This window comes from Pituophis catenifer, unplaced genomic scaffold (assembly GCF_029215685.1).
Source record: "Pituophis catenifer annectens isolate HBS135680 unplaced genomic scaffold, rPitCat1.0.hap2 SCAF_1, whole genome shotgun sequence".
Classification (NCBI taxonomy): Eukaryota; Metazoa; Chordata; class Lepidosauria; order Squamata; family Colubridae; genus Pituophis; species Pituophis catenifer.
In genome coordinates this window covers 26,625,231-26,913,588 of record NW_027256881.1, presented here as the reverse complement: position 1 = coordinate 26,913,588, position 288,358 = coordinate 26,625,231, and the positions used below count along the sequence as shown (strand labels likewise).

The following is a 288,358-nucleotide window of genomic DNA, read 5'->3' as shown; positions in this document are numbered from 1 at the left end:
TGGTGTTTCCCAAGGAAAACAAATCCAAGGAAAATTGAGAATATTGCAGTCTTATCCAGCCTCATGTTTCCCAGCCTAGAGAGGACATATTAAAATCCCCTAATATACATATTGTATAGTCTCAGAAGAATACATCTCTCTTTGTGTATTCTGAATGTCCAAATATAATAATGAGATTAGGTGCACATACCTGTTCGGCACTCAGTGAATAAAAGGTTTGCCACCATTGCTTCAGTCAAAGCATTGGAAAAAAATCTGCATTTTTGGTACTTGAAATAACTAGCTGATTCTCTTAATTTGAAGGTGCTTTTACCTGGCTCTCTACTTATCAACATTTTTTTCTTAATAATTTGGATGGTGAGTTGGAGGAATTTGCAGTTAAAATAAAATTGGAGGGGTTTATTTATTTAAATGTATATGGCTACATTGTTACGGCTATGAACAGACAACAATAATTTAAAAATACAACCTAAACAGCATAACAACAAATAATCAGTATATTATGTATACCTAGATTATTACTAGATTATGTATATCTAGAAGACAGAAACAACATTCAAAATCAAAATGAAAGTTTGATCATGGGCTAAAAATCACAATGTTTTTTTAAAATGAAAACAACTATTTGAAAGGGACAATTTGTGCTAACACGTGGTTCCTCCCCCCAACCGCACCATCTGCACATGCGTACAGCTTTTGTGTGTGCGCCCCACCATGCACTGTGCACGCAATCGCACCATCTGTGCATGCACGTGGTTTTCACGCATGCAATGCACATGCACGAACACTATCTGCACATACTGTGCACCAGTACAAATGCACAAATGCGTGTGCATGCACAGGAGAGCTCCAAAGACCAGCTGGGTCCCCTGAATTGCGCGCATGTGCACTAGAGGCCTGAACACCAGCTGGCACACTCATGCACAGCTGCAGGTGAGTTGGGCGACAGCTCGCGTGCCCGGAAAAATGGCTCTGTGTGCCTCTTCCAGCACACATGCCATAGGTTCACCATCATGGGACTGAAACTCTATATAGGAGCCTGAATGGCGCAGCAGACTAATGCTACTGTTAAAGCTAGTATTTAGCTTCCAGCTGCCTGAAATTACTGCGAGTTCAATTCTCACCAGGCTCAAGGTTGACTCAGCCTTCCATCCTTTCTAAGGTAGGTAAAATGAGGACCCAGTTTGTGGGGGCAATAAACTGACTTTGTATAAAATATACATGAAGGCTATTGCTTAATGCCTTGTAAGCCGCTCTGAGTCTCCGGAGAAGGGCGGCATATAAATAAACTTATTATTATTATTATTATTATTATTATTATTATTATTATTATTATTATTATTATTATTATTATTGTTTGTGTTTGAGAAATCCTGGTGAATGTGAAGTAGTACTTGACTAAATGATCAAAAACACTGTTCCCTATTTTCAGGAAGGGGAACTACTGGCAAATGAGTCTAATATTTATACATATGAAGATTCTGGAGAACACCATAAAGGAGTTGGTTTGAATACCCTAAAGATAAAGTGATGAATAGGAAATAGGCCTATAGATACAGTACCTTTCCACTAACCTGAAGCTGCGGTCCTAAATTTTCAAACTACTCTTCACAATGGTGCTGGGATATATATGCTACTATTGGCAGAGAGAATAGAATAGAATTTAAGTAGGTTTGAGCTTTCTTTGTTTTCTGTTAACATTTGGTAATTTTCACTAATTACATTGCTGATTCTTTCCCTTTTATTTTGAATATATATAAAGAAGTATTCTGCTTTTTCATAGAATCCTTCATGAAACTCTGATTTTAGACACAATCTCTATGTGTCTGAACTACTTGTATGCATTATTCTTACTGAACTGTCTCTCTTTCTACATCTTGTATGTGTCCTTTTTTTATTTCAATATTCATTAAGCTTTTTGCGTAGCCATACTGTTTTTTACTTCTGTCCTCCATTTTTCTGCTCATTGGAATTGTTTAGAATTGTGCTTTTAATATGTCTTTTTAAACAATTTATTTGAATTGATTTTTCTTTACATGCTGTGGAACTTTTTGAAGTCAAAGATAATATTCGATTATTGTTTTTGTTTCTCTTAAAAAAGGATTCCAGCATTAAGTGCTCCAATACTCCTGCTATTTCTATTTAACAGATAGTGTCTTATTGGTTAGCAACAAGTCAAGGAGAGCTGATATTCCTGATCTTCCTTTCTGAAGGACAGTGTTGTCCTTCAAGCGTTGTCCAGGTCAAGAATTTTCTTGAAGGAGCACCTGCTTGGCAGCTCTCAGGCTCATTAATGTCTCCTATCACTATTACTCTTTGCCTCTCTGAAAAATGTACCAATTGCTCCATATCAACAGTGTAATTTATTTATTTAATCATTTATTTATTTATTTATTAAATTGATTGGACACCCATTTTACCACACGGTAACTCCTATGAATTCAGAATTCAAATGTGCAAATTTCAGCTTTGGAAGTGAGGTATCTAAAAATCTTTTTATTTTTTATAAGGATCCATTTGCAATTTGAAAGAAGTTCTTTTCAGAATGACACTTTCTACTGATGATGAAATTAATTGTAAGATAATACCAAAGAAAACCAGAAGGAAAAGCCTAAAATATATATATATAGACTGAGTGACAAATCTTTGAATAAAATATTGATAGACCTTGAGCGATTACTCTTTGCCTACCATCAGAAGCGTTCATTGTTATAGGTGCAGAACTTCACAAGATGTAAGCCACCTGAGAATGTACTAGTCTTCTCTTTAGAGATCTTAATCTCGATAAGTCTAGATTTTATTATTCTCTTCGGAGGTGTGCTTGACATGTTTCATTTCAAAAGTTGTAAGGGTGTCACTTATCAACCACATCTCTTTGTATCCACAGACCCGGATCTGGAAAGAGATCCAGCCTCTTGTACCAAATAATTACTACATGGAAAATGACAAAAAACGATGAACAGTTCTTGTTCTGTCCCATCAGGGTCAGGATGACACAATGGTGTTCCAAGACAATAGATGTACATCATACCCAGCAATCTCCTCCCATTCAATTTATTGAACCTTCTATAAATACTGAGCTTCAGACCACACTCCTCATCTGATCTTCCAAGGATCTTTCCATTCATTGGAACATCTGATCCCAGGACTCACCAAGTGAGATCCAGACCAAGCTCATCATGAGGCTTGTGTTCCTTGCCTTGGCAGTGCTTCTTCTGGTTGCTGTGGTCTCTGGAGGTAACTGTGAATGGGAAGTTACTGATATGGTTGGGGAATGAGGGTTGAGAGTTTGACCAGTTTATCCTAAATTTTTAAATTTCTGATTTAAAAATGATATGACAGCAATTATTTTCTTGAGGAATAGTGATTGGTTCTCCCATGGTGCTATAGTCAAATAGAAATGTAACGAAGGGAAGATAAAGTCCTACTAAAACTATGGAAGAGGCAGCCTTGTTATTATAACGCTTTTGTGGATAGGGAAACTGTTTAAGACACTGCTTGTAGATTAGAATAGTGCTTTAAATTAACTAATGAGAAAGAACATGAAATATCAGGGTACCAGGGTAGGAATGGGTTAGCACAACATATTAGATTAGAATATTAAAATCTAATTTATAATAGATTGGATATATTGTTGAATATATTGTTGGAAGTTGGATTTAATATATTGTAGAGAATCCAGCTATTATTTTATTTCGTTGTAAAAATCAGACCATCACGTTAAACCAGACTTTGTTGCATATATAATTTGGTCTAGCATTCTATGTGAACATAGAATTGTGTTTTGTTAACTAAAGTTTGGAGAGAGCGTGATCACAGTTTGTGTGCTTGTTATTATTAACAGCCAGCCTTTACCAACACCCTTAGTAAATGAATAGCTTTCTAAAATAATTTGAAACCATATGAGGTAAAGGAAAGATAGCAGTGTGCTGAATGTTATGTTCACTGTGCTACTTAATAGAAGCCTGTAACTAAAGAACAAAGGCAAGTTGCATACCAAATGCATATACTGAATAACTTTGGGTGTGATGTCCACTAAAGATTGCAATTAGTTTGGGGTTTTCCCCTGCAACTTAGCAAACTTTGAAATACTGAATACTAAATATGTGACATAAATGATAGAATCATTGAAAGATCTCAGCTATTTTCCTACATTAAGTTTGGAGGGAAAAGAAGACTTATCCTTCCCCCAGACTTATCCTTCTGGCCAATAATGGGAATACTGGAGACAAAGAAAGAGTTTCTAAGGATGTTTCTTTTTCACTTAACAGTTGAGGTGTGGAAAGATTTTTTATGCATAGTTAAAGCCAAAGGGTAACCTTCTCAGCCTTTATGTCCTCCTTACAAATTGGACTACAATTTCCATTATTTCCTGGAGGAACTGTATATGCTAATGAGGGGAACCAAAAGTGGTGCTCCACTACTCAGAAAGCAACAAATGCTGAAGTTCCAAGTAGTTGGACATAAAGAGTGGAGAAATGCGGAATTATATACATCTGGCAGAATCCTGGGCACTGGATGTTGTTGTGGCTCCGTTACCTGAGCCTGTGTTATCGGCAGGAGAGGACTCCGAGAGTGAAGGAGAGGAGTTGGCAAGGCCTCCCTCTCCAGGACCCTCCTCTCTGGCAATGCCTTCGGTGTCTTCCGAAAGTCAAGAGATAGGCCTGGGGCCAAGCACATCCATGCAGCCACAGGTGGACCGTAATGAGGAAGATGAGTCTTGGCTGGACCCTCGGAGCGTCGCAGAGATAAGCGCGCGCAGCAGAAGAAGAGGCGTGCCAGGGATTAGGCTGAGTCACTGGACCACACCCCACAGGGTATAAAAGAGGGTGTGGTGGCGGGTTCAGCTCTGTGACAAGCAAAAAACGGATATCGGACGACCTTCTTTGTATTTACTAGACTTTGTTGATTATTGTGTATTGGCTTTGTTCCCGGACGAAGGGAGAAACTCCCCCCTCGTGAGTAAAGAATACCTGGCAGCGAGCCACTGGGTTGCTGCCAATTCTGATACCAGATAAACTGTAGTCGGCTGAGTTCTTTAACTGTTGCCTGTTTGTCAGGGTGCATGTGTGAGACGGGGACAGAACAGATGTTGCCTTGAAGTGCCAGGACAGTGATGCCAATAGATTAATTTAGGCTCTGAATTCATGGGAGGTAGTTATTTGTAGCCTTAGATGTCTAAGACCCATCTAACATAGCTCAGCTGGCAACCAAGTAGAAGGAGCCCTGACATGAAGGTAACACGCAGCATCAGGGATGAACTTTAGGTGAGCCTGTTCATATTCTCATCCAGGAGGATGAGGAACTGATTTTAAAAGAGATTGAGAGCCTTGAACATTGACAATGTGCTCAAGTCTTCGCTTGAAGAACTTAGGGAGGATTTAACCATCAAGTTCTCTTCCTTGACTGGCCAACAGAGGGGAACAACTGGAAGTTGGTTGAAAATTTGAGACATCTGGGGTTTCTGTCTAGTGGCTGGGTTATAAATCACTTGAAGTCAGTTCACAAATTAACAAGGATTATCCATATTTGCAAATCTTTCATAAGATTAATCACTAGCTAACAGTAGAATTTCTCTTCTACAGGTTATAAGAGCCACTGCAATGCCAATTGTAATGGACACTGTAGAAAACAGTGCATCTATGGTGTGAACCATGCTGCAAGCTGTGTCTGTACTGGCTTATATGGAAGTGGATATTATTGCTGCCATTCACCTCCACCACCACCACCACCTCCTCCTCCTCCTCCTCCTCCTCCTCCACCACCACCACCACCGCCTCCTCCACCACCACCTCCTCCTCCACCACCACCACATCCAAAATACTGGAGACACCACAAAAAAGGCTAAATGTCCAGAGAATTGAAGAAGAGGAGCTTCAAATGTACAACCTTTTCTTTAGATCTTGAGAAGCAAAAATTGCTGGTCTCCTCTTATTAAATAAAAAAAAATTGATGAAATTTCAATCTTTAGAATGCAGTGTTGTTGTTGTTTTAAAACATATTTAATGTTATTCCTCCAAAGTTTTATACCTTGGAAATGTTGGAGTACAAGTCTTAATATTTCCTTCCAGCATGGCCAATAACTAGCTTGGCTAGAATAAGTGGAGCTAGGTCACCCATATTCAGAAACTATCCAGTTGAAAAAGTGTGATCTACATAGAACTAAGTGACCAGGGGCTATCTTAATGCCTTTGGGGTATCTGAGAATTGCATGAGCAGGATGGTAATCTACAGTCATGTGAAAAAGGGAGTACACCCTCTTTGAGTTTCATGGTTTTAAGTATCAGGACATAATAAAAATCATCTGGTCCTTAGCAGTTCTTAAAAGTAGGTAAATACCACCTCAGATGACCAACTATGACATATGACACCCTGTCATCATTTATTTTACAAGTCAAAATGGAAAAGCCATGTGTAATAAACTAAGTATACCTTATGATTCAATAGCTTGTAGATCCACCTTTAGCAGCAATAATTTGAAGTAATAATTTTCTGTAGACTTCTGTAGACTTTATCAGTCTCTGACATTGTTGTGGAGGAATTTTGGCCCACTCATCTTTACAACGTTGCTTCAGTTCATTGAGGTTTGTGGGCATTTGTTCATGCACAGCTCTCTTGAGATCCCATCACAGCATTTCAATCTGGTTGAGGACTGGACCATTGCAACACCTTGATTCTTTCCCTTTTCAGCCATTCTGTTATAGATTTGCTAGTGTACTCGGGATCATTGTCCTATTGCATGACCCAATGTTGGCCAAGCTTTAGCTGTTGGACAGATGACTCTAGAATACTTTGATATACAGAGGAGTCCATGGTCCACTCAATGACTCCAAAGTGCCCAGGTCCTGTGGCTGCAAAACAAGCCCAAGTTATCACCCCTCCACCACCATGCTTGACAGTTAGTTTGAGATGTTTGTGCTGATCTGCTGTGTGTGGTTTTCACCAAATGTGGCACTGTACATTATAGCCAAACATCTCTACTTTGATCCCCTCTATCCAAAGGATAGAGTGTTCCAGAAGTCTTGCGCTTTGTTCAAATGCAACTTTGCAAACCTAATATGTGCTGCCATATTCTTTTTAGAGAAAAGAAGCTTTCTCCTGGCAACCCTTCTATACAAAGCACATGTAACTTTGGTGCAGCAAAGATTGGATGACTCTAGATCAGGAGTCCCCAAATTTGGCAGCTTTAAGACTTGTGGACTTCAACTCCCAAAATTCTCCCGCCAGCTATGCTGAGGGATTATGGTTCTGAGGGTCTTTGCTACTCTCTGAGCTTTGATGTTTTCTTGCAGACATTTCATTATCCAAACTAGAATAAAAACATCATGCTAGTGATGATTATGTTATCTAGTTTGGGTAAGGAAACCTCTGCAAGAAAATAATCAAGCTCAGAGAGCAACAAGGACTCCTAATTTCAACCCTGAGCTACAAATATTCTTCTCTATCAGAATATATAGGGACATGGTGGCTCAGTGGCTAAGATGCTGAGCTTGTTGATCGAAAGGTCACAAGTTCAGCAGTTTGAATCCCTAATCCTGTGTAATGGGGTGAGCTCCTGTTACTTGTCCCAGCTTCTGTCAACCTAACAGTTCAAAAGCACGTAAAAAATGCAAGTAGGAAAATAGGGACCACCTTTGGTGGGAAGGTAACAGCATTCCGTGAGCCTTTGGCATTTAGTCATACCAGCCACATGACCATGGAGACATCTTTGGACAGTGCTGGTTCTTCAGTTTTGAAATGGAGATGAGCACCGCCCCCTAGAGTCGAGAACAACTAGCACATATGTGCAAGGGGAACCTTTACCTTTTTATCAGAATATGATTCTTTTGTTGCCAGATCTTCAGTCTGAAAGAGCCATCACTTCTGGGCCTTCTGCTACAAATAACAGGCACCAAACCAGCCATTCCCTACTGTGCATCTCTTTCCCCTGATGCTTCTCATAAGGACAAAAATCTTTATTTTGAGTCACTCTCAAGACAGAAGAGAAGTCAAAAGGATGGGTAGCACATTTTATGCCACCATCCTTTGCTGCTTGCTCCTGTACCAGAAGAAAGCATTTTTAATAGTGCTGGGCAGAAGATACCCCTAATCAAAAGTAAAAAAAGAAGAAATCTGCTGCCATGCTCCACATCAATTCATACTCCTTCATACCCTCCCCCAATCTCATTTTAAAGCAACAATGCCTTGTTTGTTCTCCAGTGTAATAAATGCAGGGCTTATTGAAGCCTAGGGGCAATTAGGTTTAAACTGGGGCTTGCACAATACATCTTTACACTATGTACTGGAGCAGCCAAAAGATAGGAATAAGTGAGCACAATTAAAATGAACCTGCCCTCAAACCACAGTTATCCAGGTGACAGTTTGGGTTATATGTTATTCATCTGGACTCTATTCTCTGTCATACCCACCAAAAAATTCATTCAGATTCATTGCACCCTATCAACATCCATCTAGCGGGCTCCACATTGTAGATGATTGCTCCCCTCTTTTCCCTCTTGCCTCTTAATCAGGTTTCTTTTCACCAACTTCTATGTTCCTATTTTTGCTTAACCAATTTCCAGATATGTATAGGAATTTAAGAGTAATGCGCCCAGGTGTTTCACTCACCTGGGATGAGCCTCCCAATACTGTAGTTCAATACATTTGTCAGCCCTCCATGGTTGACCGTACATGGAAACCACACAAACTGCTTTCATTATAAGGTTACAATGACAGAACTTTTCAAGTGTGCTTTCCCCCTCCCTCCCTTTCTCTTCATGAGAACTAGGGATGGTAGTGCCTGAGATGTTTTCTCAAACTACGTTTCTGTCCTGCTAGGTTGTTGGTACACATGAAAATAGAATGTTACTGTCAGTAAAGTTACTGATAGTTGTATATATCAATGCTGAGTTAGAAACAGCTTATGGTAAAATAAAAAGGATTAAATTATTAAATTATCTTGTGCAAATATGAACTGTGTGACAGCAATATATAATGGAAGTTAAGTATACATGAGAATTTTTTTTTTGAAAAAAAAATTATTTATTTTTTTAAGAAATAGAACATAAAACAACATCTTTTTGGAGCAAGAGTTTGGCCCGGTATAACATAGATATAAATCCCAATTCCCTCCATTAACATCTTAAAATAAACAGAAAATCACAAAGAGCCTGTATTACAGTGGACTAAAGCACTGTTATTAACATCTGCTGCTTGCAATTATTGCAAGTTCAAATCTCACCAGGCTCAAGGTTGACTCAGCCTTCCATCCTTTCAAAGGTAGGTAAAATGAGCCTTAGTAGTACAGTGGTCTAAGGCACCCTGTTATTAAGCTGGTTATTAAGACCAGATGCCTGCAATTACTGCAGGTTAGAATCTCGCCAAGGCTCAAGGTTGACTCAGCCTTCCATCCTTTCTAAGGTAGGTAAATTGAGGACCCAGATTGTGGGGGCAATAAACTGACTTTGTATAAATATACAAAAAAGTATGAAGGCTATTGCTTAATGCATTGTAAGCTGCCCTGAGTCTCCGGAGAAGGGCAGCATATAAATTAAAGCAAAAAAAGAAAAACCCCAAATCTAAACCCAATTTTTATCATTCAATCTAACATTTTATTCTAACATTTAATTTTCTGATATATAATCAGCTTAACTCTTAAACTTCACATCCAAACAGCACTTTATAATATTCATTTAGCATTTTAACAATCAGTATTTCATATATTTCCCATACTTCAAAGACCCAATCAAGTCAATATTTCTTTTGAAACACATCTAATAATCAATATAAAATATTTCATTCCTTTCTAAAAAACATTTTAAGATCAATATCTATTCATTCCTCCTAGTTTTATTTTTAGCTGGATTGCAGCTTAGTTAGCTGGTTTCCAGGGATGCTTACCTCCACTCCTAACCTTATTTGTTGGCTGGATCACAGTTACTTTTAACTGCTTCCAACATTTTGTCCTCAACTCCTTCTAGATTTATTTTTAGCTGGATATCAACTTTTCAGCTGCTCTCCAGGGATGCTTCCCCCCACTCCTAACCTATATTTCGCTGGATCACAGTTTAGCTTTAACTGCTCCCCAGTATATCCTCTCCTCTCCTTTTTTTTTTTTTTATTTTTGGCTGGATCACAGCATAATAAGCTGCTTTCCAGGGATGCTTCCTCCACTCCTTACCTTATATTTAACTGGTTCACAGTTTAGCTTTAACTGGTCCCCAGCGTGCCTCCTCCACTCCTCCTAAGTTTATTTTTAGCTCGATTACAGCTTAATTCGCTGTTTTCCAGGGATGCTTACTTCCACTCCTTACCTTATATTTAACTAGTTCACAGTTTGGCTCTAACTGCTTTCCAGCATTGCCTCCTCTACTCCTCCTAGGTTTATTTTTAGCTGGTTCACAGCCTAGTCAGCTGCTCTCCAGAGATGCTTTCCACCGCTCCTACCTTGTATTTGACAAATTCACAATTTAATTTTTATCATCTAATTCCCAAGCATTTTAGACTATTTATAAATCAATTCACCGTAATTATAAAATCTATGAATAAGTCTTATTGTTATTCAGAAGTTCATTCCAATTTTTTGCATGTTATAAAAAAAAACCCCACATTTTAAACATCTTTCAAATCCATTTTCTATAATCCTTAAAACACTTATTAATATTTTTTGAGAATTCTTTCAAAGTATTCAGATTATTTCTATAATGGCATTTCTCGCTGTAAAAATAAACATGTATAAATAGTTCTTAACAATTTAAAAAACTTCATTCACATTTTCTTATTTTCTATAAAGAACAATATTTTTAACCATTTTAAAAAGACAGTTCCCTGTAATTGTTAGATCTATCAACATTTCTCATTAGTAATCAAAGATTCATTCTTAATCTTCATATGTTTTATAGTTTACGACATTTTAAACCACTTTTTAGATCAATTTTCAAAACAAAAGCAAAAAAGGGTTTCTTTCAAAATATCCACTTTTTTTTCTATAATAATGTCCCTCGCTTTAAAAATCCTCATCTGCAAATAGTTCTCAGTAATATTCAATTATCCACATTCCCTTACTTTCTATAAAAAACAATATTTTTAGCCAAAGAAATAAAAGTATAACAAAAATTGTCAAAAGAAAAAATTTGCAAGAAAAAAAAGGGAAGAAGAAGCAAAAAGAAAGGAATGAGATAGAAAAATAACACAAAGCAAAAAAGAGAGAAAAGAGAGAGAAAAAAAAGTAATAAAAGTAAGAAGAAAGAGAGAGAGGAGAGAGGAACTTTCCTCCTTACATTGTTTAAAAATCAATTACATAAAAACTATTTACATCCATTTTAATCAAACTGAGGTGTTTCCTTCTGCCCAAACTCTTTCTTCTTTTTTCTTTTTTCCTCCTTTCCAGTTCCAGTATCCATAAAGTTATAAAGACTAACAAATTTAATTCTTTTGTATTCCATATATGGTGTCATCATGTCCTCTCCTAGGGCAACGCCCTCCTTCTTCAACACCATCAATCAGCAGATTTAACTGTTCCAAATAACTTCTTCCTTCCAGCTGTCCATAAATAGTTCAAACACAAATTAAGTATATCCAAATGAAACTGTCACAAGTAAATGCCTTATTCTCCATTATGTAAATAGTACATGAGTAGTGTATCAGGGGTTAACTTATTCTTTACTTCTTAATGTATTCATACTTTACCACTCCCATACTTAGCTCCACCCATTGTATATATAAGGAGCTGCATACATCCATTCTGCGCTTCTATCTGTGAATATTCAGTGAATATAGAATGCCTTATGTAAATAAAGAGAGATATATTTGAATTTCTAATTCTCAAACCATTTATTGAGTCTGATCCTGAAAATATCGTAACAATCTGGTAGCAGAGGATGGTTGAATTGACTCAATAAAAACTTAAATATGTCTAAAAGAGATAGGCCCAACACCAGGGCATACAGCAAAGAAATGGAAGCGGATCAAGAAATAATCGATGAGTCCACGAATGCGATTTCGAGAGAATCTGAAGAATACACCACAGAAGATGAAGAAATAATAAATGAAGATGATGACCAAGAAAAAAACGAAATAGAAAACAACGAACTCAGGTCAGAGATACTAAAACTTTTAAAAAGCCAAAAGAGCGATGAAAGTTTCGTCGCGAACCTCCAAGATATACTAAAAAACAACGGAGCAGCGAGAGAGAAGCACATCGCTACTGAAAAATCAAAAGACTCAAAAATAGTGAGTGATATGCTTACAGACAAAAACGCAGCGAAGAAGAAAACCAACAATCCCGCGCAAAATTTCGAATGGCAGCCATCTTGGTTTCAACAGACCCCTAAGATGAGCGAAGCAGAGCCAATCAGAAAGCAGGATTCAAAATATCTGGCGCGAAAAGCCTTACTCGATACAAAAAATGAAAGAGAAAAAATATATACCTCAGAAGAATCAGAAACAGAGAACGAAGAAGATTCAATAGACATGCAAGTAAAGTCAGCAATGAAAACGCTTTTTGCAGCATTTGGACCGAAACTGAAGATTACTAAAAAATCAACAAAAAAACAAGCAAGCAAGCCAACGCCTCAAAATTTACCCGCTCCTATCCAGACGGCGAGAGCACCGACACCTGAACCCAGAGAGCCCTGCAGATACCACCCCACACCGCAGACTAATCCAAGGACCAGCGCCTTCAGCAAAAAAAAACGAGCGCCCGCTATCACCAGGACTCCCAAGATCGAGCCGGAGACTGATTCATCGGAAGAAGAACAAAGCGAGGGAGCTGCAGCAGCGAGAACCTCTCACGATGACTCCAGGAACGAAATGAGCAACGCGCATGCGCAAGACTACGCAGACAACCCAGGAAGACATGAGATGCGGAGAAAATCATGCAAACTCGTTGCGAGCATCCCCACGCCGTTTTGCAACTTTCAGCATTTGCAAGACCATGGACTACCCCCGGTTGTAAGTAATGGACCCAACAATGTTGGGAATTTACCCAGTGACTTCCCAAAGCTGAGAATAGATGGCATTAATTTGCAAGAATGGTATCAGCAGCTCCAGGTTGTCTTTATGAAAGAAAACTTACTGTTTTTTATTACTAACCCCCCAAAAAGACCTTGGACTCTAAAGTTAGATTGCCTACACCATAGAGCATTTTTCTTATTAATTTCCAGTGTGTCTCCTGCCATGTATCACAGTATTAAGCAAAATCTGACTGTCTCAGAAATTATTCAATGCATGTTTAATTTGTTTCACAGTGAAAGTGTAGCCACTACCACAAGAATGTCTAAAGATTTCTTCTCTTCTAGGATAAAGCCAGGGGTTACCATAAGTGAACATTTAATATCTTTAAACAAAATTAGAGCAGAACTGCACTTAAGGGGGGAGGTGATTTCAGATCAAACGATGAAAAGTGTTATCATCAACTCACTTGACCCATCATGGGATAATTATATGTCACATTTAGACACAATCAATCTAGGATACTTATCCATAGAAAGTCTATCCAATAAGTTAATAGCTGAAGACAATTCAAGGAGGAGTCGTTGTAACAACCACATAGAACACAAACAATATAAAAAGGTAGCATTTCAAGAAAGATATCATGAAATATTTAGATGCCACAATTGTGGGTCCAAAGAACATAATAGGAGGGATTGTCCCAAAATTCCAAGAGAAAGACATAGGTCAGAATATAGAAATAGGTACAACAACAGACAGTCTTCCATTGATAGACATAGGTATAGAAGTCCACCCAACTATAGAGAACATAGAGGGGGCAGAGATAATTCAAAGGATAGAAAATCTGGTTCACTGAATGGGCTAAACAAACATGACAACATTAACATACAACAACCAGAGAACAATAATTGGCTTATTGATTCTGGAGCAACAAATCACACTACAAATAATAGAAATATATTATCTTCATTTGTAGAAGATAAATTTGTAATCAAAGTAGCTAATCAAGAAAAAGTTCAAGTAATAGGTAGAGGGAATGTAACCTTACCTGGCCTAGGAAAAATAGAGGGGGTATTACTAATACCTGAAATACCTCATAACATACTTAGTGCCATAAAACTAAGCAGAGATTCTGACATTAACATTGTGTTCTCAAAGGGAAAAGCAACATTAGAGAAAAATAGAATAAATATAGGTACAGTAATAATCAAAGGAGGTCTACCTTATTTAATGACAAAGGAGAAATGGTTACACAACATTGATTCAAATATGGAAGATAACAATGAAATAGATAATGGAGACAATAGTAACAGTGACAATGAAGAACGTGAAGTAACTCATAATCACAAAGATACACACAATGAAAAAAAACCTAAAATAGGTAAACCAATTCACAATGAGTGTGCTCATGTCTTACATAGGAAATTAGGACATGCCAGTTTTCCTGTAGTGCAAAAGATGACTGAACATGCAGAAGGTGTTAAAATAAAAAATTGTGAAAACTATTTGGAATGCTCAGTATGTAAATCTACAAAGCTCAAAACTAGTCCCAGACCTAGAAAGTCAACGAGATCAACCAACAAAATTTTTGATTTGGTACACATGGATCTAGTTGGTCCACTAACACCATCAATTACTTATAAAAAACGTTACTTTCTAACCATTGTGGATGATTATAGTCGTTATGGATTTGTTTACACATTAAAACATAAAGATGAAACCTTTCAGAAATTTAAAGAGTTTTACAAACGTATAGAAACACAGCACAATATTAAAATAAAACAAATCATGACAGATAGGGGATGTGAATTCATGTCTAAGGAATTCTCCCAATGGCTAAAAGACAAAGGAATGTTACATTACACATCTAGCCCATTTTCTGCATTCCAGAACGGAGTGGTAGAGAGAAAGAACTCAACATTACAAACCATGATTAGATGCACATTAGAAGATGCTGGCTTAGGTAAACAATTCTGGTCAGAAGCCCTACAATATTCTAATTACACACAAAATAGAACTTGGTCCAGCATTGTAAATAAGACACCATATGAAGTAATGTATAATAGAAAACCAAAATTAGCACACATGCACATATTTGGAGTCACTGCAGACGTACACATACCTAAACAATTGAGGCGCAAAGGTGAGAACGTATCCAGAAGACTTAGATTCATGGGATACGAGACAGGTACAAAAGGATACAGATTTATCGATAATAATAATAAATTTATAGTTTCCAGAACGGCTGTGTTCCATGAACAGGCCAACTGGTCTAAAATACATCTTCATGAAATATTCCCAAACACCAACCCAGACACCAAACTCCAAGGAAAAAGGACTATAGAAGAACACAGTAACAACATGCATAAAAATAAAATCAAAACATGGACAAACAGTCAACTCAAAATAAAGACAGATTCATTAACTAAAAAGGAAGCAAGGTATTTACATGACAATGATAGTAAACCAGAAAGAGCAATCAGAAGTAGCAGAAATCAAGTGCCAAACAAATACAAAGATTATGTAATGTATATGGATGGAGAATCATCAACACCTAACACATATGAGGAAGTGTTAAAACTTCCTCCTGAAGAAAAGAAAAAATGGGAATCAGCAATGACTAAAGAGATGGATAGTTTACGAGGGCTAAATGTATTCACACCTACAATTGCACCAAAGGACAAAACCATCATTGGCACTAGGTGGATATATAAAATTAAAAATTTAGAGGGAGGCAATACTTTATACAAAGCTAGATTAGTTGCACAAGGTTATGCACAGAAATATCCCGAGGATTATACAGACACATACTCTCCCACAGTAAGAACAGAGAGTGTCAAAACAGCTCTGGTTATAGCATCAGCACTCAACCTCGATGTGTTCCAATATGACATACAGACTGCGTATTTACACGCAAAATTAGATAAAGAACTATATGTAAGAGCACCCCACAGTCAATACACAAACAAAAATGAGACTTGGTTATTAAATAAAAGTTTATACGGGTTGAAACAATCTGGTAAACAATGGTATGATTGTTTGGTAAAAGTACTCAAAACTATGAATTTCAATGCCACTACTGCTGATAATTGTTTCTTTGCAAAAAAAAAAGAGGATGATTCCCTAGAATTTGTATTAATCTATGTGGATTACATTTTGTACATAGGTAAACATAAAGAGAAGAAAGAGGCATTTGTAACAAAACTGAATGAACATTTTTCATTGAAATCTTTGGGTAAAGTAAATAAGTACCTTGGTGTTCAAATCAGTAAAACCAGAAGGGGATTTAAGCTTTCTCAAAGAGACAAAATCATAGAGCTCTTGAATAAATGCAATTTAAGTAATGCCAAGCCCTGTGACACTCCCATGCAAACTGATTTTTTAAAGAATACAGAAGAATCATCCCCTGAATTCAAAGATAATACATTTTACAGGTCAGTCATAGGTTCACTTCTTTATATCTCCAATTGGACTAGACCTGATATTGCTTTGCCTCTCAACTTATTGTCCAGACATGTCAGCAAACCATCACTATACCATTGGGAAGCTGTCAAAAGGATATTAAGGTACTTGAAGAATAGTTTAGACTTTTGTTTATTATTGGAACCTAATAATGTCAAGGAGCCCATCCTCACATGTTACGCCGATGCGGATTGGGCTGGAGATACCTCATGTAGAAAAAGCACATCTGGTTATATATTCTTTCTTAACAGTTGTCCAGTTTACTGGTATACTGGCAAACAAGATTTAGTAGCCACCTCAACAACAGAGGCAGAATATGTTTGTCTATCTAAGGCAGCAAATAACCTTGTATGGTTCAATGATTTACTTTCTGACATTTGGAAGAAACCCATTTTGCCTTTCATCATGCATGAAGATAACAAAGCTGCTATCGAAATATCTAGATCTGATGCTATTGGACAAAGGTCCAGACATATAGATATAAAATTTAAACATGTGAGACAGTTATTTCAGGATGGATTTATCAAAGCAGTTCATTGCGAAATATCAGAGCAAATACCTGACATATTAACAAAGCCTTTGCCGTCTAAGCAACATAAATACTTGACTTCTAAGTTACATGTCTTATATTGTTCTGAATCTGAATGTAATTATTGTAATATATCAAATCGGCATTTAGAGGGGGATTTGTCACAAGTAAATGCCTTATTCTCCATTATGTAAATAGTACATGAGTAGTGTATCAGGGGTTAACTTATTCTTTACTTCTTAATGTATTCATACTTTACCACTCCCATACTTAGCTCCACCCATTGTATATATAAGGAGCTGCATACGTCCATTCTGCGCTACTATCTGTGAATATTCAGTGAATATAGAATGCCTTATGTAAATAAAGAGAGATATATTTGAATTTCTAATTCTCAAACCATTTATTGAGTCTGATCCTGAAAATATCGTAACAGAAACCTCCTTAGTTTTTCCTCAATATACTCCTGTTTGAAGAATAAGCGACAAAGTTTCTTCTTTAACCAGCAAAAAATGCACAGTTTGCAGTTTCCACTTTCACTTCTGTTAACAGGTGTCCATCTTAAAGTCCCACTGCTTATTAAGTTCAAAAACAAGCTAAGTACATCCAAAATCAAACCTCCTTAGTTTTTCTCAATATACTCCAGTTCAAGAAATAAGAAACAAAATTTCTTCTTTAAGCAGCAAGAAATACACAATTTGCAGTTCCCACTTTCACTTCTATTAACAAGCATCCATCTTAAACTCTCTTCACTTATTATTCTCACCGCTTCTTTTTTTTAAAAAAGGACATTCCATTCCGTTTCCTCTTCTCCTTCTTTCTCTTTGCAGCTAATTCATTCTCCTTAGTAACCAAAGGTCCTTCCAGAAAAAGATTTAGTTCCAAAAGCAGGTGGTAAATATTATCATCCTTTAAAGGGTCTTCTCTTCTCTATTAATTATTTTAAATCTTTCGCCTGATAATTCTTAGCCACTATTAGGGCCAAAGCATTGTTAGTCCACAAAAAACTTTGAAAGTTGTTCCCGCCTGGGCTGGTCTTACTCACCCGGTGCTCAAACAGCCTGCTCCTGCATCTCCTCCTGCACTTTGCTTTTCCCGGCTGCCGCAGCTTTCAGACAGCCACCATGGCTGCCTCTCCCACCGCCACCGGCGTAGAGGGTATCCTCCGGCCTCGAGGAACCTGCCTGGCCATCCAAGGGGGTCCTCTCTCTCCCCCTGTCCCTACAGGACAGGGGAGGTCCGCAGACCTACCGGCGGGGGCTTGATTGACATATAATGTTCATTTATATAATCCAATGAAGAATAAGGCAAAGGTAGTGTTTGAAAATGGAGTGAAGAATGACAAATGGCATAAATAGCAAAAACAAAACAAAACAAAACCCTTACCTACAGCAAGTAGGTAAGTTGGTGCAACTTGCTACTGGTAGAACATTTATTAAAGATGAGAAAATAGACGAGAAAGATCATGAGTAACATTGTATATGGTTTGATGTGAGGACCTGAATGTTGAATGAAGCTGGAATAGCTATGTATGTGCTTCTGTCCATTTTATTATATGAAGCTACAGATAGTTCTTGCTTAAAGACCACAATCAGGTCCAGCAAATTGGTTCATATGGGATGTAGTTATTAAACAAGACATCATATGACCATAACTTATAGATTCATTGCCAGATTCTCTGTTAACTCTGGTTGTTGGAAGCTGGCTGTGAAACACACAAATAGCAATTCTATAGCTGCAGGATGCTATGATAGTTGTAAACTCCAGCTGGTTGCAAAGTGCCCAAATGTTGATCACATGCTATGGCAGTTGTGAGTATAAAGATTAGTCATCTTCTTCTTCTTGTGCTATATCTGTCATCGGACGTTGGCGATCATGCTGGCGATCCTATTTTTATCAACAACCGCACGAAAAAGTGGTGCTGAATTTTGTCCAAACCAGTCCCTTAGATTTTGAAGCCATGATGTTTTTCTTCTGCCTGGACCTCGTTTGCCTTCAATCTTTCCCTGGAGGATTAAGTAAAGTATGCCGTATTTTTCCAGGTGTCACATCACATGTCTGAAATATTCTAACTTTCACTTTTTAATGGTTTTGATGATTTTCCTTGGCTTTCCCAGGCGGCTTATCAACTCTTCATTTCTGATTTTGTCAACCCAGTTTATACATAACAGCCATCTGTAAATTCACATTTCACATGCTTAAAGATTAGTAATAAAGTAATTTTTTAGTGCCATTGTAACTTTGAACAGTCCCTAACTAGGGCAGTTAAGTAAGCTCTACCTGCATTGAGATTTTGATAAATCAGAAGAAAATGCATGTATTAGGTTTATTTATTTATTTTATTTATTTATTTTGTCAAGCATGTATAAAATAACAGATATAAATATAAACACGATTATGAATACAGGAAATGGATACGGATAAATGGGGACAGTAGGACAGGGACGGTAGAAACATTGGTGCACTTATGCATGCCCCCTACAGACCTCTTAGGAATGGGGTGAGGTAAACAGTAGACAGTCTAAGGTTAAAGTTGTGGGGTTTGGGGATGAAACCACAGATCAGGTAGTGCATTCTAGGCACTGACCACTCTGTTGCTGAAGTCATATTTTCTGCAATCGAGTTTGGAGCAGTTTACCTTAAGTTTGTATCTATTGTGTGCTTGTGTATTGTGGTTGAAGCTGAAGTAGTCATTGACAGGTAGGACATTGTAGCAGATAATTTTATGTACTACGCTTAGGTCAAACCGAACGCGGTGTAGTTCTAAATTGTCTAAGCCCAAAATTTCAAGCCTGGTGGCATAAGGTATTCTGTTGCGAGCCAAGAAATGCAGGACTCTTCTTGTGAAATGTCTCTGGACTCACTCAATTATATTAAAGACCGATATGCAGTGCGGGTTCCAGACAGATGAACTGTATTCAAGAATTGGTCTAGCAAAGGTTTTGTATGCTCTAGTTTGCAGTACAATATTACCGGAGAAGAAGCGTCGCAAGATTAGATTAACAACTCTTAATGTCTTTTTGGCAATGCTGTTACAGTGAGCTCTGATACTTAAATCATTAGAGATGAGCACACCAAGGTCCTTGACAGAGTGAGGGTCGTCTACGAGGTCGTATCTGCCCAGCTTGTATTTTGTGTTCTGATTTTTTTTGCCAGTGTGTAAGACAGAGCATTTGTTGGTTGAGATTTGGAGTTGCCAATTTGACAATAATAATAATAATTATTATTATTATTATTATTATTATTATTATTATTATTATTATTATTATTATTATTATTATTATTTTATTTCTATACCGCCCTTCTCCCAAAGGACTCAGGGCGGTGTACAGCCTGATTAAAAGCACAAAGACAAACAAAATTTAAAAATAATTAAAATTATTAAATAATTGGCTCAATTATAAAACCCCCAAATTTAAAATCCCACATTTAAAACCAATTAAAATCTTTACATTGATAGCCCGGCCTGGCAGAACAACAAGGTTTTGAGGGCACAGTGAAATACACAGAGGTCGGAGATCTTACGCATTTCTGGGGGCAGTTCATTCCAAAGGGCAGGGGCTCCCACAGAGAAGGCCCTCCCCCTGGGTGTCACAGACATAATTTGGCCAATGGCACCCTGAGGAGACCCTTTCTGTGGGAGCGGACTGGCCGGTGGGAGGCTACTGGTGGCAGAAGACGGTCTCGAAGGTACTCAGGTCCAATGCCATGAAGCGCTTTAAAGGTGGTAACCAACACCTTGAATCGCACCCAGAAGACCACTGGGAGCCAGCGCAGCTCGCGCAGGATGGGTGTCATGTGGGCACAACCAGTTGCGCCCATAACCACCCGCGCGGCCGCATTCTGGACCAGTTGGAGCCTCCGGGTGCTTTTCAAGGGGAGCCCCATGTAGAGAGCATTACAGTAGTCCAGTCGGGATTCTGACACATAGTCAAGGTCTTTTTGTAGGGTAGGTTATTTAAGAATTGGGTGCAGTGTCAGATCTTTTTTGTGATCTGACAAGGGATTGCTGCAGTAAAAATAGAAATAATTAAAATTAACTTTAAAAACATACATGGAAGTTGAGCAGTTTATAAAGCAACTTTCAACTCAATTTTTAGTGCTTAGGATAACAGAAAGCTATTGAGCACCACACTGTGGCACAAAAATGTATTTAAAAATTAAAGCAAGAACAATCACATCCATGCCTCTTTTGTTATTTTTATAAAAGATAATGGAAAAGTCATTTTCTGCAAATAATTTTAAAGGGATTCCTCCCATAAATATGATGATAAATCATGATTGGTCACAAAGTCAGCTGTTTAGATTGGATTTGACATTTTTGTTCACCCATCAAGTTCTTTCAAGGACCTAGGATAGGCAGATGTTAGTTGATGATGTTAAAGATTTATTAAATACCTTTATAAATAATCATTGCAACAGTGAGATGGTCGGCTTATAAATTTTATGAATAAGTAGATACTAAAACTGTGAAATCACAGCTGCCAGTTCATTACCTAAAACTGTTGGCCTTTTTTTTTAAAAAAAATTTTTTTTGATTTATATGCCGCCCTTCTCCGGAGATTCAGGGCGGCTTACAATGTGTTAAGCAATAGCCTTCATACTTTTGTATATTTATACAAAGTCAGTTTATTGCCTCCATAATCTGGGTCCTCATTTTACCTACCTTAGAAAGGATGGAAGGCTGAGTCAACCTTGAGCCTGGTGAGATTTGAACTTGCAGTAATTGCAGGCAGCAGATGTAAGTGGATGTTAATAACAGTGCTTTAGTCTGCGGAGCCACTAGAGCTCTTTCACATGCATTGATTTCTTCTCAAGAAGCTGTGGTATCATAATGTTTCTGCATAGTATATGTACAGTGTGGCTTTAGCAACATGCATATTTTCTAAATGCTATCATTATTATCTGTGGGTAATCTACAATTAAATTCACAATCTAAAGCTGGTGGAAATTTAATAATTCAAACTCTAACTAAGGACCTAAGAATTATTAAGGCTACATCTCAGTGGCTAAGACGCTGAGCTTGTCGATTGAAAGATCAGCAGTTCAGCAGTTCGAATCCCTAGTGCCGCGTAATGGGGTGAGCTCCCGTTACTTGTCCCAGCTTCTGCCAATTTAGCAGTTCAAAAGCATGTAAAAAATGCAAGTAGAAAAATAGGGACCACTTTGGTGGGAAGGTAACAGCGTTCTGTGCGCCTTTGGCATTTAGTCATGTCAACCACATGACCACAGAAACATCTTCGGACAGTGCTGGCTCTTTGGCTTTGAAACGGAGATGAGCACCGCCCCCTAGAGTCGGGAACGACTAGCACATATGTGCAAGGGGAATCTTTACCTTTACCTTTAAGAATATACACAGTTCCAAGCAAGGTGGTTTTTTGTTTTTTTGTAAAATTAGGCTCTTTAGGTCCAATAAATTTTCAGATATCAAGTAAATCCTTTATGTATCACTCTGAGGGCTCCAATCCTGATTGATATAAAAAGAGATTTATTTTTCCATAAGCATTCAATTTTGATCTGCAAGTCCCAGTATTTCATTTTTTTCCCAATTGTTTTTCCTCAATTCTAGCATCACCGAGAATAGCAATATTAACAACTCTTTTCTTTTCAGAAGTTATATCACTGTTATATCAGGTATATTATGAACGAGATGCTTGTCTGTTTGGATCTTAAAGTCCCATAAGATCTTAACCCATTCATTTTCCAAAACCTTCATATTTTTATTCAGGTTTACATTCAAATCCAAACCTCTTATTCAAATTTCCATTGAATAATTGTGGCAACTTACTTATGGCGCTGCTTGTAATCGGTTTCTGAAATTCTACGGGGGGGGGGGGATGTATATTTGATTTGCAATTTTTCCTGTTAAGTAGCTTGTATGTTGTTGGCAAATGGGTTGTGGTTTTGTTCTTTCCAGGCTCATTTCCCTTCTCCTTCTGAATTAGAAATTTCCATTTGTTAGCCATGTTTCATTTTCTGATGTTTCCAAAACCCAATTCATCTAGTCTGCCAATCTCGCGTAGATTTATCAATGGTTCGTCCTTTCCCATTTTCAAGGCTTTTGTAGAATTGATGCTGATTTGCTCTAAATTGCAAAATCTGGTGGAACGGAATTATTTGTTATCATATCAGTTGATTGTCTCTGCAATAGTCATGTCTCTTTGTTTCAATTGTTCTACAATTTCTGTAATTCCTTTACACTCCAGGTTTGTTCAATCATTTAGTTTTGATTTCCTTATTTTTCAAGATTTCTTCAAATTCCTCAAATTGCTTAAATCTATGCAAATTTTCTTTATCTTCAATTCCAATTGCATTTGCCATTTAGATTTTCCTTGCTTAATAACCTCATTCCTTCATATTTTAAGCCTCATCTCTTCAGTGGTTATGTAGGCTGTGTCATACATCAACTAGTTCGTTTGGGCTAATGTTTCAGCTTATTTTAATAGAAGAATATTAACAGCTTCATTAATATTTGTCACTGTTTTAGCCAAATTTCTTCGTTAACTTGATTAAAATCTTGGCAAACATATTCTTTCAGCTCCTTTCATTCAGTCCTTGATTATTTCCACTAATTCTTGATAACCAGCAATGCTTGCTGTTCTTTAGCAACTATTCTGGTTGTTTTTCCTTAACATCAATAATCTATTGTTTATTGCTCACTCTGCGAATTGGTATAATTATTATCTCTTTTATTCATTAAACATGAAACTCAGTCAACTGATCATTTAAAATAATAATAATTATTGTTATAATATTTATTATTAATCTTTATTGACAGTATACACAGCAAACAAGATGACCATGCTGGATTTCGTATCCCAAATCACTAGTCGAACATTTCCCAAGCGTTTAGGACTGTGTGATGTATTGGTGGATTATGCGAGCAGATCCCAGTAAGGTGGCCTTCTGCAGCTGATGATGATGATGATGATTCTGAATAAACCTGAATTTTGAGTTGCTTGTTTTACAGTTGCTTCCAATTCAGTGCTAATATAGAACTTGTGCTTTAAAATTATGCGCTTTTGGTCCAGAAATGTCTTCTTCTTTATTATTATTATTATTATTATTATTATTATTATTATTATTATTATTATTATTACTACTACTACTACTACTACTACTACTACTACTACTACTACTACTACTACTATTCCTTGGCAATTAAAGGTATCATGAAATAGATACATTTATAGAGCAGAATGGTCTAAAATTCTTTTTTTCTTCTCGATTGTTTTATGGAGTAAGACATGCTGATTTTACAATTTGAACTGAGTCTCAAATCAACACAAAGTAGGGCATACTTATAACTTTCTTAATGTTTAACGTGGCTGCAATAAACAAAATTAAAGTCGAATAGAATAGAATAGAATAGAATAGAATAGAATAGAATAGAATAGAATAGAATAGAATAGAATAGAATAGAATAGAATAGAATAACAGAGTTGGAAGGGACCTTGGAGGTCTTCTAGTCCAACCCCCTGCCCAGGCAGGAAACCCTATACCATTTCAGGCAAATGGTTATCCAACATCTTCTTAAAAATTTCCAGTGTTGGGGCATTCACAACTTCTGCAGGCAAGTTGTTCCACTTATTAATTGTTCTAACTGTCAGGAAATTTCTCCTTAGTTCTAAGTTGCTTCTCTCCTTGATTAGTTTCCATCTATTGCTTCTTGTTCTACCCTCAGGTACTTTGAAGAATAGTTTGACTCCCTCTTCTTTGTGGCAGCCCCTGAGATATTGGAACACTGCGATCATGTCACCCCTAGTCCTTCTTTTCATTAAACTAGACATACCCAATTCCTGCAACCGTTCTTCATATGTTTTAGCCTCCAGTCCCCTAATCATCTTTGTTGCTCTTCTCTGTACTCTTTCTAGAGTCTAATAGTAAAGAAAAAATGAGTTTATATAAATTTGGAAATTCCATCTATTTACACTAATCTTACCTATCCAAAAAAGAGTACCATGAGAACATTGTCACTTTCTCATGTTAGAGGGAAGATGATCAGCTCCTAAACCTGAAATGCAAATATTATGCAGTCTACAACATCAAGATCCAAGACCATGATGATGTTTGGCATTGCTCATGTTGGTATGAACAGCCTAAACACCTCATTCTCTTTTCACCCTGAAATTTCACAAGATGTCAAGTGAGATTAGCAGAATCTCAGGAGGTGTCAAAATTTGGGGGAAAAAATATTTCAGAGAGGGCAGTTAGACCATGATCTCTGTCCAAAGAATTTCCATATGTTCACACCCTGAGGCTAATAGCACCCAAAATCCCTATCTATATAGTTAGGTATTCTGAGGAAAGAAAAGAAAAGAGGTATAAAAGGGAACCAATAACCATGATTTCTTTGGATTAGAAATGGACCATGGCCAAAAACTAAGGGCTACAATTCAGGACAATAGTAATTTGGGAATATATTGGTTTTTGTCTTCATTTCAGTTTTGAATCTCAATTCTCTAGGAATCACAAATGCCATTGTGCCTAGTTGCTTGGTTCTTTGGTATTTCTTTCACATAGTGATTTCCTTTGGCATTCACTAATGTCCTGATTAGGATATGGGATATACATATCTGTTGGTTTCAATCATCACAGCAAAGCTTAGTCAGATTGGATCCCAAAAAATGCAGTATACATTGGATTTTTGCATGCATGTGTGTGTGTGTATAATTTATATCCTACTTTTTAAAAACATACGGAATTCAAGGCAGCTACCAATAAAAAATGGACAGTTAAAATATTATAAATACAGTTAAAACCACTGTCATAACTAACTCCATTAGTTATGGTGCAGCTGTGGTGGTGTACTGTTAGAATGCAGTATTGCAGTCTAACTCACTGCTTGCTGCCAGGAGTTTGATCCTGACCAACTCAAGGTTGATTCAGCCTTCCATCCTTCCGAGTTCAGTAAAATGAGAACACAGATTGTTGGGGGCAATATGTTGACTCTGTAAACTGCTTAGAAAGGGCTGTAAAGCACTGTGAAGTGGTATAAAAGACATAATACTATTGTTAATGCTAACTAAAATTGAAAATGCTTGGTTTAAGAGGAAAATTCAATCCTTTCTTAACAGCAGAATTTACAGGGACTGAGCACAACTTTGTAGGACATGCAGTCAAAAATATGTGGGGAGGAGATTAAGATTGGAAAAGGCCGTCTTCAGTTAGCCTAATTTAAGCTTGATTTGTGAAAAAATTTATTCCTGATCTGATTGATATTTTAATGGGTGATTAGTATTAGGGGAAAACATAAGGCAACGTAGATATACAAACCTTTAGCATTGCACATTCTTTTCTTTCATATGAAACTTCTGTTCAGGTCCTTCTGGCTCATTGGCCTTCAAAGAGCTTAATCTTTATTTCAATCTTTTCTGCTCTTATTGTTTTCAAGGTGTGTTTGACATTTTTGATCCCATAAACTGTTAAGACACCATTCATTTATCAGTTTCATTTGTTTAAAACTAGAGATCCGGTTTAGGAGAATAGTGAGTTCCGGCTTTTGTTAGTAAAAAAAAAATGGTAGCCATTCTTCCTATATCCAAAATATGATTGGGGCAATGAACAGTCAGTCTGTCAAGGTCAGGATGACACAAAAGAGTTCCAAACAATAATTCAATCATCATCCACCTATTATTTCCTCCTCCCCCATTTCATCAGATCTTCCATAAATGCTGGGGCTCCTGACTATGTTCTTCATCTGACTTAGCAGGCATCTTTGCCTTCCTCAGATCATCTCTCATCAAGGAAGGGCTGAACCAGCCTCTGACCATGAGGATCATTCTCCTTGCTTTGGATGTGCTCTTGCTTTTGGCCATAACTTCTGAAGGTAATGACATGGGAATTCAATTATGAGTCTCTAGAGAATAGATGGGTAGGATTAGATCAGAGATGGGGGAACTTTAATTCTCCTTAGATGTTATTGAATTACAGTACCTAAATTCCTCACAAGGATTATGCTAGGTTAAAGCTGCTGAAAACATCTGAAGAGACAAAAGTTCCCCATCTTTGGATTAAATTACTTGGTTACCTTTTTACTCAAAGATTGTTTAATGATAACTGTGCTTCCTTTGGAGGCAGGGATAGCATTATGGCTGCAGGCTTATCTTTATAGAAGATTGAAGAAAATTCCTACATTCTGGTATAATGTGTGTGGTCACCTTGCTAGAATTTTTCTGGGAAGGGGAAGCCACTGTTAGGAAGTCTAGAGATGGAGATTCACAATTAGCTGGAGAGAAATGCAGTGATGTGGCAAAGTCTTGAAATAGGAACATAGGGGGAACCATGCTGGTTCAGAACAAAAATCTGTCTTGTCTTGAATTGAATTGAAGTGCTAATTATGGAGAAAGGGATGCGACTGACATTTAAAGAATCTGAGAGACCGCTAAAACAATTCAGCACTGCTAAGTTGGATCCACAGATGCCGCTGGATGAGATGGTCTCAGTTCTAAATTAGTTGAGTTGAACTTTTAGATTACTTAAATAGGGCAATAGTCTTGAATGCTCCTCCATATGCAGAAACGTTCCTGCAAGGTTCTCACAAGTAATTTCATTTGTATTCTTTTAGTTCCTTATTTGTGGGGAAATTTTCAAGTATATTCAGGAGGATTCAGAAATGAGATTTCTCAATAATGCATTCTGAAGGGATATCTCATCCTTACCTCCCAGCCAGGAGTCTCTCTCTCTGCTCATTGATTCCTCATTCCACTTTGCCAATTCTCCTCTTAGCTGACAAATTATGAATAACTTAAAGAAACAAAGCCACGACATGGGATGGAATTAACAAGGATCATGATCTTGATTCCAGGACAACCCCTCTGTAAACTCTGAGTTTATTAGAGGAGATGTAAGAGTCTTGGAACAACATGCTGAAGCTGGGGATTTGCTTCCTATATTAAAAAAATTTTCTAGGTCCACCATCAGGTTCTCCAGCTTTTTCTAGAAAACAGGAAGATTCTTTCAGATTGGACCTCAAAGCAGCTCAGGGACTGAGGGATTTGGGAGAAAAACGTACCATGATCCTTCCTGCAAATTTCACTTTAGTGATAGTTTAATGACTGAGACCATCCGATCCGAGTCACTTCATTGCTAAATGAAATGACTAATAAGTGAATAATTAATCCATTCTTTCTTTTTCCTAAAACGTTTTGATTCCTAACATGTCACAGCAGGTGGCAGCACTTGGCTAGCCAATCTAACCAGCAAGCTAAAGAGAATTAGACCTCACTGATACATGGAAAGGAGACACTCAAGAAAAGCCAGGGCTGTAGACTAGATCAGGAATTAATATATGTTTAAAAAAAAAAAAACATATACATATACATATATATATATATATATATATATATATATATATATATATATATATATATAAAAACGTGGTGCAATAAATCATTTCTATGTTGTGGCCAAAATAGGAACATGGATGTGCCCATTTTGGAAGTCAGGCTGAACATAGGAAGGAATTTCAACTATTGCTGCTCTTCCTAAAGAGTAGGAATTTTAAAGAGAATGGTGTGTTGGGGGCAAATTGTTCATTTTATCCTAAATAGTTTTTTTCCTCTATTTTCTTGTTGTTTTTCCATTGAAGCCAGATGACATAATTTCAAAATAATGAGATTATATTTTACCTGATTAGGTGCTTGAATGGGAAATCCATTTGATCGCACTGAATACTGGACCAAAATTGGCTATTGCCTACTTCACATGAATACAATTGCCCCAAATCCTTTCTTTTCTTTCTAATGATCCAAAACTATGTTTAGGATCCTTGGAGTTCTCTGAGCCTGGTTGTTTTCTTGCAGATGTTTCACTACTAAACTATGAAATCCTATAGTTCAAACCTGAGTTACAAATATTATCTTCTATCCAAAGCGATGTTTAGCCTAACCTTGGACTTCCTTTTTATTACAGCTTATCCAGTGCAATGTGTTCAAGACTGCTATGGGCGATGCTTTAAAAGGTGTCCACCAAACTGGCTTCCTACATCAGGCTGTGGCTGTGCACATACATCAAATATTTGCTGTCAACCACCTTCACCACCGCTACCACCGCCGCCGCCTCCTCCTCCTCCTCCTCCTCCTCCTCCACCACCACCACCACCACCACCACGACCTGCTCATAAATGGCATTACCCAGCTCCACCCCCACCTCCACCTCCGCCTCCACCACCCCCACCTCCGCCACCTCCACCACCTCCACCACCTCCTCCACTACTTCCATCATCTCCTAAATGGCACCATCCAGCCCCTCTTCCACCACCTCCACCCCCTCCTCCACCTCCTCCTCCTCCTTCACCACCCTCTCATCGCAAATGGTACCCTCTTCCTCCTCCACCTCCACCTCCACCTCCACCTCCTCCACCCCCACCCCCACCCCCTCCACCTCCTCCTCCACCACCCTCACCTCCAAAATATCATTGGAGGATTCACTAGAAACCTGGAGTTCCAGAAGACCAAAGGAAAAGTGGCGTCCTATTCAAGAGCTGGGTTTTTTTTTGACCCTTGAAAAAAATTCTTTCCTCTTATTGAATAAAAATATGTAACAATCAATCATTTTGATCTTTCGTGTTTCTTTTGTATTTTGCCTATCTAATGTTCAAGGCAGGTTGGTATGAAGCAGTTACTGGTCAGCTGACTACTTATTTGCTATTATCAGCCCACCCCGGTAAACCAAAATAGTAAACACAACTAGATGAGCTAATTAGATGAGCTCTTATTGTTAGGCTATATTAAAAGGATCAGGCAAGTCTGAATGTACAAACTTCCTGTCACTATTTTTAACTTCTTGATCCATTCGGGTGGATTCTTCCTAAATTTCTTTCTCCATTAAACCACTGGGGGCTCCTGTCTTGTCTGGTTGTTTCCTAGGCCTCTTCCCCTCACTGGAATGAGGGGATTCATTCCATTACAGTTATCCTCTTACTTCCAGAGTCACAAGAATAGTGATCTCCTTGCTTTTAGCTTCCTTGAATTTAATATAACTTTAATGATGTTCCATAGCTATAGTTTATCAGTGTGTAACAGATATGATACCTAAATATCAGGAGTATAGGATCATACTTTATGTGGGGGGTATTCAGTGGTGGGATTCAAGTAATTTAACAACCAGTTCTCTGCCCTAATGATTTCTTCCAACAACCAATTTGCCAAACTGCTCAGAAAGTTAACAATCGGTTCTCCCGAAGTGGTGCGAACTGGCTGAATTCCACCACCGGGGGTATTGTTGTTGTTTGAGAAAGAGGAGAAGGAGGTGGATATGGACTGAACTTTCTTGTCCTTACAGAAAATAGTATAAACAGATTTTTCAGGTATATACTTAAGCAAAGTTCAGTTTTTTAAAAAAATACCTCACAGGATTGAGACATAGCTGGGATTAGAAAGGAGGATGCAAAAAAAAAAAAGGATGGATTAAGGCGTTGTACTATTGCACAATTTTTCAAAAATCATCATGAGAAGAAAGCCTGAGGATTAAAACAGGGTCTAAACTGCACCTTGCCAAGTCTGGTTCTAGAGGCCATAAATGGACCAACATATTATGATTCCTGATGAACAAATAGGTACAGTGCAGTGCAAATGTTTGATTACTTGTAACAAGAGAAAGACAAATTCAGAGACTTCTCAGAACATCCATTGTAGTGGAACGAAAACTTAGGATGCTGACATCCTATTTACTAAAAAAAAAGAGTAAAAGTAGGTGGACATACATATGACCTTAACATTCATTTGACATGTCTGTCAGATGTGATTGCTTATCAAGTCTTCCATTATCAAGACAATTGATGAGAATGTGAGAACATCTGAGTGACTCTATACTACTGTCAAACAAAGATTTCTCTGATCAAAATTAAATCGTGAGAGTTACAATCAGTGGTGAGTTGCCCCCAGTTCAGACCGGTTCTATAGAAGCGGTAGTAAAACTGGTGGGAGGCTCCTCCCACTGACCCGGACGTCATCATAAGTGATCTGCGCATGCGGGCACAATGTGAACTGGTAGTAAAGGTAAATAGAACCCACCCCTGGTTACAATCCCAAGATTCTAGAAGAGATAAAGTTGTCTTCTTTTGCTTTACACATTCCATTTTGTTTTCTGTGTTTTGACAGAATGGTGTAAAAAAAATAAAACAAGCTCTCACTTGAAGCAGTTGTCATTATGCTTCACAGAACTGATAGTGTGTGAGAACTGTTAACTTTGCATTGGGATGTCTTTATGTTTTTCTTTTCAGTTTTGTACTTGGTGGTAAAACACAAGCAACACTTTTAAAACAAATTATAGTCATCTGTGGTCTCATCTACTACAACTGTTTCTTTTAAAGAAGAGAACAGGATACCTCTCAACAGGCAAATATTAACACCAATGGAAATTTGCCTCAAAGAAAGGAGAATAACTGCCATGAAATGGTGCCCAACACTCCAGTGGTGACTTTCAAATTTTTTCCCTACTGGTTCTGTGGGTGTGGCTTAGTGGTGGTGGGGTCCTGTGACTGAGTGGATGTGGCCAACTCGATGTCACTCATGGCCATGCCCATTCAATCACATGACCCACCACCACTAAGCCATGCTCACAGAACCGGTAGGAAAAAATGTGTGTATGAGCACGAGAAGGTCTCATAGTGAGTGCTGTGGCAGAGAGAAGCTGAACGTTTCTCCCTCCATTCACATCGGAGCTTCTGCTCCCTTTATGGTCCTCTCCAGCCCCCTCCCTCCCGGGGACTACCTTAAAGGGACAGGCTGCAGCAGCTCCGCTGTGAATGGAAGGAGAAAAGTTCGGATTCTCTCTGCTGCATTTAACGTTGACTTCTCTGGAATATCGAGTGGCTGGAAGGGCCGAGTGAGTAGCCAGAAGAGGTGAGCGGTGACCAGGCAACCAGGCAGGCGCGGGTGGGGCCAACCAGGGGAGATTTTTACCAGTTTGGCGAAATGATTCAAATTGTCCCTATTGGTTCACCCAAGCCGGTCTTATCCAGTCAAATTTCACCCCTTCAACATTCCCAGACCTCACAGCAATTCAAAAGAATACTGAATACCAAAAGCTGCTGAAAAATCAAGAAGCATAAAAATAGGTGCACTGCTTCATCTTGGCTCTATCAATAAACATGACTATATGCTGTCTCCATGCTGTGACCTTGCCTGAAAGCCAAATGAAACAAACCCAAATGATCTGTCTTCTCCAAAATCCTCTAGATTTGAATCTCAGTATCAAAAGGTCCGACCTCCGGACCTAATCCAATAGTACAACCCTAGGCTTGTGAGGGGGTGCTAACTGGGTTTATTAAGCCAGACTCAGGCAGACAAAATGAGCTCCAAAAAGCACTGGTCACAAAACAGTTGCAATCTGGAATTAAAGTCAGCGCTGGGAGCATTCACCTCCCAGAGCGTTTATATAGGCAAGCCACGGCCTCCGCCAGTGCAGGCTTTACCCGAAAGTTGGTCACTCGGCTCCACGTGGCTGCACAGCTGATTGTCGGGCATCCCAGTTGCACAGCTGATTGTTGGGCATCCTGGTTGCCTTGCGCTGGCCAGCTCCCAGTCACACAGGTGATTGGCACTCCAACAGAGGTTCGCGCTGGCCACCTCCCTGATACAGCTGATTGGCTCTCCAACAGGGTTTCTCTGGCATGTGGCTGCAGCCACTTGTGTCACAAACTCCCACCCTCACCAAGACCTTACCTCCCCCCCCAGTAAAGCAAACCCTGATGTTTGACATGTGGCTCCCCTCTCACCAGGGCCGCACCCGGAAGATAGTAAGCACAGGTAGTGAGGATACACAGCAAAAGGGTATTATACTCGGCCTCCTGTATGCCCCCCTGGTTTGTGAGGCTATTTCCAATGGTACTTCCTGAGCAGACAGGCCACCCCCACTACCAGGACCTTTCCTCTCACCCTCCACCCCCACACAGTAAGGCAAACTCTGAGATTTGACACTCAGCCACATTCTCAACAACCTTTCCTAAAAAGGGAACGTTCAAGATTGGACAGAAATTGTCCAGAATCATTGGGTCCAGCAATGCACCATATTGCACCTTTTGAGGAGGTAATGCACCATAACCTCCTTCAAGGTTGAGGAACAAGATCCTTCTGAAAAAAGTAGATATCACTGATTGGATTCAATAATAGGTCATCTCCCAGGCAGTCTTGATCAACCAGGCAGGACCTGGATTAAATAGGTGGTTGAGTTCACAGTCCAGACAACTCTGTCCACTTCCACAGGTAGGAGTCACATCCATAACTTTGCTCCAGATAACCCTAGAAGACTCTATTCCAAGCACCTCCAGTTGGGTCTAGGACAGTGATGGTTAACCTTTTTGGCACCGAGTCCTGAAACTGGAGCGCATGTGTATGCGCGCACACATATACATGCACGTGTGCACATATGCCAGACCACCAAAACCCAGAAGAGAGCAACTGGCCAGTGTGCATGTGCGCAGGGGCCAGCTGCTTTCTTTCAGATTCCAGCATGTGCATGCGCATCGGCCAGCTGGTGTCAAAGACCAACTGGCGGGTGTGCATGTGAGCAATGGAACCCTGAAGAGAGCAACTGGCCGGTGCGCATGAGCGGCCAGCTGCTCTCTTTCGGATTCTGGCATGTGCATGCGCGTTGCCCAGCTGGCCTCAAAGACCAACTGGCGGCTGCGCATGTGTGCAATGGAACCCTGAAGAGAGCAGCTGGCCGGTGCGCATGCCCACAGAGTGAGGTCTTCATGCCACGTTTGGCACGCATGCCATAGGTGCTGGTCTCAAAGACCAGCTAGTCCGGGATGCATGCGCGCGATGGAACCCAGAAGAACAGCTGGTGATGGCGTGCGTGTCCACAGAGAGATCTCTGTATGCCACCTCTGGCTCGTGTGCCATAGGTTCGCCATCACGGGTCTAGGACAACTCTGCACAGCCAACACAGTGCAGCCAACTTGCAATGCACAACTCGCCACGGCCAACTCGCTGAGGGACAACTCACCACAGGACAAAAGATACACTTATATATATATATATATATATATATAGGACACACCATCTATCAAAAGAAAACACATACGAACCGCTATCTCAACGCCAAATCACACCACCATCCAGCACAAATAAACTCTGTTGCCAAAACATTAACCACAAGAACTAAACGTCTGGCTGATGAAGCACATTTACAAACAGAATTATATACACTAACTAATGTACTGACATCAAATGGGTTCTGTAGAAATAAAGTCATCAATATGATCCAACATGCAACACCTAGACAGAAGAAAAAACAACAAGAGGAACAAAACAATGGGAAAGCCATCTTGCCCTATAGAAGGGGAACAACAGATAAAATTAGCAAAGTACTACATAGACACAACATCAAAACCATATTTTGCACAGATAGAAAGATATCGTCCATTCTGAGAAACCCTAAGGACAAAATAGAATTAGAAAACCAAGGCATATACGAAATCCCGTGTGCTTCCTGCCCATCAACATACATTGGACAGACCAACAGAAGAATGAGTGTGCGCATCGAGGAACACAAAAACTCAATACAAAAGCAAGAACACACATCATCATTAGTTCAACACATAAATACAACAGGACACAATATTAATTTTAATAACACAAAAACAGTTGCAAAAATAGAATATCTCAATGGCAGAATAATCAGAGAAGCAATTGAAATAGAAAAAAGACCATATTGCATGAATAAACGGGATGACACTTCACATCTGCCTACTATTTGGAAACCTGCTCTCATAGATAGATGAATCTTAACACCAAATATAAAACATAGACCAGACATTAATCAAAAAACAAATCCCAACCAAATCATATTCAAACCAGCCACAAAGATGAAGCCCTGCCACCTAGTGGAGAAAAACCGACCATACACCCGAAGTCAAGCCAATAAACACATACTGGGACTCCCAACCAATCAGAATAAAAAGGTGGAGCCATCCCAGAATACCAGTACCAGATTTGAAATAGCAACGGCAGTTACTGCAAAAGACTGCTGACATAAGCCTGATGATGGCAGATGGGATTCTGTCAAAACGTGTCTTCTACACTTTTAGGGATATATCCACAATTACACGGGAAGAAACCCGAAATATTAAATATACACACATACATACCCGTGAAAACTTACATAAACAAATATATATATATATATATATATATATATATATATATATATATATATATATATATATATATATATATATATATATATATATAAAAAAGATGGAATTGTATCATTAAAAAAAGGTTGCAAAAGAAGGGGCAAAGTGAAATGTGAATGACAGAAATTAAAATATTTTAAATTATTTTGAATACTTAAATTGAATTGTTGAATTATCCCACAGCAAGTTATCCTGCGGTGAGTTGACCATGGCGAGTTGGTTGTGCAGAGTTGGCCGCACCAAGTTGTTCCTCTCCAGTCCAACTCCAAGCAAATCTGAGTATTTATCTGCTAGATAGCAATAACTAGCTCATAATGACCCCTAAAATGTTCCTGTGGCTTGTCCCTCCCAGCAGGACATGAGTTACCTTGAACAGTGTCATTGGGCAGTTTTCAGTAGATGTATTAAGGGCAGTAACGACTTGTTACTGCTCTTATTACCATGATGTCATCCTGAATATGGGCTCTTCCTCGTGTTTGGTCAATCTTTCACTTTGTCTTCCTTTACTCATGTTTTATAAATAGCTGTAAAAACTGTCATGGGGGCAAGTGGCATTCTTAGAAATAAAGGAAATACTGAAAGTTGGCATTTTGTCTTGCAGTGCATTGGCTTTCTATTTAGAAAAAAATTAAAAGACTCTCTTCCCGCCCCTCCCACACACTCAGAAGCAGGACAAACAAGGCAACCTGGCAGGCACTGAATCACTGGCATCAGGCACATGTATTCATAGGATGACACCGAGCTGGGCACAACGTATTTATGGCAATGACTTCCATAATCTCAAGCCAAAGTCTTCCCTGCTAGTTGTTATCTGATCCTTTTCAACTGGGAATGCCAGGGCTTGAACCCAAGGCTATCTGCATTCAAAGTATGTGCATTTAGCCAAATCGTGCTCCCTGATCTCTAAAAAAAGGAAGAAAAAAAATAGAACACAAACAACAAAATTCCTACAAGGAATGCTTAAATTTTCTTTTAAAGATGCTTTTATCCAACTCTGCTGAATATATTAGGGGGGAAATTCGATGAGTAGTTTCTCTCATCTCCCAAGGATACCAGCTCTGTAAAAAGCTGACTGTCGATCTTGCACCATTCATCAGGGATGCAAAGAGTGTGAGACAGCAAAGTGTTGCTTTAAACAAGTGATGTCATGAAGTCTCCATGCTACTGCATCATGGCCCCCTCTGCTGTGCAGAAACTGAAAGCTTTATCCCTGAAAATGAGTGCTAAGCATTTGGGTTCCCAAATTATACCCGCAAACGTTCTGTATATAAGGTGCAGGAGGTTTTGCATTCATATTTTTTGTCTCAGGGAATCACAATGTCAAATTGCAAGGAAAAAAAACCAGCTGCACCTGGAAAACAACAGAGTCAACTGAGGTCAGGAGATGAGTTCCCCAGTGTGGCAGGCTTCATCATGGCTTTTCCTGCTAGAGAGATCTGCTGGCAGGCTGATAAATGGAGGGCATTTGTACTGGCTTTTTTTTTTTAAGGATATTAAACAGCATGGTGTATTCTTTGTACGTATATCTTTTTTAATATGAAACCAGGCTTCAAACTTTTCTCCTACATTAGATGTTAAATTAACATGCTTTTCCACCTATCTTAGAGTCAGCAGATTACATTCTTGTGAACTTCGCTGTCCCCGTTGCTGATTCCTGTTGTTTTAAAAAATTATATTCTTATTAAGCATTTGAAGAAATGAAAAATCAAAATGATATACAAAAAGTTAAAAAAAAATAAAAGTATTCAGTAAATGAACAAGGAATTTACAAACCTCCTAGAATTAGATTGCAATTTCAGTGGTTTTTTTTTTTAAAAAAAATAGTTTTACATAATTGACTAAACTATAGAGTTTTAAAAGCCACAAGTCATTGTTAAAATTCAAGCAATAACTGAATATCAATAGCAATAGGCAGTGCAGGAAATGTCATAAAATGAGATAAGAATTACAGTAATTTCCATCTTTTTTCATTAAACTAGACATGCCCAATTCCTGCAGCTGTTCTTCATATGTTTTAGCCTTCAGTCCCCTAACCATCCTTATTGCTCTTCTCTGCACTCTTTCTAGAATCTCAACATCTGTTTTATATCGTGGTGACCAAAACTGGATGCAATATTCCAAATGTGGCCTTACCAAAGCATTATAAAGTGGTACTAACACTTCATGTGATCTTGATTCTATCCATAAAAAAGGTTGTCTGCCAGCCTTCAAAACTATCTTTTCCCAGGATATACACCACACATTAAAAGAATAAAACCTTTCTTAAACTAAAATAAGAACCAAAATGCAAGATATCGGCTATAGATCTCGCTGTGTGACAAGTATGCTTTTTCTTGGTCTACGTTATCTTTTACTGTGGAAAAACTGCAGGAGGGAGTGATCTGTATTTCTGTATTTCATCTAACGAAAGAAGAATGGATGAACAGGGCAGCCCATATCTTTGTGGTGCAACTCATTAAGGAGAAAAGTTTAGTTTAGTTTAGTTTTAGTTTTTATTATATTTGTATACCGCCCTTCTCCCGAAGGACTCAGGGCGGTGAACAGCCATGATAAAACAACATACAAGACAAATTTAAAAACATATTAAAACAATTCAATCTTTGGCCAAAATTAAAACTTCCAATTTTAAACCACTTTTAAAACCCAATTTAAAATCATTTATCCCGTCAGACGGGCTTGCTGAAATAATAGGGTCTTCAGAGCACGACGGAAGGCGTGGAGGTCAGGGATCCTTCGTATGTCCAGAGGCAATTCATTCCATAGGGCAGGAGCCCCCACAGAGAAGGCTCTCCCCCTGGGGGTTGCCAGTTGACACTGTTTGGCTGACGGCACCCTGAGGAGGCCCTCTCTGTGGGAGCGTGTCGGTCAATGGGAGGAAAATGGTGGCAGAATGTGGTCCTGTAAGTAACCAGGTCCTAAGCCATGGAGCACTTTAAAGATGGTAACGACGCCTTGAAGTGCACCCAGAAGATGACCAGGAGCCAGTGCAGCTCGTGCAAGAAGTGACGAGTCGCCCCCACCCCACAAGAAGTGTTACGTGGGAGCGACGAGTCGCCCCCATTATCACTCGCATGGCCGCATTCTGGATCAGTTGGAGCCTCTGGGTGCTCCTCAAGGGGAACCCCATGTAGAGAGCATTACAATAGTCCAGACGGGAAATGATGAGGGCGTGAGTGACTGTGCACAAGGCGTCCCAATCCAGAAAGGGACGCAACTGGGAAATCAGGCAAACCTGATAAAAAGCCCCCCTGGCCACGCTGTCATATGATCGTCTAAAGACAGCCATGAATCCAGGAGGATGCCCAAGTTGCGAAACCTCTCTGAGGGGGGTAAGATCTCATCCCCAATAGCCAATGATGGTGTTAGCTGGCTATATCGGGACATCGGAAACCACAGCCACTCAGTCTTGGAGGGGTTGAGTCTGAGCCTGTTCCTCCCCATCCAGATCCGCACGGCCTCCAGGCAATGGGACATCGTGTCAAGGGCATCATTGGGGTGGCCTGGGGTTGAAATGTACAACTGTGTGTCATCGGCATACAGTTGACACTTCACCCCCAAAGCCACGGATGATCTCGCCTAGTGGCTTCACATAAATGTTAAACAGGAGAGGTGAGAGGACTGACCCTTGTGGCACCTCACAAGTGAGGAACCTCAGAACCTCTGCCCCCCCATCAACACAGACTGCGTACGGTCAGAGAGGAAGGAGGAGAGCCACCGTAACATGGTGACCCCCACTCCCACCCCCTCTAGCCAACGCAGCATGATACCATAATCAATGGTATCAAAAGCCACTGAAAGATCTAGGAGGACCAGGACAGAGGAGCAACCCCTGTCCCAGGCCCTCCAGAGATCATCAACCAATGCGATCAATGCCGTTTCCGTGCTGTAACCCGCTCTGAAGCCCAACTGGCACGGATCTAGATAGACGGCTTCATCCAGGAACCGAGGTAGCTGTCTCACCACCACACTCTCAACAACCTTCACCGCGAAGCGGAGGTTGGAGACAGGACGATAATTAGCTAATACAGCCAGGTCCAGGGAAGGCTTCTTGAGGAGGGGCCTCACCACCGTCATGATTTGCAGACCAAAATTTCAGCAAGTACCGGTACTTTGATCAAGTAACTCGATGGAGACGTGGCTGAGAAATCCATGGTTGCCACAGTGCATTACATTAGGGTAAACTCTCCAAGGTCTATAAAACAGAGATACCTCCTAATACTTCAATATCTCCTGAATTTCCTAGGACCATGGCAGAGGGGTGAAATGCTCCCGGTTCAGACCGGATCGCCTGATTCAGTAGCGATGGTGGCGGGTGGCTCGGAGAACCAGTAGCAAAAATCCCTGCCCCCCCATCCATGCCCAGCTGAGCCGCGCAATCATCAGAGGCTGTTTTTTTTTTTTTTACTTTTAAAAGTATTTTTTCTACAACCTCTTTGGCCGAAAAAATGCTTTTAAAAGTAAAAAAAAAAAAAAAGCCTCTGATGATTGTGTGGCTCAGCTGGGATCATCAGAGGCTTTTCAAAGCATTTTTTTTCTGCAACCCCTTCGGCTGAAGAGGTTGTAGGGGAAAAAATGCCTTTAAAAGCCTCTGGCAATCCCAGCTGACTTGCCTGAGCGTCAGAGGCTTCTAAAAGCATTTTTTTCTGCAACCTCTTAAGGTTGTAGAAAAAAATGCTTTTAAAAGTTAAAAAAAAAAAGTTGACCACACCCACCCAGTCACATTACCCCCACCACCAAGCCACACCCACAGAACTGATAGTAACAAATTGTAGATTTCACCCCTGCCATGGCATTAAAAATTTATGGCATGGTTTTTCAGTAATTTTGGACTGGTCTGGGAAACCAACAAACAAAGGCAATGTATTAATTCTCCAGATGGCAAAAAAATTCATGCTGACTGTGGGGATAGAACCATGTGATTTGATTGACAATAACACCAAACTCATTTGCCATTGTCTTCTTCTGAATTGTCTCCCTTACTTGCTGTCAAGTATGGATGGGTTGATGTGGGGGAAAGATTCTACCCCTGTTCTAACTATAGCTTTATTAGCTCTTGTAACCCTTCACTTTCAAAAAATAAAATAGATTAAAACTCTACCCCTGTGAGAGAAAAATTTCCCTCACAGTTGCTGTGCCTATTAATGACCTTTGGCTTAGATAATTGAATAAGCCAATCAGAGTTCAGCTCCTGGTTTTGAATCCCCGGGCTTTTCTAACTGCCATTGAGACAGCAGGCAAAGCAGTTCGGGGCCAGAGGCAGACCTCCGTAACAACCCCCCACATTTTTTTTTTTTTAAAAAGGATTCGAAGTTCACCATAAATCATACATTGTTTTGTGTTTCATGTTATTGAAAAATGTAAGAAATGCCGCTACATAAGTGGCAAGAAATGGCAAAATATCGGACGACCATGAGTTCAAGTCCCATCTTAGCTTGATGACTTTGGGACAGTCATCCTTTCTCAGTCCAACCCACCTCACAGGGTTGTTGTGGGGAAAGTAGGGGGAGGAAGGTGGATATGTTCACTACCATATTTGTAAAAATAATAAAGATAGAATACAACCAAACAAGCAAATAAGATTTGTTTCTTTCTGCCCAAAAGAATGTGATTAGACCTAATAGGTTAAGTTGAAAGAGGCTAGATTTCAGGTTAGCATCAGGAGAAATATATATTTGTAAGGATAATTTGAAAATTAAGCTAATTAATTTTACTAAGGTTCTCTCCCTCTCATCCCCTCTCTCACTCTGTCTTCAAGTAGAACGGGGGGGGTCAAACTTGTGGCCCGTGGGCTGGATGCGTCATGCACTGGCCATCCCCACATCCAGTTTAGCGAAGGGGGAAAAGTCGCAATATGTCACGTGACTACCCTGTGACGACGTGAGTTTGACATCTCTGAAGTAGAAGCTAGTGTCACCTCTAGGGAATGTTCCAGCTTTGATTTTGTAGCTGAAACAAAGGAACTGAAGTAAATAGCAAGAATCTTCCTGATCACAATTCCTGAATGGCCACCAACTTGCATAACAGAGTACTCCTCTTCCTACAGAACCTTCTCCAGCTGACTAGGCAACAATCTATTCTGCAGAACTGAAAACCCTAAGCACAACAAAGTGACTACACTTTGACTTGGTGTGGACTTGACCTCAATGTCTTATCTGTCCTAGTCTGCCATGTGTTGTGGCTGATTCAAGCCACCCAATTGGAGGGCCATACCTGAAAGCAGCACTGTCTTCCATCTCTCTATCAAGACAACTTAGACAACTTAGAACTACGCCGACTTCAGTCTGACCGAGGCATAGTACATAAAATTATCTGCCACAATGTACTTCCTGTCAATGACTACTTCAGCTTTAACCACAACAATACATGAGCAATAATAGATACAAACTCAAGATAAACCGTTCCAAACTCGATTGCAGAAAATACGACTTCAGAGTGGTCAATGCCTGGAATGCACTACCTGACTCTGTAGTTTCTTCCCCAAACTCCCCAAACTTTAATCTTAAACTGTCTACTGTTGACCTTACCCCATTCCTAAGAGGTCTGTAAGGGGCATGCATAAGTGCACCAGCGTGCCTACCGTCCCTGTCCTAATATTCCTTTTTACTTACTCTTTTCATGTATTCAAATTATGTTTATACTTTTACCTGTTATCTTATATATGCTTGACGAAATATACTTATGATTATGATTATGATCAAGTGTGATGCATTCAGTATGCAGAAGCTAACATCAGATGTGTTGTGTTTTGACTGAAGAAATATGTTCTTACTCTGTACTTTCAACAACAAATACTTGGTGTAGCATATGGCTGTTTCCAACAGGGTTGAAAATCTACCACCACCCACAAACCCACCCACTCTTCTGTGTGAGTTTGCTTAAAAAGTGTTGCTGTAGCAGGGCACTGATCCAGATTCTTGTTGAAGATGCAAATCATCCTTCTGTATATGTAACGTAAGCCAAAAAGAGTCCAATCACTCAAAGGACCAACTATTTGTTCGACTACACTGCTAGTTAGCATTTATTTGGAGGACATGGTTATCAAATTAAGCAGTTGATAAAAATCTCTTTATTTTCCTTTTATTAAAAGGATTTTTACTTTTTAAAAAATCCACTATTTTTAAGCCAGAACAAGATGGAACATAGAGAAGCAATCCTATTGTCATCAAATGTTTGCAACTTCAGCTTTGATCAACCACAGCCACCATGGCTAATGGTAAGGGGCTATCCTAACCTAAAACTTGAGGACACAGGCTTTTTTTCCCCGACATAAAGGCCAGTAATTTTTCTCCACCCTCATGGATCTAACTAGGGATGCATGGGTCTGTTTGAAGTTGCCATATATGCATGCCAGCACAAGCAATGGAGAAACACACGTGAGGAGGAGGGGTACGAATATGAGGAAAAATGTAGAGAGGGTTTGGACAACATCAAGCTGTTCAGATTTACTAGTAATCAAAGTAGGTCAAAAGAAGCACTTATTACCTAAGTGAGGTGACAGACCACTTTTTGCCCTGATGAGTTCAGATGGGGGCTACAGATTCATCTCTCTGAGATGCTTTAACTGGATTCCTGTTGTGAGCAGGGATTAGACCAATGGGCTAAATGGTTCTTTCTAACCACATCATTCCATGGTCCAAAAGCAAAGTGTGATGATACTGAAAATCAACAAATGCCTTGGAAGGACTTTGGATAACCCTACTATTCTATTATGCAAATCTGGGAATAAGACTAATATTGATTTATTTTACTGTAGGGAAGATATAAGATGCCGAAGGTCACAAATTACAAATTAAGATTATTTCATATTGCAATAGAGCACCATCTATGAATAAATCTGTTAGAAGGCTCTTTATTTTGAAAAAGACTTTGTAGCTACCATTTCTACTCAGGCTAATTTTGCGAATATCTCAGTGCTAATAACAAGTCATTCCTGGCATTTTTAATGAATACAGGTAGTCCTCAATTTATGACCACAGTTGAGCCCAAAATGTATGTTGCTAAGTGAGTTTTGCCCCATTTTATGACCTTTCTAGCCACAGTTGTTAAAGTGAGTCATTGCAGTTGTTAAGTTAGTAACACGATCGTTAAGTGAATCTGGCTTCCCCATTGATTTTGCTTGTCAGAAGGTCACAGAAGGTGATCATGTGACCCCAGGACACTGCAACCTCCATAGATATGAGTCAGTTGCCAAGCATCTGATCAGCATTTTGATCATGTGACCATGAGGATATTGCAACGATTGTGTGAAAAATGGTCATGACCCTTTTTTCAGTGCCATTGTGACTTTGAACAGTCACTACATCAGTGTTTCTCAACCTTGGTAGCTTGAAGATGGGTGGACGTCAACTCCCAGAATCCCTGAGCCAGCAGCGCTGGCTAGGGGATTCTGGGAGTTGACGTCCACCCATCTTCAAGCTTCCAAGGTTGAGAAACACTGCACTACATGAACTGTTGTAAGTCGGGGACTACCTGTACTTGTAGCCAAATTAATGCCCAGTGCATACAATAAATACTTTTTAAAATGGTCCAGAAGCAAAATTTAGATGCTTTGAACCTTCCACCATTTTCCTTTCTTCATGGACACTCGTGGCTGGATCATATTGTCCATTTATGCCAGTTGGGTAAAAACTTCAGCTAGTAAGCTGTGCTGTTGAGTTTTATGGCTACTTTTCTTTTGTCATTTCAATTACCCCAGTTCCTTGTTTCCTCTGATCTGAAACTGCCAACATTTGTTATTCTCTCAGATCTTGGAACCTTAGCATTGTTTGTAGCTCAGTGCTTCCTCCTCCCCTCTTTGAAATTATTCTATTCTTCTTTTACCCACCTACTGACCCCTATTTTCCCTTTTTTATCTTTCATACTTCATCAGGATGATCACTATTTCAGAAGAAGTAATTCACATAAGAATTTTCCATTACAATAATTCCCTGCCATCCTAAGCAAGGAGCGATAAAGATCCTCTCTATCAGGGATTCTTCTTACAAGGCCAAGCCTTGATTCCATTTCCTCAACAGTTCATACATGAGAATGACGACACTTCTTTATAAACAACAAACAAAAAAACCTAGAACACCTTACCTATATAACAGGTACCACCACTTGACTCTTAATATAACTATGGAAGGAAAAATAGATGATTTAATATGATTTCCCTCTGAAATATTAAGCTATTATCCAAATTGGGAACTGGGTTAACAAATTTCAGATTCAATTCAAATTTGGTTTTGCTACTCAGGGTTAGTTCCTGCACCCCCTACGAGCTGTTCCACCTCATTTACTCTAATCCACAAAGGCAGCACTCTGTCTCTAAGTCATACTTGCCTGGTGGCATTGAGTGGCAGTAGCAAGTGAACATGAGGTGAAGGAAGCAAGTCTCATGAATCTGAAGCACTCCTGGATTAGAAATCAAATAGACTGGTTTCTGAAAACCTTAAAGACCTTCAACCTTATTTTATTCAGATTTCATATCAGAACAGACTCATGCTCAGAGCCTTTTTTTTACACAGCTACTCTTTCTTTCTGTCTGTGTGGGTGTATGTCTGTGTATGAATAAACATAGCGGAAAAGCAGATCCATAGAAAGAAAAAAAGATTGAAGAGTAGTTTCCATAAAAGATCCTCATTCACATTGTCCCATTAACACATTCTTCAAATTTTTCTAAGAGTATGAATTCCATAAAAGCAAATAAACAACAACAACAAAAACAAGAGTTCATTTTTTTCTTATCTTCTTTCATCTTCCTCTCTTAGATTTTGTTTTTGAAACAAAAGAACAAGTTCTCTCCACTTCCAGATACTAAGCTGACAAGAACAGATCGTACAGCTCACTCCAGTTATCACAACATGGTCCTGTTGAAGTTGGCTTCTTCACTTTTGTAAGAACATTGTGGGAGAGAATAGATGTCTATAATAGGCTGCACACATAAATTCATCAGAAGGAACGAAGACTTGCAAATTAATTTTTTAAAAAAAGTTTCTTTCAACATGTAAGAAACAAGAACAAAGTCAAGGAAATGATTGGTCCACTAATGGAAGAAGATGGCAAGGTGGTGATGGGTAGGAGGATGAAAGTGGTACTGCTTAATTCATTCTTTGACTCTGTCTTTACAGAGGAAAAAGTGGTCCAACCTATCAAAAGTTGAAGATGGAATAGAAATGCATGTCTAAATAGGAATGCTTATCTCCAGTGGCTGCTTAAGGACAAACAGCCCGAAATTATAGGGGGCTAAAGTCTGCGCAGCAGCACTGGGGATTCATCGGAAACACGTGTCAAACCCACCATAGCTATTTCATACAACAAATGTGGTAAACCCTTTGCACTGCTTCTTCCTTTCTCTTTTAGTAATAAACGGACTATGGGCCACACAGTTTATGGACTGGATTTTATCATAGATTTCATATGTTATTTATTATTTTACTCTAGAACTTTAAATTGTATATTTATTGAGTGTCTTTATTTGTTCTGGTCTCTGCTCTATGACTGTAATAATACACCAAGTATAATATTATTATTATCATATATGAGTAATAATGTACACTGAGAGCATATACACCAAAGACAAATTTCTTGTGTGTCCAATCAAACTTGGCCAATAAAGAATTCTATAAATAGGAAGGAAATGCTAATCTGGATGGATTCAAGTCACCAGGATCAAGTGGTTTGCATTCCAGGATTCTGAAGAATTGCCAGATGTGATCTCAGAATCTTTCAAAGTTCCTGGAGCACTAAGGAATTACCAGTGGAGTAGAAAAGAGCCAATATGGTTCCAGTCTTCAAGATAAGAAAAAATGGATCCAGGAAATTATAGACAGACATCAGTCAGCCTGACATCAATACCTGAGAAAATTCTGTAAAAGATGATCAAGCAGCGGATTTGAGAGCACCTGGAAATGAGCAAAATGATTACTAGAAGCTCATGCCAAACAAATCGTATTGGCTTCTTTGATAAAGTGACTAAATTAGTAGATTGGGGACATGCTATAGATATATTACTTAGACTTCAATAATAAACCACAACCTACATCTTGGTAAGATAGAAAAATGTGGGATAAATAGCATCACCACCAGATGGATTTGCAACTGGCTGACCAATGTGTGCAATCCTCAATGGAATTACATCTACTTGGTGGGAAGCATGCAGTGGGATACCCCAAGATTCTGTTTCAGGCCCAGTACTCTTCAACATCTTTATAAATGATTTAGATGAGGGGATAGAAGTAGAACTCATCTAATTGGCAGAAGACACCAAGTTGAGGGGAATTGCCAATACGTTAGAAGATAGTCTGAAGATTCAGAAGGCTCTTGATAGACTTGAGCATTGGGCCCTATCCAACAAGATTCAGTTTAGTGGTGAGAAATGTAAGGTCCTGCAGAAAAACAATCAAATGCACACATTTAGTACCTGGCTTAACAGTAGTAACTGTGAGAGAGACTGTCCCAGTAGATCACCACTAAGAATGAGCCATCATACTTAAATGCTGCATCTGCCCAAAAAAGTCAAAGCAATCCTAGGATAAATCAACAGAGGGATAACATTAAGATCATGAGAAGTGAAAGTGCACTAGTGTGCATTAGTGAGGCCACACTTGGAATACTGTATACAATTGTAGTCACTATAATACAACATAAATAAATTCTAAAGTTCTAGAAAGAGTGCAGAGAAAAGCAACAAAGATGATGAGCGGGCTGGAGGCTAAAACATATGAAGAATGGTTGCAGGGACTGGCTATGTCTAGTCTAACAAAAGAGAAGGGTAGGGGCTGTCACAAACTAGAGGGTGTTGGCCTATTCTACAAAACACCTCAGGGAAAGATAAGAAGTAATGGATGGAATCTTATCAAAGAGAGATCCAACCTAGAACTAAGTAGAAATATCCTGACAGTTAGAACAATTAATCAATGGAATGCTTGCCTCCAGAAGTTGTGGGTGCTCCATCACTTGAGATTGTCAAGAAGAGATTGGACAACCACTTGTTTGAAATGGTGTAGGGTCCCCTACTTGACCAGGAGGTTGGACTAGACTTCCAATGTCCCTTTCAATCCTGTTATTCTATGTCATTCTGTGCTTCTCCTCACTCACTTTATCTTTGTGTGAATTAAGGAGTGGCCTGGCATAAGATGTTTACCCAAATTATTTTTGGCGGATAGGCTCAAGCTTCACATCTCACCATTGCCTTAGTAGCAGCAATTCCCCCTGTCCTTCAGTGCCATTCCTTAAGTACTCTACAAGCTGGAATTAAAGAAGTTAATAGCAGAGGGAAGTCTATGACAAGAAACTAGGAAGACACAAAGCTTTAGGAGTCTTGAGAAATGAAATTAGGAATATCCTTTGGATAAAATGCATTCCTCATGGACGATTGCAGTTCTGTATCATGGCTCACCCCCCAAGAAAAGACAAAGAGGAGCAAGCCAAATTAAGTAAAAGTGAGAAGGGCTTTTTTCTAGACCCAAAGTCAATTTTTCTGCACCTAACAGCCAGGTTTTCAGCACCTGCTTAGAGATCAAACAAGAGGAAAGGATCTTTCTCATACAACAGAATGAATCTATATTGGAAGCTCACTGTATCTGCAGAAAATTATACTGCTATGCCACAACAAGTCTCTATTGGAGGGTTTTGTTTGTGGAAATGGGCATTATAAACAGTGACTTGTTATGGGACCATTCATTTTTCCTCATGAGCATTGGCAAAAAATGCTCCATTGCTCTAACCCAAAGCCTCAGTATGTTTCATTGAACTAATACCCAACTGATGCCTTCTGTGTGATGCCTTTATGGCTGTGTGAATTGGGGGGGGGGGTGTCTGTGTGTGTGTGTGCGTGTGTGTGTGTGTGTGTGAGGGATGGAGATGGAGGGAGGGAGGGAGACTCAGAGAGAATATTGTCTTCCATCCCTCCAATCATTGCCCGATATTTTATTTTATTTGTATCCCACCTTTATTTTTTTATAAACAACTGAAAGTGTCAAACATGTCTAGTACTTCTTCCTCCTCCTATTTTCCCCATAACAACAAAACTATGAGGTGAGTTGGACAGAGAAAGAAAGTGACTGGCCCAAGGTCACCCAACCAATTTTCATGCCTAAAACAGGACAAAAACTCACAGCCTCCAGATTTCTAGCCTGGTGCAAACTGATTTTGTCATCTATGTGATTAAAAGAGCCTGTTCAGGAAGCTTCATTTTAAACAACAGCACTTTGCAGTGATGGATGGATGGATGGATGGATGGATGGATGGATGGATGGATGGAAGGAAGGAAGGAAGGAAGGAAGGAAGGAAGGAAGGAAGGAAATTTAGAGGAGTTAAGCAGAATTACGAGTACTAAGAGCATTAAGATATTTTAAATTTTAGTTACATGCAGTTTTTTAATCTTTCAGATTACTAAAGGATTATATCCGTAGGCTGTGGTAATCTCTGTCTACTTATAATATACACGACCAATTCCTGAAATGTCCAACATTTTTCCTTTTTCTGTCCCGGTCTGTCTTTGCCCTTTGATGACCAAGAAGACTTAATTTTGCTGGAAACATAACAAAAGTGCAAAGCTCCCATCGCCTTCATTCTTCTTCTTCCTGCTTCTGTTACGTCGGCAGCTGTAAAGCTAAGATTTTTTTTTTCTTCCCCCTGCCTAAGTGGTTTTTAAAACAAGGAAAGCAAAGCAAAACGACACTGATTCAGCCTCTGCCGCCTCTTCTACGCTGGTAAAATCGATGCGTGAACACAAAAGATTTCTCCTCCGCGCGCCTCGTGATAAACAAACCCAGATTCTTAAGAGCCGAAGACGCCCAAATTAGCAATGATGAGACAGTCGTTTGGTGAGTGTTGACGCAGCACGAAAGCAGCCAGCCCCTATTTTTAATGAGTAGTTAATTACCAGCCGTTTTTAATTAGGGGGCGCGCGGAGCCAGGCGCGAGTTTATAAACTTGCCACCCGCTAAACAAACACATGTGCCAGACTGAAAGCGCTCGGCTGCCTCCCTCAATCCCGGTCCCTCGTGCCAGCGGAGGAGAGGCGGGCTGCGAGTCATCTCGGTTAGTGCCAGGCGTCTAAAGACACGCGTCTCCTACGCCGTGACCCGAGAGTGGCTTCTAAAGGAATAACGGGGATAAGGCGGAAAGGAAATACTTTTTTCCCCCAAGAAACTGACTTCTCAGAACGATTTCCCCTTAGAAAGCACCAAAGCACCCGAAGGCCAGACAAGGAATAATGGATGGAAACTGAACAAGGAGAGATTCAAACTGGAAATAAGGAGAAATTGTCTGACAGTGAGAGCAATCAACCAATGGAACAGCTTGCCTTTGGAAGTTGTGGGAGCTTCATCACTGGAGGCTTTCAAGAAGAAACTGGGCTGCCATCTATCAAAAATGGTGTAGGGTCTTCTGGGCAGCGGGGGTGGGTTGGACTAAATGACCCACAAGGTCCCTTCCAATTCTGTTAATCTGTAGCTGTAGAATTAAGAGACCAACCCCTGTAATTAACAGATTAACAGAGTTGGAAGGCGTAGGTCACCTAATCCACCCCCCCCCCCACCCAAGCAGGAGACACTACATCATTTCTGACAGATGGCAGTCCAGTCTCTTCTTGAAAGCCTCCAGTGATGAAGCTCCCACAACTTTTGAAGGCAAGCTGTTTCATTGGTTGATTGTTTTCACTGTGACAAAATTTCTCATTTCCAGGTTGAATCTCTCCTTGTTCAGTTTCCATCCATTATTCCTTGTCTGGCCTTCAGGTTTGGAAAATAGCTTGACCCTGTCCTCTCTGTGGCAGCCCCTCAAAATTTGGAACACTGCTATCATGTCTGCCCTGGTCCTTCTCTTCTCTTCTCTTCTCTTCTCTTCTCTTCTCTTCTCTTCTCTTCTCTTCTCTTCTCTTCTCTTCTCTTCTCTTCTCTTCACTTCACTTCACTTCACTTCACTTCACTTCACTTCACTAGACTAGCCATGCCCAGGTCCTACAACCATTCATCAGATGTTTTAGCCTCCAGTCACCTAATCATCTCTGTTGCTTTTCTCTGCACTCTTTCTAGAGTCTCAACATAAGTGAGGGAGAAGAAGGCTGGGATAACAAACAAGACTGGAGGAAAAGAAGGGTGCTGGGAGATCCCAAAGGGGTTTTTTCAAGAGGCAACTGGACTTCCTTGGTTTTTTGGTTTTTTGTAAGCACCTTTGAGACAATAATGACCTGGATGACTGAGAATCTCCATAGACATTTAGCTGTGCTGGGAGCTGATATCCTGAACCAAGTCAGTTGCAGAACTGGCAGTTTCATTTCTACAATATATGCAGTTTGGGATGACATCAACCTTAGTTAGACAAGGGGAATTTATTTCTTGGAATTTACTGTTCTACAAACTAGTTGATGCAGTTTAATTTTCAATGCATTGCGTGCATCCAGAAAATTGATTAATTAAGTGCATTATGTGAATGTCATCAAGGTCTAATCTCACAATGTCCTGGAGCATGGATGTCAGTTTTGGCCTGGAGACTTTTTATAATTTACACCTATCAAATGAATAAGGCTGCCCAATTCCATAAAGACTCTGAGCAGTACAACATTAAAAACAGCAGGAACAATCAAAGACATTAACTAAGAATGTAACAACATGTGTCACTTTCGGTATTTCTACTCCATGCATTGCAAGAACATATGGAGAACGAGATAGCAACAGATCTATCATTGCATGCGCATGAACGGTTTTCTCGGATGGACATGCTGATTACACAGGATTCCTAAGCATGGTGTGTTGATTACAGACTGCTTGCACGTTGTATTAAACTGTGATTTACTTAATCATTGTTTACTAAGCTATAATTAGCTGAGCAGCGGTCACATGCTCTAAGCCGTAACCATGGCTTATGAACTATGCAACCTGATAATTTTCATGTGATGTTATGAAATCAGTGTCATACAATGTTGCTGTCCTTCCAAAATAAACTGATCTTCTCATTGCAGGGTTAAAGTGCAAACCGAATCTCCTCTTCATCCAAACCTTAATTTCACCCCATAAAACCCCCAACCATGCCCTTAAGTTGCCAACTTCCTTGAAGAGAAAGAAGAGCGAATTCTTTCTAGGATGACATCACATCATCACATAAAGATTTTTATCCTTGACCCAGAGTATTACTGAGGATATTATGTTCCCTGGATGTTTTGTTTCCCTTTCCACATCTCTCTTCCGATCTTTTGTTGCAAGCTTTGTATTTCTTCTTCTCGTTTAACTTCTTATTATGTTTCTTTTTATGTTTCTTTTGTTATCTATCCTGAATGTTCTTTAAACAGAAAGGCAGGGCAGGCATTTTTCCCCATGAGTAAAAGAGAGTTGGTCTCTCTACTGGACTTGGACTCAGGAACTGGCTGTCTGAAAGTGAATCAACTGAAGGTGCCCTCATTAGCCGTAATAGCTCTTCTGGCTCTGTGGAGTTTCCCCTTTGTGTTGTTTGGTGGAATAGGGTACAAGTAGTCCTCGATTTACAATAGTTTGTTTAGTAACCATTCAAAGTTACAACAACAGTGAAAAAAGGGACTTATGGCCAATTTTCACACTTAGCAATAATTGCAGCATCTCCATGGACACGTAATTCAGAGGTGGTATTCAGCCGGTTCGGACTGGTTCAGGCGAACTGGTAGCTCCGACGATCAGTTGGACCTGCCCACCAACCCCTGCTCTATCCTGTCCTTTATTTCCTGCTTTGTAGCTCATCTCATTCACGCGGCACAGCTGATTCCCCCTCCCCTCATTGTTCTACTTACCATTGCTGATTTGGAAGGTAAGCAGCTGAGCTTCTAAATGCTCCATTTTCAGTGCTGCATGCAAGTGCCTTAGGCGCGCACGCATAGCGCAAGTGTGCGCACAAAGAGCATGCTCACCGAAGCAGTTGTTAAATCAGCAGCATCCCACCACTGACGTAATCCAAATCCAGATGCTTGGCAACTGGTTCATATTTCTGTCGGTTGCATTGTTCCAGGGTCATCACCTTTTGCAACTTCCTGACAGGCAAAGTCAAAGGAGAAGCCAGATTCACTTAACAACTGTGTTACTCACTTAACAACTTGCAGTGATTCACATAACAACCGTGTCAAGAAAGGTCATAAAACAGGGTAAAGCTCATTTAACAACTGCCTCACTTAGCAACAGGGAATTTTGAGCTCAATTGTTGTCAGAACCGGAGGACTACCTGTATTACATATTTGTATAATAAACCAAATTTAGGGCCCTAAAATGCAGCAGCACTTTTGGGGGGCAATAAAGGAAGATATGATACACATGTCTTCCAAAAGCACATTGCAGCAACACCAATAGTCCTTGGACTATTTCCTTACAGCTTTCAAAGGGAAGTCTTAACCTGACAGAATTAACACTATTCAAGAGGCTGGATGGAATTTTTTTCCCAAAAGGTCATAGATTTAGCTGACAGTTCTAGATTTTCAATTTGGCTAGAAGCACTTTCAGATAAGGATTCTGCACCAGTTCAGAGTTTACTCCAGGAGATGTAGGCTTGGCTACCGTCAGAGTCAAGCATCCTATCTTGTCTGATGGAGATACAAGAAAGAACTGTAGCATGGAAGAACAGGATCATGGCACGAGATACTTTCACACTGAGGAAAAGGAGCAGCATAATCAAAAGGCTGACCGGCATTCAAAAACAATTGAAATGGTATTGTATTTCGAAGAATAGGTATAAAATAGAATCAAGGAGCAGGCCAGAATCCAAACATTTGGGTAAAACAAAAACAAACAAAAAAACACCCTGGCTTAAAATATAAACATGCAAGTAAAAAATGAACACTGTGAATAATGTTGTTGCTGGCCTAACCAATATTTTTAACAGTCAACGGAAAACTCCATCCAACCTTAGTCAATATTTATTAGTGCTTGAGGGAAAACATTGCTCCAAGAAATTCTGAATAAGCTTTGAATTGTACATATCTGTGTCACTCTTCACATCATTCTCTACAGTAGTAGTGCCATTCTTATGGATTTAATGATGTGGAATAATTTCATGATCAAATGTTGGGAATATGTGTTCCAAAGGGGTAGAAAAAAACAGCTTTCTCATTAAAGTCCCACTTTGTTCTGAGAATTCAAGGGAAAAATGGTATTCCCTTGGCTTCACGAGTTCTTGCTCTTTTCCTGATGAGAACTCATCTGAAGAAACCATTGCAGATCTGATTAGAAGATCCTGGATTTTTCATCTGGCCCTATTATGCTTATATCCCATAATGCAGTACCTGGGAGCTTACTTCTCTTCCGAAAATGACCAAACCAGAAGGCAATAGCAATAGCACTTAGATTTATATACTGCTTCACAGTGCTTTACAGCCCTCTCTAAGCAGTTTACAGAGTCAGCATATTTCCCCCAACAATCTGGGTCCTCATTTTACCCACCTTGGAAGGAAGCAAGGCTGGGTCAACCTTGAGCCCGGTGAGATTCAAACTGCCAAACTGCAGTTAGCCAGCAGTCAGCAGAAGTAGCCTGCAGTACTGCATTCTAACCACTGCGCCACCACAGCTCTTTTAAAATATGCAATCAATATGAATCTGTATAAACCTCTTGCTGGATAATAGTGGGATAAGTGTGGAAGCAGATGCATATACTGTATAGGATAAAAGACAGTGGTGGAATATTGTTAAAGCTAGTGAAAAAAAAATAATCCTGTGACACTATTCCTCAATATTGAGGAATATTGAGCGATTCTTGGTTCTCAACCAATAGTACCATTTGTATTCTGTATTATGCAGCCACCCACAGTAATTTTAATGCTACAAATACACTACATTTTAGGATCCTAAATAGATGGGGAAGAAATGGAGGTAGTGACAGAATTTATTTTCCTGGGCTCCAAGATCATCGCAGATGGGGACTATAGCCAAGAATTTAAAAGACACTTGCTCCTGGGGAGGAAAGCTATGGCAAATCTAGACAGCATGCTAAAAAGCAAAGACATCATCCTGCCAACAAAAGTGCATATAGTCAAGGGTATGGTTTTCCCAGTTGCAATGTATGGCTGTGAAAGTTGGACCATAAGAAAGGCTGAGCACCAAAGAATTGAGGCCTTTGAACTATGGTGCTGGAGAAGACTCCTGCGAGTCCCTTGGACTACAAGTGATCAAACCAGTCAGTCCTAGAGGAGAGCAACCCTGACTGCTCTTTAGAAGGGCAGATCCTGAAGATGAAACTCAAATAATTTGGCCACCTAATGAGAAGGAAGGACTCACTAGAGAAGAGCCTAATGCTGGGAAAGATTGAGGGCCAAAGAAGAAGAGGATGGATGGAGTCACTGAAGCAGTAGGTATGAGCTTAAATGGACTCCAGAGGATGGTAGAAGACAGGAAGGCCTGGAGGAACGTTGTCCATGGGGTTGCGATGGGTTGGACATAACTTCCCAATTAACAACAACAACAACAACCCAATAGGGTGTGGAAGTACCTAGTCAATTGCAACAAATAAATTTAAAAACATTGCACCAGCGTGATTGCATCAAGAAGATAGATTTGCATAATTTCAGCTGCTTCATGGTGCCTTCAGTGCAATAGAGAAAGTCTAAGGCAGTGAATCTAGCATTAAGGTCAGCAGGAGAGATGTATGTATTTGGCTTTGAGTGTATTGCCAATATATAAAATCCATGTTAAATTAATTATTCAATCAACCATTCAGTCAGTCAATCAATCTGTTTCCTGGAACCAAAATACTGTTCTAAAGCTGCCCTTTGATTATGCATCCTTATCTCCCTAGCTTTGAGAAAAGCCATCTCGAATTGGATGGTACACTTTAAAGAATAGATTGTTGAACTAGTTAAATTTATTTACTTATTTTGGAGCCAGTCTTTATATTAAATATATGACATAACAACCCAAGAATAAAATATACATGCATTTAGACTGTTGTAATTAAAACAGGTTAAACATACACATATGAGCTATCCTTTCTGGAAAAGCAATGCCGTTGTTTGCCAATAGAGGGTCCAGAGGGATGAAGCTATCTCGGCCTGCATTGTCAAGATAACTTTCATCAATTTTTCCTCATTAGTAAGGAAGAAGGAAATGCCTCTCCAGGCACTTTAAACTGAGGCAGGTCCAGGTGGTAGATTGTGGTTTTCCAAAAATCTAGTCCCAGAACAATAGTAGAGACTTATAGTATAACTGATAAATTAATTGTTTGTCTGCCTGTCTGTCTATCTTTAATCCACTCAATATTCATAGCTTCGGGCTCCTGAAATCACTGAACATCCAGGATGCAATAATCACCCTCTGCCTCACATAAAAGGTACATTACACAATTCCAACCAAGGTGTGATCATTATTGGGTCTAGATCAGAATCCTTAGAATTTATCAAAGCTTAGACAAAGCTAAAAAAAAAAGTCAGAAACTCTGTTCCTTTTCATGTATGAGACTCCTGCCCATTTTGCCTGGTTATTCATTCTGCCCACTGCAGCCCTCATCCTTCCCAAGAAAATGGTAAGTGCACATCCCTGCCAGTAAAGAGATGTTCACCACCAACAGAGAACAACTTGCCTCCAGAAGTTGTAAATGCTCCAACACTGGAAGTTTTTAAGAAGAGATTAGATAACCATTTGTTTGAAGTGGTGTAGGGTTTCCTGCCTAAGCAGGGGGTTGGTCTAGAAGACCTCCAAGGTCCCTTCCAACTCTGTTACTCTACTCTATTCTATTCTGTTCTGTTCTGTTCTGTTCTGTTCTGTTCTATTCTATCAGCACAACATTCTTTTTAAAATCTGAACCCGTTTTAAGGAAGTATCTCAAGTTATAGCATTATGGATTGGTGAGTGGTTAGGATATATTAATGTGAACTTCTCTCCATTATCCTAATTTCATGCATAATTTTTTTTACTAAATCCTAATACCATTACTTAGTGGAGGTTTTTAAGGGTTGGGGGTAGAATATTAGAACACAATCTTGTCTGGCAGTGCCAGGAATCCCATAATATTGGAAAAAACAATTATAGTAGATTGCCAGAATTCAGTACGGTTAGTCCTTGAGTTATGACCACAATTGAGCCCAAAATTTCTGCTGCTAAGTGAAACATTTGTTAAGTGAGTTTGTCCCATTTTACGACTTTTCTTGCCACACTTGTTAAGTGAATCATTGCAGTTGTTAAACTAGTAACACGGTTGTTAAGTGAATCTGGATTCCCCATTGCCTTTGATTGTCAGAAGGTCACAAAAGGGGATCAAATGACCCTGGGACACGGCAAATGTCATAAATATGAACCACTTGCCAAGCATTGAAGTGTGAGAAATGGTCGTAAGTCACTTTTTCCAGTGTCGTTTTAACTTTGAACAGTCACTAAATGAACTGCTCTAACTCAAGGACTACCGGTATCCTCTAAACTGATGAGATAAACCTCACTCATCAGAAATAACATTCCCAACCAATATAGCAGTCATTTGTATGAACACCTTACTTTCAGAAGCAGAACTCAGAAACTGGAGTATTTCAAGAGCCACTGCTGCTCCTTTTAAAACTTCACAGAATTTTTGAACTCCCTGCAAACTATTTGTTAAAGGCATCTCCCCCATTCAGTTCAGATGCTGCTTTTCATGTTTGGTGTCTTTGCACTGTTCTTTTGTCTGCCTTCTTTCAGTGCTTTTTACCTTCCTTGGATATGACTAAATTTGAGCCACGGCTTGAATGTGGAACTTGTGTAGTTAGAGACTTTCCTAAAGATGGAAAATTTGGCCAGTTAAGTTAGGTGGAAATTCAAAGCTGAGATCTTTTGACTGGGGTATCTTCTGTTTTAATATAATGTAGACAGCTATGTTGCATTTAAGGAAAACACTCCCATAGTATCTTTAAGATTTTGGAGCGGTAAAGATGTTCTGTTGTGATCCTGATGAATAAATATGCTTTTGGCCACAACTGGCTGGTGGCCAAATGTGATGTTACAGCTACCTGCTACATTGCAGCTCAGATCATGATCTACTTCTGTTAGAAGAATCATCTATTCAAATTAGGATTACATCTAAGGCAGCATCATTCTGTTTTGATCATTATGAAAGAACAAAAGGATGTTAGGAGGCTGCTAAGTCTGATCTCTAAAGGAAGAAAATTACAATGTGGTGGGAGCTTAGTCAGCCCAATATATTATATAATATATATGTATGTATGTATGTATGTATGTATGTATGTATGTATGTGTGTGTGTGTGTGAGAGAGAGAGAGAGAGTGTGTGTGTGTGTGTGTGTGTGTAGCAGAAAGAACAGTGAGTTAGTGGCTGGATTTACACAAAACATAAAATCTGGATTAACATAACTCAGTATCTATTTTTATAGGCTATATTTAAAAAATCCCTGTATAATCACTTTATAACATGATCTGGTTCACTTACATTATTGTGCAAGTGGCGTATTGAACCCAAATAATATGTGTTAAAGATGGATCTCCTCCTTTTGGCTCATTCTATTAGTAGCAAAGTACAAAAGTATTGTGTTTTCTGCTTCTACTGGTGTTGACTTATTGTGCCCACTCAGAAAGTTTGCCATTACCTGCAACACACAAGAAAAAAAAAACTCGAGGATTGGACATCTAGAGCTTGTCATTATATTTGAAAGTGATATTATCAAGTTCAGATACCCTGTTTTCCCCAAAATAAGACATCCCCTGATAATAAGCCCAATCGGGCTTTTGAGTGCATGGCAATAGGGCCAAGTGCTTATTTCAGGGCTCAAAAAAATATAAGACAGGGTCTTACTGCAGCTACTTCAGCTGACTGCTAATTCAGCAGATCAGCAGATCAAATCTCACCGGCTCAAGGTTGACTCAGCCTTCCATCCTTCTGAGGTGGGTAAAATGAGGACCCAGATTGTTGGGGGCGATATGCTAATGCTAATGCAATATGCTAATATGCTATATGCTATATGCTATATGCTAACTTTGTAAACCGCTGAGAGAGGGATGTAAAGCACTATGAAGCGGTATAGAAGTCTAAACAATAATAGTAATATTTTCAGGGAAACACGGTAGTAATTGTACTAATGAGTAAATTTTAGCTTGCTGAACACATATTAGGAAAATAAGAACAGCCTTGCTGGATCCATCTACTATATCATTTGCTTCTCATTCTAGTCAACCCAATGTCACTAAAACACACAAAAGTAGGACACAAGGCAATAATCTTCTCTTTTTTGTTTCACTAGTAGCTGTTATGTAAAAGTATCATCATAGTTCCGGAGGAAGCAGATGGCCCTCGTGATTATAACCATTGCTAAGGAGATTCATATAAGATAAACATTTGTTAACTTTTTCATATGGGTTGAACATTTGTTGAAATTACAGAGTTGAAAACTTAATAAAATTTGTAGAATGAAGACTGATTCTGGGGATGATGGAGCAAAGGAAGAACATATAAGATTGAAGAGTTGATCAGAAAAGTTTGGCTGCAAATCAAAAACAATTAAAATTGAAGCCATTCTGGGCCTAAGAATTTCAGAATAAGACTTTCAAAGCCTGAAGGAAATATTTGTGGAAGGAATGGCTCTATAGCAGTGTTTCTCAACCTTGGAAGCTTGAAGATGGGTGGACTTCAACTCCATGGTTGAAGTCCACCCAAGGACTTCAAGTTGAGAAACACTGCTCTATAGTATCTCTTGTTCACAAGGGCAACAATTAAAAATATGAATCAGATATACAATGGTTCTTCTGGCTCACGTCTGCTCCTGATTTGAATTGTGTTCCTGAGCACTTTGCAGTTAAAACTCACCATTGCACTTCTGCCAAAAACAAACTTCCCCTTTTCAATAGTTAAGTGATGCGTACTCATTGGCTCATGTCTATGTTATCAAGGGTAATGGGCATTCCATTTCTTTGTTGACTCCCTTCCCACCCAGAAGTTTTTATACTTATTATATGTATTGGTTTGAGAGTCCCCTGGGATTCTGTTTAAACATTTAATAAAAAAAAAAACATTTAAGACACTGCTTTGTCAAGCTTCTAACGGTCATTTCCAATCAAGATAGCTACCGCAGATTCTTGTAGAGTCTCATTAGTTATATATATATATTGTTTTTAAGGAAAAGGAATTAAATTCCAAAATATTATGAATTAGGTGACCAGACTTTGTTTGTAAGGCCTTGTTAATCCTTCAGATATGGAAAGAATGCAAACCATTTGAGAATTTATCTGATTGTCACAAAGAAGTCCATTAAACATTTGCCCCTTTGGACTGAGAGCAAACAGTCCCCAGATGAAAATCTGGGGACTGTAAAAAGTAGTGAGAGTATTGTCATAATAATGCAGAATAGAATAGAATAGAATAGAATAGAATAGAATAGAATAGAATAGAATAGAATAGAATAGAATAGAATAGAATAGAATAGAATAGAATAGAATTTTTATTGGTCAAGTGTGATTGGATACACAAGGAATTTGTCTTGGTGCATATGCTCTCAGTGTACATAAAAGAAAAGATATATTCATCAAGAATCATAAGGTACAACACTTAATGATAGTCATAGGGTACAAATAAGCAATCAGGAAACAATATCAATATAAATCATAAGGATACAAGCAACAAAGTTACAGTCATATAGTCATAAGTGGAAGGAGATGGGTGGTGGGAACAATGAGAAGATTAATAATAACAGTGTTGAGGGAATTTTTTTTTAGCAGAGTGATGGCGTTCAGGAAAAAACTGTTCTTGTGTCTAGTAGTTCTGTTGTGCAGTGCTCTATAGCGTCGTTTTGAGGGTAGGAGTTGAAACAGTTTATGTTCAGGATGTGAGGGGTCTGTAAATATTTTCACAGCCCTCTTTTTGACTCATGCAGTATACAGGTCCTTAATGGGAGGCAGGTTGGTAGTATTTGTTTTTTCTGCAGTTCTAATTATCCTCTGAAATCTGTGTCTGTCATGTTGGGTTGCAGAGCCAAACCAGACAGTTATAGAAGTGCAGATGAATTTTATTATTAGTGAAGTCAGTGAAAAGTGAGTGTAGTCAGTGAAAAAAATGGAATTTTGGATTAGAACAAGAGACAGATGTGGTCATGGAAGGTCAGCAGGTCAGGACCTAGGGACTGTCCTCTCTGTCTAACCTACCTACAGAAATGTTTTAGGGACAATTTGAGAAAGGAATATTATGTATATCATCTTGAGCTACTGAAGGAAAGAAAGGATATAAAGGATGTACATCTCATAAATAAATTAAAATAACCTCCTAGTACAAGAAGGCAAATATAAATTAATAGATGTAACAGAGACCTGGGCAGATAACTCCAATAATTGGACAATAGTGATTAATCTATATAATTTGTTCACAAGGAACAGATGCAATAAATAGGAAGGAGGAGTTAGTTTGTCTCCACTCCTGCTCATAAATCTGAGTGAATGGACTTAGTCATAATGTATAGAATATCTGGTTTATAATAAGTGAAGAAACAAATAAAAACATTGCCATTGTTGATGTCTACTATCACTCAACCAACCAAGGAAAAATGTAACAATGTATTCCAAAAACAAATTTTTGATCTTTCAAAGATGCATGAAGTAGTAATAATTGGGGAATTTGAATTACCCCAACATCTGTTGGGACACACTCTGCCAGACATGTCCCTTCTAGAGGATGGAGTAAGGCACAAGAGAACCCATTCTGACTTAATGCTAACTAATAGAGGAGACATCATCCAGGAAATTGAAGTAGTAAAAAGACTGGGGTAAAATAATACAGTTCTTGATTTGAAGGGAAACTAAAGTGGAGTACAAACAAACAAACATGTATTTTGTGCATTTAAAAAATCAGATTTTAATCAGTTTAGAACAGTAATAAGCAGAATCCCACAGCAGCAGAATTTAATAGGGAAAGGAGCTCAAGAAGTGTAAGAAAAACACAGTTCTGAATTATTTCAATGGGGGGGGGGAGGAGGTCATCAGAAGAAGCCTGGACATGTTCAAATGCAAGCTAGGCAATCATCTGTCAAAAGTGGTTTAACCTGGATCTCTGTACTAGGCAGGAGAATGGATTTGATAGCTTAAATGGCCTCTTCTAGCTCTATTATTTTATTATCCTATGATTCTATTCTATAATGCAAACATTATGATAATCTAGAATGGCCTCTTTTCTCCTTTCCATTCATGGATTTTCTTGTTGATACTTTTAATTAAGGATTTTTAAGTCTCAGTGCTTTGTCTCTTCAGAGCACTTTTCCTTTCTTGTAGTTGAAAAGAAATGAAGGATGTAAGAAAGGGTCTATCTATTGACAAATCTTTTCTCCTCTCATGAGCTTGTACTTAAGAACAATGCAAGGTTAATTTGCTGGCCGTTTCTGAAGAATAAACCTCACATCCATAGGAACTGAGAGTGGAGAGGCAGCAGATGGGGAAGATGTGTTTAACACTTTGCCCAAACACTGCCTATTTCCCTTTAAATTGCCACTGTAGGGGATTAAAAAGACTCTAATTTTGAATGGCCTGATGCCTATCTGTAACTGGGGACTGTAAATCTTGAACAGCCTGCGTAGTAGCTGGGAGACTTTTAAGGATTCTTAAAACACTGCCACTGTCCCTTCCAAGGGAAGAGGCCCTGTGTGAAGCAGGTACATTAACAAAAGAGATTTCATGAAGAATGCAGGCCCAGTGCCCCAAAGCCCTGGAAGAATTGGAACCAGTATGATAAAGTTAGCACGGAAAATACAGATTAGCTATCTAAGAGATTGTTCATTTCTCTTTACTGCTGCTTGCTCAGTTTGGTATAATTTTATATTTGGTCTAATTTTCTCTTTCTTATTTTTTTGTCTGTTTGCACAATTTACTGGGTGCAAGTTACAATCCGCAGGTATCAGCTTTAAATAAAACCAGAAAGTTTGCCCTTTGTAATGGCAATGTCATGTATGTTTCATATTACATATAAACAAACAAACAAACAAACAAAGAATCCCTTACCTCTATGGGTTGTATGTGTCTTCTTTAATCTTCGGTCCTCTGTCAGGGGCCTGGGAGTATGAGGAAGCTTCACAGTATCTTAGCTGTTCCTAGCACTGCACTCTTTTGGACAGAGAACTCTGGTGTTGTCCCTGGGATCTGTTGGAGTTTCTCTCCCAGTTTAGAAGTAACAACCAACTCCCCACCACCACCACTGGTATCACTTTGACCTCTCTGGTTTCTCTTTCAGGCCCTGGTACTTCTCCAGCTTCTTATATCCCTTCTTCCTGATGTTGCTGTCACTGGGCACTACTACATCTGTCATCACTATTGTCTTCTGATTCTTTTCTATTACTACAGTGTCTGGTTGATTGGCCAATACTTGATTGTATGTCTGTATCTGGAAGTCTTACAGGATCTTAGCCTTCTTATTTTTTACAACTTTCTGTGGGATTTCTGATCTGGACTTGGAAAGGTATAGCCCAGGGGTCAGCAACCTGCGCTCTGGAGCCGCATGTGGCTCTTTCACCCCTCTGCTGCGGCTCCCTGTCACTCAAAATATGTGTCACAACTGCTAATGTGCGACACCCACCAGCACGCGATTTATTGAGCTTTTCAACCTCCGGTAGGCCAACCATGGATAAATCCAAGAAAAGAAATGTTTCAGAAGAAAACAGAATGTAGTTTCATTCAACTACATATGCTAGTTTTGTAGCCATTCAAGAAATAGTCAGGCACGGGAAGGGTTTTGTGGCTCCTGGTGTTTTATTTTCTGTGGGAAATGGGTCCAAATGGCTCTTTGAGTGTTTAAGGTTGCAGACCCCTGGTATAGCCCATACACTACATTTTCTGTACACAATGTCAGCTACTTGGTTGTGCCATTCAGTGTATGCTGTTCCTGCCTGCATCTTATACCCTGCCACTATGTGCTGGACTGTCTCTGAGCCCTCTCTGCACTGTCTGCTCCTTGGGTCCTGTCTAGCATGGCAAACCTCTGCTTCTATGGATCTGGTGCTTAGTGCCTGTCTTGTGCTGTCTTGTATTTACAATGTCTCAGTGCTATCTTTTAGTCTAACTCTTACCAGCCACTGGTAGGATTTCTAAGTGTCCGCCACCTCAGCTATCTGTTGATGATACATCCCAAGCAGAGCCTTGTCTTGCCATGGCACTTCCTCTGCTTGATCTTTCTTCCATGTCTGCTACTGCCTCAGGCAATCTCTCAGCAGCTCATCTTTGGGTGCGTTCTTACTCCTCCTGGATGCTCTGGGTTTCATCCAGGATAGTGACTTTGATACTCACCAGATTCTCTCCACCCTCTTTCTAGCTGGTGTAGTCTCTGGTTGTTGGAATTTGGGGTGGAAACCTCCATACATTGTGAGAAGCTTCTGGATCTTCACATCAGAAGCTGCAGCTCCCCCTTTGGCCAGTTCACTGTATGACAGATATCTGATCAGTGGTCACTAACCAGTGCTCCATGGACCACTGATGGTCCACGAGAAAATTTTGGTGGTCCGCAGAAAAATTATTTGCATTTTTTATATTGCACTAAATACTATCTATCTTCTTAAAAAATTCATATTAGTGGTCCTTGGGATTTAAAATTATGAATTTAGTGGTCCCTGAGGTCCGAAAGGTTGCTGACCCCTGTATCTGATGACTAACAAGGTATACATATTCCTGGTGAGGATCTTGTTCTTCTCATTGAGTTGACATTTCAGGACCTTTTGTCATGAAATATCAGCTCAATTACATTTTCTGTATGTCCTTAGGCTGGTAGCTGATGCTGTAAGCTTTTGTTTGGTAGTTCCTAGGGCTTTGGATAGAGTCATGCCCTTACATATATATTTTCAGTAGCTGAGTCTTAATCACAACAGAGCCTTGGTACTACAGTGGTTTAAAGCACCCTGTTATTAACACAGCTGCCTGCAATTTACTGCTGGTTCGAATCTCTCCAAGGCTCAAGGTTGACTCAGCCTTCCATCCTTTCTAAGGTAGGTTAAATGAGGACCCAGTTTGTGGGGGCAATAAGCTGACTTTGTATAAAATATACAAAAGTATGAAGGCTATTGCTGAGCACATTGTAAGCCGCCCTGAGTCTCCGGAGAAGGGCGGCATATAAATCAAATTAAAAAAAAAAAAAAAAAAACTTTCTGTTGTTCTACCAGCTGATTAATTTCTTTCTGAATTGTCTTGATGGGGCCTTCAGCCCCATTTTCAGGGGAGGGGAGGGGAGGGGAGGGGAGGGGAGGGGAAGAGTAGTATGCACTGCTTTTCTTGATTGTGTAGCCAAGTATCTCCAGGATTATAGGGTAGTTATAGCCTATACCAGTTCATTGGTTATGGTAGTAGTAGGGATTGTTGTGAGGGCTCTATCAGCATCTTCTAGAATACTGACTGATGTACTTCTTCACTAGTAGTAGTAGTAGTAACCTGTCTTGAGGGGTGATTGTAGCTAGCTTATCCATGATCTTATATCTCAAATCAGCTGCTGTGATCTGTAATAGAGGAGGTGGCAGTGACATTCCAGTTTCAGGTGTTGGGTGTATATCTAATTGTTCTTCTGGGTCTTCTTGAGACTAGGATGCAATGTGAAGTTGGTCATCTCAAGCTGTGAGAGTAGCTTCCTCTTCACTAGGTTTAAACATTGGGTAATTTACCTGCTCCTCAGTTAGTGTGAATGCAAGTTTTCTGTCCATCCATAGCTCCCTTATTTTTTTCATATACCTCTGTTATTAGGTTTACTGTTGTAGTAGCATCCCATCACTTGGGTTCCTTTGTCTCATCCATGTATGTTTGTTCTAGTAACCACTTGTCATCAGATTGCCTTGGTTCCCTGACATCTGGTGTGGACCTTGGGTAACAGCCAAGGTCCACACCAGATGTCAGAGAACCAAAGCAATCTTGGCTTCTTGGTCCTTGTCACTCTCATCTCCAAAGTAGGCAGGCGAAGTGTTAGATTCTTTGTCAAAGGACCCTTAATGGTAGGTATCAGCCAAGCCTTGCTACATTAATTCATCAGTACAGGACAAGTGAACTTCTCAGCTTACTCTGAACTTTTCAACTTACCTCTGGCAGCTAGCCAAAAGCAGTGAGAACAGGTCTGATATGGTTCTGAAGAATGTCTATGTGACTGAATTATTACTAATACCAGTTCACATAACCAAGCTTATTCTTAAAAGGGGGGTATTGTCTTCTACCCTATCCATATTCCAGGTGAGTGAGCAACTTTCCATTTAAAAACAGATGGTGATTGTATAACTACTTGCCTAATGGAAACTTTTTCTCTTGGAAGAATTACCATGTTTAACAAACTCAGGTAGACAGATTGGTAATCTCATGTAACAGTCTAGCCAGCTGCTGGTACTGTTGGTAACAGGCAACCTTCCACCTTCTCTATAGAGCCACCCAAACATTTTCTGCTATAATTGGTTTTTCAAATCTGTGTACAGATTTGAAATGCTACTTGCTGGGGAAAACTGCTTGGATAGGCAATTTCTGAATGAGAACTAATTCAGGGAGGCATAGTTAAGATACCTATCCCTATTGCATATTTCCTCACTCTTTGCTTTTGAGCAGCTTTTTCTAAAATAGGAGGGGGAAAACAAATTAACTTCACACATAATTTATATGCGTATGTTCTTACAAATGTTGCAGATTCTTACTTGGAATTGGTTTCTAGTTAATCAGCCAGACATATCTAGCTTAGATGACTCAAAGAGGAGCGTAGGACATGTGAGAAATGGGTGTTCTAGCATGCATAAAGCAGCAGCAATTCAGGCCAGGATCCCGGAAATAGCAGGCTAGACCTCAGCACCATGGACAGAGATCAAAATAATTCCCGGCTGAGCCAGGCAAGTGGCACAAAGCTGAAACTAAGGCAGAAAATGCAGCAACAGGTGATTCTATTGTAGCCGGGGAGTAGCAAGTTGCTTTTCATCAGAGTCATTGTTGATTTATGGACTCCACTGGTGCTTCTTTGTGACTATAGCAGTCAACACATATGTTGCATAAACGTAAAGTGGGAGATCCTTCCAGAAGGCCAAGTTGTGGCTGGGATAAAGAAAGAGGCATAACTTACACAACACTGACTGTGAGTACCTTTACCACAATTGTTGATGGATGGTATTAGGGCAAGATAAAGAATGCAAGAAAGCAAAGCAGCCAGAGAAGCAAACTCTGTCCATGGATTAGGTGGGGAATATTTCTTTGAGAGAGAAAGCAGAAATTCATTGGTGACAGAGGGTGAGAAAGAAGATGTCTTTGGGAAACCCTGGGTAGTTTATGCAAAAGAGAATCTTTCTCTTCTTTTCACTTATCTTTCCACTCTTCTCTCCATAGACGGACCTTTTGGGTTTCCCTTAGGACCTTGATCCCTTTTAAACCTTGGGTTGCATCCTCTCTCAACTCAGTCTGCCCTGCCTTTCCACCTAGTCACTCTCTCTCCTGGTACCTTTTACTGCTGCATTGAAACTCCTGATAAAAGCTTGCCCTCTCACTCTAGCATCTTCTAATTGATCTGACACATCTTCCTTTTTCTTTTTCTTTTTTCTCCATTCCCCCAACCTCCTTGAGCACTTTTGTGTGCCTTAGGCAGGGCTGGCATTTTGTATTTGCACAGCCCAAAGCACCTCATTTTAATAAACACTTTAGAAATACTATCATTCCAGCTTGAGGATCACAACTGTCCCCATCCACCACCAATAATCCAAGATGTTAGATTCATTCTAGGTTATCAGACTTGAATAATGAGCAGAAATAATGAAACCTAGTATGGGTGGTAAGAATTTATAAGAGCCCTAGATTGGGCAGTTCCAGGGAAGTAATAAACACATTTATCTGTTGTAGAAGAAAAGTGACTGGGCTTTTGGAGTAGAAAGAATAGAAATCTGGTAGCATTCTATGAAAGTGATCTAAGAATGCAAATGCAGAATTGTAGGAATGTTTCAAAAAAGCCAATAAACACTTGGGATTTGAATCACACCCAACCAGTTTTAAACTGGGATGATAGTTTGCAACTGGCATAGGGTGTGTGTGTGTGTGTGTATTTATGTGGAGAGAGACGGGTGGGGAGGAGGGGGAGGAGGGAGGGAGGGAGGGAGGAGGAATAATAATCCAGGGGGTTGCTACTCTTGCTGCAGAAGAGCTGAGCCCTGAGAGGCTAGTATGATAAGGAGTCAGTGCAATTTTTGCCCACTAACGTCGTAGGCTGCAAGTCCGGCAAGACAAGGGCGGGCAGGCGGAGGTGTGACATAGCTCACAGGCGTGAAAGTCGCCCAGGCGCATCACCTCCAAGGGAAGCAATGGGGACATCTCAGGGAGGGGGCTCTGTGCTGAGACTAAGGATGGCGGATGGAGGCTAAAAAGCGGACGCGGGGCTATGTGCAGGTGGAATGGAGGTGGAAGCCAGGCAATAGAGGCTACGCTTGCAGGAAGCCTCCGGTTCGGTAGATTCCGAGCTGAACCAGCGCCTGTGTAAGCCGGAGAGGGCGTTCGGGAAGGGGGGGGGCGGGGGTGAGCTGGGGATGCTGGACCTTGGCAGGGGGGAGACCGGGCCGATCTGGTCCAAGCCAGCCAGCCAGCCAGGCGAGGGTGTCCCCCCTCCTCCCTCAATGCCAGCCGCGGTGGCGTGGGCGGACGTGCGGGGTGGTCTCCTTCTCCTTCCCCCTCAGTGGAGCGCTGGCTCTTTCCCGGCGCTGGCACTAGGGGTCCCCCAGCCCCATCCTTCCTGTGCGGCGGCGGCGGCGGCGGCGGCGGCTGCTGCTGCTTGCGGGTCTGGAAGGAGGAGGAGGAGGAGGGAATGGGGGCCCCGGTTGGTCTTTAGCGCCTCCCTCCTCTCCCGGAAGCGGAGGGGAAAGGAGGAGGAGGAGGAGGAGGAGGCGGTGGGTGGTGGGGAGGGCATCCCGAGCCCTGCGGCCGGAGGGGCCCGGGTGGAGGGCGGGAGGAGGGCGGGCGGGAGGAGGGCAGGCAAGAAGGAAGGGAGGACGGACGGGAGGGCGGCGGGAAGCGGGCGGGCGGGAAGCGGGCTGCCGGGCCGGGCAGCAAGGGGGGAGCCTGGTGGTGGCGGTGGCGGCGGAGGCGGCGGCGGCGGCGGCGGCAGGCGGCGGAGGTGATGGCGGCCAAGTCGGACGGCAGCGGCTTCTCGCAGCTGCACAACCTGGACGACCTCCCGCACCATCATCCGCACCACGCCGCCGCAGCCGCGGCCGGCCCGGGCGGCTGCGGCGGCGCGGGGGACGAGGCCGGGGGCAGCAGCTCCATGCACATCTGCCATTGCTGCAACACGTCATCGTGCTATTGGGGCTGCCGGAGCGCCTGCCTACGGAGCCTGCTGGGCCGGGCCGGGGGGTCGGCCTCGGGGGGCCCGGGAGGCGGCACCGACCCGCTGGATCCGGCCGACGGGCAGCCGCCCTCGCCCTCGGCGGCGGTCGTGGCGCTGGCGGTGGAGCGGCCGTGGCTGGACTGTCTGTGGATCGTGCTGGCGCTGCTGGTGCTGTTGGGCGATGTGGGCACCGACCTCTGGCTGGCCCTGGACCACTACGGCCGGCGGGACTACCTGTGGTGCGGCCTGACGCTGGCCTTCGTCCTCCTGCCTTCGGTCTTGGTGCAGATCCTCAGCTTCCGATGGTTCGTGCAAGACTACACCGGCGGAGGCCTGGGAGCCGTGCAGGGCCTCACCAGCCGCGGCCCTCCCATGATGGGCTCGGTCGGAGGGGGCCGTCGGGCTGGCCCGGGACATCACGCCGCCCCTCCCGGCGCACAGCGCCTCTGCAGGCTTTCCGTCTGGATCTGGCAGACTGTTATCCACCTGCTGCAGATGGGACAGGTCTGGAGGTAAGGCGGGAGGGGCAGGAAGGCAGCGAGAGCGAGAAGTGGGGCGGTGGGGGGGGGGGAGGCTGCCTGCAAGGGATGAGAGGGGTACGGAAGTCTACGGCCCCTGTCGCGCCCCAGGCCGCGGAAGGGTGACCTCCAAGGCTGACTGAGTACACTCAAGAAATGCATGGCTGCTAGAAAGGTGCAAGGCCCCGTCCCCAGTTTGCAAAGAGGAATTGTAAGTGTGGCTACCGGGTGGGGAAATGCCCCCTTTTCTAGTGTGTGTGTGTGTGTGTGTGTGTGTGTGTGTGTGTTGGAAAGTCTGCGCTCATTTTCCCTACAGAGATTTTGCGGAGGGAGGGGGAGATGGGAGGCAGGCAAATCGTTCCAGATGCCCTGTGAGGGAGGAGGATTCCTCGGAGAGTGGGGTTCTCTCCAGAAGACTAAATGCATATGCAGGGATAGCCAGGGAGGGGGAGAAGAACGCCTCCAGTCTCCCAAATCTCAGGCAGAGCTAGGCAATCTCATATTCTTATTCAAAAGCTTATGCCAAGTGACGTAAGGGAATGCTCAGTTGCGTGAAGCACAGAGCCAGCCACTGAGGCCAAGACAGGATTTCTCTTAAAATCTGGTATGTTGGGGGTGGGGGGGGCAGCGTTGCATGTGTATGCTTTCTGTACACACGCTGAAGAAATAGAACAGTTTAGTGCAATCTGGAGCTCTTGGGATTTACTGGACTTCATCCTCATAATTCCTAGAGAACTTGGGTTTACTGGATGATCTCTCTCTCTCTCTCTCTCTCTCTCTCTCTGTGTGTGTGTGTGTGTGTGTGTGTGTATTTCTTTCCTTCTCTCCCTCTCCCTCTCTCTCCCTCTCCCTCCCCTCTCTCTCTGTTGGGGGGAATGTAAGCCAATAGTCTGGGTTAGGGAAGTCTCAAATGGAGAGGAAACAACTTGTACTCACCTCCCAAGAATGCAGTTGTGTTGTCCCTGTTTTGGTAAAGGAAGCACAGACACATAATATGCACAAACCAGCCAACAGGGTGCTGCAAAAAAAAAGGGAGCTTTCTTGGCCATTCTGATCTTGTCTATCCTCTTAGGAAACTAATAAGATCACCTCTTAGAATGAACCACTGCAGTTGGGCTATTTCAAAAAGAAACAGTATTATGCTCTGGTACAGTATTTTTAGGTCTTAAAATATTTTTCATCCCTGTGGAAAACCTGAAGTCATCCCCTCAAAAGAAAACCTGTGGATGGAATGCCCTTAAATTATTATGGAGGAAAGAAATCTCAATCTGGGAATAACTAAGGTGCTCAAAGCATGGCCAAAAAAGAAATCACAACACTGAGATATTTGGCCAAGGATTATATTTTAATCAGAAAAGATTCTCTGGTTATCATCTAAAATAGATTTGGTTCATCTGGTACCTTCCAGATGTTCTGGACTCCCCTTTGAATTAGAGAAGCTTTCTTCAGCCTGGTATCTCCAGATGTTTTGGTTCCCCCCCCCCCCGCTACATTCTAAAATTACCTTGTTTGTTGGATTTGTTCTGCTAAAATGAATCTGAGGTAGAAACCCTGAATGTTCTTCAGACTCTGGCATGACAAGATAACATAGAAAAAATGCATTAAGAGGATATAATCTTAAATCCTTTACAATTGAGAAATAAGAAGAACTTCCTACATTTCTTCCTTAGATGATCAAGAAAGTTCTCCTAGGACTACATCTCCTAGGACAATGATCTTTCATTCTGGATCACCTTTAACAGAAATATGTATTTGGGACCAGATCTTACCTTTTTAAATTATAGGCATGGATGTCCCAATGATAATGTAAACGGAGATAAGACCGAGGCCTAGTGATGTAACATTCTGCAGATTGATGTCCTCCAGATATGTTAGGAATGGAACTGCCATGATGCCCAGGAGTTGCAATCCCAACATACATGGAAGTTACCACATTAGATTGAGCTGTTGACAATCAATCAACCTAGAGTATGTTGGAGAAAAGCAAGTTCTCTCTTTCCTGCTCTACTATGAAGGCACTATAGAGATGAGAATGCAAACTTCCTTGCTTCCTTGATTGAGAATAAGTCCCATTGAACACAATTTGATTTGCTGAATAAATGAGCACAGTAGTTAAGGATGCAAAGGATTTTTCACTGTAAAAGACAATTCTAGGCCTCAATACTGGAAGACAGGGATAGAAAGAGAAGGGGTAGAAATGTATTTGCACTTCTAAAAATAAAAATGAAGAGCAATAAGTGGAGTCGTGGTAGGGGCAGTCTTCCTCAAAAGGAAGTCTTCCTCCATAAAACCTGGGGTGGCTAGATTAATTTTCTAACCTAATATAGGACCAAGTTGAAAGTGAAAAGCAATTACCATGTTTTCCCGAAAATAAGACATCACCTAATAATAAACCCAATCAGGCTTTTGAGTGCATGCGTTAAAATAAGCCCTCCCTGAAAATAAGCCCTCCCCGGAAATATTTAAATGTGTGTGCAGCCGGACCCCGCCATTTCCTCTGGTTAGGGTTAGGGAGACAGAGCTGGAAATCAGGTAAGATAGCAAGAGGAGCCCCATCTTGCTCCACATGCCCCAAAATAATAAGACTTCCCCAAAAATAAGGCCAAGTGCTTATTTTGGGGTTCAAAAAAAATATAAGACAGGGTCTTATTTTTGGGGAAACACAGTAGCAAAGTAGAGCCATTGATGAACTTGTTTCCCCAAAGCAGTATGGTTCAATGACAGAAGAATGTCTTTTCATCTGCTATGCATATAGGACTGGCAACAAGGATGGCTCAGGGTTGGGTCAAATACACAAGATTTATGCATCATTTTCCCCATATAGTATATCAGGTGATGGTCAGGTTGATAAATTGAATAGATGTATTGTGAATATGACATTAGACTCCCTCCTCCCACCCAGGCTTCCTGAAAGTAGAATATTGAAAAGAAGGTCGATCCCTGTGCCTGGCAGAGAGGGAGCTCTAGAATAACTCTGGTTTCTTTTTTTCAAGAGAGGAACTATGGGAAAAGATGCAGAAGGTGTCCTGGAGAGACCTTTGCTAAGAGAGGAAGCCTTTGCAGAAACAAGGCAGCTGGGAGAGCCTTTAGCTGCCTCACAGCCTGCTTGATCTGCATGTATGTGCACCTATAAGCATGCACACATGTGCAGAGACTGATCCAGAGCGTTTTGCAGAAAGGGTTCACAGCAGGATACCAAAATGAACGAGTATTTTATTTAAGTTGTTGTGAAGCCATCAAAGTGCATAAGATGCCTTGGGGATGGCATCAATCCAAAGAGTGGATTGGCTTATATAAGCTAAATCAAACAGGATAAAATAAAGTTTGAGAAAGGAAAGGATTTGAAATCCCTTTTTGAAGATGGAAATGTGTGTGCATGTGTGCGTGTGTGTGTGCAGTGAGCACGTGCCTTTGTACATGTATGAATAGGTATGTTTATATGTGTGAAATTAGCAACTGGAATAAACTGGATCTTTGCAATATGATGGGAGTGGGGGGGGGGAGAAATTAAATGGAGTGTGAAGAGATATGTTCACTTAACGAAGACCCTTTTCAGTGAAATCATATGGGTAAAACAGGCCAGGTGGGGTTAAATTGCAGATGGGCTGGACCAGTTTCCTTCCTCTGAAGTTGGGGAGGGAGCGAAGGCATTGCTTTGATGAAAGATGATGTTCAAATGAGTTGGAAGGGTTAAAGCAGTTCCTGAGGAATTTGCTTTGAACCAATTTAAAATGGAGGCAACCTATTTGAGTAGCTGGGGGGGGGGGTAATATCGGCTTGATGGTGGGGAAAAACAGTCAAGGAAAAAAATTGAGATACACAGGAAAGATCAGGGAGAAGGGCAATAAGGGGAGAAAACACCCTCCTAAACATGTGTGGGAAGCTTGTATGAAACTGCAACCTGGGAAATACGCCGGTGAAGTCATACACTGCAACAGAATAAATTTCTTGCTTTTTCAAAATGTCATTTGCACTGCTTTATGGCAGGCGGTCTCCTCTCTCTCCCCCTCTCTTCTTCTCTCTCCCCCCCCCTCTCTCTCCCCCCTCCCTCTCCCTCGTGCATGTTCTAGCACAGAACATGATGTATGCAAGCAGGGCAAGGTTGTAACAAGAGATTTCAGTTTTGCCTGTACCATGAAAGATGGATTTGTGCCCAAATCATTTCTCTCCCTCCTTCTCTTATACATCCAAATATCAACCATATAAGCTGAGGCAGCTGTTGGAGAAAAATGCATGTGTGCCTGGCAATTTACCCATCTCTTTTGGCAGCTGTGTATTGAGATGGGAATTAGAGTGTATTTTCTAGGGGTAGGGTGGGGGTTCTTATACTCGCTCTGTCACTAAATAAACATCTCCGACATACTGGAAGATGCCGAATCATTGGGAAAAATGGGAACGGAAAGAAGCAACTGATTGCACTTGAGAAATAAAACTGCACAGGTCTTATTCTGCCAAAACAGATGAGAGGTAGGGTCTCACTTAACCCTTGCCCATTTCTGAAGCCTTAAATGTTCTTTGGAGCCAAATGGGATCTACTAAAGAGAGGGCTTTGCCAAACCTTGCTCTCTGTAATGAGGATTTGTATTTAAAATTGGAATATGTCAAAGATTTCCTTAAGGATTAGGGCAGCAACATCTGTTTGGGGGCCTCACACAACTGTCAAAAGTCTATTGAACAAATACTTAATCACCAACAACCTTTTGTGAGAGTCATTTAAAATAATAAATAAATAAATAAATAAATAAATAAATAAATAAATAAATCTGTTCCTCTTGCTGTTATGGCCGTCATTTGAATTATTCCTGAATGCTATGGTGGGACTAATCCAGCAAGACAGCATGCCAGAAGCTGAATTATTGCTTGTTGGACTGGTGAAATGTTTACGTTTGGAAGGATTTATTGGAAGGGGGAAGTAACTCACTGTAAAATGGCCCACATCAAGTTAGCTTCCCTTCAAAAGAATGGACAAAGATCTGGATCTTATAGTAAGATATTTGTGAAATAAGTTCTCTGGTCTGTAAAATTCTTGAAAAGGAATCAATTAGAAGAAACAAAAAAATAAAAATAAAGTATGTAATAGTGGTCCTACTGGATGGCAATATCTAGTTGACCTTGACTGATCTCAAAGGCTAAACAGAGTAAGACCTCATTAATTCTTGGGTGGAAAACTACCAAATAATACCAGTCCTATTGGCTAGATGGAGAAGTTGAAAAATGTATTGGAATACAATAGTGGCAAACCATATACTGTTGCCACAAAAAATTAATTGGACACATCTGTTTAGTTCCCAGGGTCAAGTTTGCTCAAAAGTATCCTTACCTAAATGATGCTAGAGAAAAACTAATGGAACCTTCCAATTTGACCTTAGTTTATTTATTGTTTCAGCAAATGCAAAAAATATAGCAGAATGGTAGTGGATTTTTTTCCCATTATCTCAACACTGATAAGTTAATTGTATGAAGCCAAGGAAAGACCTGGGTTAAAAAAGGGGGGGGCTTTTACAAGGCTAAAATTAGGTTGAATAATTTGAATTTTGATATATTATGGGAAATTCAGCTATTCTTTTATAATGCTATGTGAATCACACCATCATGTAAAGTCATAATAAAGTTTATTTAGATACAAAATGCATACACAGCAATTGTGAGCGTTAAACCCAACTGAATATTTTTCACTACAGTTGAAGCATTGCAAGTGCTTACTTTGGCAAGTCATTTCATTTGGAGTGGAGTGGACAAATTTATGCAAATAAAAAGATCTTGGCTACGTGTCAGACAGTGTCTGGAGAAATTTGAAAATAATTACATTTTATTTTGTGAAACTAACCCTGATTGCACAAAGTGATTTTTCATAATTTTGTCAACTACTTGATTTAAAGTTTTTTTTAAAAAGGTTTTTGGGCAACTACTAGATTGCAGCAAAGATTGGGGTGTTGTACATCTCAGATAATCCTAGCGAATAAGATTCAGGAATGAGATCTGAATGATGCTGTAATTCAGGTGAGACACGAAACAACTTGACACTTCATCTATCAGTCTACTTAGTGGAAGTGTTCAGTTGATTTTGGAGGAAATAATGGAAAGAGACAGCTGAGAGACAGGATGTCAACCTTGGTCCATGATGGTCCTGTTGAATTTGCTGGGCTGTAGTTTTCCCTCTATCCCTATGATTTTATCATTTTGCTTCAATCCCAAGGACATGTTTTGGTCACCAGCAACTGTTTCAAATAACTATATGCAAGTTTTTGCAGTGTTGTGTCGTGCTTCTCTAAGGCAAACTTCCCTTAGTAAAGATGACTTTGCATATTTATACATTGACTGAAAAAATGTTTTAGATACAAGTAGAAAGTTTTCCCATGAAATCCTAGGAACTGAATTGGGGATCATTTGCATAAATTTCAGCTTCTTCATCAGTGAGCTGCAGCCAATTTCAAATACAAGAAGTATATATCAAGTCGAATCATCTCAGTGTTATAAAACAATTGTAGTGCTTCCCTAGATTGATAATCTCCAAATACATTGGCCTATAACTTCCACCATTTCCAGGGAACATGAATGAGTGGATGTGACTCCAAACTTTGCAAGATACCATATGAATGAAGATCAATCCAAATACAGTTGAAATAGAAGTCTTTTGGACTGCTAACTAAATCTGAGATCTTTTGCTTACAAACACATGTTCAACTACAGAACACAGAACTCTGACTACAATCCTTGATTCAATGTGCTTTTACTTTTCAAAAGAAGCTTTCTAGTTTTTTGTAACTCTGGAAGGTGTTTTTTTTTAAAAAAAAATTCTATAGTAGGGCACTCTGAAGATATATTGCCTATCTTACTTGTGTACCTGATTCAAATATGTTTTAAAAAGGGATAGGAGAAACCCATCCAAATACTTCAGGCATTTTATAAGTGAGTGCTCCAAAGCCTAGACAAAGATGGAATTGTAAGGGGTCACAAGGGAAATTCTTACTTTTACTGGATTGTAAGCTAATTGGGACATCTGCTTCTTGCTTATTGACACTTACTTGTTGAGACCAAAAGTTCTTTGGATATTCAGCACCACTGTGAAGGTTCCCCAGTTTGAGATAGAAGTAGGAGAAGGAAGCTATGGCAGAGTTAAGAGAGCACCATGGAGTGAAATAAATAAAGCAAGAGAGTGTATGCATGATTAGGTGGCTCAGTGGCTAAGACACTGAGCACGTCGATCAGAAAGGTCTTGGCAGTTTGAATCCCTAGTACAGGTCTCCTGCGTGAGCAGGGGGGTTGGACTAGATGACCTCCAAGGTCCCTTCCAACTCTGTTACTGTTAACTGTTACATGTACATGTGCTGTTTTGGGTCTTGTGGATACATAGATAATAAGGGGAGCAATCTTGTCAGCATCCTTTCCAAAGGAATTAAGTTTGAAGAAGCAGGGCCACTGACTGCTGGATCAGTCAAGTCGTTTTCCTTTCTGATGTAAGGAAAATATGTCTTCCCCTTCTGCTTGAATGAATTCTGTGTTACAAAAAATATCAAACCAACCTTGTTTTTACTTCAACATGGGAAAACAATCTCCATTAAATCTTTTTAAAAGGAAGGTTGGTTTGGAGTACCCAAGACTGGTGATATGACAAGACTACTCAGTTCTCCAGTGCATCAGTGTTTGCCACCTGGTGTAGTGCTGCATTCTGTCTTAGCTTCCAGAATAGGACAACTTGCCACAGCCAACTAGCCAGAGGACAACTCACTGTGGGACAATTCAACAAATGCAAAAGTTAAAAATCAATTTCGACAGAACCGTGGCCAGTAATAATAAAATACCGAAAGTCAATCCAGAATACAAGTGTTAACAATAATTTCAATGAAAATGTCATCACCAATAATAAAGGTAACCGAATGAAACAATTATTTCAGTGTTGTTGTCCTGCAGTGAGTTGTCTTGTGGCGAGTAGGGCATGGCGAGTTATACAGTGGTGAGTTGTCCTAGACCCCTTATTTAGGACCAATCTTGTTCAGCAGTAGAACATGGCAAGTGGTAATGGTCTAGCTAAATCAAAATGAAGTAGATATGCTGAGCCAGAAGTAGAAAAGTTAAGGCAAATTAGCAGACAGCATAGGTGGCAAAAAGTTTTTAAGAAGAGATTGGACAACCATTTGTCTGAAATGGTATAAGGTTGCCTGCCTGAGCAGAGGGTTGGACTAGAAGACCTCCAAGGTCCCTTCCAACTCTGTTATTCTATAGAGAAAGAGAGCATCAAGAGATATAGTGGATGGACAAAGACACAGCAGGTAGGGATGTGCCAGAAATATAAATAAAAGAAATCTTCCTCTTTTCTATATGCTTGGAAGTTTGAGAGTTTTGATTGATACTAATATTTGGCCTACTCAGGGATTCATAGTAACATCTTTTTAGGTGCTTTGGTATCAATCAGCTAATAAACTATATTCAATTGCTGGCAGCCAGACGCTGAAATTCAGCTGTATGGTTATGGTGGCATCTTGGGACTGCAGATGTCTATGGAGATTCTCAGTCATCCAGATCATGGTTGTTCCAAAGGTGTTTCTACCAGAAAGTCCAGTTGCCTCTTGAAAAAGCACCTTTGGGACTTGGGACTGCAGCAAAGGGACTTGCGACCACATACAACTTTAGGAATTTGATATGAAAGATGAGCATAATAGTTTCTCACAAGCAGTAAGCAGTACAGGTAGTCCTCGACTTACAACAGTTCATTTAGAAACCGTTCAAAGTTACAACGGCACTGAAAAAAAGTGATTTATGACCATTTTTCACAGTTAAAATCATTGCAGCATCCCCATGGTCATGTGATCAAAATTCAGATGCTTGGCAGCTGACTCATATTTATGACAGTTGCAGCTTCCCAGGGTCATGGGATCCCCTTTTGCGACCTTCTTACAAGTAAAGTGAACAGGGAGCCCAGATTCACTTAAAAACATGTTACTAACTTAACAACTGCAGTGATTCACTTACTATGGTAAGAAAGATCATATAATGTGGCAACATTCACTTAATAATTGTCTCATTTAGCAACAGAGATTTTGGGCTCAATCGTGGTGGTAAGTCAAGGACTACCTGTAATGTTTTGGGCTTTTATGTGGTTTTGGTTACCATCTTCCATTTATTTCCTCAAAAGTGAACGGGTCACATATTGGACAGTTAAGGATGAGACAAAAAGCTTCTTTGTTGAGTATAATTTTTGCTTAAATTGTACCCACAAGTAGGCTAGTGGGTCATAATTTGCTTCTGGAAAAAATGTAAAAAGTTTAGCTATGAATCAAGATTATATAATGTAATCCTTGTTGGGAGTGCTTGCACTGTGGCATATTTGGAGATAGATTTCTAGTTATTATTCTGGTGCACAACACTGGAAACAATTGTGCAAGTTCATGTTCAAAAACTGTAAACTTACATGCACACATTTTATGTGCTGAAATTGAAATCAGGTTCATGTGTTGGTTCCATTTTATTGTTTTACCAGTTATTTAAATGCAGGAGTAAATAATTTATCTATGCTTTAAATGTGGGCAAGCAGAAACTTGTACCGTATTTCAGTTGCCTTTTCCCATAAATTGTTTCTTCCTTGTTGACAGATGTTCAGAAAGGTTTATAAAGTCTAGTGATATATTTTCATGCAGCGCAATATTAACTTGTGGAACTCCCTGTTGCAAGATGTTTATGGCCACAAATATGAGCTTAAAGTAGAGCACTTATGAAGATTAAATGAATCTTCATGTTCTGATGAAGTATACCTCTGAATAGGAGCCATTGCTTTGGCTTCCAACCCAATTTTTGTGCCTCTAAGTGATGATGAGATGCTGCACTTTCACTCTGATTCAGCAGAAGTTTTCTCATGTGAGATTAGACTGCAAATAATTCACAGGTTTATTTAGGCAGATGAGATTAAAATGTATCCATACATTATACAGTATTCCAGAGGTTTTTTTGCACCTCTGTCTTTTCAAGTTTGCTTTCTGATCCAAGAATGTTCATTGTATATGGAAATGTAGACATGTTATTGTAAAAAAAATCTATTATGGAGATTTGTATTCAGCATGATCTACCTACAGATGAAGAGCAACTGAAGCATACCTATGGCATAAAATATATTACTGTGTAGATGTAATTTTGTTAAAGAAACATGGAGTAAATTATGAATTAAGCAAAGGGAGAGGGGAAGAGAGGGGGGAGAGAGAGAGAGAAGCAAAGTCTCATAATCTTTGTCTTTACCTGCTATTTAGTCCTAACGATGGAGATGGAGGACAAGAGGTGTTGGCCTATGTCAAGAGAGAGAGAGAAGAAAATATTTTGTAAAAAACAAAGCTGAGCCCAATGTCTATGGAGATTCTCAGTCATCCGGGTCATGGTTGTCCCAAAGGTGCTTTTTCAAAAGGCAACTGGCCTTTCTTTGTTTTTCCTTAAAGACAAAGGGATACAACACCACCTATCTCCTGTTTGCAACACAATCCTTTCAGCAGTTCCAAGAAGGTTCCATACCCATTTGCACTATTCAGGTGATTGTGAGGACACAGATAAACTTCCAAGTGGCCTCAACGACTCTCAGGGAAAGTGCTAACCACCAGTTGCCTGCAAGGACTATAAGTCCTTCTGTTCTCCATCATTCAGTCAGAACTGAAGAAGCTTCTTGAATGAGAAGTGAAGTGTCTTCAAAGAAAAAAAAAGAAAGGCCAGTTGCCTTTTGAAAAAGCACCTTTGGGACAAAACTGAGCCCAATCTCCCCATGACTTTAGAGATACTGTATATAATTATTATTCAGCCCTTTCAAGTGGGCCTGGTTGCAATCGACAATCCAGCGTAGTTGAATCAGGATTAGGACAATGTGGTTTCTGTTACTAATCCTTGTCAATTGATGACTTGTAACAATTGTTGTTAGCTGAAGCCCTCATACTCCCTTCAAGAAGAACACTGCAAAGGACATGTTGCAGTAGTCTAGTTGATAGAAATTCAGTTTCGGAATGTCTATTTGTCCATTTCTGGCAGGTGAAGGTTAAAAGCTGTCCTATATGGCTAAATCAAGATGATGGTTGGTAGCTATAATGAGATTAGGGGAAGGTGAATGGAGCAGTGTGAGAAGTTTATAAAATGGATTTCAAGAGGGTGAGTAAGGAAAAGTGATTCCTTTCTTAAAATGCAACCGCATATTCTTAAAATGCTGCTGTGGCAGAACCAAATAAATATTTATTCCCACTTCAAATCATTAACAAATATTTTCATAACTAAAAATTATGACAGAAGTATAAAATTTTCCTATGTAGTATTTAGCATTTTTATTCATTCTTGTGTAAATTTTAATAGTGTACCAATGGACCAAGTAAGATGCATAATTAAACTGTAGGGCTGCCAACAGTATGAATTGCTTTGGAAAATAATTAGGTTTCTTGGCCAGCTAGTTATACATGGATGGCTACTAGCCATCATTGGCAAAAATGCAGCCTTCATATTGAGAGGTTTTGGAGCTCTGACTGCCAGATGTTATTGATTAATGGGACAGTTGTCACTACCTGCACTTCCTATGAACTTTCGCCTGAGTTTTGCCTGCCCTTCTTGGGAGACAGAATTCTGAGTTGAGTGGACTACTAATTGCGCATGGAGAAGTCTTTTTCGGAAGTAGAATTTGGAGAAGCCATCACAGAGCCTACATGAATACTGTTTATGTGCTGAGAACATTGTCTTTGAAAGTCTCTGTGTGGCTGTTTTGAAGCCTTTTCTGAACTTCTGACTCTGCAGGTGTGTACATAGGAGGCCTTTTCCACTGGGACTGTTGCCACAGCAAAGTCGCTGTGTTGAGATTCAGCTCCTTGATGCTCTGAGCAACAGGTTCAGAAAGATGAACAGTTTAGCCAGTTCTTAACAATACGACATTGCTTCTCTGCTGGTGATCATTTCAATCTTTGGATCAAATGGGAAATTTGACCAAGTGGCTAAAAAGGTCTCCTCCAATCTGCATTACTTGATATTAAACCCTTGAGTCCACAGTGGACTTATTAGCTATCTTAATTTATTTCACCATTGGCGTGAGATTCAGACCGAATTTTTGTCCACTGGCTTAAAAAAAAATCAATTTCCATTGTAAAGGGGGGGGGGAAGAATCTGAATAATAGACTATATCTTTCTTTCTCATACTTTCTAGAGATAATCACTAGAAAAACTTGTATTGTTGTTGTTGTTTTGATTTAGGCATTACCCTCCTTCCAAATGGTATTGAAATTACCAAATTTCCTAGTAATTTTATTTACACTGAAACTGAAACAAATACATTTATGGGACTTTTCCCACTCCTTTGATCCTAATGGAAAAATTAAGCATTAAATACAAATCCAGATTATTATTATTTTTTATCATATGTCACAGGGTGAAAGAAGAGCAGAAAGGTCCTTGAATGGACAAATGAGTAACATAATAGAGGAAATTGCAAATTTAGCTCAGATAACCAACTATCGCTTGAAGATTAGGGGTTGGCCTATATTATAACAACTGTTCAGCTCAGAAGCAAAAGTGTAGCTAAACATGCTTGAGAATTGTATTTCATTTGGAGCTAACTTATCCGATTCACACTTCACACTTAAATTCTTTGAACTTTCCATAAAGGCTTTAACTATTGACCTCAGGATTACATAATTTAAAGTCCTAGGACTGCAAGAGACCAACCATACTTGGGTATAGCCTGGCTAGGTGGCTTAGTGGCTAAGAAGCTGAACTTGTCAGTCAGAAAGATCAGCAGTTTGGCGGTTCAAATCCCTAGTATAGGTCTCCTGCGTGAGCAGGGGGTTGGACTAGATGACCTCCAAGGTCCCTTCCAACTCTGTTACTGTTATACTGTATCCTAAGATATAGGATATAAATCCTAAGGATGTAAATCCTAAGCGCCTGCCCAAAATGTATTACTAATCTGTGATTTTTATATGACAGAAGGGACAAATTAAGAAACATAGTGAATAATTGTATTAATTATATTTTTCCTACATGCAATATTTTTTCTACAGTGAAAAACAATAGAAACAGAATATATAATTGAAAACAAATTCCAGAGGTAAACAACCATCGGTTAAACAATCAAAAAATTACACGGGGGGGTCTACCATCCATTCTGACCAAGGGACTGAGGACAGACCCAGATTTTAAAGTTTAACTTAAAGAAGGCCAGGGTGGGGGACCGGGTGAATCTCTCGGTGTAATAGTGTCCTAGATAGTAAATGCCAGGCAGTGTGAATAACATACCTTCCTCCAATTCTTCTCTTTTTTTTTTCCTTCATAGAAATGGAACCCTATGAGATAGGATGGACTGAAAGTAAGTGGCCCAGAATCAATCAAGTACCCTCCATACGCAGCTGAATGCTACCTTGAATCTAGGTCTCCTCGGTCTCAATGCAAAACTTTACTACGATACACTTTAATTGAAATTTCATCTCTGTGTCAAATAAATCTAATATAGTTGTCCCATAAACTCCTATCCCATCCACTTTGGGGAATGTAGCCCCACCATATAATTAGGGTATCAAGTGTGGCCTTCAGGCTGACAAATGGTGTACTTTTCTGACTTTTAGTTTTAATAAGTGATCTGAGGGTTGCTTTAACATCTGCTATCATTTTCCTTTAACAATTATATAGTAGCTTGTAAGAGTCAAAAATGTTTTTCCAGAAGCATCTCAAAATGCTTCAGGATAGTATATCGACTTGTGCCATCATAAAGGACTATGTCAGTAGTAATATCAGTAAAACGTGGTTGCCACAGATACGTTTTAAGAGTTTCTCCCTTGGTACATTCCCATCATTGCTTTAAGACTGGATTTACTAATCTGAGTGTGTGAATGTGTGAGATACCTATCGTGTATGAATTCCTTACCAGGAATATCCAGGAGTGTGATGAATTTATGGCTTTAGGAGGAATAGCCTGTTTCCCTTGTTAACACTGTCTACCATTCTTTGTTCAATGTAGATAGACTTTTAGATAGACATTTTTAGACTTTGCTGTGTTTAAAATTCTTACTTCATTACCTCAATTGTTAAATTTACATGGTTGATATATAGCTGGAATTGCACTTTCCTTCCTCTCTCTCTCTATATATATGGACTTTTATACCTATGATGTAAAGAAGATAAACTGCCATTTCTTTTAGTAAAAGAAGTTGAATCATTTCTTTATTTTATTTGTATTTACTTGAATTACAGCATGCCTTTTCCCTTGGAGTTCAAGCCTTTGTGCTTCTTGCCCGCATTTTATCTTCACACCAAGACTCTGAAATAAGTTAAGTTGACAGATGATAGCTGACTTTGATAGTTGAATGGGGATTTGAACATGGGTTTCTCCAGTTCTGTCCCGCAAGTAGGCTGGACACCTGCCGTTCTTATTGTAATCTGGATAACACGAATTAATCTCCGTGTGCATGAGAGATGTGTGATGTGGTTTACATTTTAAGGCACAGCTTAGAGATGGCATCAAGATACTGTATCAGTTAACACTGTCTTCCAAATTCATATGGAGAGGGAATTTGCTTTGAAAAGGGAAAATCCATGGTGAAATTAATGTTTAATAGCTTTGAAACTGCATTTTCTGAAGGCTTGTTTGCTTGTCTGCCTATTTTGTATTTGAGCCTTGTTATGTGATAGGTGATCAATTGCATTTCGTTCTGATGAAGATAACAGCCAAAACTGCAGGGAATGTGGTTACATTTAACCCAGATTATAGCATGACAGATTGAAAGTGGCCCAGGACAGAGGCTATGTGTAATGTAAAATCTGTTTAATCGTAGAGTAGATACGAAGAACAAGAGTTTACAATCTTTTGCATAGGAAGCATGTGTTTTACTTAGTTTCAGCCTTTTCCTGTTGGCTAAATTGCCTGGCTGATATAACTGTATCCCTTTGGTCAGTCTAGACTCCTGGCAACTTCATAGACAAATCCATGCAGTTTCATTGGCAGCACTTTTGCATGTGGTTTGTCGTTGCCTTCTTCCTAAGGCTGAGTAACTGGCTCAGTCACCCAGCTGGCTTCCTGCCCAAAGCAGGACTAGAACTCACTGTGTCTGGGCTTCTAGTCCAATACTGTTAACCCCTACTCAAACAGGCTCGCATGCCCATTAATTCCTGTATCTGGGCAAACAGGCTGTGGCTGAGGGGCAATTGTTTGTTTCATGATTACATTTTCAAACAAACCACAGAAATAAATCATATTAACATGATGATCTATTTCATGCATTGTGCTAGGCCAGGATTTGGTTCCTACCATATGCTGAGTGATAACATAATCCAACTCCTAGGCAAAGTTTTGGAGTTTATGGGCATACTGAGAGTTTTGAGAACACTTAGAACTTGCACAAAATGGTTGCCAAAGGAGAGAGATTCTAATTTATAAATTTATAAAAAGGCTATACTCACTGTCCATTGACCAGAAAGCAAACTGATGGGACGAGTATTACCTCTAGCCTTCCTGCCTCCCAGATAATCTTTCTTGCCACCAGTTTACCTCTTTTCCCCTTTCTGGTCAAATGATATACCTATAGTACTGCATAGGATTGTTTTTTGAAGAAGTTTTATGCTGTTTCTTTCGGCCTGGAGGCATTCTTGATCAAGACACTCCAAAGCCCTTGCATCTGATACTATATCAGCTTCTACTCTCAGTTCATTTACAAAAATATTAACAGAATTTTAAAAATACCATCAGAATAGAGCAGTGGGACACTGGTTCCCAGAAATACAACACAATCTACCCCCAGTTCAGAACTTTGTTCCTTCTAGCACCAGTCTGTCTATTTTGTCCTTCTAGACATGGCAACTTTAAGATGTATGGACTTCTATGGCAGCTCCCTAGGTGGCTCAGTGGCTAAGACGCTGAGCTTGACGATCAGAAAAGTCAGTGGTTTCAATCCTTAGTATAGGTCTCCTGCATGAGCATGGGGTTGGACTAGATGACTCTTCCAACTCTGTTACTATTACTATTCTCAGACTTCCACAACCAGCATGGAGCTGGCTGGGGAATTTGGGGAGCTGCAGTCCACACAATCTTAAACCAGATTGAGAAATACTGGTTTAGATCATGAAGCCCCGTTTGCTGTAGATGCCAGGCCACTCCTTCCAACTCACATGCTCCATCGCTGGCTACTGCTGCTCTTCCCCTTTTTAAAGGCCAGCTGTAGTAAAAGGAGATACATTAAAATTTCTCACTGTTTCAGTTGTATTTTTTTGAAAAAGGTATGGCTGAAAGAGAGAAAGAGACAGAAGATCAGATCCGTTTTCAATAATGTGGCACTGAGTACCAAAGAAGAGCATGCTTCATATAAATGTAACCAAGTTACTTATGGAATGATCTCTCCACAATTATCTCTACCCACCCAACCTGATCTGGCAGGAGTTATATGCTCTGGGTCAGTAGTGAGTTCCACTTACCTTCGCTACCGGTTCGGAACTGTGAGTGCGTGTGCACACTCACTTCACTCGTGGGGTGCTTCTGTGCATGGGCAGACTATCCGTGATGACATCTGGGTGGGTGGGCGGATCCTCCCACCACCACCACTACCGGTTTGCCCGAATTGGGACAAACCAGTAGAAACCCACCACTGCTCTTGGTACTATTGGCTATGGAGTGTCATCTGGTAGGTCCCAGAAGAAGTGCCCAGAAAGAGCTCCAACCTTTTGGAACATCATCCCTTTGAGGTTAGATTAGCCTTGTTCCTGCTGGACTTCTGTAAGGTACTGAAAATGTGGTTTTGTGCCCAAGCCTGAGACCCGAAATGCTCATCAGAGCCCATCTCCTGGCTGGGTTGATAGTTGTTTTTTGTTGCTTGGCTGCCGAGTGTTTTATTTTTTTATGCTATATATTTTATCTATTTTATTGTAAGCTGTCTAATGTATGTAAGGTTATAGAAATTGAACGAATAAATGAATGTATGAAAAAATGAATAAAAACATTAACCTATTGTCCATTGCATGTATAAATCCAACTTACCTATTCAAGCCTGAAGTATCATAATTAGCAAGACTAGAATCTAGGAATGGGCAGAATTATTAATATCATGTTTTCCCACATTTATTTATTCATCTGTTTGTTTGTTTGTTTATCTGAAAGCCTTTATTCCCACTGTATGAAGAAATTGGCTAATTAATGATTATTTGAAATCAGTGATAAATTTGCTATAAGCCATCTGTTGATCAGTCAGTTAATGGGAAAAGTAAGAATGGATAAGAGTTACATATAATTGAAATTTGCCTGGGCTAGAATAGAACTGCCATTATCTGCTGAGGAAACCTACATTCAAGAGCCGTGGTGGTGCAGTGATTAGAATGTAGTATTGCAGGCTACTTCTGCTGATTAGTGCCTGCCAGCAGTTTGGCAGTTCGGGTCTCACCAGCTCAAGGTTGACTCAGCCTTCCATCTTCCGAAGTAGGTACCCTCAGATTGTTGGGGGCAATATGCTGACTCTGTAAACTGCTTATAGAGGGCTGTAAAGCACTGTAAAGCAGTATATAAATCTAAGCGCTATTGCTATTCTCCATGAGAATCTCCACCTTCCATATATCAGAGGGCAGAGCAGCTGCAGATCATGAATCTATTCCAACTCCTACTAAGATGGCCACACATATCTGAGAATATAATTGGACCACCACACGTATCTCTTGCTCCACCAAAGGACAATTATAAAAATGCAAAACAGATGCCCACCTTTGCATTAGGTGGACCTTCAGTCTGTTTGATGAATGTTAAAATTACACTCAGATGGGTACAACAATGGGTTATCTAAAATAGTCGTGCTTTTCAGTAAATAGATCATTCCAAAATTCTCAGCAATGGCCTTGCTGGCTGGTGATTTCTGGGAGCTAAAGTCTACACATCTGAAGGACACCTAGACTGGGGAAGACTACTGTGACATCTCTGCTGTAAAAAATTTGTTGAGATAGTTTGAACCATTCTTCACGCAAAGGTTTTCTATTGTGGCCATCAACTCAGTTTTGTTTCTTAATAATCACATAAATAGAACTTCTACATGATGATCTGTCTCCAGCCTGGCTTTCCAGATCTTCCAATGGTATACTCATTGCCACAATAAATGAGATCATCCATGTTGCTACTGCTCATCTTCTTTTTCTTCTTCCCTTCCATCTTTCCCATCATTATGGATTTCTCAAGGGAGCTGGGTCTTTATATATCCAAAATATGATCATTTGAGCCTGGTTATTTGTATCTGACATGAGACTCAGGATTGATTCATTCTAGGACTCATTTGTCTTTTTTCCTTGGCTATCCAGGGCAATCTCAGTCTTCTCAACATGAAAGCTCAAAAGTATCAATATTTTTTCTATCCTGCTTTTTCAACTTTCACTTCCATTGTGTCACACAGAAAATTCATTTCCTGCATTATTTTGATCTTTATAGGTTTATCCTCAACACAACATTTAACTGTATTTTCCAAGACGTTCATTGCTGTCCTACCCAGTGATGGTGTACAATGTATTTCTTAACTGCTGCTTCCTATTATTGTTGATAGTTGATCCTAAAAGGCAGAAGATACCCATCAGTTTGGCATTTTCGTTATCAGTGCTAAGGCTAGTTGCTGTACTTGTCATTACTTTTTTTCTTTATATAAAACCCTGGTCCATTTTTTTCAATGTGTTCCTTGACTTTGATCATTACAGGTTCCAGAGCATTTTCAGCTATCAAAGTAATATCATCATGCAAGCTATTGATGTTTCTTTCTCATTGTCTATCATTGGCTTCAGCAGACTTTCTTTCCTTACTATCGGAAATCGTCATCTGGCAGAAGACTTGAATGTGTTCTATTATAGGTTTGAGAAGAGATCACCAACAGTAGCCAAATCTCCTACACCTATTTCTAACCCTCTAGCCCCCCACCCACCCACCCACCTCTGGTGATCTTAGAAAAAGACATACAAGACCTGTTTCATAGACAAAAGATTGAAAAAGCACCAGGCCTAGATGGAGTAACTCCTTCTTGCTTGAAAACCTATGCTGATCAACTGGCTCCTATCTTCACACACATCTTTAATAAATCACTGGAGATACGCTATGTCCCTTCTTGCTTCAAATGCTCTACTGTAATCCTGGTTCCCAGGAAACTCTCTATCAAAGTGCTGAATAATTACAGACTGGTTGCACTGAGATCTGTAGTTATGAAGACCTTTGAGAGGTTAGTGCTGGTCCATCTGAAAGCCATCATGGATCTACTGTTTGATCCTTTGCAGTTTGCCTACCGAATTAATAAATCCGCAGATGATGCTATCAATATGGGACTGCACTACATCTTGCAACATTTTGAATTTCCAGGGACTTATGCATGGGTCCTTTTCATAGGCTTCAGTTCAACATTCAATACAGAAATTCTTCGTTCCAAATTGATTCAACTAACTGTACCTGTCCATACTCATAAGTGGTTATTAGCTTTTTGACAGATAGGAAGCAACAGGTGAAACTGGAAGAAATCACATCAACACCCCATCGATTAGCACAGGCACCCTCCAGGACTATGTGTTCTCTCCATTGGTTTTCTATCTCTAAACCAATGACTGCATTTCTAAGGATCCATTTGTTAAAGTACTGAAATTTGCAGATAATACAACAGTCATTGGTCTCATTCAAGATGGTGATAAATCTGCATATAGATGGGAGGTTGAACAATTGGTCTTATGGTACAGCTGGGATAATCCGGAGTTGAACATGCTTAAAATTGTAGAGATGAGAGTGGATTTCAGGAAGAGCCCTCCTACTCTACCGTCGCTTACTATATTTGACAGCACAATATCAGCAGTAAAATCCTTCAAGTTTCTGGATTCTATAATTTGAAATAGACACCTAACATTAGAACCATCACTAAAAAAGCACAACAAAGAATGCTTTTCCTGCATCAATTTAGGAAGTTAAGACTGCCCCAAGAGCTATTGATAACAGTTCTACAGAGGAATTATTAAGTCTGTCATCTGTATTTTGATAACTGTCTGGTTTGGCACAACAACTAAACAGGACAGGTACAGACTCCAATGGATAGTTAGGTCTGCAGAAAAAACAATTGCAGACAGCCTGCCTTCCATTGAGGACCTAACACTACACAAACCAGAAACAGGACTGAGAAAATATCTATAAACCCCTCACATCCTGGACATAATCTATTTCAACTACTCCCCTCAAGATGGTGTTATAGGGCATTGCATGCCAAACATCTAGACCAAGGGTCCCTAACCCCCAGTCCATGGACCGACATTGGGCTGCAACATGCCAAAACGGGGCCACACAAACAAGTGAATCCCCATCAGTGGGATGAAGGCAGCACACAAACCATACCCCGTCTGGTCCATGGAAAAACCTCTCTCCATGGAACCGGTTCCTGGTGCCCAAAAGATTGGGGGCTGCTGATCTAGAGGGACAGTTTTTTCCCTTGTGCCATCGCTTTGCTGCTGAACACCTATTGTTTTATGTCTAAGTATATTTACCTATATTGTATCTTTTCATCTTCTCTACTATTCTCTCTTATTGGTATTATATTGTGATTATTATTATTATTACTCTGTGGCTTTGCATGTACTTTGCATGTACCTTCTGCACTGGAGACAGATCCCGATTGTGTGTCTATTCATGCTTGGCCAAAAAAGTTATTCTATTCTATTCTATTCTATTCTATTCTATTCTATTCTATTCTATTCTATTCTATTCTATTCTATTCTATTCTATTCTATTCTATCCTATCCTATCCTATCCTATCCTATCCTACCCTACCCTACCCTATCCTATCCTATCCTATCCTATCCTATCCTATCCTATCCTATCCTATGTTCTACTCTACTGTACTCTACTTTTAAAACCATACTCATCCTTTTTACCTTTTACTCCCTTAATATATAGTCAGATTATAAATAGAAGAGAAAAGGAGAGAGGATATAGCTTTGTCTCACTTATTGCCATGTTCTATCTGGACTGTGGCTCCCTATCCATGTCCCCACTGATCACAAATGAGGCCAATGTCCTGGGATTCCCATTTTTCTAAGCACATTCCACAGCTTGATATGTCAACATAACTGAAAGCCCATAATGAGTTTTTCCTGGAATTCTTTATTAACCACTGGGCTTCAGCAATAATGTTTCTTGGTCTTTTCTAAAATCAGATTGAGTACCTCCTTTTCTATAAAGAGTTTGTCTGTGTTGGATGATCCTAAGCATTATTTTGCTACTACCTGAAATTAAGGAAATCCTTAATATGCAATATTTTGCGCATTGTCTTAAGTCTCTTTTCTTTGTTATTGCTATGTAGACTGACTTCTTCCAGCCTGTTAATAAACTCTGTCATGCTGTAGATATGCTGGCATAGTTGGGTTAGAAGCTTTCTGATTCTCCTTCTGTTGCTTGTATATATTTATAGATACTCCATCAGTTTCTGTCTATGGAGATTCTACAGTTTCTTCAGCTTTCCAACTTGGAAATGACTGGAGAACAGATCTAACTTTAACTTCTATTACTAGAGAATCTTGCAAGTAGGGAACATTTCCTAAGGTACCTTTGAAGTTGGTCTCTCTACTACGTAGAATTTCAGTGTATTCTCTCCATCTTTATTTCATCTTCTTTAAATCAGTTATTATCTGTACATTAGTGCCCTTTAGCATATCAGTTCGAGGTTGGAACCACCTGAATTCAGAATACTTTTGGAAGTTCTTTTCCATGTCAGTTTACATTTTCAATGTTTTTACAGATTACATTATAATATTGCTTCTTGTCTCTTCTAACAGCTTTCTGAAATCGTTTGTTAAGTTCCTTCTTGAGATCTTGGTCACAATTTCTTTCAGCTTCCTGGCAGTTTTCACTGTTTGTTCTAATATCCAGTTGTCTTTCTTCTATTTCTTGGCCTTTGGCAGTCTCTTTTCACATTTATTCTGAACAGCTTCATTGATTTCATTTCAGAGTTCTTTTAGTTTCTTATCTATGAGTTTCAGGATATAAAAAGAATCCTCAATGTTCTCCCTGAAAAATGGTGGGTATATGTTTAAGATCACATTGTGGAAACTGGTTGATTTTGTTCTTCAAATTTAGCTTGATTTGGAATTTAAACACGACTAGTTCATAAACTGTTCCACAGTCAGCCCCTGGCTGTTTAGCAAAGAAGTTATAACTGAGATCTTTTATCTCTTTGTACCAATAATGTGATCCGTTTGATTTCTGTGTATTTCATCTTATGATTCCCATGTGATATACTGGCTGTTGGAAGGCTATGTTACCGATGAAGAAATCATAGGGCTGTCAGAATCTGATAAGTTGTTCTCCTGCTTCATTTCTGCTCCTTTGGCTTAGAAATTATCCAATCAACTTTCCTACTTACTATTTCCAACATTGGCATTCCAATCTCCAAACATAACAGTGCATCTCGTTGCATGTTCTGTTGATTTCAAATTGAATTTGACTTTAAAACTTGTCAACCTCCTCTATGTCTACATTGATTGAAACAGGAACTTCAATAAATGTCATATTAAAGGGTTGTCCGCAAAGTCTAATTGATATTATTCTGTCATGGATTGTGTTGCATTAAAGTTCTGTCTTTGTTATAGCCTTCCTGACTATGTAAGCAATGCCATTTCTTTTTTGTTTTTCATATCCTGAGTCGTAAACATTACGGTCCTTTGTCCAGTTCCAGTCCATTGTATTTTACTATTGTCAGTGTATGATCAATTCATTTCACCTTTCACCGTGTGGAACTTTCCCATTTTTACTCTTTTACATTCCATATCCCCAGTTTAATTCTGTCTTTACATCTTCAGATTCTCTTTTCCTGCATAGGGATACCAAAAACTAAATGTCTTTAAAACCTTTAATCTAGTAGTGTCATTTATTTATTTATTTATTTATTTATTGTTTCGATTTATATGCCGCCCTTCTCCGGAGACTCAGGGCGGCTTACAATGCATTAAGCAATAGCCTTCATACTTTTGCATATACCTACTTAGTAGGGCTTTTGGCCTCCCCAAGCGGGGGACAAAGTCAGCTTATTGCCCCCACAATCCGTGTCCTCGGAAGGATGGAAGGCTGAGTCAACCTTGAGTCTGGTGAGATTTGAACTCGCAGTAATTGCAGGCAGCTGGCAGCTAAGTGCTATTTAACAGCGCTTTAGTCTGCTGCTCCACCAAGGCTCCTTAAACACCATTAGTGTCAAGTGCCCAGGAAATCAGACAATTCAAATGAGTATATAGATTTATTGCAAGCTTAAGCTCTCTACAAGAATCTGGCCAACTGGCCGTTAAGGGAACATAGCATGGGAGATAAGAAAGGCATTCAATGTAGGCCGGACTTAGATCTCTTGCGGGTGTGCATGGACTCATGAATTATGACATGTTTGACCTCTCCCTCAGGCTCAGCCCGGCCATCTCCTACAATTAGCACTTGAAAGATCTTCAGAGGACTATGAGTGTTTTCATCCAGCACTATGTCACCAATCTTGTCTGTCCATATGCTTTCCTTGGTGAAATACTGGAATGTTTCCCCATTGCCTTCTCCCACACAGCATAAACACAATCCTTTTCCCATGATCAACTACTTTCAGCATCTTTCTGGGCAATGTATCTGCCTTCCTGCTTTAGCTGGGCAGTTTGGATAACCTGCACAACTTGAGTTAACCTCCTGGGAATACATACTCTTGGCATACACTCCTGGTATTCTTTGCTCATCTCTCCCAGGAACACACCATCGTCACTTCAATGAGGCAGCATAGCATGACCTGAGGGATTATAGTTGTCTCCAGATACGTATTAATAGCCTGGCTATTTCTTTATGGTCTCACCGGATATGCATGTGTTCCTCTAGGAGAAAGCACACATGCTTAATCACATCAATTAAAGGCAATGTGCAAAGCCTGGTTGGTATTAATCATGAATAGAATTTATGTGTGGGTGTGAGAGAGAGAATATGGCTTAACATGTTACATGAAAAGAATCTGCTTGGTTATTTTATGGTTCAATATGTTGCACCCATCCACCCACCCAATTGATTAATTCAGTAACTTTTGAATATAGTTAATTATATACTCTCTCCCTGTCTTCTCCAACACAGTACCCTATAAATATATTGGATGGTATAGGAGTGGGCCATGCCCCTCATTTAAAATCACAGTAAAATTAAGAAAAAAATCAAAGTAAAATTAACAAAAAAATTGCAACGCGAGGGTTCAACATTTTGGATTTTTGAGTGCGTGGGTGTATGTGTATGACTGTTTATGCGCCTGACACCCACTGCTGCGAACAGAAAGCAATCAGATTTGCCCTCTCTAGCACCTCCATCAAGTTAGCTAGCAGTGTTAGAAACACCACCAGCCCACAAAACGGCAGCCATATCCAGCTACGGATGTCTTTAGGCTCTGGTTGGATGCTATCCCAGTTCTTTCCAAGCCGAGGAAACACTCAACAGATTGTTTATAAACAGAAAGCTTTTGACAAAATGCACACACAGTCTGACGCAAACGAAGAGGTGGGAGATGTTCCAAGAATAAAGTATAAAGTAACTTTGAGAAATAGAGTGAGATCCAACTAAAATCAGTTGATATTTCAGTTCCAGATAAATTTCTAAAGAGCCATAGGATCCAACCAGCAGCCATTGTCTTGAATTTTCAAATCTAGGATGCCTTGGTGAAGATCATGGGGCTAGAATATGAGATCATCTGCTTGCAAAGGGTATATCTAATGCTTGGGTGTGAATACACATTTAAAGCAATAATACAAGATTCAGAGCCTTTTATTAGTAGAGTAGAAGGGGTTTGGGTAAGATTGAGTGTTGAGTTGTGTAAGCTTTAACAATTGACTTCCAATTGTTACCGAGTCCTGGAAGCTTTCAATGTGCTAAGGAAAGAAATTAATCAGTTGCATTGGATTCTGAGTCTCGTAAGCTTTTGATTTTTATAAAGAAATAAACAGTTTTAATATATTTGGTCCCATGAGCATTTGACAGTCATAAAGAAAGAAACTTGGTTTCCCTTTGGTTCTGTCTATCAATGAGGAAAGAAACAATTTGGACAGGACTAGTAATTCCTACATACTCTGAGGAGATAAAATATTTTAGAGGTGATTAGTGTTGTGTTTTCTGAACCTTCAACATTAGGCTTTGGATTGAATGTGAAGCTCCTGCATTCCACACCCTTTCCTGTGTTTTGGAGCTTCTTGTTGTCATCAGATATAATTTCATCTGATCATTATACCCAGCTTCAGAGATAGTTTATAGCAGATAACAAAATCAACAAACAAACAAATGCAAATGGTTTCTATTAGGGACATGCCACTTACAGTCTCACTACATCTACAACCCTTTCCCAGTGCCTCTCTCCAAGTTGCTGTTGACCTCTGGAGGAGGGGGAGGAGGAGGAGGAGGAGATTGTTTTCAATAACCCATTGTAGATATTTAGGTTCATGGTGAAAATACTTGCCTAGCTTCCTAATATCCAAAATCAACAAACTAAATCTTGCACCTACCTTTGTTAGATTCTGAATCACTAGAAATTTGTGACATAAAATAAAATAAAAATCCAATGCATAACTTTTTGGTAGACAATGTTTGCTTTACAGATACATCCATAATTACAAATAGATGCCAATTGCCAGTAAGATAGTAATTTAACTCTGTGAAACTTCTTCAAACAAAAACCAGAAAGTCCAGGTACCTCTTGAAAAAAGCACCTTTGGGACAACCATGACCTGGATGACTGAGAATCTCCATAGACAAGTTTTCATGGTATTTGGCTAGGTATTTCCTCTTTTCTTTTGTTCCTTCATTAGTACTTCAAAAATGGAGTATGACACAATATGATGTAGCAGTTAGAGTACTGGATAAGGATTGGGGGTCACTTGGCTTTCAAACTATCATCAGTTATAAAAATCAAATGGTAAGTTTGACCAATCAGTAGCCTAATTGGAAATTCTAGTGGAATTAAAATAGACGAATTTATTTGTCATGAAACTAACTAAGCAACTGAACAATTAGTTCGTCAGTCAATAAACTGTCCTGTTTTAATCTGATAGTTTGCAAAGATATATCTGAACCCACAACTATGTCAGATAGCACACTCACTTGCTCTCTTTTAGCGGGCTGGAAATGAACTGCACTCCTCTCCAAAGACTCAGTAGAATGTATGGAGGGGTTTTTCTTTGGGATCAACTTGTCCTAGCCACTGATCAATTCTGGAGGCGTAGATTGTTGTCCTCTACACATACCCAGATCACCAGGATGGCAATTTATACTATTTTTCAACTACACATTAATCATGTTTCCTGATTTATCTGAAATAAAGCAATGCCATCTATTTTGCTTGTTGAGCTTCATTTCATTGGAGGCAAACTACAGCAATCTGTTGAGTACTGTGTGTTGCAGAAATAATACCCTGTACTTTTTAGACAATAGTCATTACTCTCTATGGTCATATTCTTTTCAAGTTCACCAGTAAAACAATGGACCTATCTTTTTTTGTAATAAGTTCATTGATGGACCAGTGAAATGATGGACTTGTTATTACAGATTAACAGAGTTGGAAGGGACTTTGTAGGTCATCTAGTCCAACCCCCCGCCCAAGCAGGAGACCCTACAACATTTCTGGCAAATGGCAGTCCAATCTCTTCTTGAAAGCTTCCAGTGATGAAGTTCCCACAACTTCCGAAGGCAAGCTGTTCAATTGGTTGGTTGTTCTCACTGTCAGAAAATTTCTCCTTATTTCCAGGTTAAATCTCTCCTTGAGCAGTTTCCATCCATTATTCTTTGTCTGGCCTAAAAGTGCTTTGGAAAATAGCTTGACCCCTTCCTCTCTGTGGTAGCCCCTCAAATATTGGAAGACTGCTATCATGTCTCCCCTGGTCCTTCTCTTCACTAGACTAGCCATTAAATCCTCTTCTAGCCCATATGATAGGAAAAATGACAAAATTGTGGCCTTCCTTCCTTCCTGCCTGCCTGCCTGCCTGCCAATCTAAGAGGAGTAAATAAACAGAGGGATTCTGTTGGAATGCACTTTGTACAAAAGATCAGGCCATTGTTGACACCAAAGAAGGAAAAGGAGTGGAAATCCATGTATGTATAGGATGTATACATACTTCTATCTGACCTGCTCAATGTTCTCAGATAATCAAATTTGTAAACCAGTAACAATGCTAAATATAACAAAATTCCACTGAAGTCAGAAACGGAGGGATATTAGTGAGTAGAGCTTTTGCGAATAGAGAAGCAGCTGTTTAAAAGATCACAACTCCGTAGTAGCTTTTAAGTAGAAAAAAATTAGATTTAAATGAACGGATGCCATTTTAACAACATTGCAACTAAACCAGAAAGAAAGTAATTCAGTCCTCAAATCCAGCAGTCATAGAAACTAGAGGCTCTTTCTGAAATGGTGCAGACCTGTGGTTATCCTATTCACACGCAGATGCATGACAAAAGAATAACAATTAAAATAAGTAAAGAAAAGACATATTTCCTGGGAAAACGTACTCTGGACTTTTACAAAATTATGAATGATTTGGACGAACTAGACCACAGGAGATGGCCATTGTATTACTCAGAAACATCTGGCTGGCCATTACTGCAAACCAAATATGGAATAAAAAGTACCACAACATGGCTAGCAAAGCAATTCTAGATTTGCGTTGATTTGCTTCTTTCTTTCTACTGATGTTTCATTTATACACTGTTGGGCCTTTGGTGAAGAATATTAATATGCATACTTTTGAGCTGTTGGGAAAGATAGTACTTTGTTTGCAGCTTGCTGATTGAAGATGGTTAACAGATAATGATGTCCAATGATTCATGTGCTTTGAATCATTTGGTTTGATAAGTATGAATATGCTTTTCTTGCATCACTGAAGCATAAGCAAAGATACTTAACATATCTTCGTTAGAATCTATGAAGAATAATAACTCAAATATATATTTGCAATTTTTTTTCTTCTAGAAATACAGATTTAAACTTCTGAGAATGGAGCATGAATAATTGTGATATGGCTTCAATTTAAATCCTTCTTAAATATCTTAGGGACATTGATTGTAACCCAAGGAATATAAAATCTATTTTCATATGTAAATCTTTTCCTTATAGTATACCTTGTCATCAACAAAAGGTTTCCTAACTTGGTAATAGACTGTCCTTTGGGAACACCATTAATTGGATATGTGAATTAATTTCATTAAGCTGCCATTATCATTGCATTTATATACTTTCTGTCCTAAATCCTTAGTGGAAACATCTGATCATCTGCTTGAAGAAACTTTATTTTTCAAGAAGCATTTTCATTGTTAAAAAACTCGAATTCTACTATTAGATATCCAGGCAGCATGATACACACACACACACACACACACACACACACACAGAGAGAGAGAGAGAGAGAGAGAGAGAGAGAGAGAGAGAGAGAGAGAGATCTCCATTCCTTCTGCCACTACTTGAAGACAGCATAATTTTGATAGGATAGGAAGGGTTCAACAGCGCATTCATTAGTATTAATGGTTTTTGTTACTTCATTGGCTTTTGGAGTACAAAAATAAGATTTTGCGGTCCAGATACTGTTAGTCTACAATAAGGTTGTAAAACTCAAGGCCCACGGGCCAGATCCAGCCGACGGGGTACTTAGATCTGGCCCATGGGGCCACCCTGGAAACACTGAAGGACCAATCCACAATGCCTCTTCAGAAATCCTCCCGAGCTCCGTTTTTGGCAGTGACGGCTTCCTGCAACCCTCCACCAGCCAAAACAGAGCTCGCACGTAGCCCCCCCCAGCTCTGTTTTTGCTGGCAAAGGGCTGTAGGGGACCATCACTGCAAAAAATGGATGTTGAGCTGGCCACGCCCTGGCCCCCTGAGGTCAAACACAACCCTGATGCGGCCCTCAAGGAAATTGAGTTTGACACTCCTGGTCTACAATAACTTTCATGATCCATTACCATTTTGGATTTGCTTGAGGATGGTCCAAGAACATCTGAAGAACTGTGCATTATTCAGCTCTAATTTTAATCAAGCAAATAAATGCATGTTTTTATGCAGAGGCTAATGTTAAGGTCATACTGGTGATCAGAATACAATACACTTGTTTATTCCTTTAAAATATATTAACTTTTGAATAGTTCAACACAAATAGTTATAATCATAGTATAAAGACATATTTTAAATTCTATACATCTCATTAGCTCTATTAGGATTTCCAGGGATCTCTGTTTTATATTAGTCTTAGTTTTTCCATTGATACACGTTAGGGGAGTATCCACAGAGTGTGATAAAAATAATAAAAAAAAGGTGGATTTGATTGCACTGTGTCAACTGCCTTCTTGACTCTTCTGACTATACCCTGTGGACATCTTTACATTCTATCCTTAATTAAAACTTTATTAGATTTACTAAAACCTTTTTAATTTAAATCTATAAATTGATTCAAATTCTACATTTTCAGACAAGCACAAAATGGACAACAATTCCAATGGAATATTCTTAACTTCTATATAAAATAAATTTCAAAGATCATAAAGTAGATGTCAGGGTCCCGACGATGCTCTAATTAAATAATGAGTCTTGAGACAAGCTCAATGGATAATCTTTTGCCTGCACTGATACTATATACATAGTAGGCCAATGTGAGGTTAATGTTGAACGTCAGTCCCATTATTACTGTGTTAGTTTCTTTCCACCCTAGCTACTACAGCTGGGAATAATGTAACCCAACACATCTGGAGGGTGATATGTTATGAAGACTGATTTGTAGTCTCTCTCATCAGCAGAGATCTTTAGAAGAACATCTGGAGAACTCAGGTTAAAACTGGCTGGAGTTTAGTGTTCCAGCACTAAACGATAACCCTTTCCTATCAATGTATATCAAAATAGGAGGAAAATAGCAGATTCATGCAAAAATATCACAAATTTTCTGCAAAATTTGCAAATAGTGTTCATGCTTCTTGGGACTTCCTAAATTTGTCACCTTTTGTAAATCTAATTTGATATGAGAGGTTTTTTAATTAATATTTTTCTTCATCATATTATGATCACTCTTTGCCTATCAATTATATTAGTAGCTAAACAGTTTGATAAATTGGTACCCTACTTTTGTGCCAATTGTTGCTCATGGTTGGTAATAACAGTAATGTAAATGCTATAAATAAATACAATAATCCTTAAATAAAAGACAAAATATGTTTTTTTTTTTTAAAGGCAGTTAAACTTCAGTTTAAAAAATGATGTAAAACCAGTTTACGGCCACAATCAGCAATTTGGATGGTGTCTGGAAAAAGACCAGCAGCCAATGTAACTGCATAAAAATAGAAATCCTGATATTTAACTTCAGTCAGTAATCTGATTTCTGTATCTCGGAACTGATGAAACTTCTAAATGTCCTTGAAAGGCTGTCGCACATAATATAAATGAGATGTAACTCAAGTATGTGTCACAGTGGCAAACTCTGTTATTTCTAGGAAGAGGCACAATTTGTTCATGAACTCTGCTTTATATACTAACCATTCTCTAACAAGATCTCTCAGCCGCAAACTTTGGTGCTCACAAAACACAATGTATGTGTTGTTCATTTTTGATGTCATAGATCTCATAATTCTAATGGAAAAATGGACAGGGATAAAATTGTTTACCTTGCTGAATATCTCCTCATGGCATGAGAATTGAAAAAAAAAAATCTCATGCCATGAAAGTCATAATTTTATCTCATGACCTCCTGTCCTGTCCTAAGGATCAGAATATTTTTTTGTACAAGTTACACAGGTGCATTCATTTCTATATTGCAGCATGTTTTAGAAATGGCAATATATCATGTAGTAGCTGCCCTTGAAGACTATTCAGAGTTCAAATAATACTATACAGAGTTCAAATAATAGAAAGTAACTTGGGAGCTTGCCAAGTGGGTGTGAATGTGAAGGACCTTATCCCCCTTCTTATAAAAATTGTAATCCTATTTGACTATTTCTGAACAGGCTTTTAATTAGATATATTTCATTTAATTTATTTCCTATACTAAGTTAACAGTCATGCAAAAAGAAAGAATTAGATATATTTTTCTGCCTAGCATGTTACGTTTCTACTTGCAGAAACAGTATTATTTTCTTTGTGGTAAAAGCATCCCCCATTCATATTTCCCTATCTTCTTCCCAATCCTATCGTTTAAAAGACTCCAGACCAAGAACATTTTCTGGCTTAATTCTATTCTTTTTTTTTTTAAGTGACCTGAAGCTATTTTATATATCTTGGTTGAAGCTGCCCCAGAATGATCTGTAATGAGTTAAGCTGTCCCACTGAATAACTGGAGATATTAATAAAAATTATTAGAAATGAAATGAATGAGGTGGGAAGCTTTAGGTCTGCAGAGACAATCACAATTGAAGCAAATCATCTCATTTAAATTAATAATGTGGAGATTCACTGTAACAGTGCCTGATTGTTTCATTAGAACTGAAAATGCATTTGTAGTTGAGTGGCAAGAGACTCAGAATGAATAAGGTAGAGGGGTATTTTTATTGCTGTGATCTGGGACAAAATAAGGTGGCAAAGGACAGATTCCAATTCTTTCTGAAGTGCCTATTTATATACTAATTTTTTTTTTTGCAAATGCTCTCCTCACACCCTATCAACTGCTATCATTACATTATACTAGGCCAATAATGTGTTGGTGCACATTGTGCACACATTTGTGCAATTTTGCTTTATGCTTACCATATTGGGTGATCTTAGTCTGTATATGTTTACTTTTTAATAAACTTTCTTGCCTGAAGTGAAAAATCTAAATAAATTTTGTTCTTTCAATTAAAGATGTAATCAAATAAAAAACTTCAAGAATATATCAGATTGTTCAGATTATTAACAACTCAAAATAAACTACTAAGGAAAGATAGTTCTATTAAACACGATTTTTCTTTTTCAAAAGGTATCTTTGAAATCTCTCACAAGAATCTGAATAAATAGCTATTTAACAGGGAGATGGTCAGAAAAATCTCTACCCCTTGGACAGCATGAACAAAAAAGTTTTGCAGAATGAAACTTTGTAATACAAACTGCAGGTGTGTGGGATCAAAATCCCCAAAACCTCCTCACAAACCCAATAATACAGGACCTCCAAAATTGGAGTCTGCCAGAAATAGCCAGCCACAAACCATTTATCCCAAATGACATGGCTTTCTCATCCTTTCCCCAAAGATTCCTGTGAAGGATGGATTAAATATTAGGCTGTTCATTAAAGCAGATTTTCTACCTTGGTTTCCTCTCGCTGATATCCCATTCTTTTCTATTGCAGACTGATTTTCCCTCAGCCTCTCTTTATCTCTTCAGGATTACCCAAAGCCAAGCATAGACTCTTTGGGTTGAGTAAAAAGTCATTTTTAGGGCAGACATTTTGTCTTTTGGTTCTAATACTCAGAAATAAGGCTGAAGGTGAAAAGGATGGAACACCTTAAGAATGGTAAATGCCCAGAAAGTAAGCCTCCTCTTCAAGCATTATATAGGGATAACTTTTTAAAAGCTTTATTGCAGTGAAATCCTTCCTCTCCTTTCTTCTCCCCATTCCCTGGTCCCTTCACTACAGCTTTTTCTCCAGGACCTACTTCTAATACAGAAAAATTATATTGCAGGAGAAGGTGCATCTTATTATTTTACAACTACATCTAAGGGTTACCAGATTCCCCAGTTGTTTCTGGTCCTGAAAGCATTAATGCATCCTCTTCTTGTTAACTGATTTCCTTCCAGTTTCCTACCTACTCAGGACACTTGATCATTTGGTCCTGGATACAAAGATGCCATAACTTGAATGTCAGAAACAGAGTTCTCCAGGTTCCTTCTGCGTAGGAAGAAAAAAGACAGTTATGACAAATTGAGAAGTGGACAGAAACAGTTGGCAGATTGCTATTTGGATCTATTGTTCAGGATACAGAATTATTACTTACCGTGTTTTTTGGAGTATAAATCTACCTTTTTTGGTGAGGAAAACAAGAAAAAGAAATCTGCCTCTGCCTCTGCCTCTGCCTCTGAGCAATTTTGCCTCATTACAGCAAACAGCCTGCTTTACTTTCATTTTTGTTTTCAGCATAGCTTGATTAGCACAAGAAAAAAAAAATCTGCTCCAGCAGTTTACCTCCTTGCAGCAAGCAGCAGAGGCCTGTGCAAAACAGCTGAGAGCAAAAACAGCTGAGAGTCTGGAGGCCGATCCAATCAACTTGCACTAATTAGGCTGTGCTGAAGCTGAAACGCGCTGTTTCTTCTTGCTGCTTGGTACAAGGAGGTAATTGCTGGGAGGCAGAGGCCAAAGGGTGGGGGCCAGTGGGTGGGTGGGGCTACATTCGGTGTATAAGACACACCTAAATTTTCACCCCCTTTTAGGGAGGAAAAGGTGCGTCTTATACTCTGAAAAAAAAAGTATTTTCAGGGGTGGGCTTCAAAAATTTTAGCAAGGGGATCTCTGCCTGGTTGCTGGGTGGGCGTGGCCAGGGTAGGCATGGCCTAGTCGGCCTCTTGCACCATGGTGGGTGGGATTTTTGCCCTCCCCAGGCTCTGGAGGCTTTCCTCAAGTCTCCGGGTGGGTGTAAATAGCCTCCCTAGGCTCCAGAGGCCCTCTGGAGGCCGGAAACGACCCTGTTTCTGGCCTTCCTGAACTTCCGGTAGGCCCTTTTTTTGCCCTTCCTGAGCCTCTGTGCATGCCCTGTATTACCTGCATCCAAAACGAGCCACATGGGAGGCTCGGGGAGGGGAGGGGAGGGGTGGCCAAGGCAGGGCCAGCCAGGAGTGGGATTTGGGAGTTCTCCGAACTGCACAGAATCTTAGCTAGAGGTTCTCCTGAACCCCTGCGAACCCCCAGCAGCCCCCCCCACTTATTTTCTATGTATAAGGATGGGTTGGTGAGACAGCCTTGGTGATAAGAGACTCTGGTTACCCTTTCTACATACACACACAGACACATAGAGAGACACACATATACTACATACAGAGTTATTTTGGGATTTGCTCCCTATTTTTAATCCATGCGTCTAAAATATTGAACTGACACTGAAAGTAGACAATGAATGAAGCAAAGCTGAATAGCTGGGCTAAGGAACAGGTAAGCATTTTAGCTGGTGTCAGAAAGGAATGGTACCATTAACTGTTTCACTGCCATAACATTGGTAGTAATCTAAAAACCAGCCAAATGAGATCAGAGGACTCATACCTACATGAACTATACCTGATTTAATGACTCAGGTGTGTTAGACTTCAATTCTCATTATTTAGCCTTAGCTGGGGATTCTGAAAGATGATGCCCATTGTATTTGGACACTATCAGATTCAATCATATAAAACTGTTTTATTCAAAGGACTTAAATATGACAGATTATGGATTGATCCATAATTTGTTCAAGAATGGATGGAGGCCACAATACTGAAACTTAATTTAGGCAAATTAACACACCATGATTATAGTACTATAAATTGTAGTTCCCTGGAATAAATTTTATCTGACTTTTGGATTCCTTAACTCATCCCTTTCTCTGAATGCCTAGGTGTCTATAGTTGCTAAGAGTGTCTTTTATCAGTTTTAGCAGATATTACACCTTCACCTTTTCCAGCAGAGAACAAATTTAGCATCAGCTTCTGGGCTTCAGATATTGTAACATATTTTGTATGGAACTGGTTTTGAAGAAATGCTGGGAGCTTCAGCAAGATCTAAAATGAAGCAAGCACCTTTTTATGTGACAAACCTCACAGCATGTAACTTCCATTCTAACAGAAACTCCCAATAGCTTTCCATTTTGGAACAAGTCTGAAGTTTTAAAAGTTCAGTGGCTTAGGACCAGCTTACCTTAGACATAGCTTGTTTGGAAATTAAAGTCAATCTCAGCAGCCATATTTTCAGAGGCACCTCAGAAAGTTCAGTGAGATCCTTCTCTGTGATGTTGTCAAGAGACTAAAATGGCCTTCTATTTTAAACTGATCAGCTTCCTTTTGGCAAGTGTTTCACCAGATGCTTATAATAGTTTCACATGTAGTTTTTCATATGTAGCATTCTTGCTTTATTAGCTGCCCAGAGTTATCTTGTAGGGTAGGTGAGCAGGATAAAAATATAATATAATAAAATATTATTATTCATTTTAACATGTAACGTCATTTGCTTCTACTATTATCATTAGATTTAATTTTGCTTTGCCATAAGTGTTGGTTGTATTTAGTTACAGCTTTAAAATATAACTATTTCATTATATAATTTTAAAATTATGTTGGGCACAAGTTGAGGTGTTTCTCATATTCTTTTTTTTCCTCCCTCAAATGGTTAATAAGGCCTCTCTTTTTTTGTTAAGATGTGATAATATTTGTTTTTGGTTTTGGCTGAAGTACTCTGTCTGCTTTTGCCAATTAAAAGATGTTGTTTGTTTGTTTCCATAGCTTATTGCTGATATATTTCTGAACCTTCATTTTTGTGGAGATCTCATTAAAAGCCACCAGTCCACAAAATGTGGAACTTAGGGTTTTGTTTTAGTTTTTATTGGAATTATGAATGCTTTCAAAATGTTGGGGGGGGGGATCTGTGTTTATTGTACATAATTATTTGTTAGTCATTACTTATAATAGTTATAGTGGTCTTCTGGGTGCGCTTCAAGGTGTTGGTTACCATCTTTAAAGCGCTCCATGGCTTAGGACCTGGCTATCTACAAGACCGCATTCTGCCACCGATTGACTCCCACCGACCGGTACGCTCACACAGAGAGGGCCTCCTCAGGGTGCCATCAGCCAAACAATGTAGACTGGTGACCCCCAGGGGGAGAGCCTTCTCTGTGGGGGCCCCTGCCCTCTGGAATGAATTACCCCCGGACATACGAAGGATCCCCGACCTCCATGCCTTCCATCGTGCAGTGAAGACCCTGTTATTCCAGCAAGCTGCTCTGATGGGATAAATGATTTTAATGTGGTCTTAATGGGGTTTTAAAATTGGTTTTAAAATGAGAGTTTTAAATTCGGCTCATGATTTAATTATTTTAATCTGTTCTTAAATTCTATTTTTGTACATTGTTTTTATTATGGCTGTTCACCGCCCTGAGTCCTTCGGGAGAAGGGCGGTATATAAATTAAATTAAATTAAATTAAATAAATAAATAAATAAATAAATAAATAAATAAATAAATAAATAGTACAGTATAGTCCATGTTGTTGAGTTTTAAGTAGGCCACTATAATTGCATCAAGAGCTAGAAGATTCAGTCTTCCATTAATATTAATCTAAGAAACAATGTGATTCAGATAGCAGTTTGCATTATTGTTATTATTCATATGATCATCTGAAATATCTTGGGATAGAACTGCTCATCAAGTATTCTTCTGGAGGAATGAGAGCCAAGCAATTCAAAAATAGCCAGAGAACTGGCACTAGAGTCTGCTCCTACCACCCAAAAGAGCTATAGTGGATCAAAGTTCTTTTGACTTATGGAAGACAATTGAGATACCAAGCAACCACAATTAATATAATAAGTGACTTTCTGTTCCACCAAGGAATGTACATATTAAAGTTCAAAATGAATCATCCAGCAAAAGGGACTTTCTTTGCTAAATGAGTCTCTCATATTGGATCCACAGAGTATCCAAAAGTAAGCAATTGTCCCTTCCCAGTTATTGTTGAATTCCCTACAGCATCAGGCAGTGGGAATGGGACAAATTGCCGCAACTTGCTGCAGCCAACTCACCATGACCAACTCGCCATGGCCAACTCATTGCAGCCAACTCACCATGGCCAACTCGCCACAGGACAACTCACTGCGGGACAACATAACAATTCTATTTAATTATGTAAAATAAATTAAAATATTTTAATGTTTGCCATTCACATTTTATTCTGCCACTCCTTCTGCATCCTTTCTTTAATGATTCTATTCTACCATTTCTTTGATATTAGTGTAACCCTTGTCCCACGGCAAGTTATCCTGCGGCGAGATGGCTGTGGTGAATTGTCCTGCAGCAAGTTGGCCATAGCAAATTGGCTGTGGCGAGTTAGCCATGGTGAGTTGGCTGTAGCAATTTGGACATGGCGACCCCCAGGCAGTGTGGCCAATATTGAAGGTTTGCTGGGAACAGTAGTTCAGCTATAAATTACCCATCTCTGATTTAGGGCCACCTGCAAGTTTATAGGTAGACGAAATGTAAAGCATGTCCTGATATGCAGCCAAGTCACATAGTTTCCATTGTGTAGTTCCCACAGTTCCCATAGTGTATTGCACAACATGGGTTGTAGCATCTCCCAAATTGCCTTGTAATATTAGAAAGTGCTGCTCATCACATTTACAAACTATCTATAAACTCAAGTCCATGGGTTCTCACATAACTTGGTTCCAGATTAAATTAAATGTTTTATTTATTTATTATCCCAATGCGAACCGGTAGTAAAGGTAAGTTGAACCCACCCCTGCTCTGGATGTGCAAAACCAACAACCATTAAAAACACACATAAATAAAAATGAAGATTGCAGGAGAATAGCAACTACCTAAACACAATGTAGCTCGCTCACAAGCTCCTCATGGGAACCCAAAGTTGTTAGAACATTTCAAAGGCTTTCTAGAAGGCTAGCAAGGATGCTAATCTCACCTCAGAGGAAATGATATTCCAAAGGATGGGAGCCATAGCAGAGAAGGCATGTTGCCTAGGTCCTATCAGAGAAAACACTGTAATGGACATAACCCACAATACATCCCTCCTGCTGAGAGGAGGGAAGAAATAACCTGATCTTATGTCATGGAAGGCTTTAAAGGTCAAAACCAGCACCTTGACTTGCACCTGGAAGCAGCCCATACAGTTCACAGAGCGAAGGTGTAATGTATCCTATCCTTGGGGTAGATATAACTGTCGATGCACACTCAAACCAGTTAAAGCTTCTGGATGCTCTTCAAGGGCGACCTTAGGTAGAATGTATTACACTAATCCATTCTGGAAGCGATGCCGAGTGTGATTGGATGGGCTCTGGGCACACAGAGAAAAAGAGTAGAACCATTAAAGAAATATTACTTCAGGGGAGGAAGAGTAAAATGTGAGAAAGAGACTCAGAATAACTCTGCCTTAATTATGCCAGGTATAAGTTGATCTGCAGAATTGCTTTGGCAGGCTCACAAAACTCTGTCACATTAGGTTACCCTACTAGCAATCAAGATTGTTCCAGAAATCCAAATAGTCCATGTTTTGTGAGTTTCCCAATTTTGAAGGATGTGACATACAACAACCCCCTCCCCCTATCATATTGCTAAAAAAAAAAAGGTAAGAAGAGCTGTGCGGATTAGATAAAAGGTCAATCTAGTGACTAGACTAGTCAAATAAAATGCTTCGGGAAGCCCAGAAGCTAGGCCTAAAGGCAATAGATCTCTACAGCTATTGCTCCCCATCAGGTGGTATTCAGCTGCAAGATAGTACCCATTGATAGTTTTATCCTCCATTAGTTTAGTCCTGTTTTGAACAGCAAATGACTGGGGACCTAGAATTGTGGGTATATTGAGATTGGAAAGCTGTCATTAAAGACCTTTGTGTATTGTACTTGGGGATTCTTGGAACAAAGGAATTTGGAATAACCCCATTAACCTAATCAATAAAAGCAAGAGGGGCAAGTGGAAGAGGAGGGTATACAAGTCTATTTTTACAAATCAGATTCGCTTAGCTTGGGAAACTATTATGTCAATTATATTGGAGGTATAGCAGTGGTGAGGTAATGAAAAGAGGATTTAATTGCTGAGGAAAATATAATTTACATAGCATTAAAATCAAGGGAAACAGTTCTCCAAGGAAGCAGTTCTAAATCTTATGAGATGATTCTGGTTTACCCCTCTCTTGCCCCATTCCCCACAACTTGTGTTTGGTATACTGATCACTGAATCCTTGTTCTGGCATGTATAAGTTTCAGCCAAGTTACAACTTCTGCTACACTGCTGTTCCGTGAGCTCCATTGGCTGCCGATTTGCTTCTGGGTGCATTCCAGGGTGTTGGTTATTATCTGTAAAGCCCTGCATGGCATGGGTCCAGATTATCCGAGGAACCGTCTCCTCCCAATGGGCCTGGCCCACCCAACCCCCAACCAGCAGAGGAGACTTGCTGCAAATCCCATCAGTCTAGGAACTTTGGCTGGTGGCATCCAAGAGAAGAGCCTTCTCTGACATGGCTCCTTCCTTTGGAACATCTTACCTCCTGGGGTGAGATCTGCTCCCATCCTCCTGACCTTTGATAAGGGCCTGAAAACCTGGCTCTGCCAGTTGGCTTGGGGCTCCAGTGGCAGAGAACCACACTGGAAATGGTGGGTGGACTCATAGCAGATCCCAACTCACCCCCTGCATACCTTGTTCCCTCCCTCCCCATCTTTCTACGTTAACTTATAATTTTTGCTATATATATTTGTACTGTTTATTGCTTTTAACTTTAACTAGAGTTGACTTGTGGTGAAATGGGCAACAAATAAATCAATGATGATGATCATGATCATGATGATGATCATGATGATGATGCAACTTCTATGCATGTGTATTGTGTGTGCATTTTTGCTAAAGAAGTGAAATTTTTCATTTCAGAAACCTATAATGGGTTGCTGCTCTTGATTAGTCTCGGTAGGGTAATTTGGGAATAGAGGGCTGAAAGATAGCATAGGCTTCATATACACATATGTCTATATGAAGTTTATTCATACAGACTTCATTCAGACAGAAGAAGACTTCTTGCACTGTCTATTTCCAGTCAGGTAAATTACTGCTTTTAGGAGGGGAGGGGGCAAAAGAACTTTTCTCTAGAAAAGTTGGATTACATGTTGGTATGTGCAAAATTGCACTTGTATTTTATTTGCAGGCACATAAAGGTGCATATTATGCATTTTTGTACGACTGCGTACCCGTTGCTACAGCTGTTCAACTTGTATAGTTGCAAATACTACTAGTACAGTATAGGTTTGATTGCTTTATGGGTATGAGTGTATCCTGTGACCTGGTGACGTTGAGTTTCAAGATTTGTTTAAAGGTGCAAAGCTTCTGTCTTGCTTGGGGCTCATTTTTTTATTTTTTGTGTATATGTATGCATACTCTGCATGGTTTTATGTCCTATTATTGAGCTTTCAGGATATCTTTTAAAATGAGAAGATTGATTGAATTGTCTTACTGGGATTGTCAGAGTTCTAATTCTGCTCTTTTGTGCCGTCTGGAAATGTATAATTGTTCCATGAGATCTTCAGAATGCATTTTGTTTGTTGATTGTAATACAGTATATATTATACTATCATATTGTGGTATAATGTTATATTAATGCAGCAGTTGCATTAATAGAATAATTCATAACTTGTACTATTAATTAATACTTAACAAATTGCATTAAGTGTCATAGTTGCAGGGTTAACTTATGTGTAATCTTAAAAAAAAATAAGAAAAAGTACAAAGAGAAAAAAAATGTGCTGCTTCCTTCTAGGAAGGATATAGTATTTTATTTATTTATTAAATTTATATGCTGCCAATTTCACTCTCCAAATTGATTCTGGGTGGCTGAAAGACAACCTAGTATACCTGATACTCTTTTAAGTTATTTATTTTAAATATTAATATAAAGGATGTTGTGAGATAAATTAACTTTTCCTTGCTAATGGGTTGGTTGAGCTTTTCAGGGGTTTACTAAACAAAATGAAATACTGTTCACCACAGGGGAGGGAGTTTTGCTCCAAGAAATTTTATTTCAGAGGCTTTTTATATTTTAAAATTGTTCTCTTAAAATCAGACCATTTTATTTATTTATTTTGCGAGCTGAGAGTTTAATAGTTATCAGCATGAATTGCTTCCCCATCTACTCTTGATACTTGGGTGAAAAACAAGGGAGCAATAGACTTGCCTCAACCTTGCATTGTTTCCTATGGAATTTTTCAACTGCGCTGATGGAATATGAAACATTCAAGCTGTTTGAATGTTGCTTTGTTGCAACATTGCAATACAGACTCCAGTAGCGTTATTTTCTGAGCTCAAAACAAAACATGTTTTCCATTTTGTACACAATGTTATTATTAGCTTATCTTTGCACTGTAGAAAAGAGTCAGGGAGTCTTTACCATCCCTTGAAGCAAAAGCAGAGAGAAGAATAAAATCTGCTTCATAAAACACCAGTGTAATGAAGTGATTAAAAAGTTGGATCTGAGCTGGCATGGGATGATGTAGGGTCAGTTTCCTTTCTCACATGAAACTCTTTGAATCGGAGCTTAACTCAGTGGCCATTTCATCTTATCAGATGGGAACATGGCTGAAAAAATCATTAGCATCCCAATTTTTTTACATACATACACATACACATACACATACACACACACACAAACACAAACACACCAGCATATTTTATATATATATGAAAAAAGTTAAGAGAAATATTAGTTAAAAGTATTTTTCCTCTTTTGTATTTCTTAAAGGTCTATTCATCTCAGATTATAATGGGGGGAAGATGGTAGAAAAAGGAGCATAGAAAGAAGTTTAGAGATGAGATGATTGGCAGATCCCTGCAATCAGACCTGCTGCAGTACTGTGATTGGTAGTAGGGTTTTCCCCCCTAGCTATCCAGTCACATACAAAAAGAGGGAGAATAGCAAATCTGGAGGAAACAAAATCAAGATAGCACCATTCAGCAGTGAATCAGGACAGAGCCCATAGAGGCATGATAGGGATCAGTAAGAGGGTCAGCAAATTTCATGCTGGCGTAATTTTTGCTGACTCAGATCTGGGAGGATAGCGCTTAAACTCACCTGCAGGGAAAATCCCTGGTGGTATATCTTTTGAACTAGGTTCTTGTTGACAGATTTAGAGTTCTGGGAACAAACAAAGTGGATCCTGCAAGCCTAAAGTCCAGCCACCAGCTACTTAGGTTGCCAAACTCTTGCATTGGTTGACTTCATGGGATGTCTTTAATTCATAAACATTTTATCTTGCGGTGGAAGGAGTAAACAAATTCTCCCAATTTCAACCATTGCTTGAAGTCATATATTTAAAATACCTGAGTGCTGGGAAACTAACAACCTGCGAAGTGGAAGGATGAAAAGCTTGTTGAGAACAGAAATTGCCATCTTTCTGTGTTTCCCCACAGCAATTGCTTGCTAGCATTACCTGTTTCTCCTTTAAGAACAGAATAATATCAAGGAGTGAGCTAATCTAGACTCCGGAAGAGAGGATTCAATGATCATAAATCAGCTACTGATCAAAATATAGGGAGTGGATGCCAGAAAAACAATTATTTATGAACTATCTTCATGTACTGTACTTTAAACTGCATGGAAGTAGTAGGCAAAACGTTTTTACCAGCGGAAATATTTCAAGTTAGCATGGACATTTGAGAAGATTAGAGTAGTAGAACTGGAAGTATTTTAGGCAATTGACTGACTCATCTCTATATCTAGATAATGTTTCTAAAGAAATGCCATCTGGTGGTATTTGCCAGCACATTTGAAAGGAACCAGCCTGGGGAAAATTGATCTAAACATTTAATTCTAGCAAGGTAGTAGGTTAATTGTAGGTACAGGATTGTTATTGTTAAAAGTCCTTTGCCCTCTGACTTTGCAATAAATACTCAGACTCTTCAAGTTTTACTTATAACAAGGGCTATATATAGGTTCAGCTTGGACACAATAATTCCAAAATCCTGGAATTCTACTCAGTTCATATAATAACAGAGGCAGTATCAGTTTTATGGCATTCCTGTGCATTTTGTTTCTTGCATTTTCCCTTCCTCCCCCCATTCTGCATTATCCAATGTATAGAATTCCTTCCCCCGCCCCAAGTGATAGCAGTAGGATCACTACATTCTCCTTGAGAATAGAAAGCAATACCAATTAGTGCAGAATAACTCTGTATGTTAAACCCTGGTAATTGTTGGAACAGAATGAATCCATCATGGTTTGATGGAGTGTAGAGTTGCCAGTTTCTCTATTTCCTCTCCAATTTTTCTGAGCATCTAATAAATAGTTCATCAGCAGAGACTTGTAAAAATGAACAGTGATTGCCTTTTATCAGTCTGTAATGTGCTTTCATCATGCAGAAGAAATGTGTGATTCTGATATTAAGTCGGTCTCTGGAGAATTCTTGAAAAATTGTTAGTGTTTCTGTATTTAGCATACTGAGTTTCCCCTATTAAAAGATATGAACCCCTTTGTTGAAGGAAGAAGACACATCCTCAGAATGACATCAGTTATAGTGAGCAGAATTATTTAATTTTAAATTATTTCTCTTTGGAATTTCCATTGTGGTCATTACTGCTCAAAAATGTTTTGTGAAATTTTGAGGTAGGCTTTTAAACAGAAGAAACATTTTGATTTATTGTAATGCCACAAAATCAGGTATGAATGATTTGTAAATGTAAGAGTGAATTACATAGCTATCTTTAAGTAATCAAAGATCCCATGTAAGTGATAGGACATGTTTTTTTTTTTTTTTTTTTTTTTGTTATTCTGAAACAGGGCTATCAAACTCGCAGCCCACAGACCGGATGCCTCATGTGTTGACCACGCCCACATCCGGTTTAGCAAAGGGGGAAAAAGTTGTGATACGTCACATGACAATGCCATGACAACGGGAGTTTGACACCCCTGTTCTAGAAGTTGTCTCCAAACCAGTGGAATCAAATGTTAAAGAAAAGAATCTTGCTTAACTTTAAAAAGAACTTTGTTTTTAATTAGAGATTTTCAAGCAGTTGTAATGGTTACCAGCCAAAGTTGCTTTTGCATAAACAAAGCTTAGATTAGATAACTTTGGGGATTTCTTCCAAGACTGCAATTATATCCCCAGACTTTTTTTTATGATTCATATCATGTCACTCTAACGTTTGGAGAAATATTTATTCTGATGTTTCAAAGAGCTAGACAATCCTGGTTTACATGTCTTTTGAAAATACATATAATGGAATGTAACATAGCAATTTGTTTGAGATGGCTATAGCTTATAATTAGATTACCTGAATTCCTGTTTTGCTCAGCTGTAAAATTTGAACCACTTTCCATGTCCCTCTTCTTCTCTACTTCCTAAGGTGGTTGAGAGAATAGAGAAGGAAAGAAACCACATGTGCTTTCCCAGGAAGACCAGAATAAAAATGGAAACATATTAAGACATCTCAGAATGTTAATAGCTTGGAAGAGAAAAGCAGGCCGAAAGAAAGCCAGAGGTTGGCCAGAAGGTTGATGAGAGTGGAGGATATGAATAGTTGAACTACTTCATAACATTACAAATTACAAAGAATATACAGTGTTCTTTGTAATTCCTTTACTTGGCACTGATAATTGTGAGGTCAACAAATATATTGTCTGGGAAACATGAAAAATTCCCACATTTATTTTTAGATTCAACATTCAGAAGTTGTTAAAGAGATTTACCATCATTTCTCATGAATTAAGGAAAGACCAAGGTTTCTAATCACTGTGTATATATATTAACCAGCTAACCCATGCAAGAATTTCTGTTTTGAACCAACTGTTTTTAAACAGCTACTATTTATAGGTGATTATCATTCTCTCAGGCTTCTTTTTTACCACTAGCTCCTTCCTCTCACCCAACAACAGAACGTATTTATATTTTCTTCCTCAGTACTCCATTAAACTTGATGAAGGGGATAACCATAAAAACTTACTCAATAAATTGTCTAGTTTAATGAAAAGAAGAACTAGAGGAGATATGATAGCAGTGTTACAATATCTCAGGGGCTGCCACAAAGAAGAGGGAGTCAAGATATTCTCCAAAGCACTTGAGGGGAGGACAAGAACCAATGGGTGGAAACTAATCAAGGAGAGAAGCAACTTAGAACTACGGAGAAATTTCCTGACAGTTAGAATAATTAATCAGTTGAACAACTTGCCTCCAGAAGTTGTGAATGCTCCAAAACTGGAACTTTTTAAGAAGATGTTGGATGGCCATTTGTCTGAAGTGGTATAAGGCTTCCTGCCTAAGCAGGGGGTTGGACTAGAAGACCTCCAAGGTCCCTTCCAACTCTGTTATTCTATTCTATTCTGTTCTGTTCTGTTCTGCTCTGCTCTGCTCTGCTCTACTATTCTATTCTATTCTATTCTATTCTATTCTATTCTATTCTATTCTATTCTATTCTATTCTACTCTACTCTACTCTACTCTACTCTACTCTACTCTACTCTACTCTACTCTATTCCAAATTTATGAAACTTTAAGGTATCATAAGGCTGTTCTTCTTGCATGTTGAATTAATAAATAAATGTGAGATTATCAGACTGGGTCTGTTTTCCACCACCACCACGAGCTTGCCTGTCTATCTTACAGCTCTGGGATTTTGTGGTGGATTCCTAAGCAAGTATTAGAGCTTTTCAAAATCAGCTAAGGTCAGCTAAGTGTTGTATCATATTAACAGATCTTGTGAAGTTTTTTCATAAGTATATTCATTTAGCAAGTTGCTTCTTTTCTACCAGGTGTTGCCCCACAATCCTTGATAAACTGAGAAGGCAGTGGTGAAACAGAATGTCCCATGAAAATTGAATTTACCTCCATGAAATAAAATTATGGCATGTTCATTTGGAGGTAAATATATATTTAAAGATGAAGCAGCTGCACTTTCTTTTTCTTCTTTTTAAACCGAAGAAACTTTATTGCTTCTTTAAGTGACAGTACTCAGCTACCTGAAGTATCCTCTTGAAATTGGAGACACAATACTGCAAGGTAACAATACTGCATCCTGAGATAGTATCATTACAGATACTACTATAAGTTACACTTTGGGCAGAAAGTACATCCAATAAATAAATAAATAAAGCATGAGAAGTTTTTTTTTAAAAAAAGATAGCTGTCGTACCACAAATAATATCAAGTTGTGACATTAAAATTATCCCCTTTAGGCATTTTGTCCCAAATTTCAAAAGGGAGTGCTGGCAGGCTGTTGAAAGCACTTTAAAAGGTGGCAAAGCTGTTTTATCTTGTTAGGAAAATGGAAAAAGAAAAAAGAGATAATTTTATCTTTAAGTCAAACCAAATCCCCAAAGAAATGGAATTCCCTGTCCTCCTTTTCACACACTCACACACACTCACACATACGCCCTTGCAAAAGTAGCAGATTCTACCAAATCTCTTAAAAATTCTTTTTTGCAAACTGAGATGTTTTTGTTAGAACGTTAGCGATGTTTTAAATGAATTCGAATTTAATAGAATGAAAGGACGGTTTATTCAAGTTATAAACAGGAAAAACGAGGAAAAAGAAACAAGCACTTATTTTCAATTTTTTGGGCAGGGAGGCAAATGTGTTAAGTTTGTACATGATTCACAGAGGTCTGTTTTCAAGGTTTACAGAATTTGCTTGCATAGAGTTTGGCCATCTTGCAAGAGATTGTTAACAAGTTAGTGCTGTGACTTTGGACTTCTCAATGGAGAGTTCTTCAATTCTTATCTAACAATCATTTTTCACTGTCTGGAAGATAGCTACAATTTATGTTAATCTTAAGCATTTATCAGAAATAGGTGAATCTGATAGTTTAAAATTACAGGCAGATATTAAACTAGTTCTGTATTTGATATCAGCCATGTCCCTCTATGATTTTGAATTGTACTGTTACATGATCAAATAATATTTGGCACCTGGTCAAAGGTTCAGTAACTTGCTCAGTTTGAGTATGACATACTACTTTTACAAATGTGTAGAATATTCTACCTGGCTTTGAAGAACCTCAAGGCAGTCATTCATCTGCTGACAGTGCCCTTCTAATGATTAACATGGGCCAGACACATCAGACATATTTCTCCATATTTCTATAGAACAGAATAAATGGGACCTGAAGTTAAATGATGCTACAAGAACATTTCCTTAGACAAGAATCGTCCTTTATTTTGTTGTTACTGTTTTTCATACTTGAAGTCACAAAATAATCAAATCCTTATATTTGCTAACTAATATGGATTCTGGAATGACTAATTCATGCTAGCTTCAGAGCATTCCACCCTTCCGAGGTCGTTAAAATGAGGACCCAGATTACTGAGGACAATACTGACTCTGTAAACTGCTAAGAGAGTACTGTAAATCACTATGAAGCTGTACATAAGTCTAAGTGCTATTGCTATTCAAACATGTCATAAATAGTTTAAGTACATCAAGTCCAAAAGGGGTAGCCAAAAATCTTAAAAGACAAAGATGCATATGATGGGATTACTTTGTTCAACTTTGGGAATGTATGTAAGACATTCTTATGAAAACTCAATGGGACGGCAAGAGATAGTTGAGGCCACAGAAAAACTCTGGAGCAACCTGTTAGAGATATTTACTTTCAGAATGATGTAGTGGAGCAGATAATAAGTCATTTGTGTAGGCTGTGTCAGTGCCTTGTAGTGAAACTATAACTTGCTGCCAGCGTACAATCTTTACTTGCAGAAAGTCCAATTTCTGCTGTTTCCAAGTTAAACAGGGATCTCTCATGTGGTGGGGATATATGAGGGACCTGTATTGGAGCCCCAGAGAGCTGCTGCCAGCCAGAGTAAATGGTTCTGGGCTAGACCAACAAAACAGATGGCTTAAGTATAAGGCCTTTTCCCATCTGGCTAAATGGATACAGATTAAGCAGTGAAATGGCAACTTCAGGAAATCAAGGCAATTTCAGCTTCCAGGGAACATTCCGTTCAACCTGTTGAAGCAGCCATCCTTTGGCAGCAGCAAACATTTTGAAGGATTTCTTTAAGATAAATTGTCGAGCTGGAATTCAGCAGCAAATGTTTGGACTCCATAGAACTAGGAGTGCCCAATGAACAATAAGCACTTATTCTTGGTGTTAGATTCTACTAGCCTTCTCCTATCTGGCTTATTCCAGATTTATTAGACCATGACTCCTATCTTTGTACACACATGCATGTACACATACACACACATGCACATACACACATGTGCACATACACATTTTTATTAAGATTCATTTTAAAATAAAAATACAGAAAAAACCTCAAAGTGAGAAAACTGAGAGAAAGAAAGAGAAAAGTGCAGAGAGAGAGAGAGAGAGAGAGAGAGAGAGAGGTGGTGGCTTTGGCTTTTTTTTTCAATGCAGTAAAATATTTAAAAAGGGGGGGGGATTCTCCAACCTCAATCTCTTGCTTTACATTTTACAACAGTTCATGCCATTTCTACAATAACAACATTATTCTAATAATCAAAACCTAAAATCAACATTTCAGGGTTTTTTCAGTTTTGAGCAAGAAGTCCAGAAGTGGTATCCAAGCAGAAAGAAAACAAAACAAAAAAAATTCTCTTTAATTAAAACAGTTTTGCCATCTCCACTAACTCTATCACCTTTATCATCCATTTTTCCATTATGGGAATTAATGTATCTTTCCTTCTATGAGCATATAAGATTCTCATGCTAGAGCTAAACTATGACTCCTATCACCCATAACCATGATATCTGGTTGGTTCAGTTCATGCTGTTCACCTTGCTGTCCCCACTTTATATCCTCACTAGTGACATTGAGTGCGGGCTTTCTGATTCAAGTCTATTTGTGTGAGTTGAAGAAAAGGAACCAGATCAAGATTATTTCTGTTTCCAAACCGACTATCCAGATCCTTCCAGGAAGATCACTCATAGAGAATGCTCATGATGTCACCCTTGCTGCTGATGTTCTTCCCCAACTGGTATTAGAGATATTACAATATAAACTTACAAACAGCCATAGCCATGATGGCCATAATTGCTGTGAATCCTTCTTAACTCAAAGATTTCCCAGCTAATAACCATCATTACCTCTCATGGTAATGAATCCCACAATTGGACAGCTGTCATTTTAACTAATTAAGTACTTTATATTCTGCCCAATAGACATATCTGTTTAACTAAGTAAGTACTGTATGTACTTGCCAGGCCAAGAAAGCAGATTTGGCATCCAGAGGCAGCAACCAGGACTCCACTCAAGAGTTTTCCAGAACTATAATTAGCACTCAGTCATTACAACTGGAGGCTGCTCTTCCTAATTCCCCAAAATAGCATTACTATATCATTGCTTCAGAGTATCATGGGAAATTAAAACAGTGCTCCCTTAAAAATCTGAGACCTGTTATTAGAAATGTTCACAATGCTCTCAGATCTGGCTGGTCAGCATAGACCAAACTGCAGCAATTGTCTGGTGGTATCACTGCTATGAAATAAGGAGAGCTTCCATACTTGAGTATCCTTTTCCATGGATCTTGTCTAAACAGGACCAGATCATGGTATTCCTTTGTTTTTGTACTCAGGTTTTGCAAATTTGGCTTTTCTATCTATGTCTAGTTTCAGGCTGGATGGGCACGGGCACGCCCATGACATGCTGCGTCCAATGAAAAATTGTGCCACAACAGATTAACCCTCCGGTGATACCATAAAGGCTCCTAGACACAAACTCTGTTCTAAAGTAATAGGTTCATCCAATAGTGACAGTGGCTTGCCTGATTAAAACAGAGCAGAAATAACATTAATGGAAGAGTCACAGCTTCTTTCCTCTCTTTTTAAGATTTGGATTCCAGTATTTGTATAAGGGCTACATGGTAACCTTCCTCTGTTCTACCATCTAACAGTTACCAGGATTCTTGCAGTCCCGATACAATAGTCCTATCAAAGACTACTCCAGATGCAAATCTTGACCAGCAGTGTGGACAATGCTGGGTATCATGGACCAGTAATATGACTCAAGTGTCCTCAGTGCTGATGGTCATAGCATTCTCCTGCCTTAAATTAAGTCCCAAGCTGGCCATTCAATATTTGCTTTGAAGAAGGAGACTAGAAGAGGATTTTTTTTGTTGTTCTTGGGAAAGCAAATAAAAAAATTAAGATCACTGTGACCAATTTTTTTTTAGAGGAGATGCTCATGCTGACTTAAGCATGTTCTCTCTTAGTGGGGTCAGTTTCTGAAATTGAGTACAATGTGACAATTATTGTTGTTGTTGTCTGAAGCAACCAGAGAGTTCTGGCTGTTAGATGGCATAGAAATAGAACTCTTCTTCTTTTCAAGTGAAAAGAACCAAATTAAATTTATTTACCATATATTTAACGATGCTGCATTGTACTGATCCTTCATTCTTTTTATATTAAGAACTAAAAGTATGACTATTGCATGCAAAGGATATATATATTACCACACAGCAGAACTTCCTATTTCTAATTGCAACTAAACCTAAACTCCCATTACACAAAGAAGGGTCTTATTATTATTTGTCCCTATCTTTTATTTTAAGTGTAGGCTTCCAAAGCTAAACTTACTTGCAATTCTGGAACAGATCAGTAAACCACAGGAGAATGGTTCTTAACTGAAAGTTAATAAAATTTCTTGTAAAGCGAACATTCATTTACAGTGGCCCCACTGAATTGTATTTTATGAGACTTGCTGCCAAAGAATTTATTGAACATGTCCAAAGGCTGAATTCCAAGGACTGGCATGCTTTCTTCTATTTTCTGAGCAATGTGTGACTTGATATTACTCCCTGCTCTGTCTGAAATCCATAGGAGAAAATGAAAGATGATAGGAATTAGGAATGAATCCTATATTTTTCATCCAACCCCCCCCCCTTTTCCCATATCCTCCAATTCCATAACCATGAAGGGAACCAGTCTTCATAATAAGGGAGATGGGCAGCATAATAAATAAATACACATAAAATATATGGTGATTTTGAAAATAGTTTTGAATGCATTCTCTGTGCATGCTTAGTTCCCACAACTTTGATCCTAAATACTTTGTGAATTGTTTTTAAGATTACTATATTCTTTTATCAGTTCTCATCCAGTTCAATCCAAGAAAGCTTGTTATCCAAATTTCTTTCAAAAGACAATTTTGATGAAATTCTATTATATTTTTGCACTTATTTTGTTATCAGACCATATGAATATCCTGTTTGTTTGCTTTGCACCATGTCAAGAAAATATATCAAGGGAGAATTATTCCCATGAAGCTCTTTCATACTAGAACTATGGGAACCATAATGTTTCAGGGAATTGAAAAGATGTATACAGAAAACATGTACCATCTCCAACCATACAGAAGTTCAGAAAACATCAAAAGAAAAAAAAGGGGGGGGGAACCTTTCGGATAAATGTGTTTCAGCTAAGCATTTCAAAAAATCTCCTACATTTATGTCAATGGAATAGATACTGAGAGGTCTTTTTCTACCCGAGTTACTTAAACCAAAGTTGATAGTTATCTCTCAGCGATATTATAGCTCAGTCCTACAATGACTACAGAGTTAATTTAGTATTTTTCTTGAATTCTTATAATAGAGGCTCTTATAAAGAGTGGCTGAGTATGGAAGTCATGGCATCTGTGAGAATTTTGTTATCAAATTTTATATTAACAGAGGCAAAATATTCTGGTTGATTAGAATATGTGACTTTTATGGGGATTCCGGTTTGACATCACAGCAAGATCAGACGCAAGGAGCGAGGTTCCGCGAACTTGCGCTGAATCCTCCTCATTGGAGGGCACCCCAGGTGGCTAAAGTCACCCTGTAGGGGTGACGAAGAAAGGAGGGGCACCCTGCAGGTCATAGAGAGCTGCGGGTCTCCAGCTGGACCCAGGGATTCCCCTCCCATCCAATGACGAAAAGGAGAGGCAGCCATTATGGCTGCCATGAAGCTGTGGCAGCCAAAGAAACAAAGAATGTACTGGAGTGATGTAGATGAACAGTGATTGGAACTGGGTGAGGTGATTCTTTTTTACCTAAAACCTAACCCCAAAGAAAATAAACTGGAAAAGAGACTCTGAAATGCTTGTTAAAGTGGCAAATAATTACAGAGAGAAAAATTATAGACCCAAAAAAGAAAAGAAAAGAAGGGAAAGTGCAAAATCTTTAAAATGTAGAAAGATTGAATTTTCAAATTTTATTGACAATATTTTGGTAAGGCATTTTAAAATGCTGGAACTATTTGTCTGAATATTGACTTATTTGCAAAAAACTGAAATAAATATTTGTCAGATTTTGTGCAACATTGAAATTTAAACTGAAGATGTCATCTACTGGTAAATGGAATATATACTAAACTACAACCTTGGAAAGTACTGATAAGACAAAGGAAAAAAAGTGGAAATAAATAACACCTGGAGGACTGTTGTGCTATCTACTGTTCTATATCTGTCTACTTCATGGTTATTGGAGGTTTAACTTTGAGATTATGGAAGACATCTAAAGAAAGCTACTTTTAAATGCCAAGATCTATGACTGAATTTACAGGGTGGACTTAAGGAGAAATTTGGAAATCTTCCTGGATTACCTAAATGGAACTAATTGACTAACTGTGGGACAGAAAGAACTCCAACTATTGCATTCCCCTGAAGAGCAATGCTAGGATTGAGCAAATTGTTTTGAAACTGGCTTTCTGAGGTCATAGACAATTGAGACTTTGGGGCAGTGACAGACTACAGACAGTCTATTGAGCAATATTTGGACCTATCAAAATAAGACAAGATGTTGCATCAGGGGGAGATGAGTAGATTTCAAAAAGAAATGGTGTTGATGCTCCAAAGTACTTATGATATGTTGATAAAGAACCACAAGGAGATAAAAGACTTAATGAATGACATTGTGGGGAAATCAGAAAATGTTCAACAAGGGACAATGAATAAAGATAATAAAACACAGGGAATAGAGGAGATAATAGAATGACCACAGGAAGAGACAGAACAGATGAATCAACAAATAAAACAAGAAGAGAAGAAGGAGAAGACAGTAAAGTCTTATGAAGCAAATAAGGGACAATATATATTAAGAAATAAAAAAATGGGATTGGATAAAAAGAAAAATATTTTTGAAGAGAAGATAGGGGCTTGGGCTGATCCTCCAGAGGTATGGCAGCAAAAGATAGTAGAGATGGAAGAAATATTTGGGTTAAATAGGAAAGATGTAGACAGAGACAAACACCCAAGGGAGGAGTTTGGGAGGCAAGTCAAAAAACAAAGAAGAATTGAAATACTAAAGCTGGCAAGAGATGATGGTTAGAAAGGGAATGCTGTTTAATATAAGATTGGCTTTATTGAGAGCTAGAATAGAGGTAGAAACAAGAGCAAGGGGGAATATCATTATACGTATTTTTATATAATATACTAAAAGTAATAGCTAGATGTAAAGATTAGATGTTGAAAGATGGTATCACTATGTACGTTTAAATAATATTGTGATTGTTATTACAATGGCACACAAAAACACTGAACAACTAAACAATGAAGGAACACACTCTAATACAAATATTTATAATAATACCACAATTACATAAGTATGATTAATATAACAAATATTATTAATATTACTATTATTATCTGTATTTAAATGAATGATACCCAGATGCCTCACTGTTCATATAATGATATTGATGATATAATGATCTGATGATGATGATGATGATGATGATAATAATAATAATAATAATAATAATAATAATAATAATAATAATAATATAAACATAATAAAAATAAAAATGTGACGTTTTCTGTATACACACTTGTGTAAATAAGGCAATCTTGCACTCCTGATAAGGGCATCCTCCAAGCTAACCTTGTTTAAGATCTTGTTTTTTAAAAACAATTTTCTAAATCAGTTATAAAAAAATCTCAAGAAAGCATATTCAAGTGTTTGATCAGTTCAAAACTATATCAATCATGTATGACCTAAAAGTGGTTTTAAAATGACAAGGTTATTCATCTTTAGGATACCTAGTTACCTAAAAACTAGTAATTGAACTTTGAATTGTAAATCCTATGTTGAACAGAGCTTTGGAAGAAATCAGTGGTTCTCATTTATTCATTCGATTTCCAGATTAGCAGGTCTTTCTTTCTTTCTTTCTTCCTCCCTTTCTTTCTTTCTTTCTTTCTTTCTTTCTTTCTTTCTTCCTTCCTTCCTTCCTTCCTTCCTTCCTTCCTTCCTTCCTTTCTCTCTCTCACTTTCTTTCTCTTTTCTTTCTTTCTCTCTTTTTCTTTCATTCTTCCTTCCTTTTCTTCCTTTCTCTTTCTTTCTTTCTTTCTTTCTCTCTCTCTCTCTCTCTCTCTCTCTCTCTCTCTCTCTCTCTCTCTTTCTTTCTTTCTTTCTTTCTTTCTTTCTTTCTTTGCCACACCAATGATTTAAAAGGTCTAGGTCCACAGGCTGTCCTTTTATTAGAGTAGATGATCTCCAACAACCTTTCTACTTCTACAACAGAAGAATTGAAAAGAACAGGATTATTTCTTTTCTACTTTGTCCGTCTTTCAGCCCCTGATTACTGATTATCCTGATTATCCTTGGGTATTATCATTCTGTTTCTTATTCTTTGAAAGGTCTAACAAATAAATTCATTCAGGTGCATGTTATATGTATTTATTCATATGGTCACATTCATTTGATTCTATGTTTGCTCTGATTGTGATTCTTCTTGGTAGCATTTGAAAATATATTATTTACTGATTTGTTGTTTATTACATTTAATGTCTTATGGTCTCTTTTAAGGTTCTTAAGGTACCAACAGTTCTTCTTATCTCGTTTCATTCTAACAATAATTTTGTGAGGCAGGTTGTTGTGGTCCGCCAGCAGCCTGCGGAGCTGGCAGCAGAGTCGGACAGTGAGGAGGCTGGGGAGGAACATGGGCCAGTCCTGGAGTCTGGGGAAGGCATGGACGATGGCTCTGTGTTGGAGGCAGAGATGGGGCCAGGGCCATCTGGGAGTTATGCGTGGACTCCGGAGCCTCCAGAATCAGACAGCAGAGAGGCAGAGGAACAGGAGGAGCCTGTTCCTAGTGCACGCATGCGCAGAGCTGCCAGAAGGCAAGAACAGTTAAAACAAAAGGGACGACTTGGGAGTAAGGCCTGGAGATGATTGGCCCCTCTCATAAGGCTTAAAAGAGGAGCAAAGGCATGTGGGCCCTTTGTAGGAAAGCAACATTGTTAATTCTGTTCCCAGTAAGCATCTCTGTTTGATTCTGGACTCCATGTGGCTTTGCCAAGTAGGTCTTCGACAGCGTGTCAAGGGAGATAAAGGTTGGTGATTATCCCGAAGGACTTCTCCCGAAGGACTTTTTGCAACTAATTGGGACTCAGCTGTGAATGAAAGTAATTCAAAGTTGTTGCAATAAAAGAGGCTTTGGGGACTACTCGTGTGTTTTAATGACTCAGTAAGCCTAGGTCGCAACACAGGTCAGTTTAAAAAACCAGCCCAAAGCCATTTTTTCTACATCATAGTTGAGCATGGATATATAACTCACATTTTCTCCAATTCCAACCATTGTCACTCACACCATTGGTTAAAACTGTCTCTCTGTTAGCAAATAGGTTGACTCAGCCTTCCATCCTTTCGAGGTAGGTAAAATGAGGACCCGGTTTGTGGGGGCAATAAGCTGACTTTGTATAAAAAAGAACACCGCTTGGGGGGGAAGGCAAAAGCCCTACTAAGCAGGTATATACAAAAGTATGAAGGCTATTGCTTAACGCATTGTAAGCTGCCCTGAGTCTCCGGAAAAGGGTGGCATATAAATCAAACCAATAAATAAATAATTAAATACAATATACTTCTTAGCACTTTAATAGTCAAGCAATCGTGGAATAGCAGAAGAAATAAGGTACAAAATTAAATTCAAATGGGGCTTACGGCAGCAGATTGGTTTCTGCTTAAAATGAGCAGCTTTTCTCCATAGGAGATTATTACATTTCAAGTTTTGGCATGTTGCAACTTCAATAGCCCATACTTCCTTTAACAATTTGGGGGAAATACAGTCCAAACATCTTATTTTTATTTCAGCTTTAGCCTTTGTTACCTGCCTTGTACCAGGAAGAATTATACCCTAGGAAACCATAATGCTTCAATTGTCAATGGGATGTTGTCCCCCAACCCTTGAAGATATAACTGTTGAACCTTAATATATCTGAATGGATGGGATATTTCATACAGTTCTCTTATCCTCATTTAAGCCTCAATACTAGTCAGACCAGTAGCTCAAAATTAACTCTCTTGTTTCATAAAATAGACTGCTCACATACAAATAATGCTTATTTTTGTTGATTGTGGTGCCTTTTTAAATAGCCTTTAGCCTTAAAGTAAAATTACTTTCACAGTTGTCTAGGGAATTATTACCTGCTTTGTAATTTTCTATAATGAAATGTAAAAAAATCCATTTGTTAGCAACGTGATGGATAAACAGGATCATTTATGCTTTAATCTATGTTTATGGGTCCTTTTGTTCCTCCTAGCTGTAATTACCCACGTTTTTATATCTAGGAGTCACTAAATATGCTTGTTTTTGGTTTGCGTGTGTGTGTGTGCATGCATGCGTGCGTGTACGCGTGGACATTTCATTCTCCCCATCACAGTATAAACCTTACTTGCAAAGTGAGGTGGCTAAGTTGCTTGAAAGATGCTCCCTATGGAATAACTTCACTGTTTTCAATAAGTTGTTCTGCATGTTAAGAATAATAATGCAAGTTAATTAGACTTCAAAGGGTATAGCCCTGGCTCAGAATAGGCAAATGAAAGGGAGGAAAAGGTCAACTGAATTCCAGCCTTCCCTGGATGATCAGAGGTACAAATTATTCTCTTTTGAATAATGTTTATTGGTTTGATTGAAGGGAAGAAAATAGATCGAGCTGGATTTTCTGCAGATTTTTGCGCTCTCATTCTTTTTGTGCCAGGTCTCTTCCCTGGCTTTCATAGGTTGTGTTTATATTGCCAGTTTTCTAAGTTAAAAATTGCTTTGAGGGATGATACAAAAAGAAGGCAACAGGACTGTCAATGTTAGGAAGGAAAGGTTGAAGATACTGTGGAAAATGCTAACGCCCTTCACAACAGCAAGAGAGAGTTAAAAGAGCTAAATCTAATAAGTGTTATGATACAAGAGGATAGATTTTGGTTCACACTTATAGGGCACTTCTTGTTCTGTCCCCGTCTCACACACGCACACCAGCAGTCGACCAAGAGTTAAAATAAACCAACAGACAAGAAGTTCCTTTGATAACAGAATTGGCAGCAACCCAGTAGCTGCTTGCCAATAGTTTTTACTTACAAAGGGAGGTTTATCTCCTCCGACCGAAAACATCAAAGTCCACAAAAGCCAAAGAATAGTCAAGTCCAGTCCAAAAATCAGTCTAAGCAGAGCATATAACAAAGTTCCAGAAATACAGAATGACTTGCTAGCTTTCAGTTTTGTCCATCACAAAGCCTGAATGGCCACCACACCCCCTTTTATCCCCTGTGGGGTGTGGTCCAGAGACTCAGCTTAATCTCTGGCATGCCTCCTTCTCTGCTGCGTGTGCTTGTCCTTCTGATGCTGTCAGGGATCCAGCCAAGACTTATCTCCATCACTGTCTAACTGCGGCTGCTTGGAAATGCCTGGCTCCTGGCCTATCTCTTTTCCTGTGGAAGACACCTGAGGCATTGCCAGAGAGGAGGGTCCTGGAGAGGGAGGCCTTGCCAACTCCTCTCCTTCACTTTCAGAGTCTTCTCCCTCCGATAAGACGGGCTCGGGGGTCGGAGTCACAACACTTCTGAACAGTAACAACAATTTAGGCATAGCTAGTTGGTGCCTTCCAAGTTCTTCTTAACCATGCTTCTATCAGCACACTAAGCAGGGCTTGATAGGGATTGGGGGCATTTTAGTCCAAAACATTCAAAGGGTTGCAGCTTACCCGTAGATGGTGAGCTCTTTCTTGCTAGAGCTGTTTGAGCAAAACCTGGATAACTGCCCACTAAGAGTATCCTAACTCTGAAATTCTCATACTGAGTTGAGGAAGTATCTAGATGACCAACTGGTAAACCTTCCTGTTTTTAATCAGGCTGAACAATATATAGTGGCTTGATTTACACATCATGCTAAGTCATAAATACCATTTACTAATCTTAATGACGGGGTTCACACATCATATAAATCCATAACAATATTATGACTTAGCACAATGTGATGAAGAAGAAGATGATGTTCAATCATGTCCATTCTATGGAGCGGCTTTCTCTGTATTTTCTGATCTTCTTTCAGTTGTTTTATGCTCTGGCTGGTGTTGGCTTTGATAGTATCTACCGCTGTGGTTTTAGGTAGCCTTTTACCGTTGGCCATTCCTTCCATAACGGTGTGTGAACCTCTGACTATTATATATTGATTCCAACTATCAGTTAATAATTTTGGCTTGGCGGATGCCTCTGTAAATGGATAAGCAGTGTGAAAACTGACTCTCCTTTTATCCGATGCTGATCATTTCATTTCTCCCGGAAGAGTCACTAGAATTTTCCAGGAAATAACTGTTGATGATTGGACTCTTGTCAGATTCATCCTGTGTCAACTTCCTCAGTTTTAGCTACAGTATTTTAAATGCAATTCTTCAACTCCAATCTTGATTTAAAGATGCTCAGTGGTACAAAATGGCTTAGCCAAAATGTCAGAGGCAAGAATAGGTAATAAAGGGATATTCATCAAGTTAAGAATCCAGTCTTTTGTTTCTATAAGGCCCAACTAGATAGCTCTAAGATGATACTGAATAGAAGGCCACATTAAATATGAAAGCAGTAGCACTTGTTTCTGCTTGTATTTCCCAGCAAGTGATATTGAAAGGCAAACTACCTCCAATGCTGACATAATATAGGAATTATGATTACTAGCCATTTATAGTTTTATTCCTTACTACGGGATTTATTCCCTTGCCAGTAAGAAGCCAGGGCACAAAAGCAAAGCTTCAGGCTTTGTCTAGTTTTCTTCTTGACATGCTAGGTTAGTTTTTCTCCTCCCTGTTTTCTATGATGGAGAAGGAACCTGAAGCTTTTCTCTTTGTGTTCTGAAGTAATGTTGCATTGGTTTGTCAACAAGATAAGGAAAACGTAAAGAGCATAGCTTCTGGAATTCCTTTCAGCTATTTTACTCCCAAGGTCCATAAGCATTGCCTTAATTTTCTTCTATGTAATGAAGTATTGAGTTGCATGTGTGTGTTTTATTAGTATATGTGGAGGGTCAGCTGCCTAAACTCAGCTCTGAGTCACACAATCAGGAGGGACCACTAGCTGACCGCCTGTTCCATAAGGATGCATTAAGGGACATTTTTTCTGGATTGTTTTTCTTCATAGCCAAAGTTGTCCCATTTTGGGACTCAATGTTTTCTTTGTTGGCTTCATCCTCAACTTCAAATTTAGTCTCATTCAGTTTTGTTTTTGGAGAGTTACCTTGTTGATGGACAGACTTGACATGTCATCTTTGCAACATTCCGTTGGATGGAATCAATAAGAAGCATTCCAAATTTTGCATTTAGAATGAATGATACGAATTCTGATTCAAGTAATGACAATTGCTTAAATTGTTAATTTAATACGGTCATATATTGTTATACAAGCAAATTTCATTTTCATAATTAACCAGTCATTTATCATTCATTCTGTTTTTAAATTATAAGGCAACTATAAATAGATTGTAATAAGCCAATAAATAAAACGTAGCTTGCTCCTTCTCTTGTTCTTAATATGGACACAACAGACAGCAACTATAATAAACAGCAACCTGGCTTTCCTTTGGGGAAGTTTTGGGACTTGCCAGATCTATTTTGGCACATGTTACAGTGTATGTACCTAGTTAAATCAAAGGCAGGTGCAGGTCTAAGAAAACCTGTCCATACTGTATATTCGCATCAGAAAAGCAATGTTTTTATGGAATAAAATTTTATTTTGAAGGATGTTTCTTTTCTCTCCCCCCCCCTTTTTTTTTTCTTTCTTCCTGCTAGTTACAGTCTGTAGGTGGTTTTACTGAATTTGGGCCACAGGGTAAGGGATTCCATTTTCCGTATTTATTATTTAATACATTTCTTCTTCTTAATATAGGGAGCACAACATACTGGGAACTTCTCCAGGGCAGCTTTTTTGCATTTCCCTTTCTTTAAGAAAGAGCAATTAATGCCGTGAAGCTCAGTACCCTCCAGGAACAAATGCTTCTTACCAAAATAATTCCATAGAAGACCTATGTTGCCATCCACCACTCCTCTTTTTCCCTTTGGAACGGATTGTCCAAATCCTTCCAAAATAGTTTAAAGGTTCTACTAGAACCAGAAAGATATAAGCATGGTAGCAGAAGTTTCAAGGAGTTGAAGTCCACACATCTTAAAGTTGGCTGAGATTGAAAAATTACCAATATGGATACCCTATTTCTTTTTTTTTTTAAGTTTTTTTATTTTTTTAAGACAAACAAACATTTAGTACATCATTCATTTCTTCCTTGTGACATTCGGTGTTATCTTCCAAAAATTCTTGTCTTCTCTGTCTCTTCTTATTATTTGATTTATTATTTGATTTCTGTCTTCAGTCTCACCAAATTCATTTATAAAGGTTTTCCATTAGTATAATACTCTAATTACAACCATTTTTTCCCTTCCATCTCTTTTAAAACTTATTTCTATCTCTTTTCTAACCAATAGTAAAATTTATTCCATATCTTAAAATATTCTGGATAGACTATTTCTGTTTGGGAAGGGTGGTTCTGGCTTATTGTAGTGTGTTTCCATTCACCTTGAAACTAATTCTTTTAGGATGAGAATGGGAGCTAATGAGATTTCTATAATTTGGATCTAATGTGATCCTAATCTCAGCTCCAGGAAGTAGTTTTGCTACCATATTTTGTAGCAACAAACTTGGATGAGCACCTTAGGCAATGGGACTCAAATTAATGAGGTTAACTGTACCAATCAGGAGCGGGTTTCAAAACCCATCGCTACTGGTTCGCTTGTGGGCACATTCGCGTGCTTGCACGCTGGTTCTATGCATGCGCAGAAGCGTCCGGCCAGGTGGGCGGAGCCTCCCGCCGCTGCTACTGTTTCGCCTGATCTGGGGTGAACCGGTAGCAACCCACCACTGGTACCAATTCAGAATTCCAGATTGTCTTCAAAAGCAGCCACAATCCAACAGCATCCTAAGAGATGCAATTCTCAAGGTATAAAGCAGGGGTAAAATGCTCCCGGTTTGGACCGGATCACCCGATCTGGTAGCGATGGAGGTGGGTGGTTCAGAGAACCGGTCGCAAAAATCCCTGCCCTCCCCCATGCCTAGCTGAGCCGCACAATCATCAGAGGCTTTTTTTTATTATTATTTTTAAAAGCATTTTTTCTACAACCTCTTCAGCCGAAAAAAGGCTTTTAAAAGTAAAAAAAAAAAGCCTCTGATGATCGTGCGGCTCAGCTGGGATCGTCAAAGGCTTTTAAAAGCATTTTTTCTACAACCTTCAAAAGGCTCTGACGATCCCAGCTGAGTTGCCTGATCGTCAGAGGCTTTTTTTCTTTTAAATGCCTCTGACGATCCAAGGTGAGTTGCCTGATCGGCAGAGGTATTTAAAAGAAAAAAGCCACTGCTGATCAGGCAACTCAGCTGGGATCGTCAGAGCCTTTTGAAAGCATTTTTTTCTAACCTCTTCACCGAAGAGGTTGTAGAAAAAATGGTTTTAAAAGTAAAAAAAAAAATTGGCCACGCCGCCCCCCAGTCACCTTACCCCCCACCCACCAAGCCACGCCCACAGAACTGGTAGTAACAAATTTTAGATTTCACCACTGGTATAAAGTGTTCTAAAACTTGGGTGTGGAATCTACATCAAGCAAGTGAAAGTCTACTTTTGAGTCAATATATTTTTCTTTACTTTTGCAATCTTTGAAATCAGGAACATAGATTCCCTAATTCTGCAGAGAAGATTATTGAAGGTTGTGGGGAATGGAATTGCCCTTCCATTCCACTTAGCAAGACCCTAACTTCCCAGGAACGAAGCTAGAATCATTAATTTGAGTCCTTTTGCCCAAGATTCTCATCCAGGCTTGTGCAACCCAGCCAAGGTGGGAAAAAAATGGCACTAGGATAACTCTTGAAGTTTGACATGTGCCAAAATGTTTCCTTGCAAGGAAGAATACTTTGAGAATCAAATGCATTGCCCTCTTGAATCCTGACTCAGATTCAGGGATGGGTTCTACTTACCTTTACTACCAGTTCACAACGGGACTGCGCGCGTCATAGGCATCACCTATGATGATGTCTATAGAACTGGACCAAACCAGGAGCAATCCACCACTGCTCAGTTTGGTTTGAGGGTTTTGTCTTCTGGTCTGGTTTTGATCCCATAACACACTGATTTAGTATTTTATCATTGAGCATGTTGTAGAAACCCGCTCATCACTAAGTAATGATATAGTTGATTTGTTTGGTCACAGCTCATTATCTGAATACTATTTTAAAAAAATGTATGTGTGTGTGTGTTGCATTTAATAATTTTACTAAAGAAATTTTCAACAGAATAAAAACCATCAAATTTTGAACTGAAAATAAAAAGAATAGAGAAAAGTAATGAGAATGTAAAAAAGAGACACAACAAAAGAAATAGAAAAGAAAAAGAAAAATGTAACTTTTTTCCTTTTTTCTGCTAAAAGTCCATAAGGCGTGTCCAGTCACTAAGAAATGTAGCTCTTTCTCTAATCAAGAGAAAAGAGCTGTCTGAAATTTTTTGTTAACTTCCTCCCTGATAGCTCTGTCTTTCTGAGCTTTGGCAATTTCCATCATCTGTTTTGACATCCAGTTTTTTTCTTCTTCTTGATTTTTGGCAATCTTTTTTTCATATTCATCCTTAACAACCTCTTTAGGTTCATTCCACAGTTCCTCTAGTTAGCTGTCAAGGCGGGCCAGGACTTCAAAGTAATTCCTGATTTCTCCTTGAAAATGAGAGAATATGTGATCAAGATTGCATCATGGACACTGGTTGTCTTCTGCTTTTTAGTTAACTTGGAACTTGCACATGAACAGTTCATTATCTGTTCCATAGTCATCCCCAGGCCATTTCTTTGTTTGTTATTACCGAGCTCATCTTCCTTCTTTTAGCAATAATTTCGACAATTAGATTTCTGTGCATTTCATTTGGTAATGTGTATGTGTATAGTTTTTGGGATTGTTTGAAGACTGTGTTAGCAATGAGGAAATAATTGGATTCACAGAAATTGATAAGCCATTCTCCTGCTTTATTTCAGTTTCGTAAGTAATACAGTTCAAATTCATTTTCCTTTTTAATACTAACATGGCATTGTGGTCTCCAACACCCTACAGCATATCTTGCTTGTTTGTTTGGTCAATTTCAGATTGAGCTTGATTTAGAAAAAAACCTCTTTAACTTAGAGTATCCTTCTTCTGCATCAGTGGTTGAAACATAATCTTGGATAATTATATTACAGATTGTCCACAAAGTTTAATTGTTATTATTCTGTCATTGACTGTATTATAGCCAAGTACTACTGTTACTGCTATATCCTTCCTAACTATGAAAGCAAAACTATTACTTCTTTGATTTTCATGTCCAGGATGGTAAATAGGGTGATCTTCTGACAGAAAGTGTCCATTTCCAGTCTATCTCAATTTGCTGTTGCCTAAGATATCAATGTGTAGTTAATTCATCTCATCATTCACAGTATTGGCCTTCTCCCATGTTCATGCCTTTCATATTCCATGTTCCTACTGTAATTCTGTTTTAGAAGCTTGTTATTTTTCTGCATCACAACACCAGCAAGTAGATATCCTAAAGGGTTTAATCTATCCATATCATAAACACTATTAATACTCTGAAAGATACTCATGTCTTCCTCATTAGTATGTTGATTACTATCCAATCTGAGAGGCCCATCAGCCAGCACTATGTTATCAATCATTTTGTATTTTCTACCCATGTCATTTTCTTGGTAAAATACTGGTGTGGTTTTCCAGCGCTTTCTCCCATGCAAGGTGAAATTATCTCTGCTGTTGTCACTAAAGGAATCTAGAAATGTCTTATATTGCTGCTACTCAATATAGGTGTCTTTTTGTTTTAGCTATGCAACTTGGATGACAATCATGTCTTGGATGATCTTGCCAGGAGTATATACTTTTGTCATACATTCCCCACATTCTTCATTCATCCCTCTCAGAAACATTATACACACACACACACACACACATGCTCACACCATGATGAGGCAGCATGGCATGATTTGGGGAGGTTCCTCTTTAATTGTGTTTTAAAATCAAGGACAGAAGCACCCTAGACCTAACAAGAAATTTCCTGACAGTTAGAACAAATAATCAGTGGAACAATTTGCCTCCAGAAGTTGTGAATGCTTCAACACTGGAAGTTTTTAAGAAGAGATTGGACAACCATTTGTCTGAAATAGTATATGGTTTCCTGCCTGAGCAGGGGTTGGATTAGAAGACCTCCAGGCTCCCTTCCAACTCTGTCATTCTGTTCTGTTCTATTCTGTTCTGTTCTGTTCTGTTCTGTCCTGTTCCATTCCGTTCCGTTCCGTTCCGTTCCGTTCCGTTCTGTTCTGTTCTGTTCTACTCTACTCTATTCTAATTTTGATGCCATCTTTGAGAGACATTCTGAGAGCCATACCCAAGGCTTTAATAGATTATGCACACCCAATCTACTGTGAAGATTTATTTAAATTCTCATAATTCATATTTTACAGTACTGTTGGAGGGGTTATTTTTTTTTTAATTCCATGAGATTAAAGTTTTCGGGTTCCAAAGTTTTGGTTAAACCTTTCAACAGTCTCAAAGCAGGTGGATAGCTGGGTATTGATCCACAGTTTAATCAAGGAATTCCATTCTTATTCTTCAAATTTCCCTAAATTACTTTCTCCTGAATTTTTTACTCAGCCAGACTTCTGTTATCTTTAGAGGCTGTTTTACCTAAAGTATACTAATACTTTCTCAAGGAAATGCATGAATTAATTGCTGACTAAACAGTTTTGGCCTCCAGGTCTCAAAAATGCAATAATTAATTGTAACTGTGATTGTAAGTGTGAGTGAATTAAAATAATAAATGTCCTAATCTTGTAGTAGTTGGGCAATTTGAGGTTCATAGCAGCTCATTTACAATAGTTATTATAATCTCCCAAACTAGTAAACCTGTCTCCCTAACTGTTGTTTTCTGCATATTTTGATTCACAACCTCTACCATTCCAAGTTTGTATGACCAATAGATGTGCTTGCTAAAGATTATGATATGTCATTTAACACATTTGAAAGCATCAGATGAAGAAAGGCTGCGCTAATATCAATACCATACAAGAGCTTGAGAAATCCAGGCCTGAATATGGACTGAAGATTCTTAGATCTGTTCTTGATCCTGCCATATAATGGCTGGATTTGTATATCACTAGAGTCCTCTCAAAATATTCAAGCACTAGGCATGCTAATGAATATCTGAACTTCCTTGTGGAAAAGTATCTTCCAAGGCATAAGAGTGTCCTATGTATTCAACCAATTAATATGGCTAGGCATAATGGAGAACAGAAATAATTGCTGCAGCCCTCGTAATTCCAGCATGCTTGACACAGATCCTGGAACCTAAAACAAGAAGCCCAGGACTAAAATGAAGACTTCTCCTTCAAAGGGAAAGGACTCTCTAATGACAAAATGTAAGACATGATTCAAAGCTTCAGACCATGGCCAAGAGAATGAGGCTTCATTCATATCAGTAGTGAAGTTACAGATTACAGTTTTGAGGCAAATGTTCTTAGTGCCAATGTCGTTTTCAGGGACAACAGCAATATTTCTTATAATCTTTTCCTTTTGTTTATAGGACCAATAACTAACTTTACAGGTACCAATACTGTAGCTGCCACAGGTGACTGCAAGACCATTGTGGCACTTCATTTTGGAAATTACCTTAATATTACTTCATGAATTTGGCTTGTAACACTACAGACTTATTGGTAATCAATTTTATGGATTGGAGAGACAATCTCATATCATGTTCTTCACTAACCCTCCTTTTTGCTTAGATGCAGGCACCAATTCATTCTTTGCTTCAAGAAACATCTCTCAGTGATTATTACTAGTTTCATCCTACAAATGGTACCAGGTTTTACATATTTCTGAATTCCAAAGATTCAGAATCTTTGCCATTAAATATGTCCATCCTACCATTTTCTTTTTATTAAATATATGACAGCTATAGTGGCAATTTCACCTTGAGAATGGGCTAAAAATATTTTAATCAAGTAAGGAAAATAAATAAATAAGAAGGATCATGATATACCCTCAGGTAAACATCTGGCTTATTATTACTCTCACAAGAGAATACCTTGATTATTATTTATCCTTAATTTAATCAGTGCTAAATTCTCTGGGTCTTTTCATCCACACACATGCACCAAAATCCACCTACTTTCCTCCCAGAGCTCTAATTCATTAGCATCTGTCTGATGCAGGTGATTTTATTCCAATGGGCAGATTCAGCACCTTGTACCATTTTGATCAGTCAGGCCATAGTATTCACCTGATTGGACATTTGGCTTCAATAATATCTATCACTTCTTTGAGAACATGTTCCTCCTAAGCACTATTTCCTTAGACGATAGATTTGTCTATACAATTTTAAATACATTTAGATATTATCATTGTGGATGTTATTGTTTGTTTTCATCATACTGTTCTTTATTCTATGTTAATTACCCCAAGACTCTGGGTGATATAGAAATGCATTCAATAAATATTTACAGCATTGAAAGCAGCCTAAAATACAATTCAATAAATTGGAAAATATCAGTGAAAGTAGAAAGCCTTATGCAAATCAAAAGTAGGCTTCCAATCATGACATATCACTAACATGACCCTGAAATCACCCAAGCCTCCTCTAAAGGGAACAAATAGTTGGAATGAGTCACGGATGGTGGCAGCTGAGTCCTTGAATCTCCAGCACAGCCTCCCATGATTTATATTGTCCTCTTCTCCCACTGCACATCTAAGGATGATTTATCACTGAGCTCCTCAAAATGAACAAACTACTTGGGGCAACAGAGACAAGGGAGATGTCTGTTTTTGATGTTAAGGCTCTACTGATCATGGAAATTGCAATCAGTTGAATTCTACAGGATATAGATCATTTTGAGTCTGTTACTTACAGAATGCAGAAAGCTACCTTATATCAAGTCAGAGTAATTATGGTTACTCTAACATAGTCTTTGATGTTGTCTTGGGCAAATGATAGTCCATTGCTTTCTATGTAATCCCTTTAATCTGAAGTGGATTTTATGTGTTCTTCCCTGAGGATGTATTCCGCCCCAAATACGTCACTATATTTTCATAAAGCATATGAAATTGCCTTCCACTGAATTTGCATGTTACATGTTCAGAATGGCAGGAACTTTCTGGTGTCTTGATAGCAATAGTTTCTGGAATCACATTGAGGTTTTTCCCAGCTCCTGAATTCTTGTCATTTTCCACAGATAACTTTAGGTAATGGTTTAGAAATGTTCTTCCAGTTGAATAGGCACTGATCTGGTGTCCATATGGAAAACAATTGGGAGCCCTATTGAGTTGTTCTGTAAGAGAATTACAATTGGGGGATAAATATTAGGCTCCCTATATGAGACAAACTCTTCAAATCAATTTTGAGATGAGTTTGAAAAACTGATATCAGATTAGAAAACAGTTCTTATTTATCCCAAGCTCAGTCCTAAATTCAGATGCTACTATGGCCTCAGTTCTCATGAAGTTTCCCAATATACTTGATGCTGTGTTTCTGATGGTGAGCACTAAGATGACTTTAAATTCATCTGTCTGAGGTCTCCTTTGCCAAAAACTAGAATCTACTGAATTAAATACTTGGGAGCCTGAAAAATATAATTTCCAGATCACCCTTTAATGCTAGGTGTCCAGAAACTATGTACTCATGATCTCCTAGGCCAAATGATTGAGCAGCATGTAATATCCACACCACACCTGAGATAACAAAAGGTTGGTTAATAGTACAGCAGTTGATAAATAGTACTCAAGCTGTGGTACCATTTCAACTGTGCTTGCCATTATTGATCACGGTATAAACGGTATGTATGCATGTACTAGCCCTCAGTGAAAAGGAGTCATAGCTGTCTGACTATCTCTGGCACTGCATGTGGCAGCTTCACAGAGCCACCACATGTCTCTTTTCTCTTGCATGCTGTGGAAAACCCCTTGTGCTCCAGAAAACCAGCTGAGCAGCTAAAGGTATAAGAGGGTTCCCCTCCTTCTGCTTTCAGTTGTGGTGACTTAAGAGCGCATTGCAGCTGACACAGATTTGTAGCTGTTTCCATGGTTACCAAACAGGAAAGTTGTATGTGAAGCTTGTTCATTGTTAAGTTTCTAATTCCAGAAGAGTTTGCTGGATTCTTTGATCACTCTCTGGAGAAAAAGAGCAGGAGTATTCAATCTCAGCTTTCTACTACCTTTTTCATTTTTAAGTCCTCATCTGGAATCTGTCATTGAGCCAGGGGTAACAGTTCTAGAAGGACAAGTATCTGATAGTGCTTACACTTAGAAAAAAAAAATACTCCAACCTACCAAAAGCAGCACCATGGGAGACAGAACATGAATGCAAGTCAAAATAGGCAAATATAGGCAACTTGGCTTGGCCAACTTGCTGAGGGAAAACTTACTATGGGGAAGAGTTACACTAATATCGAAGAAATGGTGGGATAGAATCATTAAAAAAGAATGCAAAGGAGGGACAAACTGAAATGTGAATGATAAAAAATTAAAATATTTAAAAAATTATTTTAAATACTTGAATTGTTGAATTGTCCTACAGCAAGTTGTCTTGGCCATGCCAAGTTGTCCTGCGGTGAGTTGGCTATGCCAAGTTGGCCATGGTGAGCTGTCCCATTCCGGACCAGATTGTCTACATCCCAGGGTTTTGAAGGTGCTGACAAATGAATAAAAAATTTCAGAGCTCCTGGAGCATGGTGGAACTGTCACAGGAAAAGAGCTGATATGTTTCCAATCTACAAAAAATGGGAAAAAAAAATCCATGAAACCTCAGATCAGTCAGCTTGACATCAATCCCCAAGAAAATCTTGGAAAAGATTTTAAAAACAGATCATGCCAGACAAACCTTATTTCCTTCTTTGATAAGAGTCACTATTTAGTGGATCAGGGAAACACTGTAGGTATAGTATACTTAGACCTCAGTAAGGCAATTGACATAATAGATCACAGCCTACTTCTTGGTAAGAAAAAACAATGTGGGAAAGACAATGAAACCATCAGATGGATTTGCAGTTGACTGATCAACCACACTCAGCATGTAGTCCTCAATGGAACTTTATCTACTTGGGGGGAATGCAGTGAGGTACCTCAAGGTTCTGCTTTTGGGACCAATACTTTTCAACATCTTCACAAATGATCTAAGTGAGGGGATAGAATGGAACTCATCTAATTTGCATTTGATGCCAACTTGGGAGGAATTGCTAACACTTTGGAAGATAGACTCAAGATTCAAAAGTTTCCCAAGAGACTTGAGCATTGGGCCTCACCTAAAAAGATATAGTTCATTGGGCCTCACCTAAAAAGATATAGTTCAGAAAAAAGTAAGGTCCTGCACTTCCGCAGGAAAATCAAATGCACAGGTATAGAATAGCAGTACCTCACTTAATATTAGTAACTGGGAAAGGGATCTTGGTGTCCTAGTGGACCACCACTTAAATATGAGCCAGCAGTGTACGGCAACTGCCAAAAATCCTAGGATGCATCAACAGAGGAATGGCATCAAGCTCATGAGAAGTAATAGTAACATTTTATACTTCAGTGCTGAGTCACATTTGGAATATTTGGAATTCAGCTGCTCAGAGTTGCCTGAATCATAAAACGGGCAGCAAATAAATTTGATAAATAAATATAATACCATCAGGGGTCGTATTCATTTACCTTTGCTACCAGTTCACAAATGTGAGCATGTACACGCACCTCCTCCACACCTGCACAGAGCCTTTGCACATGCCCAGAGGGTCAAAACCAGGATGTGAGGGCGGATGGGTGGAGCCTCCCGCCACCAGCGCTACCGGATCATATCTGGATAGAGCCGGCTGAATTTCACCACTGAATACCATGTCCAATTCAGGTCGCCATGATACAAAAAAAAAAAAAAATGCTGAGAAGAGCAACTAAAATGATAAGGGCTCTGCAGGACAAATTGTACAAAGTTAAAAGAACTAGGTATGTCTAGCCTAATGAAGAGAATAATTAGGGGTGACAAGATAGCTTTCTTCCAGCCATAGAGAGGTGCGGTTTGACTTATTCTCCAAAGCTCCTCGGTATAGAACAAGAAACAACGGTTGGAAACTTGTTAAAATGAGATCTCATCTGGAACGAAAGAGAACTTTTTGACAATGAGAACAATTAACCAATTGAACAGCTTGCCTCCCAGAGTTGTGAGTGCACCATTGCTGGAAGTTTTCAAAAAGGACTGGACAACCATTGCTCCTGCCATGAGAAGGGATAGGTCTAGAATACCTTTAAGGTCACTTCCATCCCTATGGTTCTATGAAAAACCCAACCATTTGATCAGCTTATGGTTCAGTGGGTTGTATGAATCCATCAAATGGGTTAATCCCACAAATAAGCTAAGTATGTTGTGGAAATGCAGCTATTGAATGCCATGTCTTTTTTGGCATTTAAGCATCACTTATTAAATAGCAAGTAAGACCACACCCCACTATTTGGAGGCGTCTGTGTTTTTTAGCTTCTATCATCAAGGTGTTTTTTTTAAAAAAAAAATCCTTTGTTTAATGCTTTGCAATTCTCTCACTTCATGTGTTACAAAAGCTCTGACTTTAAATTAAATATTAAAATGAAAAAAAAAGGGAATCTTTCCTTAGCTGCTGCTTCTCACCTCTAGTGTTACAACTATGAATAAAATTCTGTTTGCAGGATTACCTCTTTAAGATACTGATTAGATAGAGGTGTGTCTCATTAGGGCAATTTTGGGAGCATTGCCAAGAAATCCACATCAGAAACACTTATTAAAAAGGAAAAGAAAATACCCAAGAGCATAGAGGGATATGAATAGAATAGAATAGAATAGAATAGAATAGAATAGAATAGAATAGAATAGAGTAGAGTAGAGTAGAGTAGAGTAGAGTAGAGTAGAGTAGAGTAGAGTAGAGTAGAGTAGAGTAGAGTAGAATAGAATAGAATAGAATAGAATAGAATAGCATTCTTTATTGGCCAAGTGTGATTGGACACACAGGGAATTTGTCTTTGGTGCATATGCTCACAGTGTACATAAAGAAAAAAAATATATTCGTCAAGAATAGGGAGTATCAAGCTGGATAACACAAGGACTGTTGTTTTTTCTTTATATTTTTCTTTCTTTTTTGCAGTATATTGAATATCATGGAGTCCAAGTACACTGTCCACACCCCAAAGAGAAGTGTCAGTAGACTTGGGTGGTGTTTACAAACAGCACAATGAAAACTGGAGGGGGGGGGATGATGACAGGTGAGAAGAGAAATGAAATCAAACCTCATGTAGGAAACAATGGTTAGCTAAATAACAAGACCAATTTTTAGGAGTCCATATGACAGCATTTTGTTGCAGATTCCTTTGGTCTCTACTACTGTAGTAGCAATTATTTTTGCATTAACAGATAATACCCCTGATTAGATTTCTGCATTCATAAACCAACAGACCTGAGTCCCTTTGCACAATTCCCTTCACTATGAAATAAAGATGACACTGGCAGCATCTTTTTTCAGTATGGATGATATGGAGAGGGTTGCAATTCAGCTCTTATGTTGTCCAGCCAGGGAAGCGCTATTGCTGTGCCACATTCTGGAATATGTCGTTAGTCTGAGAAAGCATCCAGTAGCTGAACAGGGCAGGGCAGGATAGTAATGGATGAAATAATACAATATCCAGATATGTGTCCTAGGGCCACTTGGAATATGCTTAGAAAATTGAATTATTTTCATGGAATGTGATCCTCTTTAATGTCAACTATCCCCAAACACAAGGGCATAATTAACAATAAAATATTATTTAGTCTTGTCTAGGGAGATTCTCGGTCATCCAGGTCCTGGTTGTCCAAAGCTCAGACCTGAAGAAGCTTCTTGGATGAGAAGCAAAACGTCTTCAAAGAAAAACAAGAAAGTCCAGTTGCCTCTTGAAAAAGCACCTTTGGGACATTATTTAGCCTTATTATGTTATATGTAGAACTGAGTGACTCAATGTGTCAGCTGATGCTGGATCTGGGTTAGCATTTGCCAACTTTCCAGTCCCTGATGATTTATTTCTGATTTTTTCCCCCTCTCATCTGACATGGATTTTCTTCTTTCTCCCCTACAGATTTACATAGTGTAAGCTTTCATTCTTAGAGATGAACTGAGTATTCACAGTGAACTTCAAATTCAATTAATTTCACAAAGCCTCGTGGGTATACACAGTGGAATGCCAAATTCTTCTTTCACTGTTCAAACAGGATGTATTAAATGGCTGCATAGTATTAAACTAGGCTACTCGCTTTGATGGGTTAAGGAAAGGATAAGTGAGAATTTTGGATTAATTGGTTCATAGATTCAGCTGCTGGATTGCTGCACTCTTGTAAAGGAAATATGATTTATTCAGTGGTTTCTGTGATTGATAGTTGGTCTCCCTGTTAAAAGTGCCCTTGTGTTCTATGGATAGAAGCTGGATGTTATGCTGGGAAATCCTCCTAGTAGTGGTGGTTCTTTATTTTTTCATTGCATTTATATTCTATCTTTTCCCTTGGAGTTCAAAGTTATGCTTGTGCTTCTCCAATCCCATTTAATCTTCAGAAGACCAAGTATAACATTCTACTACTATGGTAAAAAAAATTATTCGCCTCTCTCTTTTTTTCCAGATAGCAAGAGATTCAATTCCAGGAAACAGGATTACTAGGGTGAGACTAAATCCCAAATGAGGGACACTAATATTTCATTATTCTGTTTATCACGAGATGAGGGAAATGGAGACCAGGAGATTTTGATTTTTATTACATTTGTAATGGATGTTTTAATTAGCTACTTATTTCATTTGAATTCCTTTAAACTGCCATGATTTGGCAGGATACAAACTTCCCTTTTGACTTTTCCCGCACCCGTCCAATTGCCACCACCAAGTGGTGTTTTTCTTTCTCCCAAAGAAATTGTCTATCCAATGCCTCCACATCAACAGAACAGAACAGAACAGAACAGAACAGAATTCTTCATTGGCCAAGTGTGATTGGACACACAAGGAATTTGTCTCTGGTGCATAAGCTCTCAATCAAACAACAAAGTGATAAATCACAGATCATAAATCATAGTTACAATCATTAATTGTAAGATACAAATAACAAGTGATAAATCATAAGATACCAATAGGAGAAGATAGTAGGAAAGATGAGAAAGGATGAGAAATGAGAAGATGAGAAGATGAGAAGGATAATAATAATACAGCCATACTACATAGGTAAATATCTTTAGGCCTAAGAGTGCTGTGGCAATTAGGTGTTCAGCAGAGTGGCATGGGGGGGGGGGACGGGGGGACGACCATCTTTGTCTATTTTTTTTTTAATGCAATGCCCTATAGTGGCATCCTGAAGGGAGAAGTTAAAACAGTTTATGTCCAGGATGTGGGGGGTGGGGTCTGTAGATATTTTCTCAGCTCTCTTTCTGGTTCATGCAGTATACAGACCTTCAATGGAAGACAGGCTGGTTGCAATTGTTTTTCTGCAGTCCTAACTATCTGTTGAAGTCTGGACCTGTTTTGTTTGATTGCTGTGCCTAAAACAAACAATTATAGAGGTACAAATGACAGATTCAATAATTGTTTGGTAGAATTGTATCAGCAGATCCTTAGGCAAACTGAGATTTCTGAGTTAACGCAAGAAGAATATTCTTTATTGTGCTGTTTTAATAATTATTTTAATAATTATTAGGTGTCCATTTCAGGTCCTGAGAGAGAATAGAACCCAGAAACTTGAAGATCTCTGCTGTTGATACTGTGTTGCCTAATATTGTAAGAGTTGGTAGAATAGGAGAGCTTCTTCTAAAATCTACTATTTGAATTTTGAAAGGTTACTTGTACCCCATCTTAGACTAAAAATGCTCTGAATCTCAGCAAGTTAGAGCCTTGGAAAATATTCAGCAGACTTAACTGACAGCTTAGGCGAACTTTTTTTCAGCAAATGTCTTCACAGTAGACAGATAAAGCCTTTATCATGTTTCTCCTAACATACACTTTGTATGCATGTTTTTGATCATCAAATTATGAACATGCAAAGCTTGATATGAATACATTTTATATAAGCTATAGAGGTGTCTGTTTGGAAAATGTGAATTTAAACTTGTCAGTACTTGAATAAACTTATCTAGGCTTGGTCATACCCATGAAGTTACTAGGAGTTGATTGAGGTGTAAGAGCAAAAGTATATAGTTTGGCAAATCTAAATATGGACATAAGAACTAGTATGGTACAAATAGCTCTTATTCTGGCTTAACGTATTTATTGTCTGACTTTGAGTGAGTTATTTTCTACTGGTTTAGCTTACCACATAGGATTCTTATTAGGGTAAAATGGAGGAGAAGGATAAAGCTGGATGAAAAATACTCGTAAATCAAATAGATTAAATTAAAAAGATTCTGTTATCTGCTGAAGACAAGGTATTGAAAACAGTTGTAGCTGAAGTACAGCTTGTTTAGTTTTTCAGCTATAAAATATAAAGAGTAATAGAGATTGGCCATTGATTGTTCCCTAGCCACCACATTAGTGTACATTATTTCAGCTTACTATAGTGATGAACTGAGAATTAGCTAGTGTCTAAAAAATTTTCAACTTTCTTCTGATAGTTTATAATCTCTCAGAGGATACCACTGAGAATCCGTTAAAACCCTGGAAGTAGTTTTGGAGTTTGTGAGCCCCAGTTCTCTCTGTCTCCCTGCTTTGATGCTTGAATTATTTTATTCTGCTTTTAGTTCTATAGTATGGCATTAACTTAAATAGATATGTAATGGGGGGGGGATACTCTTAAGTATTTTATAAAGAATAATACGGTATAGAAAACTGTTTAGAAAAAAAGGGTCAACAAGGGGCAAGAGAGATACAGTTATATTTGATGTAGAGAAGAAGGTGTTTTTTCCCCTTTCAAAATAGCAGAAGCTGGGATCATCCTACAAAGTTGAATGGCAGGAGATTCAGGATGGACCAAAAAAAGTACTGCATCCCACTTTTTAAAAAATATATATTGTTTTATCATAAAGAATAAAATACAGAACAGTAAAACAAACAAACAAAATGAAACAAAACAAAAACATACATTCAACCCTAACAACAACAACAAATAGTATACAAAAAAGGAGGAAAAAGTGGTCAATTAAATTTAACATTTAACATGTAGGATCCACCCTGGCTGAGTGCTGAAAGAAAAGAAAAAGCAATAAATTGACTAATTTTCAAATTTCTCTGTTAACCATCTATCATTATATTTAGCACGTAGAAAGTCCACAAACGGTTTCCAGTCTCTTATATAGCTGTCTAGTCCATTATCTCCAATCAAAGCAGTTAATTTCGCCATCTCTGCTAATTCAGTCAATTTCAAAATCCTTTCTTCAACAGTCACCATCTCTTTCTTTCCAGTGCTTGGCAAGTACAATCCTCGCAGCTATCATCATGTGGAGGAATAGCACTGCCCCAAACTGTTTTTCAATTGACTTGTCTATCATACCTAAAAGAAAAGCTTCAAGTTTCATTAATGTTTATATCTTAAATATTTTCTGCATTGACATTGTTACATTTATCCAATATATGTTCACATATTTGCAAGACCACCACATATGATAAAATGAACCTGGATTTTGACTACATTTCCAGCACTTATTAGAAATCCCTTTATACATTTTCGCTAGTCTATCTGGGGTCAAGTACCAACGATACATCATTTTGTAAAAGTTTTCTTTTAAACTATAATTTAATGTAAATTTTAGTCCCTTTGTCCATACATCCTCCCATCTATGTAGCGTTATATTATACCCCTCCAAAATTGCCCATTTTACCATACACTCTTTAACATATTCATCTTCTAGATTCAGTTTGAGTAGCATTTTATATACTTTAGAAATCAAGTGGTCATCTCCAGAACATAAATTAACATCCAAAATTTAGTTCCTGTGAAAACAAAACTTTTTTTAAATCAAGATTTATTAAATCTTTCAAAATAATTAAACCAATCACAAACAAATCCTTCACTTATTAATTGTTCTTTTGTCTATATCTTAAATCCCTCTTTTTCAAACGTCGATAAGTCTCGCTATGTCATTCATTTGCATTCCGAAAACATCTATGTTCTATGTGGTGCTTCATAAGGTAATAACCAAAATGGCACTTTTAATCTTTTTAATACTTCCACCATACACATGGAATCGATTGCCTAAGAGCATGAATCTTAAAGCCAAGGTTAACTTTTACTTCATATACCACAGATACTTTCGTTTCTCTTTGAATCATATAAATAGAATTCTTTCACACTTGTGTGTGTGTGTGTGTGTGCTTCCGAGACATTGTTGACTCCTGGTCAGTGGTGGGTTTCACTTACCTTTGCTACCGGTTCGCTTGCGCATGCACAGAGCGTATTTGATGATCTCTGGGCGGGTGGGTGGAGCCTCTCGCTGCCGCTACTACCGGTTCGCCCAAACCGGGGCGAACTGGTAGCATCCCACCACTGCTTCTGGTGTATGGTTCAACAAGTCCCTGCAGTTTTCTTAGCAAGATTTCGGAGGTGATTTCCCATTGACTAATTCCTAGGGCTGTGAGAAAGTGACTAGCCCAAGCACAACCTGCTAGGTTCAGTGCCTAAGGTGGGATTGAAATTCATAGTCTCCAGGTTTCTACACTGGTGGGAACTGTGGAATTTACTACATTTAGTGCAGGGGTGAAATCCAGCAGGTTCTGACAGGTTCTGGAGAACTGGTAGTGGAAATTTTGAGCAATTCGGAGAACTGGCAAATACTACCTCTGGCTGGCCCCAGAGTGGGGTGGGAATGGAAATTTTGCAGTATCCTTCCCTTGCCATGCCCACCAAGCCATGGTCATCAAGCCACACTATGCCCACCAAGCCAAGCCCACAGAACCGGTAGTAAAACAATTTGGATTTCACCACTGTTTTAGTGTTCACTGACTCTTGGTGCAGCCTTTAAAGGCAATTAGAGAAATTCATGAGGAAAATAGTTATCAGTGGTTTTTACTCATGGTGCCTTTCCATTACAATCAGCATCAGAGACCAGTTGCTTTGGGGGACATAGAAGTAGCTCCTGCTACTCCAATCATGTCTTATTTAGAGGGTTTCCAGTAATAGCTTGCTGGGAACTCTGGGAACAACATATCCTCAACTTGGTAGGCCAAGACAATGCCTGTGGCCATTTACTTTTTCCCAAATTACCCCCTTGGCTTCTTTTCGGCTCCTTGCCCTAGTTGAAGTGGTTCAGAGCTGCCTTTTGGGTATTATAATATCCATATAATATAGCAGCTAGCATTTCCCCCATAATGGTCTCTGGGTGAGAGTGACTATGATTTGGTTTCAAAATGCCAAATTCACCCAATAATTTTCCCTCTCTGTCTTGGCCTTTTGATTCATCTAGCATCTATTAATGTTTCCAGTGTGGATTCTGCCTTCAAAGTGTCTTCCTTGGAAAACTCCTTGTCACCAATGTGTCAGTTGAATGCAGTGTGCAAACCAAACATCCCCAGGATTTTAGGATGCACTTCAGTAATGTACCTGGGAGTATGTCCCATTTGAAATCTGTTGTGTAAAACTGCAATCATGCTTTAATATAGTTGGAAGGTATTTTTTCCCTGCAGTAGGAGCCTGCTGTTTTTACATATTAGCTTGTTTTACTGCCAGGTGTTTATTTATTTTTATTTTTCTTGTAAGTATTTAGCACTGATGCTTCAGGGTATAAACCTCAATGAAATAAAACAATAATAGACCCATTCATACTATTTAACTAAGGCATATTATGGGAAGGTTGATAAGTTATTAAGTGAAAGAGATACTTACAATTTAAAATACTCGCTGGTTCTTTTTTTGCATCTTCTGAGCAGGTTGTTTCAAGAGCCAGAATTGCTAACCCCTGCCCCTTTAAAAGCAAGACTCTGAGAGGCTCTGCAGCTATGTTGGTGGCCCTTGACACCCTATTAAAAATGCTAATTGTATGGCTGTTAATCCACCTCACACTTTAAATAGATTCTTTTCATTTATGTTCACTATCCCCAAGCACTCTGCAATCCAAAGAAGTGAAATTAAAAATAAAAACAGGAAATAGATATTTTGCGGTGCAATCACAGTTCAGTAGTGGAGTTCACATTTTGCAAGCGATATGCTGCTAATCCTTAATTTTTATTTATTTTTTTGCAATATCTTGAAAGAAATATGTTCCCCTTCATCTACACTTCAAAATCACAAAATTGTAGATTTGTAGAATTGTGGAGTTGGAAGAGAACACAGTGTTCATCTCCTCCAAGCTTCTGCAGAACACAGGAAAATTAATTAAACCCTCCTCAAAAGAAAACTCTGCAACCTACTCTGATTCATATATTTGCAAACCAGTAGATAGTGTCTGTCCTCATTTCTAGGAACATGAATAGAATAGAATAGAATAGAATAGAATAGAATAGAATAGAATAGAATAGAATAGAATAGAATAGAATAGAATAGAATAGAATAGAATAACAGAGTTGGAAGGGACCTTGGAAGTCTTCTAGTCCAACCCCCTGCCCAGGCAGGAAACCCTACACAAATGGTAGGGTTTAGACAAATGGTTATCCAACATCTTCTTTAAAATTTCCAATTTGACTGAACCTTCAGCAGTCTATAAGCTCAGGAAATCAATAAATAACACTGAATCATGAATCACAAGGGGCAGAAGCAATCTGGGTGAGTAGGAGGTGGCAAGGTTGGGGGAGATCACTATGGGTATAGAAGTTGGATAAATTTATGGAGACGGATGAAAAATGTCTCATGGGCATTGATTCTCCCTAAGACTCCTTTTTTACTGGTTACCTTTTAGTATAATCATGTCATTGTTAAGTGTGGATTTCCTGAAGTCTGAAATTTTCTGCTTCCATCATGAATGTGAACATTCTTTTGCACAAAACAAGAGGATATCCTCTTTGATGAAGGATGAATAGCCAGCCAGCTGTAGTGAGACTAGATTTCACTTTAATAATAAGCCTGTGAGTCATTTTGCAGGTGTGTGGGAGACAACTGCTGATCATTGTTCATATTTCATAAGAGAAGTTAAAAGAGTTTTCTCTACTCTGATGGAATGCCCAGCCTATCTCTTCTGAGGTTATAGTAACTTTGCAAGAGCAATAGTAAAGCTCGCAGAGAACATTTCTGCTTTGTGAAAACTGAGTGGAGGAAAGAGGAGAAGCTGCTGTTTTTATTAAGTTGCATCTTCTGCCCAATTGTCATCATCATATCAAGGCAGGAGGATGACCATTTGTTCAATGACCATTTGTAACAATTCTGTTGAGCTTTTTGCCAACGTTTTATCTGAGGTAAAGAGATTTTCTGATTCTCAATTTAGGCTGTTCGCTACTTTAATATAATTGCTCTGGGAGTAAAATCTTCGCGCTCATCAGTTCATGTTGAATGCTTCCACATAAGACTTTCCTTGTGCATTTTCTGCTACAGTGAAATATGTATCCAACAAATTTTGTCTTTGTTGGATTGTTTTAGATTCAGCCCTATTTTTGTATTTTAGAACAACTTGGGTTCTCCCACACCTTTGTCATTTGTGCAAAAATTGTGGCTCTATAAAGATTTGCCCTTGAGAATAATCACAATAAATACAAAGGAAATTAGTTGGAATCGTACATCATACATTGGCGATAAGCTCTGGGTCTCAGTGCTGAATTCATTAAAGCACCTATAAAGTGTTAAAACCCAAATTACCTAGATATATCAGTACAGCCATGCTGAACAGCTAATGAGTCTTAATGCTTGAAAGATGTTGGGAGAAAAATGCCTATCATTGCCTAGAAGTGAATAATAGGTCTTCAAAACTGTATTTAGATTTGTATATAGTTATACATGTTGATGTAGCAGTACATGGTCACAGTGGTTTATCATTGTCTAGCTTCTAATAAAGTATCAGAAGAAGGAGAGGTATTTGTCTGAATTAATTATTTTACCCTTGAAGAAAGCTTATGACATCACAAATACTTTTGACTGAACAAGGATCAGAAACAATTTTCTTCAATAGATAGTCATGGGTAATAACTTCTGTGCCTAAGAGAAGGCCAGAATTCATGGTCTCCAGGTTTTTAGTCAAGCATCATAACCATTATATCTAATTGGCTCTCGAATGGACTTCCCAGATGACTAACTCAATCAGAATTGGGCAAAGGACAACCCAACTCAGCTACAGAATTGGTGTGTTCTGCAGCCCGAGATCCCCAGGTTTAGTGGTTTAGGAGGGGCTCTGAAAGATAAATTGCTATTATTAAGGCAAACTTTAAACTTTCCATGTTGGTTTCAGAAATTCTTTCTTTGGCATACTTTTAAAGTATCTCACCTAATAAATAATGGCAGGTATAAGCAATATGTGACGTTACATATGTTGCTGTAGTCCATCTCCTGCCTTAAAAAAATAGCAGGGTAGTGTGTTAGGCACTATAATTCAGTAACTTCCAGAGTGCTACAGTTTACCTGCCCTTGCATCTCCATTATTGTTTTAGGCCAGGGGTCAGCAACCTGCGGCTCTGGAGCTGCATGTGGCTCTTTCGTCCCTCTGCTGTGGCTCCGTCGCTTAAAATAGGTGTCACCCGCCAGCACGTGATTTATTGAGTTTTTCGACCCCCGGTAGGCCAACCATGGAAAATCCAAGAAAAGAAAAGTTTCAGATGAAAACAGAATGTTTAATTCAACTACATATGCTAGTTTTGTGGCCGCTCAAGAAATAGTCAGACACAGGAAGGGTTTGGGGTTCCCGGTGTTTTCTTTTCTGTGGGAAAGAAAACCAAATGGCCCTGAGTGTTTAAGGTTGCTGACCCCTGTTTTGGGCCACCACAAACTTCAGTTCTATTAGAGATTCAGAGCCATCTAAATATGACTGTGTTTTCAGTAAAGAGACTCTTCCATAAAAGGGCCCTACCTTCTTTTAAGGCTTTTCATTTCTACAGGGCAAGAAAGTCAGTTTGATTTTGAACCCTTAGAGACAAAGATAGACAGTCTAAACGTGTGAGCTGCTTGGCACAACAGGTTTCTATTTTGCAGGCATTTCCAGAGAAAAGATTTTCTCTCCCATTCTAAACTCATAGGCTCTGCTCTAAGGAAAGTGCTATTTTTTTTTAAAGGTAGATGCTATTAAGAATGCATTGAGAAGATGCTCAAATGTGCTTTTAGTTTATGATAGAACTAGGAACGATTTCAAGGTTACACCATATACTCGTTTTCTTATTAGAAGTCAATAGCTTTTGAAACGTTGACCTATTAGAAGTCAAACGATTTACCAAGGAAAAAAGTGATATAAGATTTGGTCTGGAGACAGAGGCAAAATGATAATTCAGGAAGTGAAACTACTTTCCTACAAACTGCATGGAGTTACCTGAAGAACCAAAAATCTTTATTTGTCTTAGTCAACGCTAGTTGAGCTATTTTGGGAGTTGTAGTCCAACTTAAAAGTTGATGACAGTGAGAAACACTGGCAGAGACTGTAGCTCAAATGGCAGCCAGCAGAATCATCTGGGCAAAGGCAATAATGGAATTCATTGGGGAATACCGAGGCTGAGGAATGTGATTATCCAGGCATGTCAAAGAAAGTTGTTTTCTTTGTAATTTGACTTATTATTGTGAAATGATTGGGAATCAGAAACCCTTATTGACGTACTGCAAGTCACTCAGTGGTCAACCATTAATGCCACACCATCTTCAGCCAATTCCTCCCTTGTATGTATTGCAAGACCCTGGAAATCCACAGCAAGTCCAGGTTTGTGTGCATTTTGAACACCATCAACATTTCAAAAGCTACTGACTATTTAAATTTATTTTAATTATTAATAGAGCCATGCAGGAAATCCTGCAGTTCAGAAGGACATTATTCCTAAAAGAATATGCTTTCCCCCCTCCCCAGATCCTCGTTAGCAACTCATGGTCTGCTCCACTGAAAGCGTCTGTGTTTCGACTATCACAGACCGTGCAGTTTTGTAAACAGTTATTTAAGTGGGTGTTTTTAGCAGTCTGGCAGATGGTTAATACAGCTGCCTCCTCCCCCTTCCCCCAATTACATACCTCCTCTACAATTACAACTCCTCATTATTTTTCTCGGTTGCTTTTGTTTCTGTAACTCTTTTATAATTCATAAAAGGGTATATTAAAGAAATAAGTAGCCAGCAATTGACAATAATCAATACTCTACAGTAGAATGAGGCAATGAGCCCTCAGTCCAGTGACTTAAATCTGTTCATTACTATGGCCAATCTGAAGTTTTGTTGAAGTGTTTTTATTTAATTGTGTATTCATGGTATGCACATCAGGCATAGGTACCCTGGCAGCTTTCTGATCCAACACCTGTTCTTGGACAGCACTATTACATTTCGACTTCCTACAGTTTTGAAAAGAGGAGCAAATAAAAAACTTAGCCTAAAATAAACAATGTGGCTTTAAGAATCCCACATTCCAAAAGGAAAATCCAAGTTCAACAAACATATATATACAATGGCTCTACCCATTTATGTTATTGGTGTACTGTACATGTTGTAGCTCTTAGCTTCCCCGAAATCCATTAGTTGTGGCCTGTAGCTTACAGACAGTTGCTTAATTTATGTCATCCTTTTCAATGAAGATACACAAGTTGTCTAACAAGACTGATATTTTACAAAGACACAATCACTAGAGTAAGAACCTTAAGGAATACACCCTGAATTATTTTGCGACTGGGTATAGTGAACTGATTCCCATTTATTGATGATTACTGATAGTCCACAAGGAAAATGCAAGTGGGGCCTAGCCAGGGGTGGGCTGCTGGGGGTTCGCAGGGGTTCGGGGGAACCTCTAGCTAAGATTCTGTGCAGTTCGGAGAACCCCCAAATCCCACTGATGGCTGACCCTGCCCACCCCACTCTACTCCTCCCAGGAGTCCCCATGCAGCCCATTTTGGATGCAGCTTAGTCCAGGGCATGTGCAGAGGCTCAGGAAAGGCAAAAAACAGGCCTACCAGAAGTTTGGGGAGGCCAGAAATGGGCCCATTTCCAGCCTCCAGAGGGCCTCCGGAGCCTGGGGAGACTGTTTTCACCCTCCCAGAGGCTCGAGGAAAGCCTCTGGAGCCCAGGGAGGGCAAAACCTACCATGGTGCAGGAGGCCGACTAAGCCACGCCCACCATGGGCACACCAACCCAGCAACTGGGCAGAAAACCCCTTACTAAAATCTTTGAAGCCCACCCTGGGCCTGGCTCAAAAATAATACTGAAAACAAAACAAAACAAAAATAATAATCAAAATCTCATGAAATCTCATGAAATCACTGAATCCTGCAAGAAAACTTACATCCTTCTTCCCTGGTGTCTAGAAGGATGCGAGAAGAGAAAGTTTTCCAAGATGCCTAGACAAGGATTTTCAAGTAATTCTCAAATGATAGGAAGAAAAAAGATTTCCCTTTCTCCTCTCCCTCACTCCCAACATGACCCAATCAAAATGGATTGGAAGTGAGGGGATTGGCTTTTCTCTCACTTGGATTGCAATTTAGAGTGTTTTGCCTATTTTGATTCTGTACGTACCTATGGCCAATGCCATGCTATGGTTCATTAGGAAATTGACTAAAAATATAACTGAAAATTATAATGTCTTTATATACTCTATTGTATGTCTGAATATAACTACAATTCTGTTTATGGAGATTCTCAGTCATCCAGATAATGGTTATCCCAAAGGTGCTTTTTTTCCCTTTGTTTTTCCTTCAGTTCTGAAGAAGCTTCTAGGATGAGAAGTGAAATATCTTCAAGGAAAAACACAATTGCTAAAATCAGCTCAATTACACATTGCCTTTTGAAAAAGCACCTTTATGACAGCTACAGTTTCAGATTGACATATTTGACAAAAAAATGTGTAATTGAGCTGGGAAAAGAGCAGAATAAGAAAAATAATGATTGGAAGCTAAAACACCTTCTGTCTCAAAAAAGGTTAGATTGCTTTGAAAAAAAAATTTCCAAACTTGCTTTGGAAAAAAAAAGACTAAGGTATCATAGCTGAAGTATATAAAATTATGCATAACATGGAGAAAGGGAGTAGGGAGAAGCCCTTCACCTCTCAAAATACTAGAATATCCAATGAAGCTGACTGGAAAGCAGTTTAGAATAGATAAAAGAAAGTAATTCATCACAGAACCTTAATTAACCTGTTGAATGCATTTCTACAAGATGTATTTGTTCCTTTATCTAATTTTAGTCCAACTTAGTTGATTCTTGGGGGATAACAATTAGTAATTTGTAATTAAATATCCATTTTATGGGAAGAGGTGTCATCACAAACTTGGATGGGTTTAAAAAGAGATTGGATCAATTAATGGAAGACAAGTCTATTACGTGCTATAGTCTTGAAGACTCAGTGTTACCCGGGTTCGGGGTGCAGAAATGAAATATCAGTTTGTTTATTTATTTATTTATTTCATGTATTTATATGCCGCCCTTCTCCAGAAGGACTCAGGGCGGCGAACACAAGTTAAAAACATGTACAACAAAATCCCATTTTAAACCAAATTAACTAATAAATAATAAAACCCAGAATCAGAGTCAGCCTATTTGCTTGAACAGCCAAGTCTTCAGGTCCCAACGGAAGGAGCAGAGATCAGGAGCCATCCGGAGCTCAGTAGGCAACTCATTCCAGAGGGTGGGAGCACCCACAGAGAACGCCCTACCCGTGGGCGCCTCCAGATGACATTGGCTCACCATTGGAACCCTGAGAAGAGCAGCCCTATGTGAGTGAACAGGACGGTGAGAGGCAGGCAGGAGAAGGTCCTGCAAATATCCCGGACCTAAGTCATGTAGGGCCTTATAGGTGAGAACCAGCAGTTGCTGGGGAACAAAAGGAGAAAGGGGATCTGTATCCATCTCCTGCTTATAAGCACCCAAAAGGCAATTGGTTGGCTATTGTGGCCTGATTTAACAGGATTTTCTTATTATATAGGTTTTGTATGGTGTTACATATCCACCCTTGTATAATGCCATGAGTTCAAATAACTAAAAATAAATTTTAAAAGTGGCCAACTTTTCATAAAATTGCCTATTCTCAGTCATGAGATCTTGCACAATTTCATATAAAAATTGTTCTTATCTAAAATCTCATGGAATCTCATGCCTACACTCTGAAAGATATGAAATTCTTACAGAATTTTGGTTCTTTTAAAAATGTAAGTGTAGAATTCTATGACTGTCAGCAGAATGAATCCCAACACTTGCCAGAATCTATTATTGATCAAGTTTTTATTTTCTTGACTGGGTTAACTCATAAATCACTTGTGTTGAGGTCTGCCTGAGTTTATTAAAAGGAAAAATGTATGGTCTAATTCTTGCTAAAAAAAAAATCCATTAACTGGTGTGGAGAAGAGGGGAATCTAAGAAAGATTCCCAGTTAGAGAAAGAGTCTTAAGAATTTAAGGAAGTTGGAGCTTCCTTAAGTGAGACTGGAGTGAGACTGGAGTGAGACTGAAACCAGACAATGAATGTTAAGATTCTTTGTAGAAGAACAAAAATAATATCCTGGGATAATGGTATCTGCATTTAGTTCACATACATTCTTACCACCAGTCAGGAGTGAAGTTCAGCAGGTTCTGACAGGTTCTGGAGAACCGATAGCGGAAATTTTGAGTAGTTCAGAGAACTGACAAATGCCACCTCTGGCTGGGGCCAGAGTGGGGTGGGAATGGAGATTTTGTAATATCCTTCCCCCAGGGGAGGGGAGGGAATGGGGATTTTGCAGTATCCTTCCCCTGCCACGCACACCAAGCCATGCACACCAAGCCACGCACACAGAACCAGTAGTAAAAAAAATTGAATTTTACCACTGCCACCAGCCAATACAGAGTTAGGGCGATCTTAGAGAGGGGAACTGCAACTCAGCCTCCTACCCATCCAGAGGGCTGCAGGAGGTTGTCTGATAACATGCTGACAGCACAGAAAGGATGGAAGTGAAATTTGGATCCTGTTTTGGTGAGGGGCAGGGATCTGAAGGATCAGAATGTAAATCATTAAACTCACCTACAAGCTCTCCAAAATATTTTGTTTTCAGGAAATTGTGTGTATTTTGTGGAAGAGTTTTAAGGGTTTCTGTGCTACATTTATTTTGGAGGAGAAATGAAAATTCAGCCTGAATTTTGCTTGTGCATTTTGGCACTAAATTTTGGCGACATGATCTCAGGACCATAAGCTGATTTATTTATTTATTTCACAATATATCTTAAACACCAGCACTGGGTGGCCAACACCAACACAGTGCGGTTATAAAGTACAATGTTATGTGACTTCCTGGCTTATGACATCAGTTCTGGCTGCAGGTGTTAATCACGATGTCACGTGGCCTCAATTTGTTACTTCCTGCCAGCTTCCCCATCAACTTGCTTGTTCAGAATCTGGGTGTGAAGGTCACAAATGGTAATCATGTGACCACAAGATGCTGTGATGGCCACAACATCAAGGACCCAACATAAGTCTCTTGTTTCTGCAGTTTTGTAACTGAGCAGTCTAAATAAGTGGATGGTAAGAGAGGACTATCTGTATTTGAGATTGATTTCAACCTAAGTGGAGGTGGTTAGGATGGTGATTTGTGGAAAAGCTAATCTCTGTAGTACAATCCCCAATCTTTCTGGCAATAGGGACCAATTTCAGAAGAAAATTTGTCTTCCATAGATCGGAGTGGGTGTGCGTGTGATGGTTCCATGCACAACCTGATCCCACGCATGTGCAGATGACGCTTCGCTCACTCACCCACTGCTTGTGTGGCCCGGTTCCTAACAGGCCATGGACCAGTACCAGTCCACAACCCAGGGTTTGGGGATCTCTGCAGTAGTACATAGATACAGTAGGTAAAAACAATGTGTTGGTACACATCTTGAGTGAATACTACAGAGGAGAACTTTTAACATTTTTTACAGTAACAGAGCTGAGTTCAGAATCCTCACTGAAAACATCCACTCACTTTCTACCCAGACTTCTCTTGACTTCAAGCAGCCTAATTTATGTAAGAGAAAGGAGAGTGGGGAGGGGAGGCTTTTGTATGTTTGCATCAATTAGATGCGAGAAATTCTTTCCAATTGCTAATAAATCTTCCTCTGGCTGTCCTGCTGTGTCTCATCTGAAAGCATTGTCTTCCCCAGACCTGAAGTGCAAGGACTTTTTAACTGGAGAGGCTGAGAATCACACCTGGGGCCTTTTGCGTGCAAAGCAGGTGTTTCATCATTGAGCTACAGCCCTTCCAGGTTCCTGCCTGGATAACCAAGAGCTTTGTCTGATCACCAGAGACTAGCTTGGATTCTGTTTTCTGGCCTGCTGCCTAGTCGGTTTCTTTTTCCCCAGCCCTGCTTTCTATGAATGAACCAAACAGATTTGGCTGAGTGCCTAAAAGCTTTTATCAATGGAATCAACAGTTTGTCAGATCAGCAGCAATGATGAGTCATGGAAAGATCCTGTTACCTCTTGTGAATGCCTTGAATTGCAGCAGTCACCTGGCTCAGAGGTTGCCAAGCTCTTTGCTTAGATTCAGGTGAAAATACTAAAGCTGCAGCACATCTACCTGTTTGCTTGATAATAGTACCTTTGGTCAGTCTGTTTGTGGATATTACAGTGTTCTCCAATTGTAGAGATTCTCAGTCATCCAGGTCATGGTTGTCCCAAAGGTGCTTTTTCAGGAGGCAACTGGACTTTCTTGTTTTTTTTTTTTTTTTGGAAGACGTTTTGCTTCTCATCCAAGAAGTTTCTTCAGCACCCTTGAAAAAGCACCTTTGGGACAACCATGACCTGGATGACTGGATGACTGAGAATCTCTACAGACTTTTAGCTATACAATTTGGGATGAACACCTTTGGAATGGTGTGGGAGTAGGAATGGATTTCCAGAGAAAAAAATTGCAGACTACAGGAACCAGGAGCACTACTCAGGTGACCCTGAGGATACAGATAAACCTCCAAGTGCTTCAGTGGCCCTCTAAAAGGATGCAAATGACCAGCTGTCTGCAAGGAATATCAATCCTTCCATTCCCCACTATCCTATCAGAGCTGAAGAAGTTCTTGGATAAGAAGCAAAATGTCTTCAAAAGAAAAAACAAGAAAGTCCAGTTGCCTCCTGAAAAAGCACCTTTGGGACAGTGTTCTCCAATGTGATGCCCTCTGGATCTATTGGACTATAACTCCTATAATGCCCAGCTAAGGATCTGTGCTGAATAGGAATTATGTTTATTGTTCAATAAATCTGGAAATGCCTTGTGCTGGGAAGGGCTTTTTCATCATAGAACCCATAGGAAGCCATTGTTTCTTGTGCTGTCCTAGTGGTCCATCAAGTGGCAATAGAAGTTTCAGTCCAGATTTACCTCCCTCTCTCTGGAGATTTTAAGGATTGAATATAGGATTTTCCCTTTGTCTTCCATCACCAAATTAGTCTTCTTCAAGCAATATTTAGGGAATAAGAGAAATTGCCTTCTAGTAAATGAAAAGCTTTCCCATCCAGCAGCAGCAGCTCAATGTTCAAGGCTGGCAGAGCTCTTACCCAACCCATGAGGCTATCTTCCACAAATCTTGGCATTCAAGACTCAATATCTACCCAGCATAAACACTGGGAAGGGGGGCAGCATGTGTCCAAAGCAATTAGAGAATACAAACTTCTGAAAAGCTGTTTTTAACCATGCTCACCATATCATAAATTGTTCTTACTATCTCTAAAACAAGTAGTTTGGAAAGTCAGTGTAGTTCAGAAACCTTGAAGTGAAACCAAAAACCTTGAAAGACCCATAATTGTTCTTTCAAGCTACATACTACTGTGTTTCCCCAAAAATAAGACCCTGTCTTATATTTTTTTTTGAACCCCAAAATATGCGCTTGGCCTTATTTTCGGGGAGGTCTTATTATTTTGGGGCACGTGGAGGAAACCAGAGGAAATGGCGGGGACTGGCTGTACATGAGTTTAAATATTTTCAGGGAGGGCTTATTTTCAGGGGGGGACTTATTTTAGTGCATGCGCTCAAAAGTCCGATTGGGCTTATTATCAGGGGATGTCTTATTTTAGGGGAAACAGGATAGTACCACCAAGAGCTCCTGGAAAGACATGGGGAGAGGGCGAATTATGAAAGCAGTATTGTAATAACATATCCATATATGAAAGGATGGTGCTTTATAGCATAGTGCAGTTTTTATTATTTTGACAATTCCTCCAGTTACTCGATACAGCAGGACTGGGTGGAGAAACACTTTTCTAAACCTATGATTTAAGAACCTCTTTCCAGAGTAATCCGATCTAAGCTGCCATCTAGATTACAGAAAGGCTGAGGGAGAAAATATACAGTAACTTAGAAAAGGTCTACGTGTGTGTGGACATGCTTGCTCAGGTTGTCTGCTGTTCAGTCTAATCATAAAAACTCCTGATAGAAAATATATTTTCTCTATTTGTCTGAGGAAATAGAGAGCCAACTGCATAAATAGTAAATATCTCTTGAGATTCTGCCAGAACCATCTTCTCAAACTGACTATAATGATACTATTGAAACTGCCATTCATTCTCCCTGAATTACCTGGAAGTATTTGAAAAGTAAAGATAAATAGTTGAAAGCCTGAGCTATGAAATAGTGCAATGATGCTTATTAGTCAGAGAAACATAGATTTCATATACAGTGAAATCACAATGGGGCATGGGACTTACGGACTTACCTATATCCAGCTGGAGTAAAAAATATTTGTACTTCTTTACAACAAAGTTCTCATCTAATCTCCTAGGGCACAGGTGTCAAACTCGCGGTGTCACGTTGCCATCACATGATGTATCGCGACAGTTTTCCCCTTTGCGGAGCTGGGGTGGGCGTGACTTGCGCATGACACCCCTGCCTAGGTAGTATACCTCCAGACCAGATGTAGTGGGGCAGAAGATGAATCTGGATCAAGTGGTGGACTTGTGGATGAGTTGTAGAGCTAACTAGGTATTGTTAACAATACATCAAAAAAAGGTACCCTGTCTGTTTGATTCACTAACTGTGAATTCAGTGCAGTTCCTGTGGTCAGAAGAAATTGTTGGAATGAACTTTAGTTTAGTCTACATGAGCATTTTGCACCTGGCTTCCATGTGTAAAGTAACAATTAGAAGAGAATGTAGTCGTCAAATAGATGATCCTCCAAAAACCAATAGGATAATCAACTCTTCCTGGGCCAATTATCTTCTGACATTAATATATTATGGTTCATCGCACAGTCAGCCAGATGTTCAGACTGGATTTGACATTTTTATCCACCTATTGAGTCCTTTGCAAGGACCTAGGATAGGTAGATGTTGTTGTTTGATGGTTATCATTGCAGAATGTAAGCTGTTCCAAAGTATAGCTGCCTTTTGCAGTTGATTGATGGTGATTTTGTCAATGCCAATGATGTTATTTTTATTACATGGATCTTGATGCAAAAATTAATAATTTGGTAAAAACCAGTAGCATGTTGAGACAGCATGGGGGGTGGGGGGAGGACTTGTACTTCCATAATATTTTGGGTAATACTTCTTAAAATCATCATATTTCAACAGTGGAAAATGAGGTAATTAAGAAAGGGAGATTTTTTAAATACAAATTTCTCCACCATAGTGAAACTGCAATTGATTCATTAATCAGTTTGTTGTTCTTTTGATCACTCCCATCACAACTAACTTGGCCTTAAGGAGGAAGTAAAAAGTTAAAAAAACTGCTACTATTATAAGTCTTAGCCAATAAACTATTGTTGACTATATAAAATCCAGGTCATCATTATGAAATATCTTATGGAGAAACCAATCACATTTTTCTTCTCATCTAAATAGAACATGCTCAGTGCAGGAATAGGAGAATAATTTTACACATTTGGCTTTGTTAAATAGCAAAAGTTGCCATGAAATGGTTTATATTTGAGCCAGTAGGAACCTTTCAAAATTTGGGGTCATATTATGGGTACTGTTGAGAAATGATTGCTACAGTGGGCATGGCCACTCTTAAAACAGCCATTTTCCACACTGGCTTATTTCCAAACTAAAAGACTTTTAAAATGTTTATTTTTAAAGAATGCCTCCAGGGTTTATGCAAAGCCCAAAGCATTTTTAGACATCAATAACAGGGCTGTGTAGTGATTCCGATTTAAAGGAGAAAAGCTGATGTTAAGTGAGGCATTTGTTAAGTGAGTTTTGCTCCATTTTACGACCTTACTTGCCACAGTTGTTAAGTGAATCACTACAGCTGTTAAAATAGTAACACGGTTATTAAGTGAATCTGGCTCCCCCCTTGATTTTGCTTGCTAAAATATTGCAAAAGGGGATTACATGACCTTTGGATACAGCAATGGTCATAAGTATGAACCAGTTGCCGAGCATCTGAATTTTGATCACATGATCATGAGGATGCTACAAAGGTCGTAAGTGTGAAAAATGGTCATAAGTCACTTTTTTGAGTGCCGCTGTAACTTTGAACAGTCACTAAATGAACTGTTGTAAGTCCAGGACTACCCGTCCAGAGCATCGGCAGCCAAATTGTACACTTCCAGCTGCCAACTTGACTTTTTTTGACACTTATCTCCCCCATGGAACCCACAAACCCACATATTTTCCTGATGTTGCACACTGAAGTTGCAGTTGTGTGAGCCAAGGAATGTATACAGCTTATTTCAAGATTCATTAGGAGGGTGTGACATGAGTGGCATCTTGTGCACCAAATCACTTTTTCTCCTTTGAATCTGAATTATGTCCTAAGACCTAGTATGTTGGAGGCTAGTGTTAATGTCCTATCATGTGCTAACCTTCCATTTTCTTTTAATTCTCCCCCCTCCCCCCCCCCAAAGATGAGGTCAGGCAGATCGGAAAGGCCTCTAAGCACACAAGTGGAAATAGCAATAGTACTTAGACCAGGAGTGTCAAACTCCATTTCATTGAGGGCCGCGTCAGGGTTATGTTTGTGGGCTGGGGGGGCAGGGGGCATGGCCAGCTTGATGTCACTCATGTCGGTGGCGTGCCTGTGGCAGCCCAAGTGCTCTGCCAGTGAAAACGGGCTCCTGAGCTCCGTTTTCAGCTGGGACGGCCTCCTACAACCCTTTGCCAGTGAAAATGGAGCTTGAGAGGGCCATGCACGGCCCTTGCAAGCTCCGTTTCCATTGGCAGAGGCATTGTGGGCCAATTCTTCACTATTTCCAGGGCGGCCTCATGGACCAGATCTAAGCACTTCATGGGCCAGATTCAGCCCACGGGCCTTGACACCCCTGACTTATATACCACTTCACAGTGCTTTACAGCCCTCTCAAAGTGGTTTAAGAGTCAGCGTACTGCCCCCCAAAATCTGGGGCCTCATTTTACTGACCTTGGAAAGATGGAAGGTTAAGTCATCCTTGAGCCTGTAGACTCGAACTGCCAAACTGAAGGCAGCCAGCAGTCAGCAGAAGTAGCCTGCGGTACTGTATTCTAACCACTGCGCCACTACTGCTCACAGTATTGAACTCATTTTCTAGGATCATTCTAATTAATCATTCTAATTTTGACACAATAAAAGGTTTTTTAAAAACATATGTATGCATATAATTTCAACTCTAAGCTTAGGTGGACGTATAACACCAATACATTTCCTTTCTCTTCTCTCTCACACCATGGAATATATGTCTAGAATGTGACTTAAATTGCATTGATACATACTGTTCTATTAAATACTATTCAAATGTTTAAGAACATTTAGAGTATTATGATACCTTGCTAACATCTTCTTTCAAAAGACAGTGCAGGATGGGCTAAAACTGCAGGGAAGAGTGACTAGCAGAGAAGGAGGGATAAAACAGTTCTCAGCCAGAATTGATCATTTGTGCAAAGCGAGAAATTCAGCTCCTGGGGTTTTGCCTTTGATGGTCTGAGTGAGAGATACCATTTATATAGTGTTAACATGGATAGAAAAAGAAAGGCTGGTCGTGTCACCTGTACTGCATAAAACTGAGAACAAAGCACAATGAAGTTCTCACCACAGGGCTGTTGGGATTCAGTGTTGGGATTCAAATAATTTAACAACCGGTTCTCTGCCCTAATGATTTCTTCCAACAACCAGTTCACCAAACTGCTCAGAAAGTTAACAACCGGTTCTCCCGAAGTGGTGCGAACTGGCTGAATCCCACCACTGGCTGTCCTCCTTAAATACTATTGGAGACTGCTCCTGAACTAGAATATGTCTTTCTGGTTTGTAGCAGATTATAGCTACTATAATATAAAAATACCAATGCTTTCATAATTGTACTTGTTGCTGTATTGTTTTTCTTTTCAGAATGCAGTGCAAATTCTTTCGATCAACTGCTTTAAAAAACCTATGATCAACTTATGTCAATGTTATATTGGACGTTCTGCCCAAAGTCTTGGATGCTGTATAGAAAAAAGGGCATTTTTGATTCAAGGAAGAAAAAATAGAGGAGGATATTTAATTATCAGTCAGATGCTACTTGGCAAGCTGGTTATCTATATAGATGGTCCTCAACGTACGACTACAATTGAGCCCAAAATGTCTGCTGCTAAGTGAAACATTTGTTAACTGAGTTTTGCCCCATTTTATGACCTTTCTTGCCACAGTTGTTAAGTGAAGCAGTGCAGTTGATAAATTAGTAACCCGGTTGTTAAGTAAAACTGGTTTTCCCATTGACTTTGCTTGTCAGAAGGTTGCAAAAGATGATCACATGACCCCGGGACACTGCAACGGTCATAAATATGAGTCAGTTGCCAAGCATCTGAATTTTGAACATGTGACCATGCTACACAGATGTAGCAATGGTTGTAAGTATGAAAAACAGTCATAAGTCACTTTTTTCAGTGACATTGTAACTTTGAACGGTCACTAAATGAACTATTGTAAATCAAAGACTATCTATATTGTCATTCCTATGTTTAGGAAAATCAAATTCCTTGGTGCTTCTCCACCTTTCTCATTCGGTGAATAGTTGTGTTAATCTTTTCTTCCCTTTCCTTTTGTTTCTTCTTAATGAAACAAAAGAGGGCATAAAGGCCTGAATAAATTAATCCTAGGTAGGTTATCTGTAATTACCATGTACGGGACACAATTTTTAGTTTATAATGTTTTTATATTTTCCACATATTGATATATAGAATGGTGGATCACAGTTCATTTGTTAGATGCAAATAGTGTAGATCTGTGTCGGGTGGGTTTCACTTACCTTTGCTACCGGTTCACTCGCGCGTGCGCTGTATTTGATGACGTCCAAGCGCGTGGGCGGAGCCTCCTGCCATCGCTGCTACTGGTTCGCCTGAACCAGGGCGAACCGGTAGCAACCCACCACTGATCTGTATATGTCTCCATATTTTTAAACAAACTTTTTCTGAAATTAACTTATCTGCTGGGGAATCTATGAGGGCATGTTGTACAGAAGCTTTCTGCAATCTGGTGTTCTTTGGATGTGTTGGAACTACATCTCCTAGAATTCATAATTCCATATATCTAGAAGGCAACAGGTTGGAAAAGGCTATCTCAATATGTAGAGACAATGGTAGTGGCCAGGTCTATCCAGAAAATATTTTGGTTTGGTTTTTTTAAAGGCTTATTTAAGGCTGCAATGCAACACTCAGCTCAAATTTTTCTATAGTAGCTTCTGCAGAGTGATTGTGGTATTTAAGCTGGCTTTAGAAGAAAACTTTCATTGAGAGAAATCCAAATTAGGAACATAGATGTTCCATACATCTATGTCATACCACTTCTTACATTCCCCCATCCCCCAACCACACACTCTATCTTAAGCAAGGACTAGCAGTTGTCTTCTGTGTTCTCATTCATTTTGCTGTCACCCTTACAAGAAATCTTTCCAGTCCATTCTTGCTTTAGGAGGAATACAACATAAGTTATGGAAAGCATGAGGCGTAAAAGATGGTTTCTGGATTTTTCATCCCAACCCTTTAATAACAGTCATGTGGCTGAAAAGGAAGAGAGAAGATGGCTTAGAATAGAACAGTTGCCAATATTCCCAGCAGTTGCCCAGTTGCCCCTCTCATAAAGATACAATGGGGGATTTTTTTTCTCTGCCCCACCTCTCAGCTGGATACAGTCCATTTTTTGTCTCAATTTTTTTTCATTTCTCCTCCCACACAGATTTGGTCCTATTCTGTTCAGTTTTCAGAGAGTTACCACTCTGACAGATAGACAAAATCCTGGGCCATTCACATACTTTTTTTCCAACATTTTATTGAGTTAGAGAGAATTAAAAAAATAAAACCATTGCTTGGAGGAAATCCATTGAGCCCCGGTGGTGTAGTGGTTAGAGTGCAGTACTGCAGGCGACTTCTGCTGCCTGCCAGCTGCCTGCAATTTGACAGTTCGAATCTCACCAGGCTCAAGGTTGACTCAGCCTTCCATCCTTCCGAGGTCAATAAAATGAGGGCCCAGATTGTTGGGGGCAACATGCAGACTCTGTAAGCCGCTTACAGAAGGCTGTAAAGCACTGTAAAGTGGTATATAAGTCTAAGTGTTATTGCTATTGCTATTTAGGCAAACCTGTTCCCTTCTTACTCCACTAAGCAAGTTCCTTTCTTGCATTCAAATAATACAGAACACTACTGGATGACTTTGTGAGTCTCCTTTTACCTCCATTCTTTTGAAATATACAAAGTTAACACTTCCCAAATTCCACAAAATAAAGCACCCTACACACCCAGGCTGCTGCTTTACCAATGGGCCAGCCTTCTTATTTTTGCAAACTGTGCATATGGGCTTTTGTGGCAAGCTGTTACATCACCCAAAACAGGGATGCTAATTAGATTAACATATCACTATGCCAGCATTAAGATTTGAGTTCTATAACCCCTTCCACTCACACTATTACAGCCTAGTGATCCTGTCATTATCTGGTATTATGAGGCATCTCTCAGGAGGCAAGGAAATTTCATTACTTAATAAAGAAGATTTGGAACTGGTGTCAGAGGAAGGCCTTAAAGGGGAAAAATGGGTTGGAATGATATTGTGGAGGCTTTTTATTTGCATTATAAGTTTTCCAAGCTTCACAGAGTAAGCTCATACCTATTGGATAGTAAGAGAAGAATACAAGAATCGGATATCCTAGCATTTACTATATTTATTTAGTTCTAGAATCAAGGGGTTCCATGCAAAAAGTCTTGAGTGAATTTCCAGAATTATTGAGCCTTGTTATTAAATTGTACTGTTGACTGTGTCAGAAAGGGCAAATTATTAACTGCGTGGAAGGAAAATATTCTACTGTTTAAGAGAAGGAATAGCAGAGCCTGGGGACAGAGTGAAAAGAAGCATCAGCCTAGAATCTCTACGTATCCACAAATGAACTAAGTCCAACCGCCCTTGAGTGCCATTGACCCTTATCTGATTGTAACCAGTTGAGAAGATTCCTGGGTATAGGCAATAAATCAGCTTAATTGAACCATCATGTAGGGACCTAGTCTTTCACGCCTGATAACTATGATAATCATATTAAACAACCAGGATTGGTCCATTCCAGTTGAACTATCTGGTATTTTCATTACATTTAAAACTCACTTTTCCTATAGAAGAGATAAAGACAGACCCAAAATCACCATGACCCTTTAGACTTGAACTGCGTCTCCCAATACAGGCCAATACTGTTATCTTTTGCACTACACTGGCTTTAGTGTGGCATTCAATTTTTATGGGAGATGCTATACAGTTTTAATTTAGAATCAAGCTAAAAATGTGGTTGGTTGGTTGGTTGGTTGGTTGGTTGGTTGGTTGGTTGGTTGGTTAGTTAGTTAGTTAGTTAGTTAGTTAGTTAGTTCATTTATTTAGCTGACCATCTTATAGCAAACTCTGGGTAGTTCCCACTCATGATGTAAATAGGTTCTTCTAGCAGTTTTAAATATTAATGGAAGAATAGAGGGCAAAGAAGTAAGGATTTGTCTTCCCACAAATTTCTATATCTTATTCAACACAAAGCATGTAGATAATTTAGGGGTATTTTATGAACTTTTAATCTGTTGGGCATAACTTTGGGGAAAGCTTTTACTAGGGAAAATATCATATGAGACAAAGATGAAGGGATTCTCCATTTGAACTTTGGACCCATCCATCCATCCATCTTCACCCTTATCCCTGTCCAAGTAGCATTGATATTTTTCTCCTCCATCCTTATTTTTCAGTAGACAAACTACTTGTGTTTGGTTTTGGTTTTACTTGGAAAGAACTAAGCGTATGCACAGTTGCATCACAGATATTCTCATTTCATTCCCTTTGCAATGAAATGTTATTTTTCCTTATTTTTCACATGTGGAAAACAGCAAAGCAGTTCAGGAAGCTGTAATTCTGAGTCAACTGGACAACAGAAGCCTGGATGTGCTTATCTTGCCTCACATATTAGAGTGTGTGGAGGACAACGGGAAATATCTCCCAACAAACATGTTCAATAGTGTTTTTCAAATTAATTCAAGTAGACTAATCTGGAGAGGACTCATGATGTTCCATAGATGGCTTTGGAGTCTTGTCCCAATATTGCTGGCCTTCAGATCCTGTAGCTGAAAATAGTTTGCCAATGCAGCCAAAGCCTGGAGCCATCACTGTGTTTTTAGCACAAGTCTATATGCGATACATAATTGATAATAGTTATTCCTGTTATACCCGTCTTTGTCATGCAATTTTAATGAGGATGAAGAAAAAGAGGGGAGGTCTTTATTTTACATCTCCCTTTCTATAAATATGCTGCATTATTAAATGCAGACATTTCCTGCTGTCCCTGCACTTGGCTCTGATTAAGGGCATGAGTTGGGTTTTTCAATAAACTCACCTGGATTGCAGCATCTGAAGCTGCTGGTGCAGCACAGAGCTATTAATGATCCTACCCATAGAGCCATTGGGATAGGCTGAGACCTGTTCTCCCAAGGCCCTACAGAGAGCTTAAGTACTGACAGAGAAGAGGCTTCTTGGAGGTGACTGAGATGAAGACATAAAGAAATGGTGATAGAAAAAAAGTAGAAACTTCACACCCTACTGAGAACATTTCTACATCCTCCCTGTTCTCAGCAGCCTTTCCTTATTTTGCTGATCTCACAAGGAGCACATGAAGCTTATGTTCTTTTCTTATTCAATGCTAAGTTTCCAAACTTGTGCTAAGTCATTCTTTTTATGGGTGAAAATTTGAAAATGAATAGTATTTTACAATTTGCAAAAATGACATGTTGTCAATTTGAATGCGATTTAAACCCTGTGAATGATGTGAGGGTGTTGAATATTGGTGGAAGGGGAGACTCAGTGTCCTCCTCTTTTTCCATTTCATCAGGGCACGGATGTCAAACTCACCACGTCACATTGCCGTCATGTGGCGTTTTGCAACGTTTTTCCCCTTCACAGAGCTGGGGTGGGCGTGGCCTGCGTGTGACGCATCCGGCCTGCAGGCCGCCAGTTTGACACCCCTGCATTAGGGCATGAATTGCCAACAGCACCTTCTAATCTCTACGTGCTGTAACATAGTTTACATTTACTACCCCCAAATCATGTTTTAGAGATGTATTTAGAGATGTACAGGTAAACCTCGACTTATGACCACAATTGAGCCCAAAACCTATGCTGCTAAATGAAACATTTGTTAAGTGAGTTTTTCTCCATTTTATGACTATCTTTGCCACTGTTGTTAAGTGAATCATTGCAATTGGTAAGTTAGTAACATGGTTGTTAAGTGAGTCCGGCTTCCCCATTGACTTTGCTTGTCAGAAGGTTACAATCTGGGTAATAATCACATGAACAATGCAACCGTCATAAATATGAACCAGTTGCCAAGCATCTAAATTTTGATCATGGGACCATAGAGATGCTGCAACAGTCATAAATGTGAAAAATGGTCATAAATCACTTTTTTTAGTGCCGTTGTAACTTTGGACAGTCAGTAAATGAATTATTGTAAATCAAGGACTACCTGCATTGAGATGACAAGTTTCCATAGCTCCCTGTTGATGTGACATTCCATACCTCTGAGGGGCTCCAGGTTAGAAAAGGCTATTCCAAATAATACTCTGGATTCACATTCTCCATTATGAATGAGAGATCAGAAACTTCAATTCTCCCTTATTTCAGCCACGGATTGAACAGGTTATTATATCATCTAAAATGGCTCTGCCAGTACACCTAAAAAAATGGAGGACAAGGACTTAGATAGACTAAGAAACAGAATCTGCTGACACATGCATTTAAAAAAACAAAAAACAAACAACAACAACAAAACAATAGAGGCTAAACCCAAAAGTGCTTTTTCAGGAGGCAACTAGATTTTCTTGTGTTTTTTTTTCTTTGAAACATTTCACTTCTCACCCAAGAAGCTTCTTCAGCTCTGACAGGATAGTGGGGAATGGAAGGATTTATATTCCTTGCAGAAAGCTGGTCATTTGCATCCTTTCAGAGGGTCGTTGAAGCACTTGGAGGTTTATCTGTGTCCTCAGGGTCATGGCTGTCCCAAAGGTGTTTTTTCAGGAGGCAACTGTCAGAGCTGAAGAAGCTTCTTGGATGAGAAGTGAAATGTCTTCAAAGAAAAAAGAAAAAACAAGGAAGTCCAGTTGCCTCCTGAAAAAGCACCTTTGGGACCAGTCTGACTGAGAATCTCTACAAACTTTTAGCTATACAATTTAGAATGAACACCCTTTGAATGGGGTGGGAGTAGGAATGGATTTCCAGAGAAGAAGAAAACACTGTAAACGACAGGAACCAGGAACACTACTCAGGAGTCCCTGAGGACACAGATAAACCTCCAAGTGCTTCAACGATCCTCTAAAAGGATGCAAATGACCAGCTGTCTGCAAGGAATATAAACCCTTCCATTCCTCACTAACCTGTCAGAGCTGAAGAAGCTTCTTGGATGAGAAGCAAAATGTCTTCAAAGAAAAAACAAAGAAGTCCAGTTGCCTCCTGACAAAGCACCTTTGGGTCAACCATGACATGGATGACTGAGAATCTCTACAGAATAGAGCTAAAGTGACCCATCCAAGGAGCTTCCAGTGCTTTTTTTCTCTCCCTCCCTGCCTCAACAAGGTGTACCCTCAATTTCTACTGCTGTAGGATCCCCAGACTTCTGGAATCAATTTAGCCAGAGCAGAGGATTACAGGGAAGAAATGACACTCACTTTGCAGACTGATATTGTTCCATTGGCAAGTTGGCACAGTGAGATACCAGCTAAAGAGACCAATATTATGATTCCGTTCAGTTATGGCATGAAATTTACATTATTACATTTGCATTGGTCTCTAATTGGTTTCTAAACTTATAGGCTTGTTTAGAAAAAGGGAATAAGGTTATGCAAAATAGAAAACAGGGGAAGCAAGATCAGCTTTGTGGAAGTTCCTTACGCCTACCCTTGTGGATTGGCCTCTCTGTTTCAAGTTTTAATCTCTTCCTATGGCTATCCGGAGAGAGAAGCTGTGCCTCCTAAGTATTAAGGTCATACTTTATCCTTGATAAACTGGTGGTGCTTATTCATTTCCCCAGTGCTGTAGGTGTGCATGTGGGATGTTTGCTGTCTTTGAGCCTTAGACCTTTGTGATCAAATGCCATCCCTTCAGAAGGTGTCAGTCTCTCATGTTGAGATACTACAGAACACTGCAAAGGGTTCCCTTGATCTGCTTTTGGGCTGGATGCAGAAGAATATTTTGCATTGTGGAGGCCTACATAGAGCATTGGTTGCCATGGCAACTGTACAACCGTTAAAGGAGGATGCAGGAGTGTTGTACTGTGCCTGAGAGTGGGAAATAATTTATTCTCGGCCATGTTTTATCTGTAGTACCACCAAGTGACAGCTACAGGTTTTTTGAGTTTTCCCTTCCTCTTCCTTGGCACGTCATGAAGTGATCCTGACTCCTGCCCTCTATAGGAAACTGACCAACCCATACAGTGCTCCAAGAAAAGGCTAATTCTATGCTCAAACTATGTTTACAACAGCTTGCCTCACAATGTGAATGCTTTCAGAAAAGGATTTCTTTAGCAGAGATAGAGGGAGATAATAGTGTCTCTAGCAGTGCAAATTAGAAATTTAGTGTCTTTATTATAAAAAAAGCATTATATAAATATCTTTACTATAAAAATATTTTATTATAAATGAATATTTTTATTATAAATATTTTTATGAATATTATCTACATTATAAAAAGATGTAGAGACTCCAGAAAGAGTGCAGAAAAGAGCAACAAAGACGATTAGGGGACTGGAGATTAAATCATTTTAAGAACGGTTTCAGGAATTGGATATGTCTAGTCTAGAAAAAAGAAGGAATGGGGGCGACATGATAGCAGTGTTCGAATATTTGAGGGGCTGCCACAAAGAAGAGGGGGTCAACTTATTCTCCAGAGCACCTGAAGGCAGGACAAGAAGCAATGGATGGAAACTAAGCAAGGAGAGAAGCAACCTAGAACTAAGAAGAACTTTCCTAACAGTGAAAACAATTTACCAGTGGAACCGTTTGCCTTCAGAAGTCGTGGATGCTTCATCACTGGAGGCTTTTAAGAAGAGACTGGGCAGCCACTTGTCTGGAATGGTATAGGGTCTCTTGCTTGTGCAGGGAGTTGGACTACAAGACCTCTAAGGTCCCTTCCAACTCTGTTATATTCTCTTTTCTTTTTTTTGAAAGCAGGAAGTATATGTCCTCTCAGACCAGCTTTCACCTATAGAAAAGTTTAAAAACATTCAGATTCCTTTACAGTATGATTGCACTCTTGTATTTCTGCTCCATAGTCCATCAAAACATGTCATACCAGGATTTTGATGTCACCAACAACAGCTGATGTGTTCTTGGTGGCAGGGTCAAGAGGGCTATTTCAGGATGGTATCATGTCTAGAAAATGAATTACAGGCTGCTTTGATACTCTGTTTGATCTACTTTCTGACACTGGAAGAAACTGTTCTGCCCCAGCTTTGGATTCCCAGAGAATGTGACACACACCAAGCTTCGCAAACACTGTTTAATTCCAAACAAACCCCTTTCAAGAATGCAGGCTTCCCGTGCAAAAGTCCTTATCAAAGTTATTAAGAACAAAGTCCGACAAAGGTTGGCAACCAGCCCAGAAAACCAGATATGAGAAGTCACTCACTCTCCAAGATGCTCTATAGTAATGAGACATTGTTTCTAGCAAGAAAGCACTAGCGTGCGACTTAAATAGACTAAAGGAGTGGCCAATTATCCTCAAGCCCTACTCTCGAGTAGACCTCCTCCTCCTGAGTAGCCACTCCTGCCTTTTGGCAGCCCTGCGTGCCCAAGCATTGAGGAGAGGCTCCTCCACTTCGCTCTCTCCACTGGAAGGAACCTCTGGAGGTTCTGAAGGCCCTGGCTAAGTCTCTGCCTCTGGCATCACATCCTCTTTGGCCTCCTTGCTGTCTGACGCGAGCGCTGGCTGTGCAGGCTGCTGGCGTGATACCACACCAGCCTCCTCTTCATCAGGATCAGCCACGATCCGCGCAGGCCGCTGGCGGGCCACAACAGAATCTTGGCAAAGTCAGCTTTGTAGATATAGTCGTTAAAGTGGTTAAGATTGTGATGGGTGAAATATGGGCAGAAAAAGAACAAAGCTCTTTGGAGGGGGTACATGTTCACACTTCCTGGACATAGAATTTATTTATGTATTAATGTGTTTGTTAGATTTATACCTGACTTTTCTCCAGATATTCAACGTTTTATTTATTTATTTATTAGTCTAATTTATATGCTGCCCTTCTCCGTAGACTCAGGGCAGCTTACAATGCATTATAGCAATAGCTTGCATACTTTTATGTATATACCTGCTTATTAGGGCTTTCGCCCCCCCCCAAGCGGTGTTGTTCTATACAAAGCTGGCTTATTGCCCCCACAATCTGGGTCCTCAATTTACCTACCTCAAAAGGATGGAAGGCTGAGTCAACCTTGAGCCTGGTGAGATTTGAACTCACACTAATTGCAGGCAGCTGGCAGCTAAATGCTAGCACTTAACAGCACTTAGTCCACTGCACCACCGAGGCTCAAGGTTGTGTGTATACTAACTTCTTCCCACTTTTTCCTATTACAGAAACCTCCAGAAACTGGGATTCATGTTCTATTTACTAAAACCACCCACTGATTGTCTGTGGTTGAGGGTTAAATCTGGGCATATTTGGTCCTAGTTCTAATCCAATATTTTAACTTCTCTTCTGCATCGGTTCAAATTTCAGTAAAATCCAAAACACTTAGCTTTACTTTTCCCCTTGTACTTCCTTCCATCAGTAAGCATTCTTTTATACAGGAATAAGTGAAGGCAATGCTCAATTCACTGGCAGCAAGGTAAGGATCCTAACAATTGAGAATCAAAGCCATGTACAGCTCCACCTTTCCTCTGCATAACTCCACCTACCGTGTTCTGCTTTTAGGTCACTTTGCAATCAGGTGGAGCATTGGCTGGGGGAGAGAATTGCAATTTGCTGTCACCTCAATAATTATTCAATATAGTTTCACAGCACAGTGCTGAAGGATTTGGTATCTAGGCTTATCTCACAGGGGCTTCAGAGGAACAGACTCATAAGCTCTATGCTCTCTTTACATGAAGGCATCCCACGGAACCAACAAGAATGCAGCATAAACAGACATGGTCAATAATGCTCTTGGTAATGGAAACCCATCATTTTAATCTTTGAAGCAGATTGTGCTTGGGCTGCAGAATGCATGCTGTAACCACAGCAGGAAGGAAGTTAGTTCAACGTGTTCAACATTTCAGTCATTTACCTGGTAGGTTTGTCCCAGGGCCCAAGAGAAAATCCAAGTATTTAAAGCTTGATGACAGCCAACAAAGTCATGGCCATCTGAAACCAGGGGGTAGGGTAGGAATCTACTATTCCAAAATGTGGGTGCTGCAACAAAGAAAGCACACCTCCTGGATCTTATTGCAGGTGTGCAACAAGATGATGCCTGTTCATAGAGGGAACCTGAAGCATGCTCTTCCTCCTGTCCTTCAAGGCCATCCTTTTGCCTTTACAATGACCAAGCTATGAGTAACTGTAAGCAGGATCTCCTGATCCAGAAATGGGTGCAACTAGCATACAAGATGGACTTGTGCGAAGCGCCTCTTACACACAGCTACTTCCTGCTCTAACAGCTTCAAAAGCAGAAGCTGTTGAAGAGGGGCCCCCAAATTGTGCACCAGGCCTGTATGGAAGAATGCCATCCCATCAAGAACCAAAGATGGAAAATCCCCCAAAATGGGGGAGGGGCTTGCAGCTTCAGTTTCGGATGAGCTGAAGTCAAGATTCTCTAGATTCTCACAGCCTCCAGATCCTAGGAAAGACTAATGGTATTATTTGGTCAACCAGGCTTCAGATATATAGCTGTGTATTAGCTTTAATTATGAGTTTTTAATTTTTCAGGCTACAATTTCTCATACTTATAAATTCTACTAATCCAGTAAAGGATAGGTTTGAGTTTTCTGAATGGACTGGCTAGAGAAGAGGCTATTAGGATCGATAAGAGTAACCTCCATCTTCAGTGGAAATTAATGTTGAATAAAAATTGTTTGGGGGACACACAGAAAGAAAAGCTATTGATTTTATGTCTTAAGAAGCTTCTGAGACCCCCTCAGAAGCATCTGGTTGTTCATTATGAGAGGATGAATACTGGATTCGATCAACACTTATGTTGATCGAGTAATTATATTATCTTTACTACGTGATTGTTATTTTAACATTTATTTATTGAGACTGAAAACTATTTAGATAAATATAAAGTCTTCCAATAACTGGGCACTTTACATTATAAATTAGGAGAAGCATAAAAGAAGAAAGGGAAATCCTTTGGAACAGATCCTGAGGTCTCTAGTTATGAATTTTATTTTATAGGCGGAAAATAAATCAGACTGGTTCTCCTCCTCTGACTAAGACAGAGAGCAAAGGGCAAGGAAATGTAAATCATTACTACATGTTTAAATATAATTGTCTTGTTAAAATAAAGAAATTTGTTTATTTTTATATGCTCTACTGCAACAGAAACTGTAACAAAACCCATGTGTTGTTGAAATGAACTAGGTTTGAATTTTGACCAAGCAGAATTTTCATGATTCCTTGAGCAGATGGAAAAGATAGAAAGTTAAAACCTGGAACTAGAATTGTCAAGAGAATAGCCATATAAACCTTATAACTTTCTTTCCATTCCTTTTCTCTTTTTTAAGGTTAAGTAAGCTGTTATGGGTACAAGGAGACTTAAAAAAATAGGAACTTAATAACATTGCTAAAACAAAGAACAGACTGTTGATGTCAGTCCTTTGTCAACATTTGAGTTTGTTCTTCTTCAACAGAGAAGGAAGGAAGAGGTTTTCCAAAGTAGTTCATTAATTTTTCTTTAGATACTTAGTCAATTATTATATACTTTCAAGGGTCTCTCCCCCACCCCGCTCCATGCTTCAATGTATATTTCATGAGAGACATTCAAGGGAGGAAAGGAAAGGAAAAAGGAAAAAGGAAAAAGGAAAAGGAAAAGGAAAGGAAAGGAAAGGAAAGGAAAGGAAAGGAAAGGAAAGGAAAGGAAAGGAAAGGAAAGGAAAGGAAAGGAAAGGAAAGGAAAGGAAAGGGGAAAGTGATGACTGCCAATTGTGAGACTGGAATTCTATTCCTTTTTTAGATGTGACCTATTGTGTCATGCAAAGATCATTAAAAAGGGGCAAGGCTTTCAACACATGATTGTGGCAACCATTTTGTCATTTCTGATACACACATACCTCTGCAGATGGCCCTGTGTTGCATTACATAATCACTGGGTTTTCATAACATGCTGAACTAAGGGGAAGTAGGATTGAATTGTTAGTGGTTCAATGTGTTCAAACCCAGAATTTGTTCTAGCAGGTTAAATGAACCAAATTGTTATACACCAAAATCACCCAATCTTTGTGAACTGAGGACTGTATTTGGAATGTTATGCCAAAATGAATAGTGTGTCCAATTATAAGACACTCTGTTATCAGAAAGCAACCAAAACACTGAATTTTGATACCATATTTGCTTTTGCTCTACAGGGCTCTTCAGAGCTAGGTTGTTTGCTTGGTGCTTCTTATGAAGGATCTCTGCAGGACATTAGAAAACTGCCTTTGTTTCTCTGGGGATTTTCTGCTTACCCTGACATATATAGTTTTATTACTTCCATACAAAGTATGGAGTAACAATGAATACTTCTGTAATATTACAACAAAACTAGGCATTGTATTATTTCAGTAATGTAACTGCAGATAGGTTAAAAGAGATCTGCTAATCAATCACCTGTTCTACCTTGAAAGCATTTTCAGTGCATCCCAATTGCCAAATACCTTTCTCCCATGAGCAGATCCCAAAGGTAAGTTCAACTCCTTGCTCGGCAATGAAGCAGGAGACAAAACAGGCAGTCATTTTCTCCAGCTAAAATGTGAAGGGCAGGATAGCATGTGGGGAGCTCGTGCCATTTGCTTCTGGGCCGGAAGAAACCTTGGTTTCTCAGGAGTTGTTGGGAGTTGGAATTTCTTGTGTGAAAGGCATTGTAGCCGGACTGCAGCCATCAGAAACCTTATACTGCTGTCTGGAGTGGATAAATAGGGCAGTGGTGGGTTTCAATTTTTTTTACTACCAGTTCTGTGGGTGTGGCTTGGTGGGCATGGCAGGGGAAGGATACTGTAAAATCTCCATTCCCTCCCCACTCCAGGGGAAGATTACTGCAAAATCCCCATTTCCTCCTGATCACCTGGGACTTGGGAGACAGAGAATAGATGGGGGCGGGGCCAGTCAGAATTTTTACTACCGGTTCTCTGAACTATTCAAAATTTCTGCTACCGGTTCTTCAGAACTGGTCAGAACCTGCTGAAACCCACCTCTGAAACAGGGGTAATTGAGATAAGGGTGGAACATCCAAGAATGTTCAGTTGCTGGTATCTCCAAATTAAAAGATTATCTGATGGCAAGATTGGGAAAACACCTTCTAAACTGCTGACAGTCCAGATAGTTAACTTCAAGAGATAAAGTTAGCTGGGTTTTTTAATGCTAATTTTCATTTGCATAACTGCAACTGTATTTGGAGAGTAGGTACAGAGGATATCACTGATTACTCATTAACCTCCATCACAAGGCAAATATTATAATTATTGTGTTAATCTTAATCACAATAACACCAAAGTAATAAAATATGCATCATGATTGCCTTTTTATTCATGAATCATGGTATTGCAAGTACGTAGGGCAGCATCTGCCTTATGATGTTACAATGCATGCTTCATCCCTTGCCCCAGTAATGCTTATGGTTCATCCTTCTACCCTCTGTGGTACTCGGCCATTCCAGTTGGTGAAGATCAATGAAGAAGTGCCATGTTTTCATTATGAAAGATTGAATTTCTTATTTCAGGACTGGCATCAGTCTGTGCTACCCTTTAGTAGTTTTGAGACCCTAGCATGCTGGAAGCCCACTAACATCACAACTGCCTTAGTGTAATGCCAAGATGTCAGGTCTGCAAGCCACCAGCTTATTTTTAATCTATCTTCACTGATGTTCTGAGACACTTTAGTTTGAAATCTACTATGTTATTCTCCCATGCCTTGTCCTTGGGCAACACAATAGCAGGGATACTGCTAGAATGGCAGCTCTGAGATTTGACCAGGAATATAAAATTATGCAGGAGACAAATGAGAAGGCAGTTTGCAGATGTTCTTCTGTTAATCTGGAGCCACCTCTCTTTAAGTTGTATAGTAGACATAATTCACAACAACCATTTACTGGTCAAGTAGTGTTCATGACAGGCAGCATGGGTAAAACAAATATAAAAAGTGTGCCATGGAAATAAATAGCATAGGTATGGTTTTGTTTGTAACAACATTAAAGGAATCCCAAAGGTGCTTTTTCTCCATTATTCAGTCCGAACCGAAGAAGCTTCTTGGATGAGAAGCGAAACGTCTTTGAGGAAAAACAAAGAAAATCCAGTTGCCTTTGGGGCAACCATGACCTGGATGACTGAGAATCTCCATAGACATACAACAATAAGGGAACATGTGGCTGGATAGGAGAAAAGCTCTAGCTAGCAAGAGTTGCTGCCATAACATGTCATTACAGCCCATCCCACTTGGTATGCATCTTTATTTTGTCCTCTGCATTATTGGAAAACACTCTGATGTGGTGCACTCTGGTTATTTTTGCCATTCTTTATTTTTTGACATGGAAAATAATCATTAGGATCAGGAAAAGAAAAGCAACACATTCTCTTTACTCATCCTCAAACAGGTATCCCTCTTTTCCCAAAAACTGTCAAGTCTTTGATTGTATTTCTAGAAATGGTCTTTGCTTATTAAGGTGGATAGGCTGGTAAAAAGGTATCCAGTGACCAGAATAAAAAAATATTGCAGCTTGTGGTTGGCTTAGGGGCATAAAGCCAGAAAATAGCTTTGCTCAGATGACAATTTCCAAACTAGTACAGCTTGTCCTTAAAATAGCAACCATCCTCTTCATATTCTCTCTCCTCTCTTTTATCCAATTCTAACTTTTAAAAAATTGTTATTTAAGACCAAGACCTGCTTGCTTCAATGGAAATTACATCCCATAAAGCATGTGTAAGCTACTCTAGGAACATTTTCAGAATACGGCTGTTCTCCTCCTCTTTTCCACCTGACCAATGTACATAGCCACTCTAATACAGCAAATGTTTCTAAAGGCTTCCTTGACATGAAATCCATTTCCCAATTGCCTAGATATTTCTAATCCAGGAATAAACAACTGGTCCATGGGCCCTATGTGGCCCAGTATAAATTAACACTTCCAAAATTTAGCAGCAAGATGGCTAAATTAGGAAACCTTGATTTTTCAGGTTTTGGGGAGAAGAAAAGGGAAAAAATATTTTTCCTCTAGGAAGTCTTCTGCTCCCTAATCCCTCAATCCACCCCCAAAGTCAAAAGATGCCTAAAAATTTCGGCATCCCCTTGCAATGATGTTCACCCACCCCCTGAAACGATGACCACCAAATGTCATCTTCAGAAGAAATTTTTGGGGCTTTCAGAAAACTTTTTAAAGCTTCAAACATTGCCTTTCCTGCTTTAGGGAAATCCAAGGTCCTTCAAACATTGCCTTTCCTTCTTCCATAGAGAAATCCAAGGTCATTAGGAAACAAGCATGGATGATTAACTTCTAATTTTTGATTTTCCACTGAGACACAATTCTTCTGCTCACTTTTTTCAAATGCACACACTTGTTGCTGTGTATGAGGGACAATTGTCTATTGACAGGCAGCCTTTTTCATGTTTCTCGTATTACTGATCTTGAGAGCCATCGTGGGGTCTATGTCAGACTAGGCCTGGGGAAAACTAGGTTCCCAATCATCCATGATGGTCACCAGTGACTTTAGTAAGTATTTCTCTCATGCTATCAGCTTAATCTATGTGCAGAATTGTTGTGAATGGTGATCTCACTCCATCGTCTGGTTTTGATTTTATTTTCTCTTGCTGCATTGACCTCTCTATTTCAACGTCACCAATTGTGAATACCATTGTAGACACAGTGCAAAATGCTTTTTGAGTGACTGAGGAGTGGAAATATTCCTTATTTTACTGCTCAAGCTTATAAGCTAATGAATTATTTATATATACTTTTAATTGTATTTTAATATTTGTACTTGATGTTTTTACTTGGCTGTTCACCGCCCTGAGTCCTCAGGGAGAAGGGTGGTATACAAATTCTAAATAAAATAAATAAAAAATAAACTTCACAGAACTTTTAAAGGAAAATTGAAACTATTAGGGGGACAATGGACAAAAATCCATTTCACAGATAGAGTAAATTAATTTTAAAAAATGAAATACTGGATTTGAGCCACCAGGGAAGACTCTCCCCACCCCCACCCCCCAAAAAAAACCCAACACATTTTTCCCTTGCTTTTTTTTTTTTTACCACTTATAGCAAAGACTCTTCCACTTTGTCCTTGTCTAAGAAAAAGACAAAAATTCCTCTGGTTCACACTGAATAAAAATCTCCCAAATAGGCATTCCCGACATTGCAGAAGTCAATAACAAACTATTTCCTTATTGTTGCCAAGAAGATAACTGAACAAGTTTATCAATTCACCAAGAGTTGAGATGGACTGGAAGTAGACTTCAACTAATATGCAAAGTGGGGCTTGTGCATAACCAGAATTTTAACAACAGGGTCTTACCCTATGCAAGCTACAATTCTGTTTTTCTTCTCTGCTGTTTTATTTATTTACATCATTTGTATACCCCCAACTCCACAAGGACTCCTTGTGTGCAAACCCCCCCCAAAACCCCTGAAATATAAAATCCATTAAAACAGCAAAACAATAACTCGCTTCCCCCACCCCCAGCATTCACATCATAAACAACTCCCCAATTAATTGTCATAAATTAAAAGTTCTGCAAAAAGTTTCCAATTGGATTGCCTTTTGAAATATTACTGGGAGAGTGCCACCTACAGTTTGGGAGGTAAATTGTTCCATAATAATGGAACGACCTCAGAGAAATAGGTTAATAGAAGTCTCTTCCAGCTCTATTATTCTGTTATTAAATAGCTTACACTTACTCCCTTCTCCCACTCCCTTGATCTCACAAGGAGAAAATTCTCAGAATCCCAATTTGAGATGAAAGCTTCTTGAAAGTTAATAATCCTGCAGGTAACTGGGCACTAAGGCTTCATGTATAATATTAATTTCTAGCATGAGAAAGGTATAGGTCTCAGGTTCTGGCAGAGGAAAAAAAAACCCTAGAGGCAGCTTTCAGTTCTCCTGAATTTACTGCCAACAGTGAGTGGATTGTTCCATTTTATAGTGTTCAGTCCTTCACCCTCATAAACTGACAGTTTGGGAGAACAAGTGCAAGAAAAATCCTTCATGTAATACTATAAACTACACAAGTGATTTAGCACACCTATTTTCTATTAAATTAAAGCTTAATAAATTCTCACTCTCCTTTAACACGTGAGTTCTACTTTCTTTATTCCATTGGTTCAAACCATGCCAATCTGCCCGAGTGAATTTTCAGTCTCAGCAAAATTTCACAGAAAGTTATAGTCCATTCGTGAATCTTCAAGTATCGGACTTTTTAAAAAGGCTTATAAATTAATGAGTAACATTAAATGCTGCTAATACTCATGTATTTATTAAGCTATGTCCAAGGATCATTAAACGGGCACACCAGGTAATTAATTCTCTCTCTCTTTTTTTTTTTTACACATTGGTTCTAAAGAATTTGCTTGCAAGCTAACGTACCCCATTGCTTTGGAAATCACTGAAACGAATGTCACGATTAAAAGCAGGATAGATAGAAATTTCTTTGTGGAAAAATGCTGGTACAAATATGAGAAGCAAATAGGTGAAATTTGGGTCGCCAAAGCAACTTGCGGATGCGTTCAAAATTCTTGCCTGTGGTAAAAACTTATTTCCTCTTTTTGCCTGCTAATGCTCTTTTCTTAGCAGCAAAGTTGTTTGTTTCTTCCTATAATAATCAACAGATTGTACTCAGGGCACTGTGTAGGATAAGAAATTCTGATACCAGTGGAAGGGATTGAAGATAGCCACCATTTGCTCGCGGTGCCTCAGGAAAACCAACCTGAATTCACATAATCCACTTTTAGCTTTGTTAACTTTTTCACTTTGATTTTTACTTTTAACTTGTACATTTTAACCATGTTTTTAGCTGTGCTTTTTAATCACTTTTTTTTCTATTTTATGATCCTGTTTCTAAACCACACAGAGTCACTTAGGTGAGATGGGCAGTGTACAAATTGGATAAATAAAAAAAATATTCAATTAATTGTGCTACTGATGATTTCATGAGCCTTCCAGGCACTAGATCTCTATGTCTTTATTACCATAGAGGCATTTTGGAGCTGGATTTGATGTCCTATTTGCTCACTGATGCTCTCTAGTTCCTGTTCCAAGTAAGCCAGGACTGTGAAACTTGCAGCCTGCAGGCTGGATGTGTCATGCACTGGCCACGCCTACGCCCAGTTTAGCGGAGGGGGAAAAGTCACGATGTCACGTGACAATGCCATGACGATGCAAGTTTGACACCCCTGAAGTAAGCCATTCAAACTTTAAAAGGCCTTACTAGAATTTCTGAGAAATACACTTTCCTCAATTAACCTTCCTTTTTGTGGATTCCAAATTGGAAGGACTCATCTCACTGTTTTTTTTTTTTTAAAAAAAGGCTCCCATGTTATATCTTCATCATTGTGGTGGCACAGTGGTTAGAATGCAGCATTGCAGGCTGACTCTGCCCGCTGCCAGGCGTTCGATCCTGACCGACTCAAGGTTGACTCAGTCTTCCATCCTCCCGAAGTCAGGAATATGAGGACCCAGATTATTGGGGGCAATATGCGGACTCTAAACCACTTAGAGAGTGCTGCAAAGCACTATGAAGCAGTATATAATTTCTTATCCTACACAGTGCCCTGAGTACAATCTGTTGATTATTATAGAAACAAACAAACAACTTTGCTGCAATTGCTATTGTCTGTATGTTTAGCTTTTTTCCCCCTTTATTTTTTATTAATTAAAAAACAAGAAATAAATAAAAAGGGCCTCCCACCTGAATATGGAAGCAACATAATAGAATTCTATATTGCACAGGATAATCCCATTGATACCCATGATCAATAATCCCTGGATAGTGATTACCCCAAATTGGAATTGAAATCCACATGAGAAGGAGCTTCGTACCAGTCTTTCCATAAATTTGAGTTCTACTTTTGATAGATGGGTGTTGGGGACATTGGATCCAGTGAATGTCTTACTTAGTGAAATCTCACTTGTGCTGAAAAGAACCATATCCCAGTGTCAAATTCATAAACTGGGTGAAAAACATAGTTTAGGAAAGGCTCCACAGGACAAAGTGTTTGCAAACTTCTTTTTCAGCTATGTAACATACCGAATCGTCTGACTTGCTTATTTGGCAGAAAGGTTTTCCCTAAGGAGAACATAGCAAAATGATAGGAATATACACTATGTTCTTTGACATTTGCTTTTCCTTAAGCAGATGGCTGACTCCAAAACTGCTTCTGAGAATGAAGAAGTGGAAACTCATTATATTTGGGGATGAGGAGTCAGGTTCAGAATCATAGCTAGCTCAAAGACTAGGAGTCAGCAAATAACTGGGGCACCTTTCTTGTTTGAACCAGCCTGAGCCATGTTGTTTAACTAGAAAAAAAAATGGAGACATAGAGGAAGTTGGGGAACCTGGCTCTATGTATAGAGCAGTGGTGGGTTGCCCCCAGTTCGGACCAGTTTGCAAGAACCGGAAGTAAAACCGGCGGGAGGTCCCACCCACCAACCCAGATGTTGTCATCGGCAATCTGCGCATGCGCAAAAGCAAGGCACATATGCAGAAGCAAGTCGCATGTGCAGAAGCAAGGCACGCATGCTTGCTTCGATCACACGCATGCGCGGTCCCATTGCGAACCGGTAGTAAAGGTAAGTAGAACCCACCCCTGGTATAGAGGTTTGGTTATTTGACCCAGATCCCCTCTTCTTCCAATGTCACAGCTAAAGCTGCACCTTTCACATTCACAATCTCTAGCCTTGAGATCCTTAGCTTCTTCCTTAAAAATCAAAATACTATAGAAAACACTCAGCTATAATATAGAGCAGGGGTGTCAAAACTCAAGGCCCAGGGGCTGGATCTGGCCTGCATGATGCTTAGATCTAGCCCACGGGGCCACCCTGGAAACAGTGAAGGACTGGCCCACCGTGTCTCTGCTAATGAAACAGAGCTCAGGAGGGCCACAGGCAGCCCTCGCGAGCTCCATTTTCCCTGGCAGAGGGTTGCAGGAGTCCGTTGCAGCCGAAAACAGAGCTTGGAAGCCCATTTTCACTGGCAGAGCCACCACAGGAGCCCCCGACACGAGTGATGTCAAGCTGGCCACACCCACCTCAGCCCCCCTAGGTCAAATACAACCCTGATTCGGCCCTCAATGAAATTGAGTTTGACACCCCTGATATAGAGTAAGATACATATAGGAAATACAAAGCTAGGGAGCAACCAAGAGAAAAGGGGGAATGTTGGCTGTCCAAATAGATCCAGCTAAAGCTGAACTTTGGGTACTCCTCAGTTACAGGTTTCAGATGCTGGTTACATTCTCCAAATTCACCAAAAGTTGTCTATTTAGAAAAAGGCACAGTTTGGCACTGAAACACAATCTTCGTATAATGATTTCCTTCCTGGCATTGTCTGTTGACAGGATTAATGAAGGGAAAAACCTCCTTCCTGTCTGAAACCTTGCGGAGTGGCTGGCACATCACACAGACTGAGGTGTGTGCTCTGACCCACCTCTTTCTCTAGACGTGAGATAATGCATGCCCTGAACCCACTCGCAAGGGCCATTCCTTGCACTTTGGTGTGCAATGAAGATGCATTCAAGAGAAGCAGGGAGCTTAAATAAAGAAGCAGCACTTGAGACTTGGCTGTGCTACTGCCCTGCTGTACTCATGCGGCTGCTACCTTGGCAATCTGCCCTTTGCAAAGCTGCCGTTCAGACAGTGGCTCAGTGCCAAGGAAACACTTGATGTAGGGCAATTCCAATTCCACCCACCCCCCACCTTCCCCATATGCATCTGTTTCCAAAATGCTCATGGCTGAGTAAGGAAATTGGATGAAGAGTGTCTCTGTGTGTGTGTGTGTGTTTGCGTCTGCATGCGCTTGCACTGATAGCAGATTTAACAGCACGTGGCTCCTCTTGCGTGCATTGACATTTTCAGCCAGCTGCAGAATTGCCACTTAGAAATGGATTGTTTCACTTCATGGATTCCATTACTAGCTGCTCTGTCTGTAATACTTCAGGTGTGTTACAAGTCTTAAGCAATGTGGGTACATGTAAAACATTCACACACAATAGTAAGTACAGCATATATCGTAGGATACCTAGCTTTCAAAGTTTAAAGCAGCCAAATATCAGCTAATACCTGTGGAACAATTTTACTATCCCCCAATCCTTCAGTAAATTTCCAGAGAAAGGATAACTTCTCCTAAAACTGAAACTGAGCAAGGCTCATGAGAAAACCTAACTTACACTGAAGGCATGAAAGCAACTATAAATATAAAGAGCCGTGGTGGCGCTGTGGTTAAAATGCAGTATTGCAGGCTAATTCTGCCAACGGCCGACGGCCAGCAGTTTGATTCTGACCAGTTTAAGGTTGACTCAGCCTTCCATCCTTCCGAGATCGATAAAATGAGGCCCCAGATTGTTGGGGATAATATACTGACCTGTAAACCACTTAGAGAGGGCTGTAAAGCGCTGTGAAGTGGTATCGAAGTCTAAGTGTTATTGCTATTTTCCATACTGGTTTATTCCCAAGGTGTAGTATCCAAAAAACATGGCTTCTGAACATGGATTTTCTATCTAGCTTTGCCTTTATCTAGTTGTTACTCCTTCTGTGATTGCAGCCATACTGTTGGGCTACTACGAAGTCACACATAAGGATCAAGTGAAAGTGAAATTCCATAATTATTTTTTTTACTTTGACCAACAAGATGCCCTTCAGAAGCCTTCAGATAGGCCCCTGCATTCAATATTACATTATCTCTGAAGGTACACTGAAACTGATGTTCCACACTGAATATGGGTAACCCACTTAAGGTAGTAGCCATATCATCCCACATCAGAGATGAGTTTTTGGTGGTCTCCTTTAATTCATTCTCATACAATGGAAATCCCAACACACTTTCTGCTGTGCAATGCTTTTAAAATATGCACGTTGTTTAATTTATGCTTGCCTCCTGGCTCTATTCTTCATGCAGAAGAAAGCAGAAGGAAGGAGGTCAATCACTCTAATTCAAAACAAAACAAAACAAAATGACAAAATAGTTATTTATGAAATTGATCAAGGTCTGTTTGCTGCAAAGGAAAGCCCCAGCTTTGCATGCCTTTATTTCCAACAATACATTTGGCCTTGCGTACAAAAGCATCCTAAGCACACAAAAATGGTGGAGAGTTGCACTTCAGTGCTTTGTTTTGAAGTGTGCTCATTCTCCTGACAAAAGGCAGAGCTGAGCTTCTTAGCTGGCTAGAGAGGTATTGAGGAGCAAGCCAATATCTTTACTTTCTGGAACGCCTACATCAACTTCTCACAAGTCCAGTTGCTCCTGCTGTCCCTAGAAGATTGGAGACATCTAACTAATTTAGAGCACTGTTCTATGCCCAGAAAAGGAGGCCTCTGGGTTATGAGAGGAATAGAATAGAAACAGTTTCTCCCCCCCCCACCATGCCATCACTCTGCTAAACAATTAATTTCCACAACACTGTCAAACTACCTAGTAGGATTGTATTGCTATTATTCTTCTCATCTTTCCTATTACCTATTTCCTTATTTTCTTATGACTATAACTTTGTTGCTTGTATCTTACGATTTATATGAATTGTTTTATTTAGTATCTTAGTATAATTTATGTTGATTGCTTATTTAGTATCCTATGGCTATCACTGAGTGTTGTATCTTATGATTTATGAAGAATGTATTTTACGATTATGCTCATGATTTATCCCTTACTGTTTGTATGTACACTGAGAGCTTAAGCACCAGAGACAAATTTCTTGTTTGTCCAATCACACGCGGCTGATAAAGAATTCTAATTCTAAAATAGCACATTCCTGCTTATGTTCCTCTGCAACTGATGTTCAAAATGTGCGACCTCTTAATTCATAAGGCAGTGTATAGTCCGTCTGCAATCATTAATAGTATTTTCTTCTATTAGCTAGTGAATGCAGTGGTGGGATTCAACTGGTGTAACAACCGGTTCACTGAGCGCGCGCTTCACTCCACACTTCGCTCCACCTGCCCACAGTACATTTGAAAACAGCTCTAAAACTTACTTTCTGCTGCAGCCCTCGTGAGTAAAACAGTTGAAGCATGGCAATCCGCTCTACCATGCCGATCAGCTGGGCTTCAAACAAAGGAAATATAGGTCAGTATAGTGCAGGGGCAGGCGGGCAGGCCCACCTGATCATCGGAGAGAACCGGTTCACTCTCATCTGATCATTGGAGTTATTGGTTCTCCCGAACTGGTCCGAATAGGCTGAATCCCACCCCGAGTCAATGTCACTATATGTAATTGAGGCAAAATCGCATAATTTCCCTATGCCTTCTCTGAAAAACCAAGTGATCTGCCCTATATTTCCTATAATTCTCTTATATGGGATAATTCCAGTTTCTGTTTCTTTAGCTACTTGCTCTATACCAATATAATTAATAATATCTCTATCATGTCCTTTCTTCCTTGCCTTTTCTTCCTAAGCTAAAAAGGCAAAACCATTCCTAATGGGGAGCAGATAAAACAAAGGACCAAAGTAGAAAGGAGGACCTGTGGAGGTGAATAATGATAAAAGAGAACTGGCATCCTTTGCCTTTTTCTCCAACTCCCCTTCTCAAATGCATAGCCATGTAGAAAGGTGATGGTGGGGATGTTGATGATACTTTCTTAGTAGACAGAATTTGAGGCATATGTTTGCATGGGCCAATAAAATCGAGAGTTCGGAGAAGAGAGCTGTAGGGAGAAAGGAAGTGTAACTGATAAATTGTACTTCATGTGGGCTTTCCTTAAGGATATCAGGAAGCCTCAATTGTAGCTAAATAAAGCAAGTGGATTGCTAACCGGTTCCTAATATTGACAATGTATTGCAGGGGTCTCCAACCTTATCAACTTTAAGACTTGTGGATTTCAACTCCCAGAATTCCTCACAGAATTCTGGAAGTTGAAGTCCACAAGTCTTAAAGTTGACAAGGTTGGAGACCCCTGGTGTATTGCATCTGTGCTTGAGAAACTTGCAGTAGCTGTCCATTTTTTCTTGGCATACAGTACTTTAAGGTATGCTTTTTTAATCTTCAAAAACCCTAAATAGATTTAGGCTTGGTTGTCTGATGGAAGTTTGATCTCCATATGCATATGTATAAACATTAAGGTTAGCAAGAAAATCCCCATTTTGGAATCTAATTGTTCAAGGTCCATCTATATCACACACAATAGCAGGGAGTTTTCTCTTATGATATTCCCAAGAATACGCTCTTCCGGGAGTTATGCTCAGGCCACGAACTCTTTCTCTGTTTAGGAAAAGGCTCGAGAGTTTCTTCTTTAGCAAGATCTTTTGAAATTTTAATTAGTTTAATATTGATTTTATCTGTTTTTAATGACATTTTAAAATATTAAAACAAGTTTGTTTTATCCATATTGAATGCTGTGTGGGAATAAATCGTGCGTATGTATATAGGTGTGTGCGTGTGTGTGTGTGTGTGTGTTTATGTATCAGTGGTGGGTTTCTACCGGTTCGAACCGGTAGTGGCGGTGGCGGGAGGCTCCACCTATCCGCCCGGATGTCATCACGGATGCTCTGCGCATGTGCAGAAGCGCCACACACGAGCGAAGCAAGCACGCACACTCCCGATTCTGAACCAGTATCGAAGGTAAGTGGAACCCACTACTGGTATGTATGTATGTATGTATGTATGTATGTATGTATGTATGTATGTATGTATGTAATTAAAGCTTCTTTCCCTTAGTGTTACTTTTTATAAAAACTGCTCCTCGTTTTGGTTCTTTTGGAAAGATTTGGACTTTAAAAAGTTCCAATTCAGCCCTAAAGGTTCTTCATGTTCTGCAAGCAGGGGGAAAAAAAATCCAACTTTCTGTTCCACTCCAGTCCCTGTCATTCCCCCTGTCAGCTGTTTACTGCCTGTTCACAGCATGGATTCGGGCAGCTAATTGTGTAATAGATGATCTTGTTTGTTGGGCTTATTGTCAGCCTTGTTAACCTCCCATCAGGGGTTTCTCTCATTTCTCCCTAACTGCATTGTGCCTCTGGTTTAGCTATCCTATCTTGGGGCCTTTCCTACATAGTCATTTATTTGCTCAAAGAGGCTTCTTCTTAATTCTCATTTGTGGTGCCCAATTTACCAGGTCTATCTTCAGTCTTTTCCAGCAACACCTACCAGAGTGTGAGACTATGACTCTTATCATTCATAGCCAAGCTTTTCCCATGCCACTTTTATATGCAAGTCCAAAGCAATTGCTGCCTCAAATCTGTTTGGGCACAGGTCAGAATTTGAATTGTTTTAGTTGGACAGTGACCATAAAGGGGCCTGTTAGTATTTAGGCAACTGCTAGTCCAGGATCCTGTTTTAAAAGTGAGAATCACAATTTCTTAGAAGCTGAACGTGGGCATATAGGCTTCTACCATAGTTTGTCTAATATTCTGGAAGCATACTGGTTCTGAATTAGGAATATCAACGAATGTTGTTTTGTTACCATTTTTAAGCAGATCATCCAAATGTTCATATCTTGAACTACTTTGCAGATTGGGACTCTTGTCTGGATTTTGTTATTCAATTCTCAGCTGAAATATTAAATATATATCTACAAAAAATGTGTGTGTTTGGGTATCACACGCACTTTCTTTCACTTCACCAAAACCAGAGTACAAAAAACATAACTGTACTAAAACAGAGTTGCTTGCTTCAAAAGGACTCTAGGTTTGTTTCTGGCATATTGATTTAAAACCTTCTCAGGGCATCACATCTGGAAAAGAAGTGATTGCTACCTAAATGGTCTACTGCTGTCTTCAGTGTAAAAGAATTTCAGAAGGGGAGAATCTGTACTTCTTTTCCAGCTGTTGTTGAGACCTCCAATTTTTGCCAGCCTGATGGTCATCAGAGGTAATAGAAACTGAGTATTTGGAGGTTCACTGGTTCTTCATTCCATTGCCTTGTAGAGAACCCTTCCCAAATAAGCGTCCTTAACAACACCATAATCAGAAGGTTTTGTAAAGAGCAGCTTTTCTACGGTTTTTTTTTAAAACTTTCCCTCTATAACAGGTATTTGTGTATGGTATGTATGTAAAGTCAAATGAGGGCACTATAGTATGAAAATATTGGAAGATCAGATTGCATAAAATCCACAAATGAGCCAAGAGTTTCATAATTTTTTAAAAAATAAAGCTTGGCAAAAAATATTCCAGTTTAAATAATTGACTCCTCCTATTGGTTGTTTATTTAACATTCCCCAATATTTTGCCTTTCAACCGACAATGCTGCCAGTTAAAGCTGAGCTGTGCTGAATTATAGCACCACTTTACTAATGCTGAGAGAGGCAAGCATGACTTTAAAATATGATTAAGTCTGGAGGGTCTTCTCTCAATATTTTCTAACTGAGTTGTTGCTTTTAAGAGAGGGTAACCAGAACTATGATAGTTATTCCTACAAATGGCCTTCAGGGAACAGCTGCAGATCAATAAATTCAGGGACTGATGCTTCAGAATAGGATTTTGTGGTTCATATCTTAAGACTTCTCAGCATCGAAGTTGTGAAGTCAGACTGTATAAGCCATCTAGTTCAGTTCTATTAAGTTCACAGCTTTCTGGGAAGGCTACTTGGACTGCAAAATCCAGGTGACCACCAGGTGACAGCAAAGAGTTATTCTACCGGGGAGAAACCAAAGATGGAATCTGGGAACTTCTGCATGCAAACCACACAGTCAACTATTCAGATAGAGTGCAATGTAATAGAGATTCAGCATTATCATCATGGCCATAAAATGTTTCAGGTCTGCCAGATCATATATTACATTTCCATTTACAGTATCAACTGAGACAACTGTGTTCTTTAGGAAAGTTAAGGCTATTTCTAGCTACAGCAGGACCCTCAAGATAAGGAAAAGCCTGAAGGGCAGCAAATACATCTCCCTTTGTAGTTGTCAGCCTACTATGTAGACCAGACTGGGAAATCAACTTCACATTAAGACTACATTTACTTTTATTGAGATTGGCTATAATAATAGAATCTTGCAAATCTGATTACTCTGTATCTCCTCCGCCTTGTTTATGCTTCAGTAAATTTAGGGAGGTGTCTGTCAGAGCTGCTTCCAAATGTTATCTCATTCCAGTGGTGAAATCCAAATTTTTTTACTACCGGTTCTGTGGGTGTGGCTTGGTGGGCATGGCTTGGTGGGCATGGCAGAGGAAGGATACTGTAAAATCTCAATTCCCACCCCACTCCAGGGGAAGGATACTGCAAAATCCACATTCCCTCCCCACTCCTGGGACCAGCCAGAGGTGGTATTTGCCGGTTCTCCGAACTACTCAAATTTTCCTCTACCGGTTCTCCAGAACCTATCAGGACCTGCTGGATTTCACCCCTGTCTCATTTTGAACTTTCAAAATGTTTCATCCCCTTTTATCTATGTAACAGTTTTGTAAATTTCCATCAAAGTCATCTTCCTTACTTTACAATAGTGAAGTTCAGATACCTTTTAGAACAAAATTCCTAGGCTATTCTTCATTTTTAGCACAACCAATGTTCAAGAGTTTTGGGGTCATATTAAGTTCTCAGTGATAAATATAGAAAAACCAAGAAGGGTCGTCTCACAGTGAGATGGGTGGGAAAGAAGAAGGAAAGGAGGGAGGGAGGGAGGCAAGCTGTTTAATTCTGAAAGAGAGAGGACAACAGGATAGACAACATGAACTGTTTAAAAGTGGATGAGCAGAAGAAAAAAAAGCTTTGAACATCTGCAGAGTGCTTATGTCAATTCACCAAGAGCTGTCAGGGTACCAGACAAGTTGATAATTATTATTTTATCTATATTTCTAAGCTTCTTTTAAGATAAAAAGCTTCCTAAGGCGGCTAGCAAAAATAAAACTATATACATTGCTTTTAACAAAAATCCACAAACAGCAGTGATTAAGATTATATGCCACAATATCAGATCAGGTATGGCTATACTGAAAACCCAGAAGAAAGCAATTCCAAGCCATTCAAGAAATGACTTGAGATACTAAATTGGCTGTTAGAGCTTTCCTGAAACCTGGCAGTGTGGATCCTGACAGATCCCAAATGGGCCATTCAAAAGTGAGGCTGTGGTAGAAAAGTTCTTTCCTCCTACGTTAATTTCAAATTTGTACAGGTAAAAGGGGCCTCCATTCTTATTTAGGTGACCTTTAATGATTGCATTCTAGAAAGCTTATATTTCAAAATAACTTCAGGAATAGAGCATAATTATTGAAAGAGAATTTTGGAACTGTACTGATTGGCATATTTAGGTGTCTATCATTTCCTCCCCCCCCCAATCTGATAGCTAGAAGTTTGTATTGGCTTCAGAGTTTGGCAGAAAACAAACAAACCCATACTGACCAAGAACATCTTCTGCACAGATGTCAGAGGCTCAATCAGAGTCATTCTTTACTCAAATCACCCACTCTCTAACCAAGGCATGGATTATCCTCTACAAGCTGTAGACTGTGTATTTTAGAGATGGGCATCAGTGGTGGGTTGCTACCTGTTTGCACTGGATCGGGCGAACCAGTAGCGGTGGCGGCAGGAGGCTCCACCCACCCGCCCGGACGCTTCTGCGCATGTGGAGAAGCGCTGCCCACACACGAGCGAACCAGTAGCAACGGGATTTGGAACCTGCTCCTGGTGGGCATGTATGGAGGCCACAGAGTCCATGAAAGTTATATCATTAATCATTCTAACTGATAATTTTAGGCTGCATATCTTTTATTTAAACTAAATCTCGAGTTGACTTAATGCATCTGAATTTTTAAAAAAACAAGCAAGCAATTCATCCATACCCCAAAATGAACATTTCAGTCCTATCCTGTATAACTGTGTCATCAAATCATAGTCAAAAGGATGCCAAAAGAAATTGCTTACATTTGTCCTATCTGAAAACCAAACTGTCACTGAAAAGTCAGAACCAGAGTTCTGGATGAGGAAGCCTGGAAGAGTGCAGGGTTGTAGCACTTGCTATCATCTCAAGACTCCAGACAGTAACTTCTCCACATGTGGTCGGTTCAGTTTCCATCCAATTAACTCGTTTAATGCTCAGCTTAACTCTATTGAATAGAATTTGCGGGAAATGTTGACTGGATCATCTCCTTTGTAATGCAGTGTACCAAATGCCAGGTCTCAGTAGATTCCTTTGAATTATTTTCTCCCTTGTATTTTTTGATGTCAAAAGCCACACAGAATTGTCTCTTCCTTTCTCCTTTTCTCTGATTTGTGGTATCAGATAGCATATGGCATATCCCATTGACTCATTAAAAAGCAATGCTCAAAAAAAAAAAATTCAGGGGAGTTATATTTTATTAGAGCTGTATCAGCTTTTGTTGTTGTTGTTTTGTTTCTTAACCAAAATTGTATTATTATGATTGATCCCTCCAGTATACAATAAGCTTTTGTGGTATTTGTTGTTTATTATTATGTGTGGGTAATCTACAATTAGATTCACAGTGAAAGATTAGTGGAAACTTAATAATTCAAATCTAACCAAGGAGCTAAGAATTATTAAGTTAGCATCTAAGAATATAAGCATTCCCAAGCTGGGTGTCTTTCTGTAAAGTTAGGGGATTTAGGACAGATCAATTCAATATTTCCAGATATTGAGGAAGTACTTTAGGTATGGTTCCACGGGCTCCAATCACAATTGGTATAGCAACAGATTGCTTTTTTCTATAAGCGTTCAACTTCAGTCTACCTGTCCTGATATTCTATAATTTTTTGCAATTGTTCTTCCACAGTCCTAGCATCACCTTGGTATAGCAACATCAATGAATCAGACTTTTTTCTTTTCAAAAACGGTTATGTCAGGAATGTTATGAACAAGATGCCTGACTTTTTGGGTCCTAATCCCATAGGATCTTAACCTGCTCATTTTCCAAAATCTTCTCAACTTGATGGTCCCAGTTGCGCTATGCTCAAATTTAAACTTCTAGGAAAATTTCCAATGAATAATTCTGGCAACTCAGTCATGACAATGTTTTTTATCAGTTTGTGAAATTTTGCTGCAACCGTTGATCACATAGTCAATTATTTCATCCTTTCCACTTCAAGGGCAATGTTTGCTGTTGTTACATGTTGGAATTTTTGCCTTCATGCAGTTAGTTGGCAAAGTTATTTTTGAGACTCTAAAATAAAGCTTTCAGTTCCTTTTTTTAACAATACATATCTTGACTAATTTCATGTGAGGTTTTTTTTTAATCAGCTTTTCCTTCTTTATTCTTCAAGTTTTAACCATGCATTGGCTTGTTCTTCCAATTAACAAATTGGTTTTCAATTGTTTCTTTTCTAAATTCAGCCTTTCTTTGTTGTTTTCAAAAGCTTTCCTTGATTGAGTTCCTTCAGCAAACTTTCTTGGTTTGTCTTAATGTAGTCAATATGCCATATTTTTCTTCCTCCGTGGTTTGTTTCATGTGTAGGAGTCCTTATCCCTTTTGGCTTTTGGCAAATACAGCCAATCAATATAAATTTTTGGGTACAAAGTATGTGCATTATCATTAGTTTTGTTTTCTCTTCAGATCCAAGTTATCAAATTCCATATGAGTTCAGTCAGCTTTCCTGCTGTATAATCAATAACAGGAATTGCCCAGATGTTAGTTGCTTTAATTATGTTACCACTACTTAACTTTGATTTCAAAATGTTCCACTCTACAGACTTTTAACTCATTGAAACTAACTGACATGAGTAATGATGGACATTCTTTCATTGGAAGTCCTTAAGCAGAGACTCCAAACATGATCATCAGTCAAGGATACTCATTTGCAAGACCCTACAGTAAGCAGAGGGTTAGAGTGTGTGTGAGACCTCCAAAATAGTTTTTCTCTTGAAAATTCTATGATAATTCATACTATTTTGTTTACCTGTTTAAAAAATCTTCAGATTTCTGCAAATTAATATTTTTGTTCAAATGGCCAACTATGCAATGGCCTGAAGATTGTGTGCTTTGCATTTGATTTATGCCTATGAACTAGTATCACTCAAACTCATCTGGTTCTATATATCCAACAATAATAGAATTATAGACATTGGAGGAATTATAGAGAATGTGGAATAACTTTGATATCATCACAGACTGGCAAGTGCCATCATCCTTGTTCTTGCCCCAACCATGCAGAATTCTATTTGTTTGACATATTTTCAGCAGGGCAACAAACAAGGCTTACTTCATTATATCATTTGAACAACTCTGTGAGATAGGTAGGCTGAATATAAATGACTTACCAAAGACTTCATAGTATACTTGATGATAGTTCAGGGTTTTTAAGTGAGACAAACCCTAAAGCTACTGTTATTATTTCAAAAGCAACTTCAACTTCAGTAGGAGACAAATTGGATATACTGTAAAAAGGGGAAAGAGAAAATAAAAGAATCTCCTGAAGATTTACCTCAGTTAATATTGATGACAATACTGGAGACAGTTTATTTTATAAAAGGTTAGGGAACTTTTCTTTTCAGATATATCTGAATTACAACTCTTCTGCTCTGCGATTTTAATAAAAAGGGAAAACATATTTAATAAATGAAAAATAAACTAAATGTCCATCACTGGTGAAGTTAGCTGGGTCTATAGAAAGTTGTTGTACAACATTTGCAGGACCATAATATTCCCACCTATGTTGTAAATCCAAAAAATTAAGCTGCTTTTGAACATAAATTCCATTTTCTGGATCAAGACGAAACGGTTCTAGATTCTTTTTGTTTAAAACATCAGTCTGTGTATCTTTGACTAGAACAGAGACCTGCTTATAACATTGATAATTATGTCTCAGTATTTGAATTGTGTTCTATGTTCTTAAAGAGTCTTTCTGATGATAGGAAGGAGTGTGTTTTTTGGATCTGCCTTGTTCTCTGCCACTGGAAGAAATTATTAATGATAAGCCTGATGCTATAAAACCTCAGCTGATTGAAACGTTTTTTTAATTATTAGGGCTGTTTAAATAATTTGATAAGGCACTCTTAAGATTAGCATGGCTGCATTGAGGCTCTCTTGAGGTCTCCTAGGCATGCATGTTCACCAAATGGCTTAAGGAAAAAGGAAAAAGTTTAACAACACAGGTATACAAAACTAGCACAATGAGTCATGGATTTACAAGTTTTACAAGAAGGTTGGGAGAGTTTAGCCCTATGGATGTTGCTAAACTACAACCCTGTATGTCCAGAAAACATTTCCTCAAAAACATGACCAGACTTTGGGAAGTCATTGAAGCACCAGCATAGAACCTTTGGAAGGTATGGTCATTCTGTGATTTCAAGGAATAAATTTAGGAAGCACTGGAAAAGACAGCTGAACCTGGAAAATGGAAGGCAGGAGATCCAAAGCTTCTCCTCTAGAAGTCATTGTAGGTCCTCACACCTTCACCTCACTTACTGCTATGGGCAATGTTTTAAAGTAGTATTGCCATCTATCTTCCAGAGGACTTGTTAGCTAACCTGTTCCCTCTTATGCCAGTGTTTGAAAGAGAGAGGCTATCACAACCTATGCTACCTATCTAGCAATTAAAACATGAACATGCAGAAAGTGAATTAGTTTCTATAATGCTACATTTTGGCCATGTAGCATAGAAACTAAAGGATTGAGAAATAGACAAATCTTACAAAAGATAAAGAGAACAAACTTTGTTTTCAAATACAATACTCCTTTTTACTATAAATACCAAAATGTAAAGTTAATGGTAAATGAGGTAAAATACCAAGCTGTTCAGATCACAAACCACTGTAATAAGGGGAAAAAACCTAGAAAGATTTTAAAAATATAAAACTTTGGTCAGAGTATGGAGGGCATTCTGCTACAAATGACTACTTTCTGGTAGGATTTTAGAAGAAATTCTGCAAACATTATTATTCCACATCATAACATTATAAATTTTAATTTCATGCACTTGTCTGATTTGTGCATCAAAGAAAGTTTACATGAAACTCCAGCTTTGTATCTTACACAGAAAATTAAAATTAAAAATTTTACACAGAAAACTAAAGAGAATGAAATAATAACGAGACAGTAACACAATACCGAAAAACAAAAAATAAAATCCTAACGCAAACTCTGTGTAAGACTTGTTATCATAATAGAATCACTTTGAAACAGACATTCAGCCTGTAATGATCACCAGGGCTTCTCAGTTTTAATCAAAAGTTATGGGGAGATGATAACTCCCACTCTTCTAGCCATACCATTATTCCAGGGTGGCCCTTAGTTTTAAAAGTGTTTCTCTTTTCAGCAAAGATTACTTGACTCTACATGGAAAACATGACCAACTCATAGGAATGTGTAGATCTGCACCTACGGGAATGCGGGTTTGTATCTGAGCTGGTAGCTTCAAATCTTCTGAATCATAATTCTGCAAATGGAAGGAAATTAATCAAGGAGAGATTAACTAAGAAGAAATTTCCTGACAGTTAGAACAATTAATCAGTGAACATCTTGCCTCCAGGAGTTGTAAATGCTCCAACACTGGAGGTTTTTAAGAAGAGATTGGACAACCATTCATCTGAAATGGTATAGGGTTTCCTGCCTGAGCAGGGGGTTGGACTAGAAGACCTCCAAGGTCCCTTCCAACTCTGTTATTCTATTCTATTCTAAATGTAATAATAGAAAAATTGAATTACAAAAATATTTTATTGTTAACAGCCCAGAGTCACTTAGGTGATATAGGCGATGTAGAAATGGGATGAATAAATAAAGAATTAATAGACATTTTGCCTTGATTGCATAATCCTAGTAAATACAGAACAGAATATCATTCTTTATACGAAAATAGCCACACATATGTGTTTGCATGTGTGTGTGCCTTTTTGACAAAAGTGCTTAGATTCAAAGAACACTATTTATCAATGCTTTATTCTTTATAACTGCCCTCCCCAACCAGGTCCTTGTGAATGTGTGGAGTTACAACTCCCTTTATTGAAAATCAAAATGCCCAATATAATCTCTTAGCTTGACAAACCTGGAAATTTAGAGAAGTTGGAAAGCTGCTTGTTTGTGAAATTTTGACGGGTCTAATTAAGATGTAGATTTGGCTTTTTTGTTTTTCTCCAACATGGATAAATTGTGTGGCAAAGCATCAGTTTAAATAGCTTTTCATAAATGTATTCTATTTCTTTTTCAATCTTTAACACAAAACGGCTGTCAGCCACCTTTGCACTTGGTACTCCCACTTAGCACTTGAAGCTCTCCTGTAAGAAGTGGTTCACAGCATCCCTTTTGTTTGCCAACTGCTGGATGGTGTGAACTCCAAGTGCCTGCTCTCTTTCCCAGCCCCTCCTTTTCACAACATTTCTGTTCACAACCCATGACTGCTAAGAAAACATAGGCCTCTGTGATGCATTACCCGAAGCAGCTGGCAAGAAATGAACACATGTCACTACAAAAATGGAGGTAAAAGTTAGAGTGTCTCTTCTTTTCTTTAAAGCCAATATTGTTGAATCTTTTGGCTTTCTTGTATTACTCTGTTAAATAGGTGATTGACCATCTGAAGTGGAGGCCCACAGCTATTTCTATCTAGGCTAATTGTTTGTGCTGATATTTATTAGACTTACAGCCCACTTTTATTCTGGAACTCAAGGTGGCATACATAGGGCTCCTTCCTCCTAGTTCCATACAAAACAATCCTGTGAGGTAGACTAGACTGAGAGAATGACAAGTCCATAATACACCCAGTGTACTTCTAGAACTGAGGGTAAGCTAAAACCTGGCTCTCACCATTCCTAGTCCAGCACTTTCACTGCTGCAGTATATTGACTCTTTAGTACACATATCTCCTGAAGTGCAGGAATATCAAAGTGATGTTTTTGCAGTATTTAGGAAGGAATGAAGGAATTCACAATTACACAACAGAGAGTAGAGAACACAGAGAGTATCCCAACATAATAACTCATGCCAATAGGCAGTTGCTCCCCTTCCCTCTCTCTCTTTTTTTTAGTGATTTTATTATATACAGGCAGGCAACACAAGATGATTGGATTAGAAATGTTTTCAATTCTTTGTATTTTACCATCCTCTGTCTACAATTTTTCTTAGAGTCACGCTTGTCAAAGCAAATTTTACTGCATTCAGTGACTACCTCCCAGTGCTACAGGCAAACTAAAAGTAAAATAAGTGTTTATGAGTGTGTCTGGAGGGCAGAGGAGTAAAAATACAAGTCGCAGTGTGCAACTTACAACTTATTCTTGCCTGTGCCTGCTCCACTGTGGAAGATGCAAGCTCCAGTCTATATACATTGAAATTAGTCCTCATTATTTTGTCCCACGTGAATGCAACTTCCAGATTTTTTATTATGCAATCATCTTGCCTGAATAGAATAGAATAGAATAGAATAGAATAGAATAGAATAGAATAGAATAGAATAGAATAGAATAGAATAGAATAGAATACTTTATTGGCCAAATGTAATTGGACACACAAGGAATTTGTCTTGGTGCATACGTTCTCGATGTTCTACATGTACATAAAAGAAAAGATGCATTCGTCAAGAATCATAAGGTTCAACACTTACAACACTTAATGATAGTCATAGGGAACAAATAAGCAATCAAATCACATTAGGAAGCAGTCAATATAAATCTTAAGGATACCAGCAACAAGGTTACAGTCATACAGTCATAAGTGGGGTTTCACAGGAATTCAGAGATTGTCAAATTCCACCCATGGTTTTTCACTGCTTCCTTTTCTTTCCCCCTCCACAAATAAACCCATTAAAAAGAAAAAGAAAATATAGCTGCACAACTAGCTACAGAAAATTTTAAATTTGACAAAAGGGTTAAAGAGGCAGTCAAGAAAGGAAATAAACTAAGGAAAATGCACACTCTAGAGCTGCCATCATGATTCAGATGTTTTGTATGCTGTACGCCATTTCCCAGATGTCTGGGACTACATATCCCATGATTCCAAGCCATTTAGTGTACTATTCAGGCACCAGTTTCCTCTCTCTGCTTTCATAATACTGCCTTGACTGCATAAATGGCACATCTCGCCCTGTTTCCCTTGATACCTTGTCTGGTTTTACTTTGTAATTCTATGGTAATCAGTTTGAGAGAAAGAAATACTGTTTCACACGCAGAGAGACACAAGTCTTTATGTTTTTTAAGCTCTACATTGCTTCCCTCCAAGAGCTGGTCACAAGCCAGCATTTGACTCAACTTCCCATTTTATTGGGGTTCAACTCTACCATTGTGTGTTTTGATCAAGACGGCGGGAGTTCTGGAGGAAAAAGAAGAGTTCCCCTATGAATAGGAGAGTTTCATCTCAACTCTCCTGTGCCAAAAATAAATTCTACAAGCTGCTCATTAAAGTGAGACTGGAAAGTGGAACTTGCTAATGACTCCTGGCTATAGAGTAGAGGTGCTTTGCGCTTTTGTATTTTGTATTGTTAGACCAAAAAAAAAAAAAAATGAGTTCACCTTTGATACTTTATGTTTAAAAAAAAAAAGGAATCCCAGAAGCGAAGATAAAAAGAAGAGAGAGAAGGGGAGGAAGAGATTTGATTCTACTAGAAAGAGGACAGTGGCAGACCATTTTTCTTTTGCTTCTTGAACTCATCTTAAACAAGGCCTGATACATTAGTTATTGGGAAAAGTGACATTTTGATCTTTGTCCTAGGCATTAAACAAGGTTAATGCCCTAGATGGTGCAAGTAACAAACCCCTGATGAAATTATATTACCCTATAGGGCGGGAGAGGAGAACCCTACAACCCAGGTTCAAGACCCGAGTTCTGCATGATGGGGCGAGCTCCCGTTACATACCACAGCTCCTTCCCATCTAGCAGTTCAAAAGCATGAAAATGCAAGTAGATAAATAGGTACCACTTTGGTGGGAAGATAACAGCATTCCATGTGCCTTTGGCATATAGCCATGCTGGCCACATGACTATGGAACTTGTCTTTAGACAATGCTGGCTCCCTCCCTTGGCCAAGAAATGGAGATGCCCTAAAGTCAGACACAACTGACAGGGAAACCTTTATCTTTACTTTTTATAGGGCTTACTAGACTCTTTAACAGCTTCTAAAGATGGTGGACCTAGAGTCAGATGTCAGGCAAAAGGAAGACCTGTCCTCCTTTTTGTCCTCATGTTCTCCCCAGCAGAGATAGTCTTAAAATATTAAAAATTAAAATTAAAATATTATCCTTTTTTAGTGCTTTGGTGGTCTTTTGGGACAATTTTCACAACAGTAAACAATATATCATCTTTTCCCCTCCCCCCATTTGTCCTCCTTTCCAAATTTTTAAAAATAATGTTTATTAAGGATTTTCATATAAAGTATAAAAGACAGCAGAAGAAGAAAAAAAAAGAAAAGATAAAAAGTTCCAACTTTCGATTTACGATATCAATCAATCAGAATAGAATGGAAGGGGCCTTGGAGGACTTCTAGCCCAACCCCCTGCTCAAGCAGGAGAACCTGTACCATGTCAGAGAGGTGGCTGCCCAGTCTTTTCTTAAAAATCTCCAGTGATAAAGCCCCTACAACTTCTGAAGGCAAGCTGTTCCAGTGGTTAATTGTCCTCACTATTAGGAAGTTTCTCCTTAATTCCAGGTTGCTTCTCTCCTTCGGTAATTTCCATCCATTGCTTCTTGTCTTGCCTTCTGGTGCTTTGGAAAATAAGCTGCCCCCCTCTTCTTTGTGGCAGCCCCTCCAATACTGGAATACTGCTATCATATTACCCCTAGTCCTTCTTTTCTCTAGACTGCCCATACCCAATTCCTGCAACCGTTCTTCATATTATTTTGTCTCCAAGCCTTTAATCATCTTAGTTGCTCTTCTTTGCACTTTTTCCAAAGTCTCAACATCTTTTTTGTAATGTAGTGACCAAAACTGGTTTCAGTATTCCAGGTGCGGCCTAATACTAATACATGGTTCTCTTCTTTCCATATTCATATAATTAGTAAATCCATTATTTCCCCAATTCATTTTTTACATTTCAACAAAAGTCCATAAGAGGTTTCCAATCTTTTATAACAACAATACTGTTTGTCTTATCCTTAATCAAACAGGTCAATTTTGCCGTTTCCCAAGTTCTGCCATCTTCACGATCCACTCACCCCTTGTAGGTACTTCAATATTTTCCACCTTTTCTTTATTAGGGAGCCTTTGTCCCATTTATAATCCATGTTAGAAATTTGAAATCTGTAGCTGTGCTCCTCTTAGAAAAGTCTATGGTCCCAATATGAGCCGAGGTGGCGCAGTGGCTAGGGTGCAGTACTGCAGCTACTTCAGATGACTACTAGTTCAGCAGATCAGTGGATCAAATCTCACCGGCTCAAGGTTGACTCAGCCTTCCAGCCTTCTGAGGTGGGTAAAATGAGGACCCAGATTGTTGGGGGCAATATGCTGTTTAGTATACTGTCTTTGGTGTAAACCGCCCAGAGTCCTTGGAGAGTGGGCGGCATAGAAATATGAATAATAAAATAAAATAAAATAAATAAAGGAGAATTTTTATAGCTCAGGGTTGAAATGAGAGGTCCTTGATTCTCTTTGAACTTAGTTGTTTTTTTTGCAGACATTTCATTACCCAAACTAGGTAACATCATCAGTGTTAGTAGTCTATACTTTTGGTGCTCAACAGTGTCTCTCTGTGTGTGTTGTGTTAACAGTTCCTCTTTTTTAAACCACTTGCATTTCCTCTGATTCCTCTTTAAACTTTTTGAAGAAGTCATTTGAACTGAGTTAAATCAGAACCTCTGCCATTTAAAAGTTCAAATCTCTTCTTCAGGTTTATCCCAATGAAATGATGTTTGGATTTGTCAGTCAAAAAGATATATTCTTTTCTCTTAAGAAGAATTCTGATAGGTATTTCTATGAGCACAATTACCTCTGAATTATTAATCCTCAGTTTAGGATTAAAATATTATTGAAGATCATTCTCGTCTTTTTTTCTGACAAAGTGCACAGCTTTTGGTATATTTCTTAATTTTGTATATCTTGTGTTAATTCTGTATATCTTGGTCCTTCTGTATCCATATCTTTTGATTCAATTCCCAAAAAATTGTTAGGGATTCAACAACCCTGTCCCTGATATCTTCACCAGGTTACCCTGGGACTGCTCTCAAATTTAAATAAAAATTTTTCTCTCTTAATTCCAGTAGTGCCAATTTATCAGTTTTTTTCATTTTTCTGTTTATGACTGTCTTCTTTTCAAAAATATACATTTTTTAAAAATTGTTTAACCTCTCCATTCATTTGTATAACAGGTTGGTCAAGTTTTTTATTAATCTGTCCTTCCATATGTATCTTTCCACCATCTTCCCTTCTAATGAAGTCAAATCTCTTTTAACTGAGACAGTCTCATGGGCAGTTACAGCCTCAGTCACTGATTGTGTCACTGGTACTATGACATTCTTTTCCATTTCTTCAAAAATCTTTTGTAAAATTTCTGCCATAATTTCTTTCTCTTTCATTTGCTCTGTTAATGACCCTCTCCTCCTTTCTGTAAATTTTGCTGCTTTCCTAGTAGTAGCCATTCCTCTTTAATCTGAAATACAGAACAGGGAAGTAAATATAAAAGAGAGACTTTTGTCCTCTTTCTCTGTAATATTAACTGTTTATTTGGCACCCTGTAGTTTAATAGTCACATCGTCTTTCCTTTATCTTGTTGTTTAGCAAAGCCAACCAATCATCCCCTTCAACAAATCGAAACACTTCTCTTTCTCAAGGAGGTATGTATTATTTAATTAATTCCAAGTACTTAAAATGAATTATATTTCTAATTCACCTGTCCTCTTAATTCATTTTAAACTTTCTTTGTTCAAATTGTTGACAAGTCTTTTGCTTTTAAGTGTTTTTATATCTTTCTAATTGTCTTTTTACTTTTAACTTTAATCCATGTTAAAGGATCACCGACCAGGTGGCTTGATCACTTCGCTGCTGGGAAGATCTCTATGACTTTCAGTCATAGTTTTTTTCAGACTCTAATGTGCATTAGAAAATAAAGTGGGTGAACTCAGTGTACTTTAAGCAGGTTCCATTTGAGGCTGTGAGCTTGATCATTCTTCCTCAGCTCCTGGGTGAGGAAGGCTCCGCTCACAAGTTGCCTGCAAGATAATATTGTGGGTTTACTTGCAAAGATCTGCCTTCTAGAGCACAGATGAGCAATTCCATTGCTTCTCCTTATCCTGAAGAGATTTGCAGGTTCAAGATTGTCATCCACCTCCTAATCTCCATCTCAACACTATCCCTGCAGTGTGAAGAAGTGTTAATCTGCCTTTTTCTCCATCTGGAAGCCATCTTTCTTTCCAACTGTCCATATCCTCCCTTGCCTGTTCAGATATTTGGTAACCCTAATGGAGAGACTTCTCATGCTAGCAACTTTTTTTTACTAAGGTTTGGAAATATTATCACATGGTTTTGGATTTCCAGTCAGTGTCTCCTTAAAGAATGAGGGGTAAGGAATGCAGGTCAAGATAGTCAAAGATTTGGTAAGAGGACACCTATCTGCTTTGGACAAGTTCAAATCTCCTGGACTAGATGATTTATATCCCAGGGTACTACAAGTTGGCAGATGTGATCTCATAACCATTGAATGAAATATTTCAGAGCTCCTGTATCATGGGGAAACTGCCAGAAAGAGCTGATGTGGTTCCAATCTTCAAAAAGTGGAGGGGGGGGGAGAAATCCAGGAAATCAATATCTCGGGAAATTATCACTGGAGCTGGAGCTTTTCAAGAAAAGATTAAACAACCTTTTGTCCAGGATGGGCAGGGGATTATACTAGAAGACCTCCAACATTCTTCCAGCCCTATGATTCTGCGATTTGAAAATTTGGCAGAACGGGACAGAAGTTGGTGAAGGTAAACATGGTTTTATCCAAATATTGCTGCCTCATAAATTTAAATTTACTATTGAAATGATCTGATCCTTTCTATGCACAAGTAAATGGACTATTTATTATATTTGCAGCCTGACATAAAACAGTTTAAGGAGTTGTTTCCTCCCATGTGAATCATTTTTAAAGTCAAATTATAAAGTCTGTTTGCAGCATCTAAAGTATATGTGGAGAGCCAGATTAGTATAGTGGTTAAGGCACCAGGCTAGAAACCAGAAGACTTGAGTTCCAATCCTACCTTGGGTATAAGCCAATGGTGGGATTTGAAATTTTTTAGTACCGGTTCTGTGGGCGTGGCTTGGTGGGCATGGCGTGGCATGGCATGGCTTGGTGGGCGTGGCAAGAGAAGGATACTGTAAAATCTTCATTCCCTCCCCACTCCAGGGGAAGGTTACTGCAAAATCCCCATTTCCTCCCGATAAGCTGGGACTCGGGAGGCAGAGAATAGATGGGGGCGGTTAGAGGTGGTATTTATCGGTTCTCCGAACTACTCAAAATTTCCACTACCGGTTCTCCAGAACTGGTCAGAATCTGCTGAATACCACCTCTCAGCCACTCCCAGCTCTAGGAAGAAGGCAATGGCAAACCACTTTTGAAAAACCTTACCAAGAAAACTTTAGGGACTTATATCCAGGCACTTGTTGAGAATTGGACATGATTGAACAGAAAAAAAAAACCTTTCTTGCACAATGCCTAAAGTCATATGATTGTGATAAAAATAATAATTCTCACTCATCCTAGAGAATCTGTAGTCATTCACAAGTCTGAGCACTTTGCTGCTCTTCAAATGAGGGCTCTATGACAAAATAATAGCAGTTTGCCTTCACACTCTTAACAAGGATATTTCTGCCCAGTCTTCTAGCTAGTAAATCAAACCCCTTTCAAAATATTTTTGAATTATAATATAAATTATATACTGTTGTAGCTAGGCTATCCCTGCCAAGAAAGGATGTATTTGGTCTAATGAAAACTGGTAATTGGCAGTTCTGATCAGATTCCTGGCAAACCCCCTCCTCCCCATAGGAATACCGTGTTTCCCTGAAAATAAGACCCTGTCTTATATTTTTTTGAACCCTGAAATAAGCGCTTGGCCTTATTGTCATGCGCTTAAAAGCCTCATTGGGCTTATTATCAGGGGATATCTTATTTTGGGGGAAACAGGGTATATTGATTTGATTAATGGCTGCTGTGTTTATTCAACAACCAACAAAAACAATAGTAAAATTGGGTCCAGGCATGTGGGACAACTTTCATTACGTACAACCATCATGACTTAACGATAGAAATTCAAGGCTCTATTATAATTCTACATCAAGGACTACTTGTATTTAGAACTGGAAAATTATCTAATTCTCAAATCTAGGAGCCACCATCCCACAAGGATTGCCATGAATCAGTTTTAGTTTGTTTGTCCTCATCTATCCCATCACTAATCGAAGCACTGGTTGGGAATACGCACAGCCTCTCCTGATTCAAATGTGACAGAAAAGTAGATTCTTTTCTACAATTCAAATGTGATAGTAAAAGTAGTAAGTGTCCATTTTATATCGGTGACACCAACTCTAAATCCCCAGATGACCACCCGCAGAGGTTTCATAGATGTTCAATAGCTCTATGAACACAATAGTGCCTTGTGGTATCTTACAACACACCTAGCCCTACTAAACAGGTATATAAGGCTATTACTTAACGCATTGTAAGCCGCCCTGAGTCTCCGGAGAAGGGCAGCATATAAATTGAACCAATAAATAAATAAATAAATAAATAAATAAATAAATAAATAAATAAATAAATAAATAAATAAATAAATAAATAGTGCCTTGTAGAAGTAGAGTCAGCTATTACTACTTATTGAGAACATCCTGACAAGTAAGATTGGATCCATTGTAATAAGTGCCACTGAATCTCAATTCATGGAGATGATCCAGTGAAGTACTGTGGCCAAAGGAAATGAAAGCCATTAAGGATCCCACATAATAATAATAATAATAATAATAATAATAATAATAATAATAATAATAACAACAACAATAACAACCATAACCATAATAACAATAACAATAACAACAATAATAATAGGATTGGAAGGTCTTCTAGTCCAACCCTCGAGTTGTTTATCCTCTCTCTTTTCCATGCAAGAATGCTTCTATCAAAACTAATGTGGCTGATTCTGAATGAGACATCTGACTTTAACACATTTTACATACTGTATTTATTGAAGGATTGATTGATTGATTGATTGATTGCCATCAAGTTGTTGTTGACTATTAGCCACCAAGATAGGCAAGATCAAGAAACAGACACAGCAGAGATCCCAGGAGTATATAGGGTAGGATAATAGGATCTTGAAAACCTGTCTGAGTTAACTGTCACATCTTATACTAAAAAAATCATCATGGGATTTTTAATATATTTTTTTCTTACGCTTTTCTCTTAGGACTATGTAATCTTTCCTCAAAGTCCCCCTTAACAGTTTGCTTATTCTTTCCTCATTCCCAAGGCCATCCTTTACACTTTAACCAGGTTAAAGCTTTGATTATAAGGCCCAAACAACTTTGAATCACAAGTCCTAACAAATTTCCCTTCCTCATTTTAGATCCAGATGGGAGATCCTGGAACACATACTAAATACTGCTGAATAGCTGCTTGCAGATGATATTTCTTAATGGCAAAGGCATGCTCTAGAACAGTCTAGATGAACCTATGACATGCGTGTCAAAACTGACACACCATGATGTTTTTGGTGACAACCCTGCATTTATGCCAGCATTCACCAACACTTGACAGCTATTTTAGAAAGTATGCCCTATTCTCATGTGATTCATGGAGGCTGCACGTTGAGAGGGCATGCCCTTGTGTAGCCTCTGGAGCCTCCAAAAACCATGTGAGAATGGGGCTTGCTTTCACACAATTTTCAGAGGCAACAGGAGAGCATTTTTGAAAGCTGCTTCACAAAAATGGCATCCTGAGACCCAGAGCAGCCTCAGGTAGGCTGTTAACAGAAAGAGAACACCATCGGAAGGTAAGCGGCACATGACAGATCCTGTGGAGCACTAGGCAATGGGGGCAATTGGGCCATTCCCCAAAGCTCACATACCTTGGGGAAAGGCACAATGCAGTCATTTAGAGTGGCAGCAGTAATGCTAAGCTAAAATCAGAATTGGAATAGAGCTGGAAGGGATCTTGGAGGTCTTCTAGTCCAGCCCCCTGCTCAAGCAGGAAATCCTATACCATTTAAGACAAGTGACTGTCCAGTCTCTTTCTAAAAATCTCCAGTGATGAAGCACCCACAGTGTCTGAAGGCAAGCTGTTCCACTGGTTAATTGTCCTCACTGTTAGGAAGTTTCTCCTCAATTCCAGATTACTTCTCTCCTTGATTCATTTCCCTTCATTGTTATGTGTCCTGCTGTCTGGTGCTTTGGAAAATAAATTGACCTCCTCCTCTTTGGGGCAGCCTCTCAAATATCATGATATTGCTATCATGTTCCCCTTAGTTGTACTTTTCTCTAGACTAGCCAAACCCTAACCTCTGATCTTGAGGCCCTGGACCTCTGCTTCAGGCCCATTCTCAGTACTGCTGCTGAGTGTTGCTGTTCAAGGTGGCCCAGTTGGGAGAGAGATAAAGAACTGTTTCTTTGTGTGTGCTTGTGTGTGTGTGAGAGAGAGAGGGAGGGAGAGAGGGAGAGAAGCAAAGTCTCATACTCTTTGTTTTTACCTGATACATAGTACTAGTGATGGAGATGGAGGACAAGAGGTGTTGGCCTATGTCAACATGGTGAAAAAAAACATTAATTACAAATTTAGAGGCACTCTCTTCAACAGTATTGTGAGAAACAATAAAAAAAAAATAAGATCTTGGAGCGTAAGATTATTTCAGCCCCTTAAAGATGAATGCAGTGTCTCTCTATACATACAGTATATGCATACACAGCTCCAAGAAGATGTTATTTCTAAGTTTCAGTCAGTATTTAAATGTGCTGGTATGTTTGCACCAAGATCTAAGCCTTCAAGCTACAAAGGTTGCAAAAACAACAAATTCTGCTTGAACATGTAGACATCATCTCATCTCCCTCTCCCTCCATGCAGCCATTTTCTAAAATGCAGCCAGAAAAAAAAAATGGAGATGGGGAAGAAGGCCCCCTTTTTTGCCTCTCTAGAAATGATGGTCTTTGATGCCGGTGTGCGCTGCTCTCGCTGAGTGTAGAAGGAAGATGGCCCCTTGCTAAGAGATGCAGTGCTCCTGAACTAAAAATAGCAGCTATCTCAGGCTGCACTGTCCAGATTTCACACAGTTACTTCCCTGACAGTTATTTTTGTACCTAGGGCAGAATTAATTTTAATGGCATAGGGAGGGATACAATCACAGAAATGATTTCTTGTTTGAAAACCCCATTCCTCTGTTTAAAAAGGACAGCAATTGTACATCCCTGTTTCCTTGCTTGATCACCATAACCTGTAAAGCAGATAACTCATCCTCCTCCTCTTTTGAGAAAGGGTCAGAATAAGCCAGTTCAGAACCGCCTTCTTGGGAATTCAGTCACTTTGGGAAGTAGAAGTCTGCCTTCTCTTTGAACGCCACCATTCCAGTTTAAAAACAAACAAGTCTATCCCCATGCAAATAGAAAATATTTGTTTCCCACATCTTCCTTAATTTTCACAGGTAGGGCCACTAACCTCCATTGTTAGCCTCTCAGAAAAACACCCCCATCTGCATGCCCTTGAACAAGTCTGAAAATAACAGGAAGCAATTCTCAGAAAAGGGAATTTGTCAAATCACCTTTTCCCCTTGAAGGCACCTAACTAAGAAATAAGAGAGGCATTTCTTAACCAGGGAAATGGCTCAAGTAAATATGTCCAGAGGTAGAGAGTTTCTCTTTCCCCAAAACTGTTAGCCTTGCAGCCATTTCAAACACTTCATGGCTTAGTTAAAAATAAACTGATTAATTTGCCAAACAGGAACTTCTTGGGATTAGATATACAGCTGATCCTAAACTGTATATCCTTGAGATATACAGCTGATCCTAAGGCCCTTCCACGTTCTTCTCCATGTTTAACTTTTCAACCAAATTGCCTTTTAGGCCAATAAAAAAGCTCAAATATCCTGTATTTTGGATGGACTCAGACTACCATGTTCTCAAGCTTAGCAGAGTTAGTTTGGGTTGCCTGAATTCATTTGTCATTCAAAGGGCAGGATTTCTGTGATTTCCTTCATCTGTAGAATCTTCTTAATAAATACAGAGCGTATGGATTGGAATGGGCTAATAGGTCATCCAATCAACCTCCTGCTCACTGCTGAAATCCACTCAAGCAATTACACTGGTTGTTCTTCCATCCCTACTGAAAACTTCAACTAAGGGGAAATCTGCTACTGCTTTAGGAAGAACTCTTCTGTTGTGATAGTTCGTATTATCTAGACATTCCTCTGAATATTGTCCTCAGATCTCCTTTGTTTTAATTTCAGAATAACAGAAAAACAGAGTTGGAAGGGACCTTGGAAGTCTTCTAGTCCAAACCCCTGTGCAGGCAGGAAATCTTATACCATTTCAGACAAAGCCTTACCTCATTCTTGGTTTCAACAGGGCAGGTCAAACCCTCTTGGAGAGTTAAAGTTAAGTTGATAGCATGTCAATTTTAGTAGACAGCTATCACGTCACCCTTTAGTTTTCTCTTTTAGAAGCTAAACTTGCCCCAATCTCTTAACCGTTCTCCTAATGCTTGATTTCTGACAATTTATAATTTTGGTAGCTTTCCTCCTCCGTATCCCTATACATCTTTCAAAGTGCAGTGCCAGAACTAGAACTAGATACTGTAGTGCAAAGGATGGTCTAAGTAGCATAGAATACAATGGAGTAGTTATTTTGTTTAATCTGAATGCAGTGCTTTTTGTTAATGCAGCCAAAGATTGCACTGACCTTTTTAGTTGCTGCATCATACTACCTATTCATGTTCAGCTATTGGTGCAGCAGTATTCCTAATTATATGCAGGGCCAGTATGACAGCATGACAGATTTCTTCAACCTGGTATCTGTGCAGTTGATTTTTACAACTGAGGTGGAGAACCTCGTACTTGACACAGATCCAAACAACATAGATAGATTTAGTCCAATCATCAAGCCCATTGAGGCTATTTTTAATTGTGAATTTGTCCTCTAAAATATATTACTCAGTCCCCCTAACATGATATCATCTGAGAATTTGATATTTACGTTTTCCATTCCATTACGTAAGAAGTTAAATAGCATTAGGCCAAGAATGGAGCCTTAGGAACGCCATTTGATTCTTCCCACCAGTTGACTCAACTATTTATGAGCAATTTTTAGTGTGATTATTCAACTAGCTGTAAATCTAACAGAGTACTGTAACAATCCAATCTATTTTTATCCATCTAGTCCATAAGGGTATTTTATGAGACTGTGTCCAATACAATCAAGATATAATAAATCCATAGCTAGTCTTTCTATCATAAAAAGAACCAAGTTTAGTCTAACAACATTTTCTGAACAAACCCATGTTTGCTCCAGGTACCATTCTTTTTAAAAGTTCACAAACTTAATACTAGACTATCTAGTCTAGAACTCTCCAAAGCAGAGATGTTAATCTAATAGATAAATTAGTTAGATTCTAGTGAGACTGTAGTTTCTAAGATTAGCCCTCTTTCCCTTTTTGAATATTGGACTTAGGTTGACTGTTATCCAGTCTTCAGCACCTTTCTAGTTTCCTGTACTTTTTTAAAAATATTATCAGCTACTCTGAGATTATGTCTGTCACTTCCTTTACTATTCCGGAGATAATTCATCAAGCCCTTGAGACTTAATGTAAGATAATAAAGCAAGTCTATACTAAGCTGTATTTCTTCCCATTCTTCCTTGTTTTGGGAAGTGTTTCCCCCCACCCTTCTGAAAGAAGACAGAGACAAATCAGTTCCATCTTCCCCATTCTTCCCCCTCTCCATTTTTACTTCTTCATCTTCCCCAGGCAGCACACCAACAGCATCTTTGATTCTTAATTATGACTTATCTCCCCACAACAAACCTTATTTTTCCTTTTCCTATTTCTTATTTAAAAATCCATTGAGAATTTTTTAGCTGCCTCTCTCCTTACATACTTGGCTACCAATTTTATACAATCTTTTTCTTAGTTGTCAGTACTGTACCTGCTTCTGTTTCCAATCTCTTTTTTGAGTTCTTAATGAGCCAACTCACTGGAATAATTTATATTTTTGCTTTCAGTGTTTCATTTTTATAATATTTCATCTTTGTAGTATCTGTTTATCCTTTAAGATTTTAAACTATAATAAAATTCCTAATATCTTTCGCCTAAGTTCAATAAGACCTTCTTTGTAATGTCCTATTTACAAAATTAATTTATCATATTGTTGTTTTTGCTTTTTCCTAGTTGCCTTGAAGTCTATAATGGCATAGTTTCCCTCAAGGAATTAACAACTTCATTTCATTAACCAATGTCTCTTGATTGATAATGCCTCTTGATTGGTCAAAATAAGATGAAGGAAATCCAACTTCCTTTGTTTCCTCTTCTACCTTCTGGAAAAAAAAATCATCAAGAAAGTTCAGAAATTTGGATGTTTCTAGTTATGTTATTTTTTTCAACTGACATTAATCTTCAATTATTACTATAACCTGCCTTCTTGAGAACTTAGACTTAGAATAACTTTTAGAATAACATTATTGCCACTTTGAATGTAGACTAATCAGCATACATTAAAATGAAATTTTGTTACATACAGCTCTCGAAGAGTCACCGCCTCCAACATACACTACATAAACATGACAAAATAAATAAATACAAAATTATGCATATACCCACATATATTATATGACATGGAGAAACAACACAATCTAGTTTGGATGTATACATGTACATGGTAAGTAAAACAATTCTTGCAAGTTTACCAGACGGATGGCATAGGGAACAAAGCTGTTACAGAATCTGGAAGTCCTGCTAGAAATAGTTCAAAACCTCATCCCAGAGGGGAGCAACAGAAACAGACTGTAAAGTGGGTGTGTTGGGTATCTAACAATGCTTTGAGTTCTAAGCACATAGTGCTTATAAGCAGTATCCTCTTATAATAATCTTCTTATAATCTTTTTATAATCTTCTCGGCTGTTCTTACCACTCTCTGAAAGGGCTTTCTATCTGAGGCACTGTTGCCACCAAACCAAACAGTGATACAGTTTGTTAAAATGCCCTCAATTGTGCCTCTGTAAAAAGTGGCCAGGACAAAAGGAGAAAGATGTGGTCTCCTCAGCCAACGTGGGAAATGCAGACGCTGGTTTGTATGCTTCACTAAGGATGATGTGTGGAGAGACCAGTTCAGATTGTTAGTTATCTGCATTCCCAGATACTTAATACTATTGACCACCTCTATAGTTGCATCCTTGATACTGAGTGGAATAGCAATAGCAATAGCAATAGCACTTAGACCTATATACTGCTTCATAGTGGTTTACAGCCCTCTCTAAGCAGTTTACAGACTCAGCATATTGCCCCCAACAATCTGGGTCCTCATTTTACCAACCTCAGAAGGATGGAAGGCTGTATCAACCTTGAGCCTGGTGAGATTCGATCTACCAAACTGCTGGGAGCCAGTGATCAGCAGAAGTAGCCTGCAGTACTGCATTCTAACCACTGCGCCATGGCGGCTCATGAAATATGACTATGCCAGCTCTTTCGATAATCTTGATGAACTTGATGAATTCGAAAAGGTATCATACACATCTTCTGCTTTTGTTTGTTCCCCGTAGTTTATTCATTGGAATAGAAAGACTGGAGATGTCAGGGTTAATTGGTCTGCCTACATCTGTGTGATTCCCAAATAACTTTTACTGCTTTCTACATAGCCATTGGTGCCATCTTTCTCACTGGCATCATCGTCTTTCAACTTGTTCTCATCCAGGATCCTACTTGTCCTTCTTGTTCACTGATTAGGGATAGAAAATGCACAGAAACATTACTTTCACCCACAGCTTCAAATTAATCTAATATTCACTACTCCCACTGGAATGCCTTCTGCCTCTCTAGGCCTTTCTTTATGGCTTCTTTGTTGCTTCTGGACAATTTCCTCCATCCTTGGGGATCTCATTCTGCTGGCTTTAATGGAGAGGTCTCTGTGCGATATCTGTGTGTTCTTCACTTTCCCTAAAGAGTTTTAAAGAAGAAAGAGTAGCCTCCAGCAAAGAGGGACATCTGCATTGTCAGCAGGCATAATTAGCTACATACTCAGCGTCCATCCTTTTGGCAGAGCCTAAGGCTGTCTTGTTGTTCCCCTCACACAATTCCCTGTTGACCTGCACTGGTTGCTCCCTGTCCTCCTTTTTTCTTTTCTTTTCTTTATTTTTAGGGCTAGGTGATAGCTGTGGAATAAGCTCTCCCATTAGCTGATCACCTGATCAAGAAGTCAGCTGTGGCTTTAATCCTCTTCCCTTCAGACTGACAATCGGTGCAACAATAAATCAGTGCAAACAATAAAAAAAATGCTCTAGGCCAAAAGAAGCTGCACAGCCTTCTCCCAAATTCTCCATATCACTCCATAACTCACCAGCTCCTCCACAAAATCCCCTCAATTTCTTCTTGTTCTTCTGTTTTCTCACTCTGGTTTGGTTGTGATTTCACAGTTGCTTCTCCTCTTTCTAAAGCCTGTTTGTCATTCTCCTTCCTTATGTTTCTGAACACAGTGAACATCTCTTTTCCTGGAAAAAGACTGGCTGTCTCTAATATTAAACTCTCTGGGACCTAAAACATTCACTGGGATCAAATTGTTCCCTGAACCTCCCCCTCATCATATTCTCCAACTCTGAACTTTAACAAACTGTAAATTTGGTACCATTGAACATTAATTAAAAAAACAACAGTTGGTTCTTCTTGGGTAGCCTATCAGAAATCCCTTAGTGAGTATGACATCATAGATTATATTTACTTATTTTTACATAGATTGCTCAATGTGTTTTGTATACTGTATATGCCTATACTTAAATAACGTCCACACAAATCTTCAACAAATTCTATATGAATAAATGATTTCAGCTTCCCATAGACATTTCATGTAGCCCAAATGTTCCTTTCTCATTCTTTTTTGGCTTATAATTTGTTTATTATTTATATATTTATATTCTTATTGTTTATCTATGGGGATAAGAATACTCAATATGGCTTCTGAATATTGACATCAGAATACAGAGATGGACTATGGAAGTCTTCTAGTTCAACTCCCCACTCAAGCAGGAGACCTTATATGATTGGACAAATGGCTGCCCAATCTCTTCTTAAAAACCTCCAATGATGGAGAACCCAAAACTTCTGGAGGCAAGCAGTTCCATTGATTAGTTGTTGTCACTGATAGGAAATTACTTCTTAATTCTAAACTGGATTTCTGTTTGTTAAGCTTCTATCCATTACTTCTTGTCATGCCCTGAGGTACTTTGGAGAATAGGTTAACCCCCTTCTCTCTGTGACAGCCCCTCAGATATTGGAAGACTGCTATCATGTCACCCTTTGTTAGATTAGATATTCCCTAGGACTCCTAGATCCCTTTCACAGCTACTTTGAGCCAGGTACCACTTATTCTATACCTGTGCATTTGGGTTTTTTGCCTAAGTGAAAACCTTACTTTTCTCACCACTGAATTGCATTTGGTAGATACGCCCCAGTGTTGAAGTCTGCCAAAATCCTTCTGGATCTTGAGCATATCTTCTATTCCTCCCAGCTTTGTGTTGTCTGCAAGTTTGATGATTTCCCTTTCTATCCTTTCATCTAAATCATTTAAGAAGATTTTGAAAAGTATTGGGCCTAAGACAAAATCTTGGGGCATCCCATTCCATGGTTCCCTATAATTCTATTGAAGACTGCATGTTAAGTGCAGGAGGTTGGACTAGATGACCTCCAAGGTCCCTTCCAACTCTGTTATTCTATTATTCTGTTATCTTGGCATATGAATTCGGCTGTCATCATCTTAAGCAATTAAATAGTTTTTGGTTTGGGCAGGAAAAGATATGCAAATTACAGTTTTAAACAACTTTTAATTGTAAATTATTGCTGTTGTTATTTATTGTTTTAATGTTTATTAGATTTTAATGAGAGATAGAATCAAGATCACGTGAAGTGTTAATACCACTTTATAATGCCTTGGTAAGGCCACACTTGGAATACTGCATCCAGTTTTGGTTGCCAAGATGGAAAAAAGATGTTGAGACTGTAGAAAAGGGGTGTCAAACTCAAGACCTGGGGGCCAGATCTGGCCCATGGGGTGCTTAGATCTGGCCCACAGGGCCACTCTGAAAACAAGAAAGTACTGGCCTGCAGTGCCTCTACCAGTGAAAATGGAGCTCGGGAGGGCCACAGGTGGCCCTCTTGAGCTTCATTTTCACTGGCAGAGGGTTGTAGGAGGTTTTTGCAGCCAAAAACGGAGCTCGGGAGTCCATTTTCGCTGGCAGAGCACTCAGGCCACCACAGACGCCCCCAACACAAGTGACATGGAGCTGGCCACACCCACTATGGCTATACCTACCCCAGCCCCCTGAGGTCAAACACAACCCTGATGCGGCTCTCAATGAAATTGAGTTTGACACCTCTGCTCTAGAAAGAGTGCAGGGAAGAGCAACAAAGATGATTAGGAGACTGGAGGCTAAAGCATATGAAGAACGGTTGCTGGAATTGGGTATGTCTAGTTTAATGAAAAGAAGGGCTGGTGGTGACATGATAGTAGTGTTCTGATATCTCAGGGGTTGCCACAAAGAAGAGGGAGTCAAGCTATTCTTCAAAGCACCTGAGGACAGGACAAGAAGCAATGGATGAAAACTAATCAAGGGAAGAAGCAACCTAGAACTAAGGAGAAATTTCCTGACAGTTAGAACAATTAATCAGTGGAACAACTTGCCTCCAGAAGTTGTGGGTGCTCCAACACTGGAAGTTTTTAAGAAGAGATTGGATAACCATTTGTCTGACATGGTGTAGGGTATCATGCCTAAGCAGGGGGTTGGACTAGAAGACCTTGAAGTTCCCTTTCAACTCTGCTATACTATTCTAATGTTTGTAAGTTGCTCAAAGATTCAAGTTTTAGACAGGATGGGCGGCACACAAATCTAAATAAATTAATTAATTAATTAATTAATTAATTTTATTTTTTATGTTTTACTGACACTGAAAAAAGTATAATACCTTTTTATCACATCAGAAAATCATTACTAATACTGATTTTAAATTTAACTAAAGTTTTAAAAATGAGTTCAAAATTTGCTGGAGAAATTTTTTAAAAAGTCTTAATCTGATAATGAAAAGATTATAAAATTAGCAGTAGTTGACCTTTTTTAGTATGAATGGCCAAATTTGTCAATTTTGTTTTTGCTTTACTTCTTTTTTTTATTATTAGCATTATTTATTTCATCCTATAACTATTTTAGTTTGCGGGATTTTAAATGTCCATGTAGCATTAATATGCACATTTATGCAGGCACTTTTCCCTACTAGGCATTTTGTGCTTAATTTTCCTAATGTATATATTTCTTGCTCACAGTTTGTCCTTAATATAATGCATTTTGTATGCATTTTAAAATACGGGAATGTATTATCACTGCATTCTGGTTTGCACATAGAATGAGATATATAATTTGAGTAAATTACACAATCAAATTCTCTGCAGTCTGCATCCTAGTGACAAGGGGCTGCCACTAGAAAAATACATTCTTCAGAAGAAAGGATTTCTGAGAATAACCTCATGATCCAGGAAGCTCTATGCAGTAGAAAGTCATCTCGTCCCAAAATTGCATTCGTCTCAATTGCCAGTATAGGATATATATATTTGAGGTTTATATGGGAGTTTGCTCATATTTCCTGAGGATAGGGTAATGTTAGTGGCACCAAAGGCTAAAATAAATCTACTGTTGATCTACTTTGTGGCAGGGTATTCTCGGCACCAATATCTATGGCTTGGTATACCCATTCATCAATGCACTATGCTTGTTATTTGAACTCTGAGGTTCCCATTTCTCCCATCCCTGTTGGTAGAAGCCACCTTAGGAACCTGGAGAAGAAACATGATAAATAATTCCAGTGCCCTCTAGTGGATTTTAAACAAACTGATTCTAGTAGCCTTCAGCCTTAAAAATAATTCAGTAGTTTTTTTTTTTTTTCCTTCCTCAAATGGAAGCTGATCTACACATCCTACAGATAGGTTTCTTTTCTAGTGCACCTTTAACACACTTTGCGGCTGTTGGGACTGATGTTGCTGTTTTTGGAAGCAGGAACTCAGACAGAAAGGAAAGAAGGAGGCTAATTTAAGGCAAAGCATTCAAACTGAGCAGCATAAATAAAATATCCAAAATATTTTTCTCTTTAGAATTTTTCTGAAATAGGGTAGCTTCCAATTCTAATAAAGTAAAAATTAGTTCCTTAAAGTAATCAGAGGACTAAACAGGTGATTCAGCAGAAAGAAAGAAAAAAAGGATTTGTGATTTTCTTAAATGCATTTTTAAAAAATGTATAAGGGACATCTATCCTGATAGTCTATCAATGTATCTGCACTTTTTTATATAGTCAGTGCTATGATGCTGGCAGACCATACGAATGATGTGTAGCAAATAGCACAGTAGATAGAGTATATGATGCAACAAGAAGTAGGGATTCAAAAAATAATGTATCATAGTCAAAGTTAGACAAGGAAAATAGACTGAATTATTGCAAGATGTAGAATAGAATAGAATTCTTTATTGGCCAAGTGTGATTGGACACACAAGAAATTTGTCTTTGGTGTATATGCTCTCAGTGTACATAAGGAGAATAAAATACATTCATCAAGAATAAAAAGATACAACACTTAGTAATACTCAGGGTTACTAATAAGCTATCAAATTGTACTAGGAATCAAATAAAACAATATAAATTGAAATGTAATGTATGTTATGTATGTATGAGTTTTATTGATGCTGGAATTTTGTAAAAATTGTAAATGTGATATAAAATGATGAAATATGTTCAATAAAAACATTTATTAAAAAGCCAATATAAATTGAAAGATACTAGCAACATGATTATAGAAATAAGTGGGAAGAGATAGATACTAGTAAGGAAGAGAAGAATAATAGTAATACATTCTTAGTAAATTATTTGACAGTGTTGTGCACATGTATAGTAAAACACTAATGCAAATACATGACACCGTGTATCTGGATAGACTATTTATTAAAAAGGGGAACAGATGGACATGTTTTAAGATATTCAACTGCTGGTTAAAAAGTAGTGGGTAGTATGTGGTCTGTTATTTATTATGAGGAATGAAAGTTTGTCAATAGAAGCCAAAGTGACTTCTTATACCAATGTACTTCAGGCTACTTTATTACAGGAGAATCAGAGTTGAAATTGTCAGGAAAAAAAATTGGAATTAAGGGGTATGCAGATGTAGTTAAACAAGAAGACATAGGTCAAGAAAGAATGATGAATGAAGATGGATTGAATACAAAATTAAAGAAAAGGGGCAGTAGATGAAATAATTTAGGGATGTAATGAAAGTAATGATAATTTGCAAGGACAGAAAGTTAAATTAGTTACCTTTCTTTTAATTCATGCTTTAATTTCTTTTCCTTTTTATTCTTTAATCTCTTTCTGTATTTTGTGTAACACTGTTTATCCTGAAAAGGAATATCATGACAGGTATGTATGTATGTATGTATGTATGTATGTATGTATGTATGTATGTAATTTGTATGGCTACCCATCTCAATAAGTGACTCTGGGTAGCAAGTACAATTTTTAAAAAATTAAAACAATTATAATAATGCAAAAATTAAAATACACAGCAGTCACCATAATCACTAAAATATCCAAGAAATAAGTCCCTGCACACACTTTCCTCTTTTTTAACAAATAAAATAAATTGATGAACCAACTAAACAGTATATTAGAGTTGTGGGATGAAACCCTTCCTATTGCTAGGTCGCTAAATCTCTTTGAAATCACCTATTATTGACAAGAATAACTTTTTGCCTGGAAGTATAGTAACTACAACTTCCTTCTATTGCTGGTTTGATATTTCCCAACTGATTTCCCTAATCAGCTTTTCAAATCTAAGAAAGGCTGTTTGACTCTTGTGAAGAGGGAGAAAGAATCTTACATATGCTCAGAGAAATTCAGGACTAGATGCCACACTTTCAGTAAATAAGGGCAGCTAAATTAGCTGGAATCATTGATACAGCTTTGTCAGAATTGCATGTAGCTTCCTGCATACTGGACAAGAGTTCTCTTTCTCCTTACTGCCTTACTTGAAACTCTCATACAGTTGTGCCTCTTGCATTGAATGTGAACCAATCCACTTGAGTTTACAGATACATTTGTCAAGCCAAGTCGAGACACTCGGCAAACATTTGTTCCGGGACACAAACATTTGCCATTTACTGCAAACTGCTGAGGAACAAGGTTAGCTAACATTTAGAATCACATTAGCTAAACTCAAGTTAATCACCCATTAATTAATCCAAGTGCAAACGGAGACAGAAAAAAAAACTGCTTTAAAAAACCCTGAAGAAGGGAACAAACCATAGAGTAAGAAGAAAAGGAAACGTGTTGATCCAGGCCTCAAGCAGAGAAGGACTATACCACTTCTAGCCAAAACAAAGAACATTCTGGCCTCACTCTTTCCATACTGTATACAGTTACAAAACTTGAACAATTATATGAAATGTCATGTGTTTTATCTCTTTTTCCCTTTTATCCTTTCTTCGTTTTCTGACCATCCATATTTCTACTTTTGTTTGAAAGATGCTGTAGTCACTGATGATGGGAAGATGTTTCCACAGTTTGTAGAGGATTTAGCTCAAGATTTCTGAACTCTAATGGAGTAGTCATAGAGAAACCGCTCTGAAAAAGCATAGAAAGTAGAAACCAGGAAAAATACCTGCCCAGGTTAATTTTTATTTCCTAAGCAAATGTAACATTTATGAAAAGAGAGAATTGACATTAGTTGGGACGTACTAGGTCAAGGGAAAAGAGAAACATTTGCCCTATGCAGTTTTTATTCCCTTTTTCCCTTGGTGAGAAAGATCCCCCTTTCAGTTTTTAATCAATGAATACAATAGCATAGCATAGCATAGCATAGCATAGCATAGCATAGCATAGCATAGCATAGAATAGAATAGAATAGAATAGAATAGAATAGAATAGAATAGAATAACAGAGTTGGAAAGGACTTTGGAGGTCTTCTAGTCCAACCTCCTGCTTAGACAGGAAACCCTACACCACTTCAGACAAATGGTTATCTATCATCTTCTTAAAAACTTCCAGTGTTGGAGCATTCACAACTTCTGGAGGCAAGTTGTTCCACTGATTAAGTCGTAATAATGATTGACATAACCACAATTTTAATTTTACAAAATATTACTTTGAAGTTTATAAACTTTTGGAAACTATAGTTAAAGTAACTGGAAGTTCTTTCAACACTAAAAGGTGTTTTAGGCCAGCATTTCCCATGTGTTTAGCAACTTTTAAGATGTATGGACTTCAGGTCTCAGAAATCCCCAGCCAGGATTGCTTAAAGTTCACACATCTTAAAGTTCCTAGAGTTAAGAAACACTAGTTTAGATGAAAAATAATGATTTTTTTTTCTTCCTATTTACCTGCCTTGCTCAAAATCTTGCTTGCTTCATTCACCTGGACCATAACTAGTTTTGGTTTGAGTTCATTCTGCCAACTGTTTTCCATGTCAGGGCTGCCCCAGATGTAAATGAGGGCACTTTTGGTTATTGCTAGAAAAGAAGTTATTCTGTATTTTTTCTATTAAATCCCATTCACTTTGACAAAAGAGAACTGTTAGAAATTCATTCAGATAATAACCTTATACAGAAATTCCTGGGGATGGAATATGGTATTATTGCACTTAGTTACAAGATATATTGTTCTCTGATTAAAATAGTCTCTGTTCATCTTTGAGCTGGCAAAAAATTCAACGTGAAACTTACTGTTTCTATTGCCAGTTCTTCTCATACCTCTTTTGTTTGTTTCAGATCACTTCAATCATTTGACTTCAGGTTTTAAAAACTTTGATTTTGCGTTTAGAGGGTGTCAGAGTAAGAGGGAGACTGCTTCAATCCTAGGGCAGCTAAAGATGACTTAAGTCTATCTCATCCATGGACTGGAGATGGGATAATAGCATCATGGAAAAAAAATGATGCCATGGTTAGGTTCAAGTAGGGACAGGCTCTCTGCTCTGTCATTAATTGTAATTAAACTCTAGGGAAACACACAGTGGGTGAACATTTACCATGGTTCTGTTTTTATCTGCTATTATCTACATTTAGAGCAGGAGTGTCAAACTCAATTTCATTGAGGAGCACATCAGGGTTGTGTTTGATCTCAGTGGGCTGGGGTGGGCATGGCCAGCTCAGCGTCACCTGTGGTGGCCAAGTGCTAAGGCAGGACTTCCCTCAGGCCCTCCCTCACTCTCATTATAATCTCTCTCTCCTTCCTTCCTCCCTCCCTCCCTCCCTCCCTCCCTTCCTTCCTTCCTTCCTTCCTTCCTTCCTTCCTTCCTTCCTTCCTTCCTTTTCTTTTTCCTTCTCCTTTTCCTTCTCCTTTTTCTTTCTTCCCATCTTTCCTTTCCTTTTTCTTTCCTTTTTCTCTTTCCCTTTCTCCTTTCCTGTTCCTTCTTGCATGCACAAATGCAAAAGGGGAAACATTTCTCCTTCTGTTTTTTTTTTTAGTTCATTTAGCCCTCTGCCAGTGAAAACGGAGCTTGGGGGGGGGGGGTGCAGGCCTCCTGCAGCCCTCTGCCAGCAAAAACAGGCCTGTTTTTGCTGGCAGAGGGCTGCAAGAGGCCGTTGTGACTAAAAATGTGTCCTCCCGAACTCCATTTTTGCCAGCAGAGGCACTGTGGGCCGGTCCTTTGCTGTTTCCAGGGCAGCCCCGTGAACCAGATCTAAGCACCCCGTGCACCGGATGCGGCCTGTGGGCCTTGAGTTTGACACCCCTGGCTTAGAGGGAACTCTATCTGTGAGATATTATTGGAGAATGCATTCATCTAGTGTTTCTCTTGACAAAAGTGGTGAGTTTTCAAACAAATGTTTGAGCTGTGACCACTTCCGATTTGTGCAATGGTTCCACTTTATAGTGGACCATCCAATGCTGAAGAGCAGTGGTGGGTTGTCCCCGGTTCACACCGGTTCTATAGAACTGGTAGTAAAACTGGCAGGAGCCCTGTCCACTGACCCTGACGTCATGAAAATGTTTCTGCGCATGTGCACAAACTTCTGCGCTTCCACACACGCACGCAAGCAAAGCGAGCACGTACACACGGCCCCTTTGCGAACTGCTAGTAAAGGTAAGTAGAACCCATCCCTGCTGAAGAGTAATAAAACTGAAGTGGCTATTTATTTTCCTATTGCCTCCTGTTCCCCTTCAGACATCCCTTTATTCCTTCAGTCTTCATGGTGCTGAGTCAGTTTAGGACTTTGCTTTTCTACTGAAGGCTTTCAAGTATCTCTGCCCACTCGTTCTGTTCACAGCCTTCCACCTTCTTTCTCCATATGTCTCCTGACATCCCTGTTCCAGCTTTTTAACTCAGATGCTGCTTGCAGTTTACCATCTCTAGATTTATTCTCCTTGGCTACATATTTTTTTCCACTGCTCCATCCAATTCTGGCCCAGCCTTTTAGCTCATTGTAAACTTTGCATTCTATAGCTGTTATCTTGCAAATATTCTTTAATCAAGTCTCAAGATACATTTATATTTTAGAGATTGTCATCACACTTCCAGATGCTTATTGTTCCCTAACTATATCTTCCTATGGAGAAAGGTTCTCCAGAAGTTGAAGATTGGTCTTGTTCCCTATTTCTGTTCAGGCAACCATGATGCCCCAACACTTGAAGCCATCTAATGTGGTTGACAGCTCTGCAAATATCATTACCTTTATCCAGTTTCATTTATACTTCAGTTGCACCACGAGAGAGTCAAATGAATTTATTCAGAGATGTAAATCTGGCATTCACTGGCATCTATTTACTATAACAGAGACCTGTGACTATGGGGCATTTGCACTTCAAAGAGAAACCCACTGAGAAACCCACCAGCAAATAGTTTTGCTACTTTTTTGGCAATATTTTGCACTCTCCTATAACCATCAACTACAATCTTCCCCGCCCCACCCCCGTCCAAGTAATCAAGGCAATGTTTTGCTTGCTTGCTTGCTTGCTTGTTCAATCTTGTATGCGGCCATATTTTAGGATAACTCCTGGTGTTTAGCAACAGAACAGTACAATAAAACATCCACAATAAATTAATAATTAAGAAATTAAATTAAAACATCTACAATAATAGTAATATTAATTAAAACCATAAATAAAAACTGGAGCATTATAATACAACAGGCAACAACATCTTCTCGGTCCCTGAAACTTCAATGAAAAAGATTTGTCTTTATCAACTTCCAGAATGTGATCAAGAATGGAGCAGGCTGTTCCACAATATCGGGACCGTAATGGAGGAGCCTCCTGGTCTCAGTCCCCCTTTTTTCATGAAAATGAGGAAACATCAAGTTTCTCTTAGGGTAAGAAATTGGATGAGAGTTCATTGGTCTAGTGGCTAAGGCATCAGGTTAAGAAACCACAAGATCATGATGTCAGGTTTCGGTGCTATCTTGAATAAACTTCATTCTCAAGCACAAGCTGTCTAATGAAACATTTTATTTTTAAGCATAGCAGAATCCGACATTTCTGACTCAAATTTGCAGCCAAACTGGCCCCTCCTTCCAACCCCCTCCTCTTCCGCTCTCCAGCCCCAACGTCCCATTGGCCATCATACAAATCCATCTCTACATCCCGGCACGTTCTTTTCACAGGAATGCAGCCCCCCACCCTCGTCTCCCAGGACACCCTATCTGTATATACAAAACTAGGTAAAAGTTCATCTCAGCAATAAATCAAGCTTCCGCTCTTTCTGCTTCAACTTGTTATGTCAGCGCTGGAAGAAAGCCTAATTTGGAACGCTGACATCCGGCCCCTCTCCCTTCACTTCTGCGACATCACCTATCCCATAGGGAAAACACAACAAGATTAGTCTCATCAGCCCCTCCCTGGCTGTGCAACCCCCCCTCCCGGCTTTCCCGGGTGGTCTGCATGGAATTTTGCTATAAGGCGATCAGCTTGGATGTTTGCGCTCTTCACCCAGGAAGCCTCTGACAATGGGTAACCTTTCCATTTAATTAAGTACTGAAGGCGCCCCCTGTGCCATCTTGAATCAAGAATCCGCTGCACTTCGTAGTGCGTTTGGCCCCCAACAACCAGGGGCCCAGGGGGTTCACGTGGCGTTGGCCTTAAAGTAGACCCCACTACAGGTTTTAGAAGGCTACTGTGAAAAACGGGGTGAATTTTCCCCAAAAGCCGTGGCAACTGCAATTGCACTGTAACGGGGTTGATTATTTTTATTATAGGAAATGGTCCTATAAATTTTGGGCCCAATTTCCTGCTCGGGAGTCTAAGTCTCAAGTACTTGGTGGAGAGGTAAACTTTCTCTCCTAGCTGAAATGGTCTTTGGGGAGTTCGGTGCTTGTCTGCTTGTTCCTTATAAGATTGAGCCGCCTTTGCCAGCGCCCTCTTAACATTTTCCCACGTTTGTCTCAACATTGCCATCCAGTCGGTCAAACTGACTGAGGAAGGGGGCTCCCTCGGGTATTCTGGCATGGGAACAAAATCCATGCCACTCACTATTTTGAACGGGGTTAGCCCCGTGCTGCTGTGGACAGCATTATTATATGCAACCTCCGCAAAAGATAGGAGGTCTGCCCAATTGGACTGCTGGTAGTCGACGTAGCATCTTAAATACTGTTCTATCATAGCGTTCAGTCTTTCTGCCCCCCCATTGGTGCTCGGGTGAAATGCTGAGCTGAGCCCTTGGGATGAACCTATGGACCGTAGAAACTCCCTCCAGAACTTTGCTGTGAACTGGACCCCTCTGTCGGAAATGATTCTCCTGGGGACTCCATGTAGGCGGTAAATGTGTTTCAGGAACAGTTTGGATAACTGACGGGCTGAAGGCAGTCCACTACAAGGAATGAAGTGTGCCTGTTTGGAGAATAAGTCTATTACAGTCCAGATCACTGTATTTCCACTGCTCCTCGGTAGGTCTACTATAAAGTCCATTGCAATCTCCTCCCATGGTCTTGTTGGCTCAGCTACTGGTTGCAACAACCCAGGCGGGCACCCTGGCCTTGTCTTCATCGTGGCACAAATGGTGCAGCTTTTTACATAACTGTCTACGTCCTTTCTCATATGTGGCCACCAGAACTGCCTTCGTACTAGGTGCAGAGTCTTTAGGAACCCGAAGTGTCCTGCTGGTTTAACATCGTGGCTCCTCTTGAGAATCAGGATGCGTAAACTCTGTGGGACATAGAGCTTTGTCCCCCTCCATGCTAGTTCATCTCTTTTTGTCAAGAGATGTTGATTGTCCCGATACCAGGGGTCTGTCAGCATTTCATTTTTTAATTTCGCAGTTAAGTCACTTGCAAGTTGGCCTTGCTGGTCACGTCGTTGCCGTCTGGTTACCACTTGGGCCGCAGCTTGGGTGGAGGGGATGATGGCATTCACTACCTGCTCCCGCTCACTGTTGTATTGGGGCATCCGGGAGAGGGCATCAGCCAGGAAATTTCTCCCACCTGGGATGTGCTTAAGCTCGAAATTGAAACGATTGAAGTATTGTGCCCACCGCACTTGCCTGGGCGACAGTTTTCGTGGGGTTTTTAGGGCCTCTAGGTTTTTATGATCAGTCCAGACTTCAAATGGTTTCTGGCCTCCCTCTAGAAGGTGCCGCCAGGTCAACAAGGCCCACCTTACTGCAAACGCTTCCTTCTCCCACGCCGCCCATCGCCTCTCCGTATCGGTGAGTTTGCGGGAGGTGTAGGCGCAGGGTTGTAGATCACCTTGGTTGTTCTTTTGGAGTAACACGGCTCCTACTGCCACATCACTTGCATCTGCTTGGATGACAAAAGGCTGTTCTGGATCCGGGTGTCTTAAGACAGGTTCTTTCGCGAACAGTCCTTTTAGCGTCTCAAATGCCTGTTGGCAGGTCAGGTCCCACTGTAGGGGTTGTCCCGGGCGAGGTTTCATCGCTGGGCTTCCTGTCTTTAGGAGATCTGTCAAAGGTTTGGCAATCTTCGCGAACGAGGGGATGAATTGTCTGTAGAAATTCGCAAAGCCTAGAAAACTTTGCAGTTGTCTGCGGGTGCGAGGGGGCTGCCATTGTAGAACTGATTGGACCTTGGCTGGGTCCATCTCTATCCCCTCATTTGATACTCGGTAGCCCAGGTAGTCTAGCCGTGATTGGTGGAAATCGCATTTTGGCAGTTTGACATATAGGTTTGCCCGTAGCAGTTTTTTCAGCACTTGGCGGACGAGGGGTATATGTTCGTCTATGGTCTCCGTGTAGATAAGAATATCGTCCAGGTAGACGAGGACCCCTTTGTAAAGGTGTTCATGTAAGACTTCGTTTATTAACTGCATGAATACTGCTGGGGCTCCTTGCAATCCAAAAGGCATTACTTTAAACTGGAAACTACCCAGGGGGCAGTTGAATGCTGTTTTCCATTCATCTCCTGCCTTTATGCGTACTCGGTAATAAGCTTCTCGAAGGTCTAGTTTGGTGAAAACCTTCCCTTTAGCTAGGTGGGCTAACATGTCTTTCATGAGGGGGAGGGGGTACAAGTTGTGTACGCAAACAGCATTGATACTTCGAAAGTCGACTACCAGTCTCATGGAGCCGTCCTTTTTCTCTTTAAACATGACCGGCGCCGCTACCCTTGGTTTCACTGGCTCAATAAATCCCCTTTGTAAGTTTTTGTCTATGTAGTCCCGCATTTCCTGCATTTCTCGGGGCGTCATGGCATACATTTTAGGTTTGGGTAGTTTCGCTCCTGGGATAATCTCGATGGCACAATCGGTCTCGCGGTGGGGGGGCAGAATGTCACACTCGGCTTCGCTGAATACCCCCGCAAGGTCTTGGTACTCCCTTGGGATCTGGTTTGCGTTACAAGCGGTGGTGGGTGCGGCTGCCAATTGCTTTGCTGCACCTTCTGGGAGGGACCCTTGTGTTGGTGGTGTTTTATTCTGTAGTGGAGGGCTGCTTTGGGGTCTCAGCGTGGGAGGGAATTCTTCTGGTCGGGGCGGCAGGGGTTGGGGCCCCTTTGCTATTCTCAGCCTGCGGGTTCCCTCTTGCCACCAAATGATTGGGCCCCATTTGTCGAGCCATGAGAGTCCCAATATGACTGGTTCTGTCATCTTGGGGGCTATTATGAAGCGGATCGTCTCCCAGTGATCTGCGAGTTCTAGTCTCACGGGTTCAGTCAAGTGTGTGGCGTACGTTCCTCCCACTAGGGACCCATCAACTTGCTCGAAGCGAATTGGTTGTTTGAGCTGTTTAGCCCGGATTCCCAATTTTAGAACTGTGGGTAGGTTGATTAGGCACCGTGTGCTACCCGAGTCTATTAGGGCTTGGAAAGTCTCTTGGGCCCCTGTTTTGGGGGCTGTTAGGCGTATGGGGAAAAGAAAAGGATGGACGGGTCCACTCACCATCGGGTCATCCTCGCCTTCGTCTTCCGTGTCATAGGGTTCGGGGGACTGATCTCCCTCCACTGGGATTCCTCTGGTTTCGGTCAGATGAGCGAAAAACTCAGGGATTTGGGTAGCTTCCCGTGGTACGTGGATGACGCGCTTGGGCCCTCGTTCCGGTCGTGCTTTGGGCGGTGGAGCCGGTGCCGGTCTAGGCGTTCCACATCTTGCTGCTATGTGGCCGCTTCCTCCACATCTGTAGCATTTCAGTGGGCTCCGTGGGGCAGTTGGTCTGTAGGAGGGCTGTGATGTTGGGGTTTCTCGTCTGTTGAGTGGCCCCTGGTCTGGTCGGCCTTTCTCCTTTTCCTCTGGTGGTTTTGACGTGTCACTCGCCCGCAGCCCTCTGTCGACTTTTATCGCTACCCGGAACCATTCAGCGAGTCGGTTTGGGATGTCACGATAGGCAGTCACTTGGGAAATTCTTTTATCTAGGCTTGTTCTAAAAAAATACACCAGCAATCGCTCTGGTAGGGGAGGCAGTGTCCCAATGACTCTCCTGAATTCACGGATATGCTCTCTGATAGGCTTCCCCCTCTGCATTAGGTTTCTGAGCTCGTCTTCCACATAGGGGTCCTCCTCCTCCTCCTCATAACGGGCTCTCAATAGTTGCAAGAACCCATCCGCATTTTGTAGCTGGGGGGCCCTGTATTTGTAGAGTGATGCTGACCACCTCTTTGCTTCTCCCTCCAGCCCTTCCGAGATAGCATTCACTAGGGCTCTGGGGAAAGGGAAGAGGTGTCCGAACCGCTCTATGTATATCTCAGCTGAATCGAGGAATTGGGCGAGGTTGTCTGGGTCACCATCGAATTTCCCTCTGAACTGGGGTGGTTCCTCCCTCTCTGCCCTCTCCTCTCTGTGCTGAGCTCTGGAGGGCCAGCCTTGGTGTTGGTAGTCCTCTGCCTCGTCTCTCATCCTGGGGTGGGGAGGTGCTGCCTTGTCTGGGCTTCGCTGCCATTCCCATCCCCAGCTCGCCCTTCCCAATTCACTTAGGGGTTTTTCTTTATCTTTTACCTTTGTATTTTCCAAGTTGGCTGGAATCACGGCCGCTTCTGCTCCTCCCGTTTCTTGAAGCAGGCTTTCCTCCGAGAGCTTGGCTTCAGCCATAGTCCGTCCGACCAGATGTCTGGGAGGGAACGGGATGATTTAAACTCAGCCAGCCTGGATTTGGAGGAGAGTTTGGCTGTCTGTCAGGTTTCGGTGCTATCTTGAATAAACTTCATTCTCAAGCACAAGCTGTCTAATGAAACATTTTATTTTTAAGCATAGCAGAATCCGACATTTCTGACTCAAATTTGCAGCCAAACTGGCCCCTCCTTCCAACCCCCTCCTCTTCCGCTCTCCAGCCCCAACGTCCCATTGGCCATCATACAAATCCATCTCTACATCCCGGCACGTTCTTTTCACAGGAATGCAGCCCCCCACCCTCGTCTCCCAGGACACCCTATCTGTATATACAAAACTAGGTAAAAGTTCATCTCAGCAATAAATCAAGCTTCCGCTCTTTCTGCTTCAACTTGTTATGTCAGCGCTGGAAGAAAGCCTAATTTGGAACGCTGACACATGAATTCTAGTCCTGTCTTAGGCACAAGGCCAGTTGGATGATCTTGGACCAGTCACTTTCTCTCAGTCCTAGGAAAGCAGCAATGGCAAACCATTTCTGAAAAACCTTGCCAAGAAAACTGCAGGGTTATATCCAGTCTCCAAGAATCAGACACAATTGAACAGAAGAAGAAGAAGAAAATATATTGGACAGATGGATGCCAGTAGATGAATACTTTAAAGTGAAAACCAGTACTTTGAAGTGTATTAAAAACCTATTAGCAATCAATTTTTTTTTTTAATTTGATTTATATGCCGCCCTTCTCCGGAGACTCAGGGCGGCTTACAATGTGCTAAGCAATTCAGGTGTAGTATCTTGTTGGTGTCTAATGCAAGCTAGGCTGGTTTTTAGTTTTCTCCTGTGGCACACAGTTAACTAGTAGGGATGCTTTTATGAATATACAGATTTGCAAAGACCGACACAACAGAGGAATGCATCTAGGTACATTTTCTTAGCCATCTATCTATATCCTACAAACTAAATTTGGGCAAAGTGGCTTAATTACCGTATGTAACTAAAATGATAAAATTGCATTAAAAAATACCAGTATTATACTGTAAAAACATTGATGTTACCTAAACTATCTGGGCAATGGGGGTCTATACTTTCTTCTTACTCAGAATAAATAATAATGATTTATTATTGATATATTGATATTGATTATTGATAATATTGATTTATTAAACTTGTGTGCTGCCTAACTCGGGCAGCTCACAACAATAAAACAAAAGAAATGACAAAAAAACATAAAAAATAAGGGGGGGGGAACCCTAAAGTCATAGCCTTTCTTTGCCTTCAGTGATGTCACTGAGGTTAATGAGATACCGTAATATGCACTGTAATGACATTATGATCACAATGTCAACTCTGATTCACAAAGATCATAAGGTGAAAAGAAGATTTCAAGTTTTTTTTTAAACAAAGTTTTTTTTTCTGTTCAGTCTAGTAGCAATTGCTTTTTACACAAAAGGTAAAAAGAAGTGGGAATTGTAGCTCAGGGTTGAAATAAGGGGTCTTTGGTGCTCTCTGAGCTTGGTTGTTTTCTTGCAAACGTTTCATTACCCAAACTAGGTAATATCATCAGAGCTAGCACAGACTAGCACTGATGATGTAACCTACTTTGGATAATGAAACGTCTGCAAGAAAACAACCAAGCTCAGAGAGCATCATGGACCTCTCAGAAGTAGAAATTCTTTTGATATTTCCTCCTGCTCCCACTGCTATGTGTACAGTGAAATCATTTTTTAAATCTTTTTTTTTATGTAACTTGAAAGTGGAATGGAAAGTAGAATCCTATTTTTGTCCAAGGCATGACTTTACACCTTAAATATCAAATTTTGTATAATTAGAGCATATTGCCATCTAGTGTCAAACCTAAGTCACTTCTTGCTCATTCTTTTAGAAAAAAAAAAAACAGGTTTTCCAGGCCATCCTGCTTCATTCAGAGTTGACCTTGTTTTGCTGCTATTACTACAGCTAGTTTACAAATCAGGATGAAATTTTTAAGCTTCACCAAAACCATCTTACCATACATGAAGAACATTCTCCATCCTTTTCACAGTTGAAAATAAGAACATAATAATTTGCCTTTAACCGGATCTCTGTCCATTTATGTCACTGTTGTTCACTCTGGTTGATGGTGGTTTCTCTGGGAGAGATTGATTGATCAATAACCCTTCCTGAAGTTTTGGTAGTGGGACACAGTTGCTCTAACCCAGTTCTCTAATCAAGTTATCTGCTTTTTAATTTTTATTTAAATTTATTAAGGCCACAGAATCCAAAAGATTCTGAGTGGCTGGACGGGTATCAATCCTCACATTGCACATTGAAGAAAGCTTTTAAGTATTACTTTCATTCATTCTGCAATCATTTATTTTCTGAAGTAAGAGGCATTGGTCAACTAATCAGAATTGTCCTTTTATTCATGTATGCACAGCACATTTTTAACTTATGCATGATTTATGGAGTTAACACCATCTCCTAAGAAAATGAAGACATGCGAACCTTGAACTAATTAAATAAACTACTTGTTTAGGCCAATACACTGGGCTAAAGTACACATTATCAGTGTGTTTGAACTTTGGTGTTAGAGATTTTTTTTTAAGAATATGGCTTTGTATGCTGACCTCAGGGTTACAAGCTGTAAGTACTTGAAATACATCAAGTTTGTAAGAAAGAAATGAAGATGATGATGTTGAGGTGTACAGTATGTAATCGCTATTTGTATTAAATAGGTGAAAATGCTATGGTGCTATAAGTCAGCCAACAATATTCATAGTACAGCCTTATATACTGTATGTATACCTAAAAATGCTCCACTTAAAATAGATGACTTATTTCAAGTAAGACTATGTAGATTTGCCATCATTGTTTCTATGACAGTCAGTTTGAAAGGTTTTGATAAAATAAGCAACTGCTCCTCTTTAATTGACCTACAAGAATTATTCCTCATATTAAAAAAGTACTTGTATTTTTTTTTTCTATTTTAGAGAAGGAACTCCATTCTGATCATTGGAGAACAAGATACTTTAACTTGATTCTTTGTTGCAATACATAACCTGCATCCTCCCCAAACAAGGAACAATGCTAAATGTTTTCATTTAAGAAAACGTAAGAAAATGTATTACATTGAGAAAAGAAGTAATATCTCTGACTGGACAGTTTAGAAGAATGATAAATGGAAAACACTGGGGTTAGGAGGAGAGACAATGAACTAACACGGATGAAGGAATTATCTTTCACCTGATTCTCTCATCATTTCATATTTTGTCCATACTTTCTTCCTGTCTCCAGGTATATCCGAACCATGTATCTGGGGATCCAAAGCCAGAGGCAAAAGGAACACCAGCGGCGCTTTTACTGGGCTATGATGTACGAGTATGCAGATGTCAACATGCTGCGCCTCTTAGAGACCTTTCTCGAGAGCGCCCCACAATTGGTGCTACAACTCTGCATAATGATCCAGAAGAACCGTGCAGAAGCTTTACCGTGTAAGTGATCTGACTGGTGCTCCTCGTTTTGAAAGAGTGTGGGACATGTTTGGATTTCTCACCCAGGTGGAAGGTTCAGTGGTTGATGTGGTCCTTCACATTAGTCAAGGGTAATTCCCCCAATTGAAGAGAATACTTTACTGCACTTTAGGGTAGAACTGTGGGATCCTTGGTGCTCTCTGAGATTGCTTGCAGACATCTCATTTCTAACTAGGAAACATCACCAGTGCATGGCCCTGACAGTTGGGTAATGAAATGTCTGCAAACAAACAAGCAAACTCGGAAAGCGCCAAGAACTCCACAATTCCCCCAACCCTGTACTTCCTTAAGATTAAAGAAGGTGTAGTGCAGAATTTCTGAAAGCTAAAAGGCATTTCCTCTAAGAAGGTCTGTGAGAAGGCTTCCATTCCTGCTTTTGCAGAATCTCAGTCTACTTTCCCCTGCCTGTCTTGCAGTGAACATTCTTGTGGAACATTAGAGAAGAAGGCAGGTGTCTAGCATTTGCTTTTTCATTATTACATATTGATTTTCCAAGAAGGAAACCATGGAGTGATTTAACAATAATAGTGCCATTTCAACAATGGAATTTTTTTTTTGCACGAAACTTATTGTGTATAAATTTGGAGGAAGGTAATAGTATAAAGTAAATAGAATCTGAAGGATTGTAACTGGATACAGTGCAGTGAGAACGAAAAATTTGCAGTGAATGTTGGCCATTAAAAATGGCTGGTAAAACACTATCTCTCTTGCCCATAGTTTGCCTGATGATCAGTTCAGTCCCCTGGCAAAAGCAGTCCAGTACTTGCTGGATAAAGAGATGAGGGAAAAGGAGAGAGGGAGGACAGGAGGCAGAAGAGAAAAAGAAAGAGAAGAAAGGTATTAAAAAGAGAATATAAAGTATTCTAAAACCCTGTCCTTAGCTTCAGCCTCTGACTGATTAACTCTGAAGGAATATGAACTCAGCAATTCACTGCTTCTAGCATAACACATCCCATTCCCATGATTTTGTTTATGAAATAAGTCTTGGCAGAGAACAGGATTTAACCCCATTCCGTTAATCCTGGACTTCCTTTTACAAACTCATGGGAAATTCTGATTCCGAAATAACTGCTGATATGGCACAACTATTTTTCCCCCTATGTTTTAAAAGGACTTGGAGAATTCACAAACTCCAAAGTACTGTGAGCTAAGCTAGCTTCTAGCTACAGACCCCGAGGCCTTTGATTTAGGCAGAAAAGAAATTTCTGACAAGTTCTTAATTTTTTCATTTTTTTGCAATGGATATCAAATTAAATGTTTTTAGGTTTTCTGAGTTTAGATCACTATTTCTCAAAATTCGCAAGTTTAAGATGTATGGACCTCAACTCCAGAATTCCCGAAGCAGCGCTGGCTATTCTGGGAGCTGAAGTTGACACATCTTAAAGCTGCCAAGTCTGAGAAGCAACTGGTCTAGATAGTGCCAGCAAGCATAGAATGAAATTATGTTTGTTTTCTTTCTCTCCTTACCTCTCTTCTCTCTCTTTCTCAGACACACATACACATGCATATAATAGGAGAACATGTTTATCTGCTATTTCAATTTCTTGTTATTGTTCTAAACTGGAGAAACAACACTATTAACTCATACAGGACCATCTCACATAAGTTTTAAAGCATTCTAGTGTCCTTAGCCCTAAGACATCTTAAGAGCCCCCAGGGTCTTTATTTCTGCTTTATCCACCCTTTGAAGAGAATTAACTCAGCAGCAATTTAATCTTCCCTAATAACTCCTACAATACCCAGAAGCACTCAGTAGATCAGGGCATTTGCAGAAAGGAGATGAAAGTGTTAAGGTGGCACCTAAAAAGAGAGTGGGGCTTCACTCACATCATCACAATTACCATTTTGATTTTTTTGGACCCCCATCCACCATAAAAGATGCCCCTCCAATGAACGATAGGAAGGCAAGATATTGTTGTTATTCGTATATGATAACAGATTGTGGGTCGTCTGACAAATAAGAAGTTCTGCGCTGGAGGTTGAAATGTGTCACCTATTCAAGATAGACTAAACTAGGATGCCAGAGTCACACTACACTGAATGCTAATGCTATTTTATTATAGGGTTACAGCAGGGGTGAAATGCTACCGGTTCGCTCCAGTTCGGGAGAACCAGTAGTGATAAAAACTACCAGTTCAGGCGAACTGGTAGTAAAAAAATGCTTTAAAAAGGTAAAAAAAGGTTCCAAGGATCTCGCGGCACAGCTAATTGTCGCACACGCTCCCGTTGCGAACCGGTAGTAAAGGTAAGTAGAACCCGCCCCTGGAGGGGGGGGTCAAGGTTTTAAGGAACTTTGCAGGTATTTAAGGTTAACGGATTATCTTCAAAATTCCTGAAACCCCTTTCAAAATCAGTGGATCATTAATTCCATTCCCTTTTGGAGTGCAGCACTCAACTTGTCATCTACAGTTTGGTGTGGCTTTTAAACTGTTTTACATGACAAGAGAGTGAAAACCCTGCCTTTTCTTTTATTTGTTCAATTTATAAGCCATCCATCTCATGTGACTCAACTGTTTTACATTTACCAAGGTAGTAAATCTAAGCATAAAGTATATTAATTCAGATGCAGAGTAGCAAAGCAGAAAAGAGCCTCCATTCATGACAAGTGTTTTCACATGGAAAACTACATGTTAAAATATGGCTGCCCTATCTGGGCTGCAAGCATCTGAACAATTATTAGATGGAAGCACAAAACTGGTGTCCCAAAGGTGCTTTTTCATGAGGCAACTGGACTTTCTTGTTTTTTCTTTGAAGATGTTTTGCTTCTCATCTAAGAAGCTTCTTCAGTTCTGACAGGATAGTGGGGAATGGAAGGATTTATATTCCTTGCAGAGAGCTAGTCATTTTCATCCTTTCAGAGGGGGGGGCGCATCAGGGTTGTGTTTGATCTTGGGGGACTGGGTAGTGTGGCTGGAGTGCGTGGCCAGTTCAACGTCATTCATTGACGCTCCATTTTCGACTGCGACAGCCTCCTGCAGCCCTCTGCCAGAGAAAACGGAGTGTGCAGCCTCCCTGGGCCTCCATTTTCATTGGCAGATGGCTGTAGGAGGCCGTCACGGCCAAAAATGGAGCCTGGGCGGACCTTGCACAGCCTCCCTGAGCTTGGTTTTCACTGGCAGAGGCACCACGGGCTGGTCCTTCACTGTTTCCAGGGCGGCCCCATGGGCCAGATCTAAGCACCCTGTGGGCTGAATCCAACCCCTGGGCCTTGAGTTTGACACCCTTGTTTTAGAGGGTCGTTGAAGTACCCTTTTTTTGAAGTTTTGCCACCCCGATATAGTAGTCCTAGTTAGGGAAAAATTTAGTTAGTGATGGGCTTTAGGATTTAGTGTCCATGGTCTAAACCACAGATTACTTGGTGTTTGGCCAGCAACTTTGGCTGGCATCTTCAGGAGCAAAGTCGTCTGCTATACAGATCACAGGCAGCTGAGTAGGGATTGACTCCTGTCTTTATAGCCAGATATCCTGTATTCCCAATCAAGTGTTATAGTCCATATGCAGGATGATATCTGTAAAAGGCAGACTAGACTGTCAAAATAGAGAAGAGAAGTGGAGAGGTCAGGGTCAGTTCTCTTTCAGAGACCAACTACAAGCTTGTTGTGAAAAGGCCACAACTCAGCAGCAGAGCACAAAAACTGGATAGATTAATGACCTAAACTCTGATATTTACCCACTTTGTTGTGGAGATATCTCAATAGAATAGCACTTTGTATATGTTCATGATTCTCTAATTCCCTTTTAAAATACACTGTTGTAACCTGTGGCTGTTGGACAAAACTACACTAGTGCCACTTTCAAAGATTTCTTATCATGCATGAATCAGAATATAAACTAAGATGAGACACATATCTAAGAGCACGTGTAATGGCAAAATAGACAGACGATTCTGAGCCTATTTTGTACAGAGCTGAATTCAACGAATGTCCCTCAATGGCAGGATTTCAAATAAGAGTGGAAAAAAGTTCACAATTCACTTTTTTTTCCTGGACAATTTTAATTCAGGAAGTTAGAAATCATAATCACTTAGGCCATTATCTAACAAAATGAAATTCAATGTAGAGAAAACCAAGGTTTTACATTTAGGCAAGAAAAATCAAATGTACAGGTATAGATTAGATGAAATCTGGCTCAAAAGCAGTAACTGTGATAGGGATCTTGGAGTCCTAGTGGACAATCACTGAAATATGAGCCAGCAGTGTGCAGCAGCTGCCAAAAAAGCCAACGTAATTCTGGATGTATTAATAGAGGGACAGAATGAAAATTATGTGAAGTATTAGTACTGCACACTTAGAATATTGCATCCAATTTTGGTCACTATATTATAAAAAAGAAGTAGCAATTCTGGAAAGAGTGCAGAAAAGAGCAACAAAGGTGATTAGGGAGTGGAGGCTAAAACATATGAAGAACAGTTGCAGGAATTGGGTTTGACTGGTCTAGTGAAAAGAAGGATTGGGGTAACATGATATTTGAGGGGCTGCCACAAAGAAGAGGGGATCAACCTATTTTCCAAAGCACCAGATGGCAAGAGAAGAAACAATGGATGGAAACTAATCAAGGAAAGAAGCAACCTACAATTAAGGGGAAATTTCCTAACAGTGAGATCAATTAACCAATGGAATGGCTTGTCTTCAGAAGTTGTGGGTGCTCCATCACAGGCTTTTAAGAAGAGACTGGACAGCTACTTTTCTGGAATGGTATAGGGTCTGCTGCTTGAGCAAGGGGCTGGACTACAAGACCTCCATCCAACTCTGTTATTCTTTGATTCATTACTTGCTTACTTGTGATGTCACAGAGGATATTAGCAATTTAAGAATCACAGCCTTTTATTGATAAGCAATGACAGCCATCATCATAAACCATAATTGCATATAAATTACAGTTGCTGCTTCTGTAGGTGATAAAATTTTGCAAATGGTAGTCAGCATTTATTACAGGTGGGATCATGTTTATGCTTATTTCTCTCTCTCTCTCTCTCTCTCTCTCTCTTTCTCTCTCTCTTTCTCTCTCTTCCTCCTCTAGATCTTTTTCGCTAACCTGACTCGCATTATAATCATGTTTCACACCTGCCCCTCAAGAGGATGATGTAAGCAACTGCGTCCTTTCTCCTGTGTCTCCAGTTTAACTCTGTGGATTTGTGTGTGTTCTCCCGGCAGGTGTATCCTCTGTGGCCTCCCTGATGTCCCTGGCTTGGGTGCTAGCCTCCTATCACAAGCTTCTCCGGGACTCTAGGGATGATAAGAAGAGCATGAGTTATAGAGGAGCCCTTATCCATCTCTTCTGGCGTCTCTTCACCATCTCATCCAGAGTTATCTCTTTTGCCCTCTTTGCTTCCATCTTCCAGCTCTATTTTGGGATCTTTGTCGTGGTCCACTGGTGCGCCATGGCCTTCTGGATCATCCATGGTGGGACAGATTTCTGCATGTCTAAATGGGAAGAGATTCTCTTCAACATGGTGGTAGGGATTGTGTACATTTTTTGCTGGTTTAATGTCAAGGAAGGGCGGACCCGATACCGAATGTTTGCCTATTACACCATAGTCTTGACAGAGAATGCTGCCTTGACGCTCCTTTGGTATTGTTACCGAGATCCCGACACTACTGACTCATATGCTGTGCCAGCGCTTTGTTGTGTCTTTCTTAGCTTTGCTGCTGGGATAGCGCTGATGCTCTTATATTACGGCGTCCTGCATCCCATGGGGCCGAGAGCTAAGATTTTTGCCAGCTCCTGTTGCGCCGAGCTGCTCTGGGGCATTCCTTTGCCCCCTGACATTGAACCCATGGCTCCTCAAACCCCTGGGTATAGGGTGGCCCAGGCTACGCCACCCAGAGCGGCCACGGAGCAACAGGAGGAACTCACAGCTGACACATGCTTACCAGTTTTCCAAGTGAGAGCTATGGTGCCATCAACTCCGTCTGGGAGACCATTCCACCCAGAAGGCCCTCTCATTAAGATAGACATCCCAAGAAAGAGATACCCAGCTTGGGATGCTCATTTTGTAGACCGAAGGTTGAGAAGGACTATAAACATTCTCCAGTACGTCACCCCCACCGCTGTAGGCATTAGGTATAGAGATGGACCTCTCTTGTATGAATTGCTACAGTATGAATCTTCACTTTAAAAGCTCCTTTAAATGCAAATGCCCCTACACACACAAACACACACACACACATACACACACAGACATGCACACTATTGCAAATAAACACCCACCTATTAAAAGAGGGATTTCATGGGGGGGGGAGGGAGAGAGAGGTGGGTTAACTGTTTATGGTCAAGACAGTTCTGAAATAACCTTCCAATAAGTTTTCTTTCTGGTTGCTGTATGTATTTAAAGGGAAGAGAGATCCTCTATGTTTTATAAGTAAAAATGAAATGAAAGGTTTTCTTTTGTTTTTTACACACAGGAGAAAGCAAGAACAACAACACAAACCAACCAGTATTGCAAACTTCCACGATTCAGAGGTTGGAGAAAAATTAATTACTTCACCTCTGAGTTTTATATCTTACACCAAGTGTAGGACATTATTATAGGGATTGGTGCTGATTGAAAATAATAATACTAATAATAAAAAAATAAAACAAACAAACAAAAAACCTACAACTGCCTTATGCCCTTAGGTGCTGAGTTTCATTACGTACTGTCACCTTCCTCATGCAAAATGTTTTGATTATTTTAATGACATATAAATAGATAGATAGATAGATAAATAGATATAGTGACACACGCACACATAGGTGTGTGTATGTGTTTATACATAATATGAAATTGTACAAAAGAATCAGGTAAAAAGGAAATGCCATTGGTTTTGTTAGATTGGCACAAGACAGGTGAAAATGATTACCCTCCCACCACCCCCCAGTGAAGGAAATGCCAGGCTAAGTTTAAAGAGGGATCATGGCTATGTTTTGATTGGCATAAAAGTCACTTTAATTTGATATATTTAAGTTCCACTTTCTCATGTCATTTTGAATGGGACTGTACATTAACTGCATCCCTGCTGTAGAAAAAAGGGGGTAATTCTTTATGATTCACTGTATTAAGCTTGAATCTCAGGGTATAATCCTCTTTTTTCCCCAAAAAAGAAATGAAACCCCAGATTTTGATTTGCATCTATTGTACAATGACTCAACAATTAGCATGGCTCAGAAGCACAAAAATGTCCCTTCTGGCACAGAGTCTGCCCAGTTCATTGAAACTGGAAATGTTTAAAAAAGTTCATGTGCAAAACTGTTTATTTCCTTGAATTGAATAGGGAAAGCATTGCATCCATTTACATCTCTCCTTGTCTGAAAAAGTTGAACCAAGGTGCAAGTCTCCAAAAGCAAGTGATTTCATTGGCTTTTCAATGCAATTGTCATTGGTATCTTTAAACTTCAAAGCATAACTGGTCTATTTGATTTCTGAGAACGCCTTTTAGATAACCTTTAATTTTAAATTAAGTACCAAAAAACAAGCATGAGAGAAAAGAAGTTCTATTTGAAGGAGTTGATAAAGTATTTTAAAATTCCATAACAATTTCTCTCCTCCCCTCTCCCAATCATTTTCAGTCTTAATAAAACTCAGCATAGTAGCAAAAAGAAAGTCCATTTAAAGGAACATGCTTTGATTGGAAATTGGGCTTCTGACTACAGGCATCATTTTAAGGCTACGAAGAGGGATATATGAATTGAATTTGCAATGATGCAGCTTGTTTTTTGTGTGAGCCTTAAAGTGATCTTATGGCATTCTCTGGTTTGTTTATGTTTTTCTATTTTCTAAGGAAAAAAGGAAAACAAAAAAAATGAAAATGGAGGATTGAATCTCTGTATGGAAATAACTCATTACTGATGTGTTTCTGGTGAAAATTTGGTGCTTAATATTTCTATTGTTTCTATAGTTGTCATGATTTAGCCAAGAATCATTTGACTCTAATAGCATTTCTGGGGAACTACAAACACAGACTTGTTCTGATGGTGTCCTCTGCTGAATGTATGTAGAAAAGAAACCACCATCCAAACAACAACAGGACAGATTAGTATAGAATTTCAACCTCAACGTTTCAGATACCTGCTCACAGGAAAACTCTACAGCTAGACTCTGCAGGTCTGCATAAACCATATTTGATGTCTGAAGGTTAACATTTTGCTTATTTCCTTCTTTGGCTCTCAGCTGGAATACAGACTGTGTACAATATTTCCATTCACGAATCGCTTTGTTAAAATTATTTTTCTCTTGTCTAGGGCATCTAAGGTTTCAATCTCTTGTCATCAAAATCGAGGGACAAAAGGGGAACAAGTGAACCATCCGAAACCAATGCCAGTTTTGGGGTATGGGTGAAATTTTTAAAAACATGCATAGAGTTCTAAGCCAAATAGATATATTCAGAACAGAAATCCAACAAGAGAGAATGGGTGTAATGATGGAGATTTTATAAACTAAATTGGTGCAAGCATTTGAAAAAAAAGTCATACGAATTGTATATTGTTAAGCTGAAAGTTCTTTTCACCTGAATATACCTGACAGTAACAGATTTTGCAGTGATGCAGGCATTATTATCATTATTATTACAAATATGCTTCAGAAAAGGGTTGAGGATTTATTAGGGTAAACTCCAAATGCACAAAAGTCTTATTATTTTAAAAAAAAGCCAAATGTTTACTAGTCTCAGGGCAATTAATAATTCTTTTAGACTTAGCAACTCTGGGTTTCTTATTGAAATTTGTCATCTGGCCATCCTTTTATCCACTGTCATTATTTTTTTCCCCTATTTACTGAGGATTTCAAACCTACTTTTAATAAAACACTGTATTCATTTTTTTTTATTGGAGGGCAGGCACATATTAAAATTGAAATTTCATGCCCCTACCCAGAACCCTGGATATTTAAATATATGTAACAGATACCCGCTTGTATTTATTTGTTTAAGAAAAGTTGTATGGCTGCCTGCTCACTCACTCTCACTGACAGAAAAATTAGAGAAAATATTTTCACACAAAGGCAAAAAATGCAAAGAATTACAAAATGTTTGGGTCAACATAATAACTCTATCCTTATTAGCAATCCTAATTTAATAGTGAACATGGTCTCCTTTTCTGACTTTTTCCCCATAAAAATGAACAATGGTAGACTGACAATATTTTACCTAAAAATGAAGGCTTTTGGTAGAAGTACTCATTATGTGTAAAGAATTCTACAAATGGTTAGTCTCTGACAAAATTCTGCCACTGTTCTATTTTTAAATTTCCCCTCCATTACCTCTACATCCAAATAATAAATAGCAAATAAGACAAATAATAAGCAAATAATAATAAATAGCAAATTTGCCATGCAGCAAGTTTGATTTGCAATTGTGAGCAGTTCTGAGCTAAAGTGGCTATTCCTTTTTTTTTTTTTTTTTTTTTTTTTACTTGCGAGTAACATCCCCTGTATGTATTGGGATTCTTAATTTTTTTTTATTTTAATAAATCTGTTGATTAAGGCAGTTTTTAGGATATAGTATTGAAGAGAAAATAAAGGAACAGAGAAGGAAGTGCAAATATGTCTTAAATATGCAGCAGTGCTTCAATTTTCAAATACAGTAGCATAGAATATATGTTTGTATCAAACAGTTATAATGTAGTACACTTTAGTTCTTGCCATCAACCATAATAGTACATTCTTCTATATAAAGATGAATCACTCTATTGATTAACTAATTTATCGTAATAAAAGTTATTCAGCCTTTTCATAGTCATTATGGGGCTGTGTTTTGTTAGACTTCGAGTTCGATAACAGCTCCTATCTGAAAACAGCTAAACATTAAAAAAATGAAAAGAAGTTCCATGAATAGAAAAATCTTCATATCATGGACTTCAGCCATCTACTACTACAGGTAATGCATCATATTAACAAAGGTCTGCCTGTCATGACAATTATTGATCTAGAAGGCTTCAGGTAATTTTCTCTCCGTACTTTTCTCCTTTTTGCCCAGCCTTTAATTATCTCCCCCCATCCCAAGACAAATGCTTCTAAACTGAAAATAGTATAGGAGAGTAAGTTACTTATGTGGTTATTTTCTGGCTGCAGGGAGGTAGTTAAAACTCCTTATTAATTGTAGTTTAGGGCCTTTCACTACTGCTCACTTAAAGTACACAGAGAGAAAAATGTTGCCCATCCTTTTGCTGGCAGAAAACTATCAGCATAACATGTGCTGTCCCTATTACAGATCTCTATCCTGTCTGTTTTATGCCACTGCAGTCACTTGATGTTCATTAAATATTGATGGCTTTTCCTCCCTCACGAAACCAGGGTAGCTTTCCAAATATTAGTCAGTGTAATGAAGAAGAAACATTTGATGCCTAATAAAAAATAAAGTAACACATACCCTTCTAAAGTTATTTTTATGAAAGATGAAAAGTTTGCTAAAAGTACAAACCTATGCTGTTCAAATCTAAGTAACCCTTACTTATTCTCAAGTAATGCTATAGGATTTCAGCCTTAAAGGAAAAATGTTTACAACAACCAAAGTGGAAGAGAAGCTTCTAATTTTTATTATTATTGATGCCATTCTATAAAATTGTTAGCACTATATCAAACTTTATGTGTCATCCAGTATGCAAGAGCTCCCAAGCTACCTTTAAGCGATGACAACTATGCACCCAGTAAGTCATTCAAATGGAGGGGTCTCGTATCTACTGGCACCAGTTTGCTGCTACAGACATTTTCCTCAGTGCCCAATGCTCTCTGGCCAACTGTCTCATTTGTTTTCCATTAGGATTATCATGAAAAGGGAAGCTAGCATGCTACAAAGCAAAGCATTCAGACTGGGATATCATCTTTATTTGGCGCTTCAGACCCTCCAAGACTTTCTTGCCAAAATACAAGGGACAGAGGGGTTTCTTCAGTATTCAGTTTCAAAATGAGCCTTTGATCCAAAGAAAAAGTAATATAACATTACCTTCCAATAAATGGCTGTTTTGTGACTAGCTAGGCCCACCTTGGCAGCCATTTTAAGATTATGTATGATAGTCCTTGTGGCTGCTTGTTAGAATATCCACAATTTTTCACAATGGGCCAGCTTATTTCAAGGAATTCTTCCCTTGGGAAAGCAATTCCTTTCGCTTCTCAGCAATAAATATAATCCTCACTCTCCTTGTAGTTTTGTTTGAGTTGGATGTAATAGTTAGTGTCAGATTAAGACTGAGAAAACTCAGGATCAAATGCTTATATTCTTATGAAACTGACTGAATGACATTGTAATAGTTATCTTCTCTTGGCCTAACATATTAAAAACAATTCGAAAGATCATATTGTGTGGGGAGGGGGTGGATGGAAAAATGGGTACCTGGCTCTGAGATCCTTGAAGAATCTTGGAATATAAATGTAATAAATTATCCATCCAGGAACACAGCACTCCTCTGCTACTAATTAAAGCAGACATAATTTTATTCAGGCTTCTATAGGGAAGCCTATAAAAAAGAAGTGATTATTGTAATAATGAAGAGCAAAGAGCTTCCATCCTTCTAGTTATATAAAATCCAAAATGCTTCTTCCAATTCTATTTTCAAAGCTTGTATGGCCCACAAATATCTATATTAACTTCTACTTTTATTTGTAATTGAAAGATAGGGCATACACTTAATAAATCAATAATGAATTCCAATTATGCTATTTCTTCATTCTGGAAATAAATCTTTAAAGTGTACTTCAGTTGTATGCAAGGTAAAATACTAGAAATAAATCCTTACTAAATCCCTTAAGTGATAATGAGTCACTAGCTCTTGGCCTACCTCACAGGATTATTGTTGAGAAAAAGAAGCTTCCTCCTGAAAAAAATAAAGAAATTAGTGCTATCCTTTATGTTCCTTTTTCTGGTTTCTTTTGTTTGTTTGTTTATTTGTTTGTTATTTTTTAAGTTGGTTAGTTGTTTGGTTTTGTTTGTTTGTTTGTTTATGACCTATTGCATTTTTACATTTTAAATTGATCTTTTTCGTTACATTTTATACTTAAGTGATCAGCATGAGATTGAAATAAGCATTATAATAATTTAAATAGATTATGATTCATATAACTGGCAATTTTTTCTTCTACTCTTTGGGACAAAAAAACAGCTGTGGTTCCTCTCTACCCTACTTTAGCCTGATCGGTTAAGCTGGGCATTGATGGAGAGTTAACACTGTATATTTGAAATACTTCAGTTTCTGCACAGAGACATTTTAATCTCCATTCTCTCCACTCTCTTTTTATTTATGGCTGCAATAGCTAGTAGCATTGTTTTCAGTGTGTTTTCAGAATGTTACTTTTAATATTACTCCCAACAATGCTATGGGAAAGGACAGGCATGAAGACAGTATTGAATAAGTCACAGCTACCTAATATAACTAATATGACCAAACAGAGATCTGAATCTGCTCTCCTATACCCAAAAACTTTACTTTGAGCTGATTATCGCTTTTGCAGAGCTCTACCTCACCATTATATCAAAGAATACTGATAGAGACTCTACAGGATTCAACTTTACTTTCATAGTAAATAACAAGAGAAGGCTATGAATAAAATGTGGGGGCTTCATTAACATGTATTTGCATATAATTTGTCTGCAGACTCCCCCCACCCACAACTTTTGATCTCATACATTTTGATCAATTAGGAGAAGAATGATCCCCAGTTGGATGGCCTCTGACACAAACACATTAGTCTTAAGCAAAATTATGATGCCTGTGCCTTACATCCCTGTAGGATACCCTTCCCTTCAAATGTATAAGGTTTTCGGGGTGGGTGGGAGAAATTGTGTCTGAGATCAATTTTGGCACAATTTTTGTGGAAGGTTAATGTCTTAATTCCAATCCCAAATATCAAGAGTTGGTTAGCTACTCGTTTCCTTCCACCAAATCCTATATAAAGCATCTACTCCATCAACATGAAATATTAAATATGGTTCTATTATATCACATATAGCAGATAATCCTCAGATAGCATTATCCATAAGAGAAGTATGGAGAGTTTAAAAATTTGGTGCTAAAGCAACATTTCTGTCCTAGCATATTTCAACAGAATCCCAGAGGTGCTTGGAGTAAAAAGAAATCTCAAGGCTGCAAGCGCCAAGGCATGGCTACTATTTGTACACCTGCGTATTTACTTTGGAGTTGGTGATTTGCTAGTTTGCAACCTATTCTACTACAAAAGCCTTCTTGTGCCTGTTTTGCTGTGCCATTTTTGGCACAAGGCCTCAGACTTTTATCAGCGAGTCAGTAAAAAAAATTACACATTGCTGATTCTGCACATTGCACCCCAATTCCAACATTTTACAAAATTAAACCATGGTAGCCTACTTGGAACATTTCACACAAAGAGAAGGAAAACATTTCTGCTTCAGAAAATTGTGGGAAATGTTTCCATATTTGTCTGCTGCCTTAGACATTTTCAGGATGGCCTTGACTGTTCAGTGCATGGAGGCTGAAGGAAAGATCAGTATTTATCTTTGTATCTCAGGTATATTCTGGTGCAGGGAAGTTCAGCTAATAGGACATCTCAAGGCTACCCCCAAAGCAATGTGGGCAAATGTTTCATTGAGGCATTCTGCCACAAACTGTTTCAGTATTGACAGGTCTGAATAAAAGTTTACAATACAATCACTGATTTCTTCTAGAAGCAGGGTTTTTAAAAAACAGTGAAGAACCCTCCTACAGAATCACCAGTAAATATTAACCAGACACCAAAGTACTGTTTTGTACTAGAAGATTCTGTGAGCTCCAACAAGAAATTTAAGAAATGGAGATGACAAGTGTCTATGTTTCCACTGCATCTTCTTTGAACCACAGGCTAATTTACTCATAGAGGTCTCTTAATGGCCATGTGATTCATTACAGTGGGAGAGTCAAAGCTGAATGTGGGAAAAGATTCCACTGAAAAGCATGGTGTTGATATGAATGTTGGAAATATGAAAAGGCACTTACATTTATGTGCAAGAAGTATGTCATCATTTGGTGCTGTAATCTTCAAATGATGGTCTGCATATATGAAGCAGTCTGTGGAGTAGAATAATTATAGCATGTGGAAAAGAAACATCTATGGGCTGAGAGCAATCTAGCCATGAAATCGTCTTTGTTCCCCCATGTATGTTGTGAATCTGGTGAAAGAAAAGGTGTGTGTGTGTGTGTGTGTGTGTGAGAGAGAGAGAGAGAGAGAGAGAGAGGGAGAGAGAGAGAGAGAGGAGGGGAGGATGGATTTAACAACACCAAGGATAATTTTGTATTTTCCAACAGTTTTATTATGCCATTGTATTTTTTTGAACACAAAAAGGACTAACTGCTTTGGTATATATATATATAGATTTCAGGTTTTGTTTGATACCAGTGATGATATTGGGGTTGTGATGTTGGGGTTGTGATGAAGACTGTTCATTGGAAACTTGTGGTTTCTATTTCTGTTGTAGAGTCTTTGAACAATGTGAAATCTCTCCGTAATAGGTTTTGTTGTGTCTTCAACTTATCTATTTGTAAATTATTTGTGATTATCTTGACCTACCTCACAGGGATGTTGTGAGGCCCAGCTAACCATCTCAGAAGCTGATGGACAAAAAGTGCTAAATATGTGTTAATCAATTTATAGTTTAGTTTTATATTATCACTAGCTGTAAGAGTGTTTAGTTAATCTGAAAGAGAAAATGTTCTCTGCTAATAATAGAGGACAATCTCTTTCATAAATGGTCTGAAAAATAGTTTATTCCTCTGCACAATGTTGAGGCACGTGTATCATGAGGCTGGTTCACGCACATATATATGTAAGCCTGATTAACCTGATGACTTTCATCTGATTGTGTGAACAGGCTTCAGTGAAAAGCCTTATGGTGAGCAAATACAATTTCATTTGTGATAATTGATAGCATGTTCACATACACAGACCATCCCCTGCTTCACTCCTTGTGATAAAATTGCATGTGTGAACCAACCTTTTACTGACCCTCAATTTTCACCAGTTCTTGCCATCTGATAAACCTGAGCAATGTACTAGCTAGTATGATAACAGTGATGTGATTCTTAATGCTAGCAATCTTCTTGTTAAATCAGTGAAATGCTTGCTCATACTTTGGGGAAAAGCCTTGATTTAATGAGGGAAACAGTCGACAGTTGTATACTACAGAAAAAAATATCTTTGCTTGAGTCAAATGGGTTCATTTGATTGCCTTTGAGTTTCTTGACTGCGTAACCTATAAATCACAAATGGAATTTGTTACTTAGGGTTTTTTTCCAGTGTGTGCAACTGTTATATGTTCTTACTGTCATTTTAACTGCATGATGTTATGCAAAGACTGATGGCAGTGGTGACAATGGAAGACCAAAAGAGATATCAAAACTCATCAGAGATTTTCAGCTATTCAAATTCAGCAGTTCCTCCCAAGACCTTGAGAATAATGCAGCAAACTGTGCAATTAACAGGACTGGGAGGGACAAGGTGTTCTGTGATATATTAGCAAGGTCCACCTTTTTCATTATGCAGTGTTCATGTCAACATTCAGAGGTGTCTTTAACCAAATGGAGGCAAAGAACAGTGATCTTACCTTAGAAATCCACTGGATAATCATGGTTTGGTCTATTGAAATAAGCAGAGCCCAGGGTTGCAGTGGAATAACTCTTATCTTTGGGATTAATTTGATTAATGGCTGCCCTTTATAATTGTTTAAAATCAGCTATGAAAATACTGGTATACAATGACAAATAAGATGGGAGAGGAACAGGAAGAGAACAAAAAGTATTTCCAACTCCTTTATTTTTCCCTTTTCTTCTGGATTATATTTCTCCCATCAAGCTAACATTGTTTATATAGCACTATTCTGGAAATTAATGAGGAGAAATAATTAATCTTTGAATATTGGAAAAGGAAGATATTGGATATTCTTGATTCTTGCAGGTTTAATTCAAAGAAGCATTAGCTGTCCAAAGAATAATGTGATCACATTTAACCATGCAAAGGACATGTAAAACATTTAGAATTGTATGCAGTAATCAGATCAATGGTTTTACATTGATCCAATGTACATCTAACAGGAAGTAGTTCTGTCTGTAAGATTTTCTTTTCAGGGAATCACTAAGGATCATATTTACATAATATCTAATTTATCACAGTGTATTATGGTGGTTAGAACATTGAATAGGGTCTATTAAGACCTAGATTCAAATCCTTGCCTAAATATAAAGCTCCCCTGGTCACATGGGGCCATTCATTATCTTTTAGTGAATGTCACCCTTTTAAAGCAAGAAAAATAACCATACCCTTCTTAAAAGAAGGATTGGATTTACAAATATTAAATAATTCTGAAATAAAGGAAAAGAATTCTGGTTTTCCTTGGCAAGGGTAAGAAAAATGGTGCCTTCCAAATTTTCCTATACTAAGATAATTTATAAAGCCTTGTTTAGTAGGGATGGGCAATCCATAGGCCCCTTGGAACCCTCAGCACCCCACTCATACTGCTCAGAACCTTCTAAAACATGTGAGAGCAGTTTTGATGGAGGGGAGTTAAGGGGAAAATGGGTAACTTTAACTGTTGCAGAGGTTTGATGCGCCCTTAAAACCCCTGAAATTGCATCCCTTAAAAATCCCCAAATTGGACCAATGTTTCCCTCAGGAAGTGTTACAAAACAAAAATCAATGATTTAAACATTAAAGAATTATTTTGCTATTTGAACCATCCCTCCCAAAAACACGCATAAATGGATCCAAAATTGTTAATCCCTCCAATGACATCACAGTATCAATGACCAAATTCTTACAACCTCAGAGAAAGCAACTTGTTGGAGTGTCACAAGTAGCTCTTATGCCTAAAAAGGTTGCTCACCCCTGACTTACAAGGATCCAGTCATGGAAACAGTGATACTCTTAAGAGCACCTAATTTTTATGCAAGAACTTGATTACTAGAGTTCAAACATGGTTGCCATGGTGAAAAGATGAAAATCTTTTCATCTATTTGCTCAGTTTAAAATCTCTAAAAATTTTCCGATAGTATAAGGTCATGATTTCATTGTGGCAGAAACAAATAACAAGAAAAGAAGAATTCATAAGTTTAGTAACTGAATGCTATCAAAATGTCATTCTCATAGACTCTGAAAACTGGAACTCTCCGTATTAGTCATGAATTGTATATTTATGAATACAGCCATCATGTCTTTTAATCTCTACTTTCTTCCAGAATTTCCTGCTATTTTCAGATCTCTCATTAGGTTTGTGTCCTTGTGTTGACACTAGGATAGTTTGTGTTCCTTTTTTGCCCACCAAAAAGTTTTGTCCAATTGGTTATGTCCATTTATTTTGTCTGGTTCATAGGATTTTTATCCCTCATCAAATGGGTTAGGTTTAGGCTTCTTGATCAATGGTTGGCAGTTACCTTTATGACTTTATGTAGCTGCTCTTTAATCCCAAGAAGAATATTGTATCAATTACACAGCCGGCAAAAACCTTTTAGACATTAAATTTTAATCCTAATGGAGGACCAAAAAGGAACCAAGACTCCCAAAATATTAAAATTGAATATTTCCAAATGTTGAATACTATGAGAATTTATGTAATTACTTCCAATCCCCTAAGTCTATGGTGGTACCCTATTTCAATGTTTTCATAAAAAGAAAATACTCCTGGTTCACCAAGTGTTGGCTGAAACAGTATAGTGTTGAAGATCCCACACTGTACTTGATTGCATACAATATATCAATATTTTAATTATAACAATAGTTGTAACTTTTTCTACCTATAGTACCTGTTGCACAACTTGGCTGCACTTCCAATATGTTATCAATTCCATCCTAGTGTCACGTTATACAAAATGGGCTTGTATATCAATATTATTGCAGGATTCAATCTGAGTCAGTCAGTGGGACCAGAGGTTTGTTCTTCCAAGCTTTCGGACTTGTGCTAGAGCCCATCCTTTGAGATGGGCTGGAGATCAAGAAGTTCCCTGAGGATGGGCTCCAACACAATTCTGAAAGCTTGGAAGAAGAAACCTCTGTTCCCGGTGACCAACTCAGATTGAATCCTGCAACATTATCCAGGGACATGTATATTTGCCTTCATTCGTAATCAATATTATTGAAAGTACAACTTGAGTAATAACCGGGCACATTTCCATGCTTAAAAGTGAGTTAGTGGAATCCTTGTTCCAACATGCAAATTGCTGTCTGATTGCTCTTGTTAAATAGTGGCACTATTAAAAAGCATGGCCTTGCCTGAGCAATTTTAAGGTGTAGGCTGAATAATGAAATGGTGCTTAGCAGGTATAAACTAAAGAAAATCTACTCATTTCTAGATGTAAATATTCTTGAGAGAAGAGTCTTCTGGTCTAACTTGATTTAATAGTCCTCTATTTAAAAAAAAAAAACAAAAACTCTTGCACCAAGAAAACTAGCATGGCAAAAAGAAAGCTAAGGTAAAATCTTAATTCTGACTTGATAGTGTTTTCTGTGATTGGAGCGTTTCCATATCGAGGAGAATATAGTTATGTATGTTTCTACTCCTGCAGTTGAAAGGTTGCAGCCCAGGCTCAGACTTGTCACCTTGTGTTTTAGATTAAAGTTGAAAGCTACCAGAACAGAAATTCTATGAGCTGGTCCTTTATGGATGCTTGCTGTGGCTATTAGAAAAATCATAGTCTAGAGAAGTCAAGGATGATGGGCTGCAGAGTTGCAAATGAAGGAAATAAATAAATGGCAGCATAGTTTAAATAAAAAGGGTGTTTCACCCCAGGAGGCTATGTATCAATTTTCCTCTCTGAACTCCAAAGTAAGTATAGTAACTTCACATTGAGGTTTCTGGTCAGTCATTCTAACCGTATTATACAGATGAGCATTGCCTTGTTTGTATTTTCTTATGATCATGCTATAGGTTGATTGGAAGGCCTCTTTTCATCATGCAATGGAAACAAACTATTTTTTTACTCTTATTAGGTACCATCAGAATGTGCACTGAAATGGCCACTGATTCCATGTCTGTCTTTCCATAACCACAAATGAAGAAGCACTGCTCTAGGAGATTATATAATAAAAGGAGCCATTTGAAAAATTTGGTAATAAGTTTGTACTATTTCCTATCAGCTCACATCAGTTTAAATAGCATGGGACAACTGCAGAATGAAGGAGAGACCATTTTGTTAACATTCTTATGCAGTTGCTGGTACTTCAGTTGATTCTACTACTGATGTCCTTCTTTCCTTGCTGCCATCTTCAAATAAGCTGGAGTGGGGCTTTGGTATAGAAACCAATGTTGTGCCAAATCTTGAACCAAATCTCTTTGGGAAGAAGGAAGGGAGAGTGCATTACAAACATTTGAGAGTACAATTTACCTCTAATTTTCTGGGCAAGCTAATTAGAAAAAAAAAGATTAACTTTGCTTATATATAGAAAAGAACCTCTTTCCCACCCCTACACACTCACTCAAATCTTAGTACTCTATTGTTTGCATGTATGAAGGGTGGCAGTACAGAAGAACTATGATGGAATTGCCAATAAGAATTTGAATGTACTTGAAATGGCAAGATCAAGAGCTACAAATATTCCAAACAGAGAAATTATTCATTATTGTTTCCTAACTTTATCCCTTTTACTTTGATAGCAGGGAAATAACTGAAATGTTGAATAAACTGCTATCAAAGTGTATCTTAGTTATTTAGATGTAAGTCCTATTATATTTAATGAGACTTATTCCAGGTGAAAATGAATATAGTAGTATTGCCATACAATATATTGTAGAGAAGCTCAACTAGATCCTAAGGACTTTGTGGATTGATATATAAAAATTCTTCCCAAAGGTGTTTTTTTTTCCAAAAGGCAACTGGACTTTCTTGACCAGTTGCCTTTTGAAAGAAAGCACCTTTGGAATAACCATAACCTGGACAACTGAGAATCTCCATAGACATAAAAATTCTTCCTGATTTTATACTCTGAAGTCATAATGAAACTTCTATACATGGGGAAATTATTCCATATATATCTCTTCCATAAGAGAGTTCATGCACAGACCTTTGTGGTGAGTGCACATATGTTTTAGATAACATAATGAGAAGCTCCAAATTGGTGATAAACTCCAAGGTACAATTATGAGTAATTTATTTTAAAATGTGTTTATATTGCATTTTTGTGCAAAAGTCATACACAGACTTTTGAAAAATACAAAAATTAATACAATCTAAATAGACTGAACAAAATAAATAATCCAGCTAATTCATATATCTATAATAAAGGAGTACAATTTATTCCAAATACAGATGATTTTGCCATTTTAAAAAAAAATGAGAAGAGGCCAAACCAAATTCTTATTGTAGAAAATTTCCCATCATTGGGTCATTAAGACATGAATCAGCTTCTAATAGACTTTTCAAAGGATAGACATTAGAATGAGGTTCACTAACAATATTAATGCTGGATATGGAAGATTTCATGCAACCCACATATGAAAATAAATTATAATAATGTACTCATACAATATATACAGTTTTCTGCTGACATTATATTCATGTAGCAAATTCATCATGGAAAGATATCTTTATGAAGTTTTCTACTTTAATTTTCATTGCACATGCATATATTCACATTTAGTTCCAGTTTAATCATTTCCATACTCCATTAAAGTGTATGACACTAGACAAGGAAATATAAAATTTGAGGCAGAAATGGAAGATAAATCCAACTCAATTTATGAAACTAGGCAAATTCTAAACTTCATCTCAGTCATTATTTGTTGACTTATTTAGATCTGAATTCTTTGATTTTTTTAAAAAACTGTATAACATTGGTGCTTATTTGTAGATTGTAACAATAATCAATTTAATTGATTTTTGAGGTAGCCTAGACAGTGATTTCAAGAGGGTTATATTACTGAAAATAGAATAAATCTGGGAAAGAAATGTGCCCTTAATCTGAGCCAAAATTGTTGAAGTTTAAGTTTTGAGGAGTAACAAACACCAAATAGGTGCTATTTCTTACTACAATGAGACTTATAACTTTATTTTACTTTTTTTAAAAAAGATGCAAAATATTTTGAAAGCTATTTTTACACATCTTATAATAATTATTAGTTTTCATATTTTCACTGCAGGATGCTGAATGCATTCTCTGTGTTATTAAATTGAGTCTGATATGCTAGCTGATCCTAGGCACATAAACTCAAATAAGTCCACAGAATTCAGCAGGGTTTAACCCAAAGTAGAAAATTGTAGGCTTAATTTTTTCATATTAAGCCAAGATGTGAGTTTCTTTGTAAATGATCAAAAATGGGCTATTCCTTTCCAGTAATACTGTACATATCTTCTTCTAGATATTGTGATATTAAGCCTGTCCTCCATACTGATACATTGGCACAACAATGGATATGGAAGACACTATAAATCACTAGTAAGGATCCTATGTGAGGGAGGGAGGGAGGGAAGGAAGGAAGGAAGAAAGGAAGAAAGGAAGGAAGGAAGGAAGGAAGGATGGATGGATGGATTTTCTGAAATATCATTTAATTAATTTTATTAGTTGTTATCAGCCACCAACCTTTGTAAAAATACTCAAAAAGAATAGATACTTCTTTAACATACAGCATGATTTGGCCCTATGTACTTTGATTTAATTCTAGAATGTTCTAATTCCTATTTACCAGGCTTCCAATTCATTCCTAATTATAGAACTTTTTTTGCTTACTTCCATCGATATAAAAAAACAACTATTTGTAATACTTGATTTTTTAAAAAAAATGACATAGGAAGCAATTCTGCTTGTCTAGTGTAAAATTAAAAGGAAGATCATCATTCAATGACTTTGAATGGATTTTCTTTATTTTTGAACTAAAGATATGTAAGAGAAATCTTTAATACACAAGAGCTGTTGCTGTCTGTATGATCAAATATAGGTGCTGAACTTGGAGGCAGAAACTTTATAATCTGTATAGAACATAAAGTGAATAAGTAGGAAATTCACTTCCGAATTTCTTTTCCTGCACATTTAATATTCCTTTTTAGTAAACAGAAATCCATTTCCTAATTGCTGAGAAGCAAACCAGAGAGAGTGTATAGTATCTATTGTATAAATTGGCATGACATTCAAATGATCACTGCACAGGATCATTATACACTATAAAGGAGGGCAGGAAAAAAGAAATAATTATCTCATATAATGAGGAAAAGAGAAAGTGAGACACACAGTTGATGTGACATTAACAGGACAGTAATAGGAACTGGAGGATTATTCAGATCCTAAAGTTCCTTTTGAACTCTAGTAGCTCCTTTTGGGGTTCCTTTTCATGGGTCATTTACCATTTATAAACAAACATAGAAGGATTCTATATTGGGCTACAATAACCCCAACTTTTTTTGTAGTCTCCCTCTAGATACCTTGCAAATTTCAGCATTGTTTTATTATCAATTGTGTCTATAATCCAAAAATCAGAGTGAGTTGCAACTCATGAAGGTTTATGGTTTTTAATAGCATTTGTTAATCAAAATGATGCACCTTGTGATTTTTGCCACCATTAACTAATATAGCTCTTCTACAAATTGCAAATGAAAACTGGCTCTTGCATTTTATTCTCTCTTCCCCCTCTGTGCCCCAACTCCTCACAAATGTTGAGTTTCATCCCTTTCCTTAGGGATACTAAGTGATATTTTTGAGTTTTTCCTGGTCATAACAATTTTCCCCATTGATGACAACTGGAGTACACTGTTCAAAAGTTTAAAACCATATCTATTCAATGATAAGGATAAAGATTCCAGATCTGTTTATGAATGTTCAGAAGTAGCTATTTTGATTATCAATATGGACTTGTACATTTGAAAATCTTCCTTCCTTCCTTCCTTCCTTCCTTCATTCCTTCCTTCCTTCCTTCCTTCCTTCCTTCCTTCCTTCCTTCCTTCCTAAAAAAAAGCTCTAGGCAGCTTACAGGATTAAATATTACTTTAAAGGACAAAATTATAAAACCCAAATCAGCAGAATTACATAATGCAATTACCATAATGAAAGATGTTTAAAATAAAACATGAGACACTTAAGAAAAACATCCCACAGAAATAAATATATTTATATACTGAATTCTTCCATATTGTCTGTTTCTGATATTCACATAATTCATTTGAAAATAGGGGCATTCATTGTAGCATTTTAATTATAGATATACATTGACATAATTCTCTTTTCTCAAGGAAACATAGAAACAGTAGTTCATTGAGTGGAAGAGCATAGCACTAACTCATAATTATGCTAACCCATAATTTTCCTTGTTGGTTGAATAATTCCATGGATAGGCATGATAAACTGTTAATAGTACTATATTTTAGTATAGAAATCATTTACAGACTTATTGGGAGTGAGGTGGAACTTAGTTTGTCCTGAATTTTAGCTCTTCCTGAACTATCCTCACAAGTTTTCAATTCCTTTGGTTCATTTTGCCTAAGCATGAGAGCAGGATGAAAAGAGTAATGCCTTTTGCCTATTCACATAACAGTAACCAAGGTTATGGCAGTAATTCTTTAATGCAGTGTGTATCAACGATAAACCATAGATAGATAGATAGATAGATAGATAGATAGATAGATAGATAGAGAGATAGAATTTCTCTTATCAACCCAAGTTTCATCTCAGAATACCAGTCAGTTCCAATACATCAATTTGTCAGTAAGATGTTTTTCCTTCCTCCTTCTGCCATTGCACAAGAAAAGGAAAGGAAAAAAAGCTCACCTTTGTCCAAACTGGTTGGAGATGTACTGCAATATATGATCTGGAAAACTTAGGTTGGTGGAAGCAGAGGTACAGCAGTCAGGAATAATAAGCTTCTGAGTTGTTGCAGTTGTGTTCTCTTTTGTTTTGGTGGTTCTCCCAAATATTGGCTATGTAGCAAACTATTATCCATTGTGATTATGTTTAAACAGAATGCTCTTCTTTTCAAAATATATGGATGTATACCCTCTGAGAGGAAAATGTCAGTACGAAAGTAAATGTCAGAAGAATCATTAATCCTATAATGTATGGGAATAAGTATACATTATAGAATGGAGCTCCATTACCAATTTATCTTTCACCACTCATACATTTCTTTACATCATTTTCCTTTTAAGATTATTCAGAAACCTTTTCATTCCAAAAAGGTTCCTAAAATATACAATTTAAATCTCAAGGAAAAAAAATCTGAATTATCATGGCTTCCCCTGAAGAGGCATCAGTATTAAATTTCTGTGAAGTAGTGGAGATTCTTCCAGATCTTTCCTCTCTCTGAAGAAAGTCATTTCTGCCCTCATCTCCTTTATGCTCAGTAGTTAAAGTAAAAGCATTTCTCCTGTAGATGTGTTCTTAAAAATATTGGGATCAGAGAAAAATTTAGATGTTTCCACAGATTATCACATAAGAAATGTGGTTTCTACTGTTACGTATCTCCTTTGTTCCCACCAGGGGTAAGTTAGTCAAATCAATACCTAATTAATTTTAATAACAAAAAAAATCTACTTTTAAGTACTTTTGATCCTAAAAACACTTCCTTCACCATGTATGCTTCATAATAATTCTGTAAGGTAGACAATTATGAGTTCCCTACCAGACAAGTCACTGACCCAAGGCAACATTGAGCCAACAAGCAAGGTGCAATTTGAATGCTGGTCATTCAAGTACAGATACGAAGAATAGCTCTTCTCTGAACAATAGGACTCATAAGACTATGATGAAATGTATTTCACTGTTTGACTAATATGGGATGTGTTTATGGTGAGTAGGCAGATAATCAGTGGCCTTGATCTGTTGGCTTTGTATTTTTATCTAAGCCATAGGTTGCAACTGTTTCAACATTGGATCTATTCTGGAACCTCAAATATTGTATTCTATTTCCTTATTGAGAAACAAATATTTTGGTCCTCTGGAAAAGAAAAGCCCGGCCATCTTATCTTCAAGCAAATGACACTATTATATAACCAAGGTTAATTTTTCCAACCTGTTTTAAGAAGCCTTTGTACCCCCAGCCTGAGCTACAGTTTTTTTTAAGAGTTATTATACTGACATATCAAATGAAATGGAGTTTTAGAGAGATGTTGAGCCGTATTTTATACTAAATGGAGACACATCCATAATTATTCTATATAAAAGGTGCTAGAATAATTTTATATACTTTGGTTCATAGAAACAACAAAAAATTACACAGAATTCTTCCCATATAGCCTTACTATAGATAGTTATAAATATTTATCCAAAAAGTAACAAATATATATATATATATATATTTTTAAAAGCAAAAATTTGAAAAGAGCCCCTGTTAAGACTTAACATATAACAAAAAGGAGAAAGTGCTTCCTACAGAAATGTAAATGATTGGACTAATACATAAATATATTTCAGGCAGGCAGCAAGACAAGAAGATTCTGAAAGTATTTTTTTAAACCCAAGAATTGTTCTTTATTTTCACATAGGATTGCGGGGGGAGTAAATAGATATATATATATATATAATATTTTATTCCATTCTGACAGAAAGGGAAACTAAAATTTAGCCAACAAGCTACGAGGGGTAGAAGTGAGAATGGAGGAACAGTCTGGGAGTTTTTTTGTGGGGGAGGGAAGAAACTTTCCTATTTATGAGTACGCGAAGCTGTTAAGTTGTTCTGCTTTAATAACTCAGTGCCATTCAAAGCCTGGGTGTTTCCACATTTCACTCTTATTTCAACAAAGCTTGCACTTTTAAACTTCTTTTCTATTTTTCCCCAAATGCCCATTTCTGTTTGTGTGTTTGTTTTCAACATAGCCATGGATGAGCAGGGGCGGGGGAAGGCGGGAAACAAACCTTTTGAGGTATCACAATGACACCAAAACATTTTGGTGTTTACTCTGACCTTTCCCTGACATATATTTCTTATTTCTGTGATGTTGCTAAAAATCAACATTACATGAGGAGTCAGAGATATATCTATATATATATTTTCTTCAAGTCTTGCAGAATATGAAACAAAATATATTTAAAAGAGTACAGATTTGCATGGGGTGGGGGTGGGGTGAAATCCCAAGGTGGAACATATAAGAATGGCTGTTATCAGTGTCAAATGTTAATTAATGAGCATGTGTGAGGATATATGGTATGTGTGGATATGTGCTGTAAATATCTTTTCATGTGTGATATGTAGCAGCGGATTGAAAAATATATAGATATATAGATATACTGTTTATGTGTATGGAACCGAACAATGACAAAAAAAAAAATTCGGATACTATTTTATCAGAAGATGCACTTTTTTCACCTTGATGAAAAGCCACTGTTCGCAACTATGCAATCTTTCCAGATGTCTTTTCTTTCTCCAACTTTAACTGTCCAAATAATTTTCTGTATTTAAAAAAAAAAAAAAACACACACACACACATAGGGAGAAAGGGTTTTTTTTCCTCCTTTTTTTTTTTAAACAGAAAAAACAAAAAGAGTTCCAAACATTGGTTCAAGGTGAGAGTGCTACAGTGACTTTTCTCAAATTATAAGAGCTAACAAATAAACAGATAAAACAAAAAGGTTTTAATTTCTGTTGGGTGTTTTTAAGCAGAAAAAAAATGAGATTTGAAATGCTTCTCTTTATATTATGTTTGGTGTCTCAAATTTCTGTTATGTGTGTTTAATATACATTGTTTTGTATCATTCATTTTTATTCATTGGTTTCATTTTGATTTCTGGAAAATATATTTTTCAACTACAACAACAATCAGATTTTGTATTGTAGATATTGGGGATGCCAACACTGGGGCAAAATTTGGCTTAACTTTAAATAAATTATATAATGTGCATGTTTTTCAGTAGATAGTAAAATATTACATCCATCAAAATGCACTTTATACCTCATTTCCTAAAATGTTGACATAAAATATACCTCCCTATAGTTATATTAATTGAACTTCATAGTTTTGTTTAAAAACTTTAGGTAATTGCTGAACCACCCTGGGTATCTATGTATGTGATTATTTAAATTGGTATTTTAGTCTAAAGCAACTCCCAGCATTCCCCAGCCAAGGATTGAGAAACATTACTCTAAAGCCCCTTCTCTGTTCCTATGTGTGCTCTGGACTAACATAAAATAATAGAATTGGAAGAAAACTTGGAGGTCTTCTAGTCCAATCGCTGTTCAAGCAGGAGACTCTATATCATTTCAGATAAATGGTTGTCCAATCCCTTTTTGTGATCTACCAGTGATGGAGCACCCACAAGCTCTGAAGGCAAGCTGTTCCATTGGTTGATTGCTCTCACCATTAGGAATTTTCTCCTTAGTTCTAGGTTGCTTCCCTCCTTGGTTAGTTTCCATTCATTGTTTCTTATCTTGCCTTCTGGTGCTTTGGAAAATAGTTTGACCTCCTCATCTTTATAGGAGTCCCTGAAATATTGGAACACTTCTGTCAGGTCTTCCCTAGTCCTTCTTTTCATTAGACTAGACATACACAATTTCTGTAACCGTTTTTCATATATTTTAGCCTACAGCCCCCTAATAGTTTTTGTTGCTTTTCTCTGCACTCTTTCCAGAGTCCCATGTGGAGACTCTGGAAATGGACTCATGTGTATTTAAAGTGCCTCATTCACTCCAGTGGAAGATGACAACTCTGTGGGTTCCATTGAAGTGAATAGATGTGCTTTTCCTGGAAAGGGAACTCCTTTTTCTCACTGGAATTCTAATAGCCACACAAAATAAGAGCCAAAAAGAGCAACAATACACGTTGTGTGATGCTATCTCTACAGTAACCATTTTGTCAGGTCCCAACCAACCACAGAGCTTTCAGACCCAAAGAAAGGAATCATCTGAGTGCTTATCATCTTTAAACAAACCTCTCAATGAGAAATGACTTACCACTGCAAGTATGGGGCTGTCTCCATCCATGCACTTCAACCATCAATCTATCACAAGCCTGCACTTTGATTAAATTCTGTCTCATTATTTTTGCCCCAGCATAGTATTAATATCAACATAATTATTGCCATCTTTATTTGCTAGTGTGCTTTCCTGAGAGTTTCCTTTGTAGAACATGTCGGTTTGAATTTTGTTTTTCTTTGGATTTTCTTCAGATTTTCTCTTTTCTTCCTTCTCCTACCAAGCTGCCTTCTATTGGTTTGTTCCTTGAGGCTCAATTTGGATCCTAACCTAAAATGTCAAGGTCAGTTAGCAACAAACATGGATACAGTATTTAGAGCAGAAGAGAGCAGCCTTTGTGCTACTGCATTTTCAGCAAAATAAATTGGTTCAGCAGCCATACTTTCAACAAAGCACAAGGCAGCAGAATCAGAATCTATCCTTTGCACCCGTATCATTATCTATTCATATGCAATCCTAATTTGCAAAACGGGGCATTTTTGAATGAGTTATGCAAAATGTGGGTCCATCCATTCAATCACTCAACTCTGTCTTCTGGTCAGGGAGGTAACATCTCTTTTTGAGATTTCTCTGAGCTTGGTTGTTTTCTTGCAGATGTTTCATTATCCAAACTAGGTAACATCATCAGTGCTAGATCTCTTTTTGTTCAGACAAGATAGTTGTGAGATAGTTAGAGAGTTTGCTTTCAAAGTTCTCTACTTCCCCTGTGATTATAAACTATAGATACTACTACAGAATGAAGGAACAAATGCAATAGTATCCTGTGTAAGAATGGCTCAGGAAGAGATAAGGTGTGAGCTACTTCTGTAAGTAGCGCACAAAATTCCCATGCACAAAGGGACACACATATTCAGACACAGACACACAGATATACACACACACAATAGTAGGTAAAGACATTATGCAGTGGAAAGGGGGAAAGGGCCCATACATCTAGAGCCTTACCAGATAGTTCAATTTCTCCATGCCAGAAGCTGCCCAGAACATTAGGAAATAATATGGCTATTCTGATTGCTTCAGCCACTTTACTCCTATCAAGACCAACCTCAGCTGATGTAGCTTGCACACTGCACTGTATCATATTTTATGAATTCCAGTGTGAAATAAGGCTTTGACTGGAAATGGATAGCCTTAAAAGAGATACAAAGCTGCTTGTTCTTGGTTTGATATATGTAACTATAACTAGGACATCCTGTCTAGGGTATTGTAATACTGTTGCTAAAGTAAAAAAATATGCTAGTTAATTTTTAACCTAAAGTCGCCTTGTGGTTGAGTCAAACTACTAGTACATACAGACAGTATTGGTTATTGTAAGGGATAGCAGCTATTTCTGCATTTATGCTGCAGAGCTACTCAGAAATGACTGCAGTAAAATAATACCCCAAATAAGCAATCAGAGGATTGCACTATTGTTACCATTTTTATTACAAATTGTAAAAGATATTAATGGAAAAGATTGTTAAGGGAAAGAAGGAAGGAAGGAAGGGCATGGTTGATGTCAGATATTCACAACTTGAAAATACTGAGCTATATACTGCTCTCAAAGCCTCAGCCCCAGACATACACATCATCAATTCACATACATCCTCCATTTTTCCCACCCGAAACGAATGAATGAAAATAATTATTAGGTTATTTTAGAGGAAAAAAATAACTTTTCTCAATTGTTCTCAATTATTTCTTGTTCCTGGTAGCTTGAACAGAAAGACGTGGAAATGTTGTTATATTCCATATAAATTCACATATCCCAACCTAAAAGATTTTTTCCTGGATTATTGAAGTCTGAAGTTTAAACTTTGGCTCTGCAGACTAATGGTAATTGTTTATACATCATGCATGGTAAAGTAAATAAGTAGAAATAATAGAATTATAAACTTTATTAATGGAGGGGAGATTTTTGCATCTGTACATTGAATGTTTACATTGCAATACAATGGAAGGGGGATTTTGCATGTATATAACCACACAGCAACATAGAAGCACACCAACCAATTAAAGCTCTCCAAAACATTTTATGTAAATCAAAAAACCCAGTAGCCCAAGGAAAAAACAGGAGACATCTACAATATATAGTATAAAGATTGTAACGGCTACTATATAGGACAAAAAGGCAGAAGATTAACAGAATGCATTCATGAGACAAGAGCCTGTAGTACAGTGGACTAAAGCACTGTTATTAACAACTGCTGCTTGCAATTACTGCAAGTTCAAATCTCACCAGGCTCAAGGCTGACTCAGCCTTCCATCCTTTCAAAGGTAGGTGAAGTGAGGACCCAGATTGTGGGAGCAATAAACTGACTTTGTATAAATATATACAAGTATGAAGGCTATTGCTTAACGCATTGTAAGCCGCCCTGAGTCTCTGGAGAAGGGCGGCATATAAATTAAAGCCAAAAAAAAAAAAAATGAACACCAACTAACAGTCAGAAAACATGATGAAAATGTCTTAATTTCATGACAGACTTAACTATAGTTTCAATTTGGAAACTGTAAACATTCTAGACCAAATCCAAAACCACTAAGGGATTTTTGGAAATTTGGCATTCAGACAAATAAGCCATCAATAGATACACAAAGATAAGCCATTAAAGACCATTCAAAAGAGACAATAGAAGAACTAAGATGGAAACAAAAAGACCAGAACAAATTCTCTCCAGCAAGGATAAAATCCAGATGAGCAAGGATTAACATCAGGCAAATGGGCAAACAGAAAGCATTACCCTAGTCAAGAAGAACCAAAAAGAAAACCACACTTTTCCCAACATCGGCAGGTCAAGCTACTGTATGTAAGCAGAGAGCAAACCCCACACTCACTAGTACTGATGATGTTACCTAGTTGGGTAATGAAATGTCTGCAAGCAAGCAACTAAATTCAGAGGGCACCAAAAATTCCAACTTTGATCTACATATATTTTCTTCTATTGGAATCATGTTTCTATTGAAAGGAAGATGTGTAGAGAAAAGTAGTATATGAGAGGGTGTAATAATAAGCACAGAGTGAATTTTTATGCATTCATAACATAAACATTATCTCAATGCAGGAAATTGTATGAAAAAAGAAAGAAGCAGAGCAAAAGCCACTTTTGTACAAAGGAGTACAATTCCCACTGTTTTAATTCAGTTTGCATGACATAATGATCAGTACCTAAATGAGCTGGACAATGATATATTTTAAATTTCTAAGAAATTTTTCACATATCCTAAAATGCTCTATTGATAATAGAAAATTGCCAGGTAAATGAAATAATGTTAACCTGATGTATTTCTCTTCTGAGTGTGATATTTGTTCACAGATTTAAATTATGGTTAACCAAACTGAGTTCAAAGGAATATTTCAATTCCTCCCTGAAATATACATTTCCTTACATTAATAGCAGCTAGCTATAAACCATTTTTCCTTGAAGTAAAACAAAGAAAATGCTGAATATGTCCTAGAAGTTCAATTAAGGCCAGGCCATAATTACAGACTTAAGTTTATCCATCCTCCATGTAAACAGCTAGCCTGAGAAGATATCCCACAACCCTTTCAGATCTTCAAACATTTTATCATTTCTTATTGATGTCCATCAAATAAACTCCTAGAAACAGCATCCTATCAAGAAAGATAGGAGAAAGAAATTGGTATCCACACAAATAAGCTCTAGTCACAAATTTTCTTTCTTTTTTTTTTAAAAAATACTTTATTGAATTTTAAAAAAAGGTTTAAAAAGAAAATATCAAATCTCAGGTAACATCTGAGGTATCGTGCAATTACATATATACAATATATACACAACAAGTATCTTCAGATCTATCTATCATTATTAGAGATAGGCATATCCTTATAGTCATGTTCTATTATTCCACCATATATACCACCTTTGCCATACTGCCTTAAATTTTGAATTCTCCTCATCTTTAAGCATACTGGTTAATTTCGCCATTTCTGCACATTCCAAAATTTTATTTATTATTATCACCTCTGGAGGGACTTGTTTATCCTTCCAATATTTTGCGAAGGTTAATCTGGCCGCTGTTATGATATGTATTATTAATTGCGTCTTGTCCTTAGAGAACCCGTCACCCATCATTCCCAGTAAGAAAATTTCTGGAGAAAATTCTATATCTTCTTCCACTATTTCCTGCAGCCAAGTTCATATTTTTGTCCAGAACTTCTTTGTCTCTGAGCAGGACCACCACATATGAAAGAAGGTGCCAACCTCCTTTCCACACTTCCAACAAATTCCTGAGGCATTAGGAAATATTTTTGCTAATCTAGCAGGAGCTCTAGTCACAAATTTTCTTCCTCTTAAATACATAAAATGCCACTTATGTTAAGCCAATTTTTGTGCCATAAAGTTCATTGGCATCCCAATCTTTTGTATCTACCTCAATATGATTTATTTTGTTTCCTTGTGATTTTATGTAGTGTAAAATGTTAGAGGTAACCTGTAGATGATATTATACACATAGAGAGATATATTTTTGTTTTGCAATAAAACTCAAAGCTATAACACAGAAATATTCATCAGATGTTATAAATTTTAATGTCATGATGTCCTATTTCGTTGTAAAAAGTTAACATTTTATACTTATATATCACCATTATTCTCTTTTTTTCATGCTGTCAATATAACTCATTCCTCTGTCAAAAGGATACTGCATCTAAGAATTTTAGACAGACACTATAATTTTAGCATTATGGGGAAGGGAGTTGGTGCAAGGTTGAAATTGATAATTTTTCATTTCATGCCATGAACAAAAGTTGTGAAATTGAAAAGGAATAATTTTGCAGTCCTTAAAGTCTAGTAGCTATCGGAATTTAATAAACAGCCCAATGAGAAGGAAGGGAGGAACGAAGGAAGGAAGAAAAGGAAGGAAGGAAGGAAGGAAGGAAGGAAGGAAGGAAGGAAGGAAGGAAGGAAGGGAATCTAATGTGATTTCCATTAAATTGTTTGACCATGTGCTAAATGCATTTTCAGAGCTGTTACCAGAGTGACTAATTTCCAGGGAACAATTGTAACACGTTCAGAAAAAGATATGTTCCAGCCTTCCCAAACCAATATCCAAAGAAAGGGGGAGAGAGGTCACCGTGTTAGAGGAATATAATATAGAGGCTTTCCCATTTCCTAAAATGCTTATTGCATTCAGTTCTAATTTTTTGAGGATATCCCTTATTTTTATCTGGAAGCCATATAGTCCCTGAATGATTATAATCTGTAAATAGCCCTGATTTCCTTGGAAGTAAATACCATTAAAAACTCAAGTGGTAATGTGAATGATATGTATTCAAAGCATTTGCACAGTTGAAAATGATCCAAGTGGCAATCCATTAATTACACTGAAGAGGGAAGCAGATTTTTTTTGTTACCATAATCCCCAAATAGCTACTCTGTCTTATGTAATAAATATTATGGACTTTCAGCTTGGAGAATAATACAGCTGCTGTTTTAGAGGTAAGAACGGCATCCAAGATGATTAGTCGGATATCCAAAGTTTATCTCAATGTTCTTTGAGGAGGGCTATTTGTGTTCTTCCTGTTTTTATAGAAAAAAAAAGTTTACAGGAAAATTGATTATTAGCTCAAAATCCTATATTTCTTGAACTCTTGGCCAAGTAGTGCAACTCCTTATCACTGATATCCATCTTTGAATTTGTAAAGGGCTTTACAAACTTCCATTGTCTTTGCCCTCATAACAAACTTGCAAAGACTTGCAGCTTGCTGAACTTGTTGCTGAAGGATAAAAATAGCTTAAAATTGCATATGGTACATGGAAAATTCATGCTAGAGGTGGGATTTGAAGACCTCAACCCAATTTGCAAAGGTTGGATTAAACAGAAAAGGAAAACAAAATCCAATATGAAAGATTATAAGATTTGGATAAGAGGACCACTACTATATTACCAATTATTCTGTAACATGTACACCAGGACTTCATTATTTTAGACTCAATTTCACAGGGTTAATTAACTTGGCCCAATTAACATTCTTTTATTATATAGGTTTTAATCCCAGGCAGTTTTAAGGTTGTTTAAATCTTATTTCATCAGATTGATTTAAGCAGCCTGACTGCAGGATTGTAACCATAGTGCCTAAAAGTATATTAAGCGCTTTACAAAATGGGAAAAATAACTATTTTGTCCATAAAGTGGCATATACTGTTCAAAAAATAATTACTTTGCAATTTATGCAGTGATTCAGCATAGGTTGAACTACCTTTCTGCATATTTTGATCCAATACCTATGAATTCTGGCTTGATTTATTACTTTTGTTTATACCCTTTTCCCAAAGGATGGTATTTTTGTTTCTGGTCTAATGGATTAAAATGTGGAAACCATATTTGATTGATATAAGGTATTATCTGTTTTAGGTTGGGAATGGATTTCAAGAGCCAAAGTGTTCTTTAAAAGATGACAAGGGGGAGGGGGAGTTTTGGCAAAAAAATGTATTTGAATTTGAAGGTTTTGTCAATCCACCAAGTTTTATGAGGATATTCTTGTTTATTTGGGGGGGGGGGGGGGGGCGTTCAAATAACTAAAACAGCCTTCTCTTTCATGAACTTCAATTCAGTGTTATTGGGGCATGTCTGGCTGACTTTTTCAAAACATATATTTACTACAATTTGATACCAGTTCCAGCTCTGCTTAACTATGTTAGATCATACCAGTTGAAATGCAGATCTGGAAAGCAAAAGATTCAGGCTTTATAGATGATCATATGGCACAATACCACTTTGTTTGTAACATTTCAGATTGCAGGTGAGGACCTGCATATATTTGAAGGCTTCACCATATATAGGAAGAATAGCATAAATTGAAAACAAGGTTAGTTGTATTTATTTTTTGTGCAGGGAAATTTTAAAATATTAGCATAACTTTTAAACAATTTATTTCTCATCTATAATCTGAAATGACACAGGCTAACAATAGATATGTTGGCAGGAGGTCATGTAATAAGAAACTTTAGAAGCAATCCATTAGATTCATTCCATATTTCAGAACACCAATTGCATCACTTGGATATTATGAAAAGGGGAGAGAAAATTGTTAACATTATTATGTTAACAATAATCTTGCTTGTATATCAGTATAACTATTCCCAACCTCAAATATAATTATTTATATTTATATAAATATGAATATACATTTTAAAGGGCTTACGTCTTACCTAAATTGACTTGAAATGTGCCTATTGGGGACTTCCAGTTCTTTTCTCCTATAAATTTGGATTCTCAAGACTGGTTCAAACTTAAGAAGAATGGGACAATTGTCCTTTACAAGGTTCATCTCCCATCTGTGTTTAGGAAGAACTGAAAGTATTGGTGCTAAGTAACTTTCTAATCAGTACTAAATCAGTTTGGGAGAGGTGAGGTGTACAGCTAGTCTATAGGCTAGATGTAAGGTTATAGACTTAAGAAAGAATTAAAGAGCTGAGATATCCAGATTTAAATCTAGGTCCTACCAACCTAATTCTTGGGTAACTAACAGAATGATGATCATTGCTCATGCTAGATAGGATTTGTATGCAGAAGATCCCAGATACAATCCCCAGCTTCTGAGAGGCCTGGGAAAGACTCTACCCAAAACTGCAGCAGTTCATTGCTGGTCAGTTTAAACAATGTTGAGCTAGGTGGATCAATCACCTGATGTAAAAGACATTTCTGTAATCTGAGTCAAATGACAGAACCAAAAAACACAGAGAAATATACCAGAACTAGAAAAAGCATTGTTCATTCAAGAGCACACAAAGCATTGTTCATTCAGTGCATACAAAACTTTTTTAAAGTCCCTCTCCTTTAGGAAGGCCCAATTTCTATCCTGGTTGGGCAAAGTCAATTCAGTTTGAAAATATATCATTATCTGGCAACTTTTTTTTTACTAAGCTATAGTTCTAATAGGTCACAGGTCAGTTATTCAGACTGAACAGTTCTCAATTTTTTAATTTAAAACTCCCTAGAGGATCTTTGTATGACAATACATAATCCTGGTTCTGTGTTTCAGTTAAATCAATTCCAATATTATTTCTTTTAGAGTTGATATGATGTTAACATAAATAAGGATTTGAACTAGGTGACCTCAAAGAAATCTGAAATTCTATCATCTTTTACAGAGTATTGAATCAGTTCACAGATAACTAGGGCATCCAACGCATCATGATTCAATCTGCCCACACAATGTAATTAATACTAAATAATGATGTGAACATTCTGTCTAGGGTGATTGAGGTACACTAGTCACAGATTTTAATTTGATTGTCTCTTGTCTCTCCTTTTGAAAGTTAACCATTTAAAATTCTTTATCTTTCTACCTCTGAGAGTAGCCTGTTGAAGATAAACATGTACTGATATAATAGAAATGTTCTTGATTTCCAAATGAAGGAGTGGTTTGTTTCCCTATGGAGGAATTGTGGTAGCTCCATGCATAAAAATTAGATGTTAAGGGAGAAGACTCATCCAGAGTCCTTCCTTTCCCATTTCTTAAACATACAGTATATTTAAGGCACCAATTTCCCGCATGGGAACAAAGTTTTCAGCAGTGCATCTATCCTCTCTTCAGGCTAAAGCTGTCATTTTTGTTTTTAGTCTATTTGTCTTTAAAGTCCTATTTAGCATTGTTTCAGAATGGCTTTTATTCCATAATAATCTCTCTGATCATGGAAGTTTAGTCATATCTTTAGCTATTCTAAAAACTAGAAACATTTCCTCACCTGTAATTTAGAAAGTTTTCTGGCATCTGGTAACCAGCATTGTGTCATTATAAAGCCTGTCTTCATTACTGTTATATCAGTCTAACAATGATTGGATGATGCTAAAAGACATTACAAATCACAAATGCCAAAACAAATTAATTTGTCCCTGAAGGCTGGTATAACAAACTTACTATAGTCCGGGATTTGTGGAACAAGTCTATAGTATACTATAGTGGAACAACACTATAATATAGTGTTGCTTATTTAAAGGGATAGTTTCCATTTTTAAGTAATGTTTGCCGATTAAACATGAAAGAGTGGTTGGGTTCGTATTTCCCCCCAGTGTTGACACCATTCCTTGTTTTTTTAAAAAATATTTTTAAACAAATTATTTTGTTTATCTGAAAAGAGAGAGAGAGAGAGAGAGAGAGAGAGAGAGAGAGAGAGAGAGAGAGAGAGAGAGTGTGTGTGTGTGTAGACATATGCATATACGTCCATCCCCTCATGTATACCTACAATTTTTTTAAGGTAGTCTAAGAACAATTTAACACAAGCAGTAGGCAGAAATTGACTTCATATAACATTAAGTCATAAGGAAGGGCTGGGGGGGTGTTGGTTTAGTTTCTCGTGTGAACCTAGACAGCTGTGATTTATGCAGTAAACTATGACTAAACAGACTAAGGCTTAGCATGCTGTTTGAACCCAATAAAAATATAAAGGTTCACTTTTGCATCTCTCTTCCTTAATTTAGTCCTGTTGCATTATTTCCACTGAAACTGCTCATCACTCATTTCCTTCAGCATTTTCCGAAACCTCTTCTTGGATTGCCATCTCTTCTTCACCTAACAGCAAATTGTCTTCTTCCCAATCTTGTATGTAATATTTTCCTCACTTAAATTATCTTGTGCTTTCGACATTTCACTGTGTACTGTTGGAGCTTTAAAATATCCCTTGGTGAGAGCAGTGTCAACAATGGAAGTATCTGAGTTACGTCACATAATGAATACTTAATCTTGATTGAACAAAAACCAACCATGTGGCCTTGGTATAAATTGATATTATTAATGGCATGGTGATGAAATTCAAACTGCAAGAGCTGAGCATAATCTCAGAATCAAGAAAAATGTATATATCCCTCTCTTTAAGATGTTTATGTTTATATTCTTTTTTTAATGGTTACTCTGAAAGGAACTCACATTCAGTCATAAAACAAAGATACACAAAGCAAACAGATAAAACTCTGCTATTAAAATCTATGGGGCCTAAATTAATCCTATGCATTGTTACTTGTTAATCAGATCCATTAATCCAATGGTAATGCTTAATTCTGACTTTGAATTAAAAATGGCAACAAACTTCATGTTGATATTTAAATTGGTAGTGGAATCACCTAATTCAGTTCTTAGAGCAAGGAGGGTCCATCAATTGCCCGGGTGCTCAGTAGAGGGCATAATTGCTTCTGCTCTAAAAAGTCTTGGTGCTGTGCTCCTTTTTCGCTAGATGTTCCTATTAACTATTATACTAAGCTCTAGAAGAATTTAGAGTTTGGCAGTGGAGCATATATTGCATTTTGATTCTTAATCAATTGGTGCCTCATTTGAGCAAGTGCCCCATAAACATAAACATGCCGTATATTGCTTACAAAGTGGTGCTTAATAATTTTCAAGGAATCTGGTGGAATGGCAAAGCTCTTGAATCAAATTACATACATGACCATGTCCTCATATCCTTCCAATTTATTTCTTTCAGTGTTAAAATTTAAAAAAGAAAAAAAAACATGCTTTTTATTAAGGCAAAACAATGTGCTTGTGAATTTGTGATATTGCTGTTATTTTGTAAATGTTTAAGAAAAAAATGTAAAGTTGGATACCCATTCTGTGCTGGGTTTTTATCTCTGACTGGTGCATACACTCTAAACATCAGGGACCTACTGTACATAAAAAAAACAAACAGCTACAATCTACAGTTACTGTAAACCTAGAATACACCTTTTACTGTAATAAAAAAAAACCTTGCACTGTAATGGTTATTGTTTAAAAAACTATTGTCAGAAATGATTTTGTATCTTTGATTATATCTGAAATTTTAACATATTTGTATACTTGCCATGATAAATGGGAGGGGGGAAAGCATTTGACACAATAGATTTTCCTTTGTCCAATGTAATGCATGCATTATTTTCAGATATGGGTGGGTGGGAGATGAGCAAAGACACTCATTTAAAGGTTACCTAATGTACCAGTTAAAAAGAAAATGGAAAAAAAAAAAAAAACAAGCCACAGGCTGGTTCAAGCAAATGACATCGGAAAAAAAAACCTAATCATAATAAAGACGTATTATATTTTGAGCTCCCTATCAGCGTGGTGTTGTCCAGCTACATTTCCTAATAGTCCATCATGGGTACATAGAACATGCAAGCCAATAAGAGATGTTTGAAATTATATATAACTACAAATCAATTTTCCTTGTCTTCCCAACCCAATTTTGGTTTTTGAATAAAATGAACTTGGAATCATCATAAAGTCCCAGTTCTTCCTGATTTTCAAGGCCAATACACTCTACGTCCAAACATCTTGTATTGTACTGAAGAGAATTATTGATATGGAGATAATTTTTTTTTAAAAAAACTCTCTATTATTATTATTAATAATAGTCCTATTATGATTTATAAATTATTTTCACATAGTCTTTCTTATTTGGTGGAAGATATTGTTTTTCCTTTCTCGGCCTGCTTCCCTCCTTCCTCATGTCATTCCATATTTTTTACAAAGAATATATATATATATATATATATAAAAAAAAAACAAAGGAAAATACTCTTTTTCTTTTCTCTCTGTCTCTCTCTCACACACTCTCTCTCTTTCTCTCTCTCTTTCTAGGATGTGTAATGTTGTGTTGTCCAGATTCTGTATAAAAACAAAAAATATGTATATGATGATGTATCTGATATTTGGCAGCTTCTGACTGCAACTTTAACCAATATAATTAACAAAGAAATGCATAATGTTGGTGTTTTAAAAAGTTTTAAAAACCTAGTTAAGATGTTTGTGTAAAATTGCATGGTTTAAAATGTACTTAGTGCATTGAGAAATGTTGTTGAGTTCCTCGGTGAAGGATGGTTTGCTTTTTGATTCTAATGGTGATTGGTTTGTTGACCAGAGTATCCCCTATAATGTACGTCTTGCTTTATTTTACATCTTCCCCCTTTATTTAGTTTTGTTTCCCTCAAGACTAGCATAGTGTTATCTATTATATATATATGTAATACTGTTCCTTAAAACCAGGTTGTGGAAACGTTTCGTCTGGGAAAATAATGTTTCACGTCATGGTTTGCATTCAATTGTTTTTTTTCCTGCTACAGAAATTAAGGTCTGAAGCACCCAGCTATTTTAATAAGATCCATTAAATCGTAGATTCCTAAGATGAGTTTTTTGAAAGTATATGTAGACTCATAATATAATTGCAAGGTATTTTGGAAAATCTCTAGCCCAGGAACTGGTCAACTGTAGCTTCCCTATTAGATAGCTATTCAGGCTTTGCTTAAAAACCTCCAACAAAGAATGAATCTACCATTTCCTAAGAAAGTCTTGCATTGTTAAAACTCTTTATCATCAAAAATTCTACCCTCGTATTTAATTGCAACCTGCTTCCTTGCAATTTACACTCATTAATTCTTGTCTTTCCCTCTGTTCTTCTTTCTGCAGAGTAGCCTTTCCTGTATTTGAAAACAACTTTCATGCTTCTCCCTGTCTTTTTCATTTCTCCAGGCTAAATACACCCAGCTCTTTTCATGCTGCACTTCATGCAATCTGCAGCAGAATCTCTAAATATAGGCATGCATGGCTGAAGGAGGTGACATCATCACAGATCATAAAGCAATCAATGCAGGACTTCCTGGTTTTAAGAGAAACTCAAGCATGTACATTTTGGACTTAAACAGCAGGTATTAATAAATTCAGAGCAATGGATTCCAGGGCAGAAAAAGCTCAATATGCATGAGAGAGTCTAAAAAGGAAGATACTAAAAGCATAATTGGAGAGGGAAAAAATGGATGGCAGAAGAAGCAAATGTGACTACACAAAAACTTAAGTGAGGGACAGGGAAAGCTAAAGGGAGCTTAACAGGTAGGTGAGAGTGACCAGAGAAGCTATGTCCCGTGAGGGACCATGTATGCAGATATGACAGGTGAAAGGTCATCAAAATAGCTGCTGATTGAAAGGAATGTATCTGAAGGACTGCTGAGTGCCTACTGCAGGAGACCACTTCTTGCTGAAGAAACAGAAAACATAAGGCAGTGTAAGTCTGAGGAGTTTACTTAACAAGTGAATAGGGACTGCTAATAGGAGTTTGGTGGGAATTCAACAGACTAGTTTAAGAGGGCCTCCATATCAAATTTTCCCTCTAAGGCAAGAGTTGAGTACAGATAGTCCTTGACTTATGACCACAACTGAACCCAAAATTTCCATTGCTAAACAAGACAGTAGTTAAGTGAGTTTTGCCCCATTTTATGACTTTTCTTGCATAGTTGTTAAGTGAATCACTGCACTTGTTAAATTAGTGGCACTGCTGTTAAGTGAATCTGGCTTCCCCATTGACTTTGCTTGTCAGAAAGTTGCAAAATGTGATCACATGAGCCCAGGACATTGCAACCATCATAAATACATTCCAATTGTCAAGGATCAGAATTTTGATCACTTGATCATGGGGATGTGGCAACAGATGTGTGAAAAATGGTCATAAGTCACTTTTTTCAGTGCGATTGTAACTTTGAAAGGTCACTAAACAAATGGTTGTAAGACAAGGACTACCTATATCTGGCTAATGTGAATGCCTGAGTAAGGAATAAGAAGAAAATAAAGCTTTTGATTGGTAGTACTCTAAGAAGAAAATGTAATAATGAATAAATAGGAATGTGTGGCAATTTTTATGCTACAGTTCTCTTCCTGCCTAAAAATAACCTGGGTTATATTTACAGCAAATGCAAATTAAGAGGGGGGAAAAACCCAAAGGTTGGACCACTTCAATTGATGTGAAAGGACTAAAATTTCTCAATTCTCAAGTATCCATAAGGAAAACAATCAGAGGAGCAACCGTAGTGGATGAGAGTAACAACCAAATCAGTAATTGGAGAATGTATTCTGCACCACTAAAGCTCAAAAGCAGATTTTACACTATCATTGATTAAGCATGCTTTAAGAGACAGCACAGAATTGGAGATAGGACAATAAATGCCTAAAAGCAGAAGAAATGTAACTTTATGAAAAATGAAGCTGGGATAGGATAGATAGGAATGAATGAGTCTCAGTCTTATGAAAAGCATTATGTCAACAAATCTTAGTTACTTTGCTCCCAAGGCTTTGAAAAGAACAAGAAACTACTCATTGATGTGGAAAGGTAGAAGGAAAAAGCTTAGAATTTCAACCTTGTAGTGAAGACCTAAATAGAAGCTTCAATTTCTGTGAACTGTAGTAGACCAATCTTCCATTCTAGATAGTGTCTTTCTAGCCTGTAATAAAATAACTAAACTAGTCAATTTGAGTTATGTCCATGAGCCTTCCACAGAGTAAGCAACATTTAAATAATACATTCAGAATCTGAAGGGCCTAGATGTACAGCTATGACAGGAGAAAAATCTTATAAAGGCTAATGTATAAAAGACAAACACAAGAGCCTTGGTAGCTGGTGATTAATTTCTATGAGGAACTGAAACAAAGGTATGTTACTGGATCCATCAATTCATGAAATATGCTGTCCGCCAGATCAAGGACATTGCAGAATAAGTGCCAAGACTTATCAAGTCCAAAAATAATGTATACCTTCCTGCCAATGATGCTGCAAAAAAATCTACAACCATATCACCATAGATTGAAGGCCCTGGGGTTGAAATAGTATTCTCAACCATCCTATAAAGCAGTGGGGAAGGAGGGGGGGCAGAATGACAAAAGCATTATCTCGGTATTATGATTCAAGCCCCTCCCCCTTTGTATGTGTATTATGATTTTATATACAAGTACAAAAGCTGTAAGATGTAAAGCAAAGTGCTGCTTTCATCATTTTGATCAAAGCAGCAAGGTCCTATAGATACCCATTCCTCAAGTCCATGGAATTAGTGATTGCCTGCATAAATGATTTCCATAAATTTGGTTTCAGGAGTCATGTTTTGAGGTATCTAGGCAGTGTTTTTCAGCCTTGGCAACTTTAAAATATATGGACATCAACTCCCAGAATTCCCCAGCCACACCTTAAAGTTGCCAGCATTGAAAAACACTGGTCTAGATGCTGGCGGGACTACAATTCACAAGGACTAGTAAATATGTATTAAGCCAAAGCATGAAAAAAATATGATGCAGAGGCATTTAAATTAGATATTGTGGGAGCTCATATCAAAAATGCTAAACCAAATTTTATTTATTATTTATTTATTATATTTCTATACCGCCTTTCTCCCGTAGGACTCAAGGCGGTGTACAGTCAAGAAAAATATAGACACACAAACATCATAAAATTGCTAATTAAAATTGTTACTTAGTTTGGTCAATTAAATAAAACCCAGAATTAGATAACATTTAAAAAATCATTTGCATGTTTGTATGTTTAGCCCTGCCTGTTGGAACATCAGGGTCTTGAGGGCATGGCGGAAAGCACGGAGATCAGGGATATTCCGTACCTGATACCTCACTTAAAATACCTCACTTAAAAACTTGTTCATTGTAAAAAGTAAAAATGTTACTTAATTGGGGCCTTTTAAGCAAGTCAAATAAAAATGAAGACCATTAGCTGATAAAGTCCATGGCCTTCACTATGTACACATGAATGCTTGGAAGTAAGGATAATAATACAATGAGCTTCAGCAATTAGCACAAAACAAAAAAATGAAAATATATAACAAGGATCTGCTGACATGATTCTTATGAATAGAACAAAGCAGTTGAAGGATATAATTTGTTCAAAGGTAACTGAAGATACAGAAAAAATGTTCCAGGGTTAGTTAAAAACAAACTGCTCAGAAATCTAAAGAATTAATTTGGCAATGCTATAGAGAGCATCTAGATTAAAACAAGGGGAGGAATAAATAAAAGTAATATTTTTGCTGGTTTCTACTATCCTCCTCCCAATCAAAGATTGGATGTGGTGATGGCCTCTTCTCCAAAACAAATTGCAGATTTTTTTTTTTAAAGGCTTGAAGTTGTAGTTATGGGAGACGTCTGTTACTTCTTCTGTTAAGAGACAAACTCTGCCAAGCGTGGCCTTTCCAGGAAATTCCTGATTTGTCTTGATGATAACTTTCTATTGGATTTGGGGGAAAGCACAAGAGGATCAGCTGCCTTGACTTTAATTATTGAATAGGGAAGATTTAGTTGAGGAAGTGAAACATTGGGGAAAATGACCATATAATGTATTTTTTATTATTATTGTAAGAGAAACTAAAACTAAGCATAATCAAACAGGTCCCTTGGAATTCAAAAAGTATATTTTAATATACTCAGAGCAATGATAAGTAGGATACCATGGCAGGAGAAAATTAAGATGGGTAGGAGTTTCTGAATCAGGACATAATAAAAGCACAAGTCCAATAAGAAGTTAAAATGGAAAATAACAAAAGAATTTACCCTTTGCTTAACTTTCTTAAAAAGAAATTCATTGGCTTCACAAAAACCTTAGTGAAAATGTGAAAAACAAAAAAACACATAAAAAAGAAAGAAAAGATGGCCCACTTAACCAATATGCAGCAATTACAGATAACCTAGAATTATAGATAGGGTGTCAGGAAAGTGAAGTTTAGATTGTGCTGATGTTGATGAAGGATGCTAAAGTAGAGAAAGTGCTGTGGACATATTTAAAATAAAAATAAGAGAAAAAAATCAGCATATGGCTACACAATTATATTGGCAAAACACTAACAGGTAACAAAAGCAAATGTTGAAATGCTCAATTCCTGTATAGATTCATCCTTTTCCAACAAGAGTCTGTTTCACCAGAAAATTGTGAAGAGCAGGATGAAGGGGTAGGATGTAAACTTGAAATTAATAGAAACATGATCGGGGAATTTCTATTTACCTTAAGCCTGTTTAAATTTCTGATTAGAAGTCTGCATGAAATTTTCAAGGAAAAATTCTTGCCTCATATGTTTCTTTTTTGGCTGAACAACTTATAATAGTAAATAGATTTTAGCACAGCATTTGATAAAGTACCTCATGGCATTTTGATAAGCAAACCAAAGTATTAAGTGGCTGACAGGAAATTCAATGGCTACTTAGCTGACTTGAAAATTAGACTCATAGTGCACTCATCAAAACTGGAGAAAGCTACTGAGCATATAAAATTTAATCTGTAAGATTTAATCTTGGGCCTTCTACTTTCATAAATTTAATTAATGATAAACATGTTGACCATTTAGTTTTTTTCTAGGTGACATAAAATTGGATGGATCTTGATAAACTAGAAAAATAAGCCAAAATAACTAACGGCATCTTAATTTAGGAAGGCAGATATAATATCAATTCTGGGGTTCCTTTTTGGCCTAGTGGTTAAGGCATCAGGCTAAGAACCAGGAAACTGTGAATGCTAGTTTACTTTAGGCAAGAAAGCCACCTGGGTGACTTTGGGCCCATGACATGAGACTTGGGAGAAAAGAAAGTTGGTCAATTACTATCACAATCAATAGATCAATATGGGGGGAAAGGGGAACCTTGCACTTATAGGAAAACACTAGAAAGAAATTTCAGATTTAGCAATGGTACTTGAAATAAAGTTCTTAGAATAGCAGTTGATTACAAACTGAATGTGAGTTAGCAGTGTGATGTGTGTACAAGGAAGTCAATAACGTTTAGGCTGCTTTAACAGAAGCACCGTTTCCAAATCAGATGAAATAATCTATTCCCTTTATTCTTTCTTGATCAGGTCTCACCTTCAGTATTGTGTCTAATTCTGGCCAATTGACTTTAAAATAAATTTTAAAAGAAAAATTTAAGGACAGCAAGGGTGATCAGATAAGTAGAAACAAAACCTATTTTAAAAAATGGGGCATCTTTGAGAGAGTACTGACGAAGAATATGGTAGAATTATTCGAAATAACTGAAAGAATGCAATGCATAAAATGCCCAATGCTTGTTCTCTATTGTTCCAGAACAGAGGGCACAAAATAATGAATTAATCCATGGGACTGCCTGAAAATGTTCCTTACAGTAAGAGCAGTTGATAAGTGACATCAATTGTCCCTGTAAGTGATAGGTTCTCCTTTACTGGATGTGTTGAAGCACAGGCTATAACTAGCTGTCCTCGATGATTTAATTTAGACTCCTACACTGAACAAGGACTAGGGCTTAGATCAGGGGTCCCCAATCAGGGGGACTGGTACCAGTCCATTGTGGCCTGTTAAGAACTGAGCCATACAAGTGGAGGTCAAGTGAGCAAACTTCATCTGCACATGCAAGGGAACTAGGTTGCATGTGAAACCATCCCCAACCCTTCACACCCTGGTCCATGGAAAAATTGTCTTCCACGAAACCAATCCCTGGTGCCAATTAAGTTGGGAACCACTGGCTTAGATGGTTTTTTTCTAACTCTGTGATTCTAGAATTTTCCATGAAATTGGAAACTTCCATGAGCTGCACTGGACCTGGTGTAAATTTAGTCTGAGTATACATCAGTCCTATGTGATCTGAAATGAGTCCCCAATCCAATTATTAGGTATTTTCAGAGTAACCCACCAATTCTCTTTGGAACTTAACTGAAAACATTTTACATAAAGCTATAAGCAGCTTTTTCTAAACTACAGATTTAAATGAGATAATGAAAAGTCATGATCTTCTTCCTCTCCCTAGATAATCTATAATTATTTGAGAATCTTTTGATTAAAAGATTAAAAATATCATAGGAAAAATACCCTTCTTGAATTTCCCTAGGATTTCTTGATTTTCAAAAGTGGCTTAGCTTGGCAGCTCAGGTATGAATTGATTTTATTATTGATTACAAAGTTACAAAAATATTTGGACAACAGTGATTAATTTTATCATCTTCACTCACGTTTGCATGATTAAGTTGGACTTGGAACAGAATCCTGTTTCCTAATATAAATGATTTTCAAATTACTTTACTTGTTTAAAAGCATATAGGTGTTATGTTTAATAAAATATTACCAGAGCAACATACCAATGAATAAAGGATACAATAATTGAAACATCTGGTAAAAACAGGATAACCATTGTAGATAAAACTGAAAGTTTAAAAGTCTGGAAAATAAAAATGTCTTTTTGGAAAAGATATCAGAGGAATTATCAGCCAAACCCCTAGAGAAAGCATTCCACAAATGCTTCTACCAGTGATAAACTTACATTAGCATTCATTCCAAAAATTTATCTCAGTATTTACTGGAATCCAAAATCATTTCTTATTGCTACAGACCAAAAAAAATTGGGTTGGACCCATTTATTTAAGCAATCTTAGGAGAGCAAGCCATTTAACACATTTAGATCCATTTTAAACCACAGGTTGCTCACCTATTAATAGTCTATGTATATCGGAAAAAACTAAATGAATTTGAACACTCTGTATAGAAGGTCAAAAGAAAAGATTTCATAAATAGTTGTGAATCAGAAGCTTGCACTATGCAATGATCTTTTCTCTCTGGCCATAGAAGAGAAAATGTAAGCATTCCTGCATTTCCACAACTGGCAAGCCTCCTTTGCCCATGAAGAACTAAATCTCTGAATAAATAATCTATGCCACTTACCAGAATCATGCAGATAGTTACACAAAATTTCTCTACATTAATCACTTTCATTCCTTATAAGCATCTAGACAATTTATTTCTAAATTAATATTGAAAGGATGAGTCATCTTGTTTATCTTCTTAGAGACACTATTAACGAAAAGGCTACCTGGATTTCAATAGCTTCCTAAAATTTATAAACTCTATGAATTAACTTTCTAGAACAGACTGAAGCCTTTTGTAAGACCATTATCTTGTATATTAAAATTCGGAGATCCTTTTAGACATCATGATTCCTCTTCCTTTTCCTCTATTTCATCTTCTTTTTGCAAGCTTTGCTAGTTCAAGATAATATCAAGAATATGGAAATGTTTGCTTTGTCCAAGCCCAGTACTTTCTTTATGCTGTATTACCTTTTAATTTAATTTTGTTTGGGCAGGCAGGCAGGGTTTTTTGGAGATGTGTACAACTAATTGATACAAATAAAGAACTATACAGATATAAAGCAATGCCTAAGTGTTTGTATAGGTAGCAGCAATAGTTCTCTTCAGAGAATTTCCAGCTTCAAGTAGTCAATGACGTACTCCCATCTTCTGCTGCAAGTAGAAAAGAATTAAATTATAGTGTCTGAACTGATTTCAAGCTTCCTTTCTCACTGAAATATGCAGGAATAGGATAAAAACTTGTTAAGGGGTTTGTATTGAACAAGGATTCTTAGAAGAGAGAAGAACTTGTTGGAACTCTGGGCTGATTTTATACTCTGTAGAAAAACCAGTTTTGTTCAACGGTGTTGTATCACCAAATCTATTGTAAATTTGCTCAGAGTAAAGCCATTTTCATGGTCTTGATGGAGATTACCATGGAAGTTCTCCTACACATGTATAATCCTAATCCTCAATGGATTATTGAATTGGCTCTAAAATAAATTAGTTGAATTTAGAGTAGTGAAATTTAAGAGTGATGGTGACTATATAGTAGTTAAATTGCAATGATTTCAATAAGAGCTAAATGCAGCTGTCTTAATATGGGTCCTACCTGTTTCCAGTAGTATATGCTTAAAATCAGAATCTCAACTCTACCGAGTGAGATTTCCCTCGCTTCGGTTCTTGAAATATCCACTCCTTTATGTGGCAATAGCTTTTTGCTTCAGACCTAATTTTGCTGATAATTGCTCTTTCCCTATTTCATGTGTAATCTTCTTGTTTCCTTTGTTCAATTTTTCTGCAGTGCTGAGGCTGATTTTTTTTTATTAAAAAAGTATGCATTGTTCCTGTCAAGTTGCATAATGTTCATTTATTGTCATTTTTCCTCCACCAAGCTATTTGCAATGAAAGTCAGTGGCTGTCTTCCCTTGGACACTAATGAATGTATATATTGTTAAGCGCAGAAAACATAGGAGAGTGGCTGAGTTAAGGATAAGAGGGGTTTTTGTAAAGCCTGTTTATTTTTTTAAAATGAGTTGAAGTATTTAATATTTTTACCACCATTTACGTGGTTTTGGGGAACCCAAATTATGTCACAATCTCATGCCAAAACTAGCCAAATTTGTTTGATTTGAGTGTCTTTCTTCCACAAACCATATTTTGTTGATACTTTAAATGTCATTTTAAATGTTTTACTGAAACATGTATTGATGAAAAGAAACAAAAAAAACCACAAAAACACAAAAACAAAATGTCATCTTGACAAAAGATTTATACATGACTCAGAAAGTATTTATTTCAATTTTGTACCTTTCCATTTTAATACATTATACTGTATTGACTCAACTGAGATAATATAAACAGTCCATTTTAATAATAATGGTTGTGTGTTGTTGATTATTGTTCCCTGCCAGATTCTTTATACAATTTTTTAAACTTCAGCAGTTTCACTTAGAAACAAGTCACATCGGATACTAATTATTTTATCAGGCACATTTCATAAACATATGTATTAATTAATTAATTAATTAAGCCCATGCTTAGTTAAACTGTTGGAGAACTTCATCTACAATTATTTAGAACAACTGAATTTTAGTATAGAACCTCTGTCATCATCTTCTGTTTATCTGAAAGCCATTTTTCCAAACTAAACCAAGCTTCAAATGGTTGTGGTGGAATATAATAACAATACTGCATGATGTTTCACTACAATTGCAAGGTAAAATATATAGGCCAGCTAAGAGAACTAGATCACTCCCATTTATATGAAAGGAAAGCACACTGTGCTTCTATCTTCTGTTGTTATTTGTGATTATCCACAGTGTGGTATTTTTCTTTAACTTCATTTATACAGCCTTCATTCTAATGATAATTTTCTGGGAAAGGACAACAGTTCATGTCCAAAAAAATAGGTTTCTCTAAAATGAGATCATTCTAAATACGTCCCATAATTCTTTGCAATTATGGTCAAAGATCCCAGATTCAGGGAGGCTATATAGAGTCTTCATTGCACATAATATGCACATTAATTGGTTATAAGGATGCATATTGTTAGATTTCATATATATATAACAGCATTAACTAAAAGCTGCTTAGAATGATGCACTTATCCCAAAAAAGTAACCCTGTAGAATTCTAATATTATCAATTTTTTGGAAAAAAGTAAATTTAAGATAGCTATCCTTAAAACTAAGACCCCATCTTACATCTAATATTAGATCTTTACGGTAGGCCAAATCAGAAAATAGGCACACAAGAACTCTATTATTATAGCATTTAATACTGTAACAGAATCTTGAAAGGCTAACAGCTTTTCTTTCCTTCTTTCTTATAAAAAAATAAAATAAAATAAAGATACAGTATAACAATCTCCATTTTCTTCCTTGGCTCCTCCTGCCTTATTCGGCTAAACCAATGTTTTCTTAATGGCTGTTGCATACCTCCAAGTTTATCTCTGTGTTCTTCTACATTTACAATGAATATATTAATGTTTATTTAATTTATAGCTTGCCTTTCTATTCAAGGCATCCAATAAAACAGCTGAATATATAAAGTTAAAAATTGATAACCTCCATTGTCTGCATTTAGAATATCTGTAGAGCTATATCTTTGCCATCAGTTCTTTAATGGTTATTTGTTTTAAACACAGCTGATGTTAGCAATTGAAGATCTAACAAGTGACAAAGATCAAGTGACAAAGATGTATCTTTATAGATTTTCTAAATGCATTAAATGGAGGCCATCTGTCATTCATAACTGTAGCAAGATAGTAGAAAGCCCACTATCACATTCCAGAAAGATAGACAGGGGGATTTTTCAAGTGGGAATCTCCTGTAGATCTTAACACATTTGCAACTGACTAAAAAAAATATATAATTCCTAACCTGTTAAAGGGATAATATGAGTGCTGTTAAGTGTTCCTGGCAATCCACTTTTAACTTTGCAGATCTTTCAGTAGAAACATAGGATCCCTATATTTTGTTCCATTTTCTGTCAGTTGCAATTGCCTGGACTCTTTTCAAGATTAATGTATTAAAGTAGTCAAAATGGAATGTAAATAATCTAAACATTATCTAGCACATGGGTGTCAAACTCGATCACGTCACATGACACATCCTGACGTATTGTGACTTTTTTGCTTTTCGGAGCCGGGGTGGGCGTGGCCTGCGTGTGACGCATCCGGCCTGTGGGCTGCCAGTTAGACACCTGAACAGTTTAAGAAATCAGTCACTGTTCCTTGGTGTAATTGTGCAAAGGAATTCCTCATAAACAACTATCACCTGCAAATCCAATCACAATTGGGATCAAGGAACACTTTCAGATTGTAAATCTTTTCAGAGAGCATGCAATCCACTCAAAACTTCCCTTCCAGGGTCCTACATACCATTGAAATCTCTATATTGTCTGGCTTTAGTTAAAGCTTGTTTCACTGATTGCTGATGTGGACTTGGATATTAGGAAGCAGCAGAGCAATTTCATGTACATGTTGACAGCACAGGAGATGAGATAGAAGCCAAAGGTCGGAATATTTTTTTAAAAAAAATGTTCCTTGGAACATCTTCAGATCTAGGCCTAACTAGAAGGATAGATATCACTATTTCTCTAGGCCAAATCCTACCAGATAATTCAAAAGGATACAATGGTTAATGGTTTTAAAATACAAGTTCCCAGTCCAAAAGCCTGATTGAAATGGATTCAGAAAATCAGTTCATTCAGATGCACTTAGAATTATGAAGTTACTACCTCCTTAGTTATTTTTGATGTTATAGAGCTCTCTAATTGTTTGTATACAATTCAAGAGAAGTGTTTCTTTACTACAAGTCTTAGTGCAGCCTCTGTTAGGCAAGAGGAAACACATGCTACAAAGGGTCACTGATCATCTCTGTTAAAAAAAATGTTCTTAATTCGCTATTTAATCAATCCTTTCTTAAGCAATGTTGCTATTTTTAAGACATCAAAAATTGAAATAGGCAATTCAGCGATAAGTTACATCATGAATGGAACTAGATATTTGAATTCAGCGGTTACTTTTCCAAAAAGTGAAGCTTTCTCCCTTTTTATATAAAGCAACTTGTGTCTCTAGAAGAGACAGGAACAAAGGTTCAAGAAAAATTATAGAGCAGGGGTGTCAAACTGGCGGCCCACGGGCCGGATGCGTCATGTGCAGGCCACGCTCACCCCAGCTCCGCAAAGGGGGAAAATGTCACGAAACATCATGTGACAGCAATGTGATGCAGTGAGTTTGACACCCATGCTATAGAGTTTCTAATCCAGCGAATACAGATTAGGGACCAAAATGGAATAGTGTAATACTAGAAAAATATCACAAAAAAGTGCCTTGGCCATCTTGCATTAAATTTAGAATTAAATTCACAAATATACTGATGTCCCAAGTTCTTATCCTGAAAATTAATATACATCCTTCAGACCCATATTTAATAATCCCGGGTTGCACAGCTGAAGCCTATATGTTATACCTCTAGATTATATTACTGAAAGTGAATGGGAAGGAGATTAGTGAAGTGATTAGTGAAGTGAAGGAGATTAGTTTTCACAAATGTAATTTTTCACAAATTTTCATTCAAATGTGGAAAGCTGCACCTATTTTGACTTAAAAAAAACAATTCTGAAAAAAAATGCACAAAAAAACCCTCAAAATCTTTGGGTTTTCCCCTGCTGATATCATCATATTGCTGAAAATACCCATTGTAATTCTCAGTAGCCTAATGAAGAAAACAAACAAAATCCCTTAGGTAGGGGGGAAAAAACCAAACATTGTCTATCTCAAAGCTGTAAGTTTTAGGATGAAGAGTACATGACATATTTGACCCTAAGGCTGGACTTTGGTTGAGATGGAATAGAATTAGGTGGTTACTTGAGTGACTTAATTAGTGAACAATATCAAAGCCATGTCCTGGAGAGTAAAAAGCTATTGTCATTTGTTTATATTCAAAGCATAAGGTATCATGATGGGTACCTAAGTAGTACTTTGATCAAATGTTTTCTTGTGGGAGTGGGACTGTTTCACAATTGGGCAACTTTTTTCCACTAGTGTTCTAAATTGGCCAAGTTGCACATATCCAGCTAGGAAGAGTCAAGGAGCGACTTGACAGGCAGTTAAGCATTCATTCACCTTCATTCATTTGTTTGCATCTACAATTTTAGGGTGGCAGGTCACAGAATGTACAGTACATGTTGTAAGAAATTATGGAATTCATCTGCTTCAATCCATTGCCCAGTGCAGGAATCATTTACTGTAGCATCCTCAAACATTATTAGGATTCCATAGGAAAGTTGTCAGTTGAAATTAAGGCACTATGTCCTTTGTATTTCCAAGGTCATTTTAAATGTACCATCAGAATAAGAGAATAGGTAAATTAGGCATAACTTCTTTTTGATAAACCCATGCTGGCTTCTGCTGAACAATATATTCTTTTCTAGATACTCATGAACTAACTGCAAATTAATAAATTTGCTCAAATTTTGCCAAGTAGTGATATCAAGCTGACTATTGTTATCCGTTTCTTTCTCCTATCTTTTTGAAGATAGAAACAAATATTTGCTCTGGCACTACTCTCTACTCTCCATTTCTCAACAATACAAAAAGGGCTCCAATATGAGCTCTGCAATTTCTTTAATATCTCATTGATATAATTGATGTGGTTAGGAGACACGATCTTTTTCATGGCAGCCAAGTAGTGCTCCCTAAAAATCTCTTTCCTTAAGTTGCTACTCCCTTCTTGTGTTAGTACTTCTACTCATGTCCAGCTGAACTATGGAGAAGACCAATGCACAAGAAGGCAGTGAGATTTTTTTTCTCATCCTTTTTCTTCTTACCCCTAACATAATCCAAATCAGTGGTGGGTTTCTACTGGTTTGCCCTTGTTTGGGTGAACCGGTAACGGCGGCAGTGGGAAGCTCCGCCCACCCACCCAGACGTCATCACGGATGCTCTGCGCATGCAGAGTTCAGAAAGTTCTGCGCATGTGCAGAAGCACCGTGCGTGAGCAAAGCGAGTGCACACACATGCACACTCACAGTTCTGAACCAGTAGCGAAGGTAAGTGAAAACCACTACTGATCCAAATGCCCTTTTGTTGCTTTTAGCATCCCTAGAGTATACATTCATTTCAGCTTTTCTGAATTTCTTTTTGCAGATAATAGCTACTTGCTAATGCATATCTTTGGTGGCACATAGTTACTATTTTCTATATATGTTTTACTCTTAGTTCAGTCAAATGATTCCTATTGCAAACATAATAATTTCCTAACATGCCCCCATTTCTTCTTTTAATTTGGGGAACTTGCAGTGTTGGCTGAGCTGCTTTTTCAACAGATGTCCAGGTAATTGAAGTTTCCCATTATTAGTACATCTCTCCTTTTTGAAAACTTTGTAATTTGGCCTGGGAGCATTACTTAGATCTTCTACCTGACTTGGCAGTCTACAGAACATCTCCCACAATAATACTATTATTGCTTTTTCTTACTTGTATTACTTGTATTTTTATCTAAATACTTTTGACTGGATTCTCAAATTCTTGGTTCTGTACACATATCTGCATTTCCTTTGCCTTTCATGCCACTCCACCTCTTTTGTTTAGCCTATACCTTTTGAATTAGTTGTATCCTTCAGTCTTTGCATTCCATTCATGTATTTCTCTTCTCCCCAAGTTTTTGTTATACTAACATATCATATTAGCCTTCCTATATTTAGACTTCTAATTCTACCTGTTTGTTAGCAGTATTAGTACAGAGACACTAAAAACTTAGGGTCACATAACATGACTGATTTCTTTTTGTTTTTATGAGCTCATTGTTGAGTGCCTCCACATCCTGTGTATTGGTCCCAATCCCAGTCTCAATCCTTGGCATTTAAATATTTATTGAGTCTCTTTTTTTTCTCTTCCCAAGATTCAGTTTAAACTCCTCTGGATCAGATTTACAAGGTGCCTTTCAAATACATTCTTCTCAGTTCTTGCACAATACACCCCATATCTTGCAAGTGTGTTTTCATCATGGAAATACATCCTATTATTGAAGATTACATCTACCATCTACCACCTGAAGCCATTTGTGTAGCCAATTGATTTGTTCCAGTATTTTTCTTTCTTTGTTGACCACATCAAACCGGAAATAAGTGAACAAAACATTACCTGTGCCCCAACTTCTTTATCCTCTCTCCAATGTTTCACTGCCTCTTGCAATGTCTTCAAGATGTGTCCAAGTGTGTCACTTGTTCTTACACAGTTCAATGGAAAAAGATATTTTTCATTTGGTTTCAAGAGTCTTGGGAGCTAGTTACATCCAGAACATGAGCCCCAGGAAAGCAGCATGACAGGTATGTGGCCAAAATTACCATGTGCTAAGTGCACAAAGAATGTTAACAGATAGTTGGAGTTACACTGAAAAACAATTGGGAAAAAAGATAGAATCGTCTACTCTGATGGTTGGTAGACTGAAAACCTGAACAAGAACACTGCATTATGTTGCAGATCCTTCTTGTGTAAAATGAAATTAAAACTATGATTATTGTTGTCTTATAAGAAGGTCTGTAACTTTGGACAAAGGTATATGTAACAATAGGGGCCAAATGGGTGGGTGAATTACCACTCAAAAGGCATGGAGCACTGATTCAGCATTTCTCTCCTTAATGGGTTTTTTTTTTTCTTATGTTGTTATAAGATAAAAAGATGGAGAAAACAGTGGGAAAATAAATGGAAAACAATTTTGTCTGAAGAGCCCCATAAAGTTCTTCAAATGAAGCACGACAATTGTACAATAAAAAGCTTCATCTGAAAGCATTCATAGCTCATTCCCCAAGTAATGGCTCTGACTTGATATTTTCTCTCCATATGGCAACAAAATACAAGTTGAGTCTCAAAATATTTTATTCCAAAATCCATACTAGGATAGTTACAAACAAAGCCGTTACCCATCCCCACCCCCCACCCTGCCTTTAATGTAAAGAAATGGTTGTTCACACTAGAAATTTCTATATTTAATTGCAGTCTTGACTGAAAGGAAACAGCAAACATTCTGAGACTGAGAATAAAACATGTGAAAGATTTATATAGTTTATTTATTCAAATGCAAGCATGGAACTGTTACTGAGAGCTATGATAAATTCCTATTAACTTTTACTGGCTGAGGTACTCTCACATTTTTCTTTCTATTCTTAATTTTGTCTCTTCCTTATTCCCTCCCCATTGTATGTATTAGGAAGATAAATAAGAAATATTACTTATCTTAATCATTTGATGTAAAAGCAGAAATATGATGGTCATAGCCTTTATTAGTGAGCCTTATTAAATGTATCTTATTTAACAATTGTCTAACTTACTGATGAGGAAAAAGAGAAGCAATTCCTTACATGGAGCATTGCATGAAATTCACAAAGATTTCCCATCTCATCCTGTCCTCTCTTCCATCTCTAGCGTAACAAGGATTTCCAGGAGATTCATAGGATTTGATGAAAGACACAGTACAAAAGCAATTCTTTTATATTTTTATTTATTAAAAAAATATATCAAATCTAACAGTATCAGTTCATTTTATTTTTCCCAGACCAGCTCTGCAAGCGGAATTTACATTAACAAATGCCTACTGCTTCTTCTCTTCACCTCCTGAAATGACAGTGGCTTAACTCTTTAACTGTCTTGTAGTAAGTACTTTTTTCCTCTCTTTCTTATGGAATATCATAACTGAAGATGTCTCTAACTGCACCTATATTTGCAAGCTGAACTGTTGCTTTAACATGTATATATCTATGGTTATTTCTAATTAATATAAAATCTATTTACATCCTACTTTAGAGATAAGGAAAAGGCTAGAGATTGTTGTGGTCCGCCAGGAGCCTGCAGGCTGGAGGCTGGGGAGGAACATGGGCCAGTCCTGGAGTATGGGGAAGGCTTGGACGAGGACTCTGCGTTGGAGGCAGAGATGGGCCAGGGCCATCTGGGAGTTATGTGTTGACTCCAAAGCCTTCAGAGTCTGACGTCAGCGAGGCAGAGGAACAGGGGGAGCCTGTTCCCAGTGCGCGCATGTGCAGAATTGCCAGAAGGCAAGAACAGTTAAGACAAAAGGGGCGACTCAGGAGTAAGGCTTGGAGATGATTGGCCCATCCCATAAGACATAAAGGAGGAGTAAAGGCATGTGAACCTTTGCAGGAAGCAACTTTGTTCATGCTGGTCGGTTTAAATTCTGAAGCTCCGTTTTGAGTCTGTGCTCCATGTGGCCTTGCAAAGCTAATTGCCAATTAGGTCTTTGGCAGGGTATCAAGGGAGATAAAAGTGGGTGCTTATCAGCCTTATCCTGAAGGACTGTGGCAGACTTCTGTCAGATTCTTTACAAACTATTTGTGACTCATTACGGGCTGTGAATGAACAGAATTCACAGCTGTTGAAATAAAAAGAGGGTTTTGGGGCCTAATTGTGTGCTTTT

The 288,358-nt window shown here is 38.6% G+C and overlaps 1 protein-coding gene across 1 annotated transcript; it reads left to right on the top strand.

Annotated features, from left to right (window-relative positions):
* The first annotated feature begins 68,035 nt into the window (after positions 1–68,035).
* XKR6 (XK related 6) lies at positions 68,036–237,446 on the top strand. Its single transcript, XM_070947315.1, has 3 exons — positions 68,036–68,757; positions 231,093–231,289; positions 236,482–237,446. Exons 1-3 carry the CDS (start codon positions 68,036–68,038, stop codon positions 237,444–237,446), a joined length of 1,884 nt encoding a protein of 627 aa, XP_070803416.1.
* The last annotated feature ends 50,912 nt before the right edge of the window (positions 237,447–288,358 follow it).

Excerpts from the sequence above, each read along its gene's own strand:
- XKR6 (XM_070947315.1), top strand. The coding sequence starts at position 68,036 with ATGGCGGCCAAGTCGGACGGCAGCGGCTTCTCGCAGCTGCACAACCTG. Across the intron at positions 68,758-231,092 it reads CAGATGGGACAGGTCTGGAG|GTATATCCGAACCATGTATC; the intron begins GTAAGGCGGGAG and ends TCCTGTCTCCAG. Across the intron at positions 231,290-236,481 it reads CCGTGCAGAAGCTTTACCGT|GTGTATCCTCTGTGGCCTCC; the intron begins GTAAGTGATCTG and ends TTCTCCCGGCAG.